This window comes from Trichosurus vulpecula, chromosome 8 (genome assembly GCF_011100635.1).
Source record: "Trichosurus vulpecula isolate mTriVul1 chromosome 8, mTriVul1.pri, whole genome shotgun sequence".
Taxonomy (NCBI): Eukaryota; Metazoa; Chordata; class Mammalia; order Diprotodontia; family Phalangeridae; genus Trichosurus; species Trichosurus vulpecula.
In genome coordinates this window covers 79341730-79593800 of record NC_050580.1, presented here as the reverse complement: position 1 = coordinate 79593800, position 252071 = coordinate 79341730, and the positions used below count along the sequence as shown (strand labels likewise).

The window sequence follows — 252071 nt, the reverse complement described above, 5'->3', positions numbered from 1 at the left end:
ACAGTTGTTTGCTATATCTAATGAGCTCCAAAAAATGCTACATTATAGATCAGCCTAGTCAATCTTTGAACCTCAACTGTCATTAGCATTGAAATATGACAGTAACTCAGTGTTAGCTGCAAAACTGTTTATGCCAGTTAATGTCCTATTAATAGACCTAATTTATAAGTATATTCTTTCTAATTAAAGATTTACTTCTCTTGCTTGGGGCCACTTTTTCCCCTGAAGAGTCTTTTCATAGGTCCAGTCAGGGCACTCCCTGTAGCTCATATGGCCTCATATTTTAAACTGACAGAATTCCTTAAAGATTCATGTACCCATTTTCTTACTCATTTACGCATGCGGTGCCCTGTATATCCCCAAAAACCAATGTTTCAGTTTAACAAAGATATAATAAAATTTAACAAAGCTGGTTTTGTCATAGGCATAAATGTGTTTTAATAGTGGGAGAAATGGTGGCCAAAAGACATTTCATTTTTGCACATTTATTATAGGCTGGATCCAAGTACATGGACTACAGGTCCCACACCCTTCCTTGTAAAATCAACATGAACCTCTAAATCAGATGACATCATTGACTTGGCCTCATAGATTTCCTCTGAAACAAGGATGAAAAGGGCTAATTCACTATAGGCTTCCCTGAGTGGTCTCTGATCAACACATAATTTACAGAGGTGCTGGTGGAGGAGTACCATATTTGGAAGTTTTGCTGAGGTCCTTTTATTAAATAAACCTGATGGTAGCTAGACTGGTTGTGAACACTGGTGTATGTGCGTGCACTCATGCATGTGCATGGTCTGATAGTATTTAATGGTATAATAATGGCAGTACTAACAGAAGCAAACAAGTTGACTCCATGTTTTTGTATTGTGACAAGGCATCATCTGAAAAGTGCTTTGACAACACCTCTTTACCTTCTTGAACGAAGCCCTCTGGAAAGCTATGCCACCCCTCTCCCCTATTCTGACTTGGAATGAGGGAAAGGAAGGAGAACAGAGTGAAATGGAAAAATATGGGGAAAGAAGGGAAGGAAAGAGAAAAGGGGAGCAGAGATGAAGGAAGGGAAGGGAAGAATCTGTACTGATAGGCAGGAACAGAGTGTACTGGGAGCTCTGCAGATGCTTAACTATTCAGGAAGTCTGTTAGAAGAAAGAGTCATGCTAAGAGAATTGGATGTAAGAAAAATACTAAAAATCCAGCCTCTCACCAGGAGAACCCTTGGTTATTTGCTTGTTCCAAAAATATGCTGAAACTTTATGGGACAGAATAGACCTTTCAGGAGTGTCATGGCTCCCCTCCCTGGCCATCCCAGAAAGGTCACTAGGTCAGTCTTTTCCAACATCATTCCCGCCCCCCCCCCACTTTTTTTACTATCTTTATATATGAAATTATAGTGATTCCCTGTTGCACGCAACGTAAACTCTCAGTGGCATTCAAGGCTCTCAAGAGCAATTTACTGGATTCCTTTTTTGCATAATCCACTATAGTTCATCAGGTTCTTGACACATAGTAGGAGCTTAATGAATGTCTTTGAATAAATGAGTACTCTCTCCAGCAGCTGACATCTGAAAAGTGTTCCTAGTCTTTGCTTAGGAGACAGAGTTGAACAGCAAGTATGAACACAGAACATCCAATTATCTATTGATTGCTGGAAATGCTTAGGGAGGAGGATAGGGACCATTGTAGCACATCAAATATGGGCATGATTGTCTAAACTATACGATGACTTCTGTTTGGAAGTAATGGGGAAAATACTAGTTCCTTTGATGTAGAAAAGATATTTTAAGTTAATATAAAAATGTAATCATGACATTGTACATCACTAAAAATGGTGAGTAATATTAGGCCTGAGTTGAATGAATGAACTTCTAGGCACAGCAGGTGAAAATGAAATTTAGGCTTAAATTTCACAGATTAGAATGAATTTTGGAGATGAAAGGAACCTTAGAAACAATCCGATCCAACTCCCTTCTTTTATAGGTGAGAAAATTTTGACTATGCGAGTCAAATGGCTTGACCCAAGTCATTCGTCTAATTGGTATGCACAGTTGGGGCTATAATCAATGTCTCCTAACTCCTGAGGCTTTTTTGTTTTTTGCTGAATGAGAGAGGAATATATGATCCACCTTCAGTGCTTTTCCTACAAAAATATAATTCCATATTCAGAAGAAAACTTTTTTCTATTTCCCTTTTGAACATGGGAATGCATAGAATTCCAGTTGTATTAAAAATTAATAAAAAATATAAATCTTTAAGAACAAATTAGCTATCCCTGCTACTAGTTAACTGTCTTAAGATTTTTTTCCCTACCTCTAGGCTTCACCAGCACCTTTTGATGCCTGCCTGCCTAGTCTAGCTAGTTTCCAGCTGCTATTCAGGAAGTAATTAATTATCTCTTTAACACCCCCATAGGAACACTAATTACTCCATTTTTCTTCTGCCAAAGTACACACTGTCTGGATATTTAGCCCTTTATGCTCTGCCTTTGCCACATATTTCTGGACTGTTCTTAAAAAACAATATAAACTTCCCTGTATCCCAGACTCCCTCCATCCAGGTGAATTGTCCTTTCATATAATAATATGGCTTCTAATAATACTATTAATGCTGCTAACACTCTTAACAATGACATAAATGGTAACTGACTTTTCTATACCACTATAAAATCTGCAAACAATTTATATATAAACCTTTCTCTTCTGACTAGGTTAGAGCCACCCAGGAAAACAGCATGTATAAAATCAGGTTACACTTATTTCTTCACAGGGATCAAATTTATAGTGAGAAAGTTTTTGCTAATTGTGTTTTCATAAAGAAAAGGTAATTAGTAGACTTCATGACAAGAAGTCAAGACTATGACACTACCTTCCTAGTGATGGGACATGGACACACTAATAACCAGGAAGGGGCACCCCAGTTGTGTCTTGGAGCACTGGGTTTTGTCTCTACCCGTTGCTTTGCTTTCCGCCCCTAGTTCAAGGCAGTGACCCAATCCTATTATGTCGCTTAGTATACTGTAATAACATCTAGAATTGTTCTCATCATCTTTGTGTTTTGCTGCATTTGTTGCATTAAAGCAAAACACAGAAAACCCCATATTTTGGACCAGCTACTACTGAATAACAGTTATAAAACTGAGATCCTAGAATGAATGATCAGTCAGTGAATAAACATTTATTAAGCACCTACTATATGCCAGGCACTATGCTAAGCCGGGAGGAATACCAAAAAATGCAAACGGTAGTCCCTGCCCTCAAGGAGCTTACAGTCTAATGTGGAAGACAACAAGCAAACAAATTTGAACAAACCAGATACATCCAGAATAAATAGAAAATAAGAGAGAGAAAGCACTAGAATTAAGAGGGGTTGGGAAAGGCTTCCTGTAGATTCTAGAAGATGGGATTTAAGTTGGAACTTGAAGGAAGCCAAGAGAAGCCAGGAGGTGGAAATGAGAAGGGAGAAGGGTTTTTTAGGCATGGTGATGCAGGCATTAAGTATACCAATAAGCACATGCAATTGACAGAAGAAATAAAGAGAATTAGCAAAGGTAGCAGATTTTTTAGTAAGTATTTTTTAGTATTTTTAGTAAGATCTAATATACTAAGAAACAATGTTTTCTCTAGGCTAAAAAAATGTGCAGGCTTTTTTCTCTTTAGGAAAATGGGTGAAAGAAAAACTAAGGCCTTCCTTAGGAAAATGGATTAAGAGTAATAGTCATACCTAACTCTTCTCTAGATGTGATCATTCTCTCTCTACCCACCCAAAGTGCTTGGCCACCATGATCCGCTTAAGGATAGTACTTTTTTTTTTTCATTCAAAATTAAGATATTGATCCTAGGTCAGGTGGCATGATTATATTCATCTTACAGATAAAGAAACAAATTGAAATAAGTTAAGTGACTTTGGCAAACTCACACAGTTGTGGGACCGAGATCATAGGTTCATAGGATTTGGGGTTATAAATTTTGAGCTGAAAGGGACTTTAGCAATCAGGTTGTCATGTAGTAACAACTCTGTCATCTTTTGGATGAAAGAAGTGAGGTCTAAAGATGCTAAGTGTCTAAAGACAGTTGCCTGAGGCATAGACTTAGAAGGGAGCAAGATGTAAAACTTAGGTTCTGTGGCACCAATTCCAAGGCTTTTTCACACCACTCTACTAACTCAACAATGGATATTGCCCTGTCTTCCTGTTTACCTTCCTTATTTCTGGTTCATTTTGCCCACTTCTTTCCATGCTTTTTTTTTCTGGTGGCCACATCCAGGTCTCAAATCTACCATATTCCAGATCTTCTACATGGGAATGAATGACATCTTGACAACCTGGCTAACATGGTGCCAATGAATGTCTTAGTTACATCTTTATTATCCGGTCGGTGAGAAAATGGCAGTTCTGAGTCTACGCTCCTCAAAAAAAAGGGCAGTTGGAATAGAAAACTAAGCAGGAAGACTCTAGCATAAAAGCAATGCCATACAGGGCCAAAGTATTACTGCTTCTAGAACTGCAGAACATCAGAGCTGGAAGAGACCTTAGAAATTACAGAGTCCAAGAGGCAGCCGGGTGGTATGATAGAGAGCTGAGCCTGGGCAAGTCACTTAACTCCTGTCTGCTTCAGTGTTCTCAACTGTAAAATGAGAATAATGATGATGCCTATGAGGAGCAGATGAGATAATATTTGTAAGACACTTAGCAGGATGCCTGGCACATAGAAGATGCTTAATAAATGCTTCCCTCCCCTTCCTCTCTATTGCCTGAAGCTTAGAAGGGTAAAGTCAGGTCCCCAAACATCTAGTTCATTGATGTTTCCATCATACTATGCTTGGAGCCAATGGTAAACAGAAATTCTGACATAAAAATAATTCCCTAAAATTCAACTAGAGCACTAGTTAACCACATCCTGTTTTGTTTTTGTTTGGTTCACTCATCTTTCGCTCTTCATAATGGAGACTTGAGCCACAAACGATGGCTTCAGAAGGGTAGCAATTTAATAGAATCACCAAAACTACAGAATCTCAAAGTTGGAAGGGATCATGTAGTTCAATCAACACCTGAACAGGAATCCCCTCTAACAAGTGAGAACATCCATCATCCTCTGCTTGAAGAACCTCAGTGATAAGAAACTTCCTAACATAGCCCTTTCTACTGTTGTTGAGAAGGATTGGGGGGGGGGAGCAGGGAAAGAATTAAAATCTGCATCTTTGTCACTTCCATTTACTGCTTCGAGTTCTGCCTTCCGGACTCAAGAAGAACAAATATAATTCTTTTTTTCTCATACTGTGTCATGTGCAATTCTTTTTCTTCCAGACAGCTGTTAAATACTTGTTAGCATACTCCTGCTCTGAGGTTGTGAGTTTGGGAAACTTGGTGGATGGTAATGCCCTTGGAAGGAGTAGGGAAATCTCAGGGATGGGTGGGTTCTGGAAAAAAGATGACAAATTGAATTTGAGACGTGTCAAACATAAGACAGGAAGTCTGGGAAATCCAAAGATGTCCAAAAGGGAGTTGGTAATTCAGGACAGGATATCAGGAGAAATATCTGGGCTGGAGATAAGGATTTGGGAGCCATGTAATCTATGTAGAGATGACAAACACAGAGGAGCTGAAAAGGTCACCAAGAGAGAATATAGCATAAGCCTTGAGACCATGGATAAGGGACAGGAGATGGATGCTGAACCAACCAAGGAGACCAAAGAAGAGTAGTAAGAGGTAGGAGAATCAGGAAAGAGCAGTATCAGAGAAGCCAAGGGAGGAATAAATTCCTAGGAGAGAGTGATCAACAGTGTCAGATGCTGCAGAGAGGTCAAGAAAAATGAAAATTGAGGGGGAAAACATAATGGATTAAAAAGTAATGAGATTGTTGGTAACTGGAAGGATTAGTTTAGACAGAAATGAATCTCTGGTTAAAAACCGGATTATTAAGGGCTGAAAAGTTAGTAGGTGAGGAAATGGAGACAATGAAATAAGATAACTCATTTTATGAATTTGATCACGAAAGGGAGGAAAGATTAATAACAGCTTGAGTTAAAGGGATCAAGTAAAGGTTTTGTTTTTTAAGGATTGTGGTGACATGGGGCATGTTTTTAGGAAGTAGAGGTGGAGGCAGTAGAAAGGGACATTGAAGATGAAAGATAAGGGAATAATCTCTGTCTTGACTCCAAAGTTGACCAATACAAATGAAACACCTTGCCCCTTTCTCCTATGGCTGTTCACATCCTACAGATCTTCAACCCTAAGTCACCGCCACCATCTGACATTCTATGTGGGTTAAGACAGCAAAAGGAGAAAAGTGAGGCCAGAGCAGGGGGTTTGGATTGGGGAAACAGAGAGTAATAGAAGGACTTAGAGTTAATGGTAAAGGTGAAGAACGGGTTCAGGTTGAATGAGGCAGAGGAGAGATTAGGAAATTAGGAATAAGGAAATTAGAATCAGGAGGGGCAAATTTAGACTTTGAAACCACATGAGTTGTTCCTAACTCTAAGTCTAGCCATCTGCCCTTACACCACCATGACTTTGGAGGGAAAATAGCCTGGAGGCCTGTATATTCAACAAGGATTCATCATGAAAAGAAGAACTGCAGAGTGATGGCGACAGAATGTGAAGTGGCAGTGGAAAATGAGGAGCGGGCTGCTTCTCTCTGGCCCAATGTGTCAGGAAGAACGAGATGGGTATAGCATGACCTCAAGAGAGTGACCCTTAATGCAGTGTCAGCTGGAGAAGGTTTCCAAGAGAATGGAAAGAGAGGGAGCTGATATGTAGGAGAAAGAAGTTCCAAAAGACTCAGTGAAATGGGAGAGCAGGGGAGGATATAAAAGGAATTGGGTCTTGGCAGATACTAATTCTGAATCACAGTGACAAAAGGAATGAGAGGAGTTAGTATGTCGGCCACAAGATGGGGATTGGGCCCCACCCTCTAGGGTCCAGACCCTGTGGAGCTAGGGAGGCTGATGGTGGGTAAGGGTAGTTGGGAGTTCTTTTTTTTTTTAAAGATTAATTTATTTATTTTTAGTTTTCAACATTCCTTTCCACAAGATTTTGAGTTACAAATTTTCTCCCCATCTCTCTCCTCCCCCCACCCCAAGATGGCATGTATTCTGATTACCCCTTTCCCCAGTCTGCCCTCCCTTCTATCACCGCCCCCCCCATTCACTTTCCCCTTACTCTCTTCTAGGGCAATAGCTGGGAGTTCTGATCAGGCTTCTGGGTCAGTAAAAATATCTAGTAGTTATGTAATCTTTAAGACTGGCAAAGTATTTAAAAAGCATTACCTTATTTTTATCCTCACAAAAACCCTGGGAGGTTGATGTGGTTATCCCCATTTTATAGATGAGAAAACTAAGGCAGAGACAAGACCATGACTTTCCCAGAGTCAAGGAGCTAGTGAGTAGCTGAGGCTAGATTTGAACTCAGTTATTCATGATAAATGGAAGCTACATGATGTACACTAAATGCTGGAAAGATATAGCAGGAAAGATTATAGGTGGAAAAAATTCACTTTCTGTATCTAAAGTAAAAAATTAAAGGGATGAGATATTTTCTATAGTGCCTGGCACACAGTGAGTGCCTAATGAATGCTTGTTATCTGACATCTATTGAGTGCTCTTCCTCATCTCCATTTTTTTTTGGCCAGGCAATTGGGGTTAAGTGACTTGCCCAAGGTCACGTAGCTAGTAAATGTGTCAAGTGTCTGAGTCCGGATTTGAACTCAGGTCCTCCTGACTCCAGGGCTGGTGCTCTACTCACTGCGCCACCTAGCTGCCCCCCATCTCCATTTTAAGTCATTTCCTTTATCTACCTCTCTTTTCCTCAGGCTTTTTATCTTTCTCTGTTCTCCTTTCCCTGACCTTACTTCTCCCTTCTTGCTTCCCTGTCTATATCCCTCTTATATCATTATCCCTTTTTCTCTTTTCTCTCCATTTATCTTTCCCCTCCCCCTTTTTCATGTCCTTCCTCTTTGTCTTCTCCCTCTTTCTACTCCCTTCTTCTTCCTCTCCCCATCTCTGAAGCTCTACGGACTGCTCTACACGGGCTGCTGCTAGGGTGGGGACTAACAATCATATGGAGAGCTTGAGGTTATTTGGCGTTAAAATAACTTCTTTAGCATAACCAACAAGGTATATAATTCTTCTCCAATATTTGTAGGTTTTGGCAGTGAATATGAAAAGACATCTACATGTATCTCCTATTTATGAATTAAGTAATAAGTTACTCCAATATATTTGGGTGACATTTCCATCTATCCAAGGAAATAACTCTAAAGGAACTTCGTAACTGAAGGTAACCAAAGAGGAAGTTTTCTTTCAAACTGAACAGGAAGAATAGATTTGATTGCTTCTTAGTTCTGTGTCAGATTTTTTTTAAGAACAGTTTTTAATCATTTAAGAATGACCTTACGGTTAAAAATGTCTGAGAGTTTTCTGTAAGTCCAACACTCTGTTACCTATGGGAGTGAACAAATTAATTAATTTACCTGTTCAAATCCCACTCAGGAATTAAATTATCTGGTAGTGTGTTGTCTTAAAAGGCTGTCTGTCTTGGTTTAGTAGTTCCATTTACAGAATCAAAGTTGTTCAGTGCTATCTGTTCTTGTGGATTATAAAATGGTTGGTTAGAGTAAGGCCTTTCCTCAGTTCTACTGTTGAAATTAAAAATTTTTAACTACATTTGTTTTTTAAACTTTTGATGAGCCTGGATGTTATCATTTAAAAGTGATGTACTTTTTCCAAGAACATACCTATTAACAAAATAAAAACTTTTCTCCTGGAAACCATTGTTGGACTGGTGGTCATATAGAAGATGTTGATTCCTGCTCTGGTTTTTCATAATTAGCATTGCACATCTTCCCAATGCATTTCACTGTGAGGATAGGACCCATGAGAAGTCTTTGCTTTGGGACTCTCCAGCTACTAAGAAAATCATACCGTTTCAACGATAATTGGTTCTGAAAATCACCCAGAGGTGGGTGCTCTTGGGGGTTTTAGAAAGGTCTCCATTTCTGTCCCTGTCTCCTATTTAAAAAAAAACCCAACATCTTTCATTGGAAGCTGCTCATAGGCTTGATGGTCATAAAAAAAATCTTATGCTCTGCCAACGACCATTGTTAACCAAATCAAAATCATGTCCAGGGAGCCCTTCCCAGGTTCCTCATTGTATGACCACAGACCACAAAAGGACCAGATCTTTTGCTACAGAATTCCATCACATCTGGCAAGTCACTGCAACATCAGTGATTAGCAAAAGTGCACAATTTGGTCTGTGTCTGTTTTTGACAAAATTCCAAATTCTCAGTTAATTTTCTCCTTGCAAGTTATCATTACACTGGTGGGTCATGAAAAAGTCTATTGCATAGCTCCATTGCTGATATAGTCAAAATCTTTTATCTGTGAATTACTGCAAGAGTGATGATCAAAAGGTCTTGTTTTTTCCCAGTCCTATGAAAAAGTTGATGTTTTTTAGCAGTACATTTGAATTTAAACTAAGGTGATCCCTATAGACAGGATCCTATTTTCACAATTTAATAGGATATAAAATCACTTTGTTATACTTTAAAGTAATTGAAATGGAAAGTTGTGGCTATAGACACAGACCTGACTCATTTTTCACCTCTCTCCACTTTTTTTTTCCTGATCTCATCAACTTCTACATGGCAACTGTCCATACACAAGTTCTTAACCAATGTCTTTGTTATAAGGATCATAACAATTCATTTACATGGTGCTTTAGTTTATAAAGTGCTTTCCTTACAACACTGAGGCAATACAGATTTGTCCCTACCCCCACCCCCATGGGAATGAATCATCAGTGAAGCATGAGCAGGTGCTGATATATGGGCTAACGGCCTGGACTGGATACAAGAGTGGCAGCATGTCATCCCTATCATCAGAATGTTCCAGTTGTTTTAGGATTTATGGGAGAAAGACTCAACACACACCCAAAGAATTTACCTGGCTAACTTCACAGATATAAAACAAAGGCTGTAGTTGGGACATGCTGTAATGCAGCCATTTATTTGGTTTCCTTTGAGCCTCATTCCAGGATGTGTCACAGTGCACCTGAGGTCCAACCAGGAGACTGTCAGCTCTGCTATGACTGCCAGCTGAGCTGAATGGGTCACCAAACAACGGGGTTTGCATTGCTTTATGGTCTGTTTGTTTGTTTTTTTGTCTAGATCAGTGATGAGATTGGTTGGATCTGTGATTTTTCCAGTATTTGGAACTCCTGGTGTGAAAACTACCTCTGCCAATGTTGATCAACAACTCCCCTACAACTTATCATCTTAGCTACTTGAGGCATTGAAAGATTAAGCGATTTGCCCTTGGTTGTATAGCTAGTTCATGTGTCAAAGAGAAGACCCAAGTCTTCTTTATTCCAAAGTGAATTGAATGGAACCCGTGCTCTTGATGCATGCAAATTAAGAGAACACTAGGGGTCCAAAGTGAGTAAGATAGCTTTTATTGTTCAGTCACGTCTGACTCTTTGTGGGTTTTCTTGGCAAAGATACTGGAGTGGTCTGCCATTTTCTTCTCCAGCTCACTTTACAGATGAGGAAACTGATGTAAACAAAGTTAAGTGACTTGCCCAGGGTCACACAGCTAGTAAGTGTCTGAGGCCAGATTTCAACCCAGGAAGATAAGTCTTCCACACTTCAGGCCCAGCACCACCAAGCTGCCCAGAGTAAGATAGACAGGTATGCATACTCAGGTTGGCACAGTTCTTTTGGTATTTAGCTGCTACACCTATGGATGCTGGTTATCACAAGTTACTTGAACTGGACCATAGAATTTTAAAGCAGGAAAGGATCTTAGAGACCATCTGCTCTAACCCCTTTATTTTACAGATAAGGAAACTGAGACCAAGGGGGCTGAAATGATTTGCCCAATGTCACAATCATAGTAGAGTCCCATGACTCTAAACCCAATCATCCACTCTGGCTCATTTTGCCTAAGGGCCATCCTCTCTCCTCCCTCCCATCTCCACAGCATTTTCTAGGTAAGAGCCCAAGTCTATCTAAACTGTCTCAAAATTATTCTAGTCATTTACTATTTTTAACACATGAATACTCTAGTAATTAGCATGTTTCTTTCCATTATCTAACAAAATATATTCATTTGTCTTTTAAGACCTGAGTCTATTTTTAAAAATACAGAAAAAGAAAAGCATTCATGTTAACAGCAAAATAGCCATTGATCAAAACACTGAATGGTGTAATAGGAAAAGCACTAGCCAGGGAGTCAGGAAACCTGAGTTGCAGTTTTCCTGGACAAGTCACTTAGACTCTCCAGCCTCAGGTTCTTCACCTGCAAAATAATTATCTCACAGGTTGGAAGTATGTCCTTACCCAGTTGTTTTTGGTTTTGCACAATCCAGACGTTTCTATTTTCCCTTAGCTTCCACCAATGATGTTCTTAAATAGAATCTATTTTTCTCCATCAGGTACAATGGTGAATTGCATTTGACTAGGCCTCACCTAGGCATTAATCGTTTATATCATATTCTCTAACAATCAGAAGCAGTAGACCTCATAAGAGGCCCCACCATAGTGGTCTATATCTTCTATAGGGTTATCCTCTTAAATGAAAAGAAGATAGGCAAGGAATGGATTGAGGGGGCAGGATAAAAATGATGAAACCAATATTCTCCCCATCCCTCAAAAACAAATGAGAACCTGAATTTGTTGACACTGCTGTTGAAATCTCTGCCTCCCAGGGTAGGAGTGGGTAACAGAGCAGCAGGACTAGGACTCCTGATGAGAAGACTGGGAACCTAAGACCACTGGAAATGCTTCTGCATAAATATGGGTTAGAGAGCTCTTGCCTCAGCTGAATGGTGCCCAACGAATATAACAAAATTTGACCTAACAGTCCAGGAGATTATTGCTCTGAGAGAGATGATCCCACTTCAAGGGAACTGATAGAGCAAGTACATATCTAGGAGATGTCCTGTTTGAGTGGGAGCAGGGGAGTCGCCTCAAATATAAGCCTGGAAGTGAGAGGTTCTGTATTTTGAGTTGGAGACATAATAATCAAAGCCCCAACTTGAATTTGGTATGCAACTTGGAAAAGGGACACAGAAAAACTTAAGAGTTGAATCTGGAAGCTAAAACTATGGTATGGAACACAACCAGGTGGCAGAAAGTCAAGGTTATCTGGCCAACTGATATCCTGATGGCTACTCAGCCTGGCTGAATTGTCCTCAGGCAGTGAAAACCAAGCCAAAATGGGAATGGCTGTACAAGAAGAGAGAGGGCCTTGTCACGTGGTTTAAGTACAGCTTCTGGGGTGGCCATTTGGATAGATTCCCCTAGGTAGACTAGGTTGAAGTTTGGGCTCTCTCATTTGTATAAAGTCAATATATCTCCCACAAAAAGCCAGAAGAGGTCTGGGCCCAGAGAGAAGAAGCAAAGGACGAGCAGCCTTAGTAAAATCCAGAAGGGGTCTATTAGATTGGATAAGTAGTTAGCAAAATGGCTCCCACATTGAGGCCTGGGACCTAGTGTCCAATCATGTAGGTTCACTTCTTGCAGTATATCTATATACTCTTCAATGACCTAGTCCACTGTAAGTTCCCTACCTCAATCCTCTAGGTTATTTCCATACCCTAGGCTCATATGGGGCATGGTCTGATATTCACCCTGAATGTTCAAAATCTGGATGCCAGGCATTTCTCTGGACATGTCAGGTGGTAAGGGGGAAAAGTTGAAAGTTTTCCATGTTAGGGACAGAGGCAGTGTTCAGCAACCATACCTGTATCTTATCCATTTATGTTCACCTCCCCAACTACAAAAATACTGAATGACTGGACACCAAACAGTCGTTCTCTGATGAAGCAGGCCACTGGATATGTCCCTTTTCCTTGAATAACATCACTACATATCCACAAACAATTTAGGATAGTTCCTTCCTACAGTGGCAGAAAAAGAACTGTGTCCAATGAGACCAGACTGTGATGAATCTAGTGGACGTGTTCTTAATGGGAACAGTTCTATTAGGCTCTATGAGTACCTCTACGGCTACTTTATTCCTTTGTTTTGGCTTTTGCTAGGAGTTCTTGTGTTAGTTCAGCTTATGCTTATTGAGGAGGGTTGGCAGTTTGTTTAAGAAGAGACAGGGTGTATCCAAAAGGAACTTCAGTGGTTGTGCCCTGTTGAGTCTGCATCTTTATCTAGTTTACTTAATACTGATGTATCTGCAACAATCTAGAATTTTCTTACCCTAGTGAAACATCTGTAAAAGGTGTTGAGAGGCCACCCAGGTAGGTCTGCAGTCTTAGCAGAGCTAACCAGCTCCTGCTTGGATCTCAGGGCTCCTGAGGCATGTTTTGGAATCAGAACAAAAAGCTCCCAGGTGGCTATGTTACTTGTCCTTTATTTTGTCCTCAAAAACCTATAGGTAAATTTCTTATGAGCATGAATTATCTTTTTCTACTTTAAATACAAAGCCAACTGGAAGAAAAGATAGTGTCTTTACACAAAACCTGTATAAATGTAAAACCTGTTACTTATGCTATGTAAAATGCTCAATGTAAAACCTAGGTTAAAAAATGCCAATATTTTACACAACATTCTTCAAATTTAAGAAATCTTTCAGTTGATGAAAAAAAGGACAATATGAGTTCTAGTCTTTACATATTACTGCTAATTTGTAATGATGCATTTGATAATACATGTTGAAAACAAAGTAGCATTAAAGACATTTAAAATGGCTGGTTATTCACATATCTAGAGTGAGGGATTATGTATGGAAAGCCCAAGGGCTACACTGCCATTCATGAACTATTAAAACAACCAAGGAGAGCCGCCAATGTGTTGGGTAGATTCATTACGAAGGATCCATAGAAAGACACTGTACAAGAGAGCTCACAGGATGAGGCCTAGACAGCCTGCAATCATCACCAGCGCAGGGAGTATCCACCCTAATGTGCTCAGCTATCCATCAAAGTACAACTGTTATGTGTTAACAGAAGTTAGAGATTTCCAGCTGTATCTAGTGTGTCCTGTAAAACCTGTGCTGCTTTTTGGTCACAAAAAGAGTCACTTCTTGGACTCTATCCTTTTGTTTTCTTAGTTAAAGAGATCAATTTTATTTTTCATTTTCATTACTTGAAGCTCCACTCGGAGCTCACACTATAGCTGTACAGCAACTTCACCAAAACTCATCTGGCCCACTGAGCTAAAGAACCATCGAGTCTTCACCATATGCTTATATCTGAAATCCAAGTAATTTCTTGCAATGCTGATTTTTTTTTCATTTGATAGATGCTATAGCCAGATTACTATGGACCATTGGCTGTGCCACAAAAATAACCTTCCCATCTCCTGTGTGTATCTGAGTGAAACAATCTTGGGTTCTTACACTGCTGCCATATTTGGATACATACCTTTGATATGAAGGATTGGAGAATAAGGATACTATATGGAAATAAGGGGAGAGCTGGTGGGAGTCAGATGTGAGTTGCAGAACTGTTCCTTTAGCATAATTTTGTGACTTTTACTGTGGCTGCCGTGTGGTCCTGGTACTTGGCTTCATCTTCTAGGGCAAAGAGGAAAAAATTTCCTGAACAAAGTTTACCTGTCTGATTTATGGGAAAGGGAAGAATTCATGACCCAACAAGAGATAGACAGCATTATAAAATGCAAAATGGATAATTTTGATCATGCTAAACTGAAAAGTTTTTGTATAAACAAAGCCAATGCAACAAAGATTAGGAGGGAAGCAGAAAATTGGGAGAAAGTCTTTACAACCAACATCTCTGATAAAGGCCTCATCTCTAAAATATACAGGGAACTGAGCCAAATTTATAGGAATAAAAGTCATTCCCCAATTGAGAAATGGTCAAAGGATATGAACAGGCAGTTTTCAGAGGAAGAAATTAAAGATTGATTAAAGAAATGCAAATCAAAACAACTCTTGGGTACCACATCTCTCCTGTCAGATTGGCTAACATGACAAAACAGGAAAATGATAAATGCTGGAGAGGATGTGGGAAAATTGGAATATCAATACATTGTTGGAGTTGTGAACAGATCCAGCCATTTTGGAGAGCAATTTGGAACTATGCCCAAAGGGCTATAAAAATATGCATACCCTTTGATCCAGCAATACCAATCTTAGGGCTATATCCCAAAGAGATCACACAAGTGTGAAAGGGACCTGTATGTACAAAATATTTATAGCTGCTCTTTTTGTGGTGGCAAAAAAATTGGAAGTTAATGGGATGCCCATCAAGCTGAACAAGTTGTGGTATATGAATGTAATGGAATACTATTGTGCTATAAGAAATGGGGAAGATACGGACTTCATAATAACCTGGAAAGACCTACATGATCTGCTGCTGAATGAGAGGAGCAGAACCAGGAGAACATTATACACCACCACAGAAATATTGATTCTGTAATGACTAACTTGGATAGACTTGGCTTTCCTCAGCAATACATGGCTCAAAGACAGCTCCAAAGGACTCAATATGAAAAAAGCGAGCTACATCCAGAGAAAGAACTGTGGAGTCTGAATGCAGATTGAGGCAAACTATTCGTTCTCTTTTTTTTTTCTTTTTCCTCTTTTTTTTTTGGTTTTATTTCTTCTCTCTCATAATTCATTCCATTGGTCATTCTTTGCAACTTGACTGTTGTGAAATAAGTTTAATGTGAAGGTCTATGTAGAATCTATATTGGACTGCATGCCGTCTTGGGGGGCAGGGGGAGGGGAGGGAAGGGAAGAAAATTTGAAACTCAAGAACATGTAAAACTGTTGTAAACTAAAAATAAAAACTCTAATTTAAAAAAAGAAGCATTCCTCTTGAAAATCCATTAAGCCTGGATAATTCATAAGTCACCAAAATTATTTCAGGTAAGATTTAGCCTAGGTGAAAAAGTAGTGAGGAATTGTCTAGATTGGTATTTCATAAGCTTTCATTATAATACAAAGAACAGTTTAAATTTTCTTCTTTAAAAATTAAACAAAAAATTGATTCTTTCCATCAGCAAATTAGCTGTATTAAAGGCACATATAAGGTTACAAAGGCCATAAGGAGGGTGACAAATAAGAAAGCAAATACTTTTTTAGTAAAGATAAAGAAAAAAAATCCTTTCAAATGACATTTATTTTAATTCCTTGAATTAAAGCTCTTTCCTGAATTGACTAATTTGCAAAAAGTTATTTAAATATGTGTGTGGGTGTGTGAGTGTGTCTTAATGTCACTTAACACAATCTATATAAAATACCTATACTTCAAGATTTGACTTGCCTATGGGAACAAATTGAATTATAATGTCTGAAGATATTGCTGGGCAACAAAGATTGTATTTCTCTAACTTTATTGAAACAGTCATCTGACTGAAGTAAATTATATTCCTACTAAGAAGACCAAAAAAGTTTTCATTTGAGGCCCAATCTCTGGATTCCTCCATAGAATTTGAGAGTTCATTTTGCAGCTTTATCAGAACCCCAGGCATCCATTCCAATATTACAAGAAAATAACATGAGACACAAAATTCACCCAGCAATAGTCTCTTAAAAATAAATCAGTTTTTAGTTCAGACCACTGAATACTACCACAATTTTAAGGATAAAAGAACAAACAAAACAATAGAAAGTGCATTCAGAACCTGTATGTAATTTATATGTAAAACTTTACATATAAACATATGTGTAAATACATGACTACACAAGTATCAGGCAATCTCTATAAATATTTCTAACTATCTTCTCCCAGTATTGCTTTATGTTTGAAAATCATGGAATGCTATCATCTCTGTAGAATCAGAATTGTGGGGTAGGTAAAGGGAAATGGAAAGATAGGAGGTAGGCCTAAGTAGATTACTTCTCATTACCACTTGTGAGCCACATATAAAAAGTAGCGCAGCAGACATGAAGAACATGTATGGTTAGAGAAGGAGGTGCAGATCAAGTGTGGCACTGGTAACACAAAATAAAAGATTAAAAGACCTAGAGCAGGGGCTCTTAAACTGGAGTGAACTTGTTTTTTAAAATGTTTTTGACTTTATTTCAATATAAATGGCTTCCTTTGCAATCCTATACACTTTGTGTAATGCATTTAACTATTTTATTTCGAGAAGGGCTCCAAAGGCTTCACAAGACTGCCCAGTGGAGGCCACAACACACTCAAAAAGGATTAGAGCCCTTGGCCTAGAGGGGAGTGGGTGGCATATTGGGCAGACTGATTGTGGAGTGTTTATGGAAGACTGGGTACAGGAATGGCATCAGGTAAGAAGGGTTTTCTTCTCCTGCTGAGGGGCTCACAATTTTTGCTGGGGGAGGGACCACTCATATTGATAAAAGTAAGGATCCATTTAAATACCCAAGCTCCTAAGTAGCTGTTGTTTCATTCATTGTTTTTGTTTTCCCAACATTTAGCATAGTGCTTAAGCATACAGTGGGCACTTAAAAATTTTGTTGATTCAGAACATACTTTATCATCTTCAATGAGTTTAAGTCACCAAGTCCAGGTTATTATATCCTGGGAGAAAAAAAATGGTGGATGTGGACCACTGTCTACGAATTTTGAAAGACTGTGGGTAATGGGAGAGGAATTTAAGAAGAGCAAATCTCTCTCTCTCTCTCTCTCTCTCTCTCTCTCTCTCTCTCTCTCTCCCTCCTTCTTTTTTAAAGGGAGAGAGTAGAGTTTGTAAATAAAATGATAGTGAACCTGATTGTTATTCCTAGCAAAATTCTATTATTATTATTAAAGGGGAGGCCAGTGAATATATATATATATATATATGTATATATATATATATGTGTGTGTGTGTGTGCATATATATATATATGTATGTATGTATGTATAAAAGGAAGCAGTATTAACAAAGAGCTGGTATGGCTTAAATTTATTTAAGCCAGCCCAAATTTATTTCATTTTTTAGATAGGTTACTTGACTGGTAGATATAGGAAAGTGCTCTAGATATAATTTAGCAAAACATGTGAAAGAGTCATTCTTTCTATCTTTGTGGACCAAATGAGGAGACAAGGGCTAGACCAATAGAGTTAGCTAGATTTGGAAGTGGTTAAAGGATCAAATCCACAGAGGAGTCTTTAATAGTTCACTGTCATTTTGGAAGAGTACTTCCATTCGAACACTCAGTTCTGACCTTGAACATATTCTGTTTTAACATCATAGACAGCACATTTATCAAATTTGCAGATGACACAAAGCTGGGAGGGACAGCTAACATATCAGATGACAAAGTAGGATCTCCAACAATGAGGGCAGGTTAAAACACTGGGCTGAATGTAATCGTATAAAATTTAATTTAAAAAAAGTTAACCTCACAGGAACTGGTTCATAGGACAAATCCAGCTATCTAATGTCAAATTGAGATCCCTGTCAAATATAACCTTTAAACATTGTGGAATGAGAAATTCTTAACTTTTCAAAGACTAAGAAGGCTTTTGAATGACGTTTATTGTTAGGTAAAAATAACTTAGATAATTAAGATTCCAAGAAGTGATTTCCTATAGACTATTATAAATGTGGGACTACAATGCAGTTGAGAAATCAGGACAAGAGATGAAGATTTAGGGATTGTTCCTGTAGAGGTGGTGGGTGAAGACATAAAGAGATGAGTCTCTGAGAAAGTGAGTGTATAAGGAGAGGAGTGTACTTGAAAAAAAGAAAGGGAGATGGAAATGGAGACAGCAGACATTAGAAGGACAGAACAAGGATATGAGTCAAACTCTGCAAAGGGGAAAGGTCTTTGGATTCAGCTAGGTGGCCTTGAAGAGATCAGTTTTTATTGGGTGGTGGCAATCCACTGAAAGGGTTTAAGAAGAAAATGGCAAGAGAGTAGGTACAAACTCCACATTCTAGAAGTTTGATGTCAAAGGAGAGAAATAGGGCAGTAGCTACAAGGAGACATAGTTGGGTTTTTTTTTTTCAAAGATGTAACTTGGTGTTTGATTCTGGGTCCTGATAGCCTTACCCTTATTGAAAAAATAACAACACAGGGTTAACATATTCCAAGCAGAAGAGAGGTGAAAAGGACTAAAAAAAGGGTGTATTACAGGATCTAATGACCTCTCCTTAATCCTCATCCTTCTTGAAAAGTGGAGGGGAAAAAAAAAGAAAACAGAAAAGGGGAAGGGAACAAACATTTAAGCACCTACTATGCTCCTAGGGGCTGTATTAATAAGAGGTTTACAAACTGATCTCACCTGAATCTCACCACAACCCTGTGAGGTAGGTGCAATCATACCCATTTTACAATTGAGGAAACACAGGTAGACAGTGGTTAAATGACTTCCCTGGGGTCAGTGTCAGAGGTTGGATTTGAACTCAGGTTTTCCTGACTCGAGGCCCAGCTCTAAATCCACTGACCGCAACTGCCATGCAGCCTTTGACACTGTCGGTTACTCTCTTCTCTCTAGGTTTTCTTAACTCTGTTTCCTCCTGATTCTCCTACCTACCTGACCATTTCTTCTCTTTCTCCTCTGCTGGATCTTTAGGTCACACCCAGTGATTGTGGGTATCCCCAACAACTCTGTCCTGGGTGCTCTTCTTTTTTTCATTTTCTAGCTCCTTTGGTAATCCCGTCAGTTCCCATTCCTTGAATTATCATCTCTATGCTGACACTTCTCAAGTCTCCATGTCCAATCCTAATCTCTCTCCTGAGCCCCAGTCCTGGAGCATTACCAGCTCTTTTCTGGACATCTCCAATTGGATGCATTGTAAGCTACTCAAACTCACCACGTCCAAAACCGAACTCGTTATCTCCTCCCACCCTGCCCACCCAAACTCTCCTGTTTTTATAATTCTCTTATTTCTATAGAGGGTACAACTATTCTCTCAGTTACCCAGGCTCACAACCTCAGTATCATCTTTGATTCCTCATTCTAACTTACCTTACATCTGATGTCAACCCTAGCCATTTTTACTTCCACAGCACCTCTTATATACATCCTTTGCCCTTATTTGGCTGTTACCACCTCTGTCCTGGACTATTACAATAGCCTCCTTTTAAAACATTTTCTTTTATTAATACACCTTGATTTCATATGCCTAAATTTTCCCCTGTATCCCTCTCTCTTCCAGAAAAGAGGGTGAATACTGATTGATTTTGTGAATTGGTTTTATTCTTCCTCTTTTTGTTTTAAAAAATATTATTTTTATATGAGATGGCTTTAAATCTTTTTTAAATTTACATGATAATTTTATTACATATTTAAAAGGAATAGCAAGTTGTACATAATAGATTAGCAATTCCATGTGCAATCATCTTTTTTATTATACTGTGTCATGGAAATGCTTGTTTTATTCCATAAATTAAAAATAAAATAAGTTTTAAAATATGTTTTATACATAGAACTTGTTTCTTACTCAGAGCTTTGCACTTGCCTTTGGTACCTGGTTCTTTGGCACAGTGGCATACATTTCCTCTGGACAGTTCATCTGAGTCATAACCCCTGGGTCTATTTTTATCACCTCTCCTAGGTTCACCAGCTCTCATATCTCCTTCCTTTTCTTACTCCCTCCCTCCCTTCCTTCCTTTCTTCTTTCCTTCATTCTTTTTGGGTTTTTTTTTGCCTGGTCCTGGTTCTCAGTCTACAATCCCTTTCAATCTGAGATTCTCTGATTCCATGTTTTTGCTAGCTCTATTGTCAGTTACCCTAGAACTCCATGATATAAATGTGAAATGTCTGTTCCTACATTAGCTCCTAGCTTGCTATGAGATAGTTTGCTGAGAGTGAAGGAAGCAGGAAGAATATTCTACAACTGAAGCTAAAGTTATTTTGTTAGCTTTGTAACATAAAAATATATTATAACATAAAAACAACTTGGCTGGCTCATAAAATTACCATGTTTGGTTCGTTTGATTTGTAAGTATATTTTGTTTAATAATTGTGAAATCACTTTTATATCTTTTGAATGTTTAAGTTGCTGAACTTTAAGAAACTCCAAACATCCCATAGTTTTAGATCAGTTTATGAGAAGCAAGCAACAATTTGAAAGCCAAAGAGACCAACACTGAAGTGAGATAAAATTTTGTATTTGGTGTTAATTTCTTCCACTGTTCAGAAAGGCCTTAAGTTGACAAACATTTATCAAATGGCTGTTATGTGCAAAGCGCTAGGGTATAAAAACAAAGTCATAAATCATAAAAGATTGTAGTATTTGAGAAGGGACCTTAATGATCAATCACACAGTCTAAGGATCATAAGATCTGGAGAGGAAAATATCTTAGAGGCCAGTTAATCCAACCCATTCATTTTCAAGATAAGCAAATTCAAGACCAAGGAATCTAAGGGACTTGTCCATCATCACAGTTAGGTAGAGCCGGTAGGAGAATTCAGCATTCCAGGTTCTTGGTACAATGGGCTCTCTCCTATATCATGGCCAAGTAGCAGCTGAGGGAATCTCTTTTCTAGAATTCAACAGTCTGCTTAGATTGAGGCAAACTTCTCTATGTTTTTTTAATGTATTAGTTTATTTTATGATTGTTACATTCCCAAATATGGATAGATTTCTTTCAAACTTGTATAATAAATAAATTCTTTTAGGAGCTTGGAAGGAACAATGCAGAGCTTGAAAAACCAGTGGGAGTATCCACAGAATGAGTAAACAGACAGAAAATATAGCATTTCAGATTGATGGAAAAAAGAAGCAGAATTATAAAAAATTAAGGGGGAAAACAAACTTTTCTCTTAAATTACAATTTCTATAGGTAGAGAAGGAAAAAAGTATAACATAAGCAATGTTTTAAAAGTCTTTGAGAAATAGATTTTTTTTAAATTGAGCAGATTAAAAACAATAGAAGCTATGATTTAGAAGGTAAAGAATGATAGGTTCATTGGAATGACTCATCGAGCAATATTAAGTGTCTGTTTCCAGGCTCTGTACTAGGTTCTGTTGATAGAAAGACCAAGAAGTATTTATTAGTGCTGCCTATAAGAAAGCACTAATACAAATGTAAATAGGAAATTCTTAGCTTATCTCTGTGTGTGTGTGTGTGTGTGTGTGTGTGTGTGTGTGTGTGATGAACCCCTTATGGCAGTCTGGATGGCCTCTCAAGAATAATGTCTTTAAATGAATTTTTAAAAACACATAGGATTACAAAGGAAACCACTTATCTTGAAAAATAGTTATTAAATTTTTTTTAAAAGTTCATAGCCCTCAGGTCAAGAACTCCTGGTCTAAATAATTTCCGTTTACATCTAAACCTTAGTTAGTTAGGTGCCAATTCTCTGGTACTCTCAGAATGGCTTGGAAGCTGGAAGCAGATCAAAAGATTTTTGAAAAGTCTCTGGACCAAGGGGCAGCACTTGGAGCAGCATGGAGGACCAGGAACCTCCGGGAATGGGCTGAAGAGTAAGCTCCCATGCCGGCACTGAATGGTTTGCTAACTAAAAAGAAAGGAACATTCTGATTGGTCGACCATGTTGCTAAAAGGTCACCTTTTTCGTACAAAAGCAGATAAGAAACAGCAGGGATAAGGGGAAGGAAAGATGAAGAAAGCAACAGACGAAGGGGTTAGATAGGGGTCACTGATACTCATATTTATATCAATGATAAGAGAAATTATCAATTATGTGGGAGAAAGCAAAAGCTTGCAGAGTTAATTATACTTCCTCTACTTATTTATATCAATGCCTTAAAATCTATACAAGTTTCTCATCTACTTCTAAATCTTACGTCTTTCTTCCTTCTTTTTATCAAAGTTTTTTGGATGTCTTTTGTCATTTACAGATTATTACTCCTCCATCCCAATTAGCCTTCCCTAATATCAAAGAAAAAGCGTGATGTCAAACCAATGGACACGGATGTAATTGTATCTGATGGGGTAGGCAATGTTCTGTAGCCATAGAGCTTTTGGGACTCACAGCTTCCACTTCTCCAGGGAAAGCAAAGAAATACATTTCTTTATCTTTTCAGAGGGGGAAGGGGCAAGATATATCACTGCAATCACAAGACAGTCAATTTTAGTGTTCTTTTCATTAACATTATGGTAATTACTAGGCATAATGCATCTGACACAGATGATTTTTAACAGCTCTGAGGCACTAGGATTACTGTCTCGGGTAGGCAGAAACATGGATTTTCCCATAACCAAAAATTGGGTTGGGAAGGAGGTGCTTTAAAAAGTTATTGTGAACTATTTTTCTTGCCAGAAGTTCCCAAAGTGGGCAATACCACCCCCTGGGGGGCCCTGGACTGATCCGGGGGGATGGCAGTAGACTCAGGTTCAAATGAGGGGTGCAAATAAAAAGAAGGTGCTGGTAGAAGCATAAGGAAAGAAGAAGAGAGAAGAAAATTTTGAAAAAAACATTTGTACATGTTTCATCTGTTGTGTAACAGAGTTAAAGTTGTAGTGATTACATTATTTTCCAAATAAACACACAAAATGCAAATTATAACCTGATCAGTGGTCAAGTTTGCTTACAGGTCTTAACAAGCAAGTGTTGGCAGGCGAGCCTGTCGCACATTGTTGGGAAGTACAGCATGCATCAGCAGGAATATGTGCGTGTAATGACTTGTTTACATGATGCAATATTATCAAATATCATCAAATATTATCAAATCAATATTATCAAATATCATCAAAATTTCAATGCAGGAAAAACCCCAAATTTATTCTAAATTACTAAATTTAAGATGCGTCATCTAAAAAAATTTATATATTTTTGAAATGATATAAATTTCCAAAAAAAGTCCAAAAAACATTAGAGGGTTAAAGAAAGTACATTTCCAGGGGGTATTGAGTAACTTTTTTTTTGAAAAGGGTGCGGTAGGCCAAATAAGTTTGGGAACCTCTGCTCTAGTCTTTGTAGCAAAATAATAAGATGGGAGCTGAGTTAAAACCCACTCTCTATCCTTGAGTTTTCTCCTCTGCCCAATAAAGTTTCTATCATTATCATGTGAAGCATTTATAAAATTTCAAACAGTGCCTTTTTCTGGAAAAAAAAGAGCTAATCTCAGAAAGTACACAAAAAGTTCTTTATACTTAATATTACAGCTGATACTAGATTTAACAGAACTTTGCCAAGAAATTGCAAATGTTTGTGTTAAAGTAAAGGAATATTTTGCATGACTTTGCTACCATGGTTTAAAATTCTTGAACATCACCAGCCTTACCAATGGAAATGAAATATAGGTGAAATTTTGCCTTAACTTCATAATATCTTGTGGTATGTGTTAAGTCAATAGTTAATCCAAACTCAACATTTAGTGCTTATGTTGCACTATTTAATTAATCAAGTATTTTGGCATAAATTTCTGGGTTGGCGTAAGTCTTTGATTGAGGGCCTAGAATGAAAAAGGAAAAGACTAGGGCCTACAAATGAAACTACAAACATCTTAGATAAAACAAAATTAAGGGAGCAGGGAGATAAATAAATTAAAAGGAAATAAGTGGAAGAGGTCTTGGGTAAAGAATGCTAGCAAGAAGTTTATATGAATAACACTTAAATGGAATTTTGTCTTCTCTTCTCATCATTCTTCATAAATAAATATTCCTGATGGTGCTACTTACCCTACCTAAGTGCAGCTTCATTTAAGTAGGCCAATTACCCATCTGCAGCTCCACTGACTGATTACTGCCTCTGTCTACAGGGTTTCTTATTTATAGCTTCCTGAATTCTGCTCAGACTAACAATTTTAAAAGATTATCACAGGCCAGCAAATATGTAAGTTTAGCCTATGCAACACATAATTAAGATGGTAAATTTGCAACAATATAACGAATTCCCTAACATCAAAGAAAAAGTTACATTAAACCAACAGACACGGCCTTAATTGTATTTGACAGACTAGACAATGTTCAAAATCAAGTATATATGATGTAAAATGAACTCATTCTTCTCTATTCTATTTTGGATAACTGAGGATTATTTATATATTTAGTCTAAGGCTATTAAGATTGTTTGTCTTTGTAGGAAAGGAAGGAAGATATGCTAGAAAAGTCTACTAAAGGCATAAAACTTTAATTTTTAAGAGAAACATAAACACAAATCCCATTATCGCAGATTCCTCTCATTATGAACGGGATACAATGGTACGTATGCCTTTTAAAGGCACTTTGAAGGCAATTAAATGGGTTCTTGATCAATGGGTGTCACAGTCCTCCATTTATTGTGAACACAAAAAGCTGCAATTATGACAAAGTATTTCAATGATGCAAATCACAGGACTGTAAGAACACTTTTATGGGGAAAATATTTAATTTACTGGGTGTTCTCTTTTCCATTAAGCATGTAAGTTTTTAATTTACTGGCTACCATTCCTTTTCTCTGAAAAATCAAGCCATGGCCTACATATTTATGGAAAATAAGGAAGTTCCTTGTTGCTATAGCTCATAATCTTTAATATTAAAAAAGATTTTCTTCCCTTCTTGTCTTGTTAGGGTAAGAAAAAAGAACTGAAGATTCCGTTAGAATAATAACTTTGTTTAGGTATTAAATACATAATTCATACTTTTGAAAACATTAATAGAAACTTTGGCCTTTTAACATTTCAATAACTGGCTTGATAATGCTGAATCACATTTTACCAGGGTTACATTATGATTTCAGGAATATTTTGTCAGGACTTGTCACGACACAACTTTCTTTTCTACTCTGACTTTTCGTGAAGTTGGTAATAATTTATGAACAAGCTAAATGTCATAGGTGAACTTTGTATTTAAAATAATCCTTTTATAATGTGAAAAAATCACCTTCTAACTTATACGTTTGATAAATTAAGATTTTCACATGTGAAAGTTTCTTTAAAAATGGAATATACCTTAACTTCAACTAGAGATGATTCTACTTTATAAAATAATTTGTTATTCAAGTTAAGTGATTAGTTGATTCAATAAGGAAAATGCACATATTACTACACGTAAAAATCACTCAGACTTACATGGAGCTAGGAGTTATTTAAATGTTATCATTAAATACTCAAGTTGGTTTAATGCTCACAAAGTTACACATGCATGTACATGAATGGTCACCAAAGCTCAGTGTCTATCTTCTGTATGTTGGACATAGCTGGCCCTGAATCCTTCTAAGGGAAGTCTATGTATACAGCGGGAAGGCGTCAGCATACTTCAATTGTCTCAATGTAAATATTGACATTAACCCCTAACACCTTGCAAAATTCCAAGAAGTCCCCTTCAGAATGCTTCCAGGTACTTTTATAATCTCCTCTAATTTTAAAGCCTTTTCCCCCTTTTAAACACTGGTAGTTAATATAAATAAACTTTAAAATATTTTTTTCTGCTTTAATTAATTGCTATCACTTCAACAAATAGTGCTTTCAACAACTTTTTAATCTAGCCACATTGTGTATTAGGTAGTTTTTAAGGAAATCTATTTATAATTTACAATCTTCAAACAATCAAGAAATGAATGTTTAGAACACAACCTTTTCATCTCCAGACTCCATAAGATTTATTGCATTCAAATATTATCAACTTCTTTGAACTAAAGAAAAAACTAATTTTCAGTACCAATCTTATAACTCTAAATGCAGGAATAAACAATCTAATCAGCCATCAATCAATCCTCAAGAATTTAATGAGTGCCTACTATGTGCCAGGCATTATGCTAGAGGGGCTTGGTATACAGATATAAAAATAGAAAATACTAATCCCTACCCTTAAGGAACTTACATTCTATCAATCAATCAATGAACATTTATTAAATGCCTACTATGTGCCAGGCACTATGCTAAGCTCTGGGGAGACAGAAAGAGGCAAAAGACAGTCCCTGCCTTCAAAGAGTTCCCAGTCTAATGGAGAAGACAATAAGTATAGATACAAACATAGATAAAAGAAATATAAAATAAATATAGGATTCTTAAACATATGGTGTTTAGGGAGGGTAGAGAACAAAATGTTTCAGGACTTGGACCTTCACTTTTCTTTTCCTGGACCTTACGTTAAGCCATTAATAATAGTAATAGCTAGCATTTATATAATGCTTTAAGGTGTGCAAGGTACTTTACATATATTTTCTCATTTAACCTGATAACAATCCTGGAAAGTAGGTGTAAATATTATTCTTATTTTATAGAGAAGGAAACTGAGGCAGGGGAAGGATGCCTCTTTTATTTACATTGAAGTCATTTCTGGATGTATGTTCCCTCCTCACCTACCCCAAATCAAATAGTTTCTAGTGATAATGAAGAAAAGTTAAACAAAAATAACTAACATATTGTGTTTGAAAATGTATGTAACATTCTGCCTTATAGCTCCCCACTTTTTCTAGTGAGTGGATGGAAGTATGCTTCATTATATCATGAGTAAAATTCAATAAAGGCAGACTGAGGCACATTCTCTCCAAGTAAGAAAAGTTTATTAACAAGGTGGGAACCCATCTATAAAGGGGTCAATGGATTGTCTCTATTTATACCAAAGACCCCAAGATAAAGACAATTCATTTTTATAAGGTTAGAAAAAAAGATAATAGTTTGTCCTTTCTCAAAGAGGACTACAACATCAGGGAGATGAGGACATAACTTGCAATTGACTTTGATTTGAGTGAGAGAGGGCTGTGCAAAGTCACCAGCCTCACTCTCTCTTCCAGAGCCATCTGGATCCAGTGGCCAGATACTCATCAAGGCAACTGGAGATGGCCCAGGATGCAATGGGAGACCTTGGCTCTTTTAAGCTAAGGTCTTTTCAAGTTCTTACTTTGAGTGAGGCAAGGCCCATTCAGTGAATAGGCCTCTTTAAGAAGGGAGTCAAGGGATGGCCCTTTTAATTAAAAAAATCAAATTGGGAGGGGAAGACCCTCAGGGTTGCTGACCAAAAGAGAAACAGTTACTATTTACATTCACTCTGAGCCAGGAGGGCCCAAAAAATAACCATTAAGTGGTGCTTGGGCAAGGTTCTTTTGTTCTCCAATCCATGAGATCCAGAGTGAATTGGGTTTAAGGACTGGTCTTTGGGGAAATCTAGCCAGTAAACCCCAAGTTAGCTAGGTAGCTTTTAGCCATCCAAATTTACCTTCTTTTGAGAAGAACACCCTGTCCTCTTCAAGAACAAACCACAACCTGTGAGTAGTCTCAGCTGCCTGAATGGAGACCCAGCTGGCCAGTTCCAGTTGGGCAACCCAGCTCATCCTCTCCTAATTTCCCCTTCCTTTCTCCTCTTCTCTCCTCTTCTTCCGTGAGGGTAGAAAAAGGAACAGAATGGGGCAGGTGATATCATGGCAGTGAGGGCATTGGTTTACATAGCTGAGGCATGGGGGAACAGTGTGATTGGTTGGAAGTTGGGAAAGAGAGGCTAGCAACAACCTCCTCCTTGTCTCCTGTGATTAAGAAATGTTCATTGTTAGATTCCACCTGCAAGATTAAAAGAAAGTGGACCAGACTTCTTTGGATAGCAAACCAGACATACTTGAAGGATAACTTCGTGGTATAAACATACTAGACCAGGCTCCCTAGTGTCCACCTTCATCCCCCAAGAACAGCAGAATTTCTTGAGGCAAGAATGGAATAGTGATAAACAAGAGAACTGGATTTCTAAATTTAACTCATTACAGACCAGCTGAATTTCTGCACTAAGTTCAGAGACAAAGAACTATGACAGGACAAAATCAACTAACTGTAAATAGGATCAACGAAATGATACATAATCAATTTAATCTTCTTAATCACCTGTTCTCTGGGACCATTACTGGTTTTTACCACGGCAACACACACTGGAAGCTAATGCTGCCCTCATTCTGTCATCTTGTGGACTCATATTGTCCCTACTAAAATTCCCACATCTTTTTCATAAAGCCCCTATTTTGTGAGACATGATGTCTGAAACCCATGCACAGAACTTGATATTCATGGCTATTAAATATCTTGGTAGAATTGGCCTAATCTGTCAAGATCTTGTAAAATCCTAACATTTTCATCCACTATATTCATCCACTCCCAGGTTTATATCATCTGCTTATTTTATAAACATGCCTATGTGCCATCATCTATGATTCAAATGTTAAGAAACATAGGGACAGGCTGACATTGACTCATTAATGGCTATTCCTTGGGTTTGGTTATTCAACTAGTTCCAAATCCTAAGCTAAGCATGGATTTTTAGCAGTTTCTGGCACATAGTAAGTGCTTAGTAAACACTAACTGATTTATTGACTACTGTTATCTAGCTCCCATCTCACCCGCTTTTCCTCAAGTAGAACATGAAAAACTTTGCTAAATGTCTTGCTGAAATCAAGGCATGTCATGTCTGTAGAACTCTATTCTACCAATCTATTAATCTTGTCAAGAAAGGAAATTAGGTTAGTCTGACATGACCTGTTCTTGAGAAAACAATGCTGACTCAATGTTCATCCCTTCCCTTTCTCACAAACCAATAATACATTTTTGAGTTTTGACAGGAACTGAACTAAAGTTCACTGACATATAGTAGGATGACAACATTCCACCTTTTTTTGGAAACAGGGTGGGTTATTTGTCTGCTGTTGATTCTGCAGCGTCTCTCCTTCTGTCCATGGTTTTTCCCAGATCACTGACAGTGACTTAGCAATGACATCTCCCACATCTGTTTGTATAGCCCTGATGTTAAGATAAGCCAAGTACTTGGGTTTCAATCCCCTTGAGGACCTCAAAGTCTATCCTTCCCAGTCATAAAATTATTCCCCTTTGAATATGCATATATATATATATATGTTCAAGTATATATATAAGTGAATGTGTATGTATGTATGTATCTATGTGTATATGTATGTATGTGTATGTATGTATATATATAGATATGTAAAAGAGAGAGAGCAGACACAGGGTGAGTTGAGGATGAAGGGAAGATATCTAAAAGAAATAAAATGAAATTAAGGGATGAGAGAGTAACATACTGAGAGAGGGAGATAGGGAGAGATAGAATGGGGTGGATTATCTCGCATAAAGGTGGCAAGAGGAAGCAGTTCTTTGGGAGGAGGGGAGAGGGCAGGTGAGGGGGGAATGAGTGAACCTTGCTCTCATCAGATTTGGCCTGAGGGGGAATACCATACATACTCAGTTGGGTATCTTACCCCACAGGAAAGAAGAGGGAGGAAGATAAAAAAAAAATAATAAAAGGTGGGGGGATGATGGAGTGGAGGACAGATGGGGGTGGAGGTAATCAAAACAAACACTTTGGAAAGGGGACAGGGTCAAGGGAGAAAATTCAATAAAGCGGGATGGGTTGGGAAGGAGCAAAATGTAGTTAGCCTTTCACAACATGAGTATTGTGGAAGGGTTATACATAATAATACATGTGTGGCCTAGGTTGAATTGCTCAACTTCTTAGGGAGGGTGGGTGGGAAGGGAAGAGGGAAGGGAATTTGGAACTCAAAGTTTTAAAATCAGATGTTCAAAAACAAAAAAACTTTTTGTATGCAACTAAAAAATAAGATACACAGGCAATGGGGCGTAGAAATTTATCTTGCCCTACAAGAGAGGAAGGGAAAAGGGGATGAGAGGGGAGGGGGGTGATAGAGGGGAGGGCTGACTGGGGAACAGGGCAACCAGAATATACGCCATCTTGGAGTGGGGGGGGAGGGCAGAAATGGGGAGAAAATTTGTAATTCAAACTGTTGTGAAAATCAATGCTGAAAACCAAATATGTTAAAGAAATAAATTGCATTTTAAAAAAAAAAAAAAAAAAAGAAAAAAAAAATTATTCCCCTTTACAGAGAAACAAAAGCTAAATGAGAGTTCAGTTATTTTGCTTTCTCTCTGTATTATCATTCGATTGTAAGCTCCTTGAGGGCATGGACTATCTTTTGGCTTTTTTTGTATCACCGATGCTTAGCACAGTGCCTGGCACATAGTAGGTGCTACTTAACAAGATTTTATTAAATGATTGATTGTATGTAGCCCATTATTGTTCCATCTATTTCTAGCTGCAGTCCTATTATGTACTTGCTTTCCATTTTGGCCCATTATGGCTAAAAGGGAGTGTTTCTTATTGTTCTTAGCTCTTATTACCAGTGTCAGCTGATTCTGGGCTTTAGGGTTCCTAATTCTATCCTTAGAATTGTCATGGATTCATCTTCAGTAAGAAGTCTTTTTTACATCTGAATTGGATAAGTTTGTTATGCACCCCTCAGTCTCTTTTATTGCCTCCCATTTCTTCCTCTTTAGAATTATTTATAGGTTTTTTTGTTTGTTTGGGTTTTTTTGCAGTCAGAATTTTATTTTGAATCGAAGATCATGTTTTGGTTAAAATTCAGAAGGGGCTGATAACTCCACTGTACATTTGCAGAAAGCTTTTAACTTTTTTAAAAAAACATTTTGCTATATATTATTTCATTTAATCCTCAAAACAACCTTTGAAGATATGTAGATTGAATACTATTATCCTCATTAAATAGAGGGAAACTGAGGCCCAGGTAAAGATTATATGTTTGGTTCTAAGGTCACAAAGACAGTTCATTGTAGAACTGAGATCTCCTAATTTACAATCAGGTACACTTTTCAAATCTTATCTTCCATACTTGGAGACTTCTTTCTGAACAACACAAACACGGTAGGGTACTAAGTTAATAGTGACTGTACTGTTACACTCTTAACAGTACTTTGGGTATCCCTTTCTCCAATTCCATTTTTACAAAATTAAAAAAAAACTAGTAGCCACTTTTCCTTTGAAATCTGTGGATTCTTGGTGGCCACAGCTTGTCTTGGTGTGCCTCTTACAAGTTTAATGCTACCTTCTTATCTTTTAGTTGATGCGACAAAAAGACCCCTAAGGAACCAAAAAGAACCCTTAAGGAATACATCCTGAGCCTGCCTGTGAAGATGACTACATGCACTCAGTAAACATCTATTAAAGGCTTACTAAGTGATCCCTTAATGAGACGATAAAAATATTGAGGAAATAGACTACCGGGAACCAATCAATAAACATTAATTTAGCGCCTTCTATGCACTAGGCCCTAGGAAAAAAAAAAAGTCTGTGACTCTCAAGGAGCTCAGATTGTACTGAGGAGACAACATGTACATATATATTATATAATTATATGTACTTATATATAATTATATATAGAATAAATGTGAAATTAATATAAGGTGGTTGGGGAATAAGAGGGCAGTAGAAGGTAGAGGGATAAGGAAAGGCTTCATGTAAGAAGGTAGTACTTAAGATGAGTCTTGAAGTAAGGGATTCTGTGAGGGGGAAGGTGAAAAGGGAGAACATTACAAACACTGGGGGTGGTCAGTGCAATGGCATTGTTACTGGGCAGTGGCCCTGGGGTGGCCCTCTTTAAGACCAGGGAGAAGGGGAGCCTATCCCTATCCTGGGGGAGGCTTTGCTTTCAGTGCCTTTAAGAGTCATACATATCTGTAGCTCAGAAATCTTTAAAAATAATTTAGTCCAACTTCCTTATACTTTTTACATGAGGAAATTGAAGTCCAGAGGACAATTTGTCTTAAGTCAAATAACTAATTAGTGGCAGAGCTCAGACTAGAACCAGCCTCTACTATTTCAAATCCCATAGTCTACCATGAGGAAAATAGGATCAGTTTAGTGAAAAGAACCTAACGGCAGAGCTAGAATTAAAATTTAATTCACCTCACACATCCTCTTTTTTCCATTATTGAAACTAAAGGGCAACACTGTTGACTTGTGCCTAAAAGCCCTTGGTTATGGATTGGGATACCTTATGAATGAACTGAATCTCTGAAAAGAGAGAGAAGCTCCTGTAGACTATAGAAAGGGAAAGAAGAGGAAGAAATTTGCCTTTTCCCCCCCTTCCCCAAGATTCCTTTTAACTCAACAATTTAAGCTCCCTTATTTTTCCCTGGCTCCAGTAGGATTTTCTTAGGGTAAAATGTCAATTTCCACATGTAAGGGGAGAGAGTAATGGCATGCAGGCAGGAATATGACTTGGGGATGGCTGAAAGATGGTAGGTCTGGGTTGGATTAGTGATGGAGAACTCTCACCAATCAGGAATGCAGGGCCCAACAGGTGAGGAAGGGTTTGTACTGAAAAGCTGGGTAGGAGGCATGATGTGAAGACTGCCAGTGGGAGATCAGCCTTTTTAAATCAATGACAAAGTGTGGAAAGACATAAAAGCTGGTATGCTAGATGATGAAGGCAAGATCCAAGATCCATCTAACTGGAAAATTAGGACAGAATTTAATGAGCTGGAATTTAATAGAAATAAAATCAAAAATCGATTGAGGAGCTGGGGAGGTTTAGCCAGGACTTTGGCATAACATAATCATCTTCAAACATTTGATGAGTTGTTCATGTAAAGGTGGTTTGGATTTTTATCTGTGTGGCCCCAGAAGACTGAATTATGAACAACAAACAGTAGTTGCAGGGAAGCTTGATGTAAAGAAAAACTCTTTTATATCTAAGAAGTAGAATGAGATGCTTCAGGAAATAGGCTGATCACTGGAGCAACTTCAAATGGGGTCTATATGACCACTCGTTGGGGATGTTGTGGGAATTTCTGTTCGGGAAGAGTTATCTGGATGATCTTGGCAGTCTCTTCCAATTCTGAAATGGAGGAAAATTGCTCTCTTTCCATGGTGAATACCTGGGATGTGATGGAGAGTCTAAGGAGACTTCAAACTGGCACAGTGCTAGTTAATTCTGGTAATCAGTTGCTGTTTTTTCAATGCAAGGACTTAAGAAGAAAGGAAGACAGTGGAAACAGTTGGCTAAGAGCTGATGTCAGAAAAAAGGGACTGGAATTTCTGGACTATTGCTTAAGATACTAGAAGGGTAGAGTTTTAGCCACAGACAGAGTAGGAAAAACCTAATTCTGTTGATACTCATAGATCTATTCAAAAGGCTCTTAAGTGGAAAATGAAACTGGAGAGGAAAATCAATATATGCATTTGTTAAACCAAATAGCATAACAATTCATTCATTTATTCAATAAACATTTATTAAGCACCTGTTATGTGCCAAGCACTGTGCCAAGTGTTGGACATTTATTAAGAAGGAAGGTCAGTATGTAAGAAAGTGTTTTCACACTAGTAGCTTGATTTATGTTTGCCAGGTTATTTAACTGAACTGAACCTTGAAGGAAGAAAAAGATTCTAAGGAGAGGTGAAGAGGAAATGCATTCTAGACATGTGGGCCAGCCTGAATGAGTTCAAAGAGACAGGATATGGAGTGTATACATAAGGAACAGCTCCTTGGATATTTAGATCCTTGGGACTGGTACAGAATTCCTGAGTAGAAGAAGGAAGGCTTCTCTGAGCAGGTGGTACCTGAGATAAACCTTGAAAGAAAATAGTAATTTTGAGAGGTGGAAATGAGGAAAGAATTGCAGTCTTGGGAGACAGACTGTACAAGTGCACTGAGGTGGGGGTTAGAGTGTTGAACAAATGAATATCTAGTAGTCCACACAGAGTTTAATGTAGAATTCACAAAGAGTGTTCATATGAAATAAGACTGCAAAGTGGAGGGCCTGAAATGCCAAGCTGAAGAGTTTTTATTTTATCCCCAGAGCCAGTAGGGAGCCATGGAAGTTTTCAAATGGAGGGAGTGACATGGTCAGTTGTTTGCATTGGGAAGATTCTTTAAATAGCTGTGTGGAAAATGGATTAGACAGAAGAGAGACTAGAAGTAGGAAGACCTACTCAAGTCTATTAAATATATCTGCTGGTCTGTTGTCCTGCTACTAAAGCAGGACCAGCAAAGTGATAAGTGCCTGAACTAATTAGGGGCTGTATGGGAAGAAGGGAATGAATTTGAGAGAGATTGTGGAGGAAGAGTCAGTAAAACATGGCAACTGTATCTGAAGGATAAGACTGAATGGGTGACGTCAGAAAGGTAAAAACCTTGAAGTATGGTAGGACCTTATTTTGGAGAGACAAAGAAATTTTGGAGATGGGAAGGGCTTTTGGAGAATTAATTTGATGAGTATCAGATATCTTTGGGACAGGCGGAAATTTCTAGAAGGCTGGTAATAATGCCAGACTGGAATTCAGTCTAGATCTGGGAGTCATCTGCATGAAAGCCATACTTCAACAAATAGGACCTGATGAGATCTCTAAGAAACAATACTAAAAAAGAAGGGGGCCCTGGGGACCACCACACCAAGCATTCAAAGAGAAAATGATCAAGGAGAGAAGACTGAAAAAAATTAGACAGTGGAATAAACATCAGAAGAGTATACCAGAAGGTTAAGTAGGAGGAGAACCAGGAGAAAGCAGTATCCAAAACCTAGAGAAGCAGTGTCAAAGGCTTCAGAGAGGTCAAGAAGGGTGAGGATTGAGAAATGGCCATTAGGTTTGGTGATTAAGAGATCAATAACTTTCGTTGAACGGTGAGAGTAGAAAAAGAGTTAAAAAGAGAGTGAGAGGAGAGGAACTTGAGACACCTATTATGGATGGCCTTTTCAAGGGGGTTAGTGACAAAGAGGAAGAGAGAGATATGGTTCAATAGTTAATGGGAGATAGAAGGATCAAGTGAGTGTTTTTTGAAGCTAGAAAACATGGACATATTTGTAGGCAGTAGGGAAGCAGCCAATAGACAAGAAGAGATTGAAGATAAGTGAGAGAGTAGGGATAATAAAGGAGTGAACCTGCTGGAGAAATGGGGATAGAATGGAACCACTACTGCACATAGTTTGCCTTGGTAAGGCGGTGAGCAAAGGAGGATAGTGGCAGAAGGTATTTGGGTGATGTGAAATGAGGAGAGAAGAGGTAGCTCTCACTGAATGGCCTCCATTTTCTCAGTAAAATATAAGGCGAGGTTCTCAGTTGAGAAGGTGGGAAAAGTGGAGTTGTGTACTGATCCAACTATTCTGGAGAGCAATTTGGAACTGTGTCCAAAGAGCTATAAAAATGTGCATACCCTTTGACCCAGCGATACCACTTCCAGGGCTGTATCTCAAAGAGTTCACAAAAATGGGGAAAAGGAGCCACATACACAAAAATATTTACAGCAACTCTTTTTGTGGTGGCCAAGAACTGGAAATTGAGGGGATGCCTACCAATTGGGGAATGGCTGAACAAGTTGTAGTATATGAATGTAATGGAATACTATTGTATAAAAAATGATGAGCTGGTAGACTCCAGAAAAACCTGGAAAGACTTATAGGAACTGATGCTGAGTGAAGTGAGAAGAACCAGGAGAACATTGTACACAGTAACAGTCACATTGTGTACTGACTGACTTTGATAGACTTAGCTCTTAACAGCAACACAAGAATCTAAAACAACTCCAAAAGACTCTTGATGGAAAATGCCACCCACATCTAGAGAAAGAAACAGGGAGCCTGAATGCAGATTGAAGCATACTGTTTGCTCTTTTTTTTTGTTTTTTTCTTTCTCATGGTTTCTTCCATTTGTTCTAGTTCTTCTATACAACATGATCAATGTGAAAATATGCTTACTAAGAAAGTACATGTAGAGACTATATCAGATTGCATGCCATCTTGGGGGGAGGAGGGAGGCAGAGAAGATTTAAAACTTATGAAAGTGAATGTTGAAAACTAAAAATAAATTAATTTAAAAAGAGGGTGGGAAAAGAGGGATCCATGAGAACTTTGAGGAGGCATGAAAAACTGGAGAAGCTGCTGTGGTGGTAGGATGGTGAATCAGAGGTATAAAAAATTGCCTTCCCAAAGTGAGGGCCTGGTTAAGGTTATATAACAAATTGGTAGCAGACTTACAATTCTTTCAATTGCACCACACTTTTCCCTTTATTACTGATGCCTTGATGTATAAATATTTGAGACCATCATGAGTACCATTTCTGAGCCTTTTTGGATATTATTTCCCATTATGACCTTCAGACTGGGAAGGACAGAACAAAAATGGTCAGTGGAGGTTGAAATCCAAGACAAACGAGGAGACGTTAACAGGTCACTCAGAATTCAAGTTACCTATCCAAACCAAGCTACCACAAATGAACTGAAAGAACATTCAGTTATAATTACTAAACCCTTGCCAATGATTTCTGAGGAACTGTGGTGAAAGAAAGAGGGCTGAAGGATTTGAAATGGGTAAATGTTGACTTGATTGTCAAGAGAGAGGAAGAAAGTATAGTCTTCAAACTATGAGGAGGTAAGCTTAATGTCAACTCCTGACACATTTCTAGAATAACCAATTCACTGCTTTGTAAAACCTGAAAAGAAAAGAAATGATCACTATGAACCAACACATTCTTTAAGAAAAAGAATGGCCATTTTCTTTTTAAACAGGACTTTTAAATTAGTAGTGAAACTAGATAGGGGAGGTGACAGTTCTGATGTACTTTATCCTGGTTAAACCACATCCAGGGTTTCAGGGTCATTTCTAAGTACCATGTAGGAATGTTGGCAAATGTGTCCAGGAAAAGGTAACCAAGATGGTGAAGGTACCATGCTATATGATAACTCATGGGAAGAACTGAGGATGTTTTTTGATTGGAGCTGGCTTAGGGGAGCAATAATAGTTATCTTTAAATATTTAACTAAGGGTTGTCATGTAGGAGAGAGGTTAGATTTGTTTTTCTTGGCTCCAGAGAACAGCTTGAGAAACAAATGCACAATACTTAATTCCTTCCTACAATTTGAATGTTATTGTTGTTGTTTCAGTTGTCTCTGATATTCTGTGACCCCATTTGGGGTTTTCTTGGCAGTGATACTGGAGTGGTTTGCTCTTTCTTTCTCTAGCTCATTTTACAGATGAAGAAAGGAGGTAAGCAAGGTTAAATGATTTGCTCAGAGTCACACAGCTTATAAGTGTCTGAGGCGGGATTTGTACTTACAGTGTCTTCCTGACTCCAGGCCTGGCACCCTCTAGCTGTCCCACAGTTAGAACCACCTCACGATAAATTTCCCTTCTCTTACACTTTTCAAGCTGACGACCTTTGGGTAAAATGTTGAAGGGTTTCTTGACTCAATCAAACGGTCGGATCATTGATGTCCCAAATCTAAAAGTGTAACATTTTCCCTAATGATTGCACTTTCTTAGTTTTTTTTTGATTCAGTGGCTTCAGGTAACCCTTTACAAAATGACCTATACTTAGAACTCCTGTTTCCTCAGTCAATAAAAGCTCAGAGCCTGTGATGAGTATATTTTGGATGATTTTCCAACAAATTCATTACTTTACCTACTCAGAGTTGTGAGACTTTTGTTATCCTGGTCAGTCTGGAATTTCATTTCCTAGAAGAATCTGGAAATTTAACTATATGCTCATTTTTGATGCTTTAGAAGATTTTATATCAAATTAGTTGCAGAAAGAAATTTTGGCTGATCCCTCTATTAGTAGATTTTTAGCTAGTTATCTTCATTCCACTCTCTATTCACTGCATCACCTATCTGCCCCTGATATAGGGACTAAATCTCATATTGTTGCATTCCTTACAATGTAGTGCTGAGCACAGAGTAAAGTGGTAATCTGTGGGAGACTTGAATGAAAAGTCCACTTGTGAAAAGGTAAGATAGCAGATCAATATGAAATAACTGAATGAAAAAAATGTGCTTAAATTAAAGTTTTGAAAGAAAACACAAAATTCAGTTTGCTAAATTACATAAATTATTGAATAATCGCACATAGGCAGTAAATCTCAAATCCACAATTTTATTTTAATGCATTCCAACCGTTTCTTGTCCTTAAATCAATATCAAAGGTTTTATTTGATTCTGCAATAATTTAACATTTTATTTTCTTTAAAATGTTACAAAGGTTCAAAAGAAACTCTATATGCGTTTAGATTCATTTAATATACAAATGTTAACATGTCAATTATTTAACATCAAAATCATTCCAGACATCTCACATGTTCACAAGAAAAAATATTCGTGTTTCAAATAATTTTCATGAAGAGTAACAATCTTGAGAAGGAACACACACACACACACATAAAAGGTCTATGATTCCATATAATTCTTTAATATGTGTTGAGTAGTTACCTCTCCTCAAACAATAAGGATGCTCTCAAAGTGGATACAAGTGATCCCAAGACTACTGATGATGAAATCAATGAAAAATAAAAGTACTTGTATTTCCACACACTTTAAAAAAGAAAATCTAGCAAAAGTGTTCCTCCTTTCAATCTCACTCTCTCTCTCTCTCTTTAATAAAAGAGGTTTCTTTAAACAAGACATACCTCATTCTTGCCAGGACAAACAAGGGCCAGATCAAAGCTAATCAGCTGCTTACAACTGGCTAGAAGAGGTTGTCAGTAGTTGCTTTTCTACCATAATGTGAAGACCTTTCTCTCTTGGCTCCCACCCCAGCTCCAGTGAAGCTGGCCCTTCCAAATCCTATAGTCTCCTTTCAACTTCTTCCTACAGGATAGAATGGGGTTGGACACCTTTTGAGGAAGAGCAACTGTCAGAAATAGGTTTTGAAATAACTTAATAAAGAGCCATATTATTTTGTGTGTGTGACTCAAGTAATGTCAGAGTCCAATTTCATCTATAATAGTCTAAAATCCTCCTCTAATGACATACATCATGCCCTAGAAGTATCCTTACGTTCTTGAAGGTTATGTTGTTCTGAAGAACCATCTGGCAGGACTTCCAAAGCTGGAAACACTGAGGATGTGGATCCACCAATGGACTGTTTTCCAAGCACCATCCCAGTTAAGTACAGTGAGGGCAATCAACACAAGGTTGGCTACCAGTTGGTGAATTTTCCAGCCATAACAACACAGGAAACTCTCTTTATTATATGGAGGGGCTTTAGTTTTCATTAGCACAGACAGAATCCACATTGATCAAATCTCAAATCTTTCAAAAAAGTGAAGTGCATTTTTATTATCTTATTTAATTCATACAAATTGCTATAATAGAATGACAAAGTGATTGTATGTCCTGACCCCAGAAGACTCTAGTTAGTCTAATACTCTATACAGGTTCTCCATCCCTGGCCTCCTAGGTCCTTGGGTTTGGCCTTTTGGCTTGGTCCAAATTTTACAGAATAAATCCTTTTATTAAGGGGATTTGTTCTGTGAAGTTTGGATTCAAAGGGCCACACTTGAGGACCTAGAGAGCCACACGTGGCCTTCAGGCCACAGGTTCCCCACTCCTGCTATGAACTAACTGGAAGGATGGTGACTCAGTTTTTTAGGATATTTTCCAATTAGCAGAGTTTTAGGGGTTTTTCAGAACTAGCAGGAAAAGCCTGGTCTTAAGGAGATGAAGTATGAAGCCGCAGGGCCATGGGGCCTTCGAGCCCTGGAAGGGAGGGCTGGTGCCAAAAGTGGGCAGTGAGTAAAGAGAAGAAACCAAATGCGTTGGGGAAGAGAAATCAAAAAACTTTAAAGCCTAAGCTCTACTCTGTTCTGAGGACAATATGTATTGTTTCTAGAAATCTTTTGTGAGTTAATGAGATGAGCCAATCATTTGGACAGGGGCATTCATTTATTTTGGCACAGCAACTAGCCACACTGGCTTAGAAGCTGTGTCCTTGGGATGAAGTGCTGTAAATCTCACCCAGACTAACTCACATGTAGTGGGAGGAACAACTAGTTGTCTATTGGGCTATATTTGTCCCTAGTTCTTTCCTTGGATTTCAAAGAAGCCTCAAAATTGACATCTGAAAGGAAAACCTTAATATTAATCAAGAACTTTGCAAATCATTAGCATTTTTTCCTTCCATTTTTCACATAACCTTTTATGTAGTAAGCCTTAATGAAGTCTTTCACATTTTTCAGAAATGAGAAAATTCCAGGAGGAAGTAATATTAAGAAATCTAGATTTCAATTACTTTCTTTTTTGCTCCCTAATACTAGGTGAATTACGGTTGTTCAGTAAATAAAAGGTAATAGTAAATGTTGCTTTAATGACAAATTGGTAATATGCACTACTTTGGAATAATTCTATATATATTTGTCTATTTAAAATACATCAGAAAATTTGGCTGTCTTGAGTCCTAGAACATCGAGTTTGTTGCAAGTGAAATTTTTATTTTAACTGTTAAACTGCTATTTAACAAGAGCACCAAAAGAGTTGACCCTCAGCCCATCTTTAAACAGAAAGCCTTCTTTTGTACCCTCAAGCAAATATGTTATTTCAATATTTAACAAACCAGAAGGATCAAATCATTATGAAACAAAGTAGGGAGAAAATAAACTAAAAGATGTCAATTTCTCATGGTTTAATATTAGTTGAACAGCACCAAAACCAAACAGACACATCATCAATATTGGGGCAAAATATAGTTAAGCAAGCTCTAGTTAAAAATATGACACCCCCTCCTCCCAACATTCATGCTGGATGCATCAAATGCTTCGTCGACAATCACTAGCACTGTAAAACATGAGTTAGGAGCTACACAGTTTTTCAAGTTGTTTCTAAAGTAATCAACTTTATGAAATGCAGCCCAATTAAAAGGAAGGCTTTTGCAAAATTCTGTAATGCTATGGAGGTAGAGTATAGGCTATTTCTACATTATTGTGAAATCAACTGGATTTCTTGTGCCAACGCACTTCAAAGTGTGTGAACTCAAGATAAAATTGCTATATTTTAGTGCTGATAATAAAGATGAAGTACAATTTATTTTATATCAGAAATTCCCTCATAAAATTTGTCTATTTGGTGGATTTAAAAAAATACTGAGTATTCTAAATAAATTAGTGCAAAGCCCTCAAGTTCATATTCTGATGCAGGAAAACAAAGTGACTGAAATTATGAAAATTATGGAAAGTAAAAGTTATGGATAACAAATTTACAAAATAACTTTTAAAAGGTATTTCCTGCCTTTAAAATAATTGTTCTGCAAAAAAAAGAAGAAAGTAAAGATATACTAATCGGTCACTTACCTGGTCTACAAAAACAATTCTCATTTTAGAAATTTGGGTATTTCTAAAAACAATTAGATAAGGAACCCATTTACCATTGACAAATATGATACATTTGGTATTTCATCTGAATAAGAAAGATGAATAAATGTCTTGTGATAGTACTTTGAAACAAGTGCTTGAACCTGAGAAAGTTAGGATACTTATCAGTGAATATTTGTTTTATTGAAATAGTACAAATATTACTACCATCTGTAACATCTTTTTGTGTGAAATGTTGTTTTCTGTTTTATCTGTTATATTGATCTTGATTGTGGCTAAAATAGCTGAAAAAAATGCAAGTAGTAATATCATTAACGACACCATATTTTGAAAAACACAGCAGTGAAAGAAGAAACCTACTCATCATACAAATATTATTTGTAATTTATATATTTGAAAATTAAAAGGATTTTTCAATAAATATCTGATGTTACTTTTTGTTAAATGTTTGGTAGTTATAAATATAATATATTCTTAATTTTATTAGAATAAAATGAGAAAAGAAAATTATTTGTGTAGATTGTTTTATGTAAAGCATGTGCAGTACAATTTTTTTGTTTAAAAACAAACAAAAAAAAGACATCAATACATGAAAGTTGGAAAGCGCTGTTGTAAAAATGCATCTTTAATTCAGTCCATAATCTGTAGTTTCAGTTTTAAAACTTTTTTATTTTTATTTATTTTTTTAACATGTGCACTTTTATTTGAACTGATCTTAAGTCAGTGTATAGGTAAAGCTCCTCCCCTCCCCCAAACACTGGCACCATTCTCATAAAACTCATATAGGGAGATTGTAAAGTCTTCATTCACACCTATCTTGGTGGCAGGGAAGGAATTTAGGGGGCTATTCATTATGGCTCTAACAATTTTTTAAAAAGGAACAAGTATTAAGGTGGAAGATACAAAAAGTTTTTTTTAAAAGGATTACATAATTTATATGTAAAGCAATACTAACACCATCCCTCCCTTCCCACCTCCCCCCCCCCCACCCCGGCATCGGGATCTTGGTTACCTAGCTCCTTTGCTCTAGCAGAGCAGGATAGCCTTCATAGAGGCAAGAAACTCTCTATAACTAGGCATTATACAATATTTGGAATGACTATTAAAAAAATGTACAGAATCCTAAAGATGTAAGAACAAAGTAGAACTTTGGGGATGTTTGTCTCCAAAATACTTAGATTGTTTATCACCTTCACTGTTCCAGTTTTTTTTAAATCGAGTCAAGGGCCAACCCCTTCCCCCACAAAAAATAAACAAAGCTATGCCAATTTCATCTCTTTTTTGGGGGGAGCAATTATCATGTCACCACCTTTGACAAAAAAAAAAAACAGAACAAAACAACCCAACCAAAAAATCACAAGCAGTCTGTTTAGAAACATTTGCAGCAGACAATGGAGAGCCCAGATTTCATCGTACTTGTGTTTGCTGATCTACATCTGCTGGAAGGTGTAAAGAGAAGTATGCTAGGATGGAACCTCCAATACAGACAGTATTTGTGCTCAGGTGAGGCAATGATTTGATTTTCATTGTGCTGGGAGCTAGGGCTGTAATCTCCTTCTGCATTCCATCAGGAATGCCTGGGTACATGGTGGTACCACCAGACAATATGGTATTGGCATACAGATGTCAACATCACACTTCATGATGGAGTTGAAGGTAGTTTTATAGATTCCACAGGATTCCATACCTAAGAAAAGTGGTTGGAAGAGAGCTTCGGGGCATCAGAATCTCTTACTTTCAATGGTGATAACCTGACCATCAGGGAGCTCATAGCTCTTTTCCAGAGAAGAGCACGACGCAGCAGTGGCCATCTCCTGCTCAAAGTCTAGGGCGGTGTAACATAGCTTCTCTTTGATGTCATACACAATTTCCCTCTCAGCTGTGGCAGCTATACCCTCTCTTGATGAGGATCTTCATGAGGAAGTCTGTCACAATACCAGTGGTGTGACCTGAGACATATAGGGACAGTACAGTGGCAATTTACATGGCTGGGGTGTTGAAGGTCTCAAACATAATCTGAGTCATCTTTTCTCTGTTGGCTTTGGGCCTCAAGGGGGTTTCTGAGAGCAGCACAGGGTGCTCTTCAGGGGCCACATGGAGCTCACTGTAGAAAGTATGGTGCCAGATCTTTTCCACGTCATCCCAGTTGGTGACAATACCATGTTCAATGGGGCACTTCAGGGTCAGAATACCTTTCTTGCTCTGGGTCTCATCCCCCATGTAGCTGTCTTTCTGGCCCATAGCCACCATCACAGCTGATGTCTCAGGTGCCCAACAATGGAAGGGAAGACAGCCCAAAGGGCACCGTCTCCTCCAAAGCCTGCTTTGCATGTTCCAGAGCCATGGTCAACAACCAGAGCAGCAATCTCATCATCCAAGTGGCAAGTTCAAAACCTTAAGAGAGAGAGGAGGAGATGCCCCCCTGGAGGCAAAAGGGAGACAAGTGTATACTGAGTGTAAGAGCTCACAGCTCTATAAAACTTTTTAAAAAGGAAAACATGGATATAAACCAAGGTTACATATTATTTGGCATAAAATGATTTTAATTTTACAATATAATTGAAAACATTTTTTAAAGAAATCATTTAAAGGACTTTTGCTCCCTCTCCTGAGAGGCCCTTAATAACCTGAAATATAGCAACTCATATGAGACAACAAATATCAGATTTAAAATTGTCTGGGGGAAATCATGCCCTGGGGACCACTCATCTTTGGAACTCCAGGCCCAAGGCTGCAGCTCTCCAGACTGGTGAATGAAACTCACATGCAGTCCCCACCATACCTAATGGGCCTCGACCAGATCTTCCAGACCATGCTTCATATCCCATTCTCAGCCATTGTCTTGCCATCCTCTCTGCTTTTAGGCCATGAGCAGATGTTCTGCTTCCCACCTGCCTTACCCTACTTGATTCAGGAGCCATAATGAAATCAATACAACTATTGCTTCTGGAAAGGGTAGGTTAACTGACTCTCCTCTGGCTTCTCTTCCCATCCTTATGATTTCCCTGACCAAAGTGTTTTTCTCTAGCTATCATTCCTCTACGTGTCTTATCTCCCCTATGTTAGACTATAAACTTCTTGAGAGCAGAAATTATCTCATTTGTATTTGCTTGGCACATAATAAGCACTTAAATATTTATCCATTCATATAAAAATTCCCCTAGCTCTATATCACTTATTCAAATTTAGTAATTAATTTCACTTGCTAATTTTTTTTTGTTTCTCTAGAAAAATAATTAGGAAGGGTAATAGAGCTACAATACCATGCTGAGACCAAGGTTGCGCTCATGCATAGACTTAGAAGATCTACCAAGAGAAAACAGTATTTTACAGAAGCAGACTAGACCCGTAACCCTGCTCAAATGTTCTGCCAGCCTACCATAAAGGGAGCCAGATAAAAGTGGGTAGAAGTTAGTCCAAGAGTCACCTTGTTCACTGAGTTTAAATGACTTCGTCCATAGTCCCATAACTACTGGCAAAACCAGGCTCCAAAATCGTTCTTTTGTCTTTATGTCTGGCCTCTCTACAAAAAACAAATCCACGAAGGCATTACAAAGCACCAAGAGAAACATTACAATTTCCTTTAGCAAGCAAACACAAAAGTTCCTTGTCCCACATTCAATTCGACAAATATTAAGGTCTGCTATTACACTGGAGGGAGCACCTAAGAGATCACTAGTAACCTGGAAAAATAAGCAGTTGGTTGATGGTTGTCCTTCATTCATCGAAGAAGACCAAAACGACATGTTAGAGTCAAGTTACAGTATGTCCAGCTGTGGCTGATCAGATCACTGTGACTCAGAATGCTCCATCACAGGTCCGGCACAAATAGTCCATGTGAATATTTGGGGTGAATTCTCTAAATTTGTGAATTTCACATTTCTTTTGAGCTACTTCAATTCTGCTTTGCTCATAGAGCATAGCACCTTCTCTGACTGAAGGCATGCCATGCTGGGCAGTCCTGTGCCAGTGTCTCCCATGTCATATAATCGATTCCAAAGATTTTCAAAGAGACCTTGAGAGTGTCCTTGTATTATTTTTTCTGACCACCATGTGAGCGCTTACCTTGTGTGAGTTCTCCATAAAATGGTTTTTTAGGCAAGCGTACAGTTTGGCATTCAAACAACATGGCCAGCCCATCGCAGTTGTATTCTCTGAAGTAAGAGTTTAAATGCTTGGCAGTTTAGTTTGAGAGAGAACCTCAGTGCCTGGTACCTTATCCTGCCAGGTGATCTTCAGAATCTTCCTAGAGATAACCATTTCATTAATGGAGGAAGTCAAGAGGAGAGAAACAAAATCAAAAGTAGTAAGAACTGGAATTTGACAGAAGACTAAGGAATCAAATTAGGTATTATTTATTTATAATATTCTTTATTTGGTACATTCAATAATTATGTGAATCTGAGAGCATGTAAAGGGGAAGTTAGGTGGTTCAGTGGACAGTGTCAGGCCTAGAGCTAGGAAAACCTGAGTTCAAATCCAGCTTTGGACACCTACTAGCTACACTTAACCCTGTTTGGCACCCAAAGCCTTTCATAGCCTGCCCCCTCTACCTTTCCACTCTTCTCGCTCCTCAACACTACCATACCCCTTTGCCTCCCAACCACAAAGTAGTGACACTGGCCTCCTTGTTGTTCCTCAGACAAGACATCCCCAGACTCCTGGATTTCATTGGCCATCCCCTATATCTGGAATACTCTCTCTACTGTTCCTCCTCCTTCTCCACTTCCTGGCTTCCTTCAAGTTCCCAGTAAAATCCCACTTTTTAATGGGAGCCTTCCCTAGTCACCCCAAAGCTAGTGCTTTCCTTCTATTGATTAGCTCCAATTTATCCTGTATGTATCATTGGTCCATGGTTCTCATGCTGTCTTCCTCTCTTTGGGAGCAGGGACTGTTTGTCTTTTAGCTTTCTTTGTGGCCCCAGCGCTTACCACAGTGCCTGGCACATGTACGCAGTTAATGCATTTAATGTTCATTGAAATGAATGTAAAACATTACTTTCCTCCCAGGACAACTTTCTGATATCATTTTCATAAAAACAGTTTCCAAGTAAGTGGTATTTTTATTTATTTTTCCGTTTAGGTGACAGACCAGAAAAAGAAACAGACAAATTTAAGCTTTTTCTTTTATTAAACCCTTCTCAGGAGGTCTATTAGGATGAGCAAACTCAAATTTTAATTTATTTTATTAAACAATCACCTCGCTGGAAATCAACGTGTGTGTCCTAAAAGCCACATGATTCTTCAAGCTCGCTTACACACTTACTTACACACACACACCCCTACGATATACTCTGTTGCACCTGTTGAACTCAACCATCCAAAGTGATTTAATAGAACAAATTACAGCTATCTTTAGTTTCCAAATGCAGAGGCAATTTCCCGAACAAGAGACGGCCAAAAAGCCCTAAGTGGGAAGAATAAACAAACGGACCTATACAGGTATTGGCTCTCCTTCCCTGCTCCGCGTCTGCCCCTGGAATCCCAAGCCCTGGTCACCTGGCACCTGGAACTAGACTGCTCACAACGGGCGTGCTTGGTGGGGTGGGGTGGGGTGGGGTGGGGTGGGGTGGGGCGGGGCGGGGCGGGGCTGAGCATCCTTCGTGAAGCTCGAGGAATACAGTGAGGCGGCCTCACCTGGCAACCTGCGACCTCTCCAGCCGAAGAAGGAGGCGGGCTCGCTCACCATCGATTCTTACTAGTAGAACTTACTGTTCTTCCTGACCATTGCGGGAGGTGCTGGGCTCCCCGAAGCACGAGAGCAGGACTTCCCGCAGGGAACCCCAGCTCTCCAGCCCAAGGCTACCAGCCGACATGCACAGCGGCCAGCTCCGGCTGCAGATGCAGCAGACGCTCGCGGGCAATCAATCCCCGGACCTCCGCCCCCTTTGCTCGCGCGCTCTCGCTGTTCCAGCCGCGGACTTGAGCGCGAGACCGGAGTCCCGAAAGCGCCGGCACTGCGCATGCTCCAGAGCGGGCTGCGTCGCGCACGTTCGAACACTGACTTCACGAGACACGTTCTAGCCGCTAGCTTTGTGGGCGGTGGGATGGGGAGCTGCGGACGTTAGGGAGCGCGGAGGAGGGGGGGCGGGGTTCCTTTTAAAGCGCGTCTTTCCGTCAGGAAGAGAGCGGAGCCCTGTTAGAGAGCCCTTCCCCAGCCAGTGTCTCACCCCGAATCCCGTAGGCCCTTCGGTGCCCGCAGGGGAAGCCGGGCCTGTCAGGGCGAGTAACCTAGAGTAGGTAGGAGCCGCGGAGGCTTCTGGGAAACGTAGTCCCCGTAGCTGGCGGCGCTCCCAGTCGCTCTTCCTCCCCTTCCTGGTCCCCGGGGAGTATCGGAGTGGCGCGCCGTTTTAGGAGGAAGGTTTTATTTGGAGCGCTTTTCGTATGCCACGGATTACTGTGTGTGGCGCTGCCGTCTTCCCAGCTCCAACCCAAGCGTGGGTAGAGGCCTGGATTCGGAATCAGAGAGCTGGAAGGTACCTTGGACGGCCGTGGAGTCCAAAACGCTCGTTTTACAGATAGGGAAACTGAGCCGCCGAGAGTAACAGCTAGTCAGTGCCCGTGGCAGGAGAAGGACCGAGTTTTTTCCTTACTCTAAGGCCAGCACTGTCCTATTATTCCGTGCCGTCTCTTGTCAAGAGTCAGAGGATCTGGGCTCAGACACTTTGCCCCCGTTTGTTTCTTTATAACTTGAGGGAGTTGGACCAGATGACTGCGGAAATCTTTTTCTACATTAAGCCCTAAGATCTTTGACACTACCTGGGTCACCTTTGGCAACTTCTCTCCTTTTGTTACCTTACCCACTCGTAAACTGATGAGGTTGAATGGATGGCCAACTGAAGTCTCTTAGATGCACTAAATCACAGGACCTTAGATCTAGAGCTCTAAGGGACCTGCCGGGCAGTCCAATCTAACTCCATTAATTTATAGAGGAAGAAACTGAAGGTCAGAGAGGTTAAATTACTTGATAAGTAAGCATCGGGGCACTTGATGTGACAAATAACATCAGAGGAGGTGGGATTCGAACCCAGGTCTTACGACTACAAATCCGTGATCCTATTTGTGTATTCTTGGGTCATCTCTTTACTTGGACTAGATGATATCTAAGGTCCAAGCTCTAGAGAGCCTATAAGAGATAACAGATACACTTCCCTGCTAGGGAGAGTTCACTGGATCAATCAACTAAATTGTCGACTGAGAAACGAGTTGAGAATATATAATAATAGGAATAAATGCTTTTCCTGTGTGGATAGTTTAAAAGATCTCTTCTGAATTATCATAAGCTTCCACGGAAAGGATTTGTAGTGTTCTTGTTTCAATCCAATTAGTACAATATTATATTTGAGTAGTAGGGGCCTTTGGAGAACCCGTGTTGATAAGGAATACATTTTCTGCTCGGACTCTGCATAGGACCATCCTATTCTGCATGCTGTGTCAATACCAAAGAATTTTAAAACAGCCCATACTCCAAGGGATTTATCTGGCCATAGCTGGAGAGTCATCACAATTTCATCAGCTATGGATTGGGGAATAATACCTGTACATGATAGCATTTTAATAGTACTTTAAAGTTTGCAAAGCATTTTACAAATAATTTTAAGCAGAGTGGTACTGTAATTTTAATCTGCCAACACTTATTAAAACAAACCTTTTTAAACAATTCTCTAACAGCTTGAGAACTTCTATACATAGAATCTGCTATTTAGTTATAGGCTTTTGGGGGGGGTGCAGTTGAGTTGTGGGATAAATAGAACTTAAGCATTTTGTTTCAAATGATTTGAAATTAAATATCTAGAATTTGGGGCTTTGGGATATTTTCATAACTCATTAGATAATGCAAATATTGGTTTAGAAGCCAATAAGTCCAACCATAATAATACAGCAATCATTCATTTCAGCTTTTCCAGTTGTAAGAGATCAGGTACCTCCAACATAGGGAGAGAGATCCTTAATAGTCCCCTCTGATGGCCCTTTCTACCACTATCAGTCCAAATTATATATGTATAGTTTCATGTTTTAGTACTTGGAAATATCAAATGACTAATATGAATTTGAAATTAGTTTATTATGTTGATGAAGAAGCCTACACAGTAATCAACTGACTCAACTTGTTATTTTACATATTAACCTGTGATCTTACGGTTTTTTTTTTTGTGTTATGTTACAGAATTAATGGATCATTATCAGAAAACAGAGGAGATGTCAGCAGACACAGTTGAGGAAAGTAATGTTTTAAAATCAATTTCAAAATCAATGTCATATTTTAAGCAGGAATGAATCAAAATCTGGACTTAATGCTCTCATGTGATTTCAAAGTATATTTAATTCTGATTTTGACCACAAAATCCTTTTGCAAACAGAAAATCATCAATTCTGAAAATTAATGCACTTTCAATCAACCGACAAGTATTTGTTGAATATTTACTGAATGCTAGCCATTTGGGCAATTTTAAAAAATAGTTATTGACAGCCATCCAACCATCAGACTGGAATTTACCTGCTTACTTTAGCTTACATGGGATAAAACATTCTAAACACTATTTCTCTTATAATTGAATTGAATTAGAAAGTTTGAGAACAGATTGAGGTATACTCAGGAAAAACCTGTTTCTAAATTCCTTACTGAAATTTCACCTCAGGGGACCCTAGCAAATACAATAGTAACAGTAACACTAGCTGACATTTATGAATAGTTCAAAAGTATGAAAAACACTTTTTTTCATATTATCTCATTTGATGCTCATACTAATTGGTGAGGTAACTGCTATTATTACTTTCAATTTATAGATAAGGAAACTGAGACTGAGACAGGTTACATAATTTTTTCAGAATCATACCACTAATAAGAATCCAAGAGGAGAATTTTAAACAAGACTTTTCTCCTCCAGGACCAGTACTTTTAACAAGGACACCACTGCCTTTTACAAATATATAATGGTATTGCCTAAGATATGACCCTAGGCAGGAGTTCTTAACCTTTTTTGTACCATTTATCTTTTGGAAGTCTGGTTAAGTCTATGTACCTGTTGTCAGAATAATATTTTTAAATGCATATAATCAGATATATAACATGACAAAAGAAAATGGTTATATTGAAATATTGTTATCAAAATATTTTAAAAGTAAGTTCAAAGACCGCAGCTTAAGAACTGTTGCTGTAGGGTATCTGTATTTGCAAAACCACAAAATCTCTTGTTGGCCAAAGTAAAGATCTGACCCAATTTACTGATTTGGAGAACAGAACTTCAGTGATTTTGGCCAAATGCTATTGTAAAATATCTACTACTCAGATTAAGCACAATGTGATGAGGAGCTACAAAGTAAACAGAATAAAACTGCACTGAGTTTCTGAGAATGAAAAGGCATCATTTCAATGCTGACGTTTTAGATGAAATAATCAGACCAGAGTATCATCATGTGAATTAGCTGCTACATCTAAAATAATTTTTGTTCCAACATAATAATAATAGCACACATTTATTTACTAGGTGCCAGGCAGTTTACAAATATTTCCTTTGATCCTTACAATAACTCTAGGAGGTAGGTGCTCTTGTAATCTCTACGTTATAGTTGAGGAAACAAACTGAGGTTAAATGACTTGCCCATGACTTGCCCGAGTCATATAGCTAGTAAGTGTCTGAAGCTAGATTTAAATTCAGGTCTTTCTGACTGCAGGCCCGTCACTTATCCACAGCACTGCCTACCTCCCTTTCAAAACATCATTTATAGGGGGCAGCTAGGTGGCGCAGTGGGTAGAGCACCGACCCTGGAGTCAAATCCAGCCTCAGACACTTGACACATTTACTAGCCCTGTGACCTTGGGCAAGTCACTTAACCGCAATTGTCCTGCCTTCCCCCCTGGAAAAAAAAATCAAAACGTCATTTATAAAAAGAGATTCTTAAGTTACAGTACAAACATGTCTATATCACTCAGTAAGTAGCATACATTTTCCAAAATTGATCTTAAATATTTGCTTTTCAGAATAACTACAAGGAACTTCTGATTTATGAGTTTTCTAACTTCTTCAGTAGTTGTTTGCTATAAAATTCAGAGGCTTGCTAGGCAAAATTACTTAAATGCTTTTTATTAGATTTTTTTAAATATGGGAAAGACAATATTTTCTTTCTACCAGAAGAAAAAAAAACCAAACTCCTATACACTAACTTGCATGAAAAGATGTATTGATAAAATAGATGACTGCCAAATCAGAATTTGTATATCTCTGGGGAGAAAACATCTTCATCTTGTATATTGTCAGGTGGTTGACTTATAATAAAGGCATTCGTTGAGGTAGATTTGTTATAACTTCTAGAAAATGCTAACTAGAGCTTGTAGACATGACCTACCCACGTCCCCAGATTCCCCCAAACCATACCAGCCCTTTGCAGGCATCCTCTTTTACACAAGATTCTTTGTCAGAGGACCTGAATTCTAGTTTGGATGCCAATGCTTACTGGTTGTGTGCATAAATTACACATTCTCTTTGTGCTTTTCTTTCCTCGGCAGTAATTATGTCACAGGGTGGTTGTGATGAAGGTACTTTGCAAATGTTATGGTGCTGTGTGAATGTGAGTTACTATTACTACACTAGTAATAATAAAAGTAATAAATATCTTTTTCATTCTGTGGCAGATTTCTTTTTTCCTTAGAAGTGTCTTATGACATTGAGACAATAGACATCCAGGAGATGATCCTTCCCTGTTGTTAAGATATCTCAAGAGAAGTTGCTTTCTCCAGCCCTCCCCTCTCCCCTACCAGCTTGACTCTATTCTCCATCAAAACACCATTTAAAAACAACTGTTGTTAAACTTAGATACTGGTCATGAACTAAGATTGATTCAAGATACTAGGTGATAATATAGGAAGATTCAAGAAGATCTTTCTTTGTTGATTGTCAAAACTCATTAGAAATGCTTAAAATACAAATATTGAATTGCTTAGTGACAGAAGAATAAAAATGAATAGACCACCAGATTTTCCTTCAGGTTGAGCTCCAGCCAACAAATTTCATATGAAGGGAAAAAGAAAAGTGATTGCTTTTAATCTTATGAGCTCAAAAATAATTTGTATCAAATATAAATGAAGAAGAAATTGTGACAGTCCTTTTGTCTATGAGACAGCCCGCAAACTTTCTCAGCTTGTTTAATGGGAATGGTTCAATTGATACTAGCATATCAACTCCTATCCTGTTATTAAAATCTCCATATAACACAATATGGATGTCAGGAAATGAAATTTATAAGTGTTAGACAGAAAGCAATTTTTCCACAAATAATATTTTTAGTATTTACCATAGTTCAAAATTGGCTGGAAAGATGGCTGAGAAATAATTTTTATGGTTAGGATATTGATTTCTAAGTCTGTTGATACAAAAATAGTCAATCCACCACTTCCATGACCTTTGGGAAATGAATAATATCCTTGCCTGATGAAAAGAAGGTTTTAATTTGTAGGGTCAGACTTCTTAAAAACACAGGATGCTAATTTTTTTTACAAGATGGTAAAATCTGCATAAGAAATTGTGTTTTCCCATCCTGAAAATTCTAAAGAATGAATGCAGTGATAATCCATATTTTATAGTCCTGTATAGCATCCTGTCTATGTGCTTTCTACACAGTTGATGCTTAATAAATTAAGGTGGAATTGATTTGTACATTATGGAGTTAAAATGTCACATAAGGTTTGGGTTATCAAATATGGTCAAAGGTTCCAAGTCTGTTGTCATAAACCTCTAAAAATGACTGAGCTGACAATTTCTTCTGAGGTAGGACTGAGTTTGACTGTCATTTGCATCAGGCCCATTTTCACATTTGATTACCTTTGCTCATATGCTCCCTTAGGTTTACGACTTTTCAAAATTTTAACAATAGTATATGAGTGAATTAAAATCTTTAAATGGCAAATAATAATTGATATTCATGCAGAAATCAATCTAGCTCAGTAAGTGGGTTTCCTATATTGCCCAATCAATTCATATGAATATACTTTCTTAAATATGCAGAAAATGGAGCCTCAAGAAAGATTTATTATGAAAAAAATCTCTAAGAGAAGAGAAGATATTAAAAAAAAGGTATGGTAAAAAGGGTATTTTATCTGTCAGTATTTGTCTTGCCAATTTGAACAATAGTTGATTCAGGCTACTCACAAAGTTGATGTGTTAGGTTCATTTTACACAAATCATTAATCTCATGTTATCAGATGTAGGTAATGAATGAAGGTAGAAGTAAGTAATGTCATGGGACAAACAAAACCAATACTTTGTATAGCGGTTAAGTCAAGTCAACAAGATTTATTAAGTATCTGCTTTATGCCAGTTCCTGTGCTAAATGCTAAGGATGCAAAGAAGAGCCAAAAAACCCAACAACAACAAAATCCAGTTCTTGCGCTCAAGGAACTCCCAGTCTAATGGGGTAGACAAACATGCAAACCACTATGTACAAACAATATATAGACATAGACATAGACAAGATATAGACAGGATAAATTGGAGCTAATCTTAGAGAGAAAGTACTAGCATTAAGAAGGATGAGGAAGACCTTCTTGCAGAAGATGCGATTTTAGCTGGGACCTGAAAGAAGCCAGGGAAGTCAGGAGGCAAAGAAGAAGAGGTAGGAAGAACAGGTTGTTTAAAATTTATTGCTCTCATCTGTGCAACTAGGGGATTTGGGTGGAGTTTCAAAACAGTAATTGACACTCTATACAGTCCATAAATCCAGAGTGTCTGTGTCATGAATGTAGAAAAGTCAAGTTGTAGTGAGATCAGAAGTAGGGAGAGGGAAGGTATCTCAATTGCACTTTTATCACTCATATCAGGGTGCACAGTTCTAGGAAAATGAAAAAAGAGTTAGGGTGAAATTTTGTTCTGTAATTTCCCAACTTAGTACATTTGTTGAGACTGAACTAATTAGACAAAATTATTCGTATCTGGGGGATAGGGTCCCATCTCTTGAAAGGCAACAAAATCTATGGGAGCCCAAGGAAGAGATAGACCATGATATTGTGTATCTTAAGAAAACCATAGATTACTTTTTGTTCAAGATAAAATAAGACAAATAGGCCCTTTTTTTCTTTCTAACATGAAAAAGTCTATGCATTGAATTCAACTATGGTCAGCTTATAGAACATAAAGCAGTAAAATAAATGGGAAAGCGCATAAGGCAAATTTTTTTCCATTACAGCAATGTGTTGTATTGTCTGCCTAAATAAAGGTGGAATAAGAGGGGTGAGTAGGCCATGCATTGTGAGCTACTCACAGAACTCCATGGTGCCCTTCCATCCAAACAGATACGAGTAGATGAAGAAAAATAACAAGAATCCTGGTGTTGGCTAATTGGTGTTAAGGCCAGTCTGTGAGCTTTCCTGGGGGGAATGTTGAGGCCTTATATAGGCTTGGCCTTTATTGTCTGAGGTCATGCTGCTTGGTTCTCAGGATATATTTTATGCTGGGTTCTTTAGGGATCTCAGGGACAGCTCAGGCCAGGGAGCTGCAAATGTTCAGCTCATCCTCTGTTCTGATCTAGTGCTTTATAGGCTCTGGACCCCAGTTTGCATCTAGGCAATCCTATTGCAGTCTTGTTCTTTTGTGGAATTTCAAAAGATAGTTGTTGGCCCCAGCACCTGTCTGCATGACAGGAGTGTTCTGCAGATTCAAAGGGACAGATCCATAGGGCAGCCCCTGCCCTAGTGCCTTATTCCTGGGCATAGTGAGAGTTCAAAGCAACAGAGCTCTCAGCTCACCTATGGTCTGAGCCCAAGGGTTGAATATGTGATCCTACTCCTTGATCAGAGTGATAGAACTGTCCATCTCCCCATTATGAACTGAGCCCATCAGTTGAATCTGTGTTCCCTCTCTGGGATTTCAGTAACAGAGCTTCTGCTTCTCTCCATTCCCCTCCCCCAACACCTTCCTGCCCTGGCCATTTGCCTGTGAGCTGAATTCATGATCTTGGGCTTGAAAAAAAAAAACTCAACATGGTCCCTCCTTGTACTTCCTGATCACTACTTGGTTTAGTGTTCTTCTGTAAGTTTTGTTAGAATAGTTGTGAGAAAGAGCTGGGCTCATATTGCTTCCTCCTACTCTTAACATTTTTCCCAATTTTCCTAACTCTTTTCTTAAAGTTTTTGTGATATTTGGTATGAAACTACTAAGTTTTTGTTTTCCTACTAGCCTTTGGCTATTTTTATTTCTTGGTCCCTAAATATATATATATATGTATATATATATGTATGTATTTTGCTGACCCACTGCACCCACTTTCATTGAAGATATGTTGATGTAACTTTTGAGGATCTTGTCAAATTCTTTGTAAAATTTCACTGCATCTTATGTAACAAAAATTGGTGTTAAAGTTATTTTCATAATGATCTTTTTAAGCTTGTGAGCACTGTACAGTGAGCCGACTGAGTATCCCATGACATGATACTTCTTATTGTCTTTGGGGATATAGCAGAAGCTTCTTATCCAACTCCTTTCCCTTTTTGAGAAGAATCGCTGAGGTATCTTTTCATTTAGAAACTCTCTAATGTGTTCTGATTCCATTTATAGTGCAAACCACTGTGGTTTGAACTCTTTCCAAAAGGCAAATGTGCTTTGGACCGTATGTTGCCAGACAGGCAACATCCTTTGTATAAGACCCTCACTATCTAAATAATTCATGATAATAGTGAGTCCCTCTTCTACTCAGTGTTAAGTATTTAATCCCCTACCACTCCTCTAGCATCAGGGACAACACCAGTGATACCCTTCTCTGTGCAAGAGTCCTGATGGTCGTAAGCTTCCTTTGTCTTTCTAGAAGGCCAGCTCTCTGAACTCTAGAACTTGGGTTTACTATTGAAGCAACCACTTAGACATGTTGCCCAAGAGTCTCCATTCTCAGTCTAAACGACTAGATTCTAGGATTGTGCTGCCTAGGAAATGCAAATCCTCTCTTTTCTGTACAAGAAGCTGGAGTTGAGGAACATTATCCATGGACTTGGGTCAAATGAGTTAGCATATAGTGCTTCTCCAGCCTTAAAGCACTACCACATAGATGCGAGCTATTACTGTCATGGTTATTATTCTCTCAGCTTACCATATGATTGAACACATGCAGTTTTCATATGCCTCTACAGGATAATCTGCAAATGTCTTGACAACTGTCACTGCTTGAGCTGGTAAAGTCCACTCTCTGGAGGGGGTGGAGCCAAGATGGCAGCTGGAAAGCAGGGACTTGCGTGAGCTCCCCACTAGGTCCCTCCAAAAACCTATAAAAATAGCTCTGAACAAATTCTAGAACTGCAGAACCCACAAAATAGCAGAGGGAAGCAGAGATCCAGCTCAGAACAACCTGGATGGTCGCTGGATGAGGTCTATTGCCCACGGAGCTGGGAACAGAGGGGAGCAGAGCCCAGCATGGGCGGCGGCAGGAGCAAGCGGACCAGGAGCCGGGCAGAACAGGCCCTAGCGCCCTGAATCAGTGAGCTATGGCAGTTACAGACTTCTCAACCCACAAACACCAAAGACAACAGAGAAGGTTAGTGGGAAAAGCTGCAGGGGACAGAGTGAAAGTTCCCAGTTCGGCCACCACCCTGGGGGCAGTGGGGGTGGTGCAGCTACAGAACTACAGCTGCGGTTGCTTCCAGCCCCAAGCCCACCTGGTGGGAGGAGTTAAATGGCTGATCAGAGCGGGAGTACAGAGCCTGAGTAAGATCTGAGTTAGGTCCAGGTTGGTAGTTCTTGGGGAAAGAGGAGTGCTGGTGTGGCAGAGCTGGCTGTATAGAAATAGCTCTGAAAACAACAGCACATCCCCTCAAGCTTGGAACAAAGTACTCTGTACTCTACAAGCAGTCATACCCTGACGAAAAACTCAAAGCTCAAGTAAGTTGACTGGAAACATGGCCAGGCAACGAAAACAGACTCAGATTCAGACTCGGACTTTGGAATCTTTCTTTGGTGACAAAGAAGACCAAAACATACAGCCAGAAGAAGTCAACAAAGTCAAAGAGCCTACATCAACAGCCTCCAAGAAAAACATGAACTGGTCTCAGGCCATGGAAGGGCTCAAAAAGGATTTGGAAAAGCAAGTTAGAGAAGTAGAGGAAAAATTGGGAAGAGAAATGAGAAGGATGCAAAGTCAATGACTTGCTAAAGGAGACCCAAAAAAATATGGAAAAAAATACTGAAGAAAACAACACCTTAAAAAATAGACTAACTCAAATGGCAAAAGAGCTCCAAAAAGCCAATGAGGAGAAGAATGCCTTGAAAGGCAGAATTAGCCAAATGGAAAAGGAGGTCCAAAAAACCACTGAAGAAAATACCACCTTAAAAATGAGATTGGAGCAAGTGGTAGCTAGTGACTTTATGAGAAATCAAGATATTATAAAACAGAACCAAAGGAATGAAAAAATGGAAGACAATGTCAAATATCTCATTAGAAAAACCACTGACCTAGAAAATAGATCCAGGAGAGATAATTTAAAAATTATTGGATTACCTGAAAGCCATGATCAAAAAAAGAGCCTAGATGTCATCTTTCAAGAAATTATCAAGGAGAACTGCCCTGATATTCTAGAGCCAGAGGGTAAAATAGAAATTGAAAGCATCCACAGATAGCCTCCTGAAAAAGATCCGAAAAAGAAAACTCGTAGGAATATTGTCGCCAAATTCCAGAGCTCCCAGATCAAGGAGAAAATATTGCAAGCAGCCAGAAAGAAATAATTTGAGTATTGTGGAAACACAATCAGGATAATACAAGATCTAGCAGCTTCTACATTAAGGGATCGAAGGGCTTGGAATATGATATTCCAGAGGTCAGTGGAGCTAGGATTAAAATAAAACCAAGAATCACCTACCCAGCAAAACTGAGTATCATGCTCCAAGGCAAAATATGGATTTTCAATAAAGTAGAGGACTTTCAAGCTCTCTCAGTGAAAAGACCAGAGCTGAATAGAAAATTTGACTTTCAAACACAAGAATCAAGAGAAGCATGAAAAGGTAAACAAGAAAGAGAGCTCATAAGGGACTTACTAAAGTTGAACTGTTTTGTTTACATTCCTACATGGAAAGATGATGTGTATGCTTCATGAGACCTCAGTATTAGAGTAGCTGAAAGGAATATGCATATATATGTGTGTGTGTGTATGTGTGTATATATATATATATGCGTATATATATATATATGTGCGTGTGTGTGTATGTATGTATGCATATATATATATAGACAGAGGGCACAGGGTGAGTTGAATATGAAGGGATGATATGTAAAAAAATAAAATCAAATTAAGGGATGAGAGAGGAATATATTGAGAGAGGGAGAAAGGGAGAGATAGAATGGGGTACATTATCTTGCATAAAAGTGGCAAGAAAAAGCAGTTCTGTAGGCAGGAAATAAGGGACAGGTGAGGGGGAACGAGTGAATCTTGCTGTCATCAGATTTGACCTGAGGAGGGAATACCATACACACTCCATTGGGTATCTTAACCCACAAGAAAGAAGGAAGAAGATAAAAAAGGGGGGACGATAGAAGGGAGGGCAGATAGGGGGAGGAGGTAATCAAAAACAAACACTTTCAAAAAGAGACAGGGTCAAGGGAGAAAATTCAATAAAGGGGGATAGGTTAGGAAGGAGCAAAACATAATTAGTCCTTCACAACATGAGTATTGTGGAAGGGTTTTACATAATGATATGCATATGGCCTATGTTGAATTGCTTGCCTTCTCAGGGAGGGTGGTGGGGGAGGTTAGAGGGGAGAGAATTTGGAACTCAAAGTTTTAAAAACAGACGTTCAAAAATAAAAAAAACAAGTTTTTGCATGCAGCTAGGAAATAAGATACACAGGCAGTGGGGTGTAGAAATTTATCTTGCCCTACAAGAGAAGAAGGGAAAAGGGGATGGGAGGGGAGACAGAAGGGAGGGCTGACTGGGGAATGGGGCAACCAGAATATATGCCATCTTGGAGTGGGCGGGAGGGTAGAAATGGGGGGAAAATTCGTAATTCGAACTCTTGTAAAAACCAATGCTGAAAACTAAATATATTAAATAAATTAAAGAAAAAAAAGTCCACTCTTTGGTCTTTGGACTGTGCCAGAAAGAAGTTCCCATGTGCTTCTGTCCCAAATAGCCATTAGTTGCTGTTGTGGGATAGACTGAGTTAGAAGAAGTTTAGGACCCTGGTGGAAAAGTAGAACCAATCAGAAAGATAGAATTGTTCATCGGCTACTGTGAGTATTTATAGGCTCCCATTGAGTACTGAACACCATCTACATTTTCTGTGGGGTGAAATAAAAGTTATCCGTTGTATAATATACATTTTTTTATAATACACATTGCTTATCTTGCCTTGTTTGTGTCAGAACCTGAAACTGTTACCTCTATTTATGGTCACGTAGACCTAAGCTATATTTGGAGATCACTATGGAAGTATAAGGGGTAGGTGACATCACGTAGAACTGAGGGCTTTTATGATTTTTTTTGGTTTGTCTTATAAATTGTTATGACTAAGACAATTTATTAATTGGCAGGTAACCTTCTGGTGATGAGCCTTTCCATGCGTATCTCAGCTGGTCTTTAGACAGAAAGACACCATTTCTACCAAGGATCTAACCCAAGGCTTTTCTAACTTGACCAAATATGCCAAAACTTATAGTCCACTGGCATACCCTTAAAGCCCACCAGAATTCCTCTGCCCCTGATGAGATGTCACAGGATGGCTCTGGGGAGGGATAGGCCATGGGGAAGCTTTTCTTGAGACCTGATGTTCGGAACATCAGTTACTGTGCTGTAATAGAGGGAGCTGTTGGGGTTAGCCAGTTGACACTAAATGGCCGTTGTTACTCTGGTTTTTTAATTGCTTGTGTCTGCTTCTTGTCCTTTTTTCTTCTCACTTAGCCTGCCAGCCGGGACTATTACAATTGTCCCCAGGGTTGCTTCTAGCAGACTCCTCCCACAACATCTTTGCTGCCAGTATTAGGTTGATAGCTACAGTCACCAGGTTTTATAGAATCACATCTGTGAGGAGAGTAACTAGGCCTGGCATGAGGGCTTATGGAATGCTTTTGTGAGCAGAGTGCACAAAATGTCACCTGGCAGCTCTTGACTGCTCAGAATCTGTTCCCCCCCGCCCTTACTCCTGGCTTTTAATTGTGTAGTTAAATAATGGAAGTTCCTGAACAGCTGACTTCCAGGTAAGTTAGGTAGTCATGTATTTTGGAAACTGTAGAAACCCTGATTGATGCTAAACCTTGTTTATAGTGATAAAAGAATGAAAGAACTGCAAGTATATAGCATGAAGATGACTAAAAAAAACCAAACTGTTTTCACATGTGTAACAAAATGGATAGTGATCATTTTTTTTAACTTTAGATAGGTATAAAGGCCATTTAGGAATAAGATGTGAATTTAAAAAAAACTTTTTATAATTTTTATAAAAACAATTATTCCCCCAAATCCTCCATGATGATCTTTTGTTCCAAAAGAACATTGTTTTAAAAATTATATGTATCCTTCACAGATGTCTGAAGAAACAGAACACATTGTAGTGGATGAAAATGCTGACCAGAAATTGCTGAAAGGTAATTGCTATGATGACTGCAACTCTGATTTGCTTAGTGTCAGTTCTAAGGAAGACACATGATCAGACATCTTTTGCCATGGCTTCGTTTAGAACACAGTTCCTCTAGTAATTAGCCCTAGCTGAGACAAAGAATTATGATTACTACCAGGAAGAGTGGAATGCTTTTCAAAGTTTATGGACAGGTGTACTCTGAATGAATTACATTTTTTTAAAAGACCCATGATTACGTCAGGATGTAATCATAGTAACAATTTATAGTAGCTTTGTGTGAGGATTTCCCTATATCAGTGCAGGTGAGCAACTTCTCTACAACTTACATTCTTAGGAAACTGAGATGTTAAGTAACTTGCCCAAGGGTGTCAGAGGCAGGGCTTGAATCCCATCCTTTTTGGCCGTGAGGCCACCTTTCTATCCTCTACTCCATAGTTCCTCTCTCGTATAACATTGCCCTAAACAATGTTATTTTTGCAATAATTTTCTTAAAATTTAATAATATTTTCCCCCAGTTACGTCAAGAAAATTTTCAATATTCATTTTTACAAGATTTAGTGTTCCAAATTTTTCTTCCTCCCAACCTCCCCTCCCCTCTTCTGAAAATGGTAGGCAGTTTGATATAGTTTGTGTATGTGCTATCATGTAAAAAATGTTAACATATTAGTCACAGTTGTGAAAGATGAAGCAGATCAAAAGGAAAAAAAAAACACGAGAAAGAATAAAGTGAAAAAACATGCTTCGATCTACATTCTGAATCCATCAATTCTTTATCTGGATACAGATAGGATTTTCCTTCATGAATCCTTTGTACTTATTTTGGATCATTGTGTTGATGAGAAGAGCTGGGTCATTCATAGTTGATCATCACACAGTGTTGCTGATACCATGCGCAATGTTTTCCTGGTTCTTCTCATTTCACTTTGCATCAGTTTGTACAAGTCTTTTCAGGATTCTCTGAAATCTGCCTGTTCATCATTTCTTACTGCACAATAGTATTCCTTTACATTAATTTACCACAGCTTGTTCAGCCATTCCCTAACCGATGAGCATTCCCTCAATTTCCAACATTTTGCCACCACGAAAAGGACTACTATAAATATTTTTGCACATGTAGGTCCTTTTTCCTTTTTTATGATCTCTTTGGAATACAGACCTAGAAGTTGTATTGCTTGATCAAAGGGTGTGCACAGTTTGGTTGCCCTTTGGGCATTGTTCCAAATGGCTCTCCAGAATGATTGGATCAGTTTACAACTCCACCAGCAGTGCACCAGTGTCCCAATTTTCCCACATCCTCTCCAATATTTATCAATTTCTTTTTCTGTCATATTAACCAATCTAATATGTGTGAGGTTGTACCTCAGAGTTGTTTTAATTTGCATTTCTCTAATCAAAAGTGATTTACAGCACTTCTTCATATGCTTATAGATAACTTTGATTTCTTCATCTGAAAACTGCTTGTTCATATCCTTTGACCATTTATCAATTGGGGAATGACTTGTATTCTTATAAATTTGACTCAGTTCTCTATTTATTTGAGAAATAAGATCATTATCAGAGACACTTACTATGAAAATTGTTTCCCAGCGTTCTGCTTTCCTTCTAGTCTTGTTTTCATTGGTTTTGTTTGCACAAAAGTTTTTTGATTTAATATAATTAAAATCATCTGTTTTGTATTTTGTAATGCTCTCCCTTTCTTGTTTGGTCATGAGTCTTCCCCTCCCCATAGATCTGATAGGTAGACTATTCTTTCCTCTTCTAATTTGCTTATGGTGTCACCTTTTATGTCTAAATCATGCACCCATTTTGACCTTATCTTGTTGTGAGATGTTGGTCTATACCTAGTTTGTGTCCTGTTGTTTTCCAGTCAAATAGTTAGTTCTTATCCCAAAGACCAGGGTCCTTGGGCTTATCAAACACTAGATTACTATGGTTATTGACTGCTGCGTCTTATGTACCTAATCTATTCCATTGATCCACTTCTTAGCCAATACCAGATAGTCTTGATGATTACTACTTTATAATATAGTTTGAGATCTGGTATTGCTGGGTTGCCTTCCTTTGTATTTTTTTTCATTACTTCCTTTAGTATTCCTGACCTTTTGTTCTTCCAGATGAATTTTGTTATTTTTTCTAGCTCCGTAAAATAATTTTTGGTAGTTTGATTGGCCTGGCACTGAATAGGTAAATTAATTTAGGCAGAATTGTCATTTTTATTATATTGGCTTGGCCTACCCATGAGCAACTGATATTTTCTAATTGTTTGGATTTGACTTTATTTGTGTGAAAAATGTTTTGTAATTGTGTTCATATACTTCCAGGGTTTGTCTCGGCAGGCAGACTTCCGAGTATTTTATATTGCTTATAGTTATTTTAAATGGAGTTTCTCTTTCTATCTCTTGCTGCTGGGCTTTATTGGTTATGTAAAGAAATGCTGATGATTTATGTGGCTTTATCTTCTTCTATCCTGCAACTTTGCTAAAGTTGTTAATTATTTCAAGTAATTTTTTAGATGATGCTCGAGTAAGTCATACCATCATATCATCTGCAAGTAGAGATATTTTTGTTTCCTCATTGCCTATTCTAATTCCTTTAATTTCTTTTTCTTCTCTTATTGCTATAGGTAACATTTCTAGTCCTATATTGAATAATAGTGGTGATAATGGGGACACTTGCTTCATCTCTGATCTTGTTGGGTAGGCTTCTAACATATCTCCATTACAGATAATGCTTGCTAATGGTTTTAGATAGATATTGCTTATCATTTTAAGGAACACTACCTTTATTCCTATGTTCCCTAGTGTTTTTAATAGGAATGGGTGCTATATTTTGTCAAAAGTTTTTTCAGCATTTATTGATATAATCATAAGATTTCTGTTGGTTTTTTATTAATATGTTGATAGTTTTCCTAATATTGAACCAACCCTGGATTCCTGGCATAAATTCCACTTGGTCACAGAGTATAATCCTTGTGATATGTTGCTGTAATCACCTTCTAATATTTTGTTCAAAATTTTGAATTGATATTGATTAGGGAAATTGGTCTATAATTTTCTTTCTCTATTTTAGCTCTTCCTGGTTTAGGTATTAGCACCATATTTCTGTCATGAAAGGAGTTTGGTAGGACTCCTTCTTCACTTATTTTTCCAAATAGTTTATGTAATATTAAAATTAATTGTTCTTTAAATGTTTGTAGAATTCACTTGTGAACCCATCTGGTCCTGGGGATTTTTTTTCCAGGGAGTTCATTAATGACTTGTTCAATTTCCTTTTCTAAGATGGGGTTATTTAGGCATTCTATTTCCTGATCTCTTAGTCTAGGTAATTTATATTTTCATAAATATTCATAAGTTTTGCTCAGATTGTCAGATTTAATGACATATAATTGAGCAAAGTATTTCCTAATGATTGCTTTAGTTTCTTCTTCATTGGTGATGATTTCACCCTTTTCATTTTTGAGACTGGATATTTGGTTTTCTTTTTTTTTAAATTAAGTTAACCAATAGCTTATCTATCTTACTAGTTTTTCCATAAAACCTGCTCCTAGATTTATTTCTTAGTTCAATAGTTTTTTTTTAATTTTTCATTCTTTGACTTTTTATTTTAACGTTTCTTCTTCTTCTTTTTTTTTTTAGTTTACAACACTTGGCTCTACATAATTTTGAGTTCCAGATTTTCTTCCCTCCCTCCCCCCTCCCTCCCCAAGATGGCATGGAATCCCATATAACTTTCTCGTATAACTTCACATTGAATTAATTTACACACTAGTCAAGTTATGGAGAAGAATTGTGATTAGTGAAATGAATCATGAGAAAGAAGGAACAGGATCAAAAAAAAAAGCCAACCCAAAAACAAAAACAAAAGAGAGAAAAAGAAAAAAAAGGGGAGGAAAATGGCTAGCATGAAATGTGCCTCAATCTGCATTCATATTTCACGGTTCTTTCTCTGGATGTAGATAGCATTCTCCATCGTGAGTCCTTTGGAGTTGTCTTTGTACCTTGTGTTGCTGAGAAGAGCAAAGTCTGTCAGGGTTGGTCCTCACAGAATCCATGTATCTGTGATTGTGTATAATGTTCTCCTGGCTCTGCTCCACTCAGTCAGCATTATGTCATGTAGGTTTTTCCAGGTTGTTATGAAGTCCGTATCATCCCCATTTCTTATAGCACAATAGTATTCTATTACCTTCATATACCACAGCTTGTTCAGCCATTCCCCAATTGATGGGCATCCCTTTGATTTCCAATTCTTAGCTACCACAAAAAGAGCTGCTATAAATATTTTTGTACATGTGGGTCCTTTTCCCGCTTGTGTGATCTCTTTGGGATACAACCCTAGAAGTGGTATTGCTGGATCAAAGGGTATGAACATTTTTATAGCCCTTTGGGCATAGTTCCAAATTGCTCTCCAAAATGGCTGGATCAGTTCACAACTCCACCAGCAATGTAACAATGTTCCAATTTTCCCACATCCTCTCCAGCATTTATCATTTTCCTGTTTTGTTATTTTAGCTAATCTGACAGGAGAGATGTGGTATCTAAGAGTTGTTTTGATTTGCATTTCTCTAATCAGTAGTGATTTCGAGCATTTTTTCATACGCCTATAGATATCTTTAATCTCTTCCTCTGAAAACTGCCTGTTCATATCCTCTGACCATTTCTCAACTGGGGAATGACTTGTATTCCTATATATTTGGCTCAGTTCCCTGTATATTTTAGAAATGAGGCCTTTATCAGAGACACTAGTTGTAAAGATTTTCTCCCAATTTTCTGCTTCCCTCCTAATTTTTGTTGCATTGGCTTTTTTTGTACAAAAACATTTCAATTTAACATAATCAAAATTATCCCTTTTGCATTTTGTAATGCTCTCTATCTCTTGTTGGGTCATGAATTCTTTTCTTTTCCATAAATCTGATAAGTAAACTATTCCTTGCTCTCCCAAATTACTTACAGTATCAGCCTTTACTCCTAAATCATGAACCCATTTTGACTTTATTTTGGTATATGGTGTAAGATATTGGTCTATGCCCAGTTTCTGCCCTACCATTTTCTAATTTTCCCAACAGTTTTTGTGAAATAGTGAATTATTAGCCCAGAAGAGTAGATTGCTATAGTTGTTGACTTCTCCATCTTGTGTTCCTATCCTATTCCACTGATCCACAACTCTGTTTCTTAGCCAGTACCAGGTAGTTTTGATGACTGCTGTTCTATAGTACAGTTTAATATCTGGTATGGCTAGGCCACCTTCTCTAGCATTTCTTTTCATTAATACCCTAGATATTCTAGACCTCTTGTTCTTCCAGATGAATTTTGTTATTATTTTATCCAGCTCTGTAAAATAATTTTTTGGTAGTTCAATTGGTATGGCACTGAATAGATAGATTAATTTAGGTAAAATTGTCATTTTTATTATATTAGCTCAGCCTAACCATGAGCAACTGATATTTTTCCATTTATTTAGATCTGACTTTTTTTTTACCTTCAATCTTATTAATCTCACTTTTGATTTTCAAGATTTCCAATTTGGTGCTCAATTGTGGATTTTTATTTGTTCTTTTTCTAGTTTTTTAAGTTGCATGCACAGTTCATTGATCTGTCCTTTATCTGTTTTGTTGATGTAAGAATTGAGAGAAATAAATTTTCCCCTAAGGATCGCTTTGGGGGCAGAGCAAAGATGGTGGAGTGACACCAGTGACTTACTGGAGCTGTCTTATAAATTCTATCAGATACCTCTAAAAAAGTGAATCAGAGCAGATTTGAGAGAGATAGAAGCCACTAGGAGACAGTGTGGCAGATTTCAAGCCAAGGAGAGTCTGCAGGGTCAACAGGATGGATCTGTGGGCTGGGAGAGCACCAGCCAAAGCAGGAGCAGCAGAACCCAGCCAGCAGACTGGGCTGGGAGAGTGCCCAGGGCTGAATTGCCAGCTGTGGTGGTGATCCCTAGGCCTCTGGGTGGAGGACAGGAATCTATTGGAGCTAGCTGAGACAGAAGCGTAGAGCCTGCAGCAGCAGCAGCAGTAGCAGCAGCTACTCCTGGAGCTACCAGCCCACAGAATAAAGGTTTGAAATTCACCTTCTTGAACTTCCAGGAGCCATGATGACTCAGTAAACTTAAGAGCGCTAGTTCCTCCCTTGAATAAACCCAGAGAATACTGCCTTAGAAGAAACTCTGAAATGAGGAGCCAGAAGTGGAGGTTCAACAGTCTTTTAGCTTGAGAGGCCCCTCTTGCAGTAATGGAAAGAGACCAGTGCAGGAAGGGAGGCATCCCAGCAAGCCCCACCTTAGCAGACCAGCAGGAAGCCCCAGGTGGGTGGAGCTGGAAAGCACCATCACTAGGACCCCAGGTGTGCCTTTGCACAGCCAAGGGAATTGGCAGACACCAGCGCAGACCTACGGCTGAGACCACCTGTGCTATATGTATGTGTATATGTGTGTGTGTATACACATATATACATATACATATATGTATATGTGTGTATACATATATACATACATAAACACATATGTACACACATAACATACATATACATATATACGTGTGTGTATGTATATAGCGCAGCCCTAAGGGAAGAGGAGACTACCAGCAGCCAGACCATCCCTCCCCCCCACCTCACTCTGTGACCCCCCCCAGGGAGACTCAGAAAGACTTCACTGGGCCTCAGTCCTTGGCACACATCAACCAGCTTCAGCTCAGCATCAGGTAAGCTGCAGCAGTATATAGCTTCTAGCTGATAAAACCAGAGACCACAGTACACAAAGCCAGTAACCAGGCCCCTAGCTCCCAACACAAGAAGTTTGGGACAGAGCCCCCTGGGCCCCAGAAGCAGAGATCCACTTGAAAAGCCAGGAAAAAGACAACGACCATGAAGAAGCAATCCAGAAAAACAAGGACCATTGATTCTTACTATGGAGATAGAGAAGATCAAAATACCACTTCAGAAGAGGACAGCATTGACACTCCACCCACATCTGAAACCTCAGAAGGGAACATGAACTGGTCTCAAGCCCAAGAAGCATTCCTGGATGAGCTCAAAGAGGATTTTAAAAGCCAAATTAGAGAGGTAAAAGAAAAAATGGAAAAACAATTCACTGATGAGAACAGATCTTTAAAAAGTAAAATTGGCCAAATGGAAAAGGAGATACAGAAGCTAAATGAAGAAAACAATTCATCAAAAATTAGAATTGGGGGAGAGGATTCTAGGAAGATAGTGGAGTAGGTCAGAAAATTCCAAGCTATCAAGATTTTCCCCCACAAAAGAGTTAAAATAGCACCTTAGGGCAGACAAAGTGTGACAAAGAAAAACAGGGGCACAACCAGGGTTTTCCTCAGATAATTTGAGAAGATCTGAAGAAAAACTCCAGGACTAGATTTGGTCCCTGAGAGGAGCAAACACCTCCAGGCTAGGTTCCGTTTTTAACAACAAGCTGGGAAGCCACTTGAACAACTAGCGGCAAGCTTCAGGGTTATTTGGTCTGAGATGCTGCCTTGGCCCCAGCCACTGGAACTTTTCACCCTGGGATAGTGAAGGGAGTTGTGTGATTGAGCCCAGGAAGACTGCGGGAACCTCTGCTGACAAGGAATGCCAGACTCAGCTGTGTTGCAAGAAGTGGTGGGGGTGAGAAGGAACCAGCACATGCCCAGTGAGTGCAGAAGCAGTGGGGCAGAAAGCCTCTGGCTGTGGGCACTTACAGAAGGTTAGAGTTTTGGCTTTGGTTCCAGGCTAGAGGAGAGAACTAAAGATCTGGGGCAAGAGGCACGAGTTCCCATACCCCAGGGTTAGAGGTATTACTACCAAAAAAAATGCACAGGCAAATGAGAAAGAATCCAACCATCCAACCATAGAAACCTATTACGGGAATAGAGATGATTGGGGTTCATCTTCAGAGGAGGATATTGAAGTAAAGAAACCCCCAAAGAGCAATGTCAGATGGTCACTTGCCCAAAAAGAATTTATAGAAGATCTTTAAAAAGACTTTAAAAATCAAATGACAGAGATGGAGGAAAAACTAAAATAAAAATAAAAATAATCCAAGAAAAACAAAAAGGTTATGAAAGGAAAATCAACCAATTAGAAAAGGAGATCCAGAATCTCAAGGAGGAAAATGACACTTTGAAAGTTAGAATTGGGCAAAGTGAAGCCAATGAAATTATAAGAGATCAAGAAATAATTAAACAAAACATGAATAATGAAAAAATAGAAGAGAAAGTGAAACATGAGAAAAACAACAGATTTGGAGAATAGATCAAGAAGAGAAAATATAAAAATAATTGGAGTAACCAAAAGTCATGATCAAAAAAAAGAATCTTGATACAATAATACAAGAAATAATTTTTAAAAAGTGTCCTGAAGCATTAGAACAAGGCAGGGAAGTAGAAATAGAAAAAATCCATCATATGAGGAAAACTTGTAGGAAAATCATAGTCAAATTCCAGAACCCTCAGCTCAAGGATAAAATATTAAAAGCATCAAGATTAAAACAATTTAAATATGATGGCTCCACAATTAGAATTACACAACGCCTAACAGCTGGACCGCAGGTCTTGGAACACAATATATCAAAGAGCAAAAGACCTGGGGCTCCGGCCGAAAATATCATACCCTTCAAATTTCAGTATTATCTTGAATAAAAAAATGGACATTTGACAAACCCTCAGACTTTCAAGGCTTTGTTAAAAAAAATCCTCAACTTAATAGAAGATTGGACATACAAGAACCAAGAGAAACATAAGGTACACACCAAAGACTGACTATAAGGGATTCATAAAAACAGACTGCTTACCTTTCCTTATAACATAAAATGTAAAATGTATGTCTGACATTCTTATTAATAATTGTTGAGCTCATAAGAGGGGGATAAACCTGACTATGATATGAATTTTAAAAGTAAAACCATGTAGAAACAACTAAGAACAGTAACTTTTATACAAAAGAGGTGCAAGAAGAAGAAAGGATACAGAGGATTTAGATGGAGGAGGAGGGCTGGTAGTTCTGGTAACCTACTTTCACTAGGAAAGGTTTAAGAGGGAACAGTACATATATATATTTAGAAGAGTATAAAAGCCTTCTAAATTTAGAAGAAATAAAATGGTAAGGGTTTAGTGAAGGGGGAGAGGACAAGGTAGGGATTTTTAGGGGGGAGAATGACAGAATAGGTAAAGGGAGTTTAGATTAATGGAAATGGGAAGATAGGGGATGGATCCTTGGAGGGGGGAAGGCAAGTAATAGAAGGGCAGGGTGGTTGGTGGAGGAGGGGGGTAGGCAAGTAATAGGAAGGTGATATAGCAGGTAGAAGTAAAGTAGAGGAGGCAGGAAGGATAGGAAACAAAAGATATGTACAAACATAAAAAACAGATCAAGAGTAGATTATGTTTGGGAAAGTATATGTCTATGTATGTATGTATATATGTATAAGTATGTATATATCTGTATGTGTATGTCTATATCAAGAAATATCTAAATTATATTGTAGCCTTCTGGGGGGGGAAGAACAAAGTTAAAAAGTGCACAGCAGAGAACAAAAGAAAACATAAGGAAGGAAAGAAAAGATGGACAATTTTATTATTATTTATTATATTACTTATCATGCAGGCTTTCTTGAAAGAAAATTTATTGTTACATATTTTGAATCCTCTCCTATGTTCTGCTATGCACATGACATGCTTTTTTTCTTTCTTTATATTTAGGTTTCAATTTTATGATATGTTTTTGTTTCTTTTCTCTATTTTTGAATTTGTGTTTTGGTAAAATAAAGTAAAAACTGTTTAAAAAAAATAGAATTGGTCAAGTAGAAGCTAATGACTCTTTGAGACATCAAGAATCAGTTAAACAAAATCTAAAGAATGAAAAAATAGAAGAAAATGTAAACTATCTCATTGGAAAAAAACAACTGACTTGAAAAATAGATCCAGGAGAGATAATCTAAGAATTATTGTTCTACTGGAAAGCCATGATAAAAAAAGAACCTGGACAGTATCTTCTAAGAAATCATCAAGGAAAACTCCTCTGAGGTCATAGAACCAGAGGGTAAAATAGTAATGGAAAGAATCCACTGATCACCCCCTCACAGGGATCCCAAATTCAAAACTCCAAGGAATGTTGTAGCCAAGTTCCAGAATTATCAGGTCTTTGGTTGCATCTCATGAATTTTGGTATGTTGTCTCATTGTTATCATTCTCTTTAATGAAATTTATTGATTTTTTCTATCATTTATTCTTTGACCCAACTTATTCTTTAGAATTAGATTATTTAGTTTCCAATTAATTTTTAATCTATATTTCCACTGCCCTTTTGAATGTAATTTTTTTGCATTATGATCTGAAAAGAATATATTCAACATTTCTGCCTTTTTATATTTGATTTTGATGTTTTCATGCCCTGTTACATGGTCAGTTTTTGTGTAAGTGCCATGTGCTTCTGAGAAAAATGTATATTCCTTTCCATTTCCATTAACTTTTCTCCAAAGGTCTGTTATATCTAACTTTTCTAATTTCTATGTACTTCATTAGTTTTTTTATTTATTTTTTTGGTTGGATTTATCAAGTTCTGAGAGGGGACAGTTGAGGTCTCCCACTAATATAGTTTTTGCTGTCAATTTCTTCCTGTAACTCACTCAGCTTCTTTAAGAATTAGGATGCTATGCCACTTGGTGCATATATGTTTAGCATTGATATTGCTTCATTGTCTATAGTACCTTTTAGCAAGATACAGTTTCCTTCCTTATCTGTTTTAGTTAGTTAGTTTAGGTAGTTTTGCTTTTACTTTTTCCGAGATCAGGATTGCTATGCCTGCTTTTTTAACTTCAGCTGAAGCATATTGTTTCATACTGCACCAGCCCCTTACCTTTACTCTGTGTGTGTGTGTGTGTGTGTGTGTGTGTGTGTGTGTGCTTCAAGTCCATTTCTTGTAAACAACATATTGTAGGAATCTAGTTTTTAATCCACTCAGCTATTTGCTTCCATTTTATGGGGGAATTCATTTACATTCACTTGTCATAACATCATAATTACTGTGTATTTCCCTCCATCCTTTTCATCCTTCTGTTTGTTCTGTCTTTCTCCTTTCACCCTTTCCCTCCTCACTAGTGTTTTGCTTCTGCCTACTGCCTCCCCCGTTCTGCCCTCCCTTCTTTCAGCCCCCACCACCTCTTACTTGATCTCATCCCCTCCTACTTCCCTCTCAGGTAAGACAGATTTCTCTATTCAACTGACTGTGTATATTATTCCTTCTTTGAGCTAATACTGATGAGAGTAAGGTTCAAGCAATGCTAATCTAGCTCACCCTTCCATCTTCCCCTCCACTGTAATAGGTCTTTAACTTTTAATTTTATTAATCTCTCCTTTGATTTTTAGGATTTCTGTTTTGGTATTTAATTAGGGATTTTTAGTTTGTTGTTTTGCGGGGTGTTTTAGTTGCATGCCCAGTTTGTTGATCTGTTCTTTTTCTGTTTTATTGATGTAAGAATTTAGAGATATAAATTTTTCCCCTAAGTACTGCATCTCACAAATTTTAGTATGTTGTTTCATGGTTGTCGTTATCTTTAATGTAATTATTGATTGTTTGTATGATTTGTTCTTTGGCCATTTATTCTTTGGGATTAGATCATTTGATTTCCAAGTAATAGATTAAAAAATATAGGCTTCAAAGACTGTTTTTCAATTTAATTTTTATTGTATTGTGGTCTGAAAAGGTACATTTGGTTTTTCTGCTTTTTTGCATTTCTTTGTGATGTTTAATACCCTAATACATGATCAGTTTTTGTGAAGGTATCATGCAAGATGAGAAATAGGTATACTCCTTTCTATTACCATGCAGTATTCTCCAGAGGTCTGTCCTATCTAACTTTTCTAAAATTCTTTAACTTCTTTCTTATTTATTTTACAATTATGTACCTCTTTTACCATTTGGCCAATTCTGATTCTTAAGGAGTTATTTTCTTAAATATTTTTATACTACTTTTACCAAGCTGTTAATTCTCTTCATAATTTTCTTACATTACTCTCATTTTTCTTCCCAATTTTTTCTCTACCATTCTTATTTTATTTTTAAAATAATTTTTTTCTGTTTTTTAAAAAATCTGTCTTTTTTAACTCTTCTAGGAATTTTGGACATGTGTCCAATCTGCATTTTTTTTTTCTTTGAAGCTTGGCTTATAGATATTTTCAAGTCATTGTCTTCTTAAAAATTTGTGTCTTGACCTTCCATATCACAATAGTAGCTTTTTATGGTCAGGTTTTTTTTTATGGTTTTTGCTTATTTTTTTCCAGCCTATTTCAGGACTTTGGACTTTATGTTAGATTTGGGCTTGGCTCACATCTGAGGGTAGGGGATTGTCCTGATCTGATTGTCTTTTATATCCTTCTGCTGCTTTCACAGTTCACTAGGGGCCTGTAAATTTTCAATGTTTTCAATATGGTCTGATTTAGGGAGAGGTCTGTTCACTGCCCTCCTGGTCTGTACTCTTGTCCTTATCCAGGTAAGGCCCCTACTCCCTTGTGACTGTTACTGCTTCTCCTTGCCCTGGGACTCTGACCTGGAACTGGTTAATGGCCTACAGATCTGCCATATGGCATTCATTCCTTCATCCAGTTCTAGTACAGGGCTCCCTTGGGATCTCTTTCTGACTAAATGTGCACAACCCTCACTGTCCCTAGGATCCAGGCTGCTCCCAGGTATGCCTCTACCATAGCCCACAGCAAGTGCCTCCTTCTGCCACACTATGCTCCCAGTAAGCCCTACCCCAGTATCCATATGTTTTAACAATTGGCTAGCAGCTCCTGTGGGGGTGTAAGATGCACCCAGGAGGCTGCCGGCATGCCGGAAAAGCACAGGTTCTTTTTATCTGCTTAAACAAGGAAAGCACGGTGAAGGGGTTGACCAGCTTACTTTAATCCAGCATTCAGTTAGCATAGAGACAACATTCATTTAGTTCAGGGGAAAAACTCCAGCATTCAGTTAGCATTCAGTTAGTTCAGGGGAGCAAAGAGACAAGCATCAAGAGACATCAAATACAGATTCATTCAGCTAGTTCAGGGGAACAAACAGCCAGCACCCTGAAGTTCAGAACATTCATTTAGTTTGGGGGAAAACAAACCAGCACCCCGAACCTCAAAACCAAAATACAAACAAATTACAAATATCAACAGACAGACCCAGTACAATTCATAGTTACCAACATCTGGGCTCGGCCCGAGAGCAAGGGCTGGCCCAGAGTCACGCTCCCCACTGCCGCGCCAACCAGAAAAGGAAAGAGAGATCTTCAAGCTGTCCTCTCCCCTCTTATAGAGTTTTTGACATCATCAAGCGCCTCCTGAATGACCAGGGCCGATTGGTTCTTGAGTTGGCCTCTCCCGCTAGCATAGACTAGGTTAACACCCAATAGGGCGTGGCTCTGGAGTCAACACCTCCCCTCAGCCAGCCCCATGACTCATCACACAGGAAGTTCTCTTCTTCCTGGCATGGTTTCTGGGCTTCCTGCCCCGTAAGAGAAGCCCCCACCACCCAGCGAGGCTGAATGAGGTAAGCTGAGTCACTCAAAGAAAACAAAGGTCACTCTGATTACACCATATACCTATCTTTCTGTCTTCCTAAGCTGCCCTGTATTGAAAAAATAACTTACTGTAACTTTTTGTTGGCTTTCCCACTCAGAATTCACTTTGGCTCATTTTTAAAGTTGTTGTTGAGGGAGTGTGTTAGAAAAGCTCAGCTAAAATGCTGGCTTTATTTTCCATCTTGCCTCCACCTCTATTTTTTAGTCATATTTTAGCCTGACTTCTCTTTTCAGGATTTTGTGCTCAGGCAGGTTCTTTCTGGTAATCTTGGATAAATCAGATAAGACTTGTTTGGTTCAGTCCCTATTGTAATATGGATAACACTGCCTCTGTATTTGCCACTACTCATTTAGAGAGGGTAGATGATATTACACCCTGTCCTCTGGCCTAATTACTAGCTTTTGTCTCAGTCTCCTGGTGGTCTTCTGAAGGTTCAGGACTCGTATAGTCTCTATCTCCTTTTCTTTGCACGATACCCAGGTAGGAGTTGGTTCTGTTCTCTGATGCAGCCTTAGCTAACCCTAATGAGAGGGTGGATATCACATTGCTCCAAGTCAGCCTACACAGCTCTCCAAACACTGATATCCAAGTGCTGAATTGTGCCGTCTTCTCTGAAGAGTGCACTTCTGGGCTCTCTTTGCCTACACTGGGACCCATGGCGGGCGGGGGGGGGGGCACGTAGTTTTGTCTCATGCTGTTATTATGACAGGCCAGGACTGGGATCTGGCTTCAGTCATCTGATTATTGGAACTGGGACAAGTTTGTTATGACTCTGTTTGGATTATTGTCTGCTTTTAGGGCCATGTGGAAGTTTGATCCAGGTCCCCCCCTGTCCTGGGTCAGAAACTAGAGGAGACAGCTTTTGGAATTCATATTGGTTTCCTCAGTAGGACCCTTTCCCTTCCTTTTCTCCTTTCAGTTTTACCTGAGCTAGCTTTGCCTTCCTTAGGTCAGTCCTTCTACCCACTTTTACCACCTTCTGGTTATCCTTTGGTGTGGATCTAGATCAGATGGAGGAGCTCACTTATGCTTTTCTACATCATTGGTCTTTCTGGGGCCATTTTTAGCATTTCCTAGAATTCACGTGGAAAAGCTAGATTTCTCTATACTTCCCTATAATGCTATCTTAACCAGAACTTAAATTCTGTTTTAATTTGGATATCTTTCAGCAACTTGCCAAGAAGCCTTAGGTAATTGCCTTGTGAATTTCAGTCCAATACCATACATAAAAGGATCTTCAATACAAACTACCTACATACTTGCCCAGTAAAAATATACCTATGAGATCTTACCTAACTTAAAAAGTTTCATTTGGAATTTTAAAATCTAAATATCATTGTGGACTGAAGGCTTCATGGAGGTCATGGAATTTGAGCTAGGCAATGAATACATTTGAATATTGATTTTAAATGTCCACAAGACAGGAACCAGGCTGTGAGAAACGTGCTCACTCTAGAAAAAACAATACTTCTTGTGAAGCCAGGAAAGTTCTTATTTTATTTTATATTCATTCTGAATGAATGGGTAACTCCTGAATTGAGTACACTTGCTCAGACAAATGCAAGGCTTTTTATGCTGTTCACAATTCGAATTTTACCCCTTGCTCTCCATTGGCTATATACAACCTCCTGAGCCACCTACTTCTTATTCTCTTACTTGATATGTTCCTCCTCAAACAGCTTATTAAGCATGCATACAAGCTTCTGACCTTTTACCTGATCAGAAGCCTGGTACAACTCTGATTCAAACTAGTCATCTCTGACTTACATTCTGTTACCACTCAAAACTGGGAGTAGTTTTAATCCTGTGGGAAAAGAATTCCTTCTTTTGTTTCTCACAAAGCCTATATAAGTATCCTTGTGCTCAGCATTATATGCAATTAGATATTTAATAATATTTTTCCATTGCTGATTGATTATATTAATTTTGTGATAGAGTTGACAACAGGAGAAAACCAAAATATAATTGAAGCCCTGCGAGGCAAAGTAAGAGAAAAGCTGAAAAATGCAAAGGTAATCTATTTTTATATTTTTAACTTCTTAAATGAGACACAAAACAGTCAGGTGTTTTGGTTTTTTTCTTGAGATCTCAGGTCCTTTAGCACTAGTGAAATCCAGGTTTTCCCTGCCTTTCCCCTTTCACTATTATATTGCAAATTCCTCAAGAAGGCCTGTGTCTTCTCTATTGTTGCTTAACACTTAGCACAGTGCTTTGAACATATAAATTCAATTTAATGAATATTCCTTAAGTGTCCAATTTGTGTAAGGCACTGTGTTAGGATTAGAGATACAAAAAAACAAAAATAGGCGTCTTTGCCCTCAAGGAGCCTACATTCTCTTGAGATAAGAAATATACTATGTAGATGAATACGTAAGTACAAAGACTGAGGATGTAGAGAGCAACAACTACTGGAGAAATAAAGGAAAGTTTCATTGAGGAGATGGCAGCAGAGATAAGCCTGGAAGGAAAGTAGGAATTTTGTTAGGTAGAGATGAAGAAAGAATTAGTTCTAGAAATGGAAAATGGTTTTTGTGAATATAAAAAGGAATATCGCATTCAGGAATTACTAGAAGCAATGGAGAGCCCCTCAAGATTTTTAAGCAGGACAGAGACATGGTCAGATAGTACCCTAGGAAGGTCATTTTAGCAATTATATGGAGGATGGATTAGAGGAGGAAGAGACTGGAAACCAGGAGATGAACTAGCAGGCAATTTCAGTAGCGCAGGCTAGGATTGTGTCCGTATGAAGATATGGAGATGGATGTAAAAAATGTTGTGGAGGTGGTCGACAACACTTGGAAATTGATTGGGTGGGCGGAGGCTATAGAGGAGAGGGCAGAGTCAGGATGACTCCAAGGTTACAGATCTGGATTACTAGACAGATAATGGTACCCTCAAAAGAAAGAAGGTCAGTTTAGGGAAGGGGCAGATTTAGGGTAGAGAAATAGTGAATTCTATTTTGAGCGTGCTGCGTTTGAGATGCTAAGGAGACCACTAGGTGGAAACAACCAACAATAATAGCTAATATTTCAACAGTGCAAATAGTTCAAGTGTAAGCACGGTGCTAAACACTTTACAGCTGTTATCTCATTTGATTCTCACAACAACTCTGTGAGGTAGGTACTGTTATTATCCGCATTTTATAGTCAAGGAAACTGAGGCAGATGGAGAGTCAGTGACTTGCCCAGGGTCACCCAGCTAATAAGTGTCTGGCAGGATTTGAAATTAACTTTTCCTGACTCTAGGCTCAGCGCTCTATTCGTTGCCACAATACTTCAAGGACCAAATAATACCATGGAGATATGTATATATAGATAGATATAGATATATATACATATATGTATAAATATGTATATATATGTGTGTATGCGTGTGTATATATACATATATATATGTGTGTGTGTATGTATAAATATATGTGTATATATATGTATATATCACTTTAGTTCCAAAGAAATCAAAGTGCTTTCACCTGTACTGTGTGATTTCCTTTCTTTTCATAATGGACGTGTGATGGGAAAACAGTGAAACTAAGTGAACTTAAATGAGTTGGACACAGGTACAAGTCTAAGGGGGAAAATATTAAGCTCTGTTAAAATACTACGTAGAATCTTTCATTTCACATTTTTGATAGCAAACGTTAATGAACACAAGTCTCTTATATGGAGATTAATGTCTTAATATCATTTATGTTATGTTTCAGATTGTTCAAGTTGAAAAGTCTTCCACAAAGGAACCTGTTGATATTAAGATACAGCAAATGACTAAGGTGAATTTTTTTATAAATGTTTTATAAATGTTTAAGTTGTTAACATAAAATATACTATGTTGCATATATGAAGTATCTGTCATTCTTTGATCCTTGGTAAACAATATTTTTGCTTGAAATTAAATAACTGATGTGTTTCCAAAATATTACTAAATGGTAATATGCTCATTTTGATGTTTTTATGTGAAAAGAGTGACAAATGATTTTTAAATACTTAAGTTACACTTAAGAGATTCATGATTGCATTGATATTAGAACTACTGTCAAGGTTATGAGTTGTAGCCTATCCATTCTTTCCCATCATGTGTGATTCTTGTCCATGTTCTCCCTTAAATCTTTCATAAGAAGGTCATCCACTGAACTAAGGACCTGGAAGACAGACAAGGTGCCTGATGAGTTCTCCTCACTTTTGCTTCATAATTGATCTGCTTCCTTTTCTGATTGTAAATCTCTATATCCTTTCTGCCCATTTGTCCTGTAGGGTTCTTTGCTAGTATACTATAATCTCTTCATATTCTTTAGATGATCCTCAACTTCTCCAAAGACCTACCCCAGATTCTCTAAGGAATCCCTCTTTGATTTAGTCTCTGGGTTGGATGTCCTCTACCGCTATGGTGAGTACAGGCTTCCTTGTTTGAGGCCTCATTTGACCTTAGTAATCAGAGGATCATGGAACAAAACTATTGCTACTGTTAAATCTTTCAAAGAATCCTATATGATTATGACACATTCATGTGAGCTAACTACCTTGTTAGAGGGGAACTTTTAAGGTAGTATTTTGCTCTACTGAATCAAATGTGTTTTTATAGTCAACAAACAATATGCCTGGTGGCAACTTGCTTTCATTATGCCTTTTAGTCAGCTTTGTGATTGTAAAGATAAGGTGTGTAAAAACTTGTCTGTTCTCTTCATCAGTCTTCATCAAGGATGCTCTTGGTATATGTGTCAATTACTCTCATAAAAAATTTGTAGAGATAGGAAAGTAGACATATGGATCTATTGTTATCGATATCCTCTTGATCTCCTTTTTGTGGGGGTAATTATAAGGAGACTTTAATTTCCTTACCTCTTCCTGATACCTTGAAAATCAGTCCTACAATGCCTTCAGAATTTTTTTTCCATCATTGACTCCCTGTGTGTATATTTGGTCTAGTTTAGCATTATTTCTATCTTTGTTTTGTTTAGTGCCATATCTACCTTCTCATGTCATTCATGTCTGGGACTATAATATTAAGAGTCCAAATGTGATGGCTCCTCTGTCATTAAAAAGAGTTTGTTTAAAAAAAATCTTCATACAGTCTCCCTGTTTTTCATTCTTGTTGTCTTTCTTCCAGTTTCATTTTAAATGACCTCAGATTGTGGCTCTCCATTGCTTCTAGTAATTCCTGAATGCGATATTCCTTTTTATATTCACAAAAACCATTTCCCATTTCTAGAACTAATTCTTTCTTCATCTCTACCTAACAAAATTCCTGCTTTCCTTCCAGGCTTATCTCTACTGCCGTCTCCTCAATGAAACCTTCCCTTATTTCCCCAGTAGTTGTTGCTCTCTAGTTGTTTAGTTAGAGCTCTCGCTAAACTTTATTTTAACATGTTTTCTCCGCTACTACTTCTTACTCTTTTATGTGTAAAGATTGAGATAACCCTAGATAATTATCCCACCTGACCTGTCACTGGAAGCCTGGCTGAAAGATTTGATCATACTCTGTATGTCTTCTGTAAAATAGAAGACCAGTTCAGACCCTGGAGTTTAGAATATCTTTTTGGGGAGAGAAGAGAGAGCAAAATCCCTGAGAAGGAATCCTTTGGTGAGGAGTGGGGGGTAAGGGAGGAGGGAGAACGTGGAATGAAAACGAGAGTAGAGTACCTCAGCCTCAACCCTATAAGCTTTGAAGGGTTAAGAGGATTTGGACTTTCCATCTTCCTAAAGACACACTAGCAGCTTTCCTGGAAGAGTTGATTATAGTGTCTGTATCAGGAGCCAAGGGCAGATTGGACACGGATTCAAAGCTCTACAAAAAGCCCAATAGAAAAGCTATACCATGCCTAAGGAGAGCACCTTGAGAACATCAGTAAAGGACTTTTAAGACCTGTGAGTTACCAACGTGTGCTTTCTAAGCTTGAGGCTAAAAATATCTGTTAGTGATCACAACCTTAAGTTTATGGAATCTTTATCCTCAGAGACCTTCATAAAGAGAATAGACTAAAAGTTATCACAAGTCACCAGTACATGAAGGTAGAAGAAACCCTCTTAAATTTTCATTAAACAGTACACTCAAAGACCTACCTCAAATTGTGAATAGATTGATTACAGTCTCACTTGAGGTCTGACCACAAATAACCCCACTACTTGGAAGAGCCAAAGGAAGGGAATACAAAACGTAGCTCAGGGGAATTAGGCCTAAGTTGACAGTGGTTAAATGGGCCTGACATTTTGTCAAAGGGGCTTCTTCGTATTCTAGGCTACTTGGACGGATGCCTGGTAGACATCTCATTAGGTCAGCAGATAGGAAGGAATGGAAGAATTACTCCTCGTGAGGACCTCTATATCAGTCCTTTCCGGGGCTGTCAGCCAACGTAAAACTTGTGATAACTTTTTCTTGCTTATTAATATTCCATCATCCTGGGGTTGGATGCTCTGTATCCAAGACCTGGTGGACTCCAATGTCTGATGCAGGAAGTGTGGCTTAAGATCGAAAGGGATAGTTCAGCAATGAAGCATCAAGGAGAGCCAAGAGGAATGCAGGAAAAAACTTACTGATGACTTGCACCAATTAAACAAAAATACAGGCATCCATGTCCACAAAGTCCTTCTTCAATGCCTCATCATGATGTGGAATTGACTTTCTGAGGTTTTTTGAGGCCTGTGCCTGGAGAGACAACAGTCAGTCATTCAGTTAGTAAACACCTACTATGTAGCAGGCACTATGCTAAGCAACGAAAGGGAGAGCACAAACTCTGCTAAATTCTACCACTTTGTAAAGGCTTTGAATACAGCGTTGACTGCAGACTACATCTATTTTCTGAGGACAAGTCTAGCTAAGTACAGTGAAAATCATTGCCAACAGGCTGGCCACTTGGTGATGAATTCTTTGTCTATGACACCTGTTAGCAATATTGCCTCATAAAACAGTGAGAATCAGTGGAGGAAAAACACTTTTAAAGAAACCTTGCTGTGACATTCAGCAAGTAAAGTCATCCCTATATCATTTAAGGAAAAAACTGGAAAAAGGACAACAAAGAAGAGGGACAAAGGGAAAGTATTCGTAACGACTTTTAAAATAAACTTTTCACCATCAGTGACAATGGAGCCACCACATTTTAACCAAAATGTCACAGTCCCTAGAGAAGAAGTGCCAATAAAGAAAGCCAAGATGTGGAAAGCAGCCAGTCTATGCTAGAGGTGATGCCAAAGGTGTCAGAAAGAGGGATGGATACCAGAAACTCAGAAATTTTGAAAAAGAGACAGTGAATACTAATAACTATGCCTTTTGTCTCATCTCTACAAAGTGTTTATGACAATAATTTACACATGCATTATAAGGGCATGAGAAGTAAACAGGCAGGCTTTTACAAATGATATTCTATGACAACTCACATATTTATAATCGCATGATTTATGGAAGGGTAGAAAGAATACAGGGCACTGTGCTAGGTACCAAGTATACAAGAATAAAAAAGCAAACATTCCCTGCTCTCACAGCACTTAAACTATTATGGAGACAAAAAATACACATATAAACACATACTGAATAAATATATTCAAAAAATGCCAGGTGGTTCATGGACAGAGGGCACTAGTATTTGGAGGAGTCAGAAAAAAGTTTCATGTAGAAGGTAATGCTGAGCAGTCTTGAAGAAAGCAAGGCATTTTCTAAGTTAGAGGTGAGATGGGGATGTGAGAAGCATGCACACTGTGTATGAAGAACAATAATCTTGGCTAGACCATAGAGTATGGGAAGGAGAGCAATATTTAACCGCGTTGTAGGTTGTGGCCAAGTTGTGAGGGGCTTTCAAAATCCAACAGAGAAGTTTCTATTTTATAACAGGGGCATTAGGAGTTTCTGGAGTTTATTGAGTGGGGGACTGATATGGTAAGACCTGTGCTTAAGAAAAATCACTTTGGAAACTGTGCAAAGAATAGATTAGAATGGAAAGAGAGTTGAGGTGGCAGACCAATGCGCTATTCCTTGCAGCAAAGATTAAAAAAAGAAAAAAAAACAGGTGGATAAAACCAGTCGATACATCAGTTGTGTCTGACTACATGCACTGCTCTGCACCCACAGTACTCCATCTCTGCAAAGAGGGGAAGCTGGTGCATTTTCTCAATTCTTATCCAGGGCCAAGCTTGGTCATTAAAATTACCTATTAGTTCTGTACTGTAAAGAGGAAGTTCATCTCAGAGGGAAGGAATTGGGAAGGTCTTCCCATTGAATGTGGGATTTAAGCTGAATCCTGAAAGAAGTCAGGAGGCTGAGGTGAGGAGGGAAAGCACTTCAGGTATTCACAGCCAGTGAAAGACCAAGGGAGTGAAAGAAGGAATGTCATGGGGGAGGAGCAACAAAAGAATGAGTGTAGCTGCATCCTGGAGTACACAAATGGTAGGAAAGTTCAGGAAGACTAGCTATGTAGGCAGGTGTCAGGTTGTGAAAGGCTTCAAATGTGACATTCACATAGAGGCTCATATTTTTGATCCTGGAGGTTGTAGGGAACCACTGGAGATGGAGTAGGGGTGACATGGTCAGATCTGCACTTTAGGAAACACTTTGGCAGCTGAGTGAAAAATGGATTGGAGCAGGAGATAGGGAGACCAATTAGAAGTTACTCAAGTTATCCAGGTGCCAGGTGATAAGGGACGATAGCAGGGTAGCAGCTGTGTGAATGGAGAGAACCTCTCTGTGAGAGAGGGTACAAAGATGGAAATGACTAGCCTTGGCAACTGATTGGCTATGTAGGGTGAGTGTGAGTAAGGAGTGAAGGATGAGGTTGTAATAATAATGATGATAACATTTATATAGTGCTTACTGTGTGCCAGGCACTTTATAATTATCATCTCATTTGATCCTCACAACAACTCTGGGAAGGAGGTGCTGTTATTATCCTCATTTTACAGAGGAGGAAACAGAGGCAAACATAGCTAGTAAGTGGCTAAGGCTGGATTTAAACTCAGGTGTTCTTGACTTCAGGCCCACCACTCTATCCACTGTGCCACTTAGTTGCAAGCTTGGGTGGGTGGAAGGATGGTAGTACCATCAACAGTAATATAGAAAGTAGGGAAGAGGAATGGGTTTGGGAGGAAAGATGAGTTGTGTTTTGAGCATGGTGTGTTTGAGATATCTATGGAATATCCAGATGAGGAGAAGCAGTCAGTAATGTGAGACTGGAACTAGGAGAGAGGATTAGGGCTGGATATATAGATCTAGGAATCAACTTCATAGAGGTGATAATTGAACTCTTGGGAACAAGTAAGATCACCAGATGATACACTATAATAGAATATAGAGAAAAAAAGAGAAGATGGCCCAGGATAGAGCATTGGAGGATATCCATAGTTGGTGAGTATAACCTAAATGAAGATCCAGTAAAGGAGACAGGTCTTTTGAGGCCAGACAGGTGGAAAGAGAACCAGGAGAGAGCAGTGTCATGAAAACCTAAATAGGAGAGAGTATCTAGTTGGCAAGATTTATGGCCCTGGTGTCATGCTTAACTCTTTACTCTCATTCATCCCACATCTTCAAGCAAAATGTTTCTGGCATTTTGGCAAAATTTGGCAAAATTCATGCCAAATCTTATCATTTCTATCAACAGTTCTTAGATATGCCCTCTTCTTTCCATTTACACAGCTACCCGGGTGGGTAGCACAGTGGATAGAGCGCCAGGCCTGGAGTCAGGAAGAGCTGAGTTCAAACCTGGTCTTAGACACTTTCTAGTTGTGTCAAGTCACTTAACCTCTGTTTGCCTTAGTTTCTATAAAATGGAGATAATTACCTACCTTCCAGGGTTATTGTAAGGATCGAATCAAATAATAGTAAAGCACTTAGGACAGTACCTGGCACATGGTAAGCACTACATGAATGTTAGCTATTATCACTATTCTTATGATTATTACCACTCTAGTTCATACCCTCATCACCTCTCCTCTGGACTATTACAACAGCTTCCTAGTAGGTCTTCCAGCTTTGTCTTTTCCCCACTCATCTCTTCTCAGCTCCCAAAATGATTTTCTAAAGTGGAGGTCTGACCATGGCACTAGTGGTTCTTGTTACCTCTAATGTCAAATATAAATTCCTATATCATTTTAAGCTCTTCACAACTACCTCCATCCTCCCTTTCCATCCTTCTTACCCATTACTTTCCTCCATATACTCTACATTCAAACTGTACCAGTCTTTTTGCTGGTTTATACACACAGTTCTCCTTTTCCCATCTCCATGCTATTGCACTGTCCCTAGTTCCTAGAATGTTCTCCCATCTCATTTCTACCTCTTGGAATACCTATGTTTTATTCAAGACTCAGCTCAAATTCCTTTTTCTGCATTAGGCCTTCCTTTCCTGGTTTCTGCCAGCTGCTAGTACCTCCCCCTTCAAGGGTACCTCATATTTACTTTATATGGGCTTTGTATGGACTGATATGTGTGTTTTGCATATGCCTCAATCTCCCATGATGGAGCTCCCTTCCTTGAGAACAGGGAGTGTTGCACTTTTCTCTTTGTGTCCTTGGTGCCTACTGCAGTTCACAAAGAGTGCTTTCTTGGCCTCCATGCTCTCTTTCAGCCCTCATGCCTTTGTTTCCAGTACTCGAAAAGCTCTCATCTCTTCAGTGTCCTCAGGCCTGTTCAAAATCCTACCCATCCTTTAAAGTTCAGCTCAAATGGCACCTTCTCTACAAAACCTTTCCATCCCTTCCCCCTCTGCCACCTTGGATTTTTGTCCTCTTTTACACTAAAATATTGTTTTCTGCTAAAGATATTTGCATATGTATCTGATCACCTAACTAGACTGTAAGCTTCAATGATAGTAGAGACCACATCCTATCTTTATATCTTTCCCAGCCGAGTCACATAGGAGGCACTTAAAGATCTATTGAGTAAATGTTGGTGAATGACTTTGCTTTAATATTGCATTCAGGTTATTTTACTTTAATCCACAGCAAGAAGTCCTATCAGATGAAGGTCTTACATTTTTTATTATGAGTGGTGAGGAATGCTCAGATTTCCAGGCTTTGAACCAAACTATAAATCAGGTTAAGTATTTTATTTTTCCAAGAAAATTTACTTTAATATTTCAGGACAAATTGAGAAATATGATGGAAGAGATCCAATTTTTATTATTAAATTTTGTTCTCTTATTTGCCTCTGGGAAGCTGTTAGTAAGGGACCTTCTGGGGAGTGGAACAAAGAAAATATTTTTTTATCTTTTGCCTGTTATCTAATTTTTGCCGGTTGGTTTATGCATTGATGAATGGCCGGATGAATCTTACTATTGTTGTCCTTATTACATCACAACAGCTCTTACGCCCCATGTCTAGTTTAGGAAAAAGCGCTCTATTATCTTTTCTTCCCTCTTAATTTATGTCAAAGAAGTTGAAACACAGATTGTTGAGGGAAACTTTTCCATAAAATGGCACAGAAAATAGCTTCTATAAAGGTACCAAGGTGTACTGTAGTGCCATATTTATCTAGGGTATGTTACTAGTGGAACTTTAGAGATAACCTTAACAAAGATTTATTAAAATGTGCAGGCAGGAAACTAAATAAATTTAAATTACTAATGATAGAGATGAAGACTAATCTTAGAAAATATATTTGCCGCACAGGCTCATCAGTGGTTAGTGGAAAGTTGGCTAGATTTAGAGGGCCTGGGTTCAAATCTTGTCCCTGCCATTTATTACTTATGTGAACTTTCCTTCACTAGTTGTCAGTTTCCTTATCTATAAAATGAGCAAGTTGGACCATATGACTTCATCATCCTTTTCCTGCTCTAAATCTATCATCCTTTGATTCTTTTGGTGATTCAGATGCCATAAAACTTAGACTTGAGTTTAGAACTCTCTGTTCCTTAAGATTCAGTTTCACAGAATCTTGGAGTTGGAAGAACCTCAGAGGTCACTTCTCTACAACTTATCTGATATAGTAGAGTAAAAGAACTTTGTTCAAGCAAAATTTTCTCAAAACAAAACAAAACCCAAAGAAAGCTAGAAGAGCACCAGATGCATTTGAAAAACCAAGAATAGGTCAGTATAGCTGGAGTACACAGTTTGTGACATAGAATAACATGAAATAAGTAGAGTGACACCACATTGTGGAGGGTCTCAAATGCCAGGCAAAGGAATTTGAGCTTGGTTGGTAACAGAAAGCCCACTTTTCCTGACTATACTTCATTTGTCAAAAGCATATAGAACTGATTTTCTTCTTGGCATTGAACAGAGATTAAAAAATGATAGTTATGAAAAACATGCTGCATTAAGTAACTTAGAAAACTTTACGGATATGGATGATGAAAAAATCATGGAAGAAGTAATTTTTCCGGATTTACTTGAAATAATGTCTTCTGAATATGAAGATGATCAAATACGGATTGAAAAAGAGCAGGAATACATTTTTGTGCCAAGCAGTTCTCCAGGTATTTTGTTTTTCAAATAAAATATTAATGTAATTAATAAATCAAGATTGCTTTGTATGCTGTATAGAAGTTTCATGGTTAAAAAACCATAGTAGAAATGAAATATATGAACATTTTAAAAGGATTTTTTTGTGAAATTCTCTTAGGATAATTTTTGGGGACAAATTACATTTCCATTTTATGAAGTTAATTTTATATTTGTATATGATGTTTTTGGATCATGTGTTATTTTCTGAAGAGGTCTATATTTCCATTATTTTCATCAGAGCCAGCCTTGTGCTTCCTACTTGATGAAGAAATAGCTTTGTTTTAAAGATACACTGTAATGTCCCCTGCACCACTACATAGGAATAAAAGGATAATTCTGTCAGCCAAATAGTTTTTTTTAAAGTATCTGCTATGTGCCAGGCACTGAACTAAGTCCTGGAGATACAAAGAAAGGCAAAACAAACAAACAAACAAGCAAACAAACAAAAACTAAACCAGTCCCTGTTCTTAAGAAGCTCAGTTTCTCGGAGGACATAGCATGCTAATGACTATATACAAACAAGATATAAACAAGTAAAATGGGGATAATCTTAGAAGGCACTAAAATTAAGGAGGACTGGGAAGGGATTCTTGCAAGAGGTAAGACTTTAGCTAAGACATTGAAGGAAACCAGTAAAGCTAGAAGGAGGAAGCTAGAAGGAGGACCAGGAAGCTAGAAGGAGGAAGAATATTCAAGGCATGAAGAATAGCCAGTGAAAATATTCAGAGTTGGGAGTGTCTTGTGGGAAGAACAACAAGGAAACTGGTGTCACTGGATTGCAGAGTACATAGAGGGGACTAAGGTGCAAGAAGATAGGAAAGGTAGGAAGGAGGCAGATTACAAAGCACTTTAAAGGCCAAATAGAAAATTTTATATTTCATCCTGGAGGTAATAGGGAGCTACTATAGTTTACTGGATGGGGTTGGGGAAGGGATATGTGTGTGTGTGTGTGTGTGTGTGAAATAGTCAGATCTGCATTATAGGAAGATCAATTTGACAGCTGAGTGAAGGAAATTAGGGAGAAACTTGAGGCAGGGAGACCAATCAGCAGGCTATTGGAGTAGTCCAAGGATGAGGTGAAGAAGGCTTGTACCAGGGTGGTTGCATTGTCAGAGAAAGAAGGGATCATAGGCAAGAGATGTTACAAAGGTAAAACTGTCAGGATTTAACAAGTTGGATGTAGGGGTCAGGGTGAGAGAGAGTGAAAAGTTGAGGACAACACTGAGTTTGCAAGCCTGAGAAACATAGAGAAGTTAGAAAGAGAGGAGTTTGCTGGGGAAAGATATTGAGTTCGGTTCTGGACATGTTGAAGAGAGTGATCAACAATGTCAGAGGTTGAGAACTGAGGAAAGGCCACGAGATTTGTCCATTGAAAGTCATCAGTAACCTTGGAGAGAGCAGTTTAGTTGTATTTTGAGGCTAGGCTATAGAAAGATAACGAGAATGATAGGAAGAGAAGTGGGGATACCCACTGTAGATGGCTTTCTCAAGGAGTTAAGTTACAAAAGGGAAGGAAGAAACAGAATACAAGCTAATGGGGTTATTGAGTAATAAGGCAGACTGTAAATTATATCAATTCTCCAAAAGCATGGCTAATATGAATGTATAATTGGCTTTCATAATCCATTTAGTAGAAGAAAACAACAAAAATAATCCCAAATGATAATTAAACTGTATTTGGCTTTGAAATGTATGTTTGTATACATAATTGATCTAGATGGGTTCGATGTCTTAGAATCCAAACTGTGATTCTGTGCGTATAGAAGCAACCAAGTACCTTGAAAGTGTTACATCAGTGGAATTAATGATTCAGTGGTCACGAAGACAGGCAGTCTTGTTTCAGTTTCTGAATATACTTATTTTTCATTATTATTAAGAATGCCTTGTTCATTTTCTTTTTTCTCAAACCTGTACTCCTGGCTTGCTATCTTGTTGGCTCCTGACTGAAGCTGATTACTGTTTGTCTGGTTTGGGTTTGGGACCAGACCTGTGGCTTCCTTGGTAAAAGATAACAGTTTTCAGAGTATGGTCTGGGGGACCTCTAAGGGTCCCCAAAACCTTTTCAGGAGGTTCATGAAGTTGAAACTATTTTCATCATAATATTAAGATATTTTAACATTAGAAGTGAATATCAGTAGATTATCACCCAAATAAGCATAAAATTTCTTGGCAGGGCCCTTAATAATTTTTAAGAATTAAAGGGGTCCTGAGACCAAAAAGTATGAGATCTGGTATAGGGAATTCTCCCTAAGGAAACTTTCTCTATCAGTGAAGTAGCAGCTGCTCTTCAGTTGGTTGTCTTAGAGAGCTGCCAGGGTACTGAGAGGTGAAGGGACTTGTCTCATAAATATTTTTGAAAGGTGGGATTTGAATAGACCTGCCCTTATTTCTCTCTGCCACATTGCCCCTCAATGATTTATAGTTAATATGATAAGAATAAAAATTCAGTGCAACTCCAACCCACACTAAATTACAAAATGATGACTATAAAAATATAATTTATGTACTAAGAGTTTATGATTAATAAACACCACAACCAAACAAATTAATCAGGGCCTAGGAAGGTAGGACCACCAAATAAAGTGTTTTCATCACATATAAAGATCCTCTGTAAATTTTTTTAATTTTATCCTTGCATTTATTTTTGCTTGTCTTAAGATTTTTTTGACCAAAATGTTTAGGCTGGCAGCCCTATGCAAACAAAATCCTTGATTTAGGAAGAGCTAAAAGTTGTCAGCTTCCCCTGTGCCATTTAGAATTCTTCTCTACTTCTCACAGACATCCTGAACAGTGTACATTTTCTTTCTTTATTCTTCACACTTCCTGAGTTGTTTTGGTTTAAAAGCCTTCATGCCAGATTTCAGTAGTAGGGTAGCTGATGGTTTATTTTCACCCCCTATATTTTATCAGTACTGATTTACTATTTTAGGCTTCCAGAAATATATTTAACATATCATGTATGTATATAACATATACATACATATATATATGTATATAACATATCATGAATATATATAATATATTGTTTTAAGTGATCAACCGAGATAAGCTGCCAAAAAATATGATACCACGTATCTTAGAAGATGAAGGATTTTATATTAAAAAAAAACCAGAAACATATAAAAGGACTTGTAACAAAATGGAAAATCGCCTACTTATACTGGAAGAGGTAAGTGCACCAATTATTTAAAATAATTAAAACAGTTGATACTTATATATAGTGCTTAAGCATCAAGTTAAAATTTTTCAGTATAGTTATGTAAAGTTATTTTAATACAACTTTTTTCATTTTTTCTGAAATATTTTTAATAGGGAAAATGCTGGTTTGAAGAAAGTGGAGAAATAATTTCATTACCTTCTCCAATTAAGCAGTCATGGAATTTCAGAAAGCTCACTACTGTTGAAACCTTGAATCCAGGATTAAAAACGATTTATAAGAAGGTAATCAACAAACATTTTTGTAGTTCTAGAGTTTTTCTAGTATCTAGTCATTATTGACATTTCCCTGGGCTAAATTGTGAACTTTTTAAAAATCATCATTGAGGATAATGGTATAGGGGACCAATTTGGGGCAAGGGTAACATGGGCAAAAGTAAGGTGGGAAAATACTCGTACATTTCAAAGATCTTTAATTTGATCAGTGGAAGTATTCCTTCTACTGATGCTATGGCTTCTTTTAACTTTAGCTAGTCTGATCCTGGTCAATGTTCATGCAAATTGTCAGTGAGTCCATATATGAAGCTTTATTGCCTTTGTTTTCTGCCAGAGCTTGCACTCGCTTAGCATAGCTGTCAAGAAACCAGTCACTTCCATACCATGCGTTGGTGTAGAACTTTAGTGGAGAAGTAAAAACATAGGCTTGAAGAATTATAAAAATTATCACAATATGCAAGAATTTACTCACCAGATTATTTTCCTTATCCTGCTGCTAATGCAGGAAAGGGGAAAAAAGGAGGACGCTCCAATTACCAATAGGACAGTTTCACCAGAAGTGCATCATCCCTTGCTGCCTTATGAAGATTGAACCAGTTCATATGGAATGTAACAGTTGGCAGGAATAACCTTTCCATTTTAGAAGGAGTAGTACTTCTCTAACACAAAGAAGAGTTAAGATCCTAGTGCCATTCCACAAAAGTCTTTCCATCTCAAAATATAAGATGAACTAGGTAGTACTGGCATCAGTTTTAGAGAATTAGGCCAATTTCTCACAGTGCTTCTTTTGGAAAATGTGTTTCAGGTTCCAACATGTATGTCTCCACATCTGCTCTTTGGCAACAGGATTGTGAGAGATTTAGTAGTCATTAAGAGGATACCAGTTGTTGAAAAAAGAGAAACAGTGGTGTTTAAAAGTCTATTAGAATCTCTCTTTGGCAACAGGATTGTGAGAGATTTAGTAGTGATTAAGAGGATACCAGTTGTTGAAAAAAGAGAAACAGTGGTGTTTAAAAGTCTATTAGAATCTTACTCTAACCAACTGAACTAATAAGACTTGTTAAATAGTTCTACCTTATAAAATTATTGAAAATCAGTTTTAGAAAATTCATTTGATTATGAATACATGGTAAATATTTTTCTTTCAAAAGGCAATAAAATCAGACATAGAAAGCTGTTTCAGAAGCAAGATAGAAGGCCAGAGGGAAATGTGCCAACTAGATCTCAACATCTCAGTGTTACAGTTCAGCCATCATCCTCTCTTCAATCAAGAACAAGTACTGTGCTCTAGGCTACTCCAACTTTATGAATGTTTTCAAAACAGACAACAGCAAAATATACCTCACTTGCTATATGAAAAAGTAAGAACATACTTTTTTGTTCATGTAACAAAATGATCAATGTTGAAATAGTAAGATAAACTGATTATTAAGAGTCAACTTCTCTTAGAACATGTTCATTTAACTTTATATTTAGTCATTTAAATCAGAACAGTAATTGAACTTGCCTGTGATGGGGAAATGAGACAGACTTAGTAATAGTGTAGGGGTGGAAAGTTAGAGTAGGATGAACTTGGGGATTATTCACAGAAAACAAAATAAGATGAATTAAGCAATTTTCATTACCTAGCTCTCTGTTTATTAGTTTGGTATGGTCTGTACCAGTAGAATTCAATCTGGTTGATACAGATAGTTTTTCATAGCATTGTGGAATAGGGCCGAGCACACCTTAAGTTTCTGACACTGGAGGAAGGTGACTTGGAAATAAATGTGAAGGGGCAGAATCAAGATGACAGAATGAGAAGAAATATTAGAGTCTAGCTCCTGTACCTCACTTCCTTGACAGAGATCTAGAGAATTCATCAGACTAAATTTTGATTGAGAAAGCCACAGAAGTTACAGTAAGTCATCTTTCCAGATCAGGAAGGGTTAGAGAGATAAAGAGAGATCTGTAGACACTAGGGAGGGTTTCTGGCCAAGAGCTTGCATGGCTATGGTGACAGTGGTGTGGATCACCGCAGCACCCAGGAACTGAGAGAGGGTTGAGATAGGGCAACAGAAGGGGACCCCAAGGGACCCCTGAGCAAATGCTAGGAACAAGTGTCATCTGGCAACTCCATGACCCAATAGTTAGTGCTGGGTCAGAGATCCAGGGCAGAGAACAGTTATAAGCATTAGTCCTAGATGTGTACTGAACACAGAACAAGTTTCTGAAAGCACATGTTAGCTATGTGGATTGTCTTTGATGCCAGGAGTAGAGTGCAGAATCCCAGATCAAAGAGGAGCCAGTAGGGCAATTGCTCTGAACTTGGAAAGCCTCCCAGTGGGCAAATAGTGGCTAAGTCCAAACTTCCAACTAGAAACAAACCAATAGACCCAAACTTAGGTCAGGAACTTGAAGAGCTCAGACCAAGAGGGCAGTGAATAGTCCCCTCCCCACCCCAGATCACACTAGTTTGGGAAAAATGAAAGCTTGAAGATCCTCAGCCAGAGCTGTGAAAGTCTCAGAAGGATGTAAGAAGACAGAAACTCAGGACAAATATTCTACCCCTTCCCCCAAGAAGTGCATGGAGCTCAGCACTAATACCAAGTCCAAAGTGAAGTATAACAACAACAACAAAAAACCCCAATTATGAAGAGCTATTATGATGACAGAGAGGCTCAGGACACAAACACAGAAGAGAATAACTAAAAAATATCTATAAGTAAAGCCTTAAAGATAAATGCAGCTTGGATACAAGTCCAACAAGAATCCTAAAAGAGTTAAAGAAGGAGCTAAAAATGATTTTAAAAACCAAAAGAGAGCAGCAGAAGACAGAATGGGAAAAGAGGCAATAACTGGGGAGAAAGGTATGAAAAGAGAATTAATAGCTTGGGAAAGAAAAAGATACAAAGCTTGTTGAAGAAAATAGCTCCTTGAAAATTAGAATTGTCTAAATAGAAGCTAATGAATCAAAAGTCTGAAAAAATGGAAGAAACTATGAAATATCTCAGAAAAAGCAACAGATCCAGAAAATAGATAAAAGAAAGATTTAAGAATCACTTGGCTACCTTAAAGCCTTGAACAAAAAGGAGCCTAGACATCATATTTTAAGAGATCATAAAACAAAACTGTTCAGATACGTTAGAGAAAGAAGGCCAAGTAGAAATTTTTTAAAACCCATTAGTTACCTCCTGAAAGAAATCCCAAAATGAAAATTTCTGGGAATATTATAGCCAAAATGCAGAGCCTCAAGGTCAAGAAAAAAAATACCACAGGCAGCCAGAAAGAAAAAATTCAAGTAGCAAGAAGTCACAGTCAGGATCACATAAGACTTAGCAGCTACCATTTTGAAGGAGCAGAGAGTATAGAATATGATATTACAGAAGGCAAAAGATCTTAGGCTTATGACAAAGAATAATCAACCCACCAAAACTAAGTATAATGCTACAGGAGGAAAAACAGTATCTTTAATAAGAGAGAATATTTCCAAGCATTTGTGATGGAAAAGACCATGGCTGTGTAGATAATTTGCAATAAAAATATAGCACTCAAGAGAAACATAAAAAAATAAACATGAATGAGAAATCATGAAGGACTAAACAAAAGTTAAACTGTTTCCATTCTGATGTGGGGAGACGATACATGTAACTCCTCATCAAGGAATCATAGGGGTAGTATAATTAGATAGAGATTTGATTCTGCTTTCGTTAGATGATTGCAAAAGAAGAATGGAATGGGTGGGGAAGGTGAATACTTTGGGAGATTGGGGAAAGAAGAATAATGGGGAAAATTCTCTCATATAAATAAGGTATGCCAAAAAGGAGTTTATACAAGGAAGCAACAGTGGCAGAGGGAGCAGATGACACTTGAACTGATTTCTCATTTGAACTGGTTAAATAAAGGAAGAAAATACATATACACACAGATGGGTAATACATCTTACTCATCAGGCAAAATAGGAAGGAAAAGTATTAAGGGAAAAGGGGAAAACAAGAGGGACAGTAGGTTAAGGGAATCAGTCAGAAGCAGACAGACTCTTAAAGAGGGGGCAGGCTAAAAAGGGAAGACTAAATATAAGAGAATAGGATAAAGGGAAATACATAGTTAGCAGTCATAACTGTGAATGTAAATGGGATGAACTCACCAATAAAACAGAAGAGAACAGTAGAAAGGATAAGAAATTAAAATACAAGAAACATACTTGAAATAGGCTAGAGTTAAAATGAAGAGCCTTTGAAGAATTGATTAAAAATTAATTGGAAACTAATTAACTTAATCCTAAGGAATGGGTGTGCAATCAATAATTTTGTTATAAAATACTACCAACAAGACAACATACCAAATTTGTGAGATGCAGCCAAAGCAAGACTTAAGGGAAAATTTCTATCTCTATTTTATCAGTAAAAGAAAGTGAACAAGCTGATCATCAAACTGGACATGTAGCTAAAAATCCCCCAGAAAACCAACAAATTTAAAACCCTCAATGAAACATTAAAATAGAAATCCTGAAAATCAAAGGACAGATTAACAAAATTGAAATTAATAAGTATTAATAAAAATAATGAAAATTGAATTAATAAGAAAACTAGGAACTGTTTTTATATTAAAAACAATAAAATAGACAAGATGTTAGTTAATTTGATTGGGGCAGCTAGGTGGTACAGTGGCTAGAACTCTAGGCCTGGAGTCAGGAAGACTAAGTTCAAATCTGACCTCAGACACTTAATAGCTGTGTGACCCTCGGCAAGTCACTTAACTCTGCCTTAGTTTCCACAACTACAAAATGAGCTGGAGAAGGAAATGTTAAACCACTCCAGTATCTTTGCCAAGAAAAGCCCAAATGGGGTCATGAAGCACTGGACATGACTGAAATGACTGAACAGCAACAAAAATTTGATTAAGAATAAAAAGAAAATCAAATTACCAGTATCAAAAATGAAAAAGGTAAATTCATAACCAACAAAGAAGAAATAAAAACAATTGTTAGGAGCCATTTAGTCCAATTACATGCCAATAAAACTGACACCTAAACAAAATGGATGAAAATTTACAAATACATAAATTGCCCAGATGAACAAACAGGATTTAGAATAATTAATTAACCCTATCTTAGAAAAATAAATTGAGCGAGCCAGAAATGAAATCCTTTGAAGAAAAGCAGTATGGCAGAAATTGGGCATGTACCAATGTCTTAACACCATTTATCAAGATAAGGTTAAAATGGACATATGACCTAGATATAAAGACAGAGATTACAAAAAAATTAAAAGAACATGGAACATATTACTTATCAGACTTAAGGATAGGCAGACAATTTTAAACAGGAGATAGAGAGCAAAGTTAGGTGTAAAATGAATAATTTCAATTACATTAAATGAAAAAGGTTTTGTACAAATAAAACAAATGTCACCAAGATCAGAAGGAAAGCAGAAAATTGAGGGAAAATTTTTTATAGTTAGTTTCTCAGATAAAGGTCTCGTATCTCAAATATGTAAAGAACTTCGTCAGATCTATAATAATATGAGTCATTCCCCAATTACAAATGGTCAAAGGATATGAACAGGCAGTTTTCCAATGAAGAAATCAAAACAATTTATAGTCATATGAAAAAATACTCTAAATCAGGAGAACATTATACACAATAACACTGCAATGGTCATCAATGATTGATCTAGCTTTTCTCAGCAATGCAGTGATCCAGGATAATTCCAGAAGACTCAGAAAATGCTATCCACATCCAGAAAAAGAACTGATGGAGTATGAATGCAGATCAAAGCATACTGTTTTCATTTTGGGGTTTTTCCATATTTTTTCCTTTTGTTCTATTTCTTCTTTCACGATGTGACTAATATAGAAGTATGTTTTTTTAAGTGCTCTAAATCATTCTTGATTAGACAGATGCAAATTAAAACAACCTTGAGATATCATTTTACACCTACCAGATGGCTAAGACAATTCAAGGGGAAAGTGACAAATGTTGGAGGGGATGTGGTAAAATTGAAACACTAATTCATTGTTGGTGAAATTATGAAGTGATCCAGCCATTTTTAAGAGCAATCTGGAATTATGCCCAAAGAATTATTAAACTCCCTGTGCCCTTTGACTCAGAAATACAACTAGTAGGTCTATTTCCAAAGATGATTAAGGAAAAAGGAAAAGAACCTACATGTTCTAAAATGTTTCTAGCAACTCTCTTTGTGGTGGCAAAGAACTGGAAATTGTAGTAATGCTCATCAACTGGGGAATGACTGAACAAGATGTAGAATGTGATTGTGATAGAATACTACCGTGCTATTATAAGAAATGATGAACTCAATGATCTTAGAAAAACATGGAAAGACTTACACAAAATAATGAAGAGTGAAATGAGAACCAAGAGAATATTGTACACAATAACAGCAATATTGTTTTAAGAATGATGTTGAGTGAATAAGCCATTTTGTCTATTATATATATCCAAATTAACTATAAAGGACATATGAAGAAAGATACTATCTGCATTCAGAGAAAAGACTGATAAATAGAAATTTGTAGAGAATAATTTTACACACACACACAAACACACACACATACACACACATATATTTGCATGCATGTGTGTGTGTTTGTGTCTAATAGGGAAGGGAAAAAAAGAAATTTACATGATAATTTTATTATATATTTAAAAAGGAATAGCAAGTTGTACATAATAGATTTGCAGTTTCATGTGCAATTATATTTTTATTGTAACTGTTCTGGAAATGCTGGTTTTATTCCATAAATTAAAAATAAATAAATGTGAAAAATGCTCACAATCACTAATAATTAGAGAAATACTAATTAAAACAAGTCATGAGGTACCATTTCATACCCATTAGATTAGCCAAGATGACAAAAAAGTAAAATGACAAATTCTGGAGGGGTTGTGGGAAAATAGGCCCATTAATACACTGTTGGAGGAGCTGTGAAGGTGATCCAACCATCCTGGAAAGCAATTTGGAACTATCCCCCAAAGCCGGTAAATTTTGAATTCCCTTGACCCAGCAATACCATTACTAAGTCTATATCCTAAAGAGATGAAAGAAGGAGGAAAAGGATCCATATATGCAAAAATATTTATAATAGCTCTTTTTTTACATAGCAAAGATTTGGAAAGTGAGGGGATGTTCATCATTTGGGGAATGGCTGAATGAGTTAGTTGTAGTATATGAATGTACTGGAATGCTATTATGCTGTAAGAAATGATGGTTTCAGAAAAAAAAGGAAGACTCATATAAACTGATGCAAAGTTAAATGAGAAGAACCAGTAGAACAATTTATACAATAACAGCAACATTGTAAGAAAAACCAACTTTGAAAGACTTAGTAATCTTAACATAATGACCAAGAACTTTTCCAAAGGACTCTTGATGAAACATATTATCTACCTCCAGATAGAGCTGATGGACTCAGAAAACTGAAGCATATTTTCTTCCCTTTCTTCCTTTTTTCCCTTCTTCCTCTACTTCTTCCCTTTCTCGCTTCTCCCTTTCCTTCTTCTCTCTCCCTTTCTCTTTTTTCTTTTCTCTCTTTCTGATATGACTAATGCTGGAATTTGTTTTGCATGTCCATACATATTTGTAGTGCATTTTATTTTTCTTATCTTTTCAATCGGTGGGGAAGGAGTAATAGCATTAAGAATTGACAACAAAATAAAATTGAATTTAAAAATAAAAATATATGAGAGAATATAAACAGAATGCAGTTTTCAGGTGAGGGATAGGTTTGTAACAGGTCAGATCAGTTCTAAATTAAAAATAATTGATTCTAATCATAGTCATAACCAATAATCTAAGTTGTATATTTCAACAAACTTAAAATGTCGTAGCTAGATTGACATTAACTTTGATTTATTTCTATTAGTAAATATGGAAAAGACCCTTAGAAATTCAGTGATCATAGAGGTCCTAGACTCTTTGGAAATGTATTCTTATACCGAGAGGGAATATCTTCTGAATTCCTTCCAGAACTGTTAACTAGAAAAAAGTACTTTCATCCAATCCTTCAACATCTGGATTCCTGGCAAAGAACAAGGGAGGGCTTTTCGCTGACCATAAGCAAAATTCTTTGAATCACCAAAAAGAAATAAAGAAGTGTGAAATTATGTATTTTTAGGGACGGAGCCAAGATGGCGGCTGGAAAGCAGAGACTTGCGTGAGTCCCTCCAAAAACCTATAAAAATGGCTCTGAACAAATTCTAGAACTTCAGAACCCACAAAATAGCAGAGGGAAGCAGGGCTCCAGGCTAGGACAGCCTGGATGGTTGCTGGGTGAGGTGTACCGGGCACGGAGCTGGGAGCAGAGGGGAGGGCCGCAGGACCAACCAGACCAGGAGCCGGGCAGAACAAGCCCTAGTGCCCTGAATCAGTGAGCTGTGGCAGTTACCAGACTACTGAACCCACAAATACCAAAGACAACAGAGAAGGTTAGTGGGAAAAGCTGCAGGGGATAGAGTGAAAAGAATTCCCAGTTCGGCCACCACCCCAGGGACAGTGTGGGTGGTGCAGCTACAGAACTACATCTGCAGTTGCTTCCAGCCCCAGGCCCACCTGGTGAGAGGAATTAAGTGGCTGATCAGAGCAGGAGTGCAGAGCCTACTTAAGGTCTGAGTCAGGTCCAGGTTGGTGGTTCTTGGGGGAGGAGGAGTGCTGGTGTGGCAGAGCTGGCTGTATAGAAATAGCTCTGTAAACAACAGCACATCCCCTCAAGCTTGGAACAAAGTACTCTCTACTCTACAAGTAGTCATACCCTGACGAAAAACTCAAGGGTTAAGTAGTTGGCTGGGAACATGGCCAGCTAGTGAAAACATGCTCAGATTCAGTCTCAGACTTTGGAATCATTCTTTGGTGACAAAGAAGACCAAAACATACAGCCAGAAGAAGTCAACAAAGTCAAAGAGCCTACATCAAAAGCCTCCAAGAAAAACATGAACTGGTCTGAGACCATGGAAGAGCTCAAAAAGGATTTGGAAAAGCAAATTAGAGAAGTAGAGGAAAAATTGGGAAGAGAAATGAGAAGGATGCGAGAAAACCATGAAAAACAAGTCAATGACTTGCTAAAGGAGACCCAAAAAAATATGGAAAAAAATACTGAAGAAAACAACACCTTAAAAAATAGACTAACTCAAATGGCAAAAGAGCTCCAGAAAGCCAATGAGGAGAAGAATGCCTTGAAAGGCAGAATTAGCCAAATGGAAAAGGAGGTCCAAAAGACCACTGAAGAAAATACTATCTTAAAAATGAGATTGGAGCAAGTGGAAGCTAGTGACTTTATGAGAAATCAAGATATTATAAAACAGAACCAAAGGAATGAAAAAATGGAAGACAATGTCAAACATCTCATTAGAAAAACCGCTGACCTAGAAAATAGATCCAGGAGAGATAATTTAAAAATTATTGGATTACCTGAAAGCCATGATCAAAAAAAGAGCCTAGATATTGTCTTTCAAGAAATTATCAAGAACTGCCCTGATATTCTAGAGCCAGAGGGTAAAATAGAAATTGAAAAAATCCACTGATCGCCTCCTGAAAAAGATCCCAAAAAGAAAACTCCTAGAAATATTGTCGCCAAATTCCAGAGCTCCCAGATCAAGGAGAAAATATTGCAAGCAGTCAGAAAGAAACAATTTGAGTACTGTGGAAACACAATCAGAATAACACAAGATCTAGCAGCTTCTACATCAAGGGATCAAAGGGCTTGGAATATGATATTCCGGAGGTCAATGGAGCTAGGATTTAAACCAAGAATCACCTACCCAGCAAAACTGAGTATCATGCTCCAAGGCAAAATATGGACTTTCAATAAAATAGAGGACTTTCAAGCTTTCTTAGTGAACAGACCAGAGCTGAATAGAAAATTTGACTTTCAAACACAAGAATCAAGAGAACCATGAGAAGGTAAATAAGAAAGACAAATCACAAGGGACTTACTAAAGTTGAACTGTTTTGTTTACATTCCTACATGGAAAGATGAGGTGTATGATTCATGAGACCTCAGTATTAGAGTAGCTGAAGGTAATATACATATATATATATATATATATATATATATATATGTATATACACACACACATATGTATGTGTATGTATATATATATATATATATAGTATAGACAGCAGACACAGGGTGAGTTGAATATGAAGGGGTGATATCTAAAAAAAATCAAATTAAGGGATGAGAGAGGAATATATTGAGAGAGGGAGAAAGGGAGAGATAGAATGGGGTAAATTATCTCGCGTAAAAGTGGCAAGAAAAAGCAGTTCTGTAAGCAGAGAAGAGGGGACAGGTGAGGGGGAATGAGTGAATCTTGCTCTCATCGCATTTGACCTGAGGAGGGAATAATATACACACTCAATTGGGTATCTTACCCCACAGGAAAGAAGGAGGAAGGAGATAAAAAAGGGGGGATGATAGAAGGGAGGGCAGATAGGGGGAGGAGGTAATCAAAAACAAACACTTTCAAAAAGGGACAGGGTCAAGGGAGAAAATTGGATAAAGGGGGATAGGTTAGGAAGGAGCAAAATATAGTTAGTCTTTCACAACATGAGTATTGTGGAAGGGTTTTACGTAAGGATACACCTGTGGCCTATGATGAATTGCTTGCCTTCTTAGAGAGGGTGGGTGGGGAGGGAAGAGGGAAGAGGGGAGAGAATTTGGAACTCAAAGTTTTAAAAACAGATGTTTTAAAAACAAAAAAAAAGTTTTTGCATGCAATAGGAAATAAGATACACAGGCAATGGGGCATAGAAATTTGTCTTGCCCTACAAGAAAGTAAGGGAAAAGGGGATGGGAGGGGAGTGGTGTGACCGAAGGGAGGGCTGACTGGGGAATGGGGCAACCAGAATATATGCCATCTTGGAGTGGGCGGGAGGGTAGAAATGGGGAGAAAGTTCATAATTCAAACTCTTGTGAAAATCAATGCTGAAAACTATATTAAATAAATTTATAAAAATTTTTTTTGAAAAAAGAAACTATGTATTTTTAAATATTACAAGTTACAGATGAGTTGCTGATCTGATAAAATATATGTATCTTCAGGAACAGGAGCTGTTTCATTTTCATCTTTCTATCCCTCCTACCTTATACAGTATCTGACTCATAGTAGTCGCTTAATAAATAGTCGTTGATTAGTTGATTAATTGGCCAACATTTATAAAGGGAGCTTACATATTGTGAATAACCTACATACCTGAAATTTCAGTAATTTTAAATTTTTAAAAATTTGGCCCAAATGAAAAGAAAATTTTTATAGTGGAAAGGGCCAGGAACTGATGAGAAAGTTTTAACATCTATAGGCTTAGGTAGAAAGGATTTTGGGAAGGAAATGCCTCTAAAGAGAAACCAAGACATCAGGGGCTACATTCTGAATATTATAACAGTGAAAGACCAAGAAATGTAGGTCAAGCATATAAGCTATAAGCTGACTCACAGCCTACGATCTAGCTAGGTAGTGGGGTCCCCAGACCTTGTCTACTTCCCTCAGGGTTCTAAAGTTTAGGAGAGTAGGCTGCTGGTGACAGCTATCATCACTACTACTACTACTACCATCTGGAGGCTTACAGAATTTTTTCCTCCTCTTCAATTGAAAATTATGAAGGATGAGATAGATTTTCTTAGTTTGATCCTTTTATATGCCCATAGATTTTGTTTGTTTGAGCCTTCTTTAATGTTCATAGATACTTGAATATGCTCTGATATTTGGAGGGAGAGGTCATCATGCATTTCTGGAAGCAAGTTTATCAAGTTTCCATGTGGACCTTTATTGGCCAGTTCTCCTCCCACTTCCATGTAGGAAAATTTTAGATAAGTGCCAGATTCATCAATTATTTTTAAAAAATCTTATTTTTATCAATATCTTTTATTTTTACCTCCTCTTCATTTCTGAATGTATCTTTCTTCCTCTTCCCCCATCTTCCTACTCAGCAAGCTATCCCCTGTAACCAAGAATTTTTTTAAGGAAAGATAAAAAAGCAGTTCAGCAAAGCTAATCAACCCACTGTGTTTTAGAGTATCTGACACATAAGCATAGTCTTCTAACTCTGTAAATAGGAGAAGGAGGTGCTTTTAAAAAATTCTTCTCCAGGGATAAGTTTTGTCATTGTAAATACACAATATTCAGTTTAGTTTTTTTTTTTGATTATAATCATTTAAGTGCCTATGATATGTAATGCAGTGTGCCAGGCATTAATCACATGGTCTCTTCTAGCATCATGACTTCTAACTTTAAATCTGTCAGGTTCTTATGGAAGATGTAGGTAATTGGAGAAAATAAAAGATGGAATATCCCCTCCAAAGGAAGAAGTGCCACATATGCTATAGGAATAGAGGAAAATTTTCCAAATTTCTCAAGCTTAAAGAGAAATCTTCTTATCTTAATGATAATAATAATAACATTCATATAGTGCTTACTGTGTGCCAGGCTCTTTACAATTATTTTTTTATTTGCTCCTCACAACAACCCTGGGAGGTACTTTCTGTTATTATATCCCCATTTTGCCAGTGGCATGCAGAGATTAAGTGACTTGCTCAGGATCACAGAACTAATAAGTGTCTGCAGCTGGACTTGAACATTCATTTTCCAGACTCCAGGACTAACATTCTATCTACTGCCCCATCTTTGTGGCTAAATAAGTAACTTTTAAGTTTCTGTGTTCTAAGCTTCAAATTATTTCAACTGCCAAAAGCCTTCCCACAATATTCAAGAGACTAAGAAAGTGGCTATTATGTGATAAACATAATAGCTAACCTTTATGTAGCACTTTAAGGTTTTCAAAAGCACTTTAATTTGTTACCTCATTTGCAAGAAAGTGATAACATAATCAAATAAAGGTATCAATTAGCACTTTATGAAATGGCAATTAGGATAGAAATTAATTTTGTAAAAGAAGGGAAATTGGAACGAGAAAGACATGTAGAGGCAGAGCCTTATGTACAAACTCTGGGCTAATAAATACCCAGGGATAATTATGGAGAAATGTAGGAGAAGAATTGTAGGAGACTGCTCCCTTTTGTGCTTCCTACCAGCATCATTGGATGGCTGGCCATCACCATCAAGTCAGTTTTAACTGGCTAGCTTCATGCTGATTGACAAGTCCAGGAGCCACAGGACACAAGAATATGTGAAAATGATGAATACTGATTCAACACCAGGAGAAAATTCTAGGCAGCAGTCTGAGGATGCAGTGGTTCATTATTGCCATGGAAATGTCAGAATAACGGTGGACCCTAACTCTGTCTCCAGAGAACTACTTGGTATTGCCCTTACCACATCTATAATTCCTTGGGTTAGAGGAGTATGTATTAGAGTGGGAAGATGTTAAAAATTATTAATAAAGGTGGTGAGTGGATGGGAGACCTTTTAGTATGCCAGAAAGAGGGCATGCTTAAAAATATATAAAAATAAAGAACTAATTGTTAAGAATTAGGTAATATAGGGAAAAAGGCAAAGTGTTTTAAAGAACAGACCAAATATTGACAGATGAGAAAGTGACTAATTTAAAATATTAATAGAAAATATAGGAGGCAAAGAGATAATGATAAAATAGGCCAGGACAAAAGAGAAATTGGTAGGGGGGAGGATGGGAGCCCAGTAGTTAGGTCATTAAATTAAGGCCAAAGGGTCACTTTGGCATGTTTTTTGTTGTGGTCATCAAAGGAAAACAACATCCCAGCTGGATTGGCAGTGCAGTGGCTGCCTGAATGGCTGTTGATTTTCTGGTTATTAAATGAAGGAGTCAGTTCCAACAGGCAAACAGAGACATATGGGAGGTATAATATGTAGTTATGGTGCTAAGAAGAAATGCGTCAGGCTGAGACAAAAGAAACCAATCTAGGAAAAAACAAGATGAGGTCTAGAGCTATGGGGTATAAGAAAGAAAACCAAGAGGAAAGTAAAATGGAAAGAATACTGAACCTATAGTCAAGTCCCAGCTCTAATGGGGTGGGGGGAGGAGGTGTCACACTGTATGACTTTGGACAAGTCTCTTCTTTTTGAGTCTTAGTTTTTGAATCTGTAAAATGAGTAGGTTGGACTAGATCATCCCCTCCAGCTCTAAATTCTAAAATTCTGTGACCCTCGGAAGCTGGGTAAATAGAATTGTCAATATTTATTTCAAAGGCTAGGCAAATTGTGCACTGATAGTACTTCTGCATATTCTGAATCCTTTTGATTTTATAAGACAATGTGGTCATCAATATCTATATCTGTGTATATACCTTGTTGCTACATACATGTCACTGCTTTCCCAACATATATATGTATGTATATATACATGCATACGTGTGTGTATATATATATATGTATATATATACATAATGTGTATTTAAGTGCATCTGGATGAATTCAGGACAAAGATACATGTTTATACCAGCTCCCTCTCAGTAGCGAATTCCAGGGTAATCTGCATGAGCCTAGTGTTAATTGCCAAAAGCATGACAAGAATCAAAAGAAATTTATTCAGCCTAAACCAAATATAGGATTGGCGGGGGGGAGGTATTGACAAAGATAGATTTGACCAATAGAGACTTGCAATTCTGAATGGGTGTACCTATGGGACTGAGTCTCACAAGAGCTAAAATAGCACTGAGACTATAGGCTAAACTCAAAAGAGTCGTCAGCATTCCTTTGCTGAGTAGAGGTCGTACACACACATAGCAGTTGCTATTTAAGGGAAAATGCTCCCAAATCTTCAGGAGCTCCCTAATATTTATCAAGTAAAATTAAAACTCCTTTGCCTAGCATTTAAAGTGTTCACCTTGCCTTTCTGGCCCTATCTCATATTATGCCCCTCCACGTACTAGCCACATGGTCGAGCCAAACACATTTTCTCCTTTTTCATCTCGATTAGGTTTCTCAAGCTGTTTTCTATTCCTAGAATGTCTTTCTACCTCTTTTTATCTGTTGATGTCCTATATTTTAAAGCCTAATTCTGTGATACCCTGTTGGTAACAAACGCCTTATACTACACAAAGCACTTTGTTTTTTCTAGTACTTATCCTAGAAATTCAGAAGTATATTTTACTTCTCTAACATACTTGTTAACTATATATATGTATATATTTATATATGCATGTATATGTTATAATACAACATATATGTATACATATATGTAATATTTAAATTGCTTCTTTTCCTACACAAATACATAGCAAAGGAATTTGAATTTTACTTGTTAAGCACTAGGAAGGTCCTGAAGATTCTTGGGCAGAGAAATATTTATACCTAAGAATCTGCTTCTGATTGAATTTTATGTATCTGGGTTTTTATATTCACTAAAACAAATTTTGAAAAAAATAAATTCACTTCCAATGTCTTATTGCTGTGTTTTTAATATCTCTAGGAATATTCTTTTAAATACTACTTCAGGAAACAAAATGAAGTTACCACTTAGTTCTGGAAAGCCCTAAAATATACCTTTCCTATTACTTGCCAAAAAACATGCTTCCTTCAAGGCTACAGAATACCCAAAGGGCGCTGAGCTTTCAGGCAAACTAAACTATCAAGAAGTTGCATGATGATTTACTGGGATTTTGTAAGGGGTAATTCAGCTCAGGGACAAGTTGGACTGGATTGCCTCTGAGCTGCCTTACAACACCATATATGTGTGTGTGTGTGTGTGTGTGTGTGTGTGTGTGTGTGTGTGTGTGTGTACGTGTGTACGTGTATACATACATACATACGCAATCCTAGTTAATTTCTTACATTCCCTTAGTTTATTCTCTCATGATATTTGCAACATTCCTTCCACTCCAGTTACCCAAAAAGCTATAGAAGAAGACTTTGATCCTAAGTTGGAAAGGACTTTAGTGAAGCATTTTCTGGTTGTAACACTTCTGGAACAAGTTTCCCCATTGCAGAATGTTGGGGTAGCAGAAAAAGTGCTAGTTTGGGTTTCAGGGTATCCAGGCTCAGCTACTGGCCCTTTGTTACTTTGGGCTAGTCACTTAACCTCTTTGTCTTTCAGTTTCCTCATCTATGAAAATGAGAGAATTAGGTTAGTTGATTTCTAAGGTCTGTTCCAGCTCTAAATCTTAAGATGCTATGAAAAGAACAGGGGGAAGTAAAGAGGGGGACAAATGTACAGTGACTGCTTAATTTTTACTGCCCTTGACCATCTGAATCTGTTTAAAAAGACATTTTAGGCTTCCTCCAGTCCTCTTAATATTGATGATTTTTCTTTCTCATAGGGACAAATTCTTCCATTTCACACTAGTTTCTGAGTTTTCTGGCTACTGCGTCCTTATAGCACTCCTCCCATTCAGCCATTAAAATATTTTTTCTTTTAAAAAATTTTTATTTATTTTTAGTTTTTAACATTCGCTTCCATTAGATTTTGAGTTCTAAATTTTCTGCTTCTCCCTCCCCTCCCCCCAACAGAGCACACAGTCTGATATAGGCTATACATATGCATTCATATTTAACATATTTTCACATTAGTCATGTTGTAAAGAAGCATTAGAATCAATGGGAGAAACCACAAGAAAGAAGAAACAAACAAAAAAAAAGAGGAAATAGTATGCTTCGATCTGCATTCAGACTCCATAGTTCTTTTTCTGAATGTGGATAGCATTTTCCATCATGAGTCTTTTGGAGTTGTCTTAGATCCTTGCATTGCTGAGAAGAGCTAAGTCTATCAATGTTAGTCATTGCACTGTGTTGCTGTTACTGTGTTTCTCTTGGTTCTGCTCACTTCACTCATCATCAATTCATGTAAGTCTTTCCAGGTTTTTCTGAAGTCTTGCCTGCTCAACATTTCCTATCGAACAATAGCATTCTATTACATTCCTATACCACAGCTTGTTTGGCCATTCCCCACTTCATAGGGATCCCCTCAATTTCCAATTCTTGGCCACCACAAAAAGAGCTGCTATAAATATTTTTGTACATGTTGGTCCTTTTCACATTTTTATGATCTCTTTGGGATACAGACCTAGAAGTAGTATGCACAGTTTTATAGCCCTTTGGGCATAGTTCAAATTGCTCTCCAGAATGGTTGGATCAGTTCACAATTCCACCAACAGAGTTCCAGTTTTCCCACATCTTCTCCAACATTTATCATTTTCCTGTTTTGTCATATTAACCAATCTGATAGGTGTGATATGATACCTCAAATTTGTTTTAATTTGCATTTCTCTAATCAATAATGATTTAGAGCATTTTTTTCACATGACTATAGATAGCTTTGATTTCTTTGTTTGAAAACTGCTGTTCATATTCTTTAGCCATTGATTAATTGGGGAATGACTTATATTCTTACAAATTTGACTCAGTTCTCTATATATTTTAGAAATGAGGCCTTTATCAGAGATACTCGTAAAAATTGTTTCTCAGCTTTCTGCTTCCCTTCTAATCTTGGTTTGCATTGGCTTTCTTCGTGCCAAACCTTTTCAATTTAATGTAATCAAAATTATCCATTTTGCATTTCTGTCTCTTGTTTGGTCATGAATTCTTCCATTTTCCATCTGTCTGGTAAACCTATTACTTCCTTTCTTAATTTGCTTATAGGATCAGCCTTTATATCTAAATCGTGTACCCTTTTTGATTTTATCTTGCTCTGTGCCTAGTTTCTGCCATACTCTTTTCCAGTTTTCCCAGTAGTTTTTGTTAAATAGTGACCTCTTATCCCAGAAGCTGGAGTCTTTGGGTTTATCAAACAGTGGATTACTGTAGTCATTGACTACTACGTCTTGTGTACCTAACCTATTCCTAATCTGATCCAACACTCTATTTCTTAGCCAGTACTAAGTAGTTTTGATAATTGCTGCTTTATAACACAATTTAGAATCTGATATGACTAGGCGACCTTCCCTTGCATTTCTTTTCATTAATTCTCTTGATATTCTGGACCTTTTGTTCTTCCAGATGAATTTTGTTATTATTTTTTTCTAGCTCTATAAAATATTTTTGGTAGTTTGGTATGGCACTGAATTAGTAAATTAATTTAGGCAGAATTGTCATTTTTATTATATTACCTCAGTCTACCCAGAGCAACTGATATTTTCCCAATTATTTAGATTGAACTTTATTTGTGTGAAAAGTGTTTTGTAATTGTGTTCATATAGTTCCTGGGTTCATCTTGGCAGGTAGACTCCCAAAGATTTTATATTGTCTGAAGTAACTTTAAATGGAATTTCTTTTTCTATCTCTTGCTGTTGGGCTTTGTTAGTAATATGTAGAAATGCTAATGATTTATGTGGGTTTATTTTATATTCTGCAACTTTGCTAAAGTTGTTCATTATTTGAAGTAGTTTTTTAGTTGATTCTCTAGGATTCTCTAAGTATACCATCATATCATCTGCAAAGAGTGATAGCTTTGTTTCTTCTTTGCCTATTCTAATTCCTTCAATTTCTGTTTCTTCTCTTATTGCTAAAGCTAACATTCCTAGTACAATATTGAATAACAGTGGTGATAATGGACATCCTTGTTTCACCTCTGATCTTATTGGAAATGTTTCTAGCTTATCCTCATTACATATAATTCTTGCTGATGGTTTTAGATAGACACTACTTATGTTAAGGAAGACTCAGTTTATTTCTGTGCAGTGTTTTTAATAGGAATATATATATATATTGTATTTTGTCAAAAGCTTTTTCTGCATCTATTAAGATAATCATATGATTTCTGTTAGTTTTGTTGTTGATATGGTCAATTATGCTGACGATTTTCTTAATATTGAACCAGTTCTGCATTCCTAGTATAAATCCTACCTGGTCATAGTGTATTATCCTTATGATAAATTGCTGTAATCTCCTTGCTAATATTTCATTTAAAATTTTGCATCTGTATTAATTAGGGAAATTGATCTATAATTTTCTTTCTCTGTTTTGACTCTTCTTGGTTTAGGTATCAACACCATATTTGTATCATAAAAAGAATTTGGTAGGACTCCTTCTTTGCCTCTTTCCCATATAGTTTATATAGTATTGGAATTAATTGTTCTTTAAATGTTAATAGAATTCACTTGTAAATCCATCTGGCCCTGGAGATTTTTTCTTAGGGAGTTCATTGATGGCTTATCCAGTTTCTTTTTCTGAAATAGAGTTGTTTAAGAATTTTACTTCCTCTTCTGGTAATCTGGGCAATTTATATTTTTGTAAATATTCACCCATTTCACTAAGATTGTCAAATTTATTGGCACACAGTTGGCCAAAATAGCTCCTAATTATTGTTTTAATTTCTTCTTCATTGGTGGTGAATTCACCCTTTTCATTTTTGATACTAGTAATTTGGTTTTCTTCTTTCTTTTCTTTTTTTAACCAAATTTACCAAATGTTTATCTATTTTATTGGTTTTACATAAAATCAGCTCTTAGTTTTATTTATTAATTCAATAGTTTTCTTAATTTCATTAATCTCTCCTTTGGTTTTCAGAATTTCTAATTTGGTATTTAATTGGGGATTTTTAATTTGTCCTTTTTCTAACTTTTTTAGTTGTATGCCCAATTCATTGATCTCCTCTTTCTCTATTTTATTCATGTGTGCATTGAAGCATTGAGAGATCCTAAGAACTGCTTTGGCTATATCTCATAAGTTTTGGTATGTTGTGTCATTATTGTTCTTGATTGTTTTTATGATTTGTTGTTTGACCCACCCATTCTTTAGATTTAGATTATTTAGTTTCCAGTTAATTTTTAGTCTGTCTTTCCATGGCTTATTATATGTAATTTTTATTACATCATGGCCTGAAAAGGATGCATTTAATATTTCTACCTTTCTACATTGGATTGTGAGGTTTTATGCCCCTACTACATGGTCAGTTTTTGTGTAGGTACTATGTACCACTGAGAAAAAAGTATATTTCTTTGTATCCCCATTCAATTTTCTCCAGAAATCTACAATATCCAACTTTTTTTAAGATTCTATTCACCTCCTTAATTTCTTTCTTGTTTATTTTATGGTTAGATTGATCTAGTCCTGAGAGGGGGAGGTTGAGGTCCCCAGCTAGTATAGTTTTGCTCTCTCTGTCTTCCTGTAACTCACTTAACTTTTGGGGGGTGCTATACCACTTGGTACGTATTTGTCTAGTATTGATCTTACTTTATTGTCTATGGTACCTTTTAGTAGGATGTAGTTTCCTCCCTAATCCCTTATAATTGATCAGTTTTTGCTTTTGATATGTCTGAGATCAGGATTGCTACCCCTGCTTTTTTTTTTACTTCAGCTGAAGCATAATATATTCTTTTTCTTAAATCATTATTTATTTCTTTAATATTTTTAGTTTTCAGCATTAATTTTCACAAGAGTTTGAATTACAAATTTTCTCCCCATTTCTACCCTCCCACCCACTCCAAGATGGCATATATTCTGATTACCCCGTTCCCCAGTCGACCCTCCCTTCTGTCACCCCACTTCCCCCCATTCCCTTTTCCCTTACTTTCTTGTAGGGCAAGATAGATTTTTATGCCCCATTGCCTATATATCTTACTTCCTAGTTGCATGCAAAAACCATTTTTGAACATCTACTTTTAAAACTTTGAGTTCTAAATTCTCTCCCCTTTTCCCTCCCCACCCACCCTCCCTAAGAAGGCAAGCAATTCAACATAGGTCATATGTATATCATTATGTAAAACCCTTCCACAATACTCATGTTGTGAAAGACTAACTATATTTTGCTCCTTCCTAACCTATCCCCCTTTATCCAATTTTCTCCCTTGACCCGGTCCCTTTTCAAAAGTGTTTGTTTGTGATTACCTCCTCCCCCTATCTGCCCTCCCTTCTATCATCCCCCCTTTTTTATCTCCTTCCTCCTTCTTTCCTGTGGGGTAAGATACCCAATTGAGTGTGTATATTATTCCCTCCTCAGGTCAAATGTGAGGAGAGCAAGATTCACTCATTCCCCGTCACCTGTCCCCTCCTCCCTTCCTACAGAACTGCTTTTTCTTGCCACTTTTATGTGAGATAATTTACTCTGTTCTATCTCTCCCTTTCTCCCTCTCTCATCCCCTAATTTGATTTTATTTTTTTTAGATATCATCCCTTCATATTCAACTCACCGTGTGCCCTCTGTCTATATATATATGTGTGTGTGTGTGTGTGTCTGTGTGTGTGTGTGTATGTATATATATATGTATGTATGTATGTATGTATGTATATTCCCTTCAGCTACCCCAGTACTGAGGTCTCATGAATTATACATATCATCTTTTCATGTAGGAATGTAAAAAAAACAGTTCAACTTTAGTAAGTCCCATATGATTTCTCTTCCTTGTTTGCCTTTTCATGCTTCTCTTGATTCTTGTGTTTGAAAGTCAAATTTTCTATTCTGGTCTTTTCACTGAGAAAGCTTGAAAGTCCTCTATTTTATAGAAAATCCATATTTGGCCTTGGAGCATGATACCCAATTTTGCTGGGTAGGTGATTCTTGGTTTTAATCCTAGCTCCTTTGACCTCAGGAATATCATATTCCAAGCCTTTTGATCCCTTAATGTAGAAGCTGCTAGATCTTGTGTTATCCTGATTGTTTTTCCACAATACTCAAATTGTATCTTTCTGGCTGCTTGCAGTATTTTCTTCTTGATCTGGGAACTCTGGAATTTGGCAACAATATTCCTAGGAGTTTTCTTTTTGGGATCTTTTTCAGGAGGCAATCTGTGGATTCTTTCAATTTCTATTTTACCCTCTGGCTCTACAATATCAGGGCAGTTCTCCTTGATAATTTCTTGAAAGATGATATCTAGGCTCTTTTTTTGATCGTAGCTTTCAGGTAGTCCAATAATTTTTAAATTATCTCTCCTGGATCTATTTTCCAGGTCAGTGGTTTTCCCACTTTTTTCATTCCTTTGGTTCTGTTTTATAGTATCTTGATTTCTCATGAAGTCACTAGCTTCCACTTGCTCCAATATCATTTTTAAGGTAGTATTTTCTTCAGTGGTCTTTTGGACTTCCTTTTCCATTTGGCTAATTCTGCCTTTCAAGGCATTCTTCTCCTCATTGGCTTTTTGGAGCTCTTTTGCCATTTGAGTTAGTCTATTTTTTAAGGTGTTATTTTCTTCAGATTTTTTGGGGTCTCCTTTAGCAAGTCATTGACTTGTTTTTCGTGGTTTTCCCGCATCACTCTCATTTCTCTTCCCAATTTTTCCTCTACTTCTCTAACTTGCTTTTCCAAATCCTTTTTAAGCTCTTCCATGGTCTCAGACCAGTTCATGTTTTTCTTGGAGGCTTTTGATGTAGGCTCTTTGACTTTGTTTACTTCTTCTGGCTATATGTTTTGGTCTTCTTTGTCACCAAAGAAAGATTCCAAAGTCTGAGTCTGAATCTGAGAGCATTTTCGCTGCCTGGCCATGTTCTCAGCCAACTACTTGACCCTTGAGTTTTTTGTTGGGGTATGACTGCTGGTAGAGTAGAGAGTACTCTGTTCCAAGCTTGAGGGGTTGTGCTGTTGTTTACAGAGCTATTTCTACACAGCAAGCTCTGCCACACCAGTACTCCTCCTCCCCCAAGAACCGCCAACCCAGACCGCATCTCAGATATTAAGGAGGCTCTGCACTTCTGCTCTGATCAGCAACTTAATTCCTCCCACCAGGTAGGCCTGGGGCTGGAAGCAAATGCAGCTGTAGTTCTGTCATCAGAGCTCTACTGCCTCCGCTGCCGCTGAGGCGGTGGCCAAACTGCAAACTCCTTTCACTCTGTCCCCTGCAGCTTTTCCCACTAACCTTCTCTGTTGTCTTTGGTGTTTGTGGGTTGAGAAGTCTGATAACTGCCACAGCTCACTGATTCAGGGTGCTAGGGCCTGTTCCGCTTGGCTCCCAGTTTGGTTGGTCCAGGTGCAGCCCACGCTGGGCTCTGCTCTGCTCCACTCCCAGCTCCGTGCACAATAGACCTTACCCAGTGACCATCCAGGCTGTCCTGGACTGGAGCCTTGCTTCCCTCTGCTATTCTGTGGGTTCTGCAGCTCTAGAATTTTTTCAGAACCATTTTTTATGAGTTTTAGGAGGGACCTGGCGGGGAGCTCACGCAAGTCCCTGCTTTCCAGCTGCCATCTTGGCTCTGCCCCATGAAGCATAATATATTATTCTCCAGCCTTTTACCTTTACCACTGTGTGTATCTCTCTGTTTCAAAAGCTTTTCTTGTAAACAACATGATGTAGGATTATGATTTTTAATCCACTCTACTATCTGCTTCTATTCACAGTTATGATTACTAAGTGTGTCTTTCTTTCCATCCTATTTTTCCCTTGTTTGTGTTTTTCTCTCTCCTTTCTCCCTTTTCCTCCTCACCTCTGTTTTGCTTCTGACCACCATCTCCCTCAATCTGCCCTCCCTTCTATCAGCCTCCTCTCCGTTTTGTTTCCCCTTTCCCCTACTACTTCTTCCCTCCTTTCTTCCCTCCCTTCTATCAACCCCCTCCTTTTTCTTCTGCTTTTCCCCTCCTACTTCCTATAGGGTAAGATAGATTTCTATACCCAATTGAGTATATATGATATTCCCTCTTTGAGCCAAATCCTATAAGAGTAAGGTTCAAACAATGTTTGCTTTTCTCCCTTCTTTCTCTCTATTATAGTAGGTCTTTGTGCCATTTCATGTGATGTGATTTACCCTTTTCTGCCTCCTCCTTTCCTCTTCTCCAAGTACAATCTTTTTTTTCACCTCTCAATTTTTTTATCATCACATCAAAGTCAACTTATATCCACACCCTGTCACTTTCTAAATGTCATAATATAGTTCTCAAGAGTTACAAGTATCATCTTCCCATGTAGGGATGTAAACAGTTTAACCTTATTGAGTAACATGAGTTTTTTAAAAAAATTTCCTGTTTACCTTTTTATGCTTCTAAAGTCTTGTATTTGAAGATTTAATTTTCTGTTCAGCTCTGGAGTTTTCATCAGGAAAATTTGGAAGTCCCCTATTTCTTTGAATGTACATCTCTTCCCCTGAAAGATTATGCTCAGTTTTCCTGGGTAGTTGATCCTTGGTTGTAATCCAAACTCCTTTGTCTTATGGAATATCATATTCCAAGCCCTTCAATCTTTTAATGTAGAAGCTGCAAGATCCTGTGTAATCCTGATTGTCATTCCACAGTATTTAAATTGTTTCTTTCTGGATGCTTGCAGTATTTTCTCTTTGATCAGATAATTCTGTAATTTGGCTACAATATTTCTTGGCATTTTAATTTTGGGATCTCTTTCAGGAGGTGATCAGTGAATTCTTTCAGTGACTATTTTACCCTCTGGTTCTAGGACCTCGGGGTAGTTTTCCTTGATAATTTCTTGATAAATGCTGTCCAGGCTCTTTTGTTTTGATGATGGATTTCAGGTAGACCAATAATTCTTAAATTATCTCTCCTGGATCTATTTTCAAAGTCAGTTGTTTTTCCAGTGAGGTATTTTACATCTTCTATTTTTTCATTCTTTTGATTTTATTGGATTGATTCTTGATGTCTTATAGAGTCATTATCTTCCACTTGTTCAATTCTAATTTTTAATGAATTGGTTTCTTCAGTTAGCTTTTGTGCCTCCTTTTCCATTTGGCCAATTCTACTCTTTAAGTAATTCTGTTCACTGAGTTTTTGTGCCTCCTTTTCCATTTGGCCAGTTTTACTTTTTAAGGAGTTGTTTTCTTCAGTGGCCTTTTTTTTCCATTTGGCCAATTGTGTTTTTAAAAAGTTATTTATTTATTTTTAGTTTACAACATTCAGTTCCACAAGCTTTTGAGTTTTAAATTTTCTCCCCCTCCTTCCTGTCTCCCCTCCCCAACATGGTGTGCAATCTGATATAGTCTATACACTATACATTCATATTAAACATATTTTCACATTAGTCATGTTGTAAAGAATTATAACCAATGGAATGAATCATGAGAAAGAAAAAGCAAGACCAAAAATGAAGGAAAAAAAGAAAAAGGGAGAGCAAATAGCTTGCCTCAATCTGCTTTCAGACTCAGTAATTCTCTGGATATGGATAGCATTTTCCATCATGAGCCTTTTGGAGTTGTCTTAGAACCTTGCATTGCTGAGAAGAACCAAGTCTATTGAAGTTAGTCATTGCACAATGTGTCTGAAACTGTGTACACTGTTCTCCTAGTTCTGCTCCCCCCAGTCAGCATCAGTTCATATATGTCTTTCAAGGTTTTTCTGAAGTCCACCTGCTCATCATTTCTTATAGCACAATAGTATTCCATTATATTCATATACATTCTTTAGCCATTCCCCACTTCATGGACATCCCCTCAATTTCCAATTCTTGGCCACCACAAAAAGAGCTGCTATAAATATTTTTGTACATTAGTCTTTTCCCCATTTTTGTTTTTTTTGGGGGGGGAAGGCAGGGCAATTGGGGTTAAGTGACTTGCCCAAGGTCACACAGCTAGTACATGTGTCAAGTGTCTGAGGCCAGATTTGACCTTTTCTCATCTTTATGATCCCATGGACAATTGTATTTTTCTAAGGAATTGTTTCCTTAGAAACAGTTTTTGTCCTTCCTTTTCCAAGCTGTTGACTCTTTCTTGCATATCTGTAACAGCAGTGCTACTTGTAGCTGCTGTAGAGGTATAAGACCAATAACACCAGCACACAGGAGGGCTGCTAGTACAGATTCTTTGATCTTCTTTTCTAAAGGAAAGCAACTTTAAAGGGGTCAACAATCTTACTTTAATTGAACACACACACACACACACACACACACACACACACACACACACACACACATATATATATATACACATACACACACACATATATATACATATATACATATATATATGTACACACACACACACACACACACACACACACACACACACATATATATATATATATATATATATATATATATATATATATATATATATATATATATATATACACATGCCATTCACTTAGCTCAGGGGAAAAGTCAGCACCCTGAACTTCAGAGAAAAATATAAACAGAAATTACAAGTAGAAAGTACAAGCAGAGAAATAAAGACCAACAGATAGGGCTTCTAACTGTCTGAGAAATTAGCAAAGATCAACAGACATATCCAACTGTCTGACCAACATTATACATACATAGTTACCAGAGAGAGAAGCACCAACATCTGGGTTTTCAAAGCCAGGCGACTCCTTAATGGCTACCCAGAGTCTCGTCTGGCCAAATCACAAGAACACTCTTCCAGTGAGTGAACCCCAAAGCAAAATGCTAATGTTAGAGTATATATATACTTCTTCAGGGACAGAGGGCATCACAACCCTCGTGACCCAGTGCCTAATCCGAAATTAGCAAAAGATATGGGCCTTCCTACAATCAAGTTTCCCTTACTGGGCTCCATGTGAGGCCTATTAATGGGCCGGGAAGATCTTCAATCACATTAGCATTACAATACCTCTCATTTCTTTTTCCAATTTTTCTTGTACCTCTATTCTTTAACTTTTAAAATCCTTGAGCTCTTCCAAGAAAACTTTTTGGGCTTGACACCAGTTCATATTCCCCTTTAAGATTTCGGATATAGGTATATTGACAATGTTGCCCTCTTCTGAATTTGTGCCTTGATCTTCCTTGTCCCCCTAATAAAAATCTGTGGTCAATGTCCGTTTCTGCTTTTTGGTCATGATGTTTGCCTAATTCCTGGCTTTTCTTCTGCTGGGGGCCAAGGGCCTGGTCACTGGCTTTGTGTGCCGGAGCCTCAGGTGCTGACAACTGTAGGCCGTAGGGGTCTGGCAGTGCTCAGCTGGGGTCCTAGTGGTGGTATCTGGCATGTGCTGAGGCCATGTGGGGCTTTTCTGCATTTCGCCATGGCTACACTGAAGCTTGGAGCAGGGTCTGGCTACTGGAGGACACCTATTCAGTTGGGGTTGTGCTGAAGCATGGAGAGGTTTGGCCACTGGAGCAATTTTTCTAATGTTCAGGTCCAACTACATTACCCACCTGTACTCAGTAAACTCCAGCAGCTCCAGGATCAAATACAAAATCTTCTATTGGCATTCAAAGCCCTTTATAACCTAGCCCCCTCCTATATTTTCCAGGCTTCTTAACCCTTTACTCTCTGACACATACTCTTTGATCCAGTGACACTGACCTCCTGGCCATACCATCAACAAGAGACTCCAGCTTTCAGCTTTGGGCATGTTCTTTGGCTTCCAGCATTTCTGGAATGATCTCCCTCTGCTCAGCCTACTGACTTCCCTAGCTTCCTTTTAAGTCCCAACTAACATCCCTTCTTTTACTGGAAGCCCTTCCTAAGCCTTCTTAACTCTAGCTTCTTCCCCTCTGTTGATTCTTTCCTATTTGTTCTGTATATAGTTTATACATTTTTGTTTGCTTGTTGTCTCCCCCATTAGATTGTATGGGCAAGAACTGTCTCTTGTTTCTTTTTTGTATTCCCAGTGCTCGGCACAATGCTTGACATATAGGCGATGCTTAATACATGTTTGTTGAGTGAGTGAGTGAGTGCCTGCTATGCTCAAAGCCCTGTGCAAACTGCTGAGGGAGATGGGAGAAAGTTTAAATCCTTGATCTCAAGGCATCTATAATCCAATTAGGTAAATAAGTAATTAGAGACTATATCTGTAGCAGCAAGCACCCTAGCATACCTAAGATGGCCTATTGTACAGGTTCTTTGATCTGCTTTTCTAGGAAAGACTGTTCAAAAAGGGGTTAACAATCCTTCTTTTAATTACATTCACTAGTTCAGGGGAAGGGTCAGCACCCTGAATGTCAGAGAAAACACAAACAGAGAAAATACAAGAAGAGAAATTAGCATAAAGATTAACAGACAGGGCTCTTACTGGCCTGAATCAAAGCAATATTGCTATATAGTTTACATACACCACTGGATTGAGAGAGCCTTTACTTCTGAGCAGTTGTGGGGTCTGAACATACTACTCAGAATCTCGACTAGGAAATCAAAAGATCCTTCTCATAAGTGAACCCCCAAAGCAAAATACCAAGTCAGAATATATATATTTCTCAGAGTCAGAAGGCATCACAACTCTCATGACTCAGTGCCTAATTAGAAATGAGCAAAACGTGTGAAAGCCTTTCTACAAGCAAGCCTCCCCTAAGTAAGCTTCCTTCCTCCCATGGGCTCTGTGATTCAGGATGTATCACAGCTGTGAGTTGAGCCAGAACTCAAAGCAGGTCACATAGGCCAATTAATGGACGGGGAAGATCTTATTTCATTAATATTACAATATCAAACTTGGAAGAACATTCAACTTGAACTGCTGAACTTAGAACCATGAGACCTGAGTTCATTTCCCAATTTTGCTACTTATCCTTCCATATGATCTTGGGCAAGCCAATTAAAATCTCTGAGCCTCAGTTGTATCATCTCTAAAATGGGAAGGTTGGGCTAGATGATCTCCAAGGACCTTTCCACTTCTAGAGCTATGATTCTATTATTGTAACCCTCCCCCCATAAATACATGTAAAATTTGCATCTTTGTGTCCCCTCCTTCCACCTATGTTATCATATGGTTTGGAGTGAAGTTGATAGACAAATCTATACACAAAATGTACTCAAAACAGTTTTTCTCTTTATTATAGCTTAAAGCACTAACAAAAGTAGCAAGCGATAATCTGAAAATAAACCAGCTGACCAAAAAATCTCTGCAAGACTATAACTGGCAAATAAGGTATGCTTTCAGTAATTGACTCTTAATAATAATAACTACACATTTATAAAGTACTTTGAGGTTTCCAGGGTAAAAATCTGTATAGAGTGATAAAGAAGCATTGAACAGATGAACCTCAAAAGTAGAAGAGGTTTGAAGAATGATGATAGCACAGGGAGGGTCTGGAAGTGGGAGTGGTGAGCAGGCAGTCTGCTGACTTCTCTTCCTAGCCCAGTGTATCTGAGAACATGAGAGCAGGAACTACTCACTCTAAAAAGGATACCCACAGATACAGTATCTTCTAGAGAGAACCATGTTTTTGTAAGACTTAGGAGACAGAAAAATATGAAAGAAAATGACCTAGCATGAAGACTATCTTGTTTATCTATTTGTCTAGAGGACACCGTGAAAGGGGAGGGCTGCAAGAGAGGATGTGGCCATGTGGGGTTGAGTTGGTAAGGGATTAAAGTGTAGCGGGAGGTAAATAGATAGTTAAGTAGATAAAGAGACAGCATTTATTAAACATGTACTATGTGCTAGGCACTGTGCTAACAAAAACAAGAAAATAAGATGGACTCTCCTCTCAAGATCTTATGGTCCAAGCGGGGAAGATGACACATAAAGAGAAACTAGAAAGCATGGTGGGGGAAGGTACCTGATCACCTTGTGTATAAGTGGTGGGACCCAGAGAGTGAACCAAGAGGGAAGGGAGCAGTGTGGCTGAGACTTCTGATGACATGGCATTTCCAGGCAAGGGCTCACCCATCACTGGAATGACCTCAGAGTGTAGTCACCCACAAGGGACAAGCAATTGGTGTAGAGATGAGGCAGAGTGAGCCTGGAGGGAAATGTAAGTAATAGGGAAAATGTTTTATTTTTGTTTTTGCCTCAATAGATGATAACTCTCACAGATGATAAGAGTTTGCTAGCTATAGGACAGGGGAAAAATCAGTTGATTTGAGGCCTCTGTGCTAGTGGCATCACCTTCACTGACTTCTCTTTTTAGAGCTAGAAGTGGTTAAGGAAAACAGATCAAGTGTAAATATCAAGTAAATATCTGGTGATTTGATCCCTAGGCCTGGACTAGACTCAGAGTTAACACTTTATCCCAATGTAGTAGGAAATGAGGCATACTCAGAAGATAACCCACATGTGGGACTTGAACTTGGTTTTGGGTCAACTAGGAGATACTGGGTTATTCTAAATCCCTCTGGTGTTTCTTGGTCTTAGAATCCTACATCCTCTAATTGTATTGAGTCCTAGTAGTTTTGGGTCCTAGCAGTGGTGATGGTGTCCTATATGGTTCTAGAGTCTCATGAATCTAAGATATCCACTGGTGAATCATGAACTTATATTTCATGTTCTTTTTCCAGAGGTTTTGGGAGTCAAGAATATAAGAAGCTTCTCCTCCCTCATCCAGCACTTCTTTTAGGGCAGGGAACATATCTTACTCAAACTTTGTGTCACCCTCAGTGTCACCATAGTGTTACCCACTGTAAGGCTTTAATGGAGGGTTTTAGAAGATTTCAAGATCAATGTCAGTCAGCAATGTGATATGATAGCCAAAAAGTCTGGTGTGAGCTTGGGCTGTATTGTGATGTATAATTTTTAAAACCAGGAAGGTGAGACTCTAGCTGTATGCTACCCTATTCAGACCACATTCGCAGTATTGTCTGTACACATTTGGAGTGTTGGTCTGTTGGGGAAGGGTCTCCGGTTCATGCAACATGAGGATCAGGTGAAGAAACTGGAAATATTTAGTCTGGAGGAGAGAAGACTTAGGAAGAACTATCTTCAAGTATTTTAAAGCTATCACGTGGAAGAAGGATTCAACCTTTTCTGCTTGTTCTCATGGGACAGAACTAGGAGAAATTGGGTAGATGTTATAGAGAGGTAGATTTATACTTGCTGTAAGTCTCACAGTTATAGCAGGAATGTGGATATATGGCAAGGGAGGGGGTAGGAGGTACTAGGTACTCACTCTCCTGGGTGCAGTGCTCTCTTCCCTTTGGATATGACCATTTCCCTGATGACTCTGGATTCTGCCCCATAGTGAAGGGCTTTCCTTTCAAATTCTCTATGCTAGAAGACAGTGAGAAGCCAGCCCAGTCACTACTAAACTGCTAAGTTTGTTTTGTCACCACCTTCTATTTCTCTGCTTTTGGAAAGCTATAACAATATGAATCAATAAAGACTCTCTTGTAACATAGCTCAGAGTTCCCATTGTTCCTGGAAAGGCTTCAACAGTTATAAAATTTTTTTTCTCTCTTATGGAGATTTTACTTTTCCTTCTGCCCATACTGAACAAGGGCACATACGCAAATCAACAATATAGTAGTTACCCACTTCCTAGAAAAACTTCCTAGAGTTATCCCAGAGTGAAATTGGCTGCCTTGGGAGGTAGTGGTTTTCACCTTGCCAGAGGTCTCTAAGCAAAGACTAGATGAGTACTTATCAGGAACATTATGGAGTAGAATTTTGTTCAAAAAGAGGGAAAGGCCTAAGGAAAAGGTGTGGATCAGGTGTGGCAGGGGTGGGAGATTAGATGATCTGTGAGAAATCAAGGCTTGGTATAAGGACACTAGTAAGGCTGTATTTATTTATTTGTATCAAACATAAATCCAACTAAGAATTAGTTCAGGGAGTTTTAGAGAAATTTCACAAATGGTAGTTTATAGAAATTTGGTGGACATGTGAAATGCTAATAAGTCGTGGATGGTATTGTACATGTTCCTTACTCAAAATGGATATTTTGACCACTGCTCTCAGATCCAGAGTATCTTAGGTATTCCTGCTGCTGTCCCAAATGTTTAGGAGTGGTTCCAGAGGCCTTCACCTATGGAATAAATCAGCCATTCTGAGAATTTTACTAGAATGGATCACTGTAAGTCCCCTAGATCTAATCTACTTCCCCTACCCCAGGTCCTTTAGATTAATAGGAAGACTTGGATGAAGAGTACCCTTGGGCTTTTTAGGTTTGACACATTCTAACTCTTTCCCCTGGGTTTGAGGAGATGATTGGGAAGCAAAGTGAAACAAAAAAGTACAAGAAAATAATTAGAACAGGATTTTGGCATTTCCTGGTTCACACCTGGTCACTTTTCTCTCTGTAAATGGGCGAAGCACCAACTGGTCATTACGTACATGCAGGGGAAAGTCTTCTAAAAAAAACATGAAGGCTAAAGTGTGTAATCTCCCATTTCTGTCAATATTCCTCCTTCCCTTCTGGCACTTTTCCCGTCTAGAGAAGTCTCCTGCAGGGTTGGTAAATATGACGAATTCTTATTGTTATTAATATGATTGTCACTATAGTAATACAAAGCAGCTTTATGACTTGGAACAAAAAAAGGATACCTCTTTACTGCATAATATGCTGAAGACATGGAAACAAATTAAGGCTCTCCGCCAACGGCAAGGATTTATAAGCACACCTATAAAGTTGCAGTTTCAAAAGTGAGTGACTATCACATGTGCTTTCATAGTTCCTATAAATACAAAATGACTGGAGATCCACTCAGGTTAGATCCAATCATGGTGTCAGTGAAGGTAATGGAGAGAAAAACCCTTGGCATACTGATACATTTCTTTGTTGTGATGGTAATGGAAGGATAATTGGATTTCTCATCACTTTCCCATCTTTCCCTCATTTAAGAACTTTAAGGGAAAAATTCTAGAAAAAGGAGTCAGCAGAAGTAGTAGCCACTTGACTTCTCCTTCAGGGGAATGGCATTTCCTTCAGTACCTGTCTATGGCATCAGTGGCATTGAACTAGTGCTAGGTTGTTCAGTCAAGGCAACAGTGAGTTAACTAGAATTTATTAAGCATCTGTTATGTGCCAGTCACTGTGCTAAGCACTGAGGATGCAAATAAAGGCAAAAAGCAGTCCTGCCCTCAAGGAGCTCACAGCCTATGGGAGAGACAACATACAAACAACTATGTACAAGATGTACACAGGAGAAATAAGAGATGATCTGAGACAGAAGGCACTAATATTAAGGATTATGGTCATTGTCCTTAACAACCTGATGACTGATGGCTTAAAGCACCCTCCTTTCTGCTACCTTTTAATTTGTTAAATCCTAAAGCAGTATAGAGTTATTAAGTGCTCTTTGGGCTCTTAACCACTCCAAGCAACCATCTGAGTACTAGGCCAGCTCCAGGCCAAGGGTAATGTGGGGGGAAGATCCTAGACACACTTTCTCCACAAATCCCAATTAGCTTTAAAGGATTTGGGAACTAATCAGCCACCTATTTGAAGGATCTCTTTGGGACCTGCTTAGAGCTGAAGTGAAACTCCTGGGGGCAATGTAGACCAAAGTATGTTTTTTAGGATTTTGTTCTTAGAAACTGTCTTAGGGTCTCAGAAGATTTCCCACAATTTAGTAGCTTTACTGTGGTTTCTAAATATTCTAATAGCCTGTAGCTATGCTGGTACTGAACTGACTCCCTCAGAAGTTCAATTTAGTCCACCTAGTGAATCATCAGACTGCTAAGGAAGCCTTTCTCTATGCCATTAAGTATAATGTTTCCTAAATAATCTTTTTTCCTCAAACTTTTATTATACCTAGTTTTCATGCAATTCCATAATTATTATGCACATCATTAATTATATGCTAATACTAAAGACTTCATGTGTTATTTCATCATTTTAGTTTCTTTTTCCTCATGTAACACAGTTAGCTGCCTGCTCAAAATTTAAAAATTTTAAGAGTGAACATTGCTTATATTTACCTATAAACTGTTCTTTTCTGTGTATTAGTAACCACTCCTTATATTAGAACTGTTATTAACAATAATAACTTACGATTTATATAGTAATTTAATGTTAGCAAAATGCTTTGTGTACATTAAATATACATGTGTATTTGACCCTCACAATAAACCTGTGAGGTTAATATTATAGATATTATTATCCCAATTTTAAGGATGAAAAACTGAGCTTCAGGGAGATTAAATGATTTACCCATAGTCATACATAGTTCATAAGAAACAGGACCCAGGTCTCATTTGATTCTTAATCCAATACTCTTCTCACTACTCCACACTGGCTTCTTTTAATACTAATGTTAAAATGTCTAAATAGAAAGATGCACCCAAGAGCCACGTTATAGAGACTGTTCAATAAGTATATCATATTCATTGTGGCGCAGTAGAAAGAGGACTGGCCCAAGAGACCTGGATATGAATCCTGACTCTTGACATTTACTAGCTTTAGGACTATATATATATATATAGGACAGTCATGTATTTCACCAAATCTAAGCTTTTTTGTCTACAAGGATACTGTGAAACTCCACTAAGATAGTATATGAAGAACTTTGCAACCCTTAAAGTAATAGATAGGTGCTAGTTAGCTGTGATTATTTACATGAGATGTACAACTGTTTTTTTAGTTAAAGATTTGTAAGTCTCTAAAAACTTAAACACTTCTCTAGTTAGAATATTTTAAATATTTTTATTTATGTTAAACTAGGTTAAAAATGAAGATAGTCGATGAACAAGAAGAACTAACAAAAGTGTCTGAAACAGAGACAAAATCCAAAGGAGAAAACTCTAAGATTGGGGAAAAGCAGGAGGTACTTATGTTTTAAAAGAAGTTCAATTAAACTTTCAGTTTCACCAGCCAAAATGTTTCATTGTTGGCTAATGGAGGGAAAATAAAGATATTTAAAATAAATATTGTAGATCATGAGCAATGTAATTTTAAATACTTCATTCTTGAATCCAGGAAATTAAAGTAGAAAAGTCATCATAATAGAAAAGCTATGATCATATATTATAAATTATGAAAAATTTGTTTACTGATTTTCAGAGTCTTTCATATTTAATGACACAGCTTGAAGAAACAGAATTTGAAAGGAAAAAACAACCCACTTTAATACCACATCTTTCTTTGACTGCAGAAGTAACAAACTTGTACAAGTGTTCTGTGTAAGCTAATTAGTATGATTAAGTTTATTTTATAATATTTATTTTATTCTCAGAACTACTTAGGTTATTTTTCCATATCCTATTCCACACTTTTAGTATGTTGTTGTTGTTGGATTTTTTTAATGATGTTCAGACTTTTGAGGAATAAAAGTACAGGAAAAAATGACACTAAACTATCTTTGCTGGTTGAAAACTCCCTAGCTTGGGGCATCTAGGTGGTGCAGTGAGTAGAGCACCAGCCCTGGAGTCAGGAGTACCTGAGTTCAAATCTGACCTCAGACACTTGACACATGATGTACTAGCTATGTGACCTTGGGCAAGTCACTTAACCCCAATCACCCTGCCACCACCCCCCTAGAAAAAAGAAAACTCCCTAGCTCCTCTAGAAAGGATCTCTCATAGAGGTTTTCTACTGGGAAAAGTTTTGTCAGGCTATGACTTCTCCTCTCTACCATAACTTTCCCTTCTTAACTCTTCAACAGTATATTCATATAAGTTTTATCTACTTTAACACAATAATCCTTTTAGATTTACAGAGGACAAAGCAAATTGAAGTAGTTGCCCAGGACCCTAATGGTTTGCGGGTATGAAGTGTAATTATGCTTCCTTTAATTGCCCTCCATTCCTTTCTGACTTTTGGTCTTCCTTTCCTCCACTCTCTTCTCCCTCACAGTGGAGTTAATGGCAAACAGGAAGCAGAGAAAGGGTTAAACCTAAGCATGAGGGGACTCTAGAACTGGACCCTCTTTCTTATTCACACCATGATCTCCAGAGTACAAGAAGTAGGCTAAGAGAAGGTTGAGGTAGGTCTTCCTGAAGGTTGTTGAGAACTTCAGGCAAATCACATTCTGTGGTTTCTCTTCTACCCAATTCCAATCTCTTCTACCCAATTCCAACCTTCTATCCCCCCTATTTTTATATGGAACAAGGGACAGAATGGAGAAGAACAATATTTCTCAGTGTTCTATGCAGCAAGCACAAACTTACCCAATTAGAAACTACTTTTACCTTGAGGCCTCAGGTCCCAAAAGACAGGCCTAATTATAGTTAGGACAAGACTTTGAATTCCCATGCAGTGCTATCCCAAGTAGCCCAGGAGGTATTATCCAGGTAATGGAAACTTCATACTGGAGGAAGGAAGGCAGTACTTGGAGAAGTGATCGTGGTGGTACCTGGTCTGGCAAAAAATATGATAGTAGCTCAGTTAACTTGCTGGCTGCCAAGAACAAGCTGAGAAAAATTGAGACAAAGGTAAAACTTCTAGCTGAGACTGAATAGAGTGAGAAACAGCAGATGCTGAGAGCAGATTCAGATGCTTATGTAAGTGAATCTTCCCCTACTCTTTGATCTGACCTCTTTCCAGTGCCATGGAGACCACAGCTCGAGGCTGCAGAAGTTTTCTTGGGCTGTGACAGCCAGTGTCACAGGAAACAACCCCATAGCACCAGCATGGCAAAGCTCTGAATTGCTGGTGCAGGGCAGACAACCTGTAACACTGATGCAGCAGCTCTTTGAATTGCCAGAGAACTAAGGGATAAAGGAAACAGGACAGGATACTAGGAAAGGACATTGTGTGTGTATGTGTGTGTGTGTGTGTGTATGTGGGGTGGGGGGCATGCATGTAGCCCTCCACTAAACCTAAGGGAAAGAACTCAGCATCCAGCTAGAGCCAATTCTGTCTACTCAAAAGAACTTGGGAAAAATACCTCAGCTGGTGAAATGTGATCTGACTAGGGTGAGAGGAGGCTGAATTGCCGAGATCTAGCCCTCAAGGAAACCACCATTAGAAGGGAGAGAGTTAGAAAGTGAACAATAGGGAGAAATCAAGGTGGGGGGAGGGGACAGTGTAGACTAAAATTACCAAAGATCTCAGGAAGACACAACTCAAAGACCTTGAACATAAGCAGAGAAAACATTAACAACACAAGGAAATATGGCCTCCAGATCTAGTAAACAAGTTCAGGCCTCTGTGAATAAATACTTCAAACCAAAGGAAAATGATCCAACGTTTGGTGAGACAGAGGACCCTGTGGAATGTGAGAATATAGAACCACAACGGACTATTTCTGAGTGCTTCAAAAGAGAAATGAGAATTATGGGAGCACAGAGAACAACAGATTTGGAATGCAAATATACAGAAGTGAAGGAGAATCTAGAAGAGAAATAAGCAATAACATTAAAAGAAAATGTGCTCATTCTGCAAGCAAAATATACTCATCTTCAAAATAGGCTGCGTAGAGTAACCTAAAGATCATCAGTCTCCCAGAAGAACATGACAGGACAAAAAAAATCTTAAAACGATAGTGAATGAAATACTAGAAGAGAATTGCTCAGAACTTCAGAACATAGAAAATAAAATACCAATTGAAAGAATTCACATACTACCTTCAGGAAAAACAAAACAAAACCCAAGGCTGCTGAACTCCAAGTCACATAATGGTTAAATTTAACAATTCGATTAAAAAGCAAGAAGTTCTGCAAGAAATCAAGAGAAACACCTTCATAAACAAAGAGGGGAAATTTGAAAACAGAACTATTCTGCACCCACTAAAAAATCTAGGAGGGAATGGAATAATGTGTTCTGAAGAGCAATGGAACTCAAGATGCAACTCAGGGTGACCCACCTTGCAAATCGGAACTGAACTACACATGAAAATAAGATGTGTGTTCAGTAATAAAGAGGTGTTTGAAACATTTTTAGAAAGAAAACCAGAACTGAAGAAATTATTTGCTTCTTGAACACTAAACAACAGAAATGCGGGAGGATTGAATAAATACAGCAGCTAAGGATGGCAGCAACAGCAGAGTGACATCAGAGAGACCAGTAAGAGATTTCTTTTTAAATGTAGACAGACAAGACAACAGGGGTGAAGGCAGAAGTCAGTTGGTGTAACAGTGAAGAGATGGGCCTGGGGCAATATAGACAGAACCTGATAGCACCCTGCTTATAGGTGATTCAGCCTTTTTGGGTTGTTGGTTGGGTTTTTTTTTTTTTGTGTGGAACTACCTTACAACATGGAAGGGTATGTGAAAAGGGGGAGAGGAAGAGGGAGATAGAGATGTGCTTAGGTAAAATTGAGTGGTAGCAATTAGGGGAAGGTGAACCCTGTGGTCTCAGCAAAAGAAGAGCCTGAAGGGGAGTGATGAGAAGGAAGAGGGAAGGATTAAAAAGGGGGAAAAGGAAGGAGGCCTTTCTTTGGTGGTGGGAGGGGGTTCCACTGATGAATGCTCCTATGGATGAACAGAGATGGTCTATGAAGGGAGATAGGGATCTTGTGCTAGGTGTGGCCTGGGGGATTTGGTGCTTGAAAGGTCCACTCATCCTACCTCAGCAAGGGCAGATATGGAGCTTCCAAGGGCAAGTGGCACCTGGAGAAGTGGGAGGGCATGGATCCAGGGAGGAGATTTTGAGGCAAATGGGAAAAAAGGAAACTCAGGGAAGGAATAGAATAGTGGTGGTTCATATAATCAGAGCTATGGTAGGGGAGGGACCCTACCATGGGATGGTATACTCTCTGACACCTGCAATAATTGGCATTGTTTTGATAGTGAGGCACGATGGAAAAAGGGACCCCATGAGGTAAGTTCTACCTCTCAAATTGGGTCACAGAATTGGACACGACTAAACCGCAAAAAAGTAACAATGAGATCTGGCTTAGCCTTAGAGAGTTAGAGCATTCCTGGCTTTCATGCACTCAACAAAGTGTACAATGAGATAGTTCCTCTTTCACTGTCCAGAATCTTTCCTTTAACAGTCTTTCCACCAGGCTCTTTCCATCTTCAGTCCCATTTAGTCTTGAGGTCATTGTTAGAGTTGAAATAAGAAATAGGATATGCCCTCAGCAAATGAGAACAGCTCTGCTCACACCCCTGGCTTCTCATTCTCAAGAAGACCACCAACAATTTTTTATAGCCACCTTCATTGTATATTTATAATAGAAAAAAATATTTTACACATTCATTCAATAATAAAAGTTCTCCAACAATGAGGCAGTAGGTGGCACAATGGATAGAGTGCTGGGCCTGCAGTCAAGAAGACTCTTCTTCCTGAGTTCAAATCCAACCTCAGATATTTACTGACTGTATGACCCAGGGCAAGTCACTTAACCCTGTTTGCCTCAGTTTCCTCATCTGTAAAATGAGCTGAAGAAGGAAATGGCAAACCATTCCATTTTCTTTGCCAAGAAAAACTAAAGGGATTAACAAAGAATCAGACAGATCAGAAAAATGACTATAACAAGTGTGCCAAGCACTATGTCATGATATCTTGTCAGAGTGTTACTGTGTATTCTTGCCAAATAAATGCATAGGGCGTGTGTATGTGTGCATGTGCGTGTGTGTGCGTGTTTGTGTATGTTTTTAAACAGGTAAGAAAATCCTTTTGAATTCTAGCTTGATGGCCTACCCTACTCCTTTCTCTCCACATTGATCAGGCAATTACTATAACAGCCTCTGGAAGATATGACTTGAATGAATGAATGAGTGAATATTCTTGGAAGCAATAAAACCCAATTTACTTTTTTTATACTAATTTAGATTGGCCTTCTCTCAATTTGATTGAAATGAAGACATTTTATGTACCAGGGTAGAAAGGCTTCAAGTATGTGTTGGGTGGCTAACTATGTATGTCCCAGAAAACCAGCCTGCCTAAATCTGGAAAGGCTCCTCACTAGACCTTTATCCTGGAAGTGATGATTCTAGAAGTTATTGATGGCAGTGGTTGTCAGGCCTGGTACCTACTCTGAAAGTATCACAGATCCTTGAAGTTCTGAAGTAGATAGCAGAAGTTCTCACCTATATTCTAGTAAATGTTTGGTTTTTAAAATATATATACATATATATTTAATTATATATATAATTATATATATATATAATTATTATTTATTTATTTTATGTATTTACATATATTTGTTTTATATATAATTATATATATATATATTTTAAAATATATAATGGGACAATCATATGTTGTTTTGTCAGGGTAAATATTGAAAGGAACTTTTTTGCATTCATTTTACTTTCCTAGGGTGAATTAAATGTTTATTTACTTTTAAATTTTTAGGCATGAACAAAGGAGGAGAGCCAGAGTTCAAAAGCTTAAATATTTTGTTAAAATATTTTACAATGATAAACAGGTTTCTTGCACTTCAGCATCTCCCCTGCAGCTGGATTTTAAAGTCATGTTTCAGCAGATTTTCAATATTCAATTAATAAACTGGCCTGAAACTATTCGCTTAGAGGTATGCTATTGCAGTTTCTTCAACACTTTACTTTTTACAAATGTACTTTAAAAATTATTCCCTATTACTATTTTTGACATCTTTATATATAATCTCTATCTTTTATAATGCAATTTTATTTTGATCTGTGAACATAACTGTGGTATAAAAGATTTATTAAAATAGCCTTTTATGAAATGAGATAATATATGTAAAACAATATATAAATGTTAATTATTTACCATTATATATGGAAAAATTTATTTGATATGCAGTGTACAGCAGTTCCTCATGCTATTTGTAAACCACTTCATTTGTTCTATGATTCAATTATTATTCAGCCACAATGGAGGAGGAAGGCCATTGTTTTATGTGTGAATGCAAATACTGTAGCAGTTATAAAGTAGTAAAAGTCTACCCCAACCATGACTGCAAACTTCAGGTTTTTTGCCAAGGGAAGCAAATAAGAGAAGAATGGGAAGGAATGGAGATTGAATGGGAAGGACTGGTGAGTGGAGAGGAATTAGACCTTAAATTAGGGGGAGAAGGAGAAAGAAGAATAAAAGACACAGTACCTTGTCATAAACAGAAATAAAAATATTTCTTTGAATCCCTCTACTTTTGCTTTTTAGTTTCAATTGCTTTGCTGAATCAAATGCTGGGTTTATTATCCTTATTTCAACTATCATTCTCTTAGCATCCCAGAAAATCCCTCTAATCATTGATAATCCAGGGTATTGATAATTCACTGTTTTTCTGTAAAGAGGTATGATGTATGCAGTGGCATACAAATCTGCCACTTGCTATTTTAAAACTTCAACCTCTTCCTTGTATATGGTAGACATTCAATAAATATTTATTAAATTAAATTTAGTTTTTCAATGACCTAATTTGTAGTATGTAGGAACACATGATGGACTCATTCTTCAACCAACATTTACTAAGCTTCTATTGACTTGCCATAGAATGTAAGATCCTTGAGAGCAAAGATTGGGCTTGGGAATAGAAGACAGGGTTGACTGTGTATTTCTGGGATCTAGCACACAGCCTGAGAAAACTCTTAGTAAATCCTTGTTGATTGAATGAATAGGTGATTGAATGACAAGCATTGTTTCTCTTTACTTAAGAGGGGAGGGAAGCTGGAAGCAGTGTCTGGATGCAGATACATGGCTAGTTTAAGTAAAAAAAAACCCTGGTATTTTAATACTGGTAAATTCCATTTAGGATAGAAGTAAGGTCAATGTATCCCTACAACATTAATGGTCGTTGAACAGACCTTATCTTCCATAAGTCAATTACTTGTTCTTTGAAGTCAGGAACAACAATGTACGCTTATATAGCACTTTATGTTCATTTTATTCTCCCAACAACACTATGTGGTTCATATTTCAAATATTATCTCCATTTTAAAGAAGAGGAAACTGAGGGATAGAGAGGTTAAGTGATTTTCCCTAAGTCACAAAGCTACTAAGCAGCAAAGTCAATAATCAAACCTAGGTTTTCAGATGGCTCACATCCATTGTTTTTGTTGGTTTTTTTTTCATGTACCATGCAGAAATTATTTAAGCTTCAGGTAATAAATGTAATAGTGTACTTCTTTCATGAACATGTATATGGAGTGTTCTGAAGCAATGCTTTTCTCACACTCTTTCATTTTTGGTGTGATCATGTGGCATCGTAGAAAGAGCATTTGACTAGGAACTAGGACACTAGAGTGTTAGTTGTGTCACTGTCAGTAACTAGCTGTGTGACTTTGGCCAAGTCACTTTACCTTTTGGATTCTCAGTTTCCTCACTTAAACAAAGGTTTGATCTTAACCAGTGGTTCTCAAAGTGGAGCATGGGACCTTTTTCAGGAGATCCATGTGGTCAAAACTGTTATCACAATAGTACTAAGATGCTTTAATTTAAAATGCAATAAATAGCAATAGCTGTAACCCACACAAACAAAAGCTCTTTGGGGTCCTCAATAATTTTTAAGAGTATAAAGGTTCCCAGGACCAAAAAGTTGGAGAATCTTTGGTGTTGATGATCTAAAGTTTTGTCTAGCTCTGTGTTAAGATTCCAGCTATAAATTACTTGTTTCCAGTTTGATTTCATTTGTCTTATATTTAGATTTATGAAATAAGTAAAAAGACAAGCATATTGGCCAAAATATATCTGCCTATACCCAGCAACACTGCACTGAAAAGCAAAGCTGTTTTGGAACAGGCGGAGTTTAGCTGTGATAAGCTAGCTGTACCTGCATGTGGAGAAGTAGGAAGCAGTGAGTTTATTTCAAATTGCATTTTCTCTTTGTATTTTCAAACTGCTGTGGCCACAACTTTTTAAGACCCTCTACTAAATTCTTGAGGTATTGTGATATGTGTTGGTAGAGGAAGTGCCAGTGAAATCTCACAGTAATTTTTTCTAGCTGGTATAGCCAAATGTTTTCCTGTCCTTTGTGCTCCTAGTTTGAGACCCTGTATCTCAGTGTTTCACAATAGCAACTACAGGGAAACTTGTAGCTCTTGGCCCAAGAGAAGCATGTCCTTAGTAAAGTTCCTTAATTCTAGATGTGTGAGGTTTTCACTCCCAAGTGTAAGCTCTAAACTTCCTTATATTTGTTTTTTTTATTTTACACTATAGAAACTTTTTTTAATTGAGAAATAATTTTTTCCCACTTTGCTCTTCTCTTTTTGACATACAGATGTGCCTTTTCTTCTTGATGTGACTGGAAAAGAAGAACTTTGCCTATTGACATCTGGAAAACTAAGCTATTCTTTATCATGGGCATTAGATGAAAATGGCATCCCTTTAACACCTATGTCCCAGTCACTAAGTTCTGTCTGCCACAGGTTATAAGATTTTATGTTAGAGAAGTAACATCACTTTTCAACAGTGTATCACTTAAAGCTCATGTCTGTAGTAGGGCAGCACTCCATCTCAGGCAGGAACAGATGGTTGATTTCTGTATCAGTAAGGCAAGATTCATGACCTCAAGATGACCATGAACATGCCTGTATGGTTTGGAATCACAAAGTATGAAAAATTCTCTAGGTAGAAGACAGAGGAAGTATAACATTTATTTAGACTCCAGAGGATCAAAAACCCCAAGACCAATAACTCCAATTTGATATAGCTGTAATTATATTCCTAAACCAGTAAGCCCACCTTGATGTAGCGACAAGGAAATTATAACATAGTATTATAGCAAGGAACCAAGTCATCCTGTAACCTCCCCTGCTGGGGCCTCCCCATAAACACTCATGAATCCTGTCTGTTTGATTGTGTTCTCTTCCCCCTCAGTTCTCTGGTCTCTGCAGCTCCCTGGTTTCCACTTTCCACTCCACACTCTTTCTGTAGCTCTGTTGTCTCAGAGTTCTTACTTCTCCTTCTTGGGCTGGATTCTGAATTCTCAGTTCTCAATGGCTACCTTCTGGTTGTGTATACTCTTTTTAGGGCCTGAGGGCTTCTTGCCCAATCAGCGAAAGGGTGTGGGCCTGAGGCTTAGCATCTGCTTAGCAAAAAGGTGTGGTAAAGACCTTTAATCACTGATTGGCATCACAAAGATGTGGACTTGCCTCTAATCAGGCCTCTCTTAACTGGCCCCACCTGAGGCCTATTGAATGGGGGGTAAGGGGGGGAGCTCATTAATCACATTATCACCATAGTTTCCTAATCTTCAGTAAGAAATCTCTTCCAGCTTCTCTAAAACAACTCAAACCATGAATTCATTCTCCAGTGGTATTCATGAAATTTACAGAGGCACCTATCACCTCTCTCCTTGCTTTTCCTTGTTCTGACTATTGCCTCAGACCTGGATCCTTCCTTACTTCTTCCCCAGTCTGAACTCCAAACAGTATTGAGTGAAACCTGTATTTAGGAGGAAGAAGAAATGGGTATTCTAAGTGAAGATGATGGATCCTTTCATATCATTATATGTAGATATTAGGGCAATGATTTCTGCAAATTGTCACATAAAAGAAGTGTTTTGGGTATGCACAAAGATGCATTCATTGTGTTAGACATTATCATTTGGGAAAGGCTAAATTGTCAGAGGAATGCCCATGGCAATTTGAGTTGTGGAAAAGATTGCAGAATTTGGAGTGAGAAGACATGGGTATCCATGGGCAAGTCATATAATCTCACTGAACTTCAGTTTTCTCATTGGGGAAAGCAATACCTACCCCTGTTACTGTCAAGGGCACCACCATCCTTCCTGTTACCCAGGTTCACATAGTTTAACATATAATTCCTATCATCAGAGCTTAAAAATATGACAGGATAATACATCCCCTCATTAAGTAGTTATGCCTTAGTCGCAAAAACAAAACTGGCTTTACTGTGCTTTGGGAGCAATATCCATAAGATGGCGATGTTCCCTTGTTAAATTAAACCCTTTTTTGTTGTTGCCTGTTCATTTGATGCCAAGCAGGATGGGGGAAGGAGATCTCTAGCTAGCATGCTGCTGTGCTCTGTCCTTGGTCTTATTCCTCTTAATATTTTTATTAATGACCCTGATGAAAACAGATGGCATATTTGTCAAGTCTATTTTAGTGCACCTTAATTATTCTTAAGTAAGTATTTTGAGGAAGTCTCAGTATTAAGAAGTAGCATCCTATTGTGGAAGATACCTTTGAACCAGGTGGCCTAGGTTTCTAGCCTAACTTTGATAGTCACTAACTCAGTGACCCTGGACAAGTCTTTTAACCTCTTTGAATCTGTAAAATGGATGTCATTCCTATAGCGCCTACATCACTGGTTTGTTGGGAGGAAAGTACTTTGTAAGTGTGCTGTAGAAATGTGAACTAGGTCAGTTTTCCCCTGTACCTCACCCAAGACTCATATAAAGTACTCAGTATATGTTTTGAGCCTATATGGTAGAGTGGAAAGAATATCCTATCTCTGATGATGATGATTAACTTTGTGATCATGGGTGAGACACTCTTTCTGAGACTCAGTTTCTTCATTTGTAAAACAGGTATAATAATGCCTGTAGGACCTACTTCAAAAGGTTGTTGTGAGAATCAAATGTGATAATATATGTGAGTGCATAATTTTGTAAACTTTAAAGTACTACATAAATGTAAGCTATTATCATAAAAATAAAATACTGTAATTATACTGTTAGTAATACATACACGTGGCAAAAATACAGGAAACAAACATGAGGTGTATTATGTTTCTCCCATATGGTAGCATGTTAAGGAATGTGGATGCAAGAGGTGTTCCTGGAATTCCGTGGCTCATTAATTCTCAGAAGCTCTTTGAATGGGCAAATGAAGTCAGAATTGATCCAAATGATCCAGACCACTCAGATTTGATGGAATTCATAATGGTAAGTGTTAGCAAATGTAAATATTAGAAATATATGGAAATGTTCCAATGCCTTTCTGGGAACAGTGCAAAAGAATATATGATTATTGGAAAAAGTACCCACTTATATATCCCTGAATTTTTAGATTTATCCCATCTATTCACCAATGTCAAATAAGACATAATGGAAAGTGCACTGGACTGGAAACCAGAAATTTGGATTCTGGTTCCTGCTGTACTATTTAATAGCCATCTGACTTTAGTGAAAGTGCATCACCTCAGTGAGTCTAAGCTTCCTTATTGATGAAATGAGGTGACCAAACTAGAATGACCTCTAAGGTCCTTCTCAGCTCTAAAAGTCAATGAACTTTATGAATCCCATGGTTGAATGAATGAATTATACATTTATTAAGCTCCTACCATGTACTAGGCTTGGGGTCACAAAGACAAAAATAAGACAGTTCCTACCCTCAAAAGAGAAAACACATAGAGAGGTGTGGTAACTAAGGAAAGGAAATTTTGTCTAGGAAGCCACAGGAATGATAAGTGGAGTCAAAGGACAGTAAATTATCATGCACATGCCCTTTCCAGAAACAGTGATAAATACTGGGAATGAGAGAAAAATGTACTTGTACAGTGACAGGGCAAGTGACAAGAAATTCCAAGATGTCTCTTGTGGATGGATGCAAAGAACCAATTTTAAAAATGTAATCCTATGGCTATATGCCCCTTGCTTGCCTGGTTGTCCTAGGACTAGGATAAGGGCTTTTAGCAACCATGAAGAGGTATTATTAGCTAGATCATTTCAATAACAGGGAGGATGGTTACCAGCTGTCAGTGGTGACTGGATTATTTGTGGAAGGTCAGATAGATAAACCTGTATAATGAGTTCTGGGGAGGATATATGATATGGTTGTACATTTATGAATATGTTGAGGAGTCAAGTTGTCAGTAAGCATTTATTAAGTTCCTACTATGTACCAGGTGCTAGTGATATAAAGAAAGGCAAAAATAGCCCCGGCCCCCAAGGAGCTCACAACCTAATCTTGGGAAATAACATGCAAACAGCTATGCATAAACAAGATATAAGCAACAACAGTTGGTAATAATCTCAGAGAGAAGGCAAGAACATGAAGGAGGACTGGGAAAGGCTTCTTGGAAAAGGTGGTATTTCAACTGGGACTGTAAGGAAGTCAGGGAAGCCAGGAGACAGAGGTGAAGAAGAGAATGCCAGCCTAGAGGAGAGCCAGTGAAAATGCATAAGGTTTTATGTGAGGACTAGCAAGCAGATTACAGTTAGTAGATCATAGAGCATGTGGAGGAGACTATAGTATAAGAAAACTGGAAAAATAGCGTGGGGCCAGATTATGGGAAGCTTTAAAAGAAAAACAGGATTTTATATTTTATCCTGGAGGCAATAGGGAGCCACTGAAGTTTATTGAATAGCAGAAGTGACATGGTCAGGCCTGTACTCACTTTAGGAAGATCACTTTCGTGTGTGAGTAGAAGACGGAGAGAAACATGAGGTGTAATAGACATACATGGTGTGATTTCAGAGGAAGGGCCCCCTTCACCAAAATACCTCCCTCATCCAAGTTCCTAATATCTGGGACCAAAATAGCAAATGGTGGCAGGAGCCCAAATAGCTTTCATTCACATAAAAACGAGGAAAATGACACTTCACTATCTTTGGATCATGAGGTTCTGGTGACAGAGGGATGGTTGTTGGAGCTGCAGGTGATTTAGGGCTGAATTTCAATTGAAAATGCTGTGGAGAGACAGATTAACCTCCCCACAGTATTTGGAGCAAAACTGTTCGTCAAGGCATATAATAACAACTTTCAATTATTTTGATGAGACAAATATAATTTTTCTAATAGCTGTTCCCCTGACATTTGACTTGTTAGAGAACCTTGCAGAGATACCAGGGCAAGATAAAGAAAAATTGAAGAAATTCACTACCATTATAGCAGTATGTGTGGTGGCATTAGCTCTGGCTCTTAAGGAATAGGAAAACACAGTTACCAGCTTCTGGTAGATGATTAAAACAGGCTGTAACCATGGTGATTGAGTTGTTTCGGGAACTGAAGCTCAGGGAAATCCAGGTAAACTTCTGGGTCTCAGAAAAATCACAGCTGTATTATCTTGGTGTTTTGAGAAGTTTTCCCGATGTGGTTGCATCTTGTCATGTTTTTCCCAGGGCACTGACAGGCAAAGAAACAGGTGAAGGGGGAGGATGCGTAATATGTATCTGCAGTCCTTGCCTAGGTTTCTTGTGTTCTTTAACCGCATTGATTCCCACCACCATTCTCTCCCAGTGAAGGAGTGGAAAGAGGATGGGAAAGGTCATTTTTTCCAGTAAGGGATGAATCTGAGCTAAGAAAGCCTTTCAGATATAGCCCACAGGGCATGTCTGATGTGGTTATTTTTCTGAGATTATAGCCCATCACCCTATGGGCATATTTGAGAGCCCTAGATATAATACCACCCTTATTTTTCCTTCTCTATCTTTCCTGTAATGAAAGAGATAATTTTCTTATATTACCTTTTGATTATTAATATCAAGTGAGGCATAAGATAAAGGGATATATGCTTGCCGAAGGTGTTTGTGCCTGTCAGGTTGTTTGTCATTGTCATAGCAGATGTCCAATGAAGAGTACAGATGGAAGGGGATTCTGTACATGATGATGATGTCCCCAGACCTCACATGTACTTGTTTATGACACTGTACTGCTTGTGTTAATCCCCAGAACATTGCCAAGCTTCCTAAATGAGATCGTTAATAACTCAAAAGAGTTTGGCTTAGTTAAACCAAATTCTGGGCCAGAATCTCAGAAAAGTAATCACTCGCAAAGCATAGTAGATAGAGTGCTGACTTGGAGTTAGGAAGACATGGGTTCAATCACACCTCAAATACTTATTAGCTGACCCTTATTATGTAGTCCTGAACAAAGCATTTAACTTCTCTAGGACTCAGTTTTTCACCTGTAAAATGAAGGGGTTGGATTAGATGACCTTCAAAGTTTCTGTCAATCCTAAATCCCTTCACAAGTGAAAGAAGTACTCATATTGATCAAATCACAGATATATTAAAGTATCTAAGAAATCTTGCCCTTGAACTATGGTTCCACATATGGTTGGAGGAATCACTGTCCCACCAGTATAAGCTGTTTAGCTTAATTTTATAAAATGATGCTATTCACTCACCCCTTCCTTTGTTATTAAAACTAATTTCTGCCTGTACTTTTGAAAACATCATATGGCTTCACACATCTTTATCAGCAATACTCATTAAAACTTGCTATATGTGGATATTGTGAATCAACTACTTAGTAATAGTAATAAGTGTAATATGGGTCTGGAATATAAATTTAATTATTTACACAATTCAAGTGGTAGAGGCCACCCAAATATATTAATCAGGACCACTTGAAAATTAAATAAATCTGACACAAAAGTAAATCAGTTCTGGAAAGGAAATGATCATAAAATATGAGCCATAGTTTGAAAAAATCAAAATGATCTAAAAAGGAAGAAAAGATCTGAAAAGATCTGAAAAAACCATAATGAAAACCTTTTCTAACCCCCAAGAAGCTCAGTGACTATTTTAAAATACCTTAATAGAAGTATTTTTATAAGTCTGTGCTGAGGGTAAAAGATACCAAGTAGATGAAAAAATATTCCATGGTAACTAGCAAAGTGAAAGAAACTAAAAAGTGTCATTTTTCAAAAAGGAGGATAGCATAAGTAAAAAACAAAATAAAACAAAGATGCCAAGACAGTCCACAAAGTATATGGTAAATTCAAAATTAAAATCCCTGATCCAAAGAATTTAAGGAACACTATTAGATGTAACCCATTCATGGGATGATGATAGCCACTGAATCAACGGGATCACTTGATAGTCATTGTACAAAATACATGTAGAAGGATGGAAAGGACATCTTTTCAACAGGGTAGGAAGGGCTATTTCATTTGAGGTGGGAGATTGGGGGCAATGACTTTAGCTAGCTTTAAGGTAGGACGTAAGCTTGGGGCTGTAATGTGGGTGGAAAAGGCTGAAAGGTGCTGATGACATTTGTCCTATTCTTCTCTCTCCATCAAAAGGCAAAAAATTGGTATAGTCCTTAAACTGGAATTATAACAATAGATTGAAAATGAAATGGAGTTGGTAGTATTTATAAAGCTATTTATTTTGTCATTAATAAGATTGTCATCATCATCGGACATGAACAAAATCATACTTAATGAGAAAGTGTAAAAACATTATAATCTGTGCCCCTGGACATAGTATTCACATTGCTGATATCACACATCCATTTAAGGATTTCAGTCTGTCTTTTCATTGTATTGGAGTTCTTTGGTTCATTCATTCCATTTAGTCAAGTTTTAATTTTATTTTGTAAACTTCTATTAGTTTTGTTTCTTTTTTAAGAAACACTAATGCTGTTTTCAAAAGCTAAAAAAACAGAAAAGCTAAAAAAACAGCTGGGTACCTTTGCAACCATTTATTCCATCATCTTCTCTGAAGCCCTTTTTGGACTTTTTCTGTTAATTCATATTCATATTGTTCAGGTCATAGTTAATGATCTCTTTTTTAAAACAAGTTGGGTTTTTTTTCTTGTTTTTGTTTCTGAGGTTTTTTGGTGTGTGTGTGTCCATCCATGTTTTATTTCTCTCAAAGTTGGTGGCATGCATAGAGCTACAGTGTTAGAACTGAGCTCTAAAAATGTTTTTACTTTAAATAAATGTTATAAATAAGTAAAAGCAGCAAGTGATGTCTTTTATTACATCACCAAAATATCCCCCAGTATATCTCACTTTCCCCTTCCCAGAGAGCCATCCCATACAAAAAATAATATTTTAAAGACAAAGAAAAGGAAAAAAAGAAAAATAGATAAAACTGATTAATACATTGAAAAAATCTGGAAATAGTCCACACTCATGGACTTCCACATCTGCAAAGGATCATACCTCTTTTTCTGAGCCTTGCTTATTGTTTATAATTTTGCAACATTCACTTTTGATTTTTTTTGTGGTTCTTTCTTTATATTGTTGTAGTCATTGGGTATGTTTGTTTTATTGGCACTGCTTACTTCACTTTGCATCAGTTCATGTAGATCTTTCAATGTTTTTCTGTATTCATTACATAACATCATTTCTTACAACACAATAATATTCTTTTGTATCTACATAACACAGTTTATTAAGCCATTCCCCAATCAATAGGCATTCAATTCCTTGCTATCACAAAGAAGTATGCTATGGAAACTTTCTTCTTATCAAACAGGCATAAATCTAGCAATGGAATTTCTGGATATGAACATTTTAGTCACTTTATTAGCATAATTCCAAATTGTTTTAGAAAATGTCTATACTGATTCACAGTTCCACCAACAATATACTATGGTGCTTTTATTTCCACAACCCCACCAACACTTGACTATTCCATTTTTTGTCATCTTTGCCAATTTGCAGGATGTGAGGTAAAACGGCAGAGTTGTTTTGATTTGCATTTCTATTATTATTACTAATTTGGAGCATTTTTTCATGTGGCTATTAATAGTAATTTTCTTTTGAGAACTGTTTGTTCATAACCTTTGATTTAATCACTTATTTATTGGAAAATGACTTTTAGTCACATAACATGTACACACCTACATACATTCAAAATACATACATATAAATATATATGTTAATTGTTTATACATCCTGCATACCAAACTCTTATCTCAGAGAAAAAGATTTTTTCCTATTTGCTTACCTTAGATGCATTAATCTTGTTTGCACAGAAGCTTTTAGTTGCATGTCCCTCAATATCAATCAATCAATCAATAAACATTTATTAAGTGCCTACTATATGCCAGGCACTGTGCTAAGCACTAGGGAAACAAAAAATGGAAAAGGAAAGTCCCTGTCCTTAAGGAGCTTGCAATCTAATGGTGGGGGGAAACAACATGCAAACAGATTTTACATATATATGTGTACACACACACACACACACACACACACACACACACACACACACACAGAGCTATATACAGGATAAATGGGAGGTAATGGGGGAAAGGCACTGGAATTAAGAGGGGTTGAGGAAAGCTTCCAGTAAAATAAGGGATTTTAGTTGGGACTTACAGGAAGCCACAGAGGTCATTAGTTGTAGTGGAAGATAGTGTTCCAGGGATGAGGAACATCTGGAGAGAATTTCCAGAGCTGAGACATGCAGCTGTTGTGGAACTGTTGTGGAACAGTCAGGAGGCCAGTGTCACTAGGCCAAAGAGTATTTTCTCTGGAGTAAGGTGAGAGAAGAATGGAAAGGTAGGAGGGTACTAAGTTATGAAGGGCTTTGAAGGTCAAACAGAGCATTTTGTATTAGATCCTGAAGGCAATAGGAAGTTACTGAAGTTTATTGAGCAGGAGGTTGACATGATTGGACCTGTACCTTAGGAAAATCACTTTAGTGACTGAATGTAGGATGGACTGGAGCAAGGTGAGATGTAAGGAAGGCAGACCTACTCTGATGATATATGTAATGATTTAAAATAATTGAAATGTGGATTTGAAATCTTTCTTACCTTTTACAGTACACAAGACATAAAGGGCAAACTATTCCAACATATTTTCGTCTTGAACAGCTGCAAGAAGAATTTAATTTTGTTTCTGAAGAGGAAATTAAAAAAAGTAAACGTTTCCAACTACTACAACTAAGAAATGCAGGCCAATTAGATGTCTTTGTTCTTCAGCAAATGCCTCTCTATGACAGAGAGATACCAGATTTAGTCTTCCAGGTACTTAATTTTCTATGTACTATACATGTGGTTTATTTGATGGTGAATTGAATGAATTTTTTTACTGTACTATAAACTGTATCTTTTCGTGGCTTTTATAAATGCCTCAACCTGAAATATTTTAATTAAGCTGATTCTTCAGTGGAAGACCTATTCTGTTTGCTTCTTATGGCTTACATGTAATGATGCTAGGTTTTGTAAAGCTTGGCCAGTGATACGCAAAGCTAGAAAAGCTTTGAGTACCAACTTTGGGACAGACTTTATATATGTTAGCTAAGTGTGGAGAGGATTTTCACCAAGTTAGCCACATGCTTATAATTTTTTTGTCACAGTATCTCTTAAAGATCATTGAATAAATCATAAACAGTTTTGACATCAGAGCAAAATCGGTAGAGAGTTTATACATATCTAGGAAATCTAGATTCTTGAAGTGTTAGGCTGGCATTTTACTTCAGAGCTTCAAAAGTTATTTGTTTGTCCCTGTTTTGAGTTATTTCATTAAAAAATATGAAAACTACTGAAATGCTGCCCTGTATATTTTATTAAGTCCAGCTTTGGGATAATGGGACTCAATTTTTAAAAAATCATTTGGATTAACACCTGTTCCTCAACTACAGCACAAATATTTTTAGTTTTAGTTTTCCTAAAACTATGAAAAGAACTAAAATAATTGAATCCTGTAACTAGAGGGAATTCTAGTATAGGTATAAGCAGAACTAGATGGCCTCTAAGGTCCCTTCCAAATGAGAATCTGAATTGATTCCACTAATCTTGGCCATGATTTGCTGAGAGTGCATTCAGGAGAAAAGGGATACTTCCTCTATGCCCATTTGTCTTAAGAATTCCCTGAAATACACAAAAGACATTAACTTTATTTTGGTTGTATAAGCATTACTTGGGAAAGGCAGACATTACTGCAAGACACAAATACCAGCTAATAATGAATAACAGATTCTGATCAATGATATTATGGGGTTTTATACATTATCAATCAGTGAAGGTAAAAAAAATTCTTCCAAATGATTTTTATACTGGGATATTGGGGCTAAGAATTTTTACTATTTTAATATTCCCTAAGTTCCTATGAGTATGCATCATACTCCTTATGTAATATATAACAGAGGTGTTAGAGAAAGAAAACTCCCAGAAGGGAATGCTTCTCTTTTTCATGCTAATGCCCCTCCCTAAATGTTAAAGGAGAAAATGAGCTGAATAATTAATATTTTATTAATGCATGTTATATTTAAAGCTGATGTCATATTCAAGAAGTAAAACTAATAATTCTGTATTTAGGAATATGAAAGCCAGATAGAGGACATACAAATTTCAGATGTAAATTCTATTACTTCACAAAGGATTCATTCTATCAACTTTATGAAAAAGGTATTAGTAATGTATTCTTTTTTATTTAAATTTTTATTTTTTTCCAATTACATGTAAAAACAGTTTTTAACATTTTAAAAAATTTTGATCTCCAAATTCTCTCCCTCCCTCCTTTTCCTCTTCCTTCCTTGAGAAAACAAGAAATTTGATATACGTTATACATATGCAGCTATGCAAAACATATGTCCATATTAATCATATTGGTAAAGAAAACACAGACCAGAAAACCCTATAAAAATAAAGAAAGTAAAAGGTATGCTTCGGTCTGCATTTAGACTCCATCAGTTCTTTCTCTGGAGGTGGATAGCATTTTTCATCACAAGTCCTTCAGAAATATTTTGGATCATTGTATTGCTGAGAATACCTAAGTCATTTACAGTTGATCATAGTACAATGAGTATCATATTCTTAAACCATATTTATACTTTTACATCTAGCCAAAGGAAATTGGCCTTTTATAAGATTATATGCATAACTCTCCTAACTACACAAAGAAAATTCCCAAGTGTAACCTAGGATTATTCTGGATCCAATTTACACATCCTCTGTACATAGGGTAACATGAAGAAGAAATAAGGTTGTTTGGGAGGCCTGCAGAAATATGAAGTTGAACACTACAAAAAGGTAGTCATGGGCTCCCTCTTACAACACCCTGATAGAACACTCAGGAATTATTTATGCAATCACATTGAGCTAAGGTAGGTATAGACTTTCATTCTGTCTCCTTGCCCCTCAAGAGAAAGCCAGAAGGAGCTGAGGATAGTCTGTCACATTAGACAGGTTTGCCTCTATCTTAGCCCTTAAAAGGCTAAAAACAGTTGACTGAAGAAACCATTCTCTAAAGAACTCAGTTACTTGTTATTTTAAGCCTTTACCTTCATCACCTCCTGCTTGGACTTCTAATTAGTCACCCTACCTTTTTCCCTCTCCTCTCCCATCCTTACTCTACACAACTGCCTGAGTGATTTTCTTAAAGAGTAGGGCTAATTATGGCACTCTTTTGTTTGGCATTCAAGGCTTTTCATAGTCTGGCTCCAATCTGCCTGCTTATTATTATATAGTACTCCTCATCACACACTACGATCCAGGTCAGTCTGGCTAGTCTTGATGTTCCTTACACATTACATTCCATCTTCCACGTGGATACCTATGCATAGGCTGTTCTCTCCCCTCTCCCCCCATGCTTAGAACATGCTCCTTTCTCACAGCTGCCTCTTAGAATCCACAGCTCACATAAAAGTTCGACTCAAGTATTATCTCCTCCAAGAGACTTTCCGTGGTACAGCTAGTGCTTTTTCCCATCCATCAGTTACCTTATCTACTTTGTCTTTATTTGGTATATAAGAAACAATTTGGCATAGTGGACAGAGAACAAATCATTTAACCTTCCAGTGCCCTCCCCACCCCTTCAACCAACTCTCTAAGACTGTAAATTGCCGAGAAGGTGCCAATCTGCCTTATTAGAAAGAATATCTTCATTAGGAATTCCCTACATCAATGAAATCCCAGGTTAAATCCCCATTCCAAAATTTTTCACAAATTTTTATTATCCATTTTATTATACATGGCGTCCCCTCCCAACAGAATATAAGTTCCTTGAAAGGAAAGGCTATTTAATTTTTTTCTTTGTATTACTTGGATTATTGCACTGATCAGAGTAGCTAAGTCTTTCATATTTGATCACCTTTATTGCTGTTGTGTATAACAATCTTCTGGTTCTACTCACTTCATTCTATCAGTTCATATAGGTCTTCCCATGTTTTTCTGAAACTATCCCACTTGTAATTTCTTCTAGTACAATAGTATTTCATCACAATCTTTTGCCACAATGTGTTCATCCATTCCCCAAGTCTAATTCTTTGCTAACATAAAGAGCCACCACAAATAGGTCCTTTTCCTTTTTCCTTGATCTCTTTGTGGTATGGACCTAGTAGTGGTATTGCTGGGTCAAAGGGTATGTACAGTTCTATAGCCCTTTAGGCATACTTCCAAATTGTTCTCCAGAATGACTGGACCAGTTCACAATTCTACCAGCAGTTCATTAGTATTCCTGTTTTCCCACATTCCCTCCAGCATTTGTCATTTCTGATAGATGTGAGGTGGTATCTCAGAGTAGTTTTAATTTGCATCCCTAATAGTGATTTAGAGCATTTTTTCATATGACCATAGATAACTTTGATTTCTTCTTCTCAGAACTGCCTGTTCATATCCTTTGACCATTTATCAATTGGGGAATAGCTCTTATTTTTATCAATTTGATTCAGTTCCCTATGTATCTGAGAAATGAGGCCTTCATCCAAGAAACTTGCTGTAAAATTTTTTATATTACTTTGCTGTCTATGGCACCATTTATCAAAATGTAGTTTCCCTGCTTATCTTTTTTATCTGACTTTTTTACTTCAGCTGCAGCATAATAGATTCTGCTCCAGCCCCTTATCTTAACTCTGTGTGTGTGTGTCTTTCTGTTTCAAGTGTGTCTCTTATAAACAACATAACAACATATTGTTGGATTCTAGTTTCTACTGCATTCTGCTATCTGCTTCCATTTTATGCGTGAGCTTATCCCATTCATATTTGCAGTTATGATTAATAACTGTAAATTTCCCTCCTCCTATTTTCTTCTGTTTATCCTTCTTTCTTTCCTTTTATCCTGTTCCTCCTCAAAATTCTGTTTTGCTTCTGATCACTGCCTTCTTTATTCTGCCCTCCCTTTTATCATCTCCCCCTCTTCTCTTATTCTCTTCCCCTCCTCTTTCCCTGTTGGGTAAGATAGATTTCTATACCCAAATGAATGTGTGTGTGTATGTGTGCATTCTTTCCTTTGAACAAATTACAATAAAAGTGAGGTTCAAACATTGCCTGACACTTTCCATTTCCCTCTTCCCTGTAAAAGTTCTTCTTTGTGCACCTATTTTACGTGAGATAATTTTCCCCATTCTGCTTCTCTCCACTTCTCCAAGTGCATCCCTCTTTCTCACCCCTTCATTTTTTTGAGATTATCCCAACATAATTGACTTACATCCATGCCCTCTGTCTCTGTAGACTTCTTCTAACTGCCCTAATAATGATAAAGTTCTTAGGAGTTATCATCTTCTCTTTCATATTTGCCTTTTTATGCTTCTTTTGAGTCTGGTGTTTCAATGTCAGATTTTCTATTCATCAGGAATACATGAAAGTCCTCTATTTCATTAAATATTCATTTTTTCCTTTGAAAGATTATATTCAGTTTTGCTGGATAAGTTATTCCTGGTTGTAATCCTAGCTCCTTTGCCCTCTGAAATATCATATTCCAAGCACTCCAAGCCTTTAACGTGGAAGCTGGTAAATCCTTGTGTGATCCTGACTATGGCTCCACAATATTTGAATTGCTTCTTTCTGGCTGCTTGCAATATTTTCTCCTTGACCTGGGAGCTCTGGAATTTTTTAAAATACTCCTGGGAGTTTTTATTTTTTGATCTCTTTCAGGAGGTAATCAGTGGATTCTTTCCATTTCTGTTTTACCCTATGGATCTAAGACATAGAGGCATTTTTCCTTTATAATTTCTTTAAATATGATGTCTAGGCTCTTTTTTTGATCATGGCTTTCAGATAGTCCAATAATTCTTAAATTACCTCTCCTTGATCTGTTTTCCAATTCAGTTGTTTTTCCAATGAGCTATTTAACATTTTCTTCTATTTTTCATTCTTTTGATTTTGTTTTATTGTTTCTTAATATCTTGTGGAGGCATTAGTTTTCACTTGCCCACTTCCAATTTTTAAGGAATTATTTTCTGCAGTGAGCTTTTGTACCTCTTTTTCCATTTGACTAATTCTGCTTTTTAAGGACTTCTTTTCTTCAGTGAATTTTTATGCCTTTTTTCCCATTTTTGCAATATTTTGCTTTTTTAAAGAGTTCTTAAGGCCTGCTCTTGATGCTGCTGCCGCTATGTATGCTCCCAGCCATCCCTAACCCCAGTGTCAGACCTTTTCTGCTGACCTCCTATGTTGTCTTAGACTGGAAAAATGTATCATCCTGACTTTTTGTTGGCTTTGCCACTTTTAAATTCTATTTGAGATGTTACTTTTAAGTTGTTTGGAGGGGAATATTGGGAGGATTCACCTAGGTTGCTGCCTGTCCTCTGCCATCTTGACTCTTACCAACTCTGTGCCCTAGGTTGTCACCCATACCTAGAATGCTCTTCCTTATACCTCAGTCTCCTTGCTTTCCTGGGTCCTTCAAGACAGCTAAACTCCTACCTTCTGCAGGGGGCCTAACATGGTCTTATTCCCACTCCCCAAATTTTGGTGCCTTCCCTTTGATATTCTTTCCATCTACTTGCTCTCTCTCTCTTCCTCTTTATAGATTTAGATATGAATATGTAATATATGAGAAAGTGATCTTGATAAATATAGATAGATCTATCTATATATCTAAATAAACTAGGTACATACTATATATATACATGTATGTATGTATATATGTGTGTGTATATTTTGCATGTTGACTCCCCCATTAGAATGTGACCTCTTTGAAATCACAGACCACATCTTTTTCTTTGTATTCCCTAGAATTTAGCACAGTGCTTGACATATAGTAAGCACTTAATAAATGTTTGTCAATTGATCGTTTTTTCTCGTGACTTTAGAATTGATAGTTCTATGCCATAAAGATAGAGATAGATCCAGATAGAGATGGCTTGATCTATCTCTATCTGGATCTGTCTCTATAGATGAACTAGGTACATATAAGATACACACACACACAGTTTTTGCATATTGTTTCTCCATTGACTATTTCTTCTCATGGAGCGATAGTTCTGTGCCATAAAGAGCCCTCAGGGGATGTCCATCAATTTGGGGATGGCTGAACAAGTTGTGTTATATGATTGTGATGGAATACTATTGTGCTATAAGATATGATGAACAGGGTGATTTCAGAAAATCCTTGAAGGACTTAGATGAACTGATACAGAGTGAAGTAAGCAGAACCAGAACATTGTACACAGTAACAGCAATGTTGTTTGATGATCAACTGTGAATGACTTAGCTTTTCTCAGCAATACAGTTATCCAAGACAATTCCAAGGTACTCATTATGAAAAATGCTATCCAATTCCAGAGAAAGAACTGAGAGAGTCTAAATGCAGATCAAAGTATACTATTTTTCACTTTATTTTGTGTGTGTTTTTAGCCTCTATTTTCTTTTGACTAATGACTAATGAAATATGACTAATATGGAAATATGTTTTGTACTAATGCAGATTGGTACTTTCTCTGTACTGTGTCTTTGAGAGTTGCCAACAATAACAACAACAACGGTAGCTAGTTACTTGATTTTCAAAGACCTCTTCCCCTTCCTCACCTACTACCTATATAAAATTAAAAGAAAAAAAATACTGGTGTCAGTGGAATTATACATATATAGGCCTTATTTAAAATATGTCGCATATCCATTTCAATAAAGTCTAAAACAGAAACATCTTTTTTCAGATGAGGAAATGGGTAATGAAAAAAATTGTCAAAGTTAACAAATTTAACTTATCAGATGTTGTAACTGATTATGAAGAAATTGTATCTGCAAGGTATGTACTAAAAATAATTCAAATGTGGGAGCCACTTTTTAGATACCCCTAAATAGATCTCAACTTTATAAACATATTTTGAATCAAAATTCAAAATGTATAGTTTCAGAATGAGAATGATTAGTCAGGTACTGGTGATTAAAGAATACATTTTACAAATTAACATATAGCCACTTTATTTCATGGACATGTGTATATAACACCTGTTTTCGCCTCAGCTGTATTTTTTAGGCTAAAACATGTTTTTCTTCTTAATATTGCCAATTTATTTGACAGATTTTTAAAACAGGGAGAAATATTTGGGCCCGGCTTTGGAGTGCTGTTTTAAAAGTTACTGTTGTGTAATGCCATTGTAGAAGCCTGTATGTACCTTGTGAATCCCCCACATCAAATCTAAATATCATTAGAGTGAACAAGGGTGCTCAGATTCACAGTAGGGCACTTTGGCTATAACTAACCATGTTTTCACTTGTCCTGACAGTAACAGTTTAGAAGTATGATTAGGGGCTAAGAACAGGAATGTGGTTGTCAAAACCCTCTCTAGTCTGACAAGTCAACAGACAGAGAAGACAGTGCCTCAAATTTGCTGTATTAGTATTCTTAATCTGTCTTGCTAACATAGAGATGACTTAGGAGGTTGAAGTTTATTACTATTTCTAATTTTCTATAGCAGCACGAATAGTTAACAACTTCTACTTTAAGAGCTACATAGCACATTGAATCATAATTTAGAGATGGAAAGGAATTTATTCTGTGCCTTCCTCCTTCATTTTGCTGAACCCAAAGAGGTTTATGACTTACCCAAGGTCACACAGCTAAGTGACAGAGTAGGGATTTGAGCTCTGATTAAAATCTAGCACTCTTTAACTGGCTAATTCTTATCACATATAAAAGTAACATAATGTTTTACTTAAATCACCCTGCCCTTCTTCACTTTGTATCAAAGGAAACATGTCCCAAAGATACATGTAAAGCTGTTCCTTCAACCCGTTGGGGAGAAACATTGTCACATCATATAGACTTATTCACGAAGGGAAGTCATCATTGGGTTGAGAATAATCTACAATTTTTTCCAAAAGTAGGGAGAATTGGGCTCAAAATAAGACTTCCATTTATAATGAATAACAAAGTAAAAATAAATGTAGTTTTTAAAATGTGGCAGATGTTGCACACATGGCTGATTGTTGCAAATTCCTTAGCCAGCTGAAACACGCCATTTGCAAGCTTGTAGAACGACGAAGAAATTTAAAGCCTCAGAGAAGGGAAAGGAAGAAAGTAGCAGCACAAACGATTGGTGATGGAGACATTCACCTTCTGGTCAGAATCCTGAGAGCTTATAACATCCCATCAAGGAAGCCTGCTGTGAGCCGGTGAGGCCTGCCTATGGCTGCTGGGGGTGGAGAGGTTGCAGAGAACTCTGCATTGACTTGGTGCTGTTGATAACCAGCATTCAATCACTGCTTCATGTAACATGGGAAAAATGAATGAGAAAAATTCTGGACCAGAAAAACTTTTGATTCAGTCATGAAATGTAGATGGCCCACAGTCTCTATTCTTTTGATACCTACAGTCTAGGTAGAGAATACAGACAGGTCACTGTCACACAAAATGTAGGGCCAATACCCTAGAGAGGTATAAAGCAGCATACTATGTACGGCCTAAAGAAAAAAAGGCCACCCCATTATCAGCTTGGGAAATCAGGCAAGGCCTCATAAGAGGGCTGGAATTTAATTTTAGCATTAAAGGATAGTAGGAATTCAACAGGCAAAGAGAGTGAGAAATCTCATCCCAGGCATAAAAAATAGTAAGAGTAGAGGTTGTTGCGGGGAGCAAAAGGAAAGGGTAGTGGGCAGAGATAAGTCTAGTTTAATAGGAGTACTGAGTATATGGTAATGAGTTGTATGAGATAAAGCTGGAAAGGTAGCAGGGCACCAGATTGTGAAGGCCTTGAATGTCAGCCAAAGAAGTTTGATTTTTACTTTTTAGGCAATAAAGAACTGGTGACAATTGCTGAGCATAGAAGTGATGTGACCTGATATGTGGATAAGGAATCTTAGGCTTAAATCTTAGACAGTAGTCACCAAGATAGCCATAGCCTCGCTTTTCTTCTGGGCCCTGAAATCTTACTTGGGTTCATCTTTTTCTCATTCCTAGATTGTAAATGTTGAACAACAGGTTCAAATATACACTATGTATGTAGTGCATATGTAAGATAATCTCATATATGGTATAAAAGACTACATTTCTCTCATTTAAATTAGCTGCAGGCAGCCTCTTTGTGTGAGTGGAAATGCTAGCAATTAGAAGACATAAATGACCCCGCCTGTTCCCTTGTCCTGCATGGTTCAGTAGTCTTCCTCTTTGATGTGCTATTACCCTAGGAGGTATACTAATGTACCAAGGTAACTATTTTGATCATAAGCACAAGGTCCTTTGTACAATACAAGCTAGCCTTTGCTCTGGATAATAAGTTTTATATACAGTAGATACATCCCTATGTTTGATTTTCTAAATATCTTTAATTATTAGAAATAAAATTCAGATTGCTGGAAAAAATTGACAATAGAATCAATAATCTGTTTTCCTAACTGTAGTAATCTGGGCTTCTCATATCTGTTCCCACGTTCCACTATGCTTTGCTTACTGCCTGCTTCATCCTTAGATACTTTCTGCTTATTCAGAATTCATGGGAGTCTGGCTAAAAATTAGGCAAGAAGGCATGGAACACCAATATAGTTGAGGGCCATTATGTAAGAATAGAGTAATAATGGCAAAGTAGGCTTAGAACCTGGAATATCTACAGAAATTGAGGGCAGATGAGAAAATTGAACCTGGAATTTAAGATCTGTGAACCAAGGTAAGCTGGATCTGGTCAAACAGGAGACAGAAAGATTAAACATCAAATTTCTGGGTGTCATTGAACTTAAAAGGATGGGAATGGGTGAATTTAATTCAAGTGATCACTATATATACTATTGTAGGCCAGAATCCCTTAGAGGAAATGGAGAGCCCTCAGAATCAATAAAAGGGTGAGAAAAGTAGTATTGGGGTATAATCTCAAAAATGACAGAATGATACCTGTTCGAATCCAGGCCAAACTATTCAACATCACAATAATACAAGTCTTTTCTCCAACCACTGATGCCAAAGAGGGCAAACTTGATCAGTTCCATCAAGACCTAAAATATCTTCCAGAAATAATGCCAAAAGAAGATGTCACATTCCTCATAAGGAATTGGAATGTTAAGTAGGAAATAAAAAAAATATCTAGAATAATAGTCAAGTTTGGCCTTGAAGTACAAAATGAAGCAGAGCAGAGACTAATAGAATTTTGTCAAGATAACTGTCTGGTCATAGCACTCTTTTTCAACAACCCAAAAGGCAACTTTACACATGGACATCACCAGATGGTCAATATCAAAATCAGACTGATTATATACTTTTCAGCCAAAGGTAGAGAAGCTCTATATAGTCAGTTTAAACAAGAACTAGAGTTGACTGTGGCTCAGATCATGAGCTTCTTATTGCAGAATTCAGACTTAAATTGAAGAAAGTAGGAAAAACCATTACACCATATAACTATGGCCTAAATAATTATGAATATGAAGTAGAAATGATGAATAGATTTAGGAGATTAGATCTGATAGATGCAGTATTGGAAGAACTATGGGCAAAGATTTATAATATTGTACAGGAGACAGCAACAAAAAACATTCCAAAGAAAAAGAAGAGCAAGAAAGGAAAATGGCTGATGAGGCTTTACAAATAGCTGAGGAAAGAAAGCAAAAAGGAAAGGAGAAAGGGAAAGATATGTCATTTTGGTCCTCTTTGAGAATGAAGGACAACTACCAACCAATATTGTTACCTTTATTTAACTTATATACAGAAGACATCATGCAAAATGCCAGGCTGGATTAATAAAAAGCCAGAATTAAACTGATGGAAGAAATATCCACAATCTCAGCTATGCAAACAATACCATTCTGAAAGTGAAGAAGAATTAAGAAACCTCTTGATGAGGGTGAAAGATGAGAGTATGAGAGCTGGCTTGAGAAAAAAACTTAAGATCTCGGCAACTAGTTCCATCACTTCTTGTCAAATAGAGGGAGAAGAAATTGAAGCAATGTCAGGTTTTATATTCTTGGGCTCCAAGATGACCACAGACAGCAACTACAACCATGAAGTTAAAAAGAAACCCACTCCTTGGAAGGAAAGCTATGGCAAATCTGGACAGCATACTAAAAAGCAGAGATAACACTTTGATGACAAAGGTCCATGTGGTCAAAACTATGGTTTTTCCAGTAGTAATGTAGAGTTGTGAAAGTTGGACCATAAGGAAAGTTGAGCACCACATAACCAATGCTTTCAAATTGTGGTGCTAGAGAAGACTTTTGATAGTCCCTTGGACAGCAAGGAGATCAAATCAGTCAATACTTAAAGAAACTAATTCAGACTATTCACTGGAAGGTCAAATACTGAAGCTGAAGCTTGAATACTTTGGTCATATAATGAGAAGACAGGACTTGTTGGAAAAGGACCCTGATACTGGGAAAGATTGAAGACAAAAGGAAAGGGGGGTAAAGGATGAGATGGACAGATAGAGTCATGGCAGCAATGTTATGTTGCTTGGGAGATAGCAGAGGATAGAAAGGCCTGGTACCCCCATGGTCCATGGAGTCATGAATGGTTGGACACTACTGAATAACAACAACAAAGAAAATCGAAGTTTGAGTAACTTAAGGGAGTTAAAAGCGAAACGGGCTTTAGGAAGTAGGGTAGTAGAAAATGTATAGGCTAAGCCAGCTCCATAGGGCCTGAGACCTCTTCCTCATTCCTAGGAAGTTAGCAATAAGAGGGACTGAGTTTGGCTTTAGAACAATAGTATCTCAGTTAAATATTCTGGTACTGTTCCGAGTCATAGTATAAAGGTGTTGGATTTGGCGGGGAGAGGTTCTATAGCAACAACCTCAGATTATCCAATTCTGTTCATTTAAAATAGAAAAGAAAAATGAATTCAGAAAAATACTCTTTAAGATCATCATTGCTTGCATTTATCTACTGCTTAGTTTGCAAAGTACTTTACATATGTTAACTCATTTGATGCTCACAATGCCCTGGGAAGTGGGTACTGTTATTATACTTAATTTACAGATAAGAAAACTGAGATAACAGAGAGGTTAAGTGACTTGGTCACACAGTTGTGGTTGTGGTTTGTCCTTCATTCTTGAAGAGGACCATGACATTGGGAAGATGATGCCATGACTTGCAAGTGAATTGGATTTAAGTGACAGAGGGCTGTGCAAAGTCACCAGCCTCACTCTTTCTGCTGGAGCCATCTGGGTCCAGTGGCCAGATCAAGACAACTGGAGATGGTCCAGGATGCAGTGGGAGACCGTGTCCTTTTGAAACTAAGGTCTTTCCAAGTTCTCACTTCGACTGAGACTCACTTTGATCAGTGATTAGGGCTGTTTAAGAAATGAGCCAAGGGATGGCCCCTTTAGTCCGAAAAAAAAATCAAACTGACAGGGGAAGACTCTCAGGTTTTCTGGCCAAAAGAGAAACAATTTCTATTTACGTTCACTCTGGGCCACGGGGCTCAAACAATAACCGTTAAGTGGTACTTGGGTAGGGACCTGTTGTTGGCCAATCAATGAGAGCCAGCGTGAATTGGGTTTAAGGCATGGTCATTAAAAAAGAAATCTAGCCAGTAAACCCCAAGATATCTAGGTTTCAGCCTTCAAAATATACTTTCCTTTGAGCAGAGTATTCTCAGGTAAGGGCGTGATACCTAGTGTGTCAAGAGGATAGGAGGAGCTGAGTTGCTTAACAAGAACTGGCCAATTGAGTCCACAGCAGAGCAGCTAAGACTACTCACAGGTTATGGTTTGTCCTTCATTCTCAAAGAGGACCATGACATCAGGAAGATGATGCCGTGACTTGCAAGTGAATTGGATTTAAGTGAGGGAGGGCTGGGCAAAGTCACCAGCTTCACTTTCTCCTCTGGAGCCATCTGCGTTCAGCGGCAAGACATAGATCAGGATAAGTGGAGGTGGCTCCCAGTCACATAGCTAGTGAATGTCTGAAGCAAGTTTTCCTGACCACAGGTTCTACTCTCTATCTGCTGTACCTCCTGGCTGCTTGATCATTTGTGAACAGCTATAGCTAATTCTCTCCTATATCTCTGAAAGCATAAATAGGAACCTAACAATTTCTTCATGCTAAAAATTACTCAAAATCTATGTATCTTCACTTTTTTCCCCCTAAAGGACCTTGGATATACCCACATACTTGCTGTCTTCTATATCTCGGGTCAGACATAAAGAATCAAACAAGTCAGTTGCCACAGTGGAGCTCTTAAATGAGATAAGTACTGAATATCTCAGGAACAGGTAATGTAGAAAACATTACTATAGAAAATGTTGGTTGTTTAAGCAGCTAGCAAGTTCAGTTCAACAGACATTTACTGGACTCCTATGTGCAAGGCTTTGCACTAGATTTTAGGGATATAAAGATAAAAATAAAATAGGCTTAACACTGAAGGAGTTTAAATGAGGGGGTGAGGGGAGAATGGGGTAAAATATGTGCGCAGATAAATATATTTAAGGTCATCCAAAGAGGGAGAAATCAGGAAATGTTTTGCATAGGAGATAAATGAGTTGAGTCTTGAAGGAAAGGCAAGATTTTTGAGAGGATGAGATGGAAATACATTCTCTGTGGGAGATGTACTAATATAGGAGACTGAATATTGATTTTGGGAAATAACTAGTGGTACAATTTAGCCAGAACAGGGAGTTTATAAAGAGAAGTAATATGAGGTAAGGCTGGAAAATTAGGGTGGAAATTTACTTAAATGCCAGACTGACATAGGGGTTTATGTTTTATCCTATAATGACCCACTCTAAACTTTTGAGTAGGGAGGTTCTAGTACCTTAAGAAGATAATTTTTTCAGGGAATAGAAGATGAATTGAAGAGGTCAGAGACTGGAAGCAGGACGAGTAATTAGGAGGCCATTAGAAGAGTCCAGGAAAGAGGTGATGAGGGCCTGATGTATTGTTGTGCCACAATGAGTAGGTGAAAGAGGTCAGATACAAAAGCTATTATGGAGATACAATAAAAAATTTGGAAACTAATTGGAAATGAAGGGGAGGAAAGACTCAAGTATGACTCCAACATATTGAACTTAGGTAACAAATAGCCATAATGACTCAGCAGTTTGGAGAAGAGTTGGACTAAAGGGGGAAGATCACAGCTTTCATTTTGGAGACTGAATTTGAGTTACAGGAAATCAATGTAGAGATATTCAGCAGACATTCAGTGATGTTGATGTTGAAAGATTTTGGGACTGGATAAATATCTTTAATAGTCATCTGTGTAGAAACTCTTTTTCAAGAGAATAGATCAGTGAATGAAAGTATGTGTTGAAAGATGTGGACCTAGGAAAGAGCTCAGAAATAGCTTAGATGATGATCTATCAAGGAAAAGAGAAGGATGAGTCAGATAGATAGAAAGGCAACTTAAAAAAAGTCTGGGGAGGGAGACGTGATTGACAGTATCAAAAACTACAAGGACATCAAATGAATGAGACTGAGGAAGTAATAACAGATTTATAAGTTAAGAAATCTTAGGAAATCTTTGAGAGAGAAGCTTTAATGAAACAATAGAGTTAGAAGCCAGATTACAAGAGGTTGAAAAGTAAGTGGGTGGTGAAGTACAGGCAATGAGGGCAGTCCTAGCAAAACATGTTAGCAGGTTGCCCCCAGTAACCAAGTGACTAGTTTTCTTGCCATATTGCCTTTGCAATTATATAATCCAAAATAGCTTCCTTAAAAATCTTACAAAATCTAGTCAATGTTTGTTATGTGTTTTAGGATGCTGTACGCCCCTTTGTAGAAGTTTCTTTTCAGCACACTGTTTATCAAACTGATACTGCCGATGGATGTCATCCATGTTGGAATGAAGAAATTGTAGTAGATTTTAGGTAAGTTTGAATCCATCTTTCCTAATACCAGGCCTACTTCACCCACCCTCACACCTCAGTCAAAACAAAATCAATACCATATACCATTTGTTGAAAATGAAAAATATTTCATTAGGCTATGTTTAATTGTCTTGCAAATTGATATACTTCATTTTTTAAACTGAGCTTTCTCTAGTAACTTTGGATGTGATTTTTACAATTTTTTTAGTGTAAAGACATAATAGAAAAAAAGTATTGTTAATTAAAAGTGCAATTAATAGCTTGAGCTTTTCAAACAAACATATACTCCTGATTACTTACCCATGTCCTAGATGTTATTTGTAAAATGCTTAACACAGTGACTGGGACATAGTAGTCACTTAATAAATGTGTGTTCCTTCCCTTTTCCTTCCTACCTAAGGGACAGAAATTATAATACAATACAATAAATGCAACACAACTGCCTTAAATGCTAAGGATACAAGGAGCACTGAGACAGACCCTGCCTTTAAGAAGGTTACATTCTACCACGGACATAACATATTTGGGGGTGTGGCAGGGGGGAAAGAGGTCTTAATTTGTGATTTTGTTGGAATAGGGAGCTCTAGGTGAGAAAATTCCTTTTACCAAAGCTGGTCAGCAACTGTTCACCCAGTTTATTATTTTAAGGAGTTACCTAAGGCATTGGGAGATTGAGTGGTCACAAAGCCAGTATGCCTTGGAGGTGGAATTCAAACCTAAGCCTTCCTGATGCTGTAGCTTTCTTCCCACTCTCAAAATATGTATATGCAAGGTAATTTGTGCAGGGAATGAGCATGAACATCTGGGGAAATGAGAGATCTATTATGAAAGTGGTACCTGAGTTAAACCTTAAAGAAAAACAAAAATTCTGAGGAGGGAGGCCCAGGAAGTGAGAGAGTTGGCATGGGGGTGTGAGATGGCATGGAAAAGAGAGATGGAATATTGAGTTTAGGAAATATATATTAGCATGAGTGCCTGAAAAGGAGTAATACAAAATAGGGCTGGAAAGGTAGGTGGGAGCCAGACTGGAAAGCTCTAGATATCTGGCAGTATTTTAGCCACTGAAGGTTTGGGTAGGAAGTGGATGAATAAGGCTTCCTTTGAGTCATAGTTTTGTCAGCTAAATGGAAAATGGATTTGAGAGGTGAGAGTCTAGAACCAGGGAGGCCAACTAGAAGACTATGAGAAAGATAAGGGCAAGAGGCAAGGAGGACTTGTGGTGTGACTGTGTGGGTAGAGAATAGGGAACGGTGGGGAGAGATGTGGAGGTAAAATTGACAGACAATGGACAAAAACAGTACTAGGAATGGATATGGAGATAAGGTGTTTCATTTTTAAATGATAAAATTTAAATGCCAAACCTTGGCAGTGTATATACATGGCCACAGCTCTAATGCTTAGCATTTTTAAGTCCCAGTGGACACCAAAGGTGGATAAGCAGCCCTGAAAAGAGCTCAGCAAATTCTCATTAGAGGTGCTAGTCCTCCCAAATGCCCCATACATCCCCCACCTAAGATGATAACAGTGTGAATAAAGACTAGGGAACAGATGTGAGAGACACAATGGAATGAATCAAACTGACATTTCTAGTTCTGATGGTCTCAATTTTGACACCCAATTGCAGCTGTAATTCCTGAGTAAGCCTCCTGATTGCACCTGATTCACTTGTCATGGTGGGAGAAATAAAATACTCTTTACCCCCTACTGCCACTTTGAGACTTTTCGTCTACCACCATCACTCAGTAATCTCTCCTTTGAGGGTTCATTCAATCCATATTTATCACTGATCAGAATTCTGGTAACTGATATCTACCAATGACTATGACACCCTCCTTCCTTCCTCAGTGAGTTCAGTGCCTGACTCACAGTCTTCCTCTCTTCCGCAACAACTGCCCTGATAATAGGTGACTTTAAAATGCATATTGGAACTCTCTCAAAAACTCTATTCCCAGTTCCTCAAGTGATCTCTTAATTGTAAAATCTAATGGCCTTTTATCAATTCTTATCCTTCTTGACTTTAGCACTGGTTGATCACCCTTTTCTCCTTGAAACTCTTTTGTAAGTGGGTTTCCATAACAGTACCCTATCCTAATTCTCCTCCTGCCTGTCTGACCACTTTTCAGACTTCTTCCAAGGCTCTGTCCTAAGCCCTCTACCCTTCTTTCTGTATACTATTTCATTTGGTGAAGTCATCAGCTCCCAGGGACTCAGTTATCTTCCCTATGCAGATGATTCTCACATCTGCTTACCTAGCCATAACCTCTCTGCTGACCTCCAGTCTTACATATTCAACTGCCTTTTGGAAATAGGCATTTTAAACTCAACATGTCCAAAACTGAACTCATTATCTTTCCCCCCAAACTGTTCCATTTTAATCCAGTCTCACAACCTAGGTATCATCCTTGACTCCTCACTCTCACTTCTTCCCTCCCCCACCCCATATCCAATCTGTTGTCAAATCTCATCCAAGGGAAATTGATATGTGCTTCCCACATGGGGAACCTCCCAGAAACTTGATCCCATCTGCCCTCTTAGCTCTTCTTTCCAGGGTGCCTAAGAGACAGTCCTATAGCACTTCATGGGTCATTGAAAAGATCAAAGGAAGGAGTTTCATATCTGAGACCTCATTTCCAGAATGAGATTGTAAATACAACAAAATAAAGGAGAGTTGCTAGACCCCTATAGACAAAGATAGTAAAAACAAGGTAGGAGTAGTATGAGAAACAGTATTCCCTCCTCACTAATTGATGAGTATTTCAAAAGCTACCAGATCTCAGGCACTAGCCCAGTCTCATTTCTCTGCATGTTGATCCCCAACGATTTCAGCTCTTCACACACTGATACCTTACACTGCAGACGATGGCTTTGGCTGCTGCTAACAGCCCAGTATCTGACTCCCAGAGTAGCTCACCCACCTGGCTGAGAGGGAGGTATAGTTCAGCTGCTTCACATCCCTTTCTCCACTCCTAAATGGGAAATAGGAAGTTTTTCTTGAGGACAAAAAAAAAGGAAACAGAGAACTTGAGGCCAGTGCCCCTGAATGAAGATTGTGTTCATGCCTATCCTCTCCTGAGGCTTCTCCTTCACTATTAGCATTCACTCTCCTAGTCTGTCCAAGGGTGGAAAAAATGGCAATCATCAGAAGCTAAATTATTGGAGGCGCGGGGTGTGTGTGTGTGCGCGCGCGCACACGTGTGCGATGAGTTATTGTCACAGACAGTTGTTACTTTTCTCTCTCTTTTTCCAAATCAGCATCACACCACTAGCACCTGGACAAAATAATAATAATTCAAATAGTTAAAAGGGCAATGTTTAGGCACTAGGATTTTTGTCAGATGAGTAAAATATGCCATGAGATCAGATGAGGTAGAGATCATTTCTGGCATGGGAATCTGAGAAGGCTGTTGGAGGAGTTGCCATTTGAGCTTGAAAGATGGATAGAATGTCAACAGGCAGAGATTGATGAAAAGAGGATACTATTCTAGGACTAGGGCTCTGTGATGCTAGTCAGTGATTAAAGATCTTTCCCACCCTTTCAGTAGGCCTCAGGTGGGACCAGTTAAGGGAGGCTTGATTAGAGGCAGGCCTACACCCTTGTGTGTAGTCCCTTAAAGACCCTTCCTACCTATTCAATAGGCCTTAGGTGGGGCCAGTTAACAGAAGCTTGATTAGAGGTTTGTAGGCAGGCCTGCACCCTTTACTTACTAGGTGCTGAGCCCTAGCCCTATACTCTTTACTTACTACTAAGCCCCAAGCCTACACCCTTTCACTGATTGTGCATGATGCCCTTGGGCCCTAAAAAGAGTATATATATACCCAGAAGGTAAGGTCAGAATTCAAAATTCAGCCCAAGGAGAAAGAATAAGAAATCTGAGGCAATGGAACTGCAGAGAGAGTGTGGAGTGGAGAGTGGAAACCATGGAGCTTCAGAGACCAGAAAACTGAGGAGGGAGAGAATGCAGGCAAACAGACAGTTGGGATTTGTGAGTGTTTACGGGAAGGCTCCAGTAGCGGGGAAGGTTACAGGATGACTTGCTGTAATACTGTGTTGTAATTTCCTTGTTGTTACATTGAGGTGGACTTACTGGTTTTGGAATATAGTTACTGCTATGTTGAATTAGGGTTATCGGTCTTGGGGTTTGATCTTCTGGTGTCTAAATAAAAGTTATACTTCCTCTGCCTTCTACCTAGAGAATCTCTTATACTGGGGCAGCTAGGTGGCACAGTGAGTAGAGCACCAGCCCTGGAGTCAGTAGGACCTGAGTTCAAATCCAGCCTCAGACACTTGACACACTTACTAGCTGTGTGACCTTGGGCAAGTCACTTAACCCTAATTGCCCTGCCTTCCCCCTTCAAAAAAAAAAACCAACAACAACAACAAAAAAGAGAATCTCTTATATTTTGTGATTCCAAACTATACAGGCATGTTCATGGTCATCTTTGAGGTCATGAATCTTGCCTTACTGATACTGGCACAAAGGTAGCAAAGTGTAGCCATGATCAGTGGAGAACAGGCAGTGTATCATACTATAGTCAGTTTGGTTGCAGTATACACACATGGCCACAGCTCTTCTGCTTAGCTTTTTTTAATCCAGTTACTTTTTTCATACAAAGAATGTTGCATGACATAAAAGAAGATGCCAAAAACTGAAAATGACAGCTTCTGTTTCCTGTTAAGCTTTAAGAACCGAGTGGTTTACTCTACTACCATATTGCCTGCAATGAAGGAATATGAATACCTGCATAGTTCATTATGAATGATTCTCTTCAGAAAAAAAGGCATGTCTAAGAGGAAAAAACAGTTAAAACATTCCATTCTTTCTTTTAGTTCACCAGGACATGATTACAGCTTCTCAAACTTATCTAAAATAAAAGATAATATATATGTCAACATCTTTGATGAAACTGTGATTGAAAAACATGAGGTAAAGTATACTACTAATACTATTAATACATTTTAAGATAATTTCCAAGGAAAGCAATCTTAATTATCAGATTATTTTTGGTGTATCATTGGCCCTATGTCTTTCCTAAAGCATCCCTTTCCCTGTTATCTCCTCTCTGTGCCTCCCTTCCTGGTGTTCTCTCACCCCAATAATTTTTCTTCCTTCCATCTTTGGTGTTTACTTCCACCTCTTCACTTACTGTTTACTGGCAAAAGGCCTAGAGCGAGTTCACCTGAAAGCAGGCTCCCAAGCAGGCTAAAGCTGTATGTATCTGGAGGTAGCAAAGCAAGTCCACCTCCACTTTTGGGTTCAACATTCATGTAGCAAAGATTCAGGAGCTCAAGACACCATTAAGAAAGCAAGGAGATGCAGGCTTATTCACCATTCTAGATTGAATATTAAAAGTAATACTGTAATACTTTAATGCCTCTCTTCCAACTGTACAAAATCTTTGTGGGAGTTATCCCTACACAAATTGAGTGCATCCTCAATAAGGATTATAGTAGGGAATAAGCAAGCTTTCACAAATACTCAGCAATAGATCACATACTAAATAATCCACTGAAAGATATATGCCATAACTAAATGTAATGTATTTTTTAATTGTTTGCAATTATTGGCTGGGCTAGTGAATTATATATTTCAATATTATATAAATGAATGTACAATAAATCATAATTATTTTTCTTATTAGGATCATTGTCTCAAGGGCTGTAGTGGTCACTCATATTTAAGAAAAAATTGGCTTGGATCAGTTATTTTCCCTTTCTCTGCTCTTCTGCAACAACCAAAGGTATTAACAAAATATTACTAGACTAAAAATGCCAAATGTAACTTAAGAAAAATACATCTTCCTTTTTTCCTTTTTTTTTCACTTCACTTCTCTGAACAATAGATTTGAGGGAGGCTGAGATGGCAGGAGCATGCTTAGGAATGTGTTCTGTAGATGGACACAGTTTGAATTATTTGGCTTTTTTACAAATAAGAGCCATCGATGAACAATTTTCTCCTCTATGGGCCTTTGAAGGATATATTTCAGGGCTATATTAAGAAACTTAACACTAATGGAGTCACAAAAATAATTCTAATCTATGCTTCCTCTCCATCTTCCCACAAGTGTTATTTGCTAAGATAGCAGTCAGTGTCAGACCAGTCATCAGTTACTTTAATTGATTAGTACATCCTCTCTGGCTGGCCTGATTATTATTGACAACTCCTTTAGTACCAATGAATGCAGAGTTACTGTCCATCTAACTGCACACTTCTGTGAATTGAACGAACACAAGGAGAAGGGACTACACTGTACTCTGAGGACTTAAAGTGTTTGCTACTGTTCCAAACAACATTGGCACAACAGACATTTCCAAATTCCCAGGTTTAGTGTTTCCCTTACGCTGTCCCTTACACTCTCTTAAGGAACTGTCCAGTCAGTCCCTGGAAGCCTCACTCCCAAAAGGTGACCATCTGATCCATTCCCTTCCAAAATTCTATACATTTGCCACAATCACAAGAATTTGCTCTATAAGCATTCTCTTTGAAACCAGACTCTCTTCAGTCCCACTGCGGCACTCCTAGCTCCCAAATCATCATGATGTACAACCATCCTAAGAATGTACTTTTTGATGCTCCTAAGTATGGAGCAGGGGAGAAGTCTTAAATGATAGAAAGGAAATCTTTAATAGGGCATACCTATGTCTCTCTTTTTTCCTCTTGGCCTCATAGTCTCTCACATTTGAGATTGAATCCTGGCTTTGCCACTTCCTACTTCTGTGTCTTTAAGCAAACTCCTTACCTTCTCAGACCCTCAGTTTCCTCATCTGTAAAATGAATGAGTTAGAAAAAAATGATCTTTCAGAGAGCTTCTAACTCCAACTTTTTATCATCCTTTGTAAACTCCAGGGAGGAGGACCTGGAGCATCAAGACTTTGAGAGCCTCCCACCACAAACTGTAGGTGGCAGCTCTGTCATCCTTCGCTGGAGCTGATGCCACAGTGCCCAGCACCAAAAGGCTAGGACAGTGCTTATTACTTGCTTCCCCTTTGTCATGCTAACATTTTTCTGCATTTTGTAGTGTGGCCAGGCCTCAGTTTCGAAGTAGCTGAGGAAAGCCCCACTGATGTTCAGTCATGTTAAATTGTGTCACATTCTTTGTGCCTCCATTTTGAGTTTTCTTGGGAAGGGTACTAGAGTGGTTTGCCATTTTCTTTGCTAACTCATTTTACCAATGAGGAAACTGAGGCAAACAGGATTAAGTGACTTGCCCAGGGTCACATAGCTAGTAAGTGTCTGAGGCCAAATTTGAACTCAGGAAGATGAGTCTTCCTGACTTCAGGCCCAGCACTCTTATCTACTGTGCCACCTAACTCCCTGTTATTGTTGGAGGGAAACTATTATTAATGACTGAATGTGTAAAGTATTTTTTCTGTTATAAATACATAATGAAGGTGGTTATAAAAAACTGGTGGTGGTCTTCTTGAGAATGAGAAGCTAGGGAAATGAGCGGAGCTGTTTCTACCTAGCAAAGTAATCTCTTAGCAAACTGATTATTAAGTCAAAGAGTGTCATAGTGGACGCTAACAGAGTTTGCATCTATATTGTACTTTAACATTTGCAAAACACCTCCACATGCTTTCTTTTGTTTGGTTCTCACAACAACCTTTTGAGAAAGGCAAGACAGATGTTGTGATCCTTATTTTACAGATAAAGAAATGAAGCTCAGAGTCCTTAGGTGATTTAACATAATCAAATCTCAGAGCTAATAAAAGACATACCCAGGACTCCTATACAGATGTAGTCCTCTTTCCACTACACAAGTTTCCCATCTCTTCCTTTTTTTTTAAACTTTTTCTTTACTCTAGGTCATTATCAGGCCAGCAGCCAAGAGAACATATGGGAAGAGCAGCTCTCAGAAGTTGTTCTTCCTGTGAGGAGGGAGAAAGCAGTTCTCCAAGTGGAGTAAGCACAGACTGTTAGGGCTGCTGTGTAAATATGGAAGCCTGCTCCTCCTCATGCAAATGATAGAATTGGGTTTGCACAGTAGTTGATCGCATCATGCATTAGAGCGTCTGTTTGGCATTCTTTCAGATCAGTGGAACTTTTCAAGTAAATATTCCACCACTTTTGCTTGGATACACTTGGAGTAAGACATATGTCTCACCTAAAGAAGATTACAACGGGAAGAATTTAAAAGAATGTACCTTTTTAAACATTTTTGCTACTATTGAGCCTCAAATATCATCTGTCATCAGTAATACAGAATCTGATAAGGTTGGTTTTTCAAAGTTATTTTATATATATATATATATATATCTTCAAAGAAGATGGAAGAGATATGTAAATTATTTGTTTATAAATAAATAATTAAAATCACATACCATAATTATACATACAGCAATTCACTTTATATCTTATAAATAAATAATAACTTTAGCTTAAGCTTTTGCCTTTTGACATTTTCTTCTGAGAATAATGTTGGAAGTCATTAATATATGGCATGAAAAATTCAAATTATACTTACATTATAAATATGATTATAGTTTACAGATGAACCAGATATAACACTTTTGCAGAGAGCACAGATTTTCAGAAAAAATTGTGAGGCGATGTTTCCAAATAGAAGAATTATTACAACTGTTTTCAATGATGAAGGGACAAATATCTTAGTAACAAGATATATCAGGGCACTAAATCCACCTAAGCAACTCCTGGATTTGTTTCTCAGTGATTCTAATGCAACACTTGTAAGTGTTATATTTTTAAAATACATAAACTTTCATAGTTTCAGTTTCTACTATAGCTAAAACTTTGCTGCTATAATAGCCATATCCTCAAGGAGACATGAATTTTTTTATTACAATCAAACAAGCAATAAAAAATTATTAAATGTTCCCTATGTGCCAGGCATCATGCTTTGTATTGTGACAAGTGACAAAAAGGTACCTTTCCTCAAAGAGCATTCCATCAACAGAAATAATATGTACACATATGTGCAAATTATATACAAAATAAACACAAGGGTAGAGGCCCTGGCAGCAAGGAGAATAAGGAAGGCTTCATTTATGAAGTGGTGCTTGAACTGAGCTTTGAAGGAAGCTAGAGAGTCTAAAAGACATCAGTGAGGAGGGAGTGTTTTTGAGGAATAAGGGACAGTCTTGAAAAAACAGGGATAGAAGATGGAATGACATTTTAGAAGCAGCAAGAAAGCTAGTTTTGGCTAGATTATGTAAAGTTCTAGAAAAGGTAGGTTAGAACCAGGTTGTAAAGGGCCTTAAATGCCAACAGAAGAGTTTGTATCTGATCATAGCAGCAACAAAGAGCCACCCAAGTTTACTGTGTGGGAACGTGGCATGGTCAGATCTTGTGCTTCAGGCATATTGCCTTGGCAACAGTGTGAGAGATGGACTGGAGAGGAGAGAAACAAGTAGGAGCACCAATAGAGGGCTATTGCAATAGTATAGTTGAGGGGAGATGAGGGAGGGCCTAGTGATTTTGCTGGCTATGTGAGTAAAAAGAAGTGGATAAATAGGATACATGTTCTGGAAGTATAACAAGAATTGGCAACTTGTTGGATATGTTGGGTGAAGGAAAATGAAAAACCAAGGATGATTCCAAGGTCGTGAACCTGGGTAGCCAGCTTGGTGGTGCCCTTGGCAGGAAACATGGAAGTCCAGAAATGGGGTTCATTTTGGTAGAAAGATGAGTTTTAGTTGAGATGCTTATAGGACATTCAGTTCAAAATGTCTAAATAACAGTTGGCAATATGGGACGAGAGCTCAAAAGAGAGTCATATGTGTGTGTGTGTGTGTGTGTGTGTGTATTGTATATATATTTATATATGAGACTCCATGTGAACTGATAAGGTCACCGTGAGAGATTTGAAAGGAAGAAGAAGACAGTTCAGGACAGCGCTGTGGGGTACATCCACAGCCAGAGGAAAGGATATGGATGATGATTCAGCAAAGGAGACTGAGGAGTTCACATAAGTAAGAGGAGAACCAAGGACAGTGTCACAAAAACCCAGAGAAGAGAGAATGTCAAGGAGGAAAGAGTGATCAACAGTGTCAAAGGCTTCAGAAAAGTCAAAAACGTTGAAGGTTTATTGGACCCGACATTTGAGAAGTCATTAGTAACTTTGGAGGGAGCAGTTTCAGTTGAATGAGAATGTTGGAAGCTATATTGTATAACATTGAGAAATGAATAAAAAAAGAGGAAGGGGAGGGAATGAGTAAAGATGGTATCTTCCAGAAGTTTTTTAGAATCTCTCCTCACTTTAAGAATCTACAGTGAATACAATGCATATGTCTTCCAGGAAAATAGAGAGCAGAAAAGATTTCTTCCATTGAATTTTTATTTATTCCTACTTAGAACTAAGAATTAGCTTCTTGCAGGGCAATCTGGAAGGCCACAGGTTCTAACATGCTTCCACACCACTTTCAAGATGGCATAGAAAATTTCCCTCTCAGTACTAAACTAAGGGCCAGTCCCTAAAGCCAATATATTGACAGATAAATCTTGAAATGGCATTGTGCATGTAGGAAATATGAGAGTGAAACAGTTTCATATAGCATTACTCTTTATTTGCATAATGGAGGAGATACCCAGAGGGCATCCCTTTGTGGGTATAAATCTGTATGCTAATACTCACATTTTCTAACCCATGACATAGAAAAACAGACTTAATATATTCATAATAAATTAAATCTTTGCATTTTTATAACAGACATTTAAGATTATATAAGATTTTATAACAGACCTATTTAAAATGTATGGAATTGCAGTTACATATATTTATATAATAATATTTGAAATATTGTATTTGTAGGACATCATTGCTCGATTTGTATCTTTAATTCCTTGTTTACCGGATACACTGAATGAAAATGATGGTTTTGATATTTGGATGTCACCAGAGGTAATAAGCAGTACATTTCATAATTAAAATTTTTATAAACATGATTTTTATATACTCGCATATATTTCATATGAAAGTATGTAAAGAATTTGTGATTTTTGTTAACGTAGGAGACTCCTTCCACCAAAGCAAATCACAACTCCTCTATGACATAATAGATAAATTCTAGGCTGTTGCCTAAGGCAGTGAGAGGTTAAGTGACTGGTCATACAGCTAGTAAGTGTCAGAGGTGGGATTTTAACCTAGGACTTCCTAACTCCTAACTAAGCTCAGTATTCCATCCACTATCCTGCTTCACTCTACCTTCTTTCTTCTCTCTCTCTCTCTTCTCTGTTTCTGTCTCTCTGTCTGTCTCATCAAATACACACATTTTTTTCTCTAAGGTTTATAATATTTACTATTTGTTATTCTTTTTAAAGGAGATATTTTTATTGTACTTCATTTTATGTGCAGTGAAAATATATAATTATTATATGGATGTCAATTTCTAGATCCATAACTAAAAATTAATGAGCTACTATTGCCAGTTTGCCAAGTCGCTTAATAGCTTAACAGCTACTTGACAAACTGGCAATAGTAGCTCATTAATTTTTCGGTAAGATAAATATTTTCAATGATCCAGAGATTAGCATAACTACATGGAATTTTGTACTATGGCAGTGACCACCAGGCTCTGTGCTAATCTTTGAAGCCTGATACAAATGCTAATGATGATATGTGGCTACACTCCCCATCTAAACCAGAATTTGGACCCTAGAGTTTTTACACATTTTACTGGGAGAATAAAGTCTATATCAAGATAGGTATAAAGGTCACAGATAACCTAGAAGGTCTCTCTTAGACCTGAGCCAATTTCTAGTGGAGGTACACTACAAGCATGTGGTATGGTTCCAAGCTCTAGGAATCCAAATCCAATATGTCCCAAATAGATCTGGTTCAGGGTAATCTTTCCTAAGCCCTTCCAAGTTAGATAGAAGAGAAGCATTACGATACATTAGAATTTAGCAACTAAGCTAGAAAAGAAACAAATTTTAAAAAAAATTTAAACACCAAAATAGAAATTCTGAAAATTAAGTAAGATATCAACAAAACTGAAAGTGAAATAATCATTTAATTAATGAATAAAACTAGAAGCCATTTTTCAAAAAAGCAGCAAAACAGATAAATCATGACTTAATTTTACTTTTTAAAAAACCCAAAGAGGAAAACCAAATTATCAGTATAAAAATGAAAAAAGGAGAATTCACAACAAATGAAAAGGAGTGGAAATTATTAGAAACTGTTTCATCCATTTATATGATAATAAAACCAACAAATTAAATGAAATGGATGAATATCCACAAAACTATAAAATATTCAGATTAATTGAACAAGAAATAGAGAAGTTAAACAACCTAATCTCAAAAAAGAAATTGAACAAGCCATAAATTAGCTCCCAAAGGGAAAAGATAAGATTTACAAGTAAATAATATCAAGCATTCAAAGAATAATTATGATATTACATAAACTAACAGGAAAAGAGGTCATACCACATTTCCTCTATGATACAAATATGGCCATGATATCTAAACCAGAGAGAAACAAAACTGAGAAAGAAAGGAAACTACAGACCAATTTCTCTAATGAACATTGATGCAAAAAAATTTAAATAAAATATTAGCAAAGAGAATATAGCAACATACAATATGACTAGCAAAGAGAATATAACAACATACAATATGACTAAGTTGGATTTGTAAAAGGAATGTAAGATTGATTCAAAGGAATACCATCAGCAAAACAGGCCATATTAATGAACAATAAAAAGCAAATGATTATACCAGTAGATGCAGAAAAAGCTTTTTATAGCTTTTTATTTTAAAGCTTTTTATACATCCATTCATATTTTTAAAAAAACACTAGAAAACATAGAAATTAGTTGATTTTTCCTTAATATGATAAGTAGTATCTATCTAAAATCAAGAGGCAGCATTATGTATAATGGAGATAAATTAGAGACCTTTCCAATTTGATTAAGGTAAAGCAAAGATGTCCATTATAACTATTAATATTTGATATAGCATTTGAAATACTAACTATAACAATAAGACAAGAAAAATAGAGGAAATAAACCTAAGCAAAATGGAAACAAAATTTCTGATTTTTGCAGATGATATAATGGTTTATTTAGAGAACTCTAGAAAATCAAATAAAAATTCATTGAAGAAATAACTTCAGCAACATTGTAAGATATAAAACAAATTGTCAGCCTTTTGTGTATTATCAACAAACCCATATTAGTGATTTTGTACAAGACTCAAATAAAAGAAAAAAAGAAAGAAAGTAGAAAATAGCTTACTTCAGTCTTTATTCAATCAATATCAGTTCTTTCTCTGGAGGCAGATAGTATGCTTCATAATTAGTCCTTTGGGATTCTCTTGGATCATTGTATTTGTGAGAATAGCTAAGTCATTTACAAATCTTCATGGAACAATATTGCCATTACTGTATACAATGTTCTTCTAGTTCTGCTCACTTAACTTTGAATCAGGTCATGTAAGTCCATGTTTTTCTGAAATCATCTTGCTTGTCATTTCTTATAGCACAATAATATTCCATTACAATCATATGTCATAGCTTGTTTAATCATTTCCCAATTGATGGGCATTCCTTTGATTTCGAATTCTTAGCCAACACAAAAAGAGCTACCATAAATATTTTTGTACGAATAGGTCCTTTTCCCTTTTTGGGGGTGTCTTTGAGATATAAACTTAGCAGTGGTATTGCTGAACCAAAGGGTATGCCCTTTGGTCATAGTTCCAAATTGCTCTCCAGAATGGTTGGATCAGTTCACAACTCCACCAACCATTAGTGACCCAGTTTTCCTGCACATTCCCTCCGACATCCAATATTTTCCTTTTTTGTCATATTAGCCACTCTGATAAATGTGAGGTGGTACCTCAGAGATTTAATTTTAGGTTTGTAAAGGTATTCCTTTAAAAAAAACAAATTTGGTTATACTGAGGGGACATTAGTGCCTTGGCCCCATACTTCTAGTAACAAACCTTGAAAAGCATAGGCTCATAGTTTAGAGCTGCAAGGCACCTTACAGTTTGTGTTCATGACACAGATGAGTTGTGCTATTGTGCTATTGTGCGTTTCAGCATGAAATGTGTTTCTTTCAAAACTATGCTCAAAAGAGACATTCTACATAAAGTTTTTACTGAATACTGCACCCCCCTCCCCCACATCTTTCAGACATGCTGCCATTTCAAATGAACGTTTGTCAAACACCCACCATGTACAAATTAAGCCCATCTGGATCATTGCCTTGTCATGGTGGAGGGGCTTGCATAGCACTATGAAAATATGAGCTATGCTGTGCAGGATTACCCAAGATGGACAGGCATAGTAGGAAGTTCTGACAAAAGGTTATCCCCTGGAGAAGGAAATACCAAACCATTTTAGTATATCTGCCAAGAAAACTCTGTGGACAGTACTAAAATGACAGATAACATCAGAAGATGAGCCCCTTAGGCCAGAAGGTATCTAATACACTACTGGAGAAGATTGGAGGACAGTTACAAGGAGGTCCAATACTAATGGGTGACTGAGCCAAAGCTGAAAGGAGGCTCAGCTGCAGTTGTATCTGGTGCTGCAGTTGCATCTGGTGACAAAAGTCTGATGTTGTAAAGATCAACATTGCATAGGAACCTAGAATGTAAAATCTATGAACCAAGTAAGCTGGATGTAGTGAAACAGGAGATGGAAAGATTAAACCTCAACATCTTGGGTATCAGTGAACTTAAATGAACAGAAATGCTACTGTGGGCAAGACTTCCTTAGAAGAAATGGAGTAGCCTGTAGAGTCAGTGAAAAAAGGTGAGAAATGCAGTACTGGAGTATAAAGTCAAAAATGAAAATGACAACTGTTCAAATCAAGGCAAACCAACATCACAGTAATACAAGTCTATGCTGCAACCACTGATAACAAAGAAGCCAAAGCTAATCAGTTCTATGAAAACCTACAATAACTTCTACAAATAACATTTTTTTAAAAAGATGTCAGATTCATTGAAGGGGATTGGAATTCTAAAGTAGGAAATCAAAAGATAATTGGAATAATAGGCAAGTTTGACTCAGAGTGCAAATGAAGCAGGGCAAAAATGTAATAATTTTGTCAAGATAATTCACTGGTCTTTTTCAGTAACCCAAAAGGCGAATCTACATATGAACATCACCAGATGGTCAATATTGAAATCAGATTGATTATATACTTTGCAGCCAAAGGTGGAGAAGCTCTATACAGTTTAAACAAGACCTGGAGCTGACTGTGGCTTAGATCATGAATTTCTTATTGAAAAATTCAGACTTAAATTGAAGAAAGTAGGGAACACCATCAGACCATATGGTTGGTTGGTCATTGTCCTTCATTCTTAAAGAGGACCAAAATGACATTACTATGCTAGAGTCAAGTTTCAGTGTGTCCGACTGTGGCTGATCAGACCCATACATGCTCAGAATGCTCTACCATAGGTCCAGCACAAATAGTTCGTGTGAACATTTGGGTGGATACTTTGAACTTGTATATCTTATGTTTCCTTTGAGCTGTTTCAATTCTGCTTTGCTCATAGAGCACAGCACCTTTTCTGATATGGGCACACCATGTTGACCAGTCCTGTGCCAGTGTCTCCCATGTCACACAATTCCAAAGTTCTCAAGAGAGACCTCAAGAGCGTCCTTGTATCGCTTCTTCTGACCACCATGCAAATGCTTGCCCAGTATGAGTTCTCCATAAAACAGTCTTTTTGGCAAGCAAACGTTTTGCATTCGAACAATGTGACCAGCCCATCAGAGTTGCACTCTCTGAAGCAGAGTTCGAATTCTTGACCATTTAGTTCAAGTAAGGACCTCAGTGACTGGTACTTTATCCTGCCAGGTGATCTTCGGAATCTTCCTAAGACAATTCAAATGGAAGTGATTTAGTTTCCCGGCATGGCACTGGTAGACTGTCCAGGTTTCATAAGCATACAACGAGGTCAGTACCATAGCTCTGTAGACTTTCTGTTTGGTAGCCAGTCGAATCCTTCTCTCCCATACTTTCCTCCGGAGCCTCTCAAACACTGAGTTAGCTCTGGCAATATGTGCGTCTGTAGCCAGAGTGGCCTTTGTTTTCTTTGAGTGACTCAGCTTACCTCATTGAGCCTTGCTGGGCCATACCTGGGAGCAGAGAACTTCCTGTGTGACCTCTTCCGGGGCAGGAAGTCCAGAGACTCATGGCCTGCGAGCAGAGAACTTCCTGTATGATGAGTCATGGAGCTGGCTGAGGGGAGGTGTTAACTCCAGAGCCACGCCCTATTGGGTGTTAACCTGGTCTACGCTAGGGGAAGGGGCCAACTCAAGAACCAATCGGGCCAATCATTCAGGCAGCGCTTGATGATGTCGAAAACTCTATAAGAGGGGAGAGGACAGCTTGAAGAGCTCTCTTTCCTTTTCCGGTTGGCGCAGCAGCGGTGGGGAGCATGACTCTGGGCCAGCCCTTGCTCTCGGGCAGAGCCCAGATGTTGGTAACTATGAATTGTATTGGGTCTGTCTGTTGATATTTGTAATTTGTTTGTATCTTGGTTTTGAGGTTCGGGGTGCTGGTTCTTTTCCCCTGAACTAAATGAATGTTCTGAACCTCAGGGTGCTGGTTTTTTCCCCTGAAGTATGTCTCTTGATGCTTGTCTCTTTGCTCCCCTGAACTAACTGAATGCTAACTGAATGCTGGCGTTTTTTTCCCCTGAACTAAATGAATGTTGTCTGTATGCTAACTGAATGCTGGATTAAAGTAAGCTGGTCAACCCCTTCACTGTACTTTCCTTGTTTAAGCAGATAAAAAGAACCTGTGCTTTCCTGGCATCCCAGCAGCCTCCTGGGTGCTGGCAGCCTCCTGGGTGCTGGCCGTGGGGGTGCAGATCTTACACCCCCACAGAAGCTGCTAGCTGGGTTGTTAAAACAGCATCAACCTCGTTATCAATGTGTACATCCCTGAAAAGTATACTACCAAGGCAAGTGAACTTATCCACTGCATTCAAAACTTCTCCATTTGCTGTAGCCAATGGTTCCACATATGTGCAGTGATGGCTGATGTTTTCTTGCTGTTAATTGTTAGGCCAAAATTAGCACAAGCGGCAGAGAATTGATCCACACTTTGGTGCATCTCAGCTTCAGAGGCTGCATTGAGTGCACAATCATCCACAAACAGAAAATCATGCACCAACACTCCCTCCACTTTGGTCTTGGCTTGTAGCCTTTTCATGTTGAAGAATTTACCATCAGTGCGATAGTTGACCTTGATGCCACGTTCATCCTCATTGAAAAATTTTACAACATGGCTGAAAGCATCATGCTAGAAAGCATGGGAGCAAGCCTTGTTTTACTCCATTGGTGACTGAGAAGGCACGAGAGCATTCTCCATTATATAGAACCCTAGCAAGCATGCTGTCATGAAATTGATGTACAATGCTGATGAACTCCTCTGGGCAACCAGATTTTGACATAATTTTCCGTAAGCCCTCACAACTAACATAGGTATGACATAAATAACATCCCTTATAAATATGAAGTGGAGATGATGAATAGATTTAAGGGATTAGATCTGGTAGATACAGTGCCTGAAGAACTATGGACAGAAGTTCACAATATTGTATGGGAGGCAGCAATAAAAAACATTCCAAAGAAAAAGAAGAGCAAGAAAGCAAAATGGCTATCTGATGAGACTTTATGAATAACTGAGAAAGAAGAAAAGCAAAAGGGAAAGGAGAAAGGGAAAGATATACCCCAACTGAATGCCTAAGTCCAGAGAATAGCAAGGAGAGATAAAGTTTGTTTTTCTTTAAGTGAGTAATGCAAAGAAATAGAAGAAAACAATAGAATGGAAAAGACAAGAGCTCTCTTTGAGACAAAGATATCAAGGGAACTTTTCATGCAAAAATGGGCATGATAAAAGACAAAAATGGTAGGGATTTAAGAGAGGTAGAAGAGGTTAAGAAGAAATGGCAAGAATACACTGAAGAACTATATAAGAAAAATCTTAACATTGCTGATAACCACAATGGTGTGGTTACTGATCTAGAGCCAGACACCTTGGAGAATGAAGTCCAGTAGGCCTTAGGAAGTATTGCTAGCAGTAAGGCTAGTGGAGGTGATGGAATTCCAGCTGAGGTATTTAAAATCCTAAAAGATGATGCTGTTAAAGTGTTGCACTCAATATGCCAACAAATTTGGAAAACTCAGCAGTGGCCACTGGATCAGAAAAGATCAGATTATGTTCCAATCCTAAAGAAAGGCAATGCCAAGAAATGTTCAAACTATCAAACAATTGCACCCATGTTTCACATGCCAGCAAGATTATGCTTAAGATTCTGCAAATTAGGCTTCAGCAAAATGTAAACTGAGAATTACCAGAAGAACAGGCTGGTTTTCAAGGAGGCAGAGGCTCTAGAGACCAAATAGCCAACACTCGCTGGATTATGGAGAAAACAAGGGAGAGTTCCAGAAGAACATCTGCTTCATGGACTACACTAAAGCCTTTGACTGTGTGGATCACAACAAAATAGAGCAAATCCTCAAACAGATGAGAGTACTAGATCATCTTACTTGTCTCCTGAGGAACCTATCTGCAGGCCAAGAAGCAACAATTAGAACGGAACATGGAACAACTGATTAGTTTAAGATTGGAAAAGGAGTATAACAAAGCTGTATATTATCAACTTATTTATTTCATGTCTGTGCAAGATGCCAGACTGAATGGATCAAAAGCTGGAATTAAGGTTGCCAGGAGAAATATCAACAATCTGAGATATGCAGATGATACCACTCTGGTGGCAGAAAGTGAAGGGGAATTAAGAAGCCTTTAGATGTAGGTGAAAGGGAAGAGTATAAAAGCTGGCTTGAAGCTTGCCCCCTCCAAAATAAGACCTTGGCAACAGGTTCCATCACTTCCTGGCAAACAGAGGGAGAAGAAGTGGAAGCAGCGTCAGATTTTATATTCTGGAGCTCAAAAATCACTGCAGATGGCAACTGGCGCTGTGAAATTAAAAGATATTTGCTCCTCGGAAGGGAAGCTATGGCAAACCTGGACAGCACACTGTGAAGCAGGGACATCACTTTGACAGCAAAGGCCCATGTGGTGAAAGCTATGGTTTTTCCAGTAGCAACATATAGCTGTGAGAGTTGGACCAAAAAGAAAGCTGAGTACCACAGAATCAACATTTTTTTTAATTGTGTGTGGTGCTGGAGAAGACTTTTGAATGTCCTTTGAATAGCAAGGAGATCAAGTAAGTCAATACTTAAAAAAATTAACTCAGGCTATTCACCGGAAGGTCAAACACTGAAGTCTAAATACCTTGGCTACATAAGGAGAAGACAGAGCTCATTGGAAAAGCCCCTGATGTCGCGAAAGACTGAAGGCAAAAGGGAAGCTGAGATGGTTAGATAGTGTCATGGAAACAATGAACATAAACTTGGACAGACCTCAAGAGATAGTGGAAGACAGAAGGGCCTGGCATTCTATGGTCCATGGGGTCACAGAGTCAGACGATGTGCAAGGCACCGTGCTAGGAGCTGTGGATGCAAGATAAAAATATTCCTTGCCCTCAAGGAGCATGTGTTCTACTGAGGGGATACAACATGTAAACAGATAAGTTTACATACAATAATTTGAGGAGGAAGTGAGCATTAACAACTTTGGGGAGCAGAAAACTTCCAAACTGAGGAGTGTGGCACCCTCTGGAGGGACATATCAATGGCCAAAATTGGTGGATATTTTCAAGGATAACTCCTACATAATTACATCCACCTTTTTCAGTGAAAGCAATGTCCACATCAAAGTTAGAAAAAGTGAGGCTAATACCATGAATTTATTCTAGCTGAAAAGGATGAAGGATGAGGACAGAGAAAAACCATACAATTTAGCAATTTAAGAGATCATTGGTTACTTTTGAAAGAGTAGTTTCAGTTTAGTTATGAAATCATTAGCTAGATTACAGAGGGAATCAAAGATATGTTATTGGGAAACATCTTGGCTTTCTTGTCCCCAAATACTTCCAAAGGATTTGAGCTCAGAGAATAAAAATGCTAATTTTCTTAGTGATAACATTAAAGATGAAATGTTCATTTTATAACAAAAATTACTCTTGAAATCTACTTATTTTGGGGAAAACTACATAAAGCAATGTAAGGTCCTCAAATTCATGCTCTGACCTAGAAAGATAAAAATTATTCACGAAAATACTGAGCAAAACTGAGATGCTATTGGCTTATTCAAACATTCCTCCTCCCTTTAACAACTACAAAACTCTGTTAAGCAGGATTTTCATTATATACTTCAACCAAAACACATGTCAAAACCTACTGAATGTAGAAGCAGATATAAAAATCTAGCTATCTTCTATTGAGCCAGACATTAAAGAGATTTGTAAAAATATGAAAAACAATGCCAGTCTTTCACAAAGTTTTTTGTTTTAGTTATTTTTCATAAAAATATGTTATTTACATGTGATGGGTTTATTATTGTCATTTAAAAATGAATATTTTAAAATTTTATCAATTTCAATTTTTATCATGGTAAATATGAATAGATATAGTTCACATAAATAAAAGCTTTTTGGTGTGCTCTAACAATGTAAAGGGATCTGGAGACCAAAAAGTTCGAGAACCACTGAAAGAAAAGGAAATAAACATGTACTTAAACTTAAAGTAGCTACTAGAGATATATAAAGAAGCAATTTACATTTTATTTTAAAGACCTAGGTATTTCAAGAAATCAAAGCTATCTATAGTCATATGAAAGAATGCTCTAAATTACTATTGACTGGAGAAATGCAAATTAAAACAACTCTGAGATACCACTTTACACCTATCTGATTGGCTAATATGACAAAAAAGGGAAATTATAAATGTTGGAGATGTGGGAAAATTGGAAAAGTAATGTATTGTTGGTGGAATTGTGAACTGAGCCAACTATTCTGGAGAACAATTTGGAACTATGCCAGAAGAGCTATAAAACTGATCTAGCAATACCAGTACTAGGTCTGTAACCCAAAGAGATCATAAAAAATGGAAGAGGATCCACATGTACAAAAATATCTATAGTAGCTCTTTATGTGGTGGCAAAGAATTGGAATTTGAGGGGATGCCCATCAGTTGGGGAATGGCTGAACAAGTTGTAGTATATAAATGTAATGAAATACTATTGTGTTATTAGAAATGATGAGCAGGTAGACTTCAGAAAAACCTGGAAAGATTTACATGAACTGATGCTGAGTGAAATGAACGGAACCAGAAGGATATCGTAGACAGTAATGGCAACATTGTGGGATGATCAACTTTGATAGACTTGGCTCTTCTCAGCAATTCAAAGATCTAAGACAATTCCAAAAGACTCATGATGGAAAATAACAAAGAACATCCAGAGGAAGAACTATGGAGTCTGAATGCAGATCGAAGCATACTATTTTCTCTCTTTTTGTTTTTTCTTTCTCACAATTTTTCCTTTTTGTTCTGATTGTTCTTTCACAACATGATTGATACGGAAATACATTTAATATGATTGTACATAGCCTATATCAGGTTGCATGCCATCTTGGGGAGTGAATGTCGAAAACTGTCTTTACATGTAATTGGAAAAAATAAAATACTATTAAGTGCAAAAGTTAAAGTGATATATATATATATGTATATATATATATATGTATATATATGTATATATACATATGCTTAAAAAAAACCTTTAAAAAAGACCTAGGTATTTCAAACCATGAGTGGATAAGGAACTCATTTGCCATGGACGGGTATGATACTTTTGGTCTTATTCCATCTGAACAAGAAGGGCTAGTAGATTTATCTTTTAATAGCATGTTGAAAACACGGAATTGAACCTGAAAATCTTATGTTTTGGCTATGAATATGGTTTATCAAACAAAGTGATGCAAACTTTACTACTACTGTTCAAAACATCTTATTTGTATGAAACGGTTTTCTTTTGAAGCTGTTATAAAAATATCCATTTTGATTAATGATTAAAATAGAAATATAAGTAGCAGTATCATCATTGATACTACTTTGAGCCTAAAAAGTCCACCTATTATATAATAAAATTATTTATTTTTATTATTTGTAGAAATTATAAATATTAAAAATTATTAATGATTTTATCAGTAAATATTTGTATTACATTATTATTCTGAATGTTTCAGATTTGTTTTTAAAATTTTTATAAAATTCTTAATTTCATTTGAATAAAATACAAGCTGAGAAACTTACTTGTGTAGAGGGCTTAGTGGAAAAGTGCATGGGGGTGACAGCTATTTTTGGTTAAAAAGAAATTTTAGGGCAGGGTGTTACTCATTAAAGTTGAGAAAACACTGCCATAGGAACTGGCACATGAAGTGAGCTTTTAATGAAGGGAAGGAGTCTAAGAGGTGGACATAAGGAGGGAGTTTGGTAAAAAAAAAATAAGTGGAAGTTGGAAATAATTTTATATTTAACATTTGTAAAAATAATAACCTTAGTAATAAATGTGATGAGTGGGGCTTGGGGGCAGTTTTGGTACATTCCTTGGCTACATGCTTGTACTCCTCTTCATTTTAATATGCCTTAGCGTTGCATCAATTTAACTATTGGAAACAAAGAAGAACATGCAATACTTTTGTGTAACTACTTCCTGTATTTTGGAAAGAAAGCCTGGGTGCTGTTGGGAACATCTACATTAGAAGTAAGTGTTAACTATCCATTTTTAAATAGTATAGAATCCATACTAGAGACAATGAAAAAACATCATCAAGTCCATTTTTAGCTCTGGTGTAAGAGATATTTCTCCCTTCCCCCCTCCCCCATATCATTTTTCTTCAAGTAACTGCATGAGCAAAAACAGTTTTTGGTTATTTTTTTGTCCAAACTTGTGATTTCATTGTATAGGGAACTCCTGCTAGAGAAAATCCCTCTGTCAGTGAAGATTGGCAACTGTTCTGCGATTTAGTCTTAGAGAATTACCTAGGATATTGGGCAGTTAGGACTCTGGAAATTTGCCCAGGGTCACACAGCTAGTAGGTGTCAGAGTTCCAAGGCCTGCTCTGTACCTGCTATACTGCACTGCCTCCATGGTTGATTGGTGCCTTATTTTTGACTCGATGCCACCTCTAATTTAATGTTTTTATTTTTTTTTTGTCCTACTTCTTTCAACTTTTGCCAAGCACAGCCTTGTTCTGGTATTATAAAACTTGAGGATGATATCTATGTCTAGCTATATTTATCATAATTTCAATCATATCTAGCCTTCATCATTCTAAGACCAAAGCTAATTTTAGTTATCCTCCTCTGAAGTAACATGGTATAGTAGAAAAAGTACTGAATTTACAATCTGGGTTCATATCCTGGCTTTGCTACTTACTATCTATATGATCTTAAACAAGGCAATTAGTTACCTGAGCATCATTTAGTCCCTCAGTAAAGTTATTGGATTAGGTATTATCCAAAGTCCCTTCCAATTCTAAATCTTATAAAACTTCTGTAGCTTAATCATATCTGTCTTAAAGTGTGGCAACCTTGTTGTCAATCACTGTCTTATCCTTTTTAAAAATTCTGCTATAATCATAATTCTTATTGCCTTCATCTCCATACTTCAATGTATCTGTGACCTTATGGACGTGAGTATTACCTCCAGTGGGCTAGATGACAACACATCCACATGGTTTCATTTTGCATAAATCTTGTCCATGACCCACTGTAAATATCTGACCTCCTATACGTTTGATATGCTGGGAATCTCTTCTCATTGGGTCAATAACAGCTGTGCTGTCCATCCACCGTCCTTTATGCTTACTACATAATTGGCTCACTCTCTTTTCTGGCCATTTCTCTCTGATAATGTCCTTTACGAGACTTCTCTCAATGAAGCTCTTTGTCTTGCTCATCATGTATCCTTGGGTGACCCACAAGTTTGATTCTATAGACTGTGGTATCCATGACTAGTAGCCATGCAGCATCACCAGAAGAATACTGACGTTGAGGCTGAGGGGTTCATTAAAAGCACTGCACTAAATGCCAAATGCAGTGCAGGTCACTTTCCTTCTATTTAGTTCTGGCCTAATTTGTTGTCCATCTAATTGAATGTCTTGCTTCAAACCATAGACATTCTTCATCCACTTGTGTTTTCCTCTGTGGACAGTTATGCTGAACTCAAGTGATTATGGATTCCATTTAGACAGTTTTGGTACTTAATGAAATCAACACATCATCAGCACACAGGATCATTTGAAAGACATCATTATCTATTATATATCTCCACATCTAATTATTTCAGGATGTCACAGTTTGTCAGCTGATGGCCCAGTAGTAACACTGAGTTAGCAGTTAGCTGAGAAGGCTAGTTTTCTGGTTTTCTTTTACTGTCTATATTTTAGCTGCCACCAGATGGCAGCAGATATAAGAAGGCAGATATGTTTTGAGAAAAAAAAATGGCACCATGCTCCCAAACCTTTTCTTAACCATAACTTCTATGGAACTTGATTTTCAAATAAAATATTAATTAAAGAGCCACTATTATAAAATGTGTCTGCAGAGTAAAAAATAAAATAAAATTCTATTCTACAAAAAATTTCTTCCTGACTACTTTGTATCCCTAGCATTTGGCACAGTGCTTAGCATGGAGTAAGAATTCAACAAATGTTTGCTGATTGATTGATTGATTAATTACTCATAGAATTACAGTATTTTGGAGGCTAGGTGGCACAGTGGATAGATCACTGGCCCTGGAGTCAGGAGGACCTGAGTTCAAATCAGGCCTCAGATACTTGACACTTACTAGCTGTGTAACCCTAGGCAAGTCACTTTACCTGATTGCCTTGCAAAAAACAAACAACAACAACAAAAAAGATAATTACAGTATTCTAGCATTGGAAGGGACATTAAAGCCTATTTAATCCAACCTATACCTGGAAAAGAATCCCCACTATACTATTCCTGATAAGTGAACATCCATCTTCTTCTCAAAGGTCTTTAATAAGAGTAAACTACCAAAGAAGCCCATCCTACTTTTTGATAGCTCCAATTATAAACAAGTTTTTTTTTTTTCTGACATAAAGCTAAAATAGCCTCTTTACAATTTCTGCCCTTGGTTCTTCCTTCTGGGGCCAAACAGAATAAATCTAATCCTTCCAGGTGACAGGCTTCAAATATTTGAAGATCGCTACCACATTCACCCTTAGTCCTCTGTTCTCCAGGCTAAACATCCCCTGTTCTTTCAACCAACCCTCATCTGACATGTATGTATTCATGGCTTTTTATTATCCTGGTTGCCCTCCTCTTGACACTCAGAAGTCTTCTTAGATCATGGCATCTATAGTAGAATACAACACTCCAGATGTAGATTGATCAAGACAGAATACTGAGGCATCATCATTTCTTTTCCTTAGAAGTAATAGCATGACTCTCCCCCCGGCCCCGTAATGTGTACCAAACTTGGCTTTCTCTGAGTCTCACAGCAGCTTCTGCAACCCTGTTTTGGCCAAAAGTTCTCTAATCTGACTGCTCATCTATCAATATGTTGTTTTTCCCTCTGCCTCTTTGAGAAAGAAACACGTACTTTAGTCTTTAACACAAAGAAGGTATTACATGCTGTTTATAAATTTGATATCTAGAATGAACTCAAGCAATCACTAATAAAGTATGTTGTTGGGGGTGGGATTTCCCTTTTTTTTTTTTAATCACATAGGGGCAAGTGGCTTATGTATTAACTCAAGAAACTGATGAATATTTACTTTGGAATCCATTGACTGGGCAGTCTCATAAGCAGTTTGATCCATTTTGTCCCCTGCAAAGTGCTGACTGTTTGTTTGATAATGAAAACGTAAGTCTGTTTAAAATGTTCAAATTTAAGTAACACCCTCAGGACCAACTGATGTTTTGACCTAACAACCTCCAAACCTTAGATGGTTTTGTAGGGCCTTGACACATTCCTGAGGATTCTCGTCCACCACTTCTTCCATCACTGCCAGTACCTGACTGCTCCTATGGGGTCTACTCTGACTTTTATGTTAATATTTTAATAGGTCTGGTTTAACATTCAAAATAACAGTACACCAATGTCTGTACATTTTGACAATTCAAGAGAAGGCTCCTGGAAACAACTGCTTCCCAAAAATATTCAAATTCAGTGGATGAAATCAGAAACTGCACAGGTAAAGCACAATTTTCAAAATGTACTTATATGAGAATTGCCACCAATCCTAATATTTGTTATTGTGAATAACTTGCAATTATCTGCATATGCACATGATAAATTATTTTCAAAAGCTTCTTTCCCTTGCCAGTAAGCACACTGTTGGACTACCTTCCATTACCTCCCTCTACCTCAAAAGGGGAATATCAGGGAACATTTCAACACAGCTAAATGGTGTGTCTTCAGCCTAATATTAGCTTAAATAAAACATAATTAGTACCATAGATCTATTTACAGTCTACCCCCACAGAATTATTGTGGCAAAAATACTTTGTAAAACGTAAAACAATATATGATTATAAGTTGCCATTATTCCTATTTATTGGTATAAAAATCATTTAATGAATTCCAACATAACATACAACTTAAATTATCCCCTCTATTAGTTCAGAAAGTTGAGAACTAACTAGAAACATTTTTCACTTGTCTCAAAAAATTTATTAGGGATTTAATTTGTATTTCTGTAGAAAAAAAAATGCATATTGCTGATTCTTTTTTAAGAGGTTGTAATCAAAAGCCATCACATTGAAATGGATTCACATAAACAGAAAATAAAAAACAGAATAAAAGCAGTGAACATATATAAATGCATAATAAAGTATTTTGTCATAAATAGGTGAAAGATAAGTTTATTCTAGGGATGGAAAGTCTCTATGAAAGTTCCAAAGTCAGACCAAGTAAGGTGAGGAAAACAATTAAGCTTCAGAAAATTGATCTTCATGGGAAAGAAAAAAGAATGGCTGACTTTTAGGACTTTTTTTCCTAATTATGAGAAAAATATTTTGTGAAGAAAAAATATTTGGGGTCTAGGACTGCTTTAGACAAGGCTAGAAGTTGAGAATAAAATGAGATGAAAAAGATTTTTAAATAGGTATGCTTATGATTTGAATAGAAATGAAAGGGTTGAAGTGATTAGGGCTAGGGCTGTCCAAGATATGGCCTGGGGGCACGCGGCCTGCAGTGCGATTTATATGGCCCACCTACAAGTGTAAAAATTTATGTAAACGCTTTAGTAAACAAAGCCTAGCTACCGCAGAGCTCTCACTAAAATGGCAAATCAAAATATATTGTCTGTTGTTTCAGTAAAAACCTAAGCTTGGACAGCCCTGGATTAGGCTATGACATAGAGGAAATGAAGTGGAGTATGGAATTTGGATTGAACCTATAAAGAAATTATTTTAGGGCTTTAATAACAAACTCCATTTTACAGATGTTACAGAAGTAGGAATGCTTTACTGATAATTCACTCCCCTAAGGAAATTTGACTCCTCTAATAACAATAACTTGTAACACATTATAATATGAAAATTTAGGTACTTTATTGTTTGATCCAAAGGCTATTACATATCTTCCAGAAGAAAGTATACATAGTGTGACATTTTTAAAAAGGTTTCAGATAGAATCATTAGAATGAATTTAAATGAATTCATATGTCTCACCAATTACCACCCCCTTTAAAAAGGTCTTGACCTTCTGATCTAACCAGTCTCCATCCCATCACTCTCATCTTTACTGCTAAACTTCTTGAAGAAGTCTACTCCTGATTACTCCATTTCCTCACTAACCACTTTCTCTACAACCCTTTGTGATATAATTACTCCCTATCACAGTCTTGAAATTACTATTAGTAAGGTCACTTGGAGGTCTTAAGTGACCTCCAAGTTATAAAAAACCTTTATTCATTCTTCTTGACTCTTATGCAGCATTTAACACTCTTGACCAACCCCTCCTAAGGAGGGAAACCTTTCTTAGATTCAGAGATTCCACACATTCCTGTTTTCCTTACCTGTCTAATAGTTCCCTTTCTGCCTTATATGTTGGGTTATCATTCTCTTCCAAACCCCTTAATGTCATTATTAACTAAAGATCTATCTTTAACCATTTTTTTTTTTACTTTTTACACTCCATATCTCCTTTGCCAATTTCATTCACTTACATGGCTTTAGCACCATCTCTATGCAGATAACTCCTAGATCACTCCTAGATCTGTAATTCTGGTCCTGACCTCTTGTATGAGTTCCAGACGTGTATCCTTAACTGTCTTTAGGACATCGCCAACTGATTGTCTTGTTGTCCTCAAAGTCAACTTACCTATATCGAACTGATTATCTTGCCCCTTAAACCTCTACATCCTTTTTAATTCACTATTTCTATCTTTAGCATCACCATTCACTTAGGTGTCCTACATTTATAGTTTTAGCATTACCTTTCACTTTTCCTTCCCCCTCTGCTCTCACATAATAAATGACCAGAATCTTGGAATCAAGGAATATCAGAGTTGGAAGGGACTCTAGAGGCCATCTAGACCAACCCCTACGTGACAAGAATCTGTTCTACAAAATGCCAGACAAGAGGTTATAAAGCCTTTGCTTAAAGACTTATAGTGAAGGGAGGAACATATTGCCCAGCATACAAATTTTTCTTCTTCTATCTTTAGATAAGGAAGTTTTCCTCACATGGAGCTGAAATCTATATCTTTACAGCTTCTACTCATTGCTCCTGGTTCTGACCTCTGAATGAGTCAAATCTCTTCTCTCCATGATAGCCCTTCATGTACTTGAAGAACACTCTCACGTCCCTACTGAATCAAAACATCCCATTTCTTTCATATGGCATGAAATCCTTCACCAAATTAATCACTCTCTTCTGGACATTCTTTAGCTTGCCAATTTCTTTTCTAAAATGTAGTTCTCAGAACTGAACTTAGTATTCTAGATGTGATTTTCCCAGACAGGGTTTAGAGGAAATATCTTCTCTCATTCTGGGCTCTGTGTTGCAATTGAAAGTAGCATTAGATATTTTGAAGGGTTATATCACTCTTAAGCACTCTTAAGTAATCCACTAAAACTACCAGATATTTTCTTCAAGAACTGCTATCTGGGGGCAGCTAGGTGGCATAGTGAGTAGAGCACTGGACCTGGAGTCAGGAGGCACCACGTTCAAATCTGGCTTCAGACACTTGACACGCTAGCTATGTGACCTTGGGCAAGTCACTTAACCCCAATTGCTTTGCCTTCCCCCCTTAAAAAAAAGAACTGCTGTCTGGCAACATTTCCCCCATATTGGATTTATGGTGTTAATTTTTAGGCCAAATTTATTACTTGACATTTATGCTAATTCAATTTTATCTTTTTAAAATTCTTTGTAACAATCTAGCCTATCAGGGTCTATTCTCTATCCCAATTCTGTCCTCTAATATGATAGCTATTAATCCTACCTTTGTGTTCTCCATAATTTTTAGTCACATTATCCATATTTTTATCCAAGTCATTGATAAAAAATGTTCACCTGCATAGGACTAAGGACAGATCCCTGCAGCACTGCAATTGAAACTTCCATGTTAAAAAAAAAAGAAACTTCCATGTTGTCACCAAGACATTAATGAATACTCTTTGGGTTCATAGAATCCAGCAAGTTCTGCCTCCATCTAACAAAAATATCATGGGAAACTTAGGTGATGCAATGAATAGAACACTGGGCTTGGAATCAGGAAGATTCATCTTTAGGAGTTCAAATCCAGCCTAAGATATTTACTAGCTGGGTGACCTTGGGCAAGCCAGTGAACCTTGTTTGCCTTAGTTTCCTCATCAGTTTCCATCTATCCATCCATCCATCATCATTCCTCCATCTGAGCTGGAGAAGGAAATGGTAAACCACTGCAGTATCTTTGCCAAGAAAACCCCAATGGGGTCACGGAGAGTTGGACATGATTGAAATGACTGAACAACAAAATGCTGAAATCTAGGCAATGTATATAGCATTTTCTCATTTATCAGTCTAACAACTCTAGAAAAAAGGGAAATGATGTTTATCTGGAATAACCTGCTTTTCATAAAGTCACGCTGGCAATTTGTGATCAGTGCCTCCTTTTTTTTTTTTTAAAGATGTTCACTTACCATTTCTTTAATAATAAATTCTAGATTTTTGCCTGGAATCAAAGTCATGTTCACTAACCTTTATTTTCATCTCTATCCAGTTTCTTTTTCTTTTTTGAAAATCCAAACATTTGATTTTCCTTAGTCCTGTAGGACCTCTCTTGTTCTCCATGATCTTTCAAATATTATTGTTAAACATCACTCCAAATCTAGAGTGCTTGTCAGACTATATCAAGCTTTCTTCTCCTCTGTCATGAATTCTAAGATGAAATAATTGCTTCCAAGGTTTCCATGATTTCTACTTTAGCAACCAATTCCTCCTTGTTGAGAAAAAGCAAGTCTCCAACTGTTGTTCCCTTCTTCTTTTAGAAAGATAAATTATTTTTGACAGAGCAAGAACTCTTACTGATATCCAGATGATCAAAACCTCCCATTAGTATTATATCATGTTTCCCTGCCAGGCTCGTGATAGGTTTACTGATTAACTGGTTCCTCTTCCTATCCGGGTTGTCTGTAGTCTAGAACAATATGACTTCATAAGTATGGAATATAAATGCACATATAACACAACCTAAAACTCTAGGTCAGTTTTGAGTCCTATGGTTTTTGTTATTTTTCTCAAAGTCCAAAGTGGAATCCATGAAGTATTTCAAATGCCAACACCAGGCCACTAAAACTAAGTATTTGTTCTCTAATTCTATTCCATTTCTGACCAAGTGGATAAACAATATAGAAGTTAAAGATAATCTTTTCATCTAAATTCTATGTATGGTAGGCTATTTTGACCTTATACATGTATTGCCATATGTAGAATCTCTTTGTTTCTGGGGTGAAATACACTTAAAATGCTTGTGATATAAACGTTGTCCTATAGTCTGTTTCCTAATCTTTTCAGTTTTCTCTGTTCCAGCCTAAGGAGATACTGTACTTTGATACTAACAAAAGTATGGTGGAAGATTTAAAAAACAGGTATGACCCTTTTGGAATGTTACAAACTACAATCCATTATTTTCTTAAAGTTGTTTATGAGACTTCTTTATCACACACAGCTAAGTAGGAGCATTTTGACAAGCCTGTGGTGATTTATGTTCTGTACAACCATGTATTTCTTAATGTACACAGCAATCAATTAAATTAAAATCATCAAATATTTGTTAAGTCCCTATGTACAAGGTACTTATGGCTTACAATTCCAAGCATAAGGGATGACCTACATAAACATTTGGAAGCAGAAAAGGACCAGAATAGATCAGTCATCATTATATAGTAGTTTGGCTAGAATATGGAGAATATGAATGGAGGAGTGTGAAATAAAGCTATACAACCAGGTTATGATTTATTTTGTATGTATATAAATATGTGTTTATACATAAATATACCTATATACTAATATAGCATATATTTATACATACACACAAATATAGACCAAGTTAAGCAAAAATACCCCTTATGGTACATCTGACATTTCACATGAATATGATGGGCCACTCTAAAGTCAATATTGAAACTTTATAACCAGGTCATAATTTTAAAAAATAAATATGCACTGTGTATCTTAACAGGGTTGTTGTAAAATAATTGGGTCTTTAAGATGCTAAAGACTAAAGATTTTAATGATCATTTATTTTTAAATATTAGAATACAGACAGCAGAATATGTGCTGGAATATAAAGTTTGAGGGACCAGCAAGTAGGCAAGTGGTTAATGATGAGATCAAAAGTATGACCATCTCTGAGTGTGACTGAGGTAGGCTTAAGGTGCAGATAATGCGAGATGAGGAAGTCAACAAAGTGGGATTTGTGGTGACATCAGTATATAAGTACCCAAGTATAAGGGCAGAGGATTGGAATGGAAAAGAGGACTAAGCCAAATACTGGGTTGTGTTAGCTTGTATGAGGGAGGGCCCCAAATCCGTTCAGGATTAAATTATGGCTGTATCTGCATATGAAATGCCAGGAATATGGCAAAGCAGATAGTAGAGACTATAACTATCACTTCATTGGTCTCTGCCTTCCCAGGCCTTCATCTCTGCTTTGGCTCCACTTTCCTCCTTTCAGAGTCTGTTGTTAATAATCATTTCAGTTTTACACTGTCTTCTACCCATGAATCCTTGGCCCCATTGCTAATACCTTTCCAAACTCCAATCCTGAATTATTCCTGTTTTCTCCACTCTTGTTCCTATGCTGCTAAACAGTGCTAGAGGAAATCCTACAACAATTCTGATTAGTTCCACTACCAGTAGGTTCTCTCTTTAACCATGTTTTCTAGGATATGCTCTTTGGGGTCCCATTTCAGACTCCTGCCTCCTGCTAGAAACCAAATATAGAAAGTTCTCTTCCTTCCCACAATAGCAAGAGATAACAGAGGAAGACCAAATTGGAAAGATCAGCCTTTCCAGGCTTATTACAATCCTTTTTCTTTGTTCATTGGCTGCCTCCAGCCAAACTGACCTGTCTGTTCTTCCTCATATGTGGCATTCTATCACCCACCTCCATATGCTTGTTATAGGCTCTTCTCCAGGCCTGGAATGTGGTTCCTCCTCACCTCCACCTTGTTGGCCACTAAGCTTCCTTCCTCAACAGAGCCCATTCTGGGCCTTTCCACTTGCTAGTGCTTTTATACATATACATATGTGTGTATGTACATATATACACATATACATATATACACACACATACATATATATAGCAGAGTTCTTTCAAAGTACAAAATATAAGTGTGTCTATATATATATGTGTATATATATATAAACACATACATATGCCTACATATATAGATAATATAGATGTGGGCATCTATCTATACATGTACCCTTATTTATGTACATGTGGTCTTTGCCCAATAAAGTATAAGTTCCTTAGATAGAGGGATTGTTTGGTTTTTGTCTTTCTACCTCCACAGTTTGGTATGGTTCCTCTAGGCACTTAATAAATGCTTGCCAAATTAGTGAATAATGAATGACTGCAAATGCTACTTTTAAATTTTTTTATGTAAGAATTTTGGAAGCACTCAGTCGTTTTAATCATACAGAGGATATTTCCTGTCCTTGCTATTATTACTTTATCAGCCCTTTACAAATATGGCAATGCCTTTTCATACTCAGGCAGCATGCAGGGATCCTTTTCCTTGGTATCTTTTGCCAAAAATACTAATATGAACTGCTTTTTAGGATTTTATATAAGAGATAGCTGATGACAAGTAAACAGTAGGATGTGGCATGAGCAATTTGTGATTGGCACATAAATATTTTAAATAAGTATTATTGATGTATTTTGTTATATGGTAATTTATTTTATATCACCATAGTTTCCTTCCATTATCTTGCCCTGCTCTTCTCTCCTCCCCTGAGCCATCCCAAATAACAAATAATATTTTAAAGACAAAAAAAAAGAGCAATAAAACAATACATCAAAAAAGTCTGAAAATATGTGCAATGTGCAACACTTGTAGACCTCTCTCTCTGCAAAGGGGCGGGGTGAGAATGTCTTCTCATATCTCTCCTTTCAAGCCATACTTGTTCTTTATAGTTTTGCAACATTCACTTTTGATTTTTTGTGTGTGTGGTTCTTTCTGTTTATATTGTTGTAGCTGTAGCTGGTTGAACGCTTATCAAGTATGTTGTTGTGAGGATTCACTTCTAGTATGAACTGAACTAGACAGTTTTTGAGGTTCCTTCTAAATCTGAATTCTGTGACTCTGTGATCTCTCTGCCTCCAGTCTCTCCTCTTTCCAATCTATGCTTCACACAGTGGCCATCATATCTCCTCTTGCAAAGGTCTGACCATGTCATTCCCCTGCTCAAAAACCTTTGGTTATTTTCCATTGCTGGCAAAATAAAATATTCAATTGTCATTTCAGCTTCTACTATCTGGCTCCAGCCTCCTGTACCTTTCAGCCTTATTTCATTCCATTCCCCTTTATGTATGCTGTCTTCCAACCAAATTGCCCAATGAATTCCCAATCTGGTCCTGCCTTCTCCCACCTCCCTGAATTCACATAGGTGAATTTCCCTTGCCTGGGATGCCCTTCTTACCCATCTCCACTCATCTCCCTTCATTTTCCAACTCAGGCAGCAATCTCTCTATGAAGCTTTCCTTGATCTTCTCAGTTGAAAGTTATTTCTTCCTCCTCATATTGTCTTTCAGAATTTTGTGTCTAATTGTCTGTTTTGCCCTTATCATATTCTATTTTATTTGCTTACATGTTTTATTCTCTATTACCATAAACATTGAGAGGAAGGATTAGTTGTCTTCTAATTGTAAATATTTAATACTGTGATCCTACAACTCTGACATATTTCATTTTTTTCTCAATCCTAACATAGTTCCCTACACGTGGTCAGTACTTAGTAATATTCATTGAATTCAGTTCAGTTGAATAAAGTTTATTCCTATGTAAATGTGAGATCTCGGTAGTGCTGTGGATAGAGCACTGGACCTAGACCTGACAGTTCAAATCCAGCCTCAGAAGCTAGCTATGTGACCCTGGGAAAGTCACTTAATCCTGTTTGCCTCAGTTTCCTAATCTGTAAAATGAGCTGGAGAAGGAGATGGCAAACCACTCCAGTACTTTTGCCAAGAAAACTCCAACTGGAGTTACAAAGAAACCCAATTGAACAACAAAAAAAATGTGAGATCATTATTTCTTCCATTCTATCTCTCTGCCTCTACCCTTTATCTTTCTTTTCCACCTATCTGCTTCCTTTAACTTATCATCATATAGGGTTTATTATTATACAATAAATAATTATAATAAAACTGAAGAGCTTTATTATCATTATTATTAGGATTTTTATAAGTTTCTTCTTGATTTAATAGTTGCGTGAAAGAAGTACTTCATATTACTCTTGAGAAAACTGAAGCTGATTTTTTAAACTTATATTTGATCTTCAATTTTTAAAATATCTTGTGGGTTTGATAACTAGCTAAATAAAAAGTTTCCCTATTCCTACCTTGGACATCCTTAGACACACAGAACATAGAACAAACATAACAGCTGTTGTGCTGGACTCATGTGACTCTCAGGCTAAAAGACTGATCCTGGCAAGATTAAGTGCATCTGGCAAAAGGAGAGAGAACACTTCAGCAGCTGTTCTAGATTATATGGCTGCTGGTAGATGATCACAGAAGACAGGCCTGAATTCAGAATGTTTTAAAAATGCTTTATTGATAACATTTTGTTTTTTACCCAATTTAGAATATCACATACAGACATGAGCCTGATTCTCTCCACTATGGCTAATATGAAAAAGAGGGGATGTGTGTGACTCAGAAAAATAAAGAAGATGCCTGTACCCTCCTGAGGTCTAATACTAGAAGCCATGTCTGTGATTTTGTGATTAAAATCATAATATGTGTCAATTATAGTTTTGTAGGAGTGAGTCATAAACTCTAGAGGAAAGATTATCTATCCAACTACCTAATTTTTCTCGTGAGAAAAATGAAGCCCAGAAAGTGGCTTGCCTAAAATCACATCATTATTAAGGGACCCAGAATTCAAACTAAGGCCCTCTGAATCCAAATTTGGTACCCCTTCCAAGTGGCATATAATAACCAGTCTTTCTACTTTTGACTCAGGATCGAAAGAACCTTAAAATGTAAATTGATGGAATGGAGACCCAAGCAGCCTACTCGTTGGAATCGACAATGTACTGCTATTCTGAGGCAAATTCTTCCTAAGTTAGAACTTGGAACTGGGAGCCTTGTTTCAACTGAAGAAGAAAGTGAATTTGAAAGACTACTGCAATTTTATTGGGTAAGTATAGGCTTAAACGCACTTGTGAAATTAATTTTATTTACTTTGTTAGTTACTAAATGGAATTCTAAATAATCCTGAAATGACTGTTAATATGGCTTAAGAAGTTAGGTGTCCTAGTGCATCAAAAATCATGCAAATACTGACTTTGTTGTTTTTCAGTCATTTTTGAGAGGTATCCAACTTTTCGTGTCCCCATTTGGCTACTAGAGTGGTTTGCCATTTCCTTCTCCAGTTCATTTTACAGATGAGGAAACTGAGGCAAACAGGATTAAGTGACTTGTCTAGGGTCACACAGCCAGTAAGTGTCTGAAGCCAGATTTAAATTCATGAAGATCAGCCTTCCAGGCCTGGTTTCAGAGTGAAGCCACTATGGTTAGATAATTCATTCCAAATGTAATGTGACTCACAGAAGGACCACTTTGAGGAGCCTCTCTTTGAAACTGTTTATTTAAATATTTGAAATCTATGAACTATAAATTCTGAAACAAGGAGCCTCTCTCTACCCAAGGACAGGGCCCAGAAATAAAATGTTGTATAAGACCAGAGGCTAAAAAAGTTCAGGAAGAGAGTGGGTTCCTTACCTCTTTGATAGGGATCTAGCACTGGTCACCATGAGTGTGTGGAACCTTGTTGGACTAGGCAGTCTTGACCCTTGTCAGTACAGTTGCAGGGGAGTGTACAGTACAGGACAGTGTTCACAGGAACTATAAAATGTGAGCCCAGTGAGGAAAAAAAATGTCCACAAGTTATTCTACAGAGAGCAAAGTATCATAAAAAGGCATATTTAACATTTGTTAAACACAAAATAAACATCTCTGAACCTCTCCCCTTCCCCCCCATTACAATTTAGGGATTTCTTGGCTAGCATTCACAGCTATGGGAAAAGAAAAAGGAGGCAGCTGGCAGATAGTGTTCTTTGCCTTGACTCTACCCAATTTTTAATAGTTCTTTTTCTCCCCTTCAAAACATTTCCCACATTTCATGAGTAATTTTCAATGTGTATTACTTCTATTATCATTATTTATTTATTTTCTGGTTTGTTTTTAACCAGGCTTGCCATTTTATCAATGTGGGAAAATCCTTTCACCCTGAAGGAACTTTCCCATTTGATGCTTATGGGTGTTGTTGTTTGGTCATTTCAGTCATGTCTGACCCTTTGTGACCCTATTTGGGGTTTTCTTGGCAAAGATAATTGAATCAATTGCCATTTTCTTCTCCAGGTCATTTTACAGATGAGGAAACTGAGGCAAACATGGTTAAGAGACTTGCCCAGGGTCACACAACTAGTAAGTGTCTGAGGCCAGATTTGAACTCAGGAAGATGAGACTTCCTGACTCCAGGTCCAGCCCTCTATCCACTGCATCATCTAGTTTCCCCTATGGGGCACTTCATGGGTATCTCCTCTACAATTTATAGTCTGAGAGAGTTGCCTGGACACTGGGTAGTTAAGTGACTGGTATTGGCTTTCAGAGCTACTATATGTCAGCCATGGGACTTAACCTTGATCTCCCTCACCCTGAAGCCAGCTCTATTCACTACACCACAAGTTATAGTGGAAATAGTGCTGGATTTGTAATCAGTAGAATTCTGGGTTTATATCCTGAGTTTTACACTTCCTTAGCTGTATGAACATACACAAGTCATGTAACTTCTCCTCGCCATAGTTTCCTCACCTATAAAATGTAATAATGCCTCTATCAATCACCTAATCCACAGGGTTGCTGTGAGATTACATATATAAAATTCTTTGTACAACATAAAGCACTATGTAAATGTCATCCATTATACTATTCCCATGTTCACTTCCCAGCTGTCTACTCAGCATGGCTCTCTTCTCCCACCATTTTCACCCCATCAGAAATTTAGACTCAACTCCCTGGATGTCTTGGCTGTGATAGCTTTCACCTTATCTTGCCTTGCCCTGGGCCTCCACAATACTCCTTTGCCTTATCTTTACAATTCCCCACAAGCATACCCTCTCCTGACCCCTCAATTCCTATCCCGCCATTTTCCATCACCCATTAGAATATTTTCTTCATCTAGTAGAATATAAGTTCCTTGAGGGCAAGAATTGCCTTGCTGATATTTGTAAACTGGGAACTTAACACAGTGCTTGGATAGCAAGCATTTGATAAGTGCTTTGTCTCTGTCTCTGTCTCTCTCTCTTTGTCCATCTATCTATGTATTGTCTCAGCTGATCTCTTTAGTTAATCTAATTAGTGCCTGGTAACCTAGACTTTGGATGGGTTGCTTAGACAAGATCTATGACTCAAGTTCATAGAGAATATAACTATATTTACTGCCTGTCAAATGAAATTCCAATAGGTCAATTATAATTATTATACCTGAAATAAGTAGCATATGGCATTACATATAGTCCTGGCAAATCAACCACTGCTTCAAGTTGCTTCATCCTAAACTCCTCCCATAGCACCAAGTATTTCAGATGTGCATAATTTTACTTCTTTGAGTCAATAATAAAAATAATCAGGGAACTGATTAGATAGAAAATTATTAGCAGGCAGGGGGAGGTTAGTGAATATCTAGAAACTGAAATGGTGATCACATAGAGCCAGTAAGTACATCCTCATGAAGAACAAGTCATGCCAGAATAGCTTCATTTCCCTTTCTTCACAGGGTTACTGGAATGGTAGATCAGGGGAATGCTGTAGAAAGAGTTGACCTACATTTTAGCAAACATTTGACAAAGTTTTGTAGGAAGGATGGAGATATTTAGGCTAAACAATAGTACTATGACATACATTTGGAATTAGTTAAGTGGCTAGACCTGATGAGTATTTATTATTGATTCTATCTCACCATGGTAGGAAGTCTCCAGTGGAGGTCCCCAGGCATCTGGGCTTGGCCCTGTGTTGTTCAACATTTTATTTATCAGTGACTTATATAAAAGCATAGATAGCATTCTTATCAAATTTTCAGATGGCATAAAGCTGGGAAGGACATCTAATACACTGGATAACATGGGAAGGATCCAAAATGAGAGGCTTGGATCAGATAGCCTGTGAGGTCCCTTCCAGCTTTAGGCCTATGATCCTATGATCTTGACAGGTCAAAGCTAGGGTTCTTAATTTTTTCTATGTTCTGGATCCTTTTGGTAGTGTATGGACCCCCTTCTTAGAACAATGTACATAAAATACATAAGATTACAAAGGAAACAGATTATGCTAAAATAGTTATCCAAAAACAATTCATTTTTAATTCACAGACCCCAGGGCTAGAGCACTGGGCTGAAACTAATAAAACGCCATTTAATCGAATTGATTCTAAAGTCTTCCATTTGGGTTCAAAAAACCAGCTTCACAAGGACAAATGGAGAAAGATATGGCTAGACAGCAAGTTGTCTGGAAAAGATCTGGTAGTTTTAATGGCCTGGTCAGATCACATCTGGAATGTTATGTGCAATTCTGGGAGCTACATTTTAGGAAGGAGATGGATAAGTTAGGGAACATCCTGAGGAGGGCAGCTAGAATGGTTGAGTCTCAAGTTCATGCCAGGTAAGGATCAGTTGAAAAATACTTAACCTGAAAAAGAGAGGACATAGATAGATGTGTTGAACACTTGATAGATGTGTTCAGGTATTTGAAAGGCTGCCATGTGGAAGAGAGAGAACTGTTCTGCTTGGTGCCCAAGGAAGGAAATAGGAGTAGAAATGGTGAAGAGGGAACTCAAAGAGAACTTTCTAACAATTAGAGCTATTAAAAAGTGAAATAGGCTGTTTGGGACATAATAAGTTCCCCCTCACTCCAAGAAAAAGTTGGGTAACTCATCAAGATACATTGTTGAGGTATGGGTTGGACTGAATGTCATTTCAACTCAACTCTCAGGTTCTGTAGTTCTGTGAAATGTAGCACCTGATATTTTATATAATATTTCCAAATTGTCTTCATGGTTATTATTTTTTCCAGGTTTCAGGATTTCCTATCCAGCTGCCATACACTGATTTACAGTCAATAACCAATGCTGTGTATCAAACTGGTATTCATTCTTCTGAATTTCCCCAGACAGAATTTGCCCTAGCTGTTTACATTCATGCATATCCAAATAACATATTATCTATTTGGATCTATTTGGCTTCCTTGGTTCGTCATCAATGAAAAGCAGCAAATGAAACCAGTGTCTAAAATGTTAAGTTCTTGCATGGTGTCTAAAAGGCAACTTTCTGGATTCCCCATAGGAAGAAAAAGAAGCTTCTCTCTTCTGAGCTTTGATGCTCTACGAGTGGTGCTAGTCCTCAAATAAGGGAACATATGTATACAGTCCAGTCAGTGACTCCCCCAGGAAGTCTTGCAGTCTGGTAATTCACACTGTGTTCTTTGAGGAAGACTATAGGGATACCCTGGTGTACCCTTTGGAGTTGCTGAAAAGCCCTTGGAGGTAGGGGAAGAAGCAGTCCCTAAGGCAGCAAAAACTCTGCTTGAAGGTCAGCAGTTATGATTCTAGTAGTGAGGTAACTTTGAACCACTCTGATGTAGGGAAGCCTTCACATTGCTGATGTGAGGATGGTGTTGGGGCCACTAGCTTACTGTCCTGCCAGCTGGAAGATGCTCTGGTGGGAAGCAGGCCCAGGGGGACAAGGATAATTTCCCTAGAAATATAGAAACACAGCAGCATTACATACTCACAATTCATCTTTCCAATACAAATGTTTGAATACCTGCTCAGATGGAGGCAGGAGTATCCCTTTGGGGGTTTGCAAAGAACAGGAAGTATCAATACCCAGGAAGAAGTCCTATGAATTCTGACCTGTTCTCAAGGCTCAGTGGGGATGAAGGAGATGTAAGTCTTTAAATCTCAAGCCTAACTTCTTCAGTGGGAGGGTTTCTTCATGTTTACCCCATCAAACTTCCACCCTTTTCACCTCCAATGACTACCCTGGGAAGGCCTGTCTGGTGGACAGGACAATACGAAAGGAGTGTGGCCAGAGGATTATGAAGTAAGCCATCATATGTATGTCCTTGAATTTCATATGCTACAGGAGGAAACACTATTTGCTGAAATGTTACTTAGTGACTTATTAGAATAAGTGTTTTGTTGGTGGTGTTAAGGGCCCAGTGGAATGAACTCTTACACGTAAATCCAAAGCAGGAAACTGATAAATTTTACACAACAGGGAAAAGGAGAAATCTCTCACTCACTGGGTCTCAGGAGGCCACAAACACAACAAGCAGAGAGGGGCACACTCCAAATGTTCCCCTGGAATCTTCTGGAGGTAATTTACCAAACTGTGAATATGTGCCTCTTAGAAGTGCTAAAGACAGGGCAGCTAGGTAGTACAGTAGTAAGTAGAGCACCGGCCCTGGACTCAGGAGGACCTGAGTTCAAATCCGGCCTCAGACACTTGACACTTACTAGCTGTGTGACCTTGGGTAAGTTGCTTAACCCCAATTGCCCTGCCTTCCCCCCTCCAAAAAAAAAAAGTGCTAAAGACAACAATACACATAGGGCTGTATCTCAAGATTCTGTGAATTGAGTCTTGGGCCAGGCTTTAGCCCACTCTAGGTGTAGAGAGGTGGGGAAAAGTGTTTTATTCCCACTATGAAATTGGAAAACGTGTTTTCTGGAACACAGAGAACTGGTTAGAATTTTTTTATGTGTCTAGAACCACTGTGTTTGTATTAACATCCCCATATCATTTCTTAATGAAGTAATTTTTCCTCTTTGATAGAGATAACACAGAATGATGCCTATAGCAAAATTAGATTGATGAAGAGAGTTGGAGACCTCATTAATGCAGTTTATTGCTGCTGATGTATGAGCATGTTTGCAACTAAATTGAATTATTAAAATCTCTTATGAATTAAAAGACAACTTAAAGTATATTGGTAACATTACATTAGAAGTGTTTACAAGTTCTTGGTTTAGTTTTTACATTTTCTATTTAAAGTAAATTGTAATTTTCAGTGGCAAAATTTATTTTTATTTATTTAATTTTTGAATGCTAAAAGTATATGACTTCACAAAAGACAATATATGCATAATTTAAGATGTGAACCATAGAAAAATACTTGAGAAATATCAAAATGAGTAAATCAGAACCATTGGGTTTTCATTAAAAAAATATTTAAATGTGTGTCTAATCAATACTTCTTTACTAGTAGCATATGGTCTCTTTTCCTTCAAAAGTCTTGGTGAGAGTGAGGAATCACAGAACATTAAAACTAGAAAGATTCTTAGAAATCATCTAATCTAATCCTTTCATCTTACATAGGAGGAAACAAAATAAGAGAGTGCCAACCAGGGTGCAGCATTCCAAGGAGTCTCTGTGCCCTGAGACCAACTAGCTATGAAATCCTGATGGGAACCTAAAATGCTGGCCTAGTGGGCTGTGAAAGTTCCACTCTTTGGGTTGAGGATGGTGAAACTGATGTTATAAACCTAAGAAATATAGGGTGGCATAGAATTGTAGGCTTATCCTCCTGGAAACCAATGCTATGATCAGTTTAACATGGAGGATAGCAGGGAGCAGAAAAGTGTCTCTCCTTTCTCTTCTGGTACCAGAAGAAGCCAAAACAGACTAAAACAAATTTAAAAATACCAATACCACACCTGCTAGAAATTTCAGTACAGACCACTAAAGCTGGAAAACTGTGAATATCCATAAAATGGACCGAAGACATGAATATTTCCTTTATATAGCAGTATATCCTAACAAAGTGGAAAACAAATCTCACAAGTTATAGGCAATATTTTTAATGGTACCTTAAGCTCCAAATTATACAACAATATATTGCCAACTACAGGGAGCAGTCATTAAACACACACACATATACACACACACCCCATTTCTAAACCTAGATTAGGCAAAATAATAGATGAAATCAAGGAGCTGCTAAAAATAAAAAGAGGAAAGAGTTGAAGATCCTGAGGTAACTGAAAAATCTCCAAATTTTCAAACTCCAGAAATTATACTTAACATAGAAATGAATAAACACCACTAATACCTCAAAGGATTTCGAAAAGAAGGTGGGCATGCTCAACTTGAAATTTAGCAGCCTGAATCCAAGTAGTTGACAAGTGATACCAAATCAGAAAAAGAATTAAATTGCTTATTGCCTATAAATTTCATGAATGAACACATTCCTCAATAGTATTTGGCAGAAAGTATAACAACATTTCAGGACTTATACAGAGTAATATATAAAGCAGCTGTTGCCATGATAGATATCATTGGAGGAATGATGTTATCAAGGAATACTCCTAAGGACAGGTGTCCATCATGGCAGAAGCTGCTTGAAACAGCTATTGAAGATTTGTGGGAAGGCATTGGATTACTACATCAAGATCTGGCTGGTGCATGCAATAGAAACTTAAACAAGGAGCTGAATTATGAAACTATTCTACTACTGCAAGTAAGAGGTACTGTGAGCCTAAACTAAGGTCATACATGCAAAAGAGATGAGTGACATGAAGAAAAAATAAGATGTTAAGGGGGAGAGAGGAAAGAGTCAAGGATGATTCAGAGGCTGTAAACTGGGGTGACTTGAAGGATACTGCTGACCTTCACGGAAACAGGGAGCTTTCATAACTACTGATAGGGGGGATATTCTTAACCAAAGATGAGATAGATAAATAATTTTTGTTACATAAAATTGAAATACTTTTTCACTAGTAAAGTCAACACAGCTCAGATAAAAAGGGAAAACAGTATATTGGAAATAAACTTTTGTGCCAAACATCTCTGAAAAGGGTTGGATATCCAAGATAAAGAGGCAACTAACAGACCAAGAACAATTTGCCAATAGAAAGTTGGTCAAGCCACTTTCTGAGCTTCATTTTTCTCAACATCAAAAGATGTTAATAAGTAGCTGGATAAACAGGTCTCAAAAAGACTGCAAAGTATCAACAACCATATGAAAGGTTACTCCAAATTATTAAGAGAAATGCAAATCAAACCAATTCTGAGGCCATAGTTTCTGGTCTTGGTGACAAGGTTGCTAGAGAGAAGATGGCCAAAGAAGATGCAAAATTATAATGATCAAAAGAATACCTCATGCCCAGTAAATTGTTAAAAGCAACAAAGATGGGAATAGTCCAAGTTGGGGGGTTTGTGAGAAAACAGACATAGTAATATTATTGGTGGAGCTCTGAATTGGGCCAGCCATTCTGGAAAAAGATTTGGAATTACACAGTTCGTGGAATTACACAGTTCATACCCGCTGACCAGAGATGGTATTACAAAGTATATTCACCAAAACAGCTAGTGATAAAAAGAAATGTCATATATACACCAAAATATTTATAGCTGCACTTACTCTACTAACAAAAAACTGGAAACCAACAATCCACTAGGGAATGGCAAAAGAAATTGTGGCACATGAATAATATTATTGCACTGTAAGAAATGACAAATTTTGTTAAATAAAAAACTTTTATATTTATGGGAAGATTTACATGAACTTAATGCAAAATGAAGTAAGCTAAACCAGGGAGAAAATACACACAAAGACTATGATGATGTGAATGGATAGAACAATAAGAAAATTTAAAAATAAAGGAATGAAAAACATTAAGTACTATGTGGCAAACATAGTATTTGGGGATATAAAAATGAAGATGACATTTGCTTTCGAGGAGCTTCTATGTTAATACGTAGAGATAACACATATAGGAGAGTAGTGGTGGTGGTGGTGGTGGTGAGGATTTTGTTTTGTACAGTTACTAGGTTAATGAGTGGAGCAATAGAACAGATTTATAGACTCATTATTGATTTGATTATGGTTCCAAACTGGAAATATGGGTGAGAGGTGGGCAAGGCAGTTAACCAGCTCTCAAGAAGGTATCTGGAGAGGATAAGTATGTCTGGAACACAGCTGAAATAGTAGGCTTTGAGAGACACATCAATCAGACCAGTGGGACCCCAGAGCAGGAGTTGTAGAGATGAAAGGGTTAAGTCCTTAGGGCATGGTTTCTAGTCATGGTGACAAGGCTGATGGGGAGAAGATGGCCAATGAAGATGTAAAATTATAATGGCCAAGCTTGACCTTAAGAGATACGCGAATGCATGTTCCTTTTTTGTAGAGAATGAGGGCTATCAAACACTGTATTTAATGTTGGATTTGATCTATGTGTTTAGTTTTTCTGATTTTTTTGTTTTATTTTTTGTAATAGGGGATGGCTCTCTGGGAGGAGGGGGAGGGATATAGGATTTAGGAGATTTAAAAATAAAATATATTTTTGAAAGCTATAGGGAAGTTTAGAGGAGGTATGGGAAGGGGGAAGGGAGAATCAAGAAGGCAAGAGAATAAGCATTTATTAAATGCCTAGTTATGTGCCAGGCACTGTATTAAGCACTTTAGAAATATTTCATTGTCAATAATATTTTTCACAACCATGGGATGTAGGTGCTAACTATTGTGATTCTCACTTTATGAGTTAAGGAAACTGAGGCAAACAGATGAAGCAATTTGTCCAGGATCACAAGCTAGTAAATTAGGCTAGATTTGAACCTGTTTTCTTGATTCCAGGCCCAGCACTTTATCCACTGTTTTGAATATGTTGAATTTGACATAGCAATGGGTTATCATCTAACAATGTCCAACAGACAGTTGGTGATGTGGGGCTAGAGTTCAAAAGGATGATTCCAACTGGATATATAAATTTGAGAGATACATGTGTGGAGATGATACTTGGACACAGTGGAGTATATGAAATCACCAATGGAAAGCATACAGAAAGAAGAGACAGATCCTACTTGAACCCATTGGAGCATATGAAATCACCAATGAAAAGAGTAGAAAGTGTGTCCAAGAAGAAGCCTAAGGGTTGAGAAATGGAAGCTGATATAGTAAAGGAGACAGAAGAAAGGGGCCAGTCAAACTAGGAAAGGAAATAGTAGAAGCCTTAGGATGTAAAGCATGCCCAAGAGAAGGAGGTGACCAACAGTACCAAAAAATGTAGAGAGGTAGGAGGGGAACTCAAACCAGAACAAAGCAGTTAAAAGACCATTAGTAATCTTGAAGAGAATAGTTTCAGGTGAGAAGTGGGGTCAGGAGCTAGATTGAAGGGGGCTGGAGCCAGCTCACACTAGCTCCTCCAGGAAACCAATTGTTAAATTTTCAGTATGAGCATTTATACCTTGGAAACTGACAAATGCTAAAAATTATGGCTTATTTTGATTTCTAGACAAGAAATTCATAGAGCATATGTCAGTAATTCAGATTAAACTTAACAGTGTGTACTTTTTCTTCGGAGAGCCATATAGCAGCAACCCCCTGGAGGAAGGTATGAAACTGGTAGCAATGAATATAGTGATTTTTTTAATAGCATTTTTGCCCCACAGAAGAAGATATAAAGGATGGTCCTCGATGAGATGGCAAGGTCAAGTCAAGGAGTTTTTTTTTTTAATTTACTGTAACAAGTGTAATCAAGAACAATTTGGATCCTGTTTTACTATGAAAGGTTCTTTTATGCATTCATTCATTCAACAAGCATTAAGCACATACTATGTGTAAGGTACTGCATTAGGTGCTAGAGATACCAAGACAAAGGCAAAATACCTTCCTCGAGGAAATTATATTCTACCAGGGATGGGGGTGGGGGGGATTGAGGTGGAGAACAGAATGCACACATAAATCAATACATTTATAAAGTACAAACTAATTGGGGTGAGGGAAGACTGACAACTAGGGAGTCAGAACTGCTAGTTACAGCTCTGATGCACTCTCACCCTTGATGATACTTGTTTTGTCTCCTTTAAACTATTCTGCCCAAAGCACTGGAGGCCCTCCTCTGGTACTTTTACAATTTCACAGATACTATTGTTAACACTATGGCTGCCCATCTGCTATTTTAAAAAATACAATTTTAGCACCTCTATTCTCTCCCATCATATCTGAAGAGTTGTTGGGGTGAGGACAGATAAGAAAATAGTGGGAACTGGAATATAAGGTAAGACTTTATATGCTCTCACAGTTTGTTCATTCACTATTCGAAGATGTATATATGCCCTCGAGAATGTAAAAACTACTAAGCTGTCTACTGCACACACCTTCCTCCCCGCCCCAGCACAAATTCCCCTGCACACACTTCAAGGTTCAGCTCAGGAGCAAACTTCTTTGCAAAGCCTTTCCTGATTCTAGCAATAGTTAGTATCCTCTCCCTCTGACAGTTACCTTGTATTTATTTTGTGTATTATCTTGTAGCCCCTGGTAGAATGTAATTTACTTTCCAGTGAAGACTTTTGTTTTTATCATTGTATTCTCAGCACAATGCTTTGCATATAAGTAGGGAATAAGTGTGTGTTAGATTGAAATTCTCTTTCATTCTGAATGGTTATTATATTTTGGGTAAATCGATACAAAATTCTCAAACTTCTAATATTGCCAGGGTAAAAAAAGGCACCTATGAGTGCCTCACTTTAACACCTCATCATTTACCATTAATGTCAAAAAGAATTTTCCTAGCTGTGTTTAGTGTTTTGCCAGAGGTTAAACAAAGGGAAATGCATAGACTTGTTTCCCAGTGACCGAGCCTTAACCCTTTTTTACACAGGAGTTAGACAAAAATGCACGGACACATCCATACAATATACAGATAGTACAGTGGAAATTTACCCACAAGTACATGTATGTTGAAGTATCTGCATCATGCAAAGGTGTAATGAGTAACTTCTCTCAGCCTTTGTCTCTCTCACATAGAATTTATGTATCCAAATAAGTGTTATCTTTCGAAGTAGTTTCCATGGGAGACTAAACACTTATTCCAATGATGTTACCACTAGTAAAAACATTTCCAGAATTCATTTTGGAGAAATGTTTTTATAGAGTTTACAGGTTACATGGGATGGCTTGCCAACTTAAAGTCACACCTTATCTGTGACCAAAAATGATACTGTCAACCTGATCACTCAGTTTACTTATCACAGTTGGCCCCAAATAACTCTGGGGTATTTTCAGAACTTGGAACTATCATCAAAGGATGATGCTTTGCCACCACGGAGATTCAGAAGAGTGCAGTGTGGTGAAATGGAAAGTGCCCTGTGTTTACAGTAAGACAACCTGGACTCAGTCCCCAGCTTTGCTGTTTACCACTTCTGTGACCTTGAGAAAACCATTTCTCCTCTCTTAGTGTGTTCATCTGTAAACGGAGGAGGTTGTACCCATGACCTTTAAGGCCTCATCCTAAATCCTTGATTCTAAGAATGTGCCAGAGGCAGCAATTCCCAGAGGTGTTCTAAAAATACTTTGAGCGATGGAAGAATCATTAGAAATAATCAACCTCCTCAGCACTACCTCCTCTTGCCTCATTTCTGCTGAAGGCACAACCATCTTCCCAAGCATCCACGTTTAAAAACAGAACAAAGTTATCTTTGAGCCAACCTCCCATCACATCAGATACCAAGTCCTGTCAATCCTACATCCAATCTCACCTCTTCCTGTCTCGTGGCTCAGGCTCTCATTACTACTTGCTTGGGCAATTGCAAGAGCTTCAGTTTTAACTGATGTTCCTGCTTTCAGTCTCTTCCCTCCACAGTCTATCAAAATTATTTTCCTAAGGCTGGCCACATCTCTCCCCTACTCAAAATATGTCCAAGATGAAATACAAACTCTCAGGCCAGCATTTAAGGCCTTCTATGATCTGGCTCCAACCTTCCTTTCCAGCTTTATTTCTCATTGCTCCCTTTCAGGCTGCCTTAATGTGTTGGTCAAATAACTCAAGAGGCTATCTCCTGCCTTGTTTCATTCATTCAGACTTTCTTCCCTTCCCCTTTATCCAAGGTCGGTGGCCTTGGAGTTAGGAGATACATCAGTTTGAATCCCATCTTTCATTTAATTTGAGCATCCTCACCTGTAAAATGGGTATAATGCCTGTAGTACTTACCTGGAAGAGTTGCCTTGAGAATCAAATGTTGGTTGGTTGTTGCCCTTCATTCTTAAAGAGGACCAAAATGACATCACCACGCTTGAGTCAAGATTCAGTGTGTCCAACTGTGGTTGATCAGGCCAATATGAGCTCAGAATGCTCTACCACAGGTGGGGCACAAATAATCTGTGTGAACATTTGGGGTGGATACTCCAAACAGGCACATCCTACATATCCTTTGAGCCGTTTCAATTCTGCTTTGCTCATAGAGCACAGCACTTTCTCTGATGTGGGAACACCGTGCTGAGTGGTCCTGTGCCAATGTCTCCCATGTCACACAAGTAGTTCCAAAGTTCTTGAGAGAGACCTTGAGAGTGTCCTTGTATCACTTATTCTGACCACCATGTGAACGCTTGCCCTGTGTGAGCTCTCCATAAAATAGTCTTTTTGTTAAGCAAATGTTTTACATTCAAACAACTTGGCCAGCCCATCAGAGTTGCACTCTCTGAAGCAGAGTTTAATGCTCGGCAGTTTAGTTCAAGTAAGGACCTCAGTGTCTGGTATCTTATCCTGCCAGGTGATCTTCAGAATCTTCCTAAGACAATTCAAATGGAAGTGATTCATTTCCTGGAATGGCACTGGTAGACTATCCAGGTTTCACAGGCATACAGCAATGAGGTCAGCACAATGGCTCTGTAGACTTTCAGTTTGGTAATCAGTAATCTTTTCTCCCATACTTTCCTTCAGAGACTCCCAAACACTGAACTAGCTCTGGCAATACATGTGTCAACTTCATTATCAATATGCACACCCCTGCAAAGTACACTACCAAGGTAAATGAACTTACCCATAGCTTTCAAAACTTCTCCATTTGCTGTAACTGATGGTTCCACATATGGATGTGCGGTGGTAGCTGATGGAGCTCCTCTGTTTTCTTGGAACCTGGAAGAGTTGCCTTGAGAATCAAATGTAAGGCCCTTTGGAAACCATAAAACCATGTTTCATGGTTTAGACTTCACACGTCTAAATGATATCAAATTGCTTGCCTCCTAAATGAGTGGGGGAGAGACTAGGAAGGCAGAGAATTTGGAACTCAAAATGTAAAAAAAAATTTTTAAAGAAAACCATAAAACACTGTATAAATGTCAGATTTTTATCACTTTTGTTCCTGCTTCTTACAATTCTTCTTCAAGGTTCAGCTTGGCACATCTCCCTGAGGTAGCTTTCCCTGATCCTTCCAGCTAAAAAAAGATGTTCTCTCCCTCCTTAGTCCTAGGTCTCTGCTTTGCTCCCAAACTGTTTCAACCTCCTTATTATACCTACCTGTATCTCGAAAAGGGTTTCCTTCTTGTCCCCAGCACAGTGCCTTGTTCACAATCGATATTTTACTTTTTTACTTTATATATTTTTATTATTTTCATTTATAACCTTAGATGCTCAATAAGTTTGTTGAATTAAGTGTACACACAACCTCCTAAGGTGACTCCTTAGAAGAAAACATTTATTTGGATTTTTCCCTTGCGTTTAACATCACTCATTATTTTATATTTTATTCCTATAAACCTATGTGTGTGTAAAACATATACATATAATCACATACACACACAAAAGAGTGAAAAGGTAAGGAAGCAGAAAATCCCTTCAGCTGGATTATTAGCACAGCCGAACAACTCGTACAGGTTGCTCGCAGCCTTGCAAGTGTTAGCGTTCCCCACCTTCCTGACGCCCCGCCCCTTCCCGCCCCGCCCTGCCCCACCCTCCTGGACCAAGTCTAAAAGTCAGCCCGGGCGGCTGCCGCATCATCCTTGGTGGAGGAGTCCCCCGCTCTAGCCCAGCTCGTGCAACCCAACTGAGCATGCCTAGTACTTAAAGCGCTCTTACAGTAACCAAGTAGACGCTTGAAGCGGAGTACCTGGATCTCCAGGCTGCGGCTCCTGATTGGACGGGCCAGGGCGACCCCGCTGTAAGGCGATACGAGATTGGCGGAGGCGAGTCCGGCATGTGCCCTAGCGCTGGCTTTGTACACACGGTCGCTTCCCCGGCCCTTTAACAATGAGAGGCGAGAGAGACTTGTTCTGGAGCTGAAGCCGAGCCTGGGGCCCGGGGACGCCGTCGCATGATGAGCCGGTTCCTGGCCCGAGCCTTGAGCGCAGGGATTCTGGGTGAGTGACTGGAGGAAGGGGGCGGGCAAGGTGCCGGAGCAGTCGGCGTGAGGGCAGAGGCCCCGGCGGGCGGGCCCTTTGTCCGGCTCGGGCTGCGGGCTGCCGGCTGCCGGCTCCCTACCCGGAGCCGCGCCCAGCCGCTGCTCTCCTGCCGGGGCCGTCAGTCCGTCGGTCCAGTTCTCCCGGAGAGCAGCCGGGGTGGGGGATGGAGGGGCGCGTGAGGGAACGCGCGCGTGCACGTCGTTTGTAGATGGGCCAGGTTGGGTTCCCCGATAGAATGGAAGCCCAGTGAGGGCAGGGGCGATTTCATTCTGGACTTAGGCTCCCCGGCGCCCAGTTCGTGTCCGGCACGTAGCGGAGGACTATAATCCGTGTGCGTTGGCGGCGCTTGTCCGTATAAAATGTAAGCCCCATGAGTACAGGGAAGGCTTCGTCCTGGGCTTTGGCTTCCTGGTACCCGGCACCGGGTCAGGCGCCTGACAGGTGCGAGTGTGCTTCGTATTTATCTTGATGGACAGGTGTCTTCCCCGTAGAACGGAAGCCCAGTGAAGGGAGAAGCAGACCCCCGCCCCTAGTAGCACCTGCCGTCTCGTAGATACCTAGATAGATCAATGTTTGTTTATTGGCTGGGCGGGAGGCAGCCCTAGGGTGGGGTGGGAATGGGAGGGGCGGCCTCTGCCCTTGGTGCGGGTAAGTCCGACCTCATTCTCGGGCTGGAGGGTTTGAGGGTGCCTGAGCTCCCAACCCTAAACCTTCTCCAGCTCCTGGTTCTGGTCATGCTGGCCAAGTCCAGCTCAGCATCCCATCTCCGACTCCTGTGCCTTTGTTCAAGCCCCCTTCCTCGACTCCCCCCCCCCCCAAAAAAACCCCAAACTCTTAAAAGTTCTTGGCTTCTTACGGCTTAATTCCACTACCCTTCTTTAGGAAGCCTTTCCTGATCACTTAGTTGTTAACGATCTCTCCTTCCTCCAGTGACCTCCCACCCTCACCTCCACGGAGTCCTCAGAACCCAATCCCAGTACCTTGCTTATGCTTCATAAACGTTGGGTTGGGTTGGGTTGATCAGGTTTCTAAAGTCTTAAAACTTTGGGGGAATCGGTAATCTTGATTTTTGAGCAAATTTGCAGGGTGGGAGATAAACTGCAACTCAATGTTCCTCTCAGTAAATTGCCCGTGTGTGTGTGTATATATATATGCATATAGACTGAAGCTATTGGATCTGGCTAAGCTTCTCATCCCATCCCATGGAGCTGGAGGGGCAGTGGTGGAAAGGACAGCTGGCTGCTGATATCCATCAAGCGCTAAGATACAAGGTAATCCAGAATGCTTCTCCATCTCCTCAGGTGACCTAAATTAGATAATCTGCCAATCACAAGGAATCTGCCCATGCCGGAGAACCAAGATTCCCAGATCTCAGCTCATTGTAGTCCTAGAACAGGAAAGGGGAAATGGCTGAGTTTACTTAGTTCTCTGGTCAGCTCCTTAATCCATTTCCTGGGCTGTATCTCAAAAATACAAAAACATGTCCATAAGAAAAAAAACCGTTACCAAAAAACAGCAAGACCCTTCTTGCCCTGTTAGTTTCTAGAATGGGTTAAACTGTGAAGAATAATTAAATTAACTTTTGGGGACATGGGCAGGGAAGAGATCCTAATTTCCCTTTGAGTATTAACCAGTTAGTTCCTTTTCACTTTTTTTAGGTATGTACAATTTTGGAGGCTTTAATACATAAAAGAAATTCTTAACTACTTACATTGTTCCTGCTTTGCTCCTTGGAGACTGAATACCATTATAAAGGCAGCCTTAAAGGGTGGAAGGCAGACACTTCATTCAGGTCCTGAGAATTCTGCTAACAATTGAATTCTGAATCCATAGATGTATTGCAGGAAGTATAAAAGTAGATCTGGTATAGTTATTATTATCATCTTTTCAACAATATGTATTTATTGGTGTAGTCAGAGGTAGATTATTTTTTGGTTGTTTTTAAGTATAAACTCCTTATGCCTACCAATGAGCCATCTCTTACTCCCATTTTCTCCATAACTATTAAAGGTTTCTGATCTAAATGCTTTTAAATCCCACTTGGTTTTAGGTCTGGGTCATTACTTAAATGAAAGGAGAAGGGAAAACACTACAGTTGAATCCTCTGTAGAAAGGATCTTGAACTTAGGAAGAAGGTAATTTCCCAGAAGAATGAGCTGACTAAACTGTGTAGCTTAATTTTGATTTAGAATATAGGATCAGCTGTCCTTGGTTTGAAGGTATCAAGTTGCTATATTTATTGATTTATCTCAGCTAAGTAGTGTATTAGCAGATTTAAGATTTGTGAAGGACTGCTTGTTAATTGAAAGTCTTTATCAATCAAGGAATAGAGGTCTTCTAGTAAATATTTTAGTTCTATCAATCCTGTAAGAACTTTGTTGTAATAATACGTATTCTATGCCTCAGGAAAGTTGTGAGTAGAGCTGCTAACTTTTCACTTTAAAACTGACAAGATTTTTATGGAATACTTCTTTTTATGCAAGTTTCATTTTCAGTTTGAACTTTTTCTTCCCTTCAGAATGATATTGCTCCCACTATGTGCAAAACGATGATGAGTGCCAGTGAATGCAAGTTTCCTTATTTCATATAAACTTTGATAGATTTTTCTTGGAGTACAACTCAATCAATATATTTTTTTCCTCACTTGATAGTATTTTATTTTTTCTAGTTACATGTAAAGATAGTTTTCAACATCCGCTTTTATAAGATTTTGACTTCCAAATTTTTCCTCTCTCCCTCCCCACCCCCTTCCCCAAGATATCAAGCAATTTGATATAGATTATACATGTACAATCATATTAAATAATATAAAGATGTTTTTGCAGTTTTCCAATTTTAGTTGCACACATTTGCAGTGTATTGATTTTATTTTTATCTTTGTATCCTGAGCATCTTGCACATAGTAGGTGCTTAAATATTTTTTACACTGAATTGAAGTTAAATTCTTCTGAGCGAGTTCCAAGAAATTGGCTTACTTTATCAAATTTACTTTCCCAGTGAGTGGGCTGTGTGGATATAAATGTCTTAAGATTAAACAGTGTGACAGTTGGGTACTTTTCTGCCTTTTCCTTTTGTTTATTCTCATCCTACTGTCCTAGAAGGATAATGAAGATTTTTTAGGGGCTTCTAAGTAAATAGTTATTTTTAGAGAAACTGAAAAAGGAATATTCCAGCTTTTTGGTGATAAGTTTAAGAAAATTCTTAGTTTGCAAGATTCACCAGCAGCTCCCATGCTTAAGGATGTCACCTGCTTGCACTTTTATCTTCAAATAATTAAGCACTTGAGGAAAATAGAGTTTGGGATTATCTGATAGGGAATTGATAAATGGGATGGAGAGTGCTGATGTGATCAAATGTCACCTGGAACTTGGATTCTGCAGGGAATTAAGAAAGAAGTTTATTACTGAGTAGTAGGAGAGAAGAAGCTTGCAAGCTTTAAGAAATATAGTTTGTTGTATTCCCTTATTTTGAATTGGTCTGAAAATTGTCTGACATAGGTGATGCATTTCCTTTTTTTTTTTTTAGTACACAATCTTAATATGTTTCTGATAGTGTTAAAATCTTTTGTATTATTGTTTTTCCAGACATAATACATGAGTATTGGGTGGTTAACACAAATATTCCTAAAGTAAATGTAACCTCTAGATTTTAGAGAATTAGTAAAAGGTACCTGAAGGCACATACTTAGCATGCTTTTAGGTAAGAATGTCTTACCTGGTAGATGGTGATAGGCATTTGGAGTATATTATATTACTCCTATTACATATATATATATACATATATATATATATATATATGTATATATATATGTTTTATGTGTGTGTATGTATATGTATATATAACTATAGTTGAATCATACATTATAAATGCTTAAACAGTAGGAGTAAGGTCTAGGAACTACAAGTATGTAGGGAAGTGACCTTTGTTCTTGGGAGAATTATTCATGTTTCTCCCTACTCAGTTTCCAGGGAGCCAGATGTTATCAATATGAGTTAAGAAAACTTTGGTCTATGCATCTATTCATCTAATAACAGAGATAAAAAGGGGGAAAAGACCATTAATATGGCCTAGACTTCTAGAAGACATACAGTTGTTATTATTATGTTATAGTGGCCAACTTGTGCTGAAACTGGCTACCATCAACAGACATGTATTCAACACAATGTTGCCATAACCAATGTCATTTTGTGTAATGGTTGTAATATATTATAATCTTGATATAACATCTTTTGACTGGTTGCATGCTTACAATGAAGTTCCTGTGGAACTAATTGCCCCTTAAATATTGTTTTACCCAAACTTTTGTTTTTAAAGAATAGTGACTTCAGATGAGTATGCCTGTAATTCCTTCCTATCTGAAAGTATTTAGTCTCTTCTGGGATTTTTTTCTTATGGAGATTTTATGTTGGGAATCACGAAAAAAATAAGAATCATGTTCATTTAAAAGAAAATCCTCTTAGTGGAATGCAGCCTTTTCATAAAGCATGAAAAAATCTTTATTTGGATAAGATTCCATGAGAAAATTTTCTAAAGCATTCTTCTCATCACTTTGAATTTGAATTGCCTGTACCACCAAGGTACTAATTAGGTCACAGCAGAGGTAGCAAGGGGACACTAAAGAATTAGAAAAGAATAATTTTTTAAATTAAATCTTGTTCTTAGGCAATTCATTAAATGTGTTCTCAGTTTCCTTATATTTTTCAGTCATAAGAAATAACAAAAGTAGTATATCATTTAGTCTTTTAAAAGCAAATTGGTATAAAATATTTGCATTGGCTGACATGGTTCATTATCTGGGTTTTGTTTAATGCTAGATGTTTTTGCTTTTCTTGTAGGAGCTGAAGTTGCCCACCTACAAAGGCCAGTCTCCTCAGCTAAATCTCAGGCGGTATTTTGCAGACCTGATTGCTATTGTGAGCAATCGATTCACTCTTTGCCCTGCAGCACGACATCTCGCTGTCTATTTGCTCGACCTCTTTATGGATCGATATGACATCTCCATTCAGCAGCTGCATTTAGTTGCACTTTCTTGTTTGCTTCTAGCAAGTAAGTATGTACTCTCTGACAAAATTGGAAACAGTTTACTATTGGTGTAAAGACCAACGATTATGTGCTGTCTATTTAAACAGAGAGGACTTAGAAAATATCCCTTCAAATTTGTTTTGTAAGAAGATTAATTTGTCTGAGTATTACAGAATCTTGTTTTGGACCACTATGATCAAGAACCTCGTGTGGTCCCCTTTTAGAGAGGGACCCATGTGCCTACAGTTGTATGTCTGTAGAAAATTTAATATGCAGATGCTCAAGTCTGCCTTTAGCCTCAGCATTGCTTAGTTATGTGGTAGGTAGATGACAGGTGGCGTTATCAGTTTTATGTTACCAATAGATAATACATACTATTGGATATGGGGCTACATCTGTCTTGATGCCTGCCCCTGAGTTGTTTCAGTGCTTGTCAGCACTCACACCAGAAGATAGGTCAGGACAAGGAAAGTTTTAGTTAATTCTGGTTAATTCTTAAATGTGGGTGGTAAAAATAAGTAGGGGTGTGAGCTTTATAGCAACACTGTCATTACTTTTCTGCAGAAAGTCCATTGTTGTCCAGTTTAGGACTTGGGCCTTACTTTCCAGTTACTGTGATTGAATTTTCACTTCTAATAGAGTCTCTGCCACCTTGTTACCTTCTAAATTATGAGACAAAATCTTCCCTGAAACCAGCCTAGGCACTTCTATCTGGCCACCTAGATCCTCCGTTTAGCCCATTTAGAATCTGGTCTTCTTATTCCATGTTTATATTCTTGGTCCTTTTATCGAGTTCCCCTACAATAACCACCTAAGAGCTCCATTTGTGTCTCTTCTGGAGCCCAGCCTTCTCTGCTATTTTCGTCTGGGATACTCATGGAAGCAATAGGTTTCTTCTGGGAGGCCCATACATGAAACTGCCTTCTGTCACTCACTGTCACCTTTAATCTGTTGTTCCCGAGCCTTTATGTCTCCCAGAGGAACCAAAGAAAAAGCTCTCATTTATCTACTAACAGTTAATCTTCAAATAAGTTATAATTACTTAACTTAGACATCTTATGTAAAAGAGATCATCTCAGGTATATGTGTTTGTGGGAAGAGAAGGCAATTTTTCACAAGCCCCAGGGCTGCCCCTAGGTTTTCTGGCAACCTAGGCAGAATTAAAATGATTGTTTTACAGAGATAGACCATTCTTTAAGGTAAACCTTTTTTTGATATCCAGCGCTACTGCTTGTTTTTCTAGGAACTTCAGCTAGCCTGGTAGCTTTGTGGGTTGTTAACCCTTTATTTTACAAATTATTGAATTTGCACTTATCAGGTCACACACATTAAGTATTTGCAGAATAGGATAGTTTTTGTTGTTGTTAGCCTTGTAGAACATCAGCATTTCACTTAGTCAAAAGATCACTTTTCTAAACCTTAAAGTGCTAAGGAAATATGAATTGTTATTGCCGTATTGAAACAGAATTGGTGCTGTCCATGTGCCAAATAATCCCGGTACCCCTCCCTTGGCTGGGGACAGGGCAAGAAATGATGACCTTGGGAGGCCACTGTTTCTCCATCTCTGGCATCTCAATCCCTTGTAGGTGTCTTAGGGTAATAAATGATAGAGGCACCAGCCATTCTGCTCCTAAAATCCTGAATTTTGGCCTATTAGTTAATAAAGAACTCCCCACACCTCATCCCTCTCTCATGCTTTTAGAAAGCATGTGTGAAGTAGAAGCTTCCAGTCTTGGAATGTAGCCTAGGACAGAGATTTGCTTTTTGTATTATGGATTCTCGTGGCAGTCTGAAGTCCATGGACCCATAATCAGTTTTTAAACAAGTAAAATCCATAGAATTAGGAAATGAGTTCAGTTGACGGAAGTTATCAAAATATTTTTCCCATCCAAGTTCAGGGATCTCCTGAACTCTCTATGGATGTTGGGCATCCATGGACCCCACGTTAAGAACTGTTGCCTTAAAAGATGATGTTGAGGCTTGGTGTTCCATCTTCGGCTCTCCCCTGAGTCTGCAAAAGGCAATCTAAGACATAACATGGTGGGTTGCTGAAGTACAGCATCAGCTGGAGGAGTAATCTGGCTAGGTATAGTTGGTCATAGACTGTGCCAGCCGGAAGATGGTTACCTTCCTTTGTGCGTCAATTCAAAAAGCCTTTCCTAATCCTCTTATTGTTAGTGCTTGCTCCCTGCTCAAATCAGTCCCTATTTACTAATCTATTTATGTAATCTGTTAGGTCCTTGAGAGAATTTTTTGTCTCATCTTGTGTTCTCTATACCTGGCATGTAGATACTTAATAAATGCTTATTATATATGATTTCTCTTTCCAGTTGGACAGCCACATAGCATTTGCCTAGCATTTAATCCTTGTGGGTTCTGATCCATTCTAGGATAGTTCTAGGTAATTCTAGATTCAGTCACATTCCTTTTGACTTATGATAGACCATAGCCAAATGGTTGTTTAGTCTTAGCATGGACTGGGTCTCCTGGGTTAACAAGTAGGCCCCAGTGTAGATAAAATGATTTACCATATATAACTTTCTCTGTGGTGGCAGGCGTTTGAGTTTTGCAGAAAAGTGAAATAGTTTTGGTTTTTGGCCAAAACATTTAATGATTAGCTCTTTTCTTTCTTTTTTCTCATTTGCCCCCAGAGTTACTTCAGTTCATATTAATATACCATTTTAGTGTTCCCTCAGAGTCTAGGTAAACTCAGAAATCAAGAAAGGCCTTTTGAAGGATATAGTTGTATAGGTGCCCCCATCTGCATGGCTCTGTTCTGTTAGGTTTTATGATTAGAGAAGTAGTAAATCGCTCTTCAAAACCCATTAACTTGCAAAGTATTACCTTCTTTTTTATACTTAACATTGTTATTCAGTGACATTACACCTGATATGTGACCTCAAGGAAACACAACGCTTCTTCTTGGCCCACAGTTTTGATTTTTTTGCACATGTACTTTTTTTAACTAGTTGGAGTCCTAACGTGCTTAGGTAGCTGTGATATATCACCAGCTCTAAATGAAAAAAAGTTCTCCAAAATTTTCATCTGAAGCAAAGCAAAAATCCCAAATGCGCTTACTTAGAGATATACTGCCTTTCTAAAGTCAATAAAATATGAAATGTTCTCTAATTTAGTAACTACTGGGTAAATACAAAGTTCTTATAAATGCTTATTAATGCAGGTTTCATAACAAGCCCCTGCCTACTCAGGTAATAGTCTTACACGCAAAGTAGAGTTGCTATGCTTTGATCTGCAAGTCCAGATGTGGGATTGGAAAGATCAGCTCTCTAGCTTCTATTCTCAGTGATACCCAGCTTTTGTGACCTTGGGTGAAGCACCTCCCTTCTTTGCTTCATCTGTAAAATTAGTAACCTTGTCATTTGTTTAGGTGGTCGAAATTTCAGTGAGGTAGTATAAAGCATTCTTGTTCTTTGAATTAAGCAATGGAGTACCAGAATTTCAGTTGACGAATTAAGCAATGGAGTACCAGAATTTCAGTTGACACTGTCTGGTAATAATGAATCTTCTAAACAACTTCAAACACAAACCTCTCATTAATTAATGTGTACAACTGTCCTTTGAAGTACAGGGTAAGTATTATTGCCACTTTGTAATTGGCAAGGCAAAGTTTTGGTTTGCATTTCTAATTCATTACTCATTCTGAAGAATTTCATTTTGTTAGTGTCAGACCAATAAAGTAATCTCCTATGTCTTCACATTATATTTTTTTTTTCAGTATTTAGCAAGTCCTTGACTTGTTCTTCATAGTGTTCTCACATCATTCTCATTTCTCTTCCCAATTTTTCCTCTACTTTTGTAACTTTCTTTTCCAAATCCTTTTGGAGCTCTTCTGTGGCCTGAGACCAGTTCATGTTTTTCTTGGAGGCTTTTGATGTAGGCTCTTTGACTTTGTTGACTTCTTCTGGCTGTATGTTTTGGTTTTCTTTGTCACCAAAGAAAGATTCCAAAGTCTGAGACTGAATTTTTATCAGGGTATGACTGCTTGTAGAGTAAAGAGTACTTTGTTCCAAGCTTGAGGGGATGCGCTGTTGTTTTCAAAGCTATTTCTATACAGCCAACTCTGCCACACCAGCACTCCTGCTTCCCCGAGAACAGCCAACCTGGACCTGATGCAAATCTTAGGCAAGCTCTGCACTCCTGCTCTGATCCCAAGCTCTGCACTCCTGCTCTGATCTGCCACTTAATTCCTCCCACCAGGTGGGCCTGGGGCCAGAAGCAACTGCAGCTGTAGTTCTGTATCTGCACCTCCTCCACTGCTCTGGGGTGGTGGCCAAACAGCAAACTCCTTCTTTCACTCTGTCCCCCACAGCTTTTCCCACTAACCTTCTCTGTTGTCTTTGGTGTTTGTGGGTTGAGAAGTCTAGTAACTGCCACAGTTCACTGATTCAGGACGCTAGGGCCTCTCCTGCCCAGCTCCCGGTCCAGTTGGTCCTGCTGCTGCCCACTCTGGACTCCCCTCCTCTCTGCTCCCAGCTCTGTTTGCGATAGACCTCACCCAGTGACCATCCAGGCTGTCCTGGGCTGGAGCCCTGCTTCCCTCTGCAACTTCATGGGTTCTGCAGTTCTAGAGTTTGTCAGAGCCATTTTTTGTAGGTTTTTGGAGGGACCTGGGGGGGAGCTCATGCAAGTCCCTGCTTTCCAGCCGCCATCTTGGCTCCACCCCTGTATCTTCACATTATAATAATTTGAATAATTATCTTATAGGTAAAGACTATTTTAGAGCAGCTTCCTGGACAGAAATAGATGTTGATAGTTTGAAGCTTAGAAAATTTAAGCAGGCTAATTTGACTAATTATTTATAAACTATGTCCGAAAATTCTGAATTACAGACAAATTTCCTACCGGCAGCAATACATACGAATTTTGTCAAAAACAAGTCCATGACTTGTTGATGCAGTGAGGTTTCACCAGCTAACTTGTTAGTGGGGAAGTGAAGTGATGGAGGGGAAAATGTTAGTAAATGTGCATGGTGTATGCTTCTGTGACAGCCATGGAGGGGCTACTGAAGCTAGTATTGTTACACTGTTATTTTTTACATGGACATAAAGTCACATGAAGATACTTCATCAAGAGATAAGAGAGCTGGTTCAGTGAAACAGGAGCATGAGTTCCTTTTCTACCACTTACAAGTTAGGCTCAACTGAGCAAGTTAGGCTCAGTTGCCTGACCCTAAAATAGGGATGATGATCTTACTGGGTTGTAAGCACATTGGACCAGATGAGTTCTTGAAGTTGTTCCCCAAATTTTATGTTCATATAAAGATAATGCCTGAGTGATTGAACATTGATGTAGAAGATGTAACTATCTCCTAGAGAAGAGTGATTGCTAAATGATGAGGACTTAGGAGAAAGAATCAGGTTAATGTTAATCTTTGCGTGTGGATCTAAACAATTTTTTTCTCAAGAAGAAGTTAGGACCCCGAGACTTCATTGGTTCTGTGAAATTGTCGTTTCTGTCTTTTGAATCTTATTTTAATTTACCTACTAAAGGACCGAGAGAGTGATTTTTGGTGTAGTAGAAAGAATATGGAAGCTAGAGGTCAGAAAATCTGGATCTGAGTCCTGATTCCACTTTTTTTTTTTTTAAATGTAAAAACAGTTTTACTTCACAAGACCAATTTTCTTGGCTTCTGTTTCATATATCAATAATCTCCACATTTTGACTATAAAAACTTCTGCTTCTTCATCTAGTACCATGGCAACATCATCTAATATACTTTGTGGTGAACTGTGAGCCATAACCTTAGAACAAACAAAATCAACTAACGTGGCTTCTTCTTCACCTATATATTCTATGATTTTCTTATTAATCCATGGTCTAATTCGACGTTCCATTAATGTAGAATCTACAATAGACCAATCGAGGGGATATGCAAAGAGCTCAGGTTTAGCCGTCGGGATTTTCTCAATGAGACTTTTGATATGTTTGCGCTTTTCTTCTGTGTTAACAGTGCCTTTGGTGGAACTTTTATCATCTTCACCATAATCTAAAGGAACCAGTTTCCTTTTCCGGGGCACATCATCACTGTCTTCATCCTCAAATTTGTTGAAGACGCTATCCACAGGGAGCTTCTTTCTCTTTACAGCATTAGGTTGGCCAGGACTATTAGAAGCACCCAGTTTAAGACTTAATCCTATTTTTGGCCTATGTTCCTCAGGCTGCTGTTGATCAGGAGAGTTTTCATGGGGGATGATAATGCCACAGGGAGACTCATCCCCAGGAGTATTGGGAGTTGCCCCTTTTAATGAGGTATAGATAACGTTAGCCATATACCTTTAGCCAGGGGTTCTTAATCTAGGGATTTGTGGTTTGGTTTCAAAGGGTCTCTTGCCTTTTTTTTTTTTAATTTGATAATTATAATGGGTTTCCTTCCTCAGGGTGCATAGGCTTCACTAGATTGCCAAAGAATCCCATGATCCCCACAAAAGTTAAGAACCCTTGTTTTAGGAAAATCACTTTGACATCTCTGGGTCTGTTTTTTAATCTCTGAAAGGAGGGGGTTGGACAGAATAGTGCCTGAATTCCCTTCTACTTCAGATATTCTGTATCTCTATTTTTTTTCAGAGTGGGGAGAGGGAGCAGAATTCAGTGTCTTCAAGATCTATTTAAATAGTTGTGATGATGTACAAGATTGTGAATCTATTTCCAATGATTGTTTCCATTTTTAAAAATTGAAGTACTTTCAAAGTTTAGATAAAAGCATAGAATGACATCCTACCTTGGGGAGAAAGAAGTAGAAAAGGGTGAGTTTTTTTTTCTTTAAAAAAGGCTTTAAGAGGTTCATTAATCTGTTATTTTGGACCTTAAACTGAGCTGGTAAGATAATTTGTTTTTCTTTGACATGGCTAGCTCTGTTTTCATCATGCATTAGAATATACATCCAAATATTTATTACATTCCATAGTTTTGAATTCCTGGAGGAAAATGATTAATTATATAAATTAATCTGTAGAACCAGTAAGGGGGAAAAAAGATAATTCCGTGTTTTATATGCTTTAGGAGGAAGGACTGGTTTTTTTAGTGTCACACTTTGATGGCAGATGAATAATATTTCATTGACTGGCAGAAATTTCCTACTGCTTAATCATTTCCTTTTGTGTTTTTGTTCTCCAAGGTAAATTTGAAGAAAAAGAAGATAGTGTGCCCAAACTAGAGCAGCTGAACAGCCTTGGCTGTATGACTAACATGAATCTAGTATTAACAAAGCAAAATTTACTACACATGGAGCTATTGCTGTTAGAAACGTTTCAGTGGAACCTCTGCCTTCCAACAGCTGCCCATTTTATTGAGTATTATCTTTCTGAAGCAGTCCATGAAACGGATCTGCATGATGGCTGGCCAATGGTTTGTCTGGAAAAAACCAAGTTGTACATGGCGAAGTATGCTGATTATTTTTTGGAAGTGTCACTGCAAGGTATGCTTCTGTTTCTAGTAAAGAAAGACTTGTTTGTTGATCAGTGTCTGTTTTCTGTTAACTTAAATTTATTCTTGATGTCTTCACAGATTATGCCTTTCTAAATTATGCACCTTCTCTAGTAGCCGCTGCTTGTGTGGCTTCGTCGAGAATTATTCTTCGTCTTTCCCCAACATGGCCTACTAGACTACATCGCCTGACTGCCTACTCTTGGGATTTCCTGGTGCAGTGCATTGAACGATTATTGATGTAAGCCTCTCATTTGTATTTACAGTTATATTTGTAATTCCTTGATTTAGATAGTATTTTAAATCACAGCATTTTCTAATATTTTTCCTAATGTACAAGTTGCTTTAGAAGCTGCCAGTTCAAGTTATGTGTTACAAGTGGATTTTCATGAAGGGCTTTGGAAAAACCTTGCCCCTGGCAGCCAGCTAGGTTCTATGAGCATATTGTTAAGGACATAAAATTGCAAGAGAGGGATCCAGGCCTAACAGCAGTCAAAGACCCAAATAATAGTCTTGTTAGATGATCTGAATAATAGGTGGGTGACAGATAGGAAGCAGACTTTGCATCCTTGTTTTCTTCCATATCTCTGACCTGCATTGGGGAGATTTTGTTTCTCTCTTGTGCCCCAAGATATTTTTGGGGGGCTTCCGTGCCACAACCACAGTGGATTCCTAGGGATTTTCTGGAAAATTTTACAGTAGCTTCCAGTAGTTACATGCCTGTATGTGATGGCAGTCTGACATTCCCCAGGGTTAAGACATAGGGGAAACGGCTAATGAAAGGCAACATGGAGAGGAATTCTCCTTTTTGGACCAAAACTGGGGAATCAGGTCAGTTATGAAACTGCTCTAAACCTTATCACTTATGTAACAGTACAATGACTTCGATATGAGCAGTGATTAAAAGTGTAAGGTACTGGAGTTAGAAGTGACCTTAGAGGCCCCGTAAGTTCCCCACCCCTGATTAGTCCAACATCTTGTTCAAGTGGATGAATCCTTTTTACAACATCCCCTATAAATGAACATGTGTGGTGACAAAATTTAGTCTATTCTGTTTTGGACTAATGCAATTATAAGGACATTTTTGCTTTAATGCACTATTTGCCTCCCTGTAATTTTTAACTTTTGTCAAGTTCTGTCCTCAGGAGACAAGCCGACTGTGTCCTAATCATTCTTTCTTATGACATCTCTGCAAATTTTATAAGACTTCATTCAGGTCTCTCCTGAGTCCTCTGCAGCCTAAATGTACCCATATTGTTAAGCTGGTCCTCATTTGGCATGATATTTGAGTCTTAACTCTATTATGTTCCCTTTATGGACACTTTCTGATTCGTCAATTTTTTTTTAAAGGTGGCACCCAAGATTAAACAATGTATTCCAGATATGGTCTGAATAGGGAAGAGCACAGTGGGAATACCAGCTATCTTGTTAGGGGTATTATACTTTTGTCTAGAGCTTTTGACTGTCAAGTCACTGTTAACTCATTGAGTTTGTAGTTCACTAACATCCCCATGTCTTTGAACATGAACTGTTATTTAACTATATCCATTGTACTTGTGTGGTTAATTTACTCGTTAACCCAAATAGATTGGCTCTTTCTGTACAGGCTACTGGCTTGTTAAGACAAAGATAAAAAATAATAAAAAGCTAGGTGAAAAAAATGAAAGTGAGAAGGGTATGCTGTACAATTAAAATAACCCAATTGTGACCTATTTAAACAAGTTTTTATGATGAAAAATGGAATATAGATGGACAAATACATAGACACAGACTGTAAGCACTCATACAGAAATCTAACCAATGTATATCAAATATTTCATTAATTTGCCAAGCTGAAAGAGATTACAACTGAGCATAACACTAGTTTAGAACATAAACTTGTTAGTAAACTCTTACAGAGAAAGATGTTGAAACTTAGATTTTGATATCACAGTTTCTAGTGTGTTTTTAGAAGAGAGAGAAATGGTATTAGAGAACAAAGGTTGGAAAACCAGTCAGCTTAGATTGACCTTATAGAGAGTCGATATTTACTGGAGATGATAAAATTGTGAAGCCATTGAAAGATTGATTTGCAAGACTTTCAAAGGCGGGAGAGGTGAAAGCTTACCTTACCACCACGAAAAGGCAATCAAGAGCATCACCTGCTACTGAACTAATATACTTTGAAATCTATATAAATACGTCTAGACCATAGATGTATTTGCAGCTTATTTTGGCATATGGTGTGAGATATTGGTCTAAATTTAATTTTTGCCAAGCTGCTTTCCAGTTTTCCCCAGTAGCTTTCATTGAATAGTAAGTCCTTTAATAGGGTTCTTTGATTTATCAAATATTATCACCTTCTGGATCTTATGTTCCTGATTTGTTCCATTGATCGTCTTTACTATTTTGTGAACCACTACAAAATAGTTTTGATGATTACTACTTTGTAGTACGTTTTCAGATAGGGTGATGCTAGATTCCCTTTCTTCCCATCCCCTTCCCCACAGCCCTGTTATTAACTCTTGTTCCTGGAAGATGAATTTTATTGTTTTTTTTCTAACTTGATGTCAAGTAATCCTTTGGTAGTTTCCTAAGTATGGAACTGAATACTAAATTAAAAATATAAATTAATATGGGTAGAATTGTCATTTTTATTACATTGCAGCCCATCCAATGAGCAATGAATATTTCTCCAGTTATTTAGGTCTCTGTTTCTAGAAAGAGTATTTTCTAATTGTATTTGATCTTACTTGATAGATTTCTCAATATGTTGTATATTCCGCAGTTATTTTGAATAGAATTTCTTTATTTCTTCCTGTTGGACTTTGTTGGTAATATACAGCAAAGATGATGACTTTTGTGATTTTTGTTATATCCTGCTACTTTACTGAAGTTGTTTCAATTAATTTTTAGTTTAGTCTCTGGGATTCTCGACATGAACTATCATATCATCGTAAAAAGTGATATTGCATTTCATCTTTGCCTGTTCTTTTTCCCTCAATTTCTTTTTCTTTTTGGGTTACTTAGCATTTCTAGTACTATGCCAAATAATAGCAGTGACAGTGGTCATCCTTGATTGACCCCTGATCCTAATTGAAAGACTTCTAGATCTTTTCCATTATCTATCTGAGGTCTTGGTTTTAGAAGGAAATGTTCATTTATTTCTATGCTTTCTAGTGTTTGGGGTGTGTGTGTGTGTGTGTGTGTGTGTGTTTTAAATATATAAAAGGATGTTTTCTATTCTCAAAGGTTGGGGTTTTTTTACATCTATTATAATTATGTGATTTTTTTTAAAAAAAATTCTTTTGTCATCAGTATGGTCTTACTATGTTTATAGTTTTCTTACATAATTGAAGCAGCTCTGTATTCCTAGTATAATTCCAACCTGGTCATAGTGTAGAATCTTTTTAATATATTGCTATAACACTTGGCTAATATTTCATTTAGTATTTTTGTGTCGGTATTCATTGGGGATATTGGTTTCTAGTTTTCTTTCTCCTCTTTGTCTCTCCCTGGTTTAGGTAGCAAGACCATATTTGTATCAGAAGGCATTTGGTAGGATCCCAACTTTCCCTGTTTTTTTCCAATAGCTTATATTAAATTGTAGTTAATTGTTCTTATAGTATTTGATAGAATTCACTTTTAAATACGTCTAGTTCTGTCTCTCTTCACCACCACCCCTCCCTCCCAGTACTAAACTTATAGATTGTTCCCTTTGTGTTTTTGGGGGGAAGTTGTTTTGTTCCAATCCTTTATTTCTCCTCTTAAGCTGAGGATTTTATATTTTATAAACATTCAGTTCATCAAAGTTATCAGTTTTGTTGGTATATTGGGCATAATAATTTCTGATAGTTTCTTTTGTTCCCTCTTTTGTTGTGAATTATTTACATTTTTGAAACTAGTCTTTAAAAAAAGCTTCTAGTTTTATTTATGGAGTCAGTTTGTTTATTTTTTTCTTTCCATTTGATTCATCTCTTTTTTATTTAGTTGGAGTTTTTGAATTTGTTGAGTTTTTTTTTTTAGTTAGAATACCAATTTATCTCTTTTGTTGATGAAAGTGTTTAGATATAAATTTTTCTCTCCATTTCATGTCTCAAAGTTTTGACATGTTTCTCTTTATTGTAATTTTCTTTGACATTGTTTCTGTGATTTATTTTTGGACCCACCAGTCCTTAAAGATTAAACTTCTTATTATTCCATTTAAGATTGAATCCTTTCTTCAAGGTTCTTTATTATAATTTTTGTGGTCTTTGTGGTCAGTAAAGGGTATGTTTACTATTTTTGCTTTTTGACATTTGTTAAATGAAGTTTTTATGCTCTAGAATATGGTCACTTTTTCATAAAGGTACCATGTACAACTGAGGGGTGTGGAGTATGTGTGTGTATGTGTATAGATCTCTGTCTCTACATGTGTATATATACACACGTACATATATATGGACATGTTTGTATGTATGCACATGTCTATATATATTTCAGTAATCATCAGATAGTCAAGTCCTTTACTTCTTTCTTGTTCATCTTTTTGTTAGATTTATCTAGGTCTAATAGGGATAGTATTGAGGTCCTCAGCTATTATAACTTTACTATTCCTTCTTGAAACTGATTTAATTTTTTCTTTTAAGTATTTTGATGTGCCATTTAGTGACTGTATGTTAACTATTGATAAAATTTCATTGTCTGTGATGCCTTTAAGGATAATATAGTTTTCCTTTTTATCTCATTTGACCGTGTCTTTTTTTTAATTGTTGCCTTGTCTAAGATCATGATTGCTACTCTTGCTTTCTTGAGTTCATGTCAAGCATAATAGTCTTCTACCCCATCATTCTACGTGAATCTTTGTTTCAAGTTTCTTTTTTGTAAATGATGTATTATTGAATTCTTCTTTTCTGGTTTAATTCTGTCTTCTGTTATGGGTCAGTTCATCCCATTCATCTTCACGGTTGTAATTGTTAATTGCATATTTTTTCATCATATTCTCTTATGTTTTTCCTCCTTTGCCCCAATCCCATCGTCTTTACAAAGAAGACAATAAAAGAAGAGAATGATTAACTAGTGATATATAATAGAATCAGTCCGCTTCCATTCTATTGCTCCTCCTCTCTTCCCCTAAACCAAACTCTGACCACTGATTTTTTTACACCTCCTTAAAATATTCCCTTGGAAGTTGAAATTTGAGTTGTGACTATTTCTTCCCTGATTCCACCCTCTCTGATTGCTTGTTGAGTTTATTGTATCACTCACTTCACCACAATCTGTGTGTTGTGTTCTTCTATTCAATTCAGATAAGAATGTGGTTCGTGTGTTTCCTTTTAGTCCCATTTCTTAGCTCATGATTATATTTTCTTCTTTTTATGTACCCCAGTTATGAGAAATCATAAATTCCATTCCTCTTTTCCTCCTTTCTTTATCAGTACATTCCTTTTTCCTTCCCTTGTCTCTCTTTTCTTAAAGCTATTAAAACAGAATAAGTGAGAGCGGATGTTTTTCTCATATTTCTCACTTGGGGCCAAGTTTGGTCAGTAAATTTACACAAAATTGAGTTACATTTTCTTTTTTTCCCCATTTAACACTGCTGTCATTGTTTGTCATTTTCTTAGTTCTTCTTCAATTTACATCAGTTCGTAGATGTCTTTCCATGCTTCTCTGAATTCACCATAGTCTTTGTTTCTTACAGCATAGTAGTACTCCTTTTCCTTCATGCCCTACAACTTGTTTGGCCTTTCTGTAGTTGATGGGCATGTACTTGGTTTCTTGTTTTTTGGTTCTACAAAAAGTGCAGTCATAAATATTTTGGTGTCTCTGGGTGTCCTTTCTTTTTGTCACTGACCTGTTTGGGTTATAAAGTATGCCTAACGGTGAAATCTCTGGGTCAAAGGGTATGGATAGTTAACCACTTTCTTTGCATGCTGTGATTCCAAATTTCTTTCCAGAATTGCTGGACCATTTCACAGCACCACCAGTGAAATACTATACCTCTCTTTCCACAACCCCAGATTGGCAGCCTTAATAGACCTGAAGTCCAAATAAGTCGAGTATGATATGACAAAACTAGACCTGAATCTGTAGCCAGTGTTCTTTCCCCCTGTACCTCTCTACTGTGACCCAGTCTTCATTTCTTCATCTTGGCCACAAGGATGTTAGGAGAGACTTTGTCTAATACCTTGCTGAAATCCATGTGTATACTTTGTCCACGGCATTCCCCTACTCTACAAGTCTGGTGACTTAGGCCAGGTCTTACTGATCACTGCTTCTTTTTCTAGATATCCAGAAGAAAATCTGTTATAGACATTTACTAGAGGGGATACCAAAGTCTGTAGTCTTCCAAATCAATCTGCATAGCCTTTTAAAAAATTGGGACACCATTGATCTTCAGCATAGCACCTTTGTAGTTATGTCAGTATCTCAGGTAGCCATTTAGCAATCACGTCTGCAAGTTCTTTCAGGGCAGTAGGTTGTGCTCTACTGCAATCAGGTCAGGTCATTTGAACAGGTTAACGGCTAGCAGGTATTCTCTTACTATCAGCTCATTTATCTTCACCACTGCTGTTCTATCCTTTTCCATCTGAAGATTGTTCCCCTTGATAGCGAAGGTAGAAGGAAAGTAGTTTGGTAATTCTGCTGCTTTTCTGTCACTCATCAAGCTACCACCTACATGAAGTGACTCAACCTAATGTATATTATTTTTTCCTTAAGCCCTTTAGAAGATATGCAAATGTTTGTATTGGACATAGCCTTTGGATGTTGTGGTCTTTAGCCTTTCTGACTTAAAAATCATAATGTGCTAACTTACATTTAGGTATTTTCCTTACAACAAATCTGTGAAATGGAAAATGTTAGCATTGTCTTCATTTTATAGACAAGAAAGTCATCGTAGCAGAGCAGATAGAGACCTGGCCTCAGAATCAGGAAGCCCTGAGTTCAAGTCCTACCTCTGATACATCCTGTTTCTGTGATGCTAGCCAAGTTACTTAACCTCTAAGGGTCCCAGGAAACTCTTTAATCTGATGCTAGAACTTAGGGGAAGGTAGGTGGCACAGTGGTCCTGGAGTCAGAAAGTCCGGAGTTCAAATCCAGCCTCAGATGCTTGCTAGCCGTGTTGCCCTGGTCAAGTCGCTTCATATCTTTTTGCCTTGGTTTCCTCACCTGTAAAACCTACTTCCCAGAGTGGTTGTGAAGATCAAATGAAATAGTAATTCTAAAGCACGTAACATAGTGTCTGTCATACAGTAAACCCCATGTAAATGTTAGCTGTTGTTACCATAAATTGCAAAAAAAGATGCAGACCTGCATTCTTAGAAGCCCTTTTCTTATTTGGGAGTTCCCTATACCAGTGAAATCACAGGGTCCAGTGCTTCCTTTCTCTCCCTTTATAGACAAGGAAACCAAATTATAGTATAAATTACTTCAGTGTGGCAACATAGTATGTGGGATTTGGACCCAAATTTTCTGATTGTTTCCATTGTACCACACTGGCTTCCTGTTATTCTTTCTTTAAAAAACAAAACAAAACAAAACTGGGGCAGCTAGGTGGCGCAGTGAGTGGAGACTGGCCCTGGAGTCAGGAGGATCTGACTTAGATTTTTATTAATATCTTTTGTTTCAGTTTCGCAGTATTCAATTTTGATTATTTTGTGGTTCTTTCCACTTGCATTATTGTAGTCATTGTGCATTTTGTTATCCTATTTCCTATTTCACATCAGTTCATAGAAGACTTTCCTTGTTTCTCTGTTTTCATGCATTATTGGTGAAGCTACAAGAAAACATGCCCATTCTGGAAAGCAGTTTGGAATTTTGGCAATAAAATGACTGAAACGTCCATGTCCTTCATTGACAGAAATGCTCCATGTATGCCAGAATGTTTACATCAGCATTTTTTGTTGCAGCAAAGACCTTAAAATAGATGCTTATTGATTGCAGAATAACTAAACAAATGTTACAAGAATGTAAAGGAAATTCCACTGTTTCTCTATTGTGTTTATAATCCTTTGGCACATTACTTGTATTCATGACTGGTTCTGGACCTGTTTTTTGTACATTTATAAAAATCGGAATTCATCAAAGAGCTCCTGTAGTACAGCTGTGTTGTTCTCTGTAGATGTCTTTTCCTTTACTTTCTCATTGGAGTAACCCATTCTTCAGTGTCTTTAGTTCCTCTTAAACTGACTTCGTTTTATAGTGTCAAGCTGTAAGATCATGGGGATCTTCTTCCTCTGAATTTTTTAAATTTTGTTTTCCCTATTCTAGGAAAAATCTAAGTCTAATATTAAATCTAAATCTACTTTTAGACTACATGCTACATTCTCCTCTCTTGGCTGTCACAAACTCTAAGATAACAATCATTTTCTGGAGAGAACACTGGTGTTATCAGTTCTTCAAGGTCACGTATTGCTATAATGAGTCTTTTGCCAAATTTACCTTTTTTAAAGCTTTTGAGGATTATTGTAAGATTATACCAATTATGTAAAATAATGAATTCACTGTCTCTTTGTATTTTAGTGCCCATGATAATGATGTAAAAGAAGCAAACAAGCAGAAAGGACAACCTGGCCCCCAGCAAGGTCAGCTGAATGTGTTTCATCCTACATCCCAAACTACACGACCAGTCCACATTCAGCAGCCTCAATATCTCCATCAAGCACATCCGACCTCACTGCAGTATCGTCATCCAGTGTCAGAGCAACAAAACTGTCCACAGATAGTATCTACCAGCACTCACACCTCTACCTACGCATTACAGACTTGTCCTACTAGCTTACAAACCAGCGTTCCGGGCCTTGGGCACATGCAGACTGGTGTTGGTATGTCCTTGGCAATACCAGTAGAGGTTAAGCCATGTCTTAGTGTTTCTTACAACAGGAGTTATCAAATAAATGAACATTATCCTTGCATCACTCCATGCTTTGAGAGGTGATGATTTGTCAAAGTAAGTGTTGATCCAGACTTTGCTCTCACATAACTTCTAAGAATATAAATTAAAGAGAAAGGGCTCTATTCAGAAGGAAAGTGGAACATGAATGCTAACAAGATTTCAAACACTGAACCCACTAAAATTGAATTTAAAATATCCTCATTGCATCATGTACACATGGGAAAACTGAACTAATAATGATGTATGTGTCAAATCTGTTGCATATTATTTCCACAAGAATCTCTGTATAGCAAAAATTTCCAAACCCCAGGTGAAGGTCCAATTATTTCAAGTATTATTCATTACCAAAAAGAAAGAAAAATAATTTGGACAGTTCCTACTTCATTGTAATGGGGTTTGTCTTATGATGAACTTTATGCTGACATTTATCTCAAGGAAAACCACTTTTCTGTGGACTTGCCAAACAGTTTTTGTGTGAAGGAAACTTGCAGTATTACTTTTTGAAGAGGTCATTTTTTGTATATTCTGATGTCTTTGAATAATATACTTGATTTATAGATTAACTTTGACTACATTCAAATTCATTGAGTGGTGTGCTGCAGTATCAGTCCGTGCTGTGGAGTAATACTAAATTCATTAGTAGAAATTATCCTACATCACTTCCTTTTGCAAACAGTATGTGTATTTGGATATACAGATTATGGGCAAAATTTATCTCAGTTTACAAAATAATGGTTTTTAACATACATACATATTTGCCTGAAATTTAGATGAAAACACATACAAACTCAGGGAATTTGCACTACTTGGAAACACTTAACTGTAATGCAGCATGCTTTTGAGACATTGAGAGTGTTGACAGGGGAATTTATAAATGTTAATAAATTGTAATTAGGCCAAAATACTTCCATGTGCTTTCATATGAGAATATAGGATCCTAGCACAGGCCCGATAAAGTGGTTGTACCTGTGGTTCATTTTTATATGTCTTTGTGTAGATTTTGTATTTCTTACTGCAATCCGTGACTTATCCCCAATTTGATAGTTCAATTTTCTTTTGTTTTTTTAAAAGGTAGCACAGTTATAAAATGCAGAGACTAAAAAAGAAAAAAGTATTTGTAAGGAATGGTTCTCAGGTTGTGCCAGGATGGCACTTTCTGTTTCACAAGAGACATAGATTTATAACCAACTTTTGGGTCCAATGAATAAATGTTATTTAAGGGCGCTTATACAAAATTGCTTTAATGGCAGCTGGTTTGTACAGAACCAGGACTGGCTTATTCTCTGAAATTCCACTGCCTTGTTAATCAGTGGATTTGGTAGTAATCATGACCACAAGAGCAATTTGGAGGATGGGGAGTTGTTGGGAATGGGGGGAGTAGTAAATTAAAAGGGGCGGAAATAAATATATTACAGTAACTATGCGGTTAGCTATACATTATGTTCTTTGTGGTAGCAGAGGGGGGTGTGGTGAAGGGAGTCTTCCTGGCTTAAAAATGAGTAAGTTCTTTAAGTAAATTTTTTTTAAGTAGCACTTCAATAGAAAGGAATTCACATGGCTGATATTTGACTGCCATCTTATGCTACAGTCAAATGTCAACATTATTTCCAAGATATGGGTATGCAGCAGGAGTCAAAGTAGTTGTGGTATTACTCTTGATAGAGAAGGGACTCAACACAGGAAGGGAAACTGTCCCAGGAAAACTTCAATACTTGATGCAGGTGGTAGTTCAACATATGTGAATAATAGTGTTTGTAAGACAATTTCCTTTTTTTCTTAAAAGAATAAATTATGCTTAACATGCTTCAGTCATCCAATAGTACTTAAGTTTAGTAGCAATTAACACCAAGGTAAGACTTAATACACTCAATATGGAAGTCTTGCTTTCTTAAAGTGCCATTTTAAAAATTAACTTTCCCCTAAAATTGCTTATCTGTATTTCCTTATTTGTAAGTTTCTTGCCTTGACAAAACTTGAATTACTTGGGGGAAGTTGACACAAAAGGAAACTTTCTGTCATATTCACATTTCACAGTACTGCAACCTTAAGTCAAGCTTTCAGTATTTTAACTACCTCGATATGTGATGAATGTAAAGTATTGGGATTGAGATCCCAAATTGAAACAACAGCTGGTGCCTATGGTAACTTAATGTCTCATCAAATGCTTTTATTGGTTTAAATGTCATTCTTGTTGCAGAAGAGTACTTTTTAAAAAAAAAATCAATAATTTCCAGTCTGTTCAAACAGCCAATCAACAAAGGATTGATTTTAGGGAAGGGATTAAATAATTGGTTATTATTGCTGCATACCCCTTTTTATTTGGCTATTTTAAACCTTCAGGTTTCGGTTTAAAAGCAATTCATTATTGCTCTCTGTGGTTTTGTTTTGTTTAACTTATTGCTTAGTCTGAGTTTCTCTGAGTACAAGACCATCAAAAACATGTACTGTGAACAGATTAATTTTATATAAGAGGGCTTTACCAAAGTCCAGTGAATACACTACTAAAGGTCAGACTGCAAACCAAAATGTATGTGTTATGGCATTAATTCTAAATAGTGCTTATAATGCAAAAGTCCACAACAATGGAATCTAGATGAGTGCTATGCACTTGGAATTTTAAAATAAAACTAGTTTTGAGTACTATGGGTTTGGTGTTTGTTTAAATATGAGCTCTTGATATATATTTGTCATTTCATTTAACCATGTTCAACTATAAGTCGGATTTGTTTACTTAGTTATATTCACAAATAATAAAAAGAAATCAGCCCAGAAATGGTATTATGTTGCAGTAATTATGCACATTTGTCTTAGTCATTTCAGTTCATTAAGCTGGTTTGTGGTCTAATCTTATATTCAGTGCTTAGATACAGAGCGCAGTGAATGCATCTTTAATAATAGTGTGATTATGAAGTCTTTGCTTTCCAAAAGTGAAGAGAAAGCAAGAAGAGAATTGAAAAACAAAAGACCAAGTACAGGAGAGGGAAGCAAGGGTGGGATGGAGGGGAGTGGGGGATGGGGAGTAGGCATGAAAGTCCTGAAGCAGGAGGAAGAAAGAGCAGGGGGCAAATTAATATGAGACTGTGTCACTGATACTAGACATTTTTCAGATTCCTTTGGTGTCTTAATTTCACTTCATTCCCTCAAACTTATATATAAGATACATTAAGTCTCTGACTTCCTCCATATTGGTTTTCCTTTCACCTTTGGAGAACCTGACTCCATTACATCTTAGATGGTTTTCAGGAGCTTCTGGGGCTGAAGAATAAAATGATCTGTGACCCATCTGGTGACAGGCCTCTCTGATTCTAGTAATGCTGGTCTTTAAATGATAGACCTGATTTTATATCACTGGGCCCATACTTGGCCTTTCCATATTAGTGGGACCTGCCTCAATGTGTGTTCCATGGACATTACCTTTAAGAACCAGGGTCTCCTCCTCCACACTGTAACATGGTATCACAGGAAGATCTTCATGGAGGAATTTTCCAACTTGGCAAAGGAAATTTTGTTATGGGTTTGTTTTTTAACCCAAGTGGAAATTTCGGTTTTGTCTTACAAGTTTTTCTCAAGAACAGTTTCACTTTTAAAATGTTAATAGTCAATGATACCCCTAACCTTACTTGGCCATTTTAAGTGTAGTATTTTTACAGAGTAAATAGGCATTTATTAAATGCCTTGTATGCTGTAATAGGACTGTTATGAAAGGGTATGTATGCCTTGGCAGACATTAGGCTTGGCTAGGTATGCCACACATGCAAGTCTCCCATGAATTGTATGAAACTTACTCTTGTAAATGAATGAGTGAATTTATTTAATTTTCCTGTGCTATGCTGCATTTCCTCATGGCAGAGAGTAATAGTGTACCCCGAGCAAAAAGTGTAAGAGCCAGGCTGGTGCTGATGGTGGTCTTATGTCCCTAAAATTTCATCTTCCAAGAAATAGAAATTATGGAGGGGGAAAAACATCACAAAAAGGATACTTAACTCCACATTGGGCAACCCATCTTGATCAAGAGTCTTGGGTGCATTGTGGTAGAAAAGTGGATCATTCAAGCAGGTATTTTTCAAATACATACTAAATTTTTAGCCTGAGGATGAATGAGAAAAATGAATGTCCCTGCTCATAGGAAAATTGCCATCTGGCTGGATCATGTCAGCAGGGTATATTGGGTCAGATGGATATGGTGACTAGCATAGCAGTGGGACACCCACTAAGTTTGGGAAGTATTGATTCCTTATGGGTTGGTCTTTTTTTTTTCCTTTGGTCACTGAAGCCATGTCAATAATAGCTTGAGCCTTAATCTCAAAGACAAAACTGAATTTTCCATAAAAACTGCATGAATACCTAGAAGAAATGAGACAAGGAATTAAGAAAAAAGAAAGGAAAAAATAGAAGAAAATGTGAATTTCTCTTTGGAAAAACAACTGACTTGGAAAATAGATTGAGGAGAGATAATTTAAGAGTTACTGGGCTCCGTACAAAACATGATCAAAAAGAGAGCCTACACATCATAGTTCAAGAAATTACAAAGGAAAACTTCCTCAATATCTTAGAACCAGGTGGTAAAATAGGAATGGAAAAAAATCTCCAAATGAATACTCCTAGAAATATTATAGTCAAATTCCAGAGCTCCTAGGTTAAGGAGAAAAACTAAAAGGAGCCAGAAAGAAACCATTCAAATACCATGGAGCCAAAGTTAGGATCACATAAGATTTAGCCCTACCATGTTAAAGGAGCAGAGGGTTTGGAATAGGATATTCTGAAAGGCAAAGGAAGTAGGATTACAAACAGAAATAACCAACCCAGCAAAACCGAGTGTGATTAATTGTCGGGGGTGGGGCAGTGGTGGGGTTGGTGGAGTGGACATTTAGTGAAATAGAGGATTTTAAAGCATTCCTGATGAAAAGACGAGAGCTGAACAGGAAATTTGACTTTCAAATTCAAGACTCAAAAAATAAAAAAAAAATAAAGAAAGAAAGAAAGAAAAAAGGAAAAAAAATTCAAGACTCAAAAGAAGCATAAAAAGATGAAATAGAAGTCATAAAGGACTCAATAAGGTTAAACTGTTTACGTCCTATAGGGGAAGATGATAGATGTATCTTCTAAAAACTTTATCATTATTTGGGCAGTTAGGAGTCTACACAGACAAAGAGCAGGGGTGTGAATAGATCATGTTGGAATGATCAAAAAAATGGAAGGGTGAGAAAGGGGAGGAAAAATGGGGAAAATTATCTCCCATGAAAGAGGTGCATAAAGATCTTTTACAATGAAGAGGAAAATGGAGGAAGAGGGACAGCTAGGTGGTGCAGTGAGTAGAGCGCTGACACTGGAGTCAGGAGGACCTGAGTTCAAACCTGGCCTCAGATACTTGACAACACACTTTTTTTTTTTCAGTGTAAGATTTTTTTAATTTCATAGAACTTAATTACTGAAAACTGTCAAGTCATAAACCAAAAAGATCTAAGGTTATTTTTTCTAACTGTGATAGTTTTATTCCCATTCTCAATCACAATAGCTTTATTTTCTATAGCAGCAATAAGATCTGTACTTGGAAAAAAGCAGACAATAACAGTGATTACTATCTGATAAGTAAAATACTCCCTGAACTTGTTAGCTAATTGTTTCTTTTTTTTATTTTTATTTTTAGTTTACAACATTCGGTTCTACATAATTTTGAGTTCCAGATTTTCTTCCCTCCCTTCCCCCTCCCTCCCCAAGATGGCATGGAATCCCATATAGCTTCCATGTATAACTTCGCATTGAATTAATTTACACACTAGTCAAGTTATGGAGAATAACTGTGATCAATGAAATGGATCATACGAAAGAAGAAACAGGACCAAAAAAAAAAAAACCCACCCAAAAACAAAAACAAAAGAGAGAAAAGGAAAAAAAGGGGGGGGGAGCTAGCAGCTCAATCTGCATTCATACTTCATAGTTCTTTCTCTGGATATAGATAGCATTCTCCATCGTGAGTCCTTTGGAGTTGTCTTTGTACCTTGTGTTGCTGAGAAGAGCAAAGTCTGTCAGGGTTGGTCCTCACAGAATCCATATATCTGTGTTTTGTATAATGTTCTCCTGGCTCTGCTCTGCTCTGCTCACTCAGCATTATGTCATGTAGGTTTTTCCAGGTTGTTATGAAGTCCGTATCATCCCCATTTCTTATAGCACAATAGTATTTCATTACCTTCATATACCACAGCTTGTTCAGCCATTCCCCAATTGATGGGCATCCCTTTGATTTCCAATTCTTAGCTACCACAAAAAGAGCCACTATAAATATTTTTGTACATGTGGGTCCTTTTCCCGCTTGTGTGATTTCTTTGGGATACAACCCTAGAAGTGGTATTACTGGGTCAAAGGGTATGAACACTTTTATAACCCTTCGGGCATAGTTCCAAATTGCTCTCCAAAATGGCTGGATCAGCTCACAACTCCACCAGCAATGTAACAATGTTCCAATTTTCCCACATCCTCTCCAGCATTTGTCATTTTCCTGTTTTGTTATTTTAGCCAATCTGACAGGAGAAATGTGGTATCTAAGAGTTGTTTTGATTTGCATTTCTCTAATCAGTAGTGATTTTGAGCATTTTTTCATATGCGTATAGATATCTTTAATTTCTTCCTCTGAAAACTGCCTGTTCATATCCTCTGACCATTTCTCAATTGGGGAATGACTTGTATTCCTATATATTTGGCTCAGTTCCCTGTATATTTTAGAAATGAGACCTTTATCAGAGACACTGTAAAGATTTTCTCCCAATTTTCTGCTTCCCTCCTAATTTTTGTTGCATTGGCTTTTTTTGTACAAAAACATTTCAATTTAACATAATCAAAATTATCTATTTTGCATTTTGTAATGCTCTCTATCTCTTATTGGGTCATGAATTCTTTTCTTTTCCATAAATCTGATAAGTAAACTGTTCCTTGCTCTCCCAAATTACTTATAGTATCAGCCTTTACTCCTAAATCATGAACCCATTTTGACTTTACTTTGGTATATGGTGTAAGATATTGGTCTATGCCCAGTTTCTGCCCTACCATTTTCCAATTTTCCCAACAGTTTTTGTGAAATAGTGAATTATTAGCCCAGAAGCTGGCCTCTTTGGGTTTATCAACGAGTAGATTGCTAAACTTGTTGATTTCTCCTACTTGTGTACCTATCCTATTCCACTGATCCACACCCCTGTTTCTTAACCAGTACCAGGCAGTTTTGATGACTGCTGCTCTATAGTACAGTTTAATATCTGGTATGGCTAGGCCACCTTCTCTAGCATTTCTTTTCATCAATACCTTAGATATTCTAGACCTCTTGTTCTTCCAGATGAATTTTGTTATTATTTTGTCCAGCTCTGTAAAATAATTTTTTGGTAGTTCAATTGGTATGGCACTGAATAGATAGATTAATTTAGGTAAAATTGTCATTTTTATTATATTAGCTTGGCCTAACCATGAGCAACTGATATTTTTCCATTTATTTAGATCTGACTTTATTCACATGAAAAGTGTTTCATAATTATGTTCATATAGGCCCTGGGTTTGTCTTGGCAGATAGACTCCCAAATATTTTATAGTTTGACACACACTTACTAGCTGTGTGACCTTGGGCAAGTCACTTAACCCCAATTGACCTGCCAAAAAGCAAAAAGAAAAGAAAATGGAGGAAGAGAGAGTAGACCATACTTGAACATTACTGTTATCTGAACTAGTTCAAAGAGACTATATATACACATTCATTTGGGTGTAGAATCTATCTTACACAACAGAAGTAGGAGGGTAAGGAGATAAGAGAAAGAGTGGGGTGGATGGAAAAAGGGAGGGAAGATTAAGGGTGGCAGTGGTTAGAAGAAAAACAAGACTTTTGAGGAGGGACAGGGTAAAAAAGATAAACAGAAGAAAATAGATCGGAAGGAAATACACAGTTAGGCATCATAATTGAATGTGAATGGTATGAATTCACCCATAAAATGGAATTGAATAGCAGAATAGACTAGAAATCAGAATCCAATAATATGTTGTTTGAACTAGCATGTAGTAAATATTTAATAAATGCTTGTTACTTATCTAATAGCTCTCCTTCTGATCAGTGTCCATCTTGCATAATAATGAGCAATTGAAGATGGGAGAGGGAAGGGAGGGGAAGAGAGAAAGAGGGAGAGGGAGAGAAACAGTTGAAACAGAGTTAAAATAAGGGGCTGGAGCAAAATCTATTTTGCTTTAGCTGAAGTAATCGGGTAGGAATCATAATCTCAGACAAAGCAAAAGCAAAATAACCCTAATTAAGAGGTAATCAGGAAAACTACATTTTGCTAAAAGGTACCATAGACAATGAAGTACTATCAATACTAATCACATGCACCAAATGGCATAGGTTCCAAATTCTTAAAGGAAAAGTTAAATGAATTATTGGAGGAAATACAGTAATGCTAAACTAGTGAGAGATCTTAATTTACCCCTTTCAGAACCAGATAAACATAACCACAAAATAAACAAAAAAGAAATTTAGGAGATGAATAGAATTTTAGAAAAATTAGATATGATAGACCTCTGGAGAATACTCAATGGTAACAGAAAAGAGTGTACCTATTTCTTGGCTTGCATGATTGCTTGCCTTCTCAATGGATGGGGAGGGGTTGAAGGAAGAATATTTGGAACTCAAATTTTTTTTTTAAAAAAGTAATAGTAAAAATAAATAAATGATCAAAAAAATACAAACTTGGTAGTTTTACTTAAAAACCAGAGAAGACATTAGATTGTATTATTCTAAAAGGCAAAAGAGACTTATGTCCAAGAGTAGTTTCTGCAAAGGTGAGCATAATCATACAGATTAGGAAAATGGATCATTAATAGAATACTGTTGAGTATTTCTGGTTAAAAGACCATAGTTGTGTAGGAATTTTGAAATAAAAATAAGAGTCCACAGAAACCTAGGAAGGTTAATTTAGTTAGGCAACTGGAAGGAGCTGTGTGATAATGTAGTGCTAACATTTTAATTGGAAGAGAAGAAATGTGTCACTTCAGAACCTTAATATCTTCGAAGGGCATTAAGGGAGTTAAATTTTAAAAATAGGGTGGGGAGGGGTAGGTGGATTGGTTCTGAGCTTTTTAATTTAATTTTTTCAATGAACACATTTTCTCTCCCTCTCCACCCATTTTTTTAAAAAGGAAAAAGACCTTATAACAAATTCAGTCTAGCAAAATTAATTTCTCTATATTCTAATTTTTTCTCCAAAACTGTCCAAATTCTTTGTGAAAACTTTTTTTCTTCACACGTATATTTTAGCAGTTTTTATTGAAACAGAGTTCTTTTTCTACAGTGGCAATATCCCACACACTTTGGCAATTAATACAAATTTATTCCTTTACCCAGAAAAACTCTCTGTACCCTTTTTTTTTATCATTAACTACTCCTTAAGAAGGGGGCTTTAACAAGATAGTTCACCTTACTCTAGGTTCCAGCCTTTAAAAAAAAAATAGGACCATGTCATATTTTGCATTTATCCTTAGTTATTGGTCCTCATTCTTGCTTCTCTCATATATTCCCATGTACTTTTAAAATCTGAGGTTTGCTGAGAGCCCCCCAAACAGTCACAAACAATGATCTTTTCAGACACTTTGCCTTTTAATCCTCAGAATGTTTTTGAGATGGCATTTTTACATGTTAGCTTTTAAGACCCTCCCATCCATTTTGAACCAACTAACATTTTAAGTCTCATACCATGCAATCAATCAAACCTATATTACCTCTGAAATTTCTGCAATCCTATTTTGTAAAATTTAGAGGATATATCAGATTATCCCCAGAATTCCCCACTTCATCTATTCTGAAATTTTTTGTAACAATTCTTGTATTCCCCTAATGTTCTTGTCATTTCTGTTTCACCAGTTCCTCCTGTTAACATCTGATTCAGAACAGTAGTTGACCTCATTGCTTCCTCTTCTTCATGAAAGATGAAATTATCAAGCAAAGCAAAAATTTGTTAGATACTCTTGTTTTTACTCCACATCCTAGAAGTCCTTCAACATAACGATCCTTTCATGCCAGTTTTGTGATCTATCGGGAACTCATCTGTTTCCTCCTTCTGGTGATATCTCTCTCTCTCTCTCTCTCTCTCTCTCTCTCTCTCTCTCTCTCTCTCTCTCTCTCTCTGTCTCTCCCCCCCCCCTCACTCCTCCCTCCCTCTCTTTCTCTCTCTCTCTTCCCCTCCCTTCCCTCTGCCTCCTCCCATATTCAATTGCTCATTATTATGCAAGTTGGACATTGATCAGAAGGAGAGCTTTCTATTAGATAAATAACAAGCATTTATTGAGTATTTACTATGTGCTAGGTACATGCAAATATTATCTCATTTGATCCTCATAACAACCATGAGAGGTAAGTGCTGTTTCTAGATAGGTCCCCATTTTACAGATGAGGAAACTGAGGCAAAATGACATCCAAAGTCACACAATTACTCAGTGCTTAAGGCACTTGAATTCAAGTCTTCCTGACTTCAAGTCCAGGCCTCTGTCCACTGTACCACCTAGCTGCCTGGTCTCGAAGAGCTCCTTTATGACTGAAAATTTCTAACATTCAAATGCTTCCTGCCCTTTTTTTTTTTTGGTGGGGAGACATATACTATTCAGTTGACTATTAGGGTAGTACTGACATAATAGTTTTAAAAAAGGAGGAATGGTGAGAGTGCAATGTCATGTGCTTTCCATTAATATATGAACCCAACCAGTTACCGCATTTCACCACATAATTGTTGCAGATTTTATGCCAAATTTTTTTTTGCAAAAAAACAGGGTGTGACATTATGCGAAGCTTTTTAAATAAAAATTATGCTAGTATTACTTTAAAATCATTTATTAATAAACTGTCTTTGGTGCAAGATTAATTTGCACAGAATACTTGTGAATATGTGTTAAAATTGAATACTGACAATGCACATGTGCTGAGAATGTGAGAGATAAATGCGTATCCATATGCCATGGTGAATATTGTTGCTCTGTTTACCATTAAAGCAGCATGACAGAATTATACTATGCAAGAACTGCACAATGAAAGGATATGAACCAATTTTTGAACTGAAAATAAGGGTACTATGATTATGTGGTGGCGAGGGTTATGTGGTAAAATACAGTAATATCTGTGGAAAGAAACTATATTATAATGGTTTGAGAAATGCTGCTCTGGAAACTAAGTCATCACTTAAAGGACTAGAAGCACCCAGTTACAATCCTAAATGATAACAAAAATTTACTTTATTTGACAGAGGCCAGATCTTATTTGGACATTTGCAGTTGGTGACGTTTTTTTTTTTCTCCAGGTGATCTGTCTCTGCAACGAGACACAATTTAGCCAATGTGCTTTCTCAAAGTTGGAAATCTAAGGAAGAGCAATCGCAGATGAAGTCTTTATTTTCCCCACACTCTCAAAATATGGTCCAGAAACCTCTGGTCCTCTGATACCCTTCAAAGAGTCCTTGAAATTTAAATCATTTTCATAATAATACCAAGACATTTTCATTTCTAATAAGGTTGTCAGAAATGCGGCCTTAATGCCAGCATTCCCTTAGTTCAAAGCCAATTTTGAGACCAAATGAGGCACTTGTAAGACACTGAACACTTAACAAAAGGGAGTTTGTTTTGCCTGAACACAGCAAGAACATGCAACAAGAATAGAGTGGCACAGTTCAGTTTTGGTATACTTGGCCTCCCTTACCTTCTCACAGAAGCACATTTGATCAGTAACTCATCAGAGAGTGGCAACTCACATGGTCTCACCCACCAAGTCTGAGATACCTAGACTCTATGTGTCTGAGACTTTTTATGTCACTAGATGATCAGGAAGCTTTACCAGGGAAACCAGGTCCCAGGGATGGCGTTGTCTTTCCTGCCCATTGAATAGGCTTCAGGTAGGGCTCCAGGTGGGGCCAACAAAGGGAGATCTGATTAGAGACAGGCCCATACCCTTTCACTAATTAAGTGTGAGGCCCCAGGCTAGTTAGCAAACTAGTTTGATAGTTTGAGAGAGGCATGAAGCCCTCAGGGCCCTAAGGGGAGTTTCTAAGACCAGAGCCAATGGTATGTGCCTGAGTTCTAGTCCATCAAATTACGTCCTAGTCAATCAGATGATGGCTAAAGAGAGAACAGAACTTGGAAACAGGAGTAACTGAGGACTAGGAGGAGGAGAAACTGAGGACTGAGAGCGGAGCTGGACACAATGGAGCTTGAAGCAGCAGAGCAGAGAGGAACAGGATTCAGAAGCTGAGGGCCAGCTTCCAGAGTATGAAGAGCTGAGAGTGCTGAATACAAGAGGGCATGCAAAATTTGGAGTCAACCAAGCTACAGGAGAGAGTGCTGAGCAGGGAGTTAGGATTTGTGAGTGATTTTCTTATAGGAGGGTCCTAGCATTGAGGGGAAACACAAGTTTGGTTTGATTTGCTGCCATAATATTTTGTCATAATCTTCTTGTTACTATAGTGAGGCAGGCTTATTGGTTTGGGAATGTTATTGCCACAGTATTGAATTGGGGGCATTGGTCCTTGAGTCTGATCCTTTGGAGTCTAAATAAATGTTATACTTCCTCTGCCTTCTACCTAGAGAATTCATTATACTTTATGATTCTGAACCATTCAGGCATGCTCACGGTCCTCTCCAAGGTCATGAATTTTGCCTTACTGACATAAGCCTACTCCATGTTGGCTTGGGGTGCAGGGTGGAGGAAGGTAGCATGAAGTTGTGTCAGGGAAATGCAGGTTTTATCACAATAGAAAGTATTGATAGGCATAACTCACATCAGCAAAACCTCTTTAGGGTCCCCTGAGTGGCCTTTGTTTTCCTTGAGTGACTCAGTTTACCTCATTGAGCCTGCTGGTTGCTGCTGCTTCTCTTCCGGGAAGCGGAGAACTTCCTGTGTGATGAGTCATGGGGCTGGCTGAGGGGAGGTGTTAACTCCAGAGCCATGCCCTATTGGGTGTTAACCTGGTCTATGCTAGGGGGAGGGGCCAACTCAAGAACCAATCGGCCCTGGTCATTCAGGCGGCGCTTGAGGATATCGAAAACTCTATAAGAGGGGAGAGGACAGCTTGAAGACCCCTTTTCCTTTTCCGGTTGGAGCCAGAGACGCCTACAGCCGAAGCTGAGCTGCCGGTAGCAGAGCAGACCCACGTGGAGCCAGGAGTGCTGACCAAGGACTGGAGGCCAGTGGGTAATCTTCTTACTGTAGAGGGGAAGCATGTATACGATTTTGCCTTATACCATCTCTGTGGCCTCCTGGTTACTCTTGTGAGGTGGACTTATTGGGCCTGGAAGCTTTTGATCAAAATATCAAAATGGGGACACTGGTTTGTGGGCCTGTTACTGTGGAGTGTAAATACATGCTTTAGTTCTCCTGCCTTCTGCCTAGAGAATTCGTTATATCCTGCGGTTCCAAACCTTTCAGGCACATATGAGATTCTCTTTGAAATCATAAATTCTGCCTTCCTAATATACCCTCTAATTTTTAAGAGTGTAAAGTGATCCCGAGACCAAAAAGTTTGAGAACCATTTCCCCAGAGTATATATAACAATGGTACATAAATAGGGTGGCCTTAACTGACTCTTCCCAAGGGTAGGTCATAATGCTACAGAACTGTCAGGAAGAGATCCTAGATCAAGCTCTGTTAGGCAGCTATCCAGGCAAAGGGATGACCAAGAATTAAATCCTCAACATTATTGGCAGTCTAACTGAACAAAGGACTTCCATCAGGAACTATCCCAGGCAAGTGACAAGTGCTAGCACATTAAGCATCACCAAGGGGACCTACGGGGCCTGCTAAAGGAACTGGTAGCCCCAACAAAACCATGGTGTCATAGAGTAAGATTTAGTATTAGAATTCATCTGCCACCTTTGCAAGGTACACAACCCTATGGCAGTGGGTCACTTCTAGAGAATGTGCCCTTTGATCTCACGTCCTCATCTGCCCTATGGACAGTAGCATTTTTCTGAAGTTGTCCACCTATATCAGTTTCATACATAGATGTTCTCTGATGAGGACCACAGTTTCTAGCCAAGCTTCGGAGAGCATTTCAGAAAGGATTAAAGGCTCATCTACTACTTACTATAACCTGATGCCCAATGGCTGATGGTGAAATAATGGAACGCAAACCAAGGTATTGAACATTTTTTATCTGCTACACTGCCCACCTATAGAAAGAGTGGGATTCTTCCAATGACAGATTTTGTTCTTAAAAAAAAAATGCTGTTCGCTCTGTCCTTGGAAGTTTACCTTCTCAGGTAGTCTATTTTCTCTCATATATTTTCTTGGGGAACATACCAGACACTCAGTCAGCGCCGGTATTGAAGGATGGGCAACAGCTCCTACAGAAGGAAATCTGGATCATACAACAAGCATTGAGATAGTCATGGGAACAAGGTTACATTATTAGAACAGGGAGGTCACATATATCTCTAATCCATAGATTCTCCTGAATTTCATGTAATAGGTATTTGCACACATTTGCCACCAATGGACTATCGAACTCTATAAGGTGTGAGTTAGAATAAGTCTGGCAGATTCATCCAGTCTTCCATGTCTCATATCTCAAACCACTATATTCTCCCAAATTGCCATTACAACAGTAAGAATGACCTATTGCTGAATGAGGAATATCCAGAAAAGCATGAGGATTAGATTTTTTGATTGATGGTAGACACACAGGCAATGGTATTATCTGCTTGGAAAGGTTATGGCTCAAACAATGACACATGGGAATTAGTTGAAAATATCCCTCTATGATTAGGAAGTTTTATTAAAGAAATATCTCCTCTGGGGTAAAAGGAGAAGAGAAAGGGAGGAGAAACCATACGGAAGGGAGCAGCAGAGATGGAATTAGGTGAAATTATATATCAATAGGTGACACTATTATCTGTATATAAGAACAGCTAGTTATTTCAGAAGCAAAAGCAGCGACTGCTGATTATAGATTATTAGGCTAGCCTGAAGTCTATTGTCTTTAAACAGATCTGACCACATATAGAGCAAGTATCAGACCCAGATAAGCTTCTAGATTTCAGGAAGGACATAGTCTCATAGTCTAATTTCCTGGCCGAGTTTCCTTTAAATTCTTTTCTGTGTCTTTCTATGGTATAAAAACTAACAGGAAAACTGCCAAGGGAGCAAATATGTTGTATCTACATTTTCCTTCCCTAGGCAACTTGTCTACTGTGGTTGTGTTTGGTGCCTTCTCTGGTGTTAAAAGAGTCAGTCTGATTTGTTCATGATAAGGTTATTCAGATACAGCTCAAACTGTTTTTCTGATATATGATTATTGTTCTGAGGAGCTGCCCCAACTACTTAAGGGTATGTATGAGAACCCCAAATATGACAACACTTAGCACTTTTCCTTAACATCTTAGCTGCACTTTGGTTCTTATTTATACTCTCTGCATTGGCATATAAATATCTGAGGTGAAGAATAATGTTCCTATGCTTCTCCCTTCAGTTGTTTTGCCCATGAATTATTTGTCAGTCCTTCTAATCTTTTGTGTAACACTTTGTATTCTTGGTAATGTCCAGTTACATGAGATAAGTTTTTTTTCCCCTATCCCCTGATGTTCATTTTCAGCTTAATAGCCTCTTGATAAGATCTTTAGGTCTTAGTGATTCTTCATGAACCTCATTAGAAGCTCTTCAACCCTGGCCAAGAACTTATCATCACTCTTCTAACTTACTCTATGCTCCATAAATCAAAATCCCATTCTCTGATGCTATCTTCTCAGCCAGTCATTAATTTTTCATTAAATCCTGTTCCCTCAAGTCGTTTAGTTTCCTACCCAGGACTTTGCAGTTTCTAGAGATTCTTTCCTGGCTCCTTCTGGTAGTATTATTCATTCCACTTTCATCACCAGAACTGTGTAGTGATCATTAAGCTTGATAAATCTCAGGAGTCTCTCTATCACATCCCAGAAGCATTCTTCATGGGCACAGCATACTTCCCAATTACCTGTGTCAGGAAGATATATAGCCATCTCTTCCTGATGAAGATCAGGAAATTATTATCCACTACAAAGTGCCTGCTATGAGAAATGAAAAGAATATCCCTTTGGTGACACTTATTATGTCCTATGGGGCCACAGCCAGAATTGCAGAATAAGTTCATATAGTTTAATTCAGTTTGGGTTCTTTCTGCACTGTTTTGATTCTATGTATGGTTAGGTTTGAGAATTATCAATTCATAGATTATTTTTATCATACAATCAAAGAAGAATGATTACCATTCTGGTCAATCAAATGGAGATCTGTCCCTTTCAAGAGAAAAGAGTCACTTTAGATAGTATGATAGAGAAGGGAATAAGCATTTCTATATCACCTGCTGTGTGCCAGTACAAGTAAGTTTTGGAAAAGAGAATTTATGATTTAAAACTCAAAAATACAGCTATGGAAGAAAATTTGGTTAAAAAAAACTGTCAAAGGACAGCAGCAATGGAAGAAACATCAGTTCCATAAAAGTCAAAGCTTGAGGACTGGATGGGAAGAGGCAATTTGAGGATCATAAATCTCTAGAAAAAAATGGTAAATTGAAAAACCTGTATTTCATACTAGAAGAATAATACAGGAACATTTCTCAAAAGCACTGAAGAAAGAGAACACCATATTGATTGGTAGAACTCAATGATTACCAACAGAGAAAAACTACAAATTTAAGTCACCAACGTAGTGGTAACACTTTGGAATTTCAATGTCAAACAACAGATATTGCAGGCAAAGCAACCAAGAGAAAGGCCATTACTTACTAAGAAAAATTAAATTTAAAAACTCAGAATCGTGCCTTTGCTATGACATGATTGGACCTGCACTTTAGGAAAATCACTTTGGTGGCTGAATGGAGAATGCGTTGGAGTGGGGAGAGACTTGAGGGAGGCAGATCCACCAGCAGGCTATTGCAGTAGTCCAGGTACGTAGTGTCAGTGTTAAAGGAGAAAAGGGTCTTATATTTGAGAGATCTTGCAAAGGTGAGATCAGCAGGCCTTGGGAACAGATTGAATGGGGGCAGGGGCAAGGCTGGAGTAGTGAGGAGTCAAGGATGACTCCCCACCAGGTTGTTGATCTGAAGGCCAGGGAGGATGGTGTTGCCCTCTATAATAATAGGGAAGGTAGGAAGGGGGAAGGCTTAGGGGGAAAATAATGGGTTCTGTTTTGGCCGTATTGGTTTAAAATGTCTACTGGACATCCAGTTTAAGATGTCTGAAAGGCAATTGGAGATGCGAGATTAGAGATACAGTAGAGAGATTGAGGCAGAAAAGGTAGATTTGTGAATCATCAGCATAAAGATGGTAATTAAATCCATGGGAGCTGATGAGATGACCAAGCATAATAGTATAGAGAGAGAAGAAGAGAAAGCCCAGGATAGAACCCCAAGAGATACCCACAGTTAGAGGGCATGATACGGAGGAGAACCCAGCAAAGGAAACAGAGAAGGAGCAGTCAGATAGGCAGGAGGAAAACCAGGAGACAGTCGTGCCCTGAAGACCTAAAGAGAAGAGAGTAATAAGAAGTTAAAGGATGCAGAGAGATCAAGGAGAAAGAGGATTGAAAGAAGGTTATTGGGTTTGGCAAATAAGAGATTGTGTGTGTGTGTGTGTGTGTGTGTGTGTGTGTGCGTGTGTGTGAAAAAGATGGACATTAAACAAAATGGAGGTATGTTTGAGTCATTTCTACAAAATAAATGAGAAGTGGGCGAGCAAACACTTCAAATGGTAGAAACATAGAAACTTTAATACATATAGTTAACAAAGTAACAAAAGGAAACAATAAAACCAATGTTTGTTATGTAGTAAGACAAGGTTTTAGTTTAAAAAATATTTTTTACATTGTGTGAGGGTCAAAAAAAAGATCCAAAAAACAAAATGAGATAATGAAGGGATCAAAGATAATAAAAAGTGTCAAAAGAACCAGGTGAAAAAAAGGAGAAAGAATAGAATTAACATTTTGTGGACTAAAACCTATTTACTCTGATAAACAAACACACAACCACATATGTGTATATGTATGTATTCTGTATATATTGTGAGTGTTGAGGTAATTTAGAAGTTATTCAGATAAGAAGGGAAACAACTCATAGGGACAAGCCAGAAATGCCTTCTGGTTACCTTGAATGTGAGAGGAGAGAGGAAAGTGATGTCTTTAGCTGTTAGACATTATTGGGGGAGAACTGAGTAAGAGCAGTGCAAGGAAAAGACCTAGAAAAGCAGGAAAGAAATCTCAGTCTGGGTAGGGATATGACAGGAGTATGTAAAAATCCATTCATACAAAGTAGTGGCATAATGATATAGGTTTAATTTGGGGGAAATGCTTCCTAGGATGCATACCCCCACAGGAAAAGGGGTGTATAAGCCTGATAGGGGTAGCTAGTAGCATCCATGTTGGGCAGAGGGACATTAGCCCTGATGTAGGAAATTCTGGCATCAAGATATGCAATTAGTAAATATAAGGCTACGAAATAAAAGGTTTTGTTAATTGTGAGAAACATTGGCTTCCACCACAACACATTGCTTCATACAGAAACTACGATCTCAAGAAGTGAGAAATGTCGACATGTTGTTGCTCCCTTAGGAGATAATTCATCTCCTTCATCAATTTTATGAAATAGAGGATGGAATTCCTAGTCTTTGGTCAGCTGAGGCAGAAGCCAACTCTGCACTCATTCTCTAAGGAATCAGTTGGATTAGGAGTTCTAGCAATTGAGACATTGACCAGCTACAGAGACAATTTGATCAACAAATATAGAGATTTTAGTGGGATGGCATACCTAGTATATATGTTACACTTGGGGAGAGAAACTTAGAGACATTGAGAGAAGAGAAAAAGCACTGAGGTGGTCTTGTTCTGGAGGTATGTAGCCTTGGCTACTTCTCCCATTGCTATGTCCCTCCTAGGACTTCCATTTTGGGGAAGGACCCAGGCTGGCTGTCCTGCTTGGTTTCCACCTCAGTACACCACTCCTGTCTCTTCTCTTGATTCTCTGGGCTTCCTCGCTACGCCCCCATGTGGGTGCCTTTCCCCCTCACACCTTGGCTTTTCAGCTCTTTCCCCATTACAAAGTAAACCCATAGAGAGCAAGGACTTCCTTTTAGCTTCTATTTGTATCACCAGCATTTAGCTGCCTGACATAGAGTAAACACTTGAAAATTGTTGACTAATATTGGGTGTGTCCCTCTACTACTACCACACTGTGTATATTTGTGTGAGAATCTGCCCCAGTTTTATTGGGGAGGGAGGAATATTTTGTTACTATTGTTCATGCTTAGCCAGTTTAATAAATGCCTTTGTTTTGAGCTAATTCTATCAACTAGCTGACTATTAAAGATGAATACATTGGTGGGGACTTTTGAACTAGTTTTCAGAGTGCATAAGTACAGAATACCTTGAAGAGGGGATATCAGTCTCCTGGGGCCCTACCCTATGAGTATAGATTGGGAAGGTAGCCTAGAAAGAGGGGAGGAGGCACCACAGAAGCAATACAACCAGAATTGTTTTGTAACCAAAATTTTGAGACCCAATCCCATCCATTCTCTTTCCCTCATTACTTTTGCTTCCTTAATGTCATACCCTTTCTAATTTTTAATTTATAACCTGCAGTTCATCACTTTCCAACAACCGTAACCACAGCCACAACCACAACCATAACCACAGGAATAAGAGGTATCTGCCTAAAAGGGGACCACTAAGAGGTATCTTCCTAAAAGTACCCAAGGGGACAAGAATCAAAGTTGAAGTAAAATGAAATAACTGATGGTGGACGAAGAGAGTAGAGTAGGAATCACAACCCACTTAGAGGTAAATATGGTGCCAAAGGGAAAGACCGAAACAGGAGGAAGGGGAAATCTCTATTTGGCAATGGAAAGGGGTCTCACTGAAGGAAGTTCCCCTGTGGAGGATACGTTCTCTAATGGGAGATGAGAATTTTATAATGGGTATAATCTGCAGGAATTTGGTGCACAGAGATACCACTACCTCTGAGAGAATGTTGTACCTCCATGGACAGCATTCTGTCTCAAGAAAAAGGGAATCAGAGCAACTGACACCCAGAAGAGTAGGAAGGTATGGAACCAGGGAGAAGATTTCATGGCAAATAGGAAAAAATGGTCATGAAAAGGGCAAAGATTAGTAATGAACTGCACAATCGGGGATGCAAAAATATTGCTACCTTTGGTCCTCTCTATCCCTGGCAAGAATTGGTATTTCTAAGAGTGAAACATAACGGGGAAAAAAAAGAGGTCGGAGAGTAAGAGCTGCAAGGCAACTACATAGAAATTGTTTAGAAGAAGGAATCCAAAGTGGTTAACTTAGAAGATTAAATTCCATGAGAAATATAAAGACTAAAGAAGGAATAAATTAGTAAAAGGGCAATGAATCAAAGAACTAAAATCTGTAACAGACAAAAAGGGAAGAGAATGAATGAGAATGAGGAAAAGAAGTCCTTTTTTTAGAAAGACAGAAAATGAAGTAAAAACTAATGAACAAAACAAGTTGGCTACCTAACACAGAAAAATAATGGGAAAAAATAAATAACTAGATAAAGGGAAGAAAGAAAAAGGAATTAAGAAGTTAAGCATCAAAATTAGGGAAAGGAGTGACAAACTGGATGGGGGAGGGGGTAATTGAGAGTGATGAGAAAAAAGCCGATGAGAATAAAGTTGTCTTAAATTAGATTAAACAAAAATAACTGAAGAGACAAAGTCTTGTCTTTACAAAGGAAGAGGAACACACACACACACACACACAAAGATCCTAATTCAGAACAAAAAATTAAATAAATGGAGGAAAATATAAATTTAACTCTTATCTTTAAATGAAATGCATTAAATAATCCAATAAAATGAAAAAGAGTGACAGATTGGATAAGAAAACAAAATTCCACAATCTGTTGCTTGCAAGATACATTTTAAAAAGAAAGATATCCACAGAATAAAAATGAGGGGCTGGAACAAAATTTACTAGCCCCCGGTGAATCCAAAAAAGCAAGAGTTGCAATCATGTTGTCTGACAAAGCAAAAACAAAAAAACCATGAAAGAAAAAGAGATAAACAAGGAAACTACGTTGTACTAAAAGAGAACTATAGACAACAAAACAGTATTAACATTAAACTTATGGGCCCCAAATGCCTTAGCATCAAAATTCATAAATGAAAATTTCACTGAATTATAAGAAGATATAGACAATAACACAATAGTGTTAGGGGATCTCTTTGTCCCTCTTTCACTTTTGGAGTAATCTAACAGAAAATTATAATTTTTTTAAAGGTGGAAATATAAAATTGAACAAATTGTTAAAAAAAATTAGAGCCAAAAGACTCATAATGTCTTCTAAACAGGTGCTGCTAAACATATATATATATATATATTTCTTGGTATCACATGGAACTTTTTTTAAAAAGATCATATATTAGGGCACAGAGATATTACAAACAAGAATAAATAACAAGTGGGTTGGGGAACACATCATTGAAACAATAATTATGTGAAATCGAGTTATGATAATGAAACAACTTATCAAAATTTCTGGAATGCAGCCAAAGAAGTCCTTAGTGAATAAATATATCCCTAAAAATACCCATTAACAAAATGGAAGAGGATTAATTACCTGAACATACATTGTTTTCAAATCAGAATTTTTGCCTACCTCCTATCTTGTCTACCTTCCTCATTCTTTGACTTTTCAAGTGTTACTGATAGTAATTCTGAGATTACATTTTTAAGTTGTTTCACTTTCGTTGGGTAGAATTTGTCTGGACCAAGAAACAGAAACTCATGTAAAAGTGATGAGGGTTTGGGGTGAGAGGTGCTCGACACCCCAAAGTACCGACACACCAGGTCCTGCCGAAAGAATTCGACTCAAGCTTTCTCAGCCAAGGGAAAAGATAAAGTTTATTAAGAGTTAGCCAAATAAGCCTGCCCCAAGACATCCCACCCCTTGCGACGCCTGTAAGGAAAGAGGGCCAGATCGATCTGAGCTAGATTGGACCTAACCACCTTCATGGAGGCAAGATGGAGATTATATATACAAAGGTTGTGGGAGGGATTGAGGGGTGGTCTGGGGTGACCAGAGGAGGGATCTAGGGAGAGACTTAAGGAGGAGTCTAAGGAGGAGCTTGAAGGGACTGGGATGAGGTCAGACTCCAGGGTGGGGGAAATAGCTGAAGGCTATATGGAAATGACAGACCATAAAGGGCTAGGGTAACAGAGCCAGGGTATAGACATTTTGATCAGGATTAAGGATGGGAAACAGGATTAAGGGTGGGAAACAGCTGGACAATAGAGGACTGGGCAAGGTAGGCATTTGGGCTTAATGGTTATAGCCTCAGGCCAAGGCCAGGTCGAGTGGGAAGATTCAAGGAGAGTTCAAGGGTTCAAGGGGTTCCCAGAGACTGTGCCCTCATCAAAAGTACTCTTCTCTTCTCAGTTCTCCTATCTTGGCCTTCAGTTTCTTTTAATGGTTGTCCTACCCTTTCCATGTGGAAGATCATACTCCCTCTTGGATAAACAGGAATAGAATAGGGAATTGATTAGTTCAGTTTTCATTTTGTCATCTGTTGACTTCTGCTAGTAGGCAGGGAAAATACAATTGTTAAACAGGAACTAAAAAGCTATTTGTTCTGAAAAGGCAACTACAAAAAAACAAAGCCATTTGTTTAGAAATTTGCAATATTTTAGATCTCACATCTGAAGGTCCTTGAAATTATGTGATATGGT

The 252071-nt window shown here is 37.8% G+C and overlaps 2 protein-coding genes and 1 pseudogene across 2 annotated transcripts; 2 read left to right on the top strand and 1 right to left on the bottom strand.

Annotated features, from left to right (window-relative positions):
* Positions 1-43023: 43023 nt before the first annotated feature.
* Positions 43024-43919, bottom strand: LOC118828611 (annotated as a pseudogene).
* Positions 43920-61141: 17222 nt separating this feature from the next.
* Positions 61142-197120, top strand: CC2D2B (coiled-coil and C2 domain containing 2B). The gene is given in 33 exon segments (XM_036736534.1): positions 61142-61202; positions 76677-76753; positions 78445-78510; positions 85661-85753; positions 86937-87132; positions 90193-90329; positions 90473-90601; positions 91744-91953; positions 119051-119139; positions 122431-122571; positions 124592-124694; positions 124931-125049; positions 130112-130289; positions 132383-132533; positions 132957-133104; positions 135449-135587; positions 142150-142353; positions 143647-143736; positions 149205-149296; positions 150496-150666; positions 155563-155663; positions 157143-157275; positions 162104-162200; positions 162916-163014; positions 165306-165488; positions 165758-165961; positions 168043-168132; positions 179756-179869; positions 182867-183001; positions 183204-183332; positions 188159-188217; positions 192825-193002; positions 196932-197120. Coding segments are annotated over 33 exon segments (4305 nt in total).
* A 10699-nt stretch (positions 197121-207819) lies between these two features.
* On the top strand, positions 207820-232123 carry CCNJ (cyclin J). The gene is made up of 6 exons (XM_036737106.1): positions 207820-207989; positions 209193-209302; positions 212867-213077; positions 220189-220488; positions 220578-220737; positions 228978-232123. The coding sequence occupies exons 2-6, from the start codon at positions 209234-209236 to the stop codon at positions 229390-229392; spliced, it is 1155 nt and encodes a 384-aa protein (XP_036593001.1). The 5' UTR covers positions 207820-207989; positions 209193-209233; the 3' UTR covers positions 229393-232123.
* The last annotated feature ends 19948 nt before the right edge of the window (positions 232124-252071 follow it).

What these genes read in the sequence shown, in the direction of transcription:
- CCNJ (XM_036737106.1), top strand. Translation starts at nt 209,234, where the DNA reads ATGGAGCTGGAGGGGCAGTGGTGGAAAGGACAGCTGGCTGCTGATATC. An exon ending in TTTGGAAGTGTCACTGCAAG is followed by an intron (nt 220,489 to 220,577) that starts GTATGCTTCTGT and finishes ATGTCTTCACAG; the next exon opens with ATTATGCCTTTCTAAATTAT. An exon ending in TGCATTGAACGATTATTGAT is followed by an intron (nt 220,738 to 228,977) that starts GTAAGCCTCTCA and finishes TTTGTATTTTAG; the next exon opens with TGCCCATGATAATGATGTAA.